Below are 247,006 nucleotides of genomic sequence, written 5' to 3'. Positions count from 1 at the left end.
AAATGGGAGTAACTTTCTCCATTGCTCAGGCTCATGGGACTAACAGCCGGCAGAACCAGGCATCATACACAGGCTGCCTGGTTATAGCTCTTCGCCTCTGTGCAATGTGCCCCCTCTTCGGAGGGGACCGGGTATATTACATGCTTCAGCAGCAGTGATACATGAGAGCCACAAACATGTAGTGTATCACCCAGACCAAGGACATGTCATCTTACCTGAATCACTGGTCAGTTTCCTCTCCATTCCTTTTCCAAGCACTTTTCTAACTCAAAACCCAAGATGCTGCTGCTATCTTACCCTCTGCCTAAAAATCTTCCGATTAGGTCCTATTGTCATTAGAGCAAAGTTCAAACGACGTCTTAACTGATTTTCAAGGCACATTAGAGGGTAGTGTGCCAGCCCTGCCTACGACCTCCTCCTACAGTCCCGATAGTGCCACTCTGAGCTATTCGCAAGTCCCAGAAGCTCTCTGCTTTCCTTGCTCCCATCTTTGCAAGTGTGAATCCGCTGTCTCCTCTTCCTTGCTCCTCCCATACCTTGTATTTGCCTAACGAATGACTATGCCTCCATCAGATTTTAGTTTACATACCTCTGCCTGCTAGAAGACGCCATTGATCTCCTTCTGAACTCAGGTGGGTGTTACCTCCACCAGGCTCCCATTGCAGCACCATAGTAAGCACTGACCACTTCAGCTGTTGGTCACTTGTCTTTCTCTCCCACAGGTATATGGAGGATCTATGTTGTTTATCACAATGTCTCCAGTAATTAGCATAACAATCGTGCATATTGTAGGCCATCATTGTGTTTATTGACTTACATAAGAAATGCGGATGGTTTCGAACCTATAAACTTATGCTCAAATTCATTTATTATTAGAGAAATTCAACTTTAAACTAAGATGTCATTTTCTAGAATAAACAGTCCAATAATAGACAGTAATGGTGAGGGGGCAGGAAAACCAACACTCTCTCAAATCGTTGGTGTAGTTTGATACAGTCTCTCTGATGCAAAATTTGGCAGTATCTATCAACATTTGAAATGTACAACCTAATTAACCTATCGGATCCACTCCTAGGAATTCATCCTCTGATATCCTTGTAGGTGTACACGAGAAATTTAAGACTGAAAACAGCTAAACATTTGTTAATATAGGACAAATTACCCAAATTATTATTCATGCAAACAATGGAATTCTCTGTAGCCATTAAGAGGAATAAGGCAAATTGATGATATATGTTCATATAAAACAATCTCAAAAACATTAACTAAAAAAGAAAATCAGGGTTCAGAGTATTTAATATGCCACCATTTATAGAAAAAAAAAGAGGGTACCTATAGACATAATATATCAGGAAAGATATATAAAAAAACAGTGATACTCAGGCAGAGTCTGAGTGGCCTTAGCTAGAATCTTGAGGTTTTGCCTGATGGAATCAATATGTACCAACAGGAGACAGAGAGTCTCCCAGGCTAAGAGCAAAGCCAGCTAGACTGATCAGGAAGGAATGTGCATGTTTAAAGAGTGTGTTAACACAGATAGGCTACTAAACAAAAAGTAGGGTTAAAAAAAAAAAAAAAAAAAAGGTCATCGAACAGGTACCCACCTGAATTTAAGACAGGAAGAAAAGAAACCCTACACCTGAGAAACACAGTAATTCCAGCATATGACAAATGAATTCTCGTGGGTGGCCTTCTGAGAAGTTACTTAAAACATCAGTAATCCTTTTAGACAATTAATTTTCCTTTTAATGTTTCACTAAGCAAACCTTGTACTTATTTATTCAACTGCTTAGTTACCTTGAATCTAAAAAGTGGAATCCTTGGAAATGGGTCAAAAACATTCCAATTGTAGGAAAAGAAATTGACATTCGGGTTTAAAAATGCATCTCATATGATTTTAAGTAATGTCAGTACATAAACAAGAAAATGAGCTTCTCTGGGTATGTTGAAACATCCCACTTTTAATCCTGACCTCACCTGGACACTATCTCCATCACTGGACCCAACGCCATGCCGATTGGGTGTTCCATCTTACCTTATCTTTCTATTATCAATCATCGTTCATTCCAAAACAGGTATCATCCCAGTCTTAAATACCAAATTTGAGTATTTAAATTCTAGGATTGATTAAAAAGACTTCAAGCATGAAGTTTTAAAGCAAGAAATTTTTTTTAGAGTTTAGATAGATAAACTGCAAGATCAGTAACAAAGAGAACATTATATCTAACATTTTTTAAAATGTATGTAGTGATCAGGAATTTTCAGGAAAGAGAATTGTACTTTTAAAGCAAGTAACACATGTAAATCACACACACACTTTGGATCTCAGTTATTTATACATCAACCTAAGAATAATAGAGCTTTTGAAAATATTGTCACGAAAGGAGAAAGAAAAAGAAGTTTCCAGAGCAAGCTGCTGTGTGTTAAGGTTTTTCCTGTCTCTCAACCTTTACACTTGCTGCTTCTGCTGCCTGGAACGCTCTACCTTAGGTGATCCCAAACTTTTTTAGTTCACAAGACTCAAGAAATTATTTTTCCTGAGACTTCTAAGCCAAAAGAACCTAACATTTATGTTTATTAGGCAGTTAGGTACTAAGAGTCTAATAAGCATTTATGTCTCAACTTTAGTAGCTGTTTAAAAAAATACACATAAATTGACAGAAAAACAATGTTTGTGTTTCATTCTTAAATAGCCACAATTACTTACTAATGGGATAATAATGAGCACAGCATAACTTCTCAAACCCTGGAATCATGTTAGACACCGCTACCTTTATTTCCTGGTCCGCACTGATTTTCACGTGGTATTGCTTTTTATAAGAGCAACCGCTGAAAACCCAGCTTTGCCAAAATAATGATGTCATTGAAAGAATGTAGCGTGACCCAGTGTTGAAACTGTCAACTACTTCGAACTAATAGTCTGCATGGTGTTTAACAGATGTTGAGTATCACAGCGTTTACCTCGAAAATTTAAAATATCCTGCAGTGTCTCAGGATAATAATATAAATAATTAATAAACACGAATAATGAAATATCCTGAATTCACTGCAGAGACCTGAGCACCTCCGTGCACAGTTTAGGAACTGTGGTTTGACCCCAAAATTATATTATAGTGTTTGCTTTCATATGGGCTCCGTAAGAAACAGATCTTGAGACAAAGATTATAAGCCATAACTTTATGGGGACCTGTGAGCCCAGGATTTTCCGAAGGGAAAAGGTAAGTAAGGCAGAAAAAGAGGGAAAATAAATTCAAGGTGGCAACTTATGAGATGGCCGCATCCTCACAAATAAACACACCTGGCTGCTTGGGCACCGGAACTTCCTCGTCAGGACTGACATCATCACTGCACCTGGGACATTCTATCTGCAAGAGAAAGAAGAATTTCTCTGCCACTTTCATCCCATGTCTTGTCTCTCACTGGCTGGAGTCTGTCCTGCGGGAATTAACTCACCCTCGGTTCCAGGTTGTGTCAGTGGCTCTTTATGGCAGCCTCTGGGGAACCCAGGGCCCTCCCCTCACCCCTTTCTAAAGATAGAGCCTGGTGGGGCCTGAGCACCAAGCTGTTGAGTCCCCTGCCGATGAGATCTTATTGGAGACTGTGCAGGAGTCCGGCCCTCCCTGGGGGAGGCCGGGAGAGCAAGCAGAGATAGGGTCTAAGGAGATAGCGTGGCAGCTGGGGCCCTCACTGAGCAAGTGAGAAATCGAGGGTGTGGGAGGAGAGGTGGCGACAAGCCATTCTGGAGAGGCTCCTAAACTAGCTCTTACACGCCCTGTACGTCTTCTCATTCAGGTCTGACTTCACGTACCACCTTTTCAGAGAAGCCTCCCTGACACTCTCTGAAGTGCCCTTCTCATCGACAGCTGAATTACCTTTGTTTTATTCTCCTCACAGCACTCCTCACTGTTTAAATTGTATTATCTATTTATTTTTGTCTTTCTCCTCTTATTAGAACATGAGCTCTATCATAGCGAATGTGTTCAACAAAACTGTACCAGGCACGCAGTAGGTATACGTTTTATAACATACGACAAATAAATGTTATCCAGCACTCATTTGCCCACCGGGAACATCAGAGGGCCAGTCGGGAAGGTGCTGGGACTGTAATTTACTAGTTGATCTGGAAAGAAGGGATCCCCATGAGGACAGCATGATAAACCCAGAGATCCTCAGGCTGGTGTCATTGCCATATGAAATAAGAAACTATAGCGGGAACCTGGAATTAGAATGGAGAAAAATCGTTTCGGTCCAACTGATAGGAATTCATTAGCACAGGCAGTCTCCAGGGTAGATTTAAATAAAAAATAGAGCTATTTTGTCTCCGGGATGGAAGGGGTCTTTCCACTGTCCAGTGCAGACTTCCATCCACGCACAGCGCTCCAATAGCATCGCGTCATGTGATCCTTTTTAGTCTTGAACCACTGCAGTGACAGGGAGTCACTGATTTCTGAGACAACCCAGTTCCTTTCACAGGCTCTGTCATAACGTTCTTCCCATTTTTCATTATTATTCCTCATTCTAACTCTTAGTGCTGCAAAAAAAAGATATATGATTTATAGTGTTCCTATACTTGAGCAGCTGGTTTGTGGGCCAAAATGAAAGAATTAATGCTTATTTCTATTAAATCCTCTGTCTGTGTTCTGACCATCATTCATCCATCTGAGAGTCTTTGGAAACTGAAGTGTACCATTCACTGCATCGACCTTCCCTCTTGGTTCCTTATCAAAGCAGGTCTGATCTGAAACATACTCAGTGAAGTCACCAGTAGATTTCCTAAAAAAGATAAGGTCGGGATCAGAATGCACGGCACACCCCATAAACCTCAACCCAGGCTGACCGGCTGTTTGTTTATAGGCAGTTACTAAATGTCTTTATGTGATATACATTATTCTAGATACTGAAGATTCATCGAGGGAAAAATTAACGACCCTACTCTCTTGATGCTAAAGATTCTAGTGTTCCATTAATCAATGACCTTTGTGAATAGTTATTAAAATCCAAATTAAAACACTGAGTTGGTCTTTTATTGAATCCACATTTCTCTATTTGTGTACAAAGTACGGTCGAGGGACTGTGTTCAATACTCTATCTCTATTGCATTTCCCCCAAAGTATTAGGCAAGAAACCCCACCAACGAAAATGAAGCTAGCCTAATGTGACTTTGTAATTAAGTCATCCTAATTTCCAGGGATCAGACCTTCACTTTTTCAACATATTATGAACATTTCTTGAGATTCTTCTATACAAACACTCTGCTAATGCCAAAGATTCAATGAGGGGACAAAGCAATAAATTCCTCGAATTTACCATTTAATTGTAATAAATGAAAACCATTTTCTTTCTTTTTCACTAAAAGTGATAAAAGTCACGCGGCAGACGCACCATGGCCTTTTTACTCAAAGGCCACTTGTGTTCCTTTTCTCCCTCATCTTCCTAGACTACAAAGATATAAAAGACAAAATACTCCCTTTCCCAAACTGCTCTGCACTGAAGTGTGACTATGTGACCTGGCTCTGAACGATGAGATCGAAGCCAAAATAACCAGATGGGACTTCTGGGGAAGTGTTTTATTAGCCCAGAAAAGTAATATGCCCCTTTAGTCCTTTGCCTTTCTTCCTTCTTCAGTTCAATGCCTAGAGGTATAATAGCTGTCTTGCAACCATGAAGACGAAAACCATGTAAGACTCAGATGTAATGGTCCTCAATGACTTCCTTGAGCAGTCACCAGCCTAGGATAGATTGTCCACCACTAGACTTTTTATTATGAGAAAAAATTAAACTGTTTAAGCCACTGTCGATTTGAAATTTTTTTATCTGCTTGCAGCCAAATGCATTCCTAACTTTTAGTTGGCACAAATGAATTCATAAGAGCCTAATTCAAATGGGTTATTCAGGTGACATGCCCCCAAATTATAATTTTGTGACTAATTCCCAAAGTGAAATATGAAATTAATATATTCTTTAACCCAATCCTCCTACTTCTGGAAATGTGTCATAAGTAAAAATCCCAAATAAGAATATTCTAAGTAAAGGAAGATATTTGTTATAGAATTATTTATTATGACAAGGAGGTGATCTAACAGATCAAAAATAATTAAAGTTTTCAAAGTCCATTGAAGAAATCTTATGCAGACCCCCACGGTTATAGATCCATGTCAATTTGCCATATAATTTGTTGATGACGTTTTGCTAAATGAAAACAAGGAAATGAAGTTGAGTGACATCCTCATTAAAACTGTATAAATTATGGCTTTACAAGACATAAAAGGAACGCACGAAGAAAAAAAATGGTTTTGAGATGACTCTAAATTTTAAAAAAATTGTTTATGCTATTATAATTGCAAGAAAATTTAGATTATAAAAGTTATTTTATTAAATACTATGTTATTTCAAAAATATCCCTTCGTACTTGTACCAGGGACAGATGTATCATAAACTCTTGGTTTGGAAAACCTGGAAATATAAACAGAGCCATTTAATTTAAATAAGCAGCATAAAACATTTTAAGTCAGCAAAGGGGTGGATTTTGTAATATTTGGAAAGTTCCTTAAGAATAGAATCGTTCCTCTCAAGAATGAACGTGAAATGTTGAAACGTGGGGTCAGTGGGCTAAAGAAATTAACTTCATTTTCATATATGTCATGGAAAATGAAATTATTTTGATAAAAATAATTTCTATTTGTCTTTTACACAAATAGAAATGGCAATAATAAGATGTCAGAGCTGGGAGGAATTTAGAGATTATCTGTCCCCACCTTTCATTTCACGAATGAAGAAACTGGCACCTAGAAAAGCTAAATGACTCATCAAAATCACAGAGGTAGTTAGCAGTGAACAAAGAGTAGAAATTTTAGATCTTTAATGTTATTCATTCCCCTAGAATAAACATTTACTTGTTATATAAGCATTTTATCAAGTAGCCTTTCTGTACTACTACATACTGGACACTGTGTTAGTTGGGGCATACACTACTCTTCAAGGATGAGAGTCTTATGGGGTAAATAGGGTAATAATTATAAAACATATTGACATAATACTTATGTTTGACTGGATTCCAAATGTCCGGGAGCATGACCTTGGAGGACATAACAATTGATGTCTGATGAGTCCCAGGAAAAAGTGACTTTCACCTTGCTTCTGAAGGTTTCAGTGGCATTTCACCATCCAGAAATAGCACATTAAAAATCACAGAAAATGAAAGAGCCAGGAATGCTATACGATGCCAAACATTTTGATATGGCACAGACTTGGAATGGAGGGGCAAGGGAGAAGTGGAGGTACATGAAGCTGGACAGGGTGTAAGTTATAGACACTTTAAGAATTTATTTTGAGGATTTCAAACTTTATCAAATAGGCAAATAAAAAGCACAGACTATTCCTAGGTAGGAGAAATAGTACAATTAGACATAAGTTTTAGAAAGCTATCAAAGTATAGAAGACAAAGCTGGACAAAAAGACAAGTTATGAGTCAATGCAAGAAACAATCTGTGCAAGAAGCACTAAGGGTTTAAACTAAGGTAGTGGAAGTGGGTTAAGACAGGGAATAAATATTTAAGAGATATTATTGAGCTAAAACCAAAAGTATGTAACGAATTGTAGTTAGAGAAATAGTAGAATCAAAGTTGAAGTCAACAAATAACTCTAGACATTTTAGGCAGAGTCTAATAACACACACACACACACACACACTAATAAACTTAACATGGTCTTATGAATATGTCATAAACAGTTGTTCAAAACATCCATATACAGCACATCAATCCCTGATTATCAAATACAAGTTATGCAAGGGAGGGGTCAAATCAAAGATACTTGTTATATCTACCAAGGCTGAATCATGAAGAAATACAAAATCTGAACGGATCTACATCTAGTAATAAGATTGCATTGGTAATCAAAATACTTTCAACCAAGAAAAAGCCAACACCAGATGGCTTCACTGGCAAATTCTAACAAACATTTAAAAAAGAATTAATACCAATCCCCCTCAAACTCATCCAAAAACTTGAAGAGGAGGGGCCGCTATAAACTCATTCTACAAGGCCAACATTATTCTGAGCCCAAAGTCAGACAATGACACTATAAGAAAACTAAACCAATAACTCTGATGAACATTGATGGAAGAATCCTCGACAAAATACTAGCAAACAGAATTCAAGAACCCGTTAAAAGAATTACACATTACTAAAGGGTAGGGAGGAGGAGGAGGGTGGGAGATAGATGGGGTAAAAGGTGTCAAATGTATGGTGACAGAAAGAAATTAACTATGGGAGGTGAACAATGTAAATATATATATGCCTTACTGTTAAAATGCACAGCTGAAACTTGCTAGATTTTGTTAACAAATGTCACCATAATTAATTAATGAAGAATCAGGAAATAAAAAATAAATAAATAAAAATAAAAGAATTACACACCATAGCCAAGTGCAACTGGTCCTTGGAATGCAAGGATGGTTCAACATGTGAAAGTCAATCAATAAAATATACTAGATTAACAGAATAAAAAGAAAAATTCATATAGTCATCTCAATTAATGTAAAAAAAAAGGCGTTTTACAAAATTTGGCACCTCATGATTTAAAAAGGCACTCAAGAAACTAGGGATAGAAAGAAACTACCTTAACATGATAAAGACTGTATATATAATGTCCACAGCTAACGTCATACTCAATGGTAAAAGATTGAAAGCTTTTCCTTTAAGATCAGGAATAAGACAAGGATGCCTGATTTTGCCATACTGGAATTCCTAGCCAGAGAAATTTCACACACACAAAAAAGGAATAAAAGGTTTCCAAACTGAAAAAAAGAAATAAAATTACGTTTGCAGACAAAATGATCTTATGTGTAGAAAATCCCAAATATTCCACATATGAAATAAATTATTAGAACTAATAAATAAATTCAGCAGCTCCAGGATACAAAATCATCATGAAAAAATCAGTTGTGTTTCTATGCACTAACAATGAACAACCAGAAATGTAAGAAAACAATTCCAGTTACAATAGCATTGAAAAATACTTAGAAATAAACTTAACTGAGATGATGAAAGATGTATATACTGAAAACTATAAAATGTTGTTGAAGAAAAATCTAAAAGACACAAATAGATAGACATCCTGTCTATTTATTTATCATGAACTGGAAGACTTAATATCATTAAGATGTCAATACTACCCAAAGAGATCTACAAACGTAATGCAATCCCTATCGAAATCCTAGAGGCATTTTTGCAGAAATAGAAAAATCCATCGTAAAATGTACATGGAATGTCAAAGGCCACAATAGCCAAAACAATCTTGAAAAAAAAAAATTGGAGGTCTTACACTTCCTGATTTTGAAACTCAGTACAAAGCTACAATAACCAAAACAGAGTAAGACTGGCATAAAGGCAGACATATAAACCAATAGAATAAAAAAAAAGATCTCAAAATAAACCTTTACGTACATGATCAAATGATTTCCAACAGGGCGCTAATATCATTCAGTGGAGAAAAAATAGTCTCTTCAATGAATGGCGTTGGAAAAATTGATTATCCACACTCAAAAGAATGAATTTGGACCCTTCTTCACTTATTCTGCTCAAGTTGTTATAATAAAATATTATATTGGGTAGATTAAAGACATTTATTTCTCACAGTTTTGGAGGCTTGGAAGTCCAAGATCAAGGTGTCAGCAATTCAGTTCTTGATGAGGGTCTTCTACCTGGTTTGCCAACAGCCTTCTTCTACCCATAGTGGAGAGAGGGAACTATGATGTCTCTTCCTCTTATAAGACACTAATCCCATCACAGGGACTCCACCCTCATGAATTCATCTAAATATAAGTACCTCCCAAAGGCTCCACCTCTTACATTGGAGATTAGGCCTTCAATATATGGATTTGGGGAGGACACAAACATTCCATCCATAACACTGGTCTTACACCATGTAGAAAAGTTCATTCAAAATGGATCAAAGACCAAACGTAAGACCTAAAACTATAAAACTCTTAGAAAAAAACATAGGGAAATAGCTTCATGATATTGAATTTGGCAAAGATCCCCTTGAAATAACACCAAAAGTAAAAATAGATAAACTGGACTACATCAAAATTTTAAATTTTGTGGATCAAAGGACGTAATCAATAGAGTAAAAAGGCAACTTATAGAATAAAATATTTGAAAATCACATATCTGATAAGGGGCTAATATACAGCATATATAAAGAACTTCTACAACTCAACAACAACAGATAACTTGATTTTAAAAGTGGACAAGGGACCTAAACAGACATTTCTCCAAAGATGATATATGAATTACTAACAAGCATATAAAAAATACTCAGCATCGCTAACCATTAGGGAAATGCAAATCAAAACCACCAGATATTATCTCACACCCATTAGAGTGGCTACTATCAAAAAGAGAAACTGAAAATAACGAGTGTTGGGAAGAATGTAGAGAAATTGGAACCCTTGTTTACTGTTATCGGGAAGTGAAATGGTGTAGCCATTACGGAAAATAGTGTGGCAGTTCCTCAAAAAATTAAAAATAAAATGATCCTATGACCCAGCAATTCCGCTCTGGGTATATATCCAAAAGAATTAAAAGTAGTATCTCAAGAGATATTTGCGCACCATGTTCACAGCAGCATTATTCACAACAGCCAAGAGGTAAAAGCAACCTAAATGTTTATCAACAGATGAATGGATAAACAAAAGTTGGTACATACACACAATAGAATATTATTCAGCCTTAAAAATAAAATTCCAACATTACTGAATTGTACACTTAGAATGGTTAAGATGGTAAAATTTATATTATACCTATTTACCACAATAATTTAAAAAAAAAAACTACTTGTGGAAAGTGTCTGAAACAAGAGGCAAAAAAACAAAACTATGAGGAAAACATAAAAATGAATTTACGCTGAGACCACAAATTATTAAATCTGTGTCTGACTTTAAGTCTCAGACTGTGAGCAAGGAAAATAATTTCTTCAAGAAGATGGGTCCAAATGAGTAGGAGCCAGGTAGGGGCAACTGCAAGACAAGGGAAGAAATAATTTCTTAATAGAGCCACCCAAGCTAAGATGCCAATTTCTGCACCAGATTTCAAGATGTTGGAGCTTCCTCTTCCCTCGCCATTAATCAAAGATAATGCAAAATTACAGGGTGAAATTACTTGCCAAAGATTTTTCCATTTTCTGCCTCTCCAAAGTGATGCTGATTGAAGTGAGAAGTTTCCTGAGGACGAATGCTCACGCTCTCAGGACCAGAGTTTGCCTGCGGCAAAGACCAAGTGCTCAGAGGCCCACTTTTGCTGTTATTGTTGACGGCCCCTCCCTGTGAGCTGAGTGCAATCAGCAATGCTCGCCCAGGCCAACCCACCATTATGGAGCTGCAAGCGAGAAGGTTTGCATTTCCCCTTTTGTTTCAAGTGAGTCTGGCCTTTAATTGGATTGCTATGATGAACCTTCCTAGACCAACCTCACTTCTGTCATCCACACGGGGTTTGAGAATATCCCCTCTGGCATTTACACGAACTTCTATTCGACTGATAGTTTATCGTTTCTCAGTCTTCACTGATACACTGAGCTCTCTTAAGGGGAAAAGGAATCTTACAGACTCCCACAGCTTTAAATTCATTTAAATTCTTTCAATTACAATTTTAATTATGATTTACAAAATCACAAATAAAATCCATAATTATACAACAATAAAACTCTCCAAATTTTCAAATACCATAGAAAAGTATACCACCCAAATATTCAAAATCACAACATGAATGTATGATGGATAACGTTTTCCTCAAACGGAATCAACATCTTCAACATGAATGTGGTCCTCTTTGCTCCGGAGCAGGTTCTTTTGAGAAGAGTGTTTTGAGAATACTCAGTTCACAGGTCATATTTCTACACTGCAATTACTGCAAAACCTTCTCTTGCACAGCTCACCTTGATGCTACCTGGCCTTACTTAACATAAAGGTGTCTTATACGTAATGATTCCATCTCTATGTTAGCCCGCAGTCACAACATAGTGCTACTTGGTGATCACTATAAATGGGGCTCTGAAATTGTAGGCCATTAGTATTGAGAGCATAACCCAGGTCAGGCAGAATTGACATAACCTATTCTTTTAGATTATGATATAAATAAAAATTTTAACTTAGAAGAGAAATAGAGGCTCTAGGTTCTAGAGATCGGTTCAGGAACACTACTCCATATCATACCTTCCTCAGCAACTACTTCATACTTGAAGTATTTCATTGCTTGCTGTTCATCTCTGCCCGGTCAGAGTGTCACCCATGAGCAATACGTCCTACGGTTCTGTGGCTTCTCCTACAGAAGCTAATAAAACAGTGTCCACTGTCATAAATTATGATTCACCAATTATTTGTTTGTTTCAGAGGTTCTAAACTGATCAACTAAAATCTCGTGCTTTGGAGTCTGTACCAGGCGACTAATTTTTTTCTAGTTTTATTAAGATATAATTGTAAGTTTAAGGTTTAGAACACGTACCAATTATTCTCGAGTTAAAGAAGATATTACTGGGCTCAGGAAATGGGCTCAGTCCTTGTGTGGACCATTATGAGTCAGGAAAAGTACTGCTGGCCCACCCCGGGTCGCGCTCCACTACCCCCGGCATTCAGAAAACAACACCTGGGCACTCACACTTCCTGACTTTCATTCAGGTAGAGCCCTGAGCTAGGAAATGGGAACCAGATTTAAAACAAAGTAAGTATAGGAAAAGCTACAGCAAACCCGCCATAGTCAAAGCTCTATCTCAAAAAGCCTTCGAGAAGGATGCTGGATGAGAAACCAGAGCCCTGATTGCTCTGTCCTTATCACCAAGTAGCTGTGTGGCCTCAGGCAGTCACCTCCCTAACTCCCCTAACATTTAGTTATCGTACTAATAAAAAGAAAGGGCTGAAATAGAGATTCTCTAAGATTCTTTCTCTCTCCAAGAATCTAATAAATACGAACAAGGTGCAAAGCGAGTTGAAGTAGACTGCTACCATATCGCATATTTTGTTGTCCTAAAATCATGCCCTTACTACTCAATTGTTTCATTTTTCTTTCACATCTCTCTCTCTCTCTATGCCTCCCCCATCCTTTCTTTTTCCTCCTTCCCCCTCCAGATGGTGATCCCCATCAGGAAAGAAAGAGAAATGGCATCAAGAACACTTTCAAAGGGTGTAACCGCAGAATTTCTTAAAGATACCAATGTGTTCTCTTTCTCTCAAAAATAAATATGGATCCTTTTGATGTTTTTCTGTCCCAGAAAGTAATTCCATGTTTGCCAATCTGAATATTGAACTATTTCCAAAAGATCACTTCATCAAAGCTAATGGATAACTGTAGTCTGGTAGTCAAGAGTTCATTGATGTATTTCCTGTTCCATTACTCAATAAACATTAAATAACAATAACAGAAATGATACTGTTAAAACCACTCTGGATGACTTCTTTGAAATGGAAGGAAGTAAGAAGGAATAAGAGAGAACGCATTATGCAGAAAGATGTAATTCATACAAAAAGAGATGTGTTTGTTCCCCACAGCCCTGGAGTTGCCAAATGGACTTGGTGATTTGCTTTGAATCTGTGAATGCAGACTGTTTTTAGAGTGTTACTCTGACAGTTGATGAGCTGGAAACTTCTGCCCTCCTGTAGGGATTAGTAATCACACTGAACACAATAGCTCCACTGTACTGATTAAATTGTTATTACTCCTTAAAAGAAGATATAAAGAAATTTAAGAGTATTTAGAAGCAAGTAATGAAGACTAAGAGAAAAACAGAAATGGGGAAAATGAATCAGAAATATTTTTGGAGTTTGGAACTAATAATGCAAAAAACAGACTCCATCACTATCTTGTAATGTCAGCAGATATGTCAGGGGACGAAGCAAAAGAACACAAACTTTCTGTATTCTTCTAATGCATTTTCAAATTCAGAATTTCTTTTGCTTCCAGAAACTAACTAGTTCTTCAAGCAAATATCCTTGAGAGCTCTCCTTACATGTTTACTAACGTTGTCTTCAGTTCTTCCATAGAAAGCACCTAATCCGATTATTCAGCCTGAACATCTCTATCTCCTTAAATGGTTATGGATATTTTTTTGGGGGGGCGGAGAGAGGGGTTGACTTTCTGTGCAGATAGTCAAGAAGTGGAAGGTAAGGGGTGGAGAGCACCCTTCATCCCTCCAGGAGGCCTGCAGCAAAAAGGCTGCTAGTTAAAAAGTACTTTGAATTCCCTTCTGGTGCTAAGAGTTCTTGCCAGAATAAGCAGAAAGAGGAAGCTACCCTCCTGGCCAGCAAAATTTCTTCAGCCTCTGCTCCAAAAAGTTCCACTGGCTTAGCCACTTGGTTCCCCCAAGGAACCCACGCAGAGCGCAAGCCTCCTTTATAGTTTTTTTGGTTTGGGGACCATCCTATCTTGTATAGGTATCTGAGCTGCCCCTCAGATTCCTGATTTGGGGGACTGTCCTATACGGTCTGCCAACCAAGTTCCAGTGTTTGGCCATAGTCACTTTAATGGCTGAGCTGTGATGCAAAATGCAGAAAGATTAGAGAGCTGAAAATCTGCACTCAAGTCATCATATTCCCCAAGTCTCCAAGGCCATTAATTTAACCTAGGGATTAAGAAAATGCTGGAGAAGTATTACATGGGTGTTGAGGAATTCTTGGAACCGCTCATCAGTTTACCAGTTCTTTCTTATTCTCTGTTCCACCCACCATTTCATACACTTATTTTCATCGCTTGTCTTTGTGCCACTTTCCTGTCTACTCAATTAATCATTTTTTCACATAAAAAAACAAATTCTTCCCCCTTCTCCAACTGTCCACTCTTTTACACATATATAGCCACTAAGCTGAACAAAAATATTTACCCATTTCAAAATGTGAGTGTCTCCGTGTGTATAATAAATGCTGATGGGTGAACTTCACCCCAGACCAAATGATTCAGCCTCTCTTGGAATGGAGGCCAGGTATCAGAGTTTTGAGAAAACATACCAGGTAATTGTAATGTACAACCAGGTTTGAGAACCATCGACCTGGAAGCTCATTGGTTTCTCCTGGGCACGACCATCTGGGTACTTCGCCAAGAAGTGAACCTTGGTTCCACCTCAGCTGAGAACACATGCAACAGGCAAGTCGTCTCTCGCTGCTCTGCACAAGTCCATGAATTATCATGAAAGTGCTCTGAGTGCTTGATTTTGGTGTTACGAATAAATCGTAACGAGCGGGCAAGTTCACGGGTAAGATACCTGCAAAAGACAAGGATTGGCTGTACAATTAAAACGTTGCACAGAAACTGCGCGGAGATGGAAGAGATGCTCAGAATTAAGGCATTCTAAGGCCCTTCGGTTGTGCGAAAAGAGAGTAAACACACTAATTTTAAATGTTTAACTGTGCATGAAAAGAATAAAACTGGTGTCATTCCAAGGAATAAAAAGAATGGGTTTTCCTTCAAACGATAACAACCAGAAGATGTCATTTTATACCCATCGGACTGGCAAAAATTAAACACAGATCACGGCAAGCTTGGTGTACCGGGAAACAGGAACATGCATATTACTGGTGGATGTATAAACTGATACAACTGTTGTGATCAAAGTTTGCCAATACCGAAGGTTCGTGATATGCATTTTAAAACGTGGTGCCCAGAACTGCAGGGAATGCTCCACGTGCAAATCAATCGACTCCGAACAGACTGTTGAGTTAGACTGTCGTCTTCTTCCCATGACCTCGGGCAGGTTCTAACTGTGCACTCACTTCACGACAATCACATTCCAGTGTGTCAACAGAAACCTCTAACTACATCGCCAAGCCAAGAACTTCCTCAATCTATTATTGGAAAGGGAAGGTTTTGGACCTCAAAATAGGTATTCTGAGTACTGCCTCTATCTGCTACAGCCCATTTTACCCTCTTCATTCTACCCTGCAGGGCTGCCACGATCCGGTGTCCTGGGAAGGCAGAGGGAGTGACGCTTACAAAGGATGGTGACGTCCCACGCAGCTCCGAGGGGAGGCTTCCTCTTTGCCATGTTATCTTCTCCCTCTTTTGGCCCAGGACACGTTCGGCTTCTACCATATTTTTGATCCCAGCTTGAAAATTGTTTTAAAATTTGTGTTGAACGTTCTAGGTCTTAATCGTTAAGACCATCTACTCTTTCAGACACGCGAGGCTAACTTTACCCTTGTGCAAAAACTCAGGTACCTCTAGGGCAATGAAAACAGCATCGGAGGACTAAGTATCGCAGGCTTAACGTCAGAGAGAGATGGAGTTTGCGTAGGGGAGAGAGACTCACCCACTGCTAGTCCTTGGTGCCAGCCTTTCACTACATCAGTTGGGGAATGGCGGGGTGCGAGCAAGTGTTGAATCGTCTAGAAAATTCTTGGAAGTTCTCTGATTGAGATAACACAAATGAAATGCAGCGTAAGCCACCAGAGACAGAAGAGAGCAGAGGTGAGGAATGGGGCAAAAACCAGAGGATTAGGTAAACTACATACTGGATGGTAAGACTCTCCCTGGTGCGATTTCCCACCCTGATCCCCACAGTGACATTCCCCAGTAAGGATACTGAGACATCCTCCTCCTGAGAAACTGGACGGCCCCAGAGATGCATATACTACCCTTTGGGAACCCTAACAAAACCCACTAATTTGTCACTGTCTCTATAAGAGAGTTCAATCAGCTCATAATGCTCTTTTCCTTTTTGGGAACTTTAAATTTTTTATTGTGACCCTTAGAAAGACATAACTTTTACAATTGTGACCCAAAACAATACTTACATATAAACACACGGGACTGAAATTAAAGATACACAAAACAGTGTTAACCTCTACTTGATATATTCTGATACTTTCTATTTTACTCCATGCAATACCATTCCATCCCATTCTGTTTCTTTTTTAAAGTGTGGGTCAAAACACGCTAAGTTGATTTCCCAATCCCTGGACCTTCAGTTTGAAGAACACTAGGCTAAGGAAAATGAACACCCACTTATCCCGACACTCAAATTTAGGATAACTAATCACGTCCTTCATTAATGTTTGTTGATGCATTGAACGGACATCAATAGCTGTTCAGGTTTTCGAGGAAGGCTGACAATATAGAAGAGAGACATCAATCAGGGAGAAAATAGGGATAGAGAAGCATAAGTGTGTGTGTGTGTGTGTTAGCAGTGGACAAAATTCTTATATACCATAATAAGAACTAATAATATGTCTAAACTTGATATTTCAAGTATTAGTAGCATAAACACATAATTTAGAAATGTAGAGATAAATACTAGAAAAAACTGAAGTTGCTTACTTACAATAAATAGGACTGATGGATGGGAAAGAGACAGAAAAACAGAACAATACACAGTTATTTTTCAATAACGGCTTTTTAGTACTCTTTTTTAGCTATGTACAATACTGCTGCAATAATTTTCTTTTAATTTAATTGTATCGCAGGAAATTCTTGTCATTGGTTCCAACAGCACTCTTTCTTTTTCCTGTTACGCCATGCACGCTGTCCCAAACTCTGACTGACCGTCCCCCCCCCCCCCACAGCGCCCCTCCAAGTTCAAATGACAACTCCTGTCAAGTACCGCCCCTGGGGTAGAACTGCGTGGAATTACGTGCACAGCATTGCGAATACTATTTCAACTGTGTTTTCTTTTCTGCATTCGTTTATAATTTTAACCACCTCAAACCATGGTAAAAAAGGTGTTTCAACCACTGAAAGCTTTTAAACAACAACCGAGCCAAGAAAGGAAACATTTCGGAGATTGAGGGCACCTTTTCTGTCCCAGGGGTGTCCAAATATGTGGGTGGTTTTGTATTTACTTCCCCCCCACACCCCCTTGGGGGAGATTTTTCTCTGAACCAGCCCAAGCACATGAAACCTCTCAGGCACCCATCAGGGGGCTGAACTTGCCATCTGTTTTGTAATAATACTAGGGAGGACGTTAGTTATGAACACGCTGGCAGCCCAGATTCCCAAATACTTTTCACTTACGAAACACTAAACATTTTGAAACAGACTTCTTGGAGAACGGCACAACAGCCTCTCTGGCAGCTTGCATGGTATTCCTCAATGGTTATTTTTGTTCCTCCGTCTAAAAACAACAGCATAGAGGGAGGAGGAGAACACATGGGCTCCTCATGGGGCCAGAACACTTCTTTAAAACTGGCAAAAGATCTAGCAACAGCTGTGCCCGTTGGAAGCCAACATCAACTGGTGCAACCTGCCCGGGCTCATCCAATGATGAGGGATCAAGTGGAATTAGCCTCTTCAATGGCGACAGATTATTTTGCAGGAAATGACTGAGATGAGCCATCTTCCTTCTTTTTCTCTTTTTTGAATAGATAGGGGCCTTTGGGAGTGTCCCAGATTCTGGGTAAAACGTCGATCCTGATCATTCTAGGGGGGGCAGAAATAAAAGAGTATAGCAGTGGCGTGTTGCAAAGCAACCCCAAAGGAGGGATCGTGATCACGGATGACTTGAATAGCTATTGGCCCTGCCCAGATGAGGCACGGTTAATGGCAACGGTTACCAGGATGGGAATGGGGAGGGCTGGCTCACGATCGCACTCAGCACTCACTCTGTGTAGTGTAACCTAACGCGGAGCTGTCCACACCTCCTCGGCCCCATCTCCTCAGCTAAGCAACAGAGACAATGACCACCGCATCTTCCTAGAGGATAATCAGCAAGTACATCAGACGCCTTGCGTGAGAGCTTATGTAAAGCACAAGGCCTTGTACAAGTGGGATCATTCAGAAGTTCTAAATATAATTTTTGAGAGTAAGGAAGGTCATCTCTGGGATTAAGAAGAACAGAAGCCAGACTGCAAATTTTGGGGGTGTAGCACAGAGAAGGGTGATCATTGTGCAGTTCTCCACTGACCACGGCCTGGCTCCCTCTCACTGCCTGTCCCTCAGGGTGAACCTAACCAGCCTCCCCAACTTCTGGTCCCCTAACCACGACACTATCTTTCCTCTATTCTCTTTCTTATGATGCACAGAAAGACAGCCACCAACCAATCTAGAGGTGGTCAATGCAAAAGACAAAGGGACCAGGTAAGTGACATAAATGAGTCAGACAGCCTGGCCACGGGGAAATCCGACCACTCGGAGATGACCTATGACACCTAAGGGGCCACCATTTCTCAGGTCCTACACCTGCCAAGCCTTTCAGTCTCTCGAAGAAGATGGAAACCTGCAGTTTTATGAGAAATCTTTGAAGCTTAAAAGGTTAACCAATAATTTTTAAATGTTTGAAACACCGCGGGACCAAACCAGAAACATCTGTGCGTGAGCTGAGGGTCTGCAAGCTCTGAACTAGATGACCTCTGTATTTTTTTACAAGTAAAGACCCTCGAGCCCAAAACATGGTCCAGCATAGTTCAAAGACTATGTACTTGGAGTGAAGACCAGGGCTCGAATCTCTCATCTGCAGGTCATTTTGTGCGACCTTGAGTTTTGTTTCTTACTCTTTTTGAAACCCAGTGTCCCCGACTGTGAAAGACAGTAATTACATACCCTCTGTAAAGTTTCCGAAGGGAATAAATAAGACTATAGATAATACATGAAAATCGCCTGGTACATAACAGGAACTCAATAAGTGTCTTTCTCCTCAAGGCCGGCAAGTTCATGGTATAACTGAGAGAAGCCACAAACCCCTATCTCCTGAATCTGGCTCGGTTCGTCTCCCCACTGGGTCCCCGTGCTTCCTGCTCTCATTTTCAGAAAGACGAGATATGATTTACTCTGGAACCTTAGCACAAGCCTAGGATTTTAGACGCCTGCTCAATTTACCTCTTTTCCCATAAATAAGCCCCCTTTGCCCTCTATAGTTCTAATCTTTCCTCTCTGGATCAGAAGTAGCAACCGGTGTGAAAGGAGACCATAACTCTGCATTACGATCCCCTAAATCATACCAGGCCCATCTGTGAAATCCAAAAAGCACACAAGTCTCTGCTTTGACATTCAATGCCTAAGGAAGGTGTTGTAAAGGTTTTATTATTATTCAGCTACGGTGAGGCCAACAGCTCAGAGGTGATTGCCACTGAAAAGACAGTTAGTTACTCACAGTTCCCACCATGAAGGAGCAGGTCACATGACGCAGGGCCACACGGCGGGGCACCAGGGTCGGTAAGGAGGCAGAGGGAGCGAGAGGAAAAAGTAGGCAAAGAGCCTCTGCTGTGGTTTCGGCTGGTAGGAAAGAGTGAGGTGACGAGCGAGGTGACATAAGCAGGCTTAGGACTGGCCCCTTGCGTGGGCACAGAAGAGAAGGTCAAGGTGCTCAGAGGGGAAAAAGGCTGCGGGAGATTAATGCGTGCCCCGGTACCCCAGCCCAAAGCAGGGTTAGGCATGCTGCTGAGACAAAAAAAAAAAAAAAAAGCTTTTTTTTTTCTTTCCAGGTAAGCACGGTTGATGGCTTTAGTCTCTAACATCCTGGGTATTCTTTCTGAGACTAAATGAAGCCCTACTCTGTGTGAAAATTAAATTTGAATGCAGAGGTCACAGTGGAACCAGGATGATTTTGCTTGAGCGCATGGACCTTTATCCCCCATTCCGTCGGGGCTCTGGAGCGTGACTCTGCGTTAGGCACACTCTGGAACCGTTCCCACGAAGACATACTCGTCGTCTCTCCCGGCCCCGGTCCAAGGCTCGTCCTCCAGCACCCGCAACGGGAAAGCAAAGTCCAAACCACAGTCTGAAATCTACTTGGGGAGCAGTCATAGGAGTCAACAACAATAGCACTCAGGTGCCAGAAATCTCTAGAAAGTACTGTTTTCCTTCCCGTGACTGACTGAAAAAACAATTACATTTCTCAATAGTCCTTCAGCTGAGCCTGGATTCAGCACCAGATAACATGCAAACCGCTGTTCTGAGGCCTCTTTTGGTTCAACTAATCATAAAAGAGCGGTGAGGCAAACATACACAGATCCACGCGCACTAAAAAAAAAGGCAGAGTGCTTCCAAAACCACGTGACCAGGGTTTGAAAGACCAGACGACATTTCACTATTTAAGAAAAAAAAAATATTTTTATTTGCAAGAAATGGAAATACAAAAGAATAACAATCTCAACCCATTTTCCCCCAAGACTAAGTACAGGTTACAAAGCATTTATTTATTTATTTATTCATTCATTCATTCATTTATTATTTACTTATTTATTCGTTCATTCATTCATTTCGGTATTTACTTAGCTATGATAAAGAATAAAAAGACATTGAAAAAAAAAAAAAGCACAATACAACAGATACTAGACTCGCAGCGCATTCAGACGCAAACGCCGCTGGTCTGTGATCTGTCACACGAGAGAGGAAAACCCAGCTGTAGAACGGACGTTAAGGCTCACGGACGATCACAGTCCAGGGTCTGCTCCACGTGGTTTAAACAGGGGCACTCTCACGCTTTGTCAAAGAACGCTGGCGCTCTCCATAGACATTTTATCTGAACGAGAGCGTTTCTAAGCAGTGTAGGCCTTGGGTCCACGATGCCAGAAGTTCGTGTTCTCGCCCAGCTGGTGAGCAAAGGGCAGGAGCAGAGAAATGGAGCTAACGGCCCTGGGCTTTCCTTCCCGGGAGGCAGAGCCTGCTAGCTGGGACTCACAGAAGACTGGGTGAGAAAGGCGAGAGAGAGGAGGTCTGGAGGAATCTCCCCCAGCATAAAGCAAAGGACTGACCGCTGCACGGCGGGGCCAGCGCAGGGGGCAGGCCTCAGTTCCTGCCCAGAGAACCGAGAAGTGTATGGCGGGGTCACAGAAAGGGATCCGCCCATCCAGATCCACAAAGCGTGGCGCTTCCCAACAGCAGTTCGCTGTTTCTCCGTCTCCAAATAGCTAGTTGCCCTTGTTTTTACTTTCTATAAAATTAAAAGACTTCCGACTTAGGTAACACAGCACCTAGCTCTTAGGAAGTGTGGAAAGAAACGTTTTCCCCTTTCTTTTCGAAACTAAGACAAAATAAGGCATTCTTGAATCTTATGTCACTGTGGTGACTGCTGACCACGAATCCCCAAAAAGGCCAGGCCCTTGGGCACCCAGAAAACCTGCTGGAGGTTTTATACTTTAATCCTGGCTGGCCGTTTTTGGATGTGATTGCACCTCTTCAAAATGGGATTTTTCTAACGGACATAACCCTGTTTCTTCTCCCTTAATGTATAAATCCGACCCTCGCTCACTTTAGAAAATTACTTTTGAGCCTTTAGAAAAAGTTATTTCTCCCACACCCACTTCAATCTAATACTACAAGACTATGTATAAAATCTCCCAGAGACATGAGAGTCCTCTGTCATGCCGGATTCATATATAAGGCGCATGTAAGGCACAAACGGATGTGTCTAAGACAAGAGGTGTGTGTGTGTGTGTGTGTGTGTGTGTGTGTGTGTGTGTGACCGACCTTGCACTTAGGCCTTTTGAAGAATTATTGATTAATGCTCTCTCCTCAGCACCCTTATTCCCCACGGCCTCACACAACACTCTTCCTCAGGACTGACTGACAGAGACTGACTGAACAAGTGAATGGAAAATCTGGAATCCGTCTCGGGCTCCTCCACAGCCCCCATTTCACAGCCTCCTGCTCTCTCCTCTAACTGTCCCCCCCACCCCCCACCCCAGGGGGGCTTATCCCATCGCCTCCCAATTGTCTCAGCGGAAAAGCGCTCAAGTAAAATGACTCGCTGTGCACGCGCCGCTAATAGTTTCACAGGTCCTGCCGCACTGCGAGCAGGCATGCTGGTGTCTTTAATAAAGGTTTCTCGAAGGCCGGAGTCGACAGAACCAGAGGGGGAGGCGGGACGCCTCTCCTTCCCCCTCCACTCTCCATGGCCGGCACGGATGGAACCTCTCTCTCCTCAGCGGGCTGTCCCCGTTTGTGCACTGTGCTGGAGCACACACCTCACTTGACAGGTGTGTGCCCTCAGCAGGGCCGGCCCCTAGAGGCCTCGGATTCTGCTGTGGTTTGGCTTGCTCCGAGGAGTTAAGCCGACCTGAAGGTTGCTTTGACAATCCTCAAATTAGGTCTCCACGTCAGAATCACTTATATAATCGAAAAGGTTATCTCATTTTGCCTGTGCTGGTGTCAAACCTCACCCCTGCCCCTTGCCCTAACGGAGCGCCGTGGTTCAGCTGTCAGAGTTTTTAGATAACACATTCTTCACGTGAGCTAGGCTCCCGAGCCGTACCACTCCACAGGAATTCTTTCCTAAAACTGGCGCTGAGGCTTTCCTTTTCGGTATCTATTTCTAAATGCAAAGTCTAGAGCCGTGAAAAGAACCACACTGAGGGGTCTGGGTTACTCAGGTCTCATCCAGTAAAAACATACACGTTCTCTGAGTTTTTATGACGCCTTCGCTTGGGCAATCAAACCAAGAAAAGGAAAAGGGAGACCTGTTTGCACGATGAAAAATATAATTAACCTATTTATAATGAACTTATTTATGCTCTACGGTTTATGGCTGCGCTAAGGTTCACATTTTTTCAAACTCAAAATTCGAATCCAATGCCAGCCACTATGAAATTGTCTGGTCTAACCAGGTATTACTGACTAGTCGGTGGGATCACTCGGGGGGGGGGGGGGGAGGGACCAATCCACTGATACCCTAGGCTTACCCTGGGCAGAAAACGTGCACACATCCGTTAGTTATTTGGAACCCCCGTTTCCCAGGGAGAACACCTTGCGGTCTGAAGAGAGAGATGTCAAGCAAGGGCAGCTAGGGGAGAAGAAATCAGCAAGGCACTGAGGATGGTGGCTATCAGTTTGCTACCCTTACCCTCCTCTGTCCTCATGCAGAAGAGCAGGTTTTCCACTCTGGCTAATCCAGGAGCCTTTACAACCTGCCCTGGTTCTGGTGTGGGGCTGGTACAGAGGCTGACCCATCCTCACACTCTGCCCTTAAACACAGACCCTTTCCTTCCATGTCGTCCAAATACTACTTGAGTTAATGCCACTGTTTTACCTTCTTAGGCCCTCAGAGTCTGCCTGTGCCTGATAACCACATGCCATCTTTAAGAGAAGGATGGGTCGGCAGTGGCTCGTGGTTACCAGACACCAGCCGGGCCCAGGAGGGTCTGGAGCAAACGAGAAGGACAAAGGGAAGAAGAGAGAAGCGGGAGCAAAGCAGGGGCGGGGCGGCGCGGGCAGGCTGGCCACCCGCATTCCCGCACCACACAGATGGTCTCAGCTCTCCCCGGCCAATGTAAGGGACAGCGAGAACTGTGCTGGGGACCGTCAGGGTCCCCAGGACCACTGCAGTCCTGATCCGGTTTTCGCACACTGCTGAGAAGACGGACTTGGCCACCTCCCAGTCTGGAACTCTCTCCCCATCGTCGTCAGGAAAGAGAAGTGTCACTGACAGCGAGCCCTAGGTGTACCTGGACAGGCCAAACAGAGGTCTGTTGATGAGGTGTGATGGCAGATGTTAATGACACTGAATCCTGAACCTGATATGGAATCAAAGGCCCAGGTGTGGGCTTAATCCCTCTTAAGCATAGGTTCCAATGGCAATGTGCAGGAGAGAGAGAGAGAGAGAGAGAGAGAGAGAGAGAGAGAGAGAGAGAGAGGGAGGAGAGAGGAGTTAAAGCTAAAGGCCTTTCAGCTACTACTAAAAATATAATACAATATATAAGCAAATTTCCTATACAAAATCTTTTACAAGCTAGGGAAAAAACACTTGAGGGGAATCTCCTACAGTATACAATAAAAAGGCAATTTCCATTTCTTATCTGTATGAAAGAGGAAAGTTGTTTGTTTGTTTTTTTTTAAACTACAAAAGTTACTTTAATCACTTAAAAATAAAAAGTAGGTTGGGGGGGTTAGGTTATATATCTTTGGGTGAGCTGCAAAGTAGCCAAACCTGACCATAAAAGGTAAGACTGTGGATCTACAAACGTCACCTACTCCAACCCCAGGAGCAGACCTCGGGGCCACCCCCTGTGTGGAGGCAGGAGAGTAAAGCAGGGGGCGGAGGGCAGGAGCAGGTGAGACGAGCCGGCAAGGCTGTCCGCAACGCCTGCTGTCTGTTGTCCAGGACAGGGCTCCCTTCTCCGTCACGGGCACGGGGCAGAAGAAGCATCTGGCCATGGGGTCGCAGGCCCGAGCAAGGCATTGCTCCAGCTTTCCCTCCGAGTTCTTTCTGCAGGAGGACACATGCTGATGGGGCCTCCAGCCAAAAAGGAGAGGAAAAGGAAATGAAAGCTGATGTGGAGGACCGGCGATCCCGGAGCCCAGCCGCCCTGCCAGCAGCCGAAGGCCAGCGGCAGGCGTCGGGAGCCTGGAGGGAGGCCTCAGCGAGCTAATAAATACTATTTACAAACGGGGAGGAGAAGCCGGGGAGGCGGCACTATGGGCGTGTGGGGACACAGGTTATGGAGAGTCCTACAAGCAACAAGACAGGGTAGGTTCGCCTGGAGTGGAAAAGCCTGACTCGTTCAGGCATTGCACTTGCGGCCTGAGAATACGAAAGGGCGGGCCTGGCCCCAGCGCCGGAGGAGGATGGTGGGCGAGGGCCTGAGGGCTCGGGCAGAGCAGAGGGGCAGGGCGCGCTCACGGGACGCCCTGGCGCTTCCAGGGCCGACGGCGGAGGGCACACCGGAGACGCGGGCCGAGGAGGGCAGAACGTCAGTCCGCGCTTCGCCAGATCCCAGCGGGCTTCCCGGTGTTTTATTGTTAAGAGTCTGGGGTCGAAAAATGAATGAAGAGTCATCTGTTCTTTCAAGAGGTGGCGATACCTCCAGGTGAGAATCAGGCAGCATCTTTTTGGCACTATGGGTCGGAATGAGCCTATTTGTCCCACCTGACCCTAAAGTAACTTCCTATGGCAGTAAGTGAAGGGGAGGGAGAGAAGCCAGGCTCCCTTCTGCAGGGAGGGACCTGGCCCCGGAGCGGAAGGCGGAATCCCAAGCTGTCCTCCCACCCCAAACCACACAACTGCTCCTCCCCGTCTTCATCCGGATCAGCGGCAAAAGGGAAACGCTTATGACAAAGGTGGTTCGGGGGACACAAAAGTAGAGTGGGGGGGCGGGGGGACCACCTCTTCAGAAGGTGGCGTTCACTCTTCTGTCGAGCTCTACGACCTTTAGTGTTTCGTTCCCCTCCAGTTTGGCGCCGACCCTGCGAAGGCATCGAAAGGAGAAAGAAGTCTTAGCCCCAGTCACCTAAGACCTCACACTCGGTAGCGCAACACGATGGTTACACGCTGGCAGCTCTGCGCCTGGCCCAAGCGCGGTTCTTGTCCCTTCCCACCAAGTAGTGTCCTCTGTTCCCAACGCCGCCCACACCCCAACCTTAACCCTGAGCCTAACCTCCCCCGTCCCCCCCTGAAAAAAAAACTAACTTGAAATAACAATAAATACCAGAAAATAAGTATGTTATCGAATTGTGTAACAGCTTAGAACTCTCCAGGCATTTGGAGGAGGAATATGAGGGCTTTGGGATCCGGGCGACATCCTAGAAAAAGTGGGATTTCAACAGGGCCTTGAACAGCTGAGCTAAAGGGGGGACGACTTGTGTCATGAGCCAGTAATCAGGCCGCTGAGCCTCCTATAGCTCCCAGGGGCAGCTCTGCAACTTCTCTATAATAGGACTAATAATAGTGCCCAAGCTCTTAGATTATTTAAAGGGACTTCTATATCCTATTTGCCTAGTGCTTAAGATGGTTAAGTGCTGGTACGTGATGAATATGCACGTATAACATAAGCACGTGAAGGTACGTGTAATGATGACCCTTCCCCCAGAGCATCAGGGGAAGGAAGATGAAGAACCGGAAACAGAATCTCCCCTTTGCATCGCGAAGGCGTTGTTTCCGGGAGGGGCGGAGCTGAGCTGGGTCCCCGACCACAGCAGCAGACCCGGGAGTGTGGGCGCCTCTCTCGGCACCGTAACGGTGCTTGTTTCCATATGGAAACGTGGGCGTGCACAGCGCCACTCGGACGGTGGCCCTCAATATAAGTACGTAATTATATAATTATAATTAATGCCCGTTCGTTTACATGGAAGTCATAAAACCATACATTGGCCTGTAGCGTACGAGATGCGCATCTCTGGTTGGAAGGGAGCTAGAAGCCTCACGAGGCCGCACGTGCTGGGCCCCCACACTGCTGTGACCAGGCTGTGCATTTCCTCATGTGGCTTTTAGGGGCATGAGGACGAGATTCCTGCGCTGTCCCAGCTTCCTGGAGCCACCACTGCCAGCTCCCCCGTGACACGGACATCGGGGGCTGTGCTGAGGCCAGCGTGGGCAGGCGGTGGTCCCTCAAGGCCCTAGTCCTCGAAAGAAGACCTGCCCGAGGCCTGTGGAGGAGGCCACGCCCCGAAGGCCAGGCTGCCGACTCATAACCTGTGACCCGAGCACGCGAACGAGAGGACCATCTGACTCACAAGTGCTGCTGCAGCTCCAGCAGCACCGACTTCTCCAGGCTGGTCTCATTCGCGAGAATGAAATGGGGGAGGTCCATGTCTGGCCGGGGCTCCAGCCCCGACGCCCTGAGCAGGGCAGAGCCTCGGTCCCAGCGCCCGAGCTCCCCGGCCGAGGCCGGGCTGGACGGCTCCTCCAGCGGAGAGTGCTCCTCGTAGATGAGCAGGTTCCTGGACCTCACTGAGGACAGAGCAAAGTAACGGGTGTTGGGGGAGGGGGAGGACAATGAGGACACACCACATGCCCTCACTCGATGCCCAGGGCTAAGGACAGGTGACAATTCGTGGGTTCTTATTGCCCAAGACTAAGGGAACCCACTGGAGTTCGCCTTCTGTAAAAGCTTCAGAGTTTCAGAGTTTTGTGCATTGGAAAATTATACCGATTGTGCAGTGCTGGAAGAATGATAGGAAAGCAAATAAACAGGAAGCAAACTGCCACCCCCCATGCTCTGAAAATAAACGCCCCTCCTTGCCCACCCCAAAGTGTCTGGGGGAAATAATTCATGGAGAATGGGAGTCAAACACTTGGAGATGCCCGGGACCAGCAAATAAGCATCCCCACCGAGCAGGTCTTGCAGGGAGGGAAGGTACAAGGACAGGAAACAGGATCTCCATTTAGAAGCTGGAGTGAGGCCACGAAGCCAAAGCCATAAATCACGATGGCAGGGACAGTCTCCTTTGTTTCATAGGATAGTTGCATTGCTAGATGACTCTGTAGCAATTTTCCAGAACACAGAAACTAATGTCTCATTGGCTTCTACTTAAATTTAGAGAAATAGTACTTTGGCAAAAAAGGAATTCCGAAGAGACCACTGAAATTATTTGGTTGAAATACTAGCATTTTCGTCATATACCTGGCAGAGACACTCTTGTCTGGTGAAGATCACAGACCTTTCGGAATTGCAAAATTGTGTCTAACCCAAATCCACACTTGGTCTTTTAGTGTATATATGTATTAGTGTATGGATTATGCCCCCTACATACTTAAAAGAGATCAGTGACCTAGTGAGACAATCACATACTTCTTATCGAACACTCGAGTCTCTCAATTCTCTAAATCTTAGGCATAATGCTCTCTAAGATAGCTCGACGCTTTAATTTCATTTTACAAACTCTTAACTATGGTGTGTATGATTCCACTGCATGGAGGCAGAAACGCAGCAATTCCCATAAAGTGTCATAAAAGCTTAATGCTGTCTCCCCCCAAAGCCACATCCCTCCCCCTCACCAGAACTCAAGAACTCAGAATTTGCCGGTTGCAAGTGGCAGTTTGCACACTGTGCTGCTCCTTTGAGCTCCAGTTCATTCCCAGTGGGCGAGGGGCAAAGGAGGGACCCGGCAGCCTGGGGCTCAGACCCCACACGTCTCTCCTCTCTCCCTTGGAGAAATTACATTTTCACCACTTTTTTAAAATCAAGACTTTCACGTGAGACTCCCTTCAGAAAGCTGAGCTTTCGGGAAGCTGCAGAGACCTGACACCGGACACTCCCCCAGTCGCCGGGTGCGGTCTTACCGATGGAGGCTGTGTACGGCTCCGGCACGGAATGCTGGCTGGGCAGGGCCATCTTGGTGGCAGAAGGGTAGGGCCCATAGCCCTGAAAGAAGCTGCCAAAGGCCACGGCAAAGCATAGCACCACGACCTGCAGGGCGAGGGGAGAGCATGGGGAGCCGTCAGTGCCAAGATCCCCAGAGCAAACCTGGGGGGCCCAGGGAGACAGAGTCCCGTCCGCCAGCCCAGCAGGCGGCACCCACGGGTCCATAACGGTGACCTCAGAGCAGAGAAACGTTCTCGGAGTGAGCCGCATGCCCCTCCGATTCACAGCGCTTGGGCTGGGCGAGTGGGGAGAGACGGAGTGGGGAGTGGGCGGGGGGGGGGGGGTCATGCCGCCGTCCCCTCGGGAAACTCACCATGAGGCAGGTGCCGGTCTGCGTGCCAGCCAACTTGCAGGTGCGAGAAACCTTGCCCATCACCAAAGTCTGAAGCTTCTGCAGTTGCTGGAGGAGAGTTCTGTAAAGGCAAAGGGCCGACACCATGAAGGGCGTGTGAGGGAGGGGACGAGGCATTGGGTGCTCTCTGGCCCCGAGCTTCAGGACAGCCGCCGTGACTTTGAGCCTGAACTCGAACAGAGTGCCGAGGGAACGTTCCCTGGGGAAGAAGAGGCGGACGCCCGCGCTTCGCAGTGCCGTGTTGCAGAGCTCCCCAGGGCTCAACTCAGCCACGTCCACGGCTTGTCCAGCCCCTGTGCCGTGCAGAGTTAAAGGGCGAATGCCCCAGAAGCTCTCTGACTTGTCGGGACCTGTCTGTCGGCCACTGAGAAAAAGAAAAAGCATGAAGACCATTCTGACGAGCTGGTGATGGTGACGCAGGGAAGACTCATCCACCCACGAGAAGAGAAACATTGAAGACGACGAAAGAAAGAAGAGAAGGAAAGAGAAGAAGAAACTGCCCTGCAGAGAATGATGAAGGAGCGGCCAGAGGCGGCGACTATGACTAGAAATGAGAACATGTCGCTGAGGGGCAGTCACTCGGACAGCGGACTTGCAGCGACAGAAAGAGAGAAAGAAGGAAAACAAGGTGGCAGGGAGGATATGGCCAAGGACAACTCAAGCTCATGGTCCTTGAAGACTCAGCATCCCGCAGCCAGAAATGAAGCCAAAACACGATCAAGTAACTGGACACGACTCAGAGCCAGGCCCTCGGGAACCAGCCTCCGATACAGACCTGATCTTCCTCCAGGAAGAGACAGAACAAGAGTTTAAAAAAACAAAAAACAAACAAACAAACAAAAACAAGTTGTTCTATTTGTAATATTGGACAATGGTGCACACCCGTAAAAGGGTCTGAGATGAGAACTGTATATTCTGCTCTTTGTGACATCAGGTCACAGAAAGAGCGGATGGTGACATTCTTTGCAAGTCCCGAACACTTGCAGCACGCCCTCCTGAACCAGTGCCCGCTGGGTGGGTTTTGCATAAGCAAAGCGGAGTCGAATCTCCTCCTCCTCTCATTCCTATGCTTCGACCCCAGTGCACAAGGCAAAGCGAAAAGATTTTCCAAGCAGATGCTTTTCTTTGCGTCTCAAAGATTTTCAGAAAATTCAGGTTGTGATGTAACTTTAGAAAGCCAGACAAGTTCTCTGGGAAACAGCCAGAACTCTGGACTCTCGTAACTGGCCTCTCATCCCAGTCTTTCCCCTGAATAGCTTTCAAATGCCACAAGGACAAGCATTTTGTCCCAGGGTTTGCAACTTCTCCCAGACAAGTGCCAATGAAGAGTTCTGAGTTGAAGCCAAGCAAGGCCGGGTTCACCACATAACGATCCTGCTTTCAGCAGTTACCTGGGCAACTGTAGGGGCGGAACGGGAGCCGGCCCAGCACATGCCATGCGGGGTCCCGTCTACTCCCTATTTTTACCTTGTGCGGTAATGTAAGCAAAACGAAATCATTCATCCCATCGATTAATACTGCTCCTTTAAATTCTATTAATACGGAGGTCTTTTTAGTACTTCAGCCGTACACTTTTTGCTTTAGGATTATGTAGATGTATAATCACATATAGTTTAGATCTAGTTCGTATTTATGTACATTCACGCAACACGGTCTTTAAAAGACTTCCGTATGTTATTCGAGGCTTAGAACATCAGTAGTATGATTAGTTTAAAATCCACTTTGAAAAAATCTTGTCATTTGCAACAACATGATGCCTTTGGCGGACATTACGCTAATAGAAATAAGACAGAGAAAGACAAACACCACGTGGCATCACTTACGTGTGGGATCAAAAAAAAAATGTTGAACTCATAGAAATAGAAAGTTGAAAAGTTGTTGTCAGGGGTGGGCGGTTGGGGGGAAACAGGAAGAGGTTAGTAAAAGGGCACAAACTTTCAGTTATTAAATGAGTAAGGTCTGAGGATCTAATGCATCGCATGGTGGTTACGGTTGGCAACACTTTATTGTATAACAGAAATTTTCTAAGAGAATAAAACTTAAATGTTCTCATCAGAAACTTTAAAAAGCACGTGAGGTGTTAGCTGCGTTAACGCAGAGTTTCACAATGTAACTGTATGTCGAATCATGCTATACACTGTAAATGTGCAATTTTGTCAACTATACTTCAGTAAGACTGGAAAAAAAAATTGCAACTAAATTGCAGCAAGCCTCCCCCTTCCCCGTCCCCCTTTATTGTACCTTTTCTCTCTTCTCCCGGGACCTCTCAAGAGCACAGCCTCACCATGGCATGGCCGCCTGGAGGAAACCGAGAGCTAAGTGACCCCAAGATGCGGCAGGCGGGGCACACATTTAACTGACCACCATCTGCAACGCCAGCCCCAGAGCCTAGCTGGGTGCTCCCTGCTGCTGTCTGGAAGTCAGGCGTACAGGTGAGCCCACAGGTAAGACCACGGTCGACCATGTGGCACGAACCCTTCTTTTGCTCTTGCATCCTGGCCACCTCCCGCGGTACCAGGTCATCAGGTCTTGACTGGCAGCTGAACTAAGGAAAGGGGTGTTCCTGAGTCACCTGCTGAAGAGCCACATCTGTGAGCGCTGGCTGCCACTTCCCTGAGCGCCTCAGCACCCACAGGGTGCTCCTGCAGGGTGCCAAAGTTCAGCCATGCTCCATACACAGTGGGGGACGTTTTCCGGCCAGACTTCCCTTAGCATCTTTCCATATGTCACCAAAGCCACTTACTTCTGCTCCACAGACTGAAGGTGTTTTTAAAGTGAAACCACCATTTCCATTTTTACCGACGGTCCCTACCTGCCCGCAGCCTCCCGCACTTCCCCCTGCCCACTCCCTGCTCCCGCCTGGTCTCCGCAGCACGAACGACCGAGAAAACCAAGTGTGTACGATGTTCAGAATCGTTCCTCCCTTCCCACTCTGGTTGAGCTCACCAGGCCTGGTACCTGGTTCTCTAGAATGAAGAGTCCCCCAGGAGGCTCCCCAGTCCCTCCTTAAAGCAGACCTCTAGCAGGCCAGGCACACCTAAAAGCCAACGGTAGAATGCCTGAGGCTCACGGTGGCACCCCCAGCAACGGGTGCCGAGTGCTACAAGTCTGGAAGACGGACCGTTTCAGCCTGGCTGGGCAAGCGGAGGCTTCGTGTTCAGTGGCTGATTGGCATTTCACTCGGTATTCATCAGCGCATCCTCTCCAGACTCAAAGATAATTATATCCTAAACCCACTGCAGATGAAAACGGTCGTTTAGTGGTCCCTGATTCCTAACAGTTTATAATCCCACTCTTTAAGATCAGCAAACATGTAGTTTAAAACAGATTTTTTTTTTTTTTAGTTTGAAATGTCGGTGGAAAGCAACGGCGACGTGTAACGTGCTGCTTTGCTGCTGCTTCCCCGATGCGGACGGGCGGAGATGACCTGGACTGACGGCGAGGATGGCTCTTCCTGCGCAGGCCCCGTCGACCAGCCACTGAGTGATTCTACCCGAGGAAAGTGGGTTGGCTCCCCCATCCCAAAAACCCAGCTACACTTCTAGGGTCCGACACAGTTTATGAAATTCATATACGTTCATATAACAGAAACTGATATTCATCAAAAAGAAAAGAAATTAACAGTGATCGAGGGCTCATTGCTTCAGTTTTAGGAGGTTCATATGCAGAGATACTAACTAATTGCCTCAAAAACCTATAGCTAGTGAATTGGAGACTTAAGGTGTAAACCAAAATCAGATCGCACAGCGTGTGTACTTGCCAACACAATACAGCATGGTACCCTAATTTATAACCTACTAAAATTAATATCCAAGATTCTAGTTGGTTAAGTAGACTTATCTGAAATGCAGTGACATTAATACCATATCAACGACAGCCCAACCAAGAGATATGTCCATCATTAGGTCACTATCAACAACACTCAAGCCACAGATAAAACCCAGTCCAATGGCAACGAGATACAGACTAACGTCTCAGTGACAGTGATACAAATAAAAACAGTAAAGGGCACGTGAACATTTTGCGGCACACCTCCAGGTATGCCAAGATAAAATGCAAGTAATAGATAAAAGAATCTTTTATGGCAGCTGCTACCCTGCTCACACGAAGGACTGGCTAGAGAAAAGGCAGCCATCAGATGAAGCGAAAGAACTATTTTAAAACTCAGGCTATAAAAGGTCAACCACAGGACAGATCCCAAAGTGCATTCAAAGCTCAGTATATCACCGTATTCTACATCAACAGAGATCATGGCTAATTATGGCTTAATGAATTCTCGGGCTTCCGGGAGCAAGGTTTTAATTTAGAGAAAGGAGCACTCTTAGCAAACACTGATCTGGGCCAAGAGATTTTTCACAACTTGTTAAATCAGAATGTCCAACACTCAACTGAAAATGTGGATTTTTTGTCCTGTGGTGAGATGTAAAAATAAACTCCGTGGCTGTCCTCATACAGTTCCTTGCAAAAGAACAGTTGAAAGAAGCTGCCAGCCTCGCCCAAAATAAAGCATCACCCTGTATCTTGCGAGGCGTATCAAAGGAAATTGGGCAAAACATTCGAAAGTAGCCGAGAGTGTGAGACACAATCTTATAACTGGGAAATGCATCCGCACGCTCATGTGTATTCTTTACATCGGATTTAATTTCATACTCTTCTGTTTCCTTCATTGAGGAGGTAGGAGGGGGGAGGGAGGGGAGGGAGAGAGAGAGAGAGAGAGAGAGGGAGGAAGGGAGGGAACAGTCATACAGTTATGTATTATGTATGTTATATTTTGAAATTGCCAGTACCTAATTTCCCACTGGAGTCAGAAACCAGGACCCAGCAACGAGAATAAACTGATGGTTCCCAATTACTTGCTGTGCCGGAAGCTTCAAGCCTGGCCTTCTCTACGGACATACTTTCTACTGAACCTCGTAACACACCGTACTCAGCAATGGAGCTAGCTGGGCTATGGTACATGTGTATATAAACTACTCTCCAGGCAAATCGGCCTCCTACAGAGATGAAGAAACTTTTTCTACATCCTTACGGAAGTACCTAGAATAGTATTTTCCAAATTCCAAATCATGAGCCACTTAGAGGGGTCGTGAAAACTACTGGGCGGTGACTGGTATATAATGGAACAAGTAGAACATACAATTATCTGAGGGCATCACGCATAGTAAATAACTACTCATTTGTGAGACGGCCATATTAGTTACATATATGATGTGTGAGTACGTGTGGCGTGTCTGCGTTACCGGAAAATGGAAAATGTTTGCGATCGAAAAAGTCTAAGTGCCACTTATCCAGTGCAGACACGAAAAAGATTATATATCAGTGAGTATCAGGTGGCTTCAGAGCTAAGCATCCTTGTCCCACTGCAGGGAAATCTCACCTGAATCCTCCCCACCCCCACCCCATCCCACCCAAGTCTTCTGGAGTCAGCATCTAAGAAGACCTGAGGGTTAGGAAGACTCTTCCAAAAGCAGAATTCCTGGGGTGGGGGATGGGGAGGTGGTGGGATACAAACGAAGTTAACTAAAACTTAAGGGTTCCGAACACAGCGTACCGATGTCTAAGGAGACTCGGGGACTTTCTCAAGGACTTTTAAATACTGAAATGTGACGCATACAAATGACAATCACGTTCTACTAAAACCCTAAACTTCGAATGAGTGCTCGCTTATTTACGATCTTTTACATAGGTTGTGAGGGTTGTTCATGGGGCTCTAGCTTAAATGAAAAAGGAAAAAAAAATATATAGATTGTTGCCTTTCTCTTTCTGCGTTAAGTGCTACATTACAAGAGGTTTGTTTTGCAGGGGCCAGAGGGCACTTCTGACATACTCAATTACCTACGTGCCCAGAACACAAAAATAAAGTCCTAGAATGTTTTCTGGGGCTGCAGAATTTCTAATTTTATTACCACTAAATTATACTAAAATACCTTTCTACCCTCTCTGGGGAACTTAGTCTAATACCCAATGATCCTTTGAAGTCTGAAATATTTTCCCCTGAAAAGGAAGCTTATAGTCTTCACATCACTAGAAGTTAGAGATAACAGAGAAATTAAAGGTGAATTAAACCAAGATAAAGATCTATAGAGGAGTAACTTAGGGTCCTGTCAGTGCTTAAATGACCTCTGTGTAGAGCAGGGGTCTAAAGAGAAGAGGAGAATTCACAGGGGAAAGACCTTGATAGTGTGCGGGGAGCAGATACACAACTCTGGGGCAAATGACCCAGGTGTGTGGCTAAGACAAGCAAAGGGGGAGCGCAGTGGGCTTAGCTGGACGGACCTTTACCAGGAGCTGCATGTAGATTTTAAAGAACAAGAAGAGTAGAGGTAGATGGAGAGAAGGAATATAGCTAGGGGGAAGGTCAAAAAGGAAAACGAAGAAATCCTTATTTCCGATAGCACTGGGGACATGTGTCGGGACAGGAAGACCCTTATTCCCACGAGGTCTGAGGAAAGGCTATAAATGAGGCCCACACACCGCACATCTCTTCACCCAGCATACCCCGAGGCAGGCAAACTCTGCCCATAGGTGCCCCCGCCACCTGCTCCCACAATCGCCCTCCAAGGCCAGGTTCAAATTCAGTGTTCTTGGACTCCCCAGCGTCCCCTGCCAGAAAGCAGTGGCATGGCCAGAACTGGTGCTGACCACAGCCTGCTCCCCTGCCCTCTCCGCCTCCGGCTCCGCCCCACGCCGGCTGGGGGAGACAGTCCTCCTCGGGTCTTGAACTGCTACGGGTTTTACTGGCGGTGCCATCGTTGCGAGATGAGGTCACGCATCCCCCTGAGCAAAAGGCAGGTTCCTTTACCACTTGCTACGAGAGCACGGATCCCCCCAGCTCAGGGCTCCCCCGCTGTGACACACACCCACTGAGAGCACAGCACCCACCCAGATGCGCCGCGGAACTTGGGGGCAAGGCGAGCCCACGCAAACGTGCCAGGGCTCGTGGCGCTTGCTACTCTGTGAGCAAGCGAGTCCCTCGTTTCTGACGCAGGAATCTCGTGACTTCTGTAAATCAGATCAAATGGGATCCCAGAATGTACCCTCTACGAAGGACTTCGGGCAAACACCTGCCCAGATTCATGCTCCATACTCGGCCCTCACAGAGAGCTGTCTCTGGCTGCCCCGTCAGCCTTGGGGGTGGCCGTCTGGTGGCCTGGTCTACCCTTCGGAGAATGGACTCGGGGTGGAGAGCCGCACAGGCCCTGGGAATGGACTAGGACCCTTTGGGTGGGGAAGTGAAGGATCCGGGGTGCTGGGGCCTGGTCCGCAGGGGTAGAGTGAGAGCTCCGGACAGACACACCCTCTTGGTCCTGCCGACCACTCTCCCCGTGGAGAGGGGCAGGGCTGGGGGGCAGCCAAAGCAGCATCCTCTAAAACATGGGATGGAAAGCGAGGCCCCTTGTGCAGGCATAAAGTCGGCCCTAAGCCAGGAAGAGCAGTCAGTGGTCCTCAAAGGGACACAGGAAAGGGTCAAGGTAAGGATGGCTTTAAAAATTAAGTAGCTGAGTTCTCATCCCCATTCTACCTCTAGATGTCTGGCTGACTTTGACCTCGCTGGGCCTCAGTTTCCCAGTGATTCAAGTTAAATAAGATTCTCTCTAAAGTGCACTTCAAGTCTAAGCACCTTTTGATTCCAGAAACCAGTGCTCAAGGTTGGGGCCTCACAGCAAAACAAATGAACGAACGGAGCAAACCGAGCCCCGAACGCCTAACGCGGCCGCGCCGGGCAGTGCGCGCGCATCGCTCGCTTGTTCAGACGAAAAGGCTACGAAGGGGAGAGACGGGGTTTCTCAGGAGTGAGACCAGGGAGGGCCAGAGGCGAGCGATAGGCACGGGACAGCCAGGAGGTCCACGGGCGGCCCACGGCCTCGTCGGCACTCAGCAAGTGAAAATGTATTTCCTGACAAAGCACAGAAAGGGGATCCCCCGGGAAACCATCCCTCTCATCTCACACGTGTCCTGCAATCAGGGGCTCACCTCAGCAGAGGAGCCGAGAAGGTGCTCTCTCAGGGTCAGCTCTGCGCCCTGCGGCTCCCGGGGGAGGCTGCGGCGGGGTCTGGAGGGTCCTGCACCCCCTCCCCCGGCGCCATGCTCTCAGCCAAAAGGCTCTTCTCACCTCACACCACTAATGCGCGAGGTGGCCGCTGCTGAGCGCGGGATTAACCGAAAGGCCTGGGATGGCTCTAGCCTGGGCGCTCACTCCCAGCCGGATGCAAAAGCCCCTTGTGGGCACAGAAACAGTCACACGGGAAGGGGCACGATTGTTCTTTAACTTGGTCAGTGCCGAAACGCCCACTCGCCTTTCCCGCCACATCACGCCCTGTGATGCGAAGGCGCCCGAAGTGTCCCACCCCACTTCTGGCGACTCAGGATCCTGTTCACATATAGCAGTCACTTCTACCTCTGTCCGGAGGCTACCTCGGAAGGACAATGATACAAGAGGCATGAGCAGGAACACAAACACAGGTGTGTGTGGCTCGTTAGGCCCCGCCCTGTACTTAGTTCACACACTGGGCCACTTACGCATGTGACCTGAACCAAAGGTCCAAAAGTCTCCCCTTACCACACGCCCTGAGCACCAACTCCTCGTGACTGGTGGAGGGCCGGAGACCGCCCAGGTTTACCTCACAGTCCCTCCGGCTGGTGTCCCCTGGGCAGGGGGCCTCGGCAGCCAGCAGAAGGGAAGCGGGGGAGGGAGCCGGAAGGGCCGCGGGCCCTGCTCTGTGGCGGCGAGAGTGGCTCCGCTTTTATTTCTTGACCTCGTGAGCCAAAACGCGTTAAAAGCTGCTGGACTTAGAAATCAGAACCCTAGGAGCATCCCGATAAGATAATCGACAGGAAGATCGCAGATCAATCGATCGTCAGCCATTACCACCTGGAAAGTTTTGTGCCCTCGGAGAGGTAAGTTTTACAGAGGGGCCACAGCAGAGGCTCCTGACAGTCCAGGGGCAGAGCAGACACCAATATCATGAGGGGTTTTTTTTTTCCCCATGGTGACCCAAGTCAGTTAAATGGCATCATGTAAAGACATAAGGAAAACCATCGCCGTCTCTCAGAGAAGGACATGAGACATGCTGACCCCAGGCTCAAACATGCCACTGTGTTCCCATACCTCATACTGTATAATTAACACCATGCGAAAATCACTGTGGCCATTATTTAAAACGATAAAAACATTTGGCAAAACACGGATTGTTGGTCCATGGAATCAGATGCTCCTTGAGCCAATGTTCCTCAGATGATGGCTCTTCCTCAGAATCTGAGAGAAATAAGAAGCCTGCAGAACTATATTTATTGTTAAAAAAATATATATATAGCGCCAGTGTATTTTATTAAGTAGAAAATTCCTTGATGAAAGAGTATTTCCACTAGAAACACATACATATAAAATATTGCAAAATGTAAACATATCTAGGGAAAAAGGATTGTAATTCTTTTTAATTTAACTGTATTTCTAATTTTTTTCTACAGTGCCATGTGTGGGTTTTGGGGCAGGGGGAGGGGGTTAAGTTTTAAGAGTATGAGACAGCATGTTCATTCAGCCTGAGAGGAGAGGAGAGGAGAGAGCCTTCATCACCAGTACCCGCTGCGCCCTGCAGGGCCAGTGCTGTGCCTCTGCTGCCCCCGTGTGGCATGGGGAGACCTGACACCCGGAGCGCCCCGTGATCTTGGATCGTTCCTCTTTTGCTTTCTCCAATTCATGGCCTGGATGTGTCCCCCCTCATGAACACCAGTCTTCCACAGCAGAAAGTGCTGGGAAGGGCGAGGCAACTCCAGTCTGCTCAGGATGCTAACGTGATGGGTACGGAGTCTGGCAGGGGTCAGGACCCAGGGAACCCCTTTGGCGGGAATGAAGGTGGCGACACGAAGGAATGCGGCCTTGGGAGACTAATGGCCTATGGCAGCTGTGGAACCAGAATCCTAAGGTGGTACTGGAGATGTCTCTTGTCTCCTCTGCCTCGGGGAATGAGGGAGATGCCACGTGGAGCCCGTGATGTCCCCTTACCTCTACAGTGAGTCTAAAGGGCACCTAAGGTGACTGCCCTTGACCTGCCGCTCTATGGCACACACACGCAGAAATGCAGAGGGAAATTTCAGTGGGGTCACAACATCCAATACTCCCCCTGATGGTAGTTTTAACTTTATGACGAGGTCAGCGTGCTGTTCCCGCTACAAACCATGAAGATTTAGGAAACGGGAGTCACGTTTCATGTTCTTATTAAGGGATATGCAAACAGATTTAACCTGGTCCCTTAGCATTTGCAAAATTGTTAGCGGGCATTAACAGGATGTCCAAACAAATGCTTTACTTTCAAAGCATAGGTATGCACCACGTACACACACGAGCACACACATTCTGTTTGAAACTTCTCAATTCTTAACCCTAGACCTTAACCTCTTTCTCTTGCATATGACCGAGGGCTAAAGCTCAATATGGAAGCTCCGGGGTCAGACTGCCTGCATTCAATGCCTCTCTCGCGTTTACTGTGTGACCTTGGGCAAATCGCCTAACCTTTCTGGCTCTCAGTTACCTTCTCTACATCATGGGGACAGTAACAGAATCACACTCAGGGGACTGCTGGACGGTTAAACGAGTTAATATCTGTAAAGTGCTGACTACAGCGCCTGGCACAGGAAGTACTACTGGAGGAACTCACTCCCTCGCTCCTTCCTTTAGGGGCATTTCAAAATGGCTTTGACATGTCACTAATTAATTAGCTAAATTAATTTTTTAAAACAGTAATTAAGAAATACATTTGATTTGTGATGGGACACACATGTGTCTGTGTGCACATGTATGTGTGCGCACATACATGTGTACACATGTACACATGGTGTGCGTGCATATGTGCGTGCATGTGGCGGAAACAGGTGGGTGAAGAACGGCCATCCTGAGCACCCTGGCACAAGTGTCCTGCCAGTGTGATCACCCCCACTTTCCTTCCAGCGCTGGTCCTGGATCGGCCCCCACATCCCCCACCTTCCATTAGGCAGGTTGATCCACTCCGCACGCCACGACGCTCACCTGTTGGTATTCTCCAGAACCTCGACCTTCTTCCGAAGCTCCAAGTTCTCAGTTGAACAGGACTCCACCCTGCGGAGGGGAGAGAAAGAAGAAAATTCATTTTATCGGGAGAGCAAACGCTGAGCCAGGAGCACAGAGGAAAGTAAGTGGGGGTCAGAGAAAGAAGACAGGGAGTCAGGTCCTCTAGGGAGCTGAAGGGAAAACTTTGGCCAACCTGAGATGGGAAGACGCATGAGGAGACAGAAGAAAAAAATAGAGTTGAGCAACAACGTGTCTTGAGACTAGAAAATGAATAGGGATGGTACAAAATATTTAGTGTGTTCCAGCCTTGCTTTCTCTCGCCTTTTCCCTACCACTCACGACGCCCATCACACTTCCTCCTCTATACTACGGGGGAGCCAAATGGTATTTAATCCGTATTTTCCTAACAACCCTCTTGATATTCTAGGCTTTCCAGAAGAGCAAAAGCTGCCTTCCAGTGTTTTTGTGAAGCGTCACTTGCCTATAACATGGATTACAGTGGACAGAAAATGACGACTGCCAACATGACTTTTTTCACTCGCCGACTGCTTTCTCTAGGGCGTGAGGGAGTATGGCCGACAGGAACTGATTAGTCAGCCCTGCTCCCTCCAGCTGGGACGGAGCCTCTCCTCCGAGGAGTGGCAGGAATGGGCGAGAATGGTAATATTTGTACTTGTTTGAAAGGAAGACTTCAAGGACTCAAGGATCTTTGGCTGGAAACGGTGGGATACTAATGCCTAGCGAGACTGCGCATACTTTTTACTTCTCGCCTTATAAGGTTCCTCCCCGCACACCACTAGGTGGCAGGCGAAACACAGCTTCTACACCACTGGGTTTTGCTGGTAGCCAGGCTGAGAACTTTAACTGCTTCTCATGGAAAGCAGATGCCTTGCACGCTCCCAATTCTCTATGTATATTGCCCAATAAACATAACCAGTTTGGCGGGAGGCTTACTTTTTCTCCAAGCTGTCCATGTATTCTTTCTTCTTTCTCCTACTTTCCTGGGCAGAAATCTGAGACATAAGGGAAGAAAAAGGATTACGTTCCAGTTATACCCGTAAGCCACTTACGTAAATGGCAGAGGAGGCCATTAGCACAGAAATCATGAAAGCCCCGTTCCTTTTCAGCCACTCCCCCATTTGTTTATTCTGCTGGCTCAGCTACTCATCGCGGCTACCGTCCTTTCTGGTTTCAACCAGCCTACGCTCTCACCCGCTTCCCATCAAAACCAGCACCCCCCCCCCCCCCGTGGGAAGGACAGTGGGCCGGAAGTCAGAACAGAGCAGGTGGGCGGCAAACCATCAGTATGGTCTTAGAGAGATGATTTCAACTCCATGGACCTTAATCAGCTCAACTATAATGTATAAAACAAGACAGTTGGGCTTGGTCACATAGCAATTCCTGGTGGTTCTGCACACGTGTGAAGAATTACGACCAAGCTCTGTCCTTCTTCCTCTCTTCGCCTCTTTCCTCCTGCTCTGCCCATGCCTTAGCCCCGCCCCTGGGCCTCGCCATCCCCTAATTCCCACTCTAGCACCATAGGACTAGGAGGCTGCTAAACCCCAGTACAGAGAACAATGGTCTGCAGAATTTAAAAAAAAAAAAAAACAAAAAAAAAACAAAAAAACCCACTGAGAAGAAAAAGTTAAGCAAGGACCCAGGGTGTATCTATATTTTCTATTTATATATATATAAATAATATATACTATAAAGGCCTACTAGTGGGAAATAGTGTGTATATAAAACAGAAATTGAAAAGGCTGAGCCTTTTTTAAAAAAATCAATTTAAATGAGGGTTCTAATATGTTCCTCCCACCCCTGACTGAATCATCTTTGGCACCTGGGAGCGTGCCCACCCAAACTGGGGATCCACGGACCCGGAGGGCGGATGGAGGCGGTGGAGGAAGACAGGGAGGGGCAAGTGGTGACTGTGCTTCTAGTCCTGGGCCGAGTCTCGGTCCCCATCGTGGGACGGGCCAGTGTTGGCCCATGGGGAGACAGGGAGGGCACATGGCCCCATTCTGCTCACGGTCTTTGCTCACAGAAGTACCTAGCCTTGAAGGGCTCACCTTATTCTTGATTTTCCTCCGGATTTTCTTCAGGGCCTTCTCCTCTGATTTTGTCAGAGGCAGTTTGGTGGGGATGGGGTAGCCCTCGGCGATCAGGGTCCTCTTCTCCTCCTCCGTCAGGACCAGCGGGCCTGACCCCTGCAGTTTCTGTGCAGACCAAGAGGGCAGAAAAGGGTCAGAGAAGAACGGCTGGGCACACTGAAGCCACACCTCCTGAGGGGGCGAGAAGAGCCTGTTATAATATCTTGCAAAAGGCTGAGCGAAAAGGATGCCCCCTGCACTTCCGCTGAGGATCGGGTATCCCGAAGGAGAAGCAAAGATGGAGAAGTGGTATAACCCAAGGAAGTCAAGGGAAAGGTACAGAAACCTCCACCTGTTACTTCCTAGAAGGCAACCCACTAGCAACAGTGCCAAAGGTAAGAGCACGGAATTCACTTCCCACCTCTCTAAAGGTGCCTGGCCTTGGGGTGACGACAGGTTCCTGTGAAGCTCTGCTCTGCTCTGCTTGTGGGAAGGGGTTTTGTTGTTTCTGAAAATGCCGTTTTGCAAGATGCTCTCTACTCTCTAGGGGTCACTTCCTGCCCTCCGCTTACTACTGATGGGTCAGGGCGCCCAGGGCTGCACCTGCGGGCGCCTCCCATGGACGGTTCTGGCTTCGGTACAGTCCCAGATTGACTATCAATGAAGATGACAACTGTCGCTCGTCTCACTTAACCCATCACGGAATAATGTATCTAACTAGTCAAACAACCTGAGTCCCTAGTGTGTACTCGGTCCACGCTACGTGCACAGAGGACTCAAACCAAACTCCTGCTCTCCAGCAGCCTGTGACCCAAGCTGAGACCTGACTGAACACATGAAAGAATGACGGCGATTAAATGACACCCTGCTACATTAACTCAACGTGCACTAAAAATTTGGAGAACACTTATATGAGTTTGAGTGATGCAGGGAGGGCTTGGGATAGGAGATAAGACTTGAATAAGGCCTCCTGAGGGGGGGGGGGGAAGGAGATGATTTACACAAGAGAGGGGGACATTTTAAGCAAAAGGCAATAAAGTGAAGGTGCTGCTCTGCCCGGAGTGGGTAAGGAGTTCCTGACACTGCAGAGCGTGGAGACCCTAACACAGAGTGGGCCTGACAGCACGGGTGAGGGACACGCAGCTCGGTCCCTGAGGAGGGCGTGGCCCTGGGAGGGCTTCCTCCGCGGACGTTCACCGTGGCGGGACCTCAGATGTACAGGACGAAAAGCTAGTCTAGTGGTCGGAGGGGTCGAGCTGGAGTGGGGAAGCCAGCGGCAGCGTGGAAATTGTAGATAACCCCCCTGTCCTTTGGAACTGTGATATAAAAGAACGTGGCCGCCGATCTGGAACTTTCTGGGACCAGCCGAATTCAAGTTTTCGAAATTACGTTGATAAGATGGTCCTTATAGCATTTTTAAATAGTCTCATTTCGTTCATACTTTCTCTACGTATTATAAATGTAGTAAGTTGATTATAATTTTATCATTCTTAAGATTTCACAGAAATCAATTAATTAATCAATCAATTAATTCCTTATTTGGAAGATGGTGCCCTTAGATATGTTAGAGATGGATAATGGCTCATGACTTCTAACCAGTCATGAGTGACAAACGGAAAAGGTGCGAGTCCGGAGACGCCGGCACAGACTTACGTGGGGTGCTGTGAGCAGCGGGGAACTGGAAAGTGTGGAGGGGGCCCGCACCACGGCTCGGGCTGCACTGTGCGCCTGCGCCGGGCCGAAGGGGTGCAGGCGCGGGCTGGGGCTCAGGCTGCCCTCCGAGTCACTGCTGTGGCTGCTGGGAGGGGTGGGCGGTAGGTGCAGGTGGTCCATGGAGCCTGGGGGGAAAGGAAGCAGATTTCATCCATCAGAGAGCAGCGACGCAGGGCTCGGGGAGGGCCGAACGACTGTATATCCAACACAGCAGAACTGGGGACCGCTGGACATAAAAATGAGGCAGCTCCTTGAGCTGATAAGGAAAAATCTCCAAGATGCACTGTTAAGAGGGTGGAGGAAAATCGAGGTATAGTACGGTGTATAAAGTAGCTCCCCTTTTGTATGAAAAAGGAAAGACAGAGAAAACAGACTTATATTTGCTTGTAGCTGCATAAAGAAACCCCGGATACTCTATAAAAACTAAATTACGACCTAATGGCGGGGGAAATTAGGGTAGACAGGGAACGTGTTGGCATAACTTTTCACTGTATTTATTCAGGATCGTCTCTATAGTTGGACTTGTAACCTAAGCGAATGTATTATGACCTTTAAAAAAAAAAAAAGAAAAGTAAAATCTGGGAGCCCATGAGGCTTTGAGAAAAGCTTATTTGTTTCCGGAGGAACGTGCATGGTGGGGCCGCCGGCGAGATGCCAGGCATTCTTCATTCACAGTACTGAATCCACGTGTAGATAAGTAGGCCTGGAAGATAGATGGGGGGCAGAGGAGCTTTGTCCTGCAACGCTCCCCATCACCTGAGAGTCCACCCCTCGTCCGTCCTCAGGGAGGTACACACACTCTGCCAGGGCCCGTAAGCCTCGGTCGGTACCTCAGGCATCCCCAGGGCAGTGGGGAGGGGCCCCTAAAGAGAGAATCCACTCTCGGTTCAACCTGACAAGAGAGCTCTGGGGTCTCGATCCTTGTTCTGAACGGTGGATCTTTCCACTGTGCTCGAATACCTTGAGAGCCAGCTGCTGTTACTGAGCAGAGGCACGTGACCTTGGTCAGCCTTTCACACCACACCTTCCTGGGGATCCTGGGACAATGCAGCCTTCAGCAGAGCGGCTCTGATCTGGGCACAGCGTCTGGGTGCCTGGGTGCCTCACACATGCCTGGCCTTGCTAGGCCAGAGAGCTGCTGGGGGCTGGGGGCTATGCAATAAACCTGAGCAGCTCAGGGGGTCCATGTGGCAGGCCTGACAAGTCCAGTGACCAAAAGTGACCACACGGGATGATCCGATCACAAATTTCTAACTGGGCAGGTCACAGCGGGCAGTCACGTCCCAGGCCTATACCTTCCTTAGCAAAGGTCAGTCTTGACCTTGAGTGAGCCCTGTTCTTATGGATGTGGGATAAAATACTTTCGAAATGTCAGAGTAACTTCCTTTTCCTACCCCTCAAAGGCACAACCGCCAGCACCAGAGCATGAGTCCCAGAGCACAAGACCACAGGGCCCCGCATTGTCTCTTATTCCCCCCACACCAGCTCCGTGTGCTGCAAGAGTTCATTTTTAACTAGCCTGACTCACCACTGTAAAAGAAGTATGCATCTCTCCCGTTTGTCTTTTACCCAATCCTAGAGATTTCCCGACTTTGCTTCCTCCCAGTCCCTAATCTACCGCCGGGGGATTTCATGAAACTCTTCTTTTGTCTAATGTATAAAATAAGCTGCAAAACTTCCATTCTCCGGAGCGTTTTCTCATTCTGCTGAGATGTTGCTTCCCAGCGATTGTTATCAGTTTGAATAAACTCATAAAATGACTACAGGTCCGGATGTTTCTTATGTCAACAGGCCCTCAGCTCTGTCCTCTCCTCTTTGTCAAACAGAGACTGCCTGACGTGCCAGCAGTGGGAAAGGTCCTTCTGAGGCATGACTACTCTCCCAAGGAGAGCGACCCCACCCAGAGCGTCCTGAGAGGGTCAACCAAGGTCGCCATTGCCGTGAACACCTGTGCGCTGATGGTGCTAAAGGAATTAAACGAGGAGGCCGAGGAGGCTGTTAGACTGAGGGGCGCTAGGCCATGGCGGCCCATGTAGGCACACCGAACCCTGAGCCTGTAAATGCCTCGAGGTTACGAACTAGAAACACGAAAGGTTACCAATCACGAACCGCCAACGAGGGTTCAGGCTGAGGCCCGGGTGACCTCCCTACTTCACTCGGCCTCTCGTCTTTAAGTCTCTTCTGGGTCTCCGGCTGGCGGAGTGCTCCTCACCACTTCCAGTTTGGCGCTGACTGGTTCGAATGAATTTTGCTCAAAAAATTTATAAATGCCTCAGTTTACCTTTCGGCAATGGTAGAAACAACAACAACAACACCACCACACAGAGGCAGACTAAGCCATAGGGGGCCCTGCTGCCTGCCACGCTGTGCTGTTACCTGGAGAACCAGCCAAGAGACCTCACGCTTACATGTCTCTTCCGCTTGAAACAGCCCAGGTTACTCTAATCCTTTCGTCCTTTCTAAGCAGAAGGTGCCCCCCCCCCCACTGCCTCGCCAACCCCCCACCACACACACAAAGAAAGTGACAGGAAAAGTGAAACAAGCTTGAATATCCTCTTTCCTACCTATGAAGAGACTGACCTGGCCACAGGTGCCCCAGTCTCGGATTTCCAAATACCACGTGAAATGCCAGTCCCAGGTGACTGGAAGGGCCGGGTCAGCAAGCTCTCTGACAAGGGTATTGAATTTCCTGATCTCTGTTTGTCCAGGATAATGAGCAAAGCCTGCCGTCTACTTTACTCTTGAGACACTTTTCCTCCAGTGACCCCAGATTCCGAAGCCACCGTGGGATTCGCTGGTGCGGTTAGGACACTCTCGGAAGCATATTGCCACATCAATTAAAAGAACAAGATGTATTTGATAGTAATAACCGGTGTTGGAAAAACGAAAGAAATTACAGCCGTATATTAAGCTGAAAGGCAAGAACGTATATCACTCACTGCAAAGAAATACCGTCTCAGCATGGAGTCTATTAATTTTTAAAAAGTTAATCCTTCTTTTTACTGATAATGAAGGCAAGTGTCAACCCTGATTAAATGGTCACCATCAAATCCTGGAATGAAAGCAGACTATATTTCCATGAGAACTGCTCATGTACACCTATTTCTATGGCAAATGCATATAAGAATTTATTTGTTGACTATACTAACCAACGATCCTTATATAAATGAAACGGGAGGCGGCAGCGTGGCTGAAGGCACGGACTTAAGATAAGCCGGACCTGTGCAGGAAGATCGGAATAAACAAGGCAGAGAGGCCTTCACGGACTCCGTGTGACATACGGTTCTGCATTCAGGATTCCTCACAGCGGGCCTCCTATGAGAGCCCGAGAAAGAAGCCAAAAGAAACTGACAGAGAGACAGAAAAAGGTGAAAGTCTGATAACGTCCAATGGATGAAGAGAAGCCCACGAGACGCATAAACACTACGAATGATTCAGAAGGCTCCGTCGACTACTGTCGTCTACTGTCGTCTAGAATCAACCTTTAGAAACACTGAATTGATCAGACAGATACATTGCGAATTCACTTTGCAAAGGGTTTAAGCTAGAGCCGTTTAAATGGGTGCCTCTGCGGGGTGTCAGCTTATTTGCCTCTGCTGATCTGCACTCCCGGGCGGAGAGCTGGGCCACAGTCACGGGTCCCCACCAGGACGGCGTGAGGATGGTAGTTCTGTTCGTCGTCGGCACCCAAGTCTCAGCAGTCTCTAAAGGTTTTGAAAAGTCACCTCGGCTGGGCTAAACATAAGCTTAAGAGATTTAGCTGAAAATTAAGCCTGTACATCTATAGGAAGACGAAATTTGACTTTCAAAATTTGTATGTAGAATCAAGGTTTGTAAGGACAGAGCTATTTCATGTGGGAGCAATGAACCCCAGCACTCCCTCCCACAACCCCTTTCCTTTCAGACCCTGCACCGACACCTGGTGGCCCGGAGGGACGCGGGGAGAGGACACAGACCTTCCTTGGGAGAGAAGTTCAGGAACTGATCCACTTCGTGAGGCTCCAGCTTGATCTTAGGAATAATGGTCTGGCACGACGAATCCACCTAAAGGAAGGATTGCAAACACAGTTTTTAAAAGCCAGTAACAGCCCCGCGGAAACACCCAGGGGAGCTATTCACCACCTGCGTCTTCCTCTCTGGAGCCAGACAAGGCATAGGTGGCTTCTCTGACAGGGAGGTGGCTTCGCTCTCAACCCCCATCCATGCTTATTGCCAAAGCTGACGTTACAGCTGATGGAACCAGGGCTTCTTTTTATTGTTTTTATGGTAACATAAAGGCATTTTTATCACAAAGTGGTCTGGCAAATTTTTAAAGGGCCACGGGCCTGTACCAGCGTGTCCTGGAGTGGGCACAGGTTGGACCACGCCTCGCCCATTCTCTCCAGGCTTCCTGATGGCTTCCTGATGGCTGACGACATCTAGCCATCGACGACTCAGTAGGGAAAGGAGAAAAGGTATCTGGCCCATACACAGGGAGCGAGGCCGGGACTTTGACCCTTCTAGTAATATACTTAAAAATCAGCGGACTAAAAACATCTGTGGAGCGAGGAGACTACTACCCTGTCCAGAAAGCCAGTGCAGTGAGCAGACTCGGGCGGCTGCTGAGCAAGGAGCGGAGGTGCTGTGTCAGCCCGCGCCTTCTCACAGGCTGACTGCAAACAGCTCCGAGGATCAGTGCGCAGAGAGGCGGGCGGCTCTGCTGCTCCTGCGTGACCTCATCCTGAACGGGCAGATGACCGCGCCTTGCTCAGAGAAGATTGGGCCCAGGAAGCGTCAGCAGAGTCATCGTTATCACCTGAGGCTCTAACTGAAAGTGAGGACTGGCTTCCAGCATCCGTAAAAAAGGTGCACAAGTGTGACTCTGGTCCATCGGCCGACGCCGGAAATGCCCAGAGAGAAGGTGGAATTCTGCCTGTTGTCGGCATGGAAGAAATCCCAAATTTCTATGTTTTCCACGGGTAACTTAGTAAGACTCGACAGGGAAGTCCCTGAACTGCATCACACTAAGAGAGTAAAATACGACTCGGGAACCAGCCTTCCCAGTTGCCGTGGCGCTCTGAGCCTGACTGCATCATCTGGCTTCAAAACCAGTCCCATGGAGAAAGGTTTTAACTACGGAAATCCATCTTTGTAACAGCAATTATAGAAAAAATGAACTCAGACTTGCTATTAATTTTTCTGGATGTCATCAAAGGATGTGGTATAATCAATGTGGACACCAACTCAACACATCCTTGATACACACACACACACACACACACACACACACACACACACACACACACGGAGCTATGTATCCTTAAACATATACATCCACTGGCTCCAAAAAGATTAAATGTCTTATTGGAGAATGAAGACCTATGTTTTCTGACCCACTTTGTTTATATGGATGAAAATCGAGCATACCACAGTATTCATTTCCAGAGGAGGTTCCACCTTCTCTAACGGGGTGGAGATGGCTGTGATGGTCAAAGTGACAGAGGGAACAAGCCCCGGGGGGGGCTCATCCGTGATCGGCTCGGTCTTGATGGTTGCTGAAGGAAAGTCTGTGCACAGGTACCATTTCTCGCTTTCCACATCATCTGTGGGGGAAAAGGACAAGCCCGCATGGGAACCGGTTCAGGGCTTCGGTCATAAGTGAAACAAAGGCCCACTGATCCTGCTCAAAAAAAAAAAAAAAAAGCTCCAACAAAGAATTATTGAGAATAGAATAAAAGGAAATGAAATGAGAATGTGAGAGAGGAGATCGATGGATAAAGAAACGAATGGCACAGTAAGAATCGATACTTGCATTCGGTTGGGTGTGCGTCTGCCTAAAGACACTCTGGAAGGACACACATCAAAGTGGGAAACTTGGCTTCCTGCACAGGCAGGAAGGAGACTGGGCGCGTGGGGAAGAGGACAAGAGGGACCATTTCAGTGTGTCCTGTTTCGTACTTTCTGGTTTTCAAACCAAGCGAATGCATTAGCCATTCAAAAACAAATAAATACACTCATTGGAAAATAAGAAAGAGAAAGAAGCAAATGGCTGGTGACCAGAGTCTCAGGAGAGAGGATCAAAGATAGAAGGTTATTTCTATCTTTCTCTCAAGTTCTTTGTTGTCTTTATTTTTTCTTCTCACTCCGTGTATTTTGTCCTCTTAAGAGCCCACGTATGCCTCATCCTGACCCTAAACTTCCAGAACTGTACTCAGCCCTCGGGAAAACTTCGGCGTTCCTAGCACACGCCTGCCTCTTGCTGAAAGGGTCCACGCGCTCATCCAGAGAGGAGGGCCGGGTGGCGGCGAGTCTGGGTCTCGGCTGGCCGCCGGCTTCCGTGGGCATCGCACGGCCCGGGGCCGGTGACGCCGCGACAAGACGGCAGACAGGGGCACTGCCACCACGTCACGCGTACCCGCCCTGCACCCACACAGCGGCTGCGCGATCCTCACCGAGTCACTGCAGAGCTAGGAAGGGCCTTGGCAGGGCCCTTGATGAAGGAGGGAGGGAGGCAAGAAAGGAGAGGACGAGGAGATTGCGCAGAACAAGAAAAACGAGCCAGACGTCCTCCCAAATCAGCACTCGTCACCTAACCCCGGTTTTACTACGGTGAGGCGAAAATGAATGCGCGGAGGTGTGTGTGCTCCGTGCTTTATGCACACGCCACGTGCTCGGCGAACCACTGCTGCGCGGGGAACCCAAGTCGCCCACATTAGGAAATGAATTTACACTTGAGAGCTGGACTCAACTTGTCTCACAAGAAGGTACACGTGACGCTCACCACGTAAGGCTCGGGAAGGGCGGGCACAGAAGCTAAAAACTGAAGTTCGCAGTTATGAAAATCATATCTCATGAGCCACTTCCTTCAAACACAGGGAGAAGTGAGCGTCGCGTTCGCCAAGGAAAAAGGATCTTCCCCTAAATCCAGTTTATACCTGACTTAATCACCCCAGCCCCATTTATTTCCTGAAGTGAAATAAAGACGGGGGAGACTCCTGTGGGCTGAAAATGACTTGCTTTTCGAGCTAGTTCCATGGAGCCGCTGAGTGCAGGGCGGTGACAGGGAATTTCCGTCCTTGGCGGCGCGTGCCACATCCTGGCCGAGGGGGAGGGCAAGGAGACAAAGGGCCTTTTGATGGCAGCCACAGAAGGGAGACCACACTGCGGCTGACACAGAATTCTGCTGGCCAGATGGACGACTCGGCTTGGTTGAGAGAAGCAGCCAGAGGAGGAGCCAAAAGAAGATGCTAAAGTCCCTCCCCAAAGGGGCTGAGGAACTGGAAGGCTGTCGCCTGCAAGGAAGACACATTGAGGATGGATCTGGGGAAGGGTTGGAGAGACGGAGAGAGAGCAGAGATCACACGTTCTCTGTTCAAGAGTGACACACGCAGATGCCTCTGCTTTGTGAAGTTAACGCTTACGGCCTGTCCACACTGAGCAATATTTATCCCTGGCAGAGAGTACAGTGAAATATGCAGCCTCGGTATATATTCAAATGAACAGTCGGGGGACATCCTGGAGAAAAAGGTCGCACACAATCACCAGGAAACTGCGGGATAAGGTCAGATCCCCTGGCCGTGAAATTATGATTACTGCGATGAAACTTAAGTCGCAAGGTAAACAAAAGAAAAGGCAAAAATAAATACAAAAAGCGCATACAAATGTAGAAAACAAAATGAAGACAGGTAATGAAACGGGTTCTTCCAATCTACCTAAGCCATTCTCAAAGAGAAACATTCATAAAATAGGTCAAGATAGTTTATATTCTTAATTTTATATATATATTTATATATATATATATGATTTTATATATATACATATATGTGTGTATATATATATAATCATTGCTGTATCAGAGACGTGTATATATATATACTGTATCAGGCAAACAATGGCATTTGAACTTTGAAACAAATTTTCTCTCTAAAAGACAACTGAACTCTCCCTAATGAGAAGCCCCCCCCCCAAAAAAAAAGTTGCCTATCTTTCTTCCCCTCAACTTTTTTTTGAGGATGAACAACTGGTATTACCTTTATGCTTCCACTCCAATACAGCAAGTTAGTCTTCTGTCTTGAAAGATACCTTTTGAGTTAGAAGTTTAAGGCCCTCAAGCTCTAATAGGTCATTTTATAGATGAAGAAAATGACACACAGGTCTCGATCACACAGCGAATTAGCGGCAGGACCCAGATCTCCGCCCTCCTGATCAGTCTTCTTCCCATTCAGAAAACAACTTCTCCTGTGGGTAAAGATTTGTGTACGGAGGTGCTCACCACAGCTTTACGTATAATCACAAAACACTAAAAACAGCCGAAACATTAAAGAGCAAGAGCAAGGTTAGTGAATTACGGTGTGCCTAAATGATGGAACATTTAAGTATCTAGCAATGTTACATGTATTAAGCCTTTTTAATAACAAAGCAAAGATTTACGATAGAATAGTAAAGGGGGAAACCTAGATGGAATTCGTACACTATTAATAAAGAAAATGATAGAAAAAAAGAAGATTGAAAGGAAATAGTCCAAAAGAACAAAAATATCTCTGAAGAAGAATTCAGAACATGTATGACTCCTTTTTTTTTTTTTAATTTTATACCATTTCTAAATTGCCCGTCCTGGGAATACATGGCCCCTGGATGGTCACACTCGGACATGGTCTACTTCTTCCTGTGCTACTTTAGGCCTGATGATGAGGGGTGATTAGAAGCCCCGGTCCTTTCGGCATCCTTCGACTCTGCAGAGTCAGAGTACCATAATGGATGTGATACATTGCATTGCTGGCTCCGGCTCTTCACCTCCCCTCTCTCCAGGTCCTCTGCCAGGTAACTCTGCAGTGCCTTCCCACTGCGTATGGATGAGTCCCCCCCACCCTGGGAGCAGCTACGTGACTCGCTTTGGCCAGTGGATGCCAGCTTCCTAACACAAGCAGACTCTTGAAATGCGCTTGCACAACTGGACTTACATCCTTGTACTTTTGCCATCACGTGAGAAGGATGTGTCAGAAGGATGAAAAACACATAAAATAGAGTTACCCCCAAATGAGCCTGGCTCAGATCAGCCGACTCTCAGCCGGCTTTAGACATGTAAGTGAATCTAGCTAAAACCAGCAAAATCACTCAGCTGCTCCCCACCCCAAAAATCAACCAACCTCCAGTCAAGGCACAGACACATGAGCCATAATAATAAATGACTGTTGTTAAAGTTAATGAGTTTGGGTTTTTTAAAATATGCCATGCCATAGTCGGCTGATACAATATAGCTGAATGCATGTGCAAGATAGATAGTAAATCATGACATCAGAGTCTATTGCAACAAAATAGCTATACTTCGTCTCCATAATAATTCCTCTAAACCATCACCTGTGAACCATATTAACACATATTTGTAGGCTGAGTGATTAGACCTACCAGTTACATCATAAAACAAATGACTTAAGAGAAGAAAGTCAGCCAGTGAGAAGCCTGGTGACAGCAACATTCCAGTAGTGGTTGAAATTAGAGAAAAGAGCTTTCATTCTAAACTACTGGGCGTTGGCTTATACTCTGTCCCTCAGTGGAAATAAATACCAAACCAGAGGAAACAAAATGACAAACGTAACCTATGAGGTAGGGGGTTAACAAAGGGCAGAGTAAAAGGAGATGAATAGGATGTATTATCATTTTTCTGCATGACTTTATTTTTGTATTTTTATTTTATGGGCAAAAGATTAGTACGGCCACCATGGCTTAGACCTGGAATTATCCTTAGATATTTGCGTCGTCGGCTAAACTACAAAAGCAAGTGTCAGTACGCACACTCTATACCCTCTAATTTCCAAAGCTTGAAGTTCAGATATATTTTTTTTTAATTTTTTTTCTAAATTGTTTATATGCCATTTCAGATGGGAAACATCGCCCACTGAGGTCAGGAGCGCATAGTATGGGGAGTAGGGTTCACTGCCATATCATCCGAGTTTATTTAAAGAACTTCCGGTCAAAGGTCAAATGAACCTGGCACATTCCCTCAGCACCACCACCTAGCTATTGGCCAGAAAATAAAAACAAGCCACTGACTCGTGACGATGAGCAAGTCCTTCACATTCGAGGGCAAAACGGCGCGATGATGAGCCGTGGGGATAGACACCGAGATCACGGACACAGCACGGGGGACAGAGGGGCCGGAAGACACGCAATCAAAGCCAGCGTAGAGGCAACGCCAAAATGCAGACCCTCCATCACTTCCCTGCGTCCTGCGTAAATGACCGCAAGGAACAGATACCGATTCCTGGAGAGGGGGGTACTACACTCTAAACTGGGAGTCCAGGGTATCTTTATAAATGTTACACTATATATTTGTTACTTATATGTGTATATATATATACACACGAACACACATGTACATATGCGTCCATACAAAGTGCATGTGTGCACATACTCTTAAAAGGAGCAATCGCATGGGACAAATGTCACTTATGGGATATACCCACATATATATCCATTTGCTATTTATAGAACATGTCCAAAGTGAAAGGAAATTTTTGTAAATTAAGTAAGTATGCTTCATCTGAATCCCTCGGCATTTGCTAACTGTGTTTGCCCTTTGAAATTTTTCAAAGGAGCTGGCAAATCTTGACCGGTTGTTAATGTAAAAATTTCTTCGAGGAAAATGGTTAAGTCTGGATTCCGGAGGCGAGGAGAGGGGCGAGACTTCAGTTGAATGTGTTAGAATCATATTACCCTTCGGCCCACTACATATTCAGATGGAAGCCAGAGGCCTGTCTGCCGCGTGGTCCCCTCCCTGGGTGACTTAGCCCTGAAAGAACCTTCAGTCATGAGCGGCAGGAGGAGGGACTGATAACAGTAACACAGCAAACACCTATGAGTGTTCACTCTGTGCTAAATATTGTTCTAAGCGCTTTACATATGATAATTAATCCAATCCCAAGAGCAACCGTGTAAAGCAACAAACTACTATTATCCCTATTTTACAGACAAGGAAACGCTGAGATTCAGTAACTCACCCAACGTTAAGCAGCCGGTACATGGCAGACCTGGGCTTCACACTCAGACAAACCACCTCCACAGCCGGAGGGCATGGCCACTCCGGTATACTGCTTCTCAAGAGATCAATGATTAAACAGGTCTCTAGCCAAAAGTGATTATTCTTCAATTAATGTGATTTTGAACCCGTAATTAGTCGCTACAAAAGGTGTAATATTGGTTCTTTCTATACTTCTTACCTTTGTTTATACAGACTTCTAATCTAATGTTCATGAGGTAAAAAAATTCCAGTTTAAGATCAACCAATAACAGCTGAAACACTCCGTGCTCACTACGCCTGACGCCGTTTTAAATGTTTCCAGATATTGGCCAGGCACCTGTGATCGGCACGATTTCTTGCGGACGCTGTCCCCGCTCTGTGTTCTTTCTGTGCTTGTGGACACAGAACCTCTTTGCCTCATTCCAGTCACGCATATTGTAGCCACTAGGTAAATTATGTGTTTAATTCTGCAGTAATCTGCATTAAGGCAATAATAATAATAATAATAATGGCTAATATTCAGTTAGTGCCTACTAATTGCCAGGCACTGTTCTAAATGCTTACTTAATACGTATTAACTCATTTAATCCCTACAACAGTATAAGGAAAGAAATATTATTATTCCCATTTTAAAGGTCAGGAAAGGGAGATACAAGAGGTAAGCAACTTGCCCAAGATCACACGATTCCTAAATGGCAGAGCTCAGATTCAAACCTGGGCAACTGGACTCTAGAAAGTAACTACTATATTGTACCAGTGTTCTGCTTTTAGCACCTCGGGTCCTTCTGCAGGATATTGTGTTTACAGTATAAATTACAAATATCTGCAGAAAAAAGTTTCAAAAGATTTATTTAGCAATAATTTTCTCTTCACTGAAGTTATGACTCCCATGAATATCCAAAGTAATTTTAATTGCTAGATAGAGGTAAACATTGCTTTCTACTCTAGCATTGCAATGGCTAGGCAGGCAAAGAAGTCGTCATTTCGCTTAAAAAAAAAAAAAATGAGAAGCATCATTATCTTTGCACTTGTTAGAAAAAAATAATAAAAAGTAACACCCAAAAAGGTGATGAATAGCAAAGAGCATATATCACAAACCCAGGCTTCAGGCTTGAGAGGGCAACAGTTCCAGCCTACGCACATCAGGCTCTTTAGCCCACCATGTCAGAGGGGGCCCAGTTACTCTCTGTAGGGAAAGGACAAGGACCTCTTCCTTTCTAACCCGGAATCTAGCCCTGCTGAGATGGCTCAGATTGATTGATGCTCTCGTCATAGCTCAAACCAAACGTGATGAAGACACAGAGATCCATCACTCCTCTGTGACTTTCCTTTGGGTCCCATTTCCTGGGAACATTTCAACAGCGAGATGTCTCCGACACTGCAAACGGGAAACCTGCGTCATTATGACTCATCTCTGCTTGACGGAGCACATCTGATCGTGTGCTAATCCTGCTGCGGGTTTCATCTAAGCATTTCAAAATTCATTTTTTTTCTTTGCTGTGCCCGTTACGCACCTTTCCATTTCTCCTAGCATCCCTATCTCCACGCATGCCTTCCCTGGTCTGGCATCATCAACCACGCGACATGATTTTCTTCTAGTCTCCAAAAAACTCTATCCCACGTTCCTGATACCTACAACCTCGAGTCTTTGCCTCCCTCTAGGCTGTCCCAATTCCCCCAAGCTACGTCCATCATACTAGCGGCACCTGCTCCTCGATAGCTCACAGACCACTGTTCTCATTCTCGTCTGTGAAAACAGCTCCATAACTTTGGAGTGGATATTAAACTAGCCTAACTAACCACTTCTTAACCCTGCTAGCTCTAAAAACCCAACTAGCTTAATCGGAATGAACATAGTTATTATTTAATATGTTCCTGGCCCCGCCTCTCTGGACCTGAAATTGCCACAGTTACAGTCCCTTATTCCACCCAAAATAAAGTTACTTTGACTTGTGCATTGTGCAAATACTGTATTAGACCACTCCTGTATTAGTATATTTTATGCTGAGTCTGTTGATAGTTTACATTTTTTTCTAAGTTGTTCTTGTGTCATCTTGGGGGCAGGAGCCATGTCTAGTTCTGTCCAAACAGCCTTCGTCCAGCATTACTAAGTTTTTTTTCCTAGGAAGAAGACTGAAATTAAGGAACAAAGCAAATGAATACTTAGCACCCCAATTTACTACATAGGGACATGACTATGACTCATGAAGATCCCTCCTTGTTACCACAAGGTAAGGCGTGGCCATTGAAATATAAACTTTTATTTCTCAGTGAAAGCATAAAAATAGCCACAGACATTTTACATTTTACTTGGATGTTTCTGCTAATCTCTTTAAGCTACTTAAAAAAAAAAAAAAAAAAAACAGAAAACTCTGCTTAGCATCTGGTTACCAGCCAATCCCGGAAGTTTGTAAGAGCTGGATGTAAGACGTCTTCCTGGGATTTTGAAGGCTGAGCCCACATTCCTAGGACTGGCTCCTGTGGTTGCTGAACCACATGAAATGCTCTAGCTCAAGGGTTTCAAAGGAGTCTATGAATTCAGCCCTGAAGATAGATGATTCCTACGTAATCCAAGACCACTGTTTCCCAGCATTGGTGGTGTATGGAGGAGTCACAGATTCATTTGAAGATAAAAAAAAAAAAAAAAAAAGGTATAAATGCACACTCAGCAGAAAGGTTGACAAATATTGAAAGCCCCAAATGTTGTATATGATTTTAGGGGTCTGCAGTCCATCTGAGATCTATGATACTGATAACAGGATGACGACACCCACATTTGCCCTAAATAATTGGTCTGGGGTTCAAGGAGGGAGGCAGAGGGAAGGGAAGACTTAGCAGGGAGAGAACTATGAAGGAAGAAGGGAAAGAGAGAGGAGAAAGGGGAGGAAGAGGGAGAAAAAGAAAAGAAAAATCCTAATAAACTTGAAAAGAATGTCTACTCGAAGTGTTTATTTTATCACTTTGTTTCAGGCTTAGAAGCAATGATGGAAGAACCGCATTTAATCTAAGAAAAACTGGACAAAATGATCTGATTCACTGGCTCTCCAAGGTATAATGAAATACTCACTATCCAACACTAGAAACTGCTAGTTTTGCTTAAGCCGTTTTTCCAATGCAAGAGATAAAGAATATTAAATTCAATGTGAAAAGATTTTTTAAATGCTGGCTATTCGACGAAAGAACTATCATCTTCCTCCAATGGAGAACTCAGCTTGAGAGGAATATATTTTTTTTTAATTTATTTATTTTTATTATGGTGTCATTGGTTGACGAAATCCAGCAAGTTTCAGGTGTACAATTCAACAGTAAGACACATATGTATTGCATTGTATGTTCACTGCCCGTAGTCAGACTTCTCTCTGTCACCACATATTTGACCCTTTTGCCCCATCTACCTTCCTCTTCTTCCCCTTACCCTCTGGAAACCACTAGTCTGTTGTCCATGTCCATGAGTCTCTGTTTGTTTGTCATGTTTGTTTGTTGCTTTTATGTTTAAATCCCACATATAAGTGATATCGTGTAGTCCTCGACTTTTTCTGTCTGGCTTATTTCGCTTAGCATGATGATCTTGGGATCTTTGTGGATTTAAGGAGGATGTAAAATGGGGTTCAAATGAATAAAATAATTCTGTTCCCCAACATTTGGCCATCCATGAAACTCAGAAACACAACTGAAGCTAAAATGTGGACAAAGTGCCCTCCCACCCCCGCCCCATTCCTTCCCACTGGCTAACTCTGATTTCACACATCCCAGCCAGTTACTCCCCAGGTTCCTTATTCCTACTAATGAAAGTGCTTTCGCTGGCAAAAGAAGGCAGCTTTTACTCAGGGAAAAACTGGTACTTAACAAAGATGAACTGTGGGTCAGAAGACTCTTCACAAAATATATCTGACACATTGTACCTATTCTCAGCAAAGAACTAGCACAGCCCACTGCAGCGAAGGGTCTATAAATGGAGCATGGAGCCAGTTGGTGGGACTGAGTGATGTGTGCTTCGGTCTAATAAGAAGAAAGGCTTCCAGGATAAGACAGACGAATTATTTCTCTTCTCCCTAAGCTATTAGCATAGGTGGAGCCCATGAGTTCCATTACGTTGCATTTATATTGACTAGAATTAAAAAACAAGGAAACTGTGTCATCACGGAAGTGAAGGGGGCCCTGAACTTTTGGAAATCTGCTTATTTTCACTCGTTTCTCCAGGGATCTTTATTTGGCAAAGATCGATGCCCTCGTCATCTACTTTCCTCCAATCACTGCCACTGTTTTAACTCTATTCAACACTTCAAGGCCCAAATAAATTCTGCCTTTTTTTCTTTTGCAACTTTTCCTGTGACCTTCAATGTCTGCGCCCTCTCTCCTCTGAACTTCTACCATTAACTTCGCCTTGGGACATTGCTCACATTCTGCCTGATAAAGTGATTGGGTTCACTGCATTTTCACCAGGCTGAGCTACGTGTAAGCAGAATCTAAGTTTCACTGTTATGTCCCACGTGTATCTAAGTCAATGCCCAACACACAGTAGGTGTTTGACAAACATGTGGATGGGGAAAAGTTAGATTGCTGGATTGTTTAGATCATCTTTAATCTGCATATTCTAAATGCTGGTTGTCTGAATACAGAGTATAGGCACACGGTTATCATGCTCCCTCTCCCGCCCCAGGGCCTCTGCACTTCCTGTTTCCTCTCCCTAGAAGCTTCTTCCGGAAACATCTTTCCTGCATCTCCTGCTGATCTTTACTCAAATGTTACCTTCAAGGAAAGGCCTTCCTGTCTAGCCTCCCTAAATTTGCAACTTCCCCTTGCTATGGTTTGAATGTTTGTGTCCCCTCCCCAGAAAAAAAAAAAAACTCGTATGTACAAATACTAACCCCCAAGGTGATGATATTAGGAGGTGAGGCCTTTAGGAGCTGCTTAGGTCATAAGGGTGGAACCCACATAAATGGGATTAGTGTCTTATAAAAGAGACCCACAGAGTTCCCTGGCCCCTTCTGCCCTGTGAGGATGGAATTTGACATCTACACACAGAAGAAAGCCCTCGGTGGACCATGCTGGCACCCTGATCTCAAGCTTCCAGCCTCTGAACAGTGAGAAATAAATTTCCGTTGTTTATAAGGCATCGAGTCTGTGGTGTTTTGTTACAGCAGCCTGGCTGGACTAAGACACTCCCCCCTAGAAACCCCCAATCCCTTTTTCTGAAATTTTTTTCTGTGTATCACTGATCATCATTTAACAATACACTGTATATTTCATTTTTTCCTTATTTTCTATTCCCCACCTCAAATCCTAGAATGTAAACTCCATGAAGCAGAGATCTTTATAAGCTGTGTTTACTCCTTTACCCACTAATGCTTAGAACAGTCCCTGGAAGGTTAAGTACAAGATAGGTACTCCATAAACAGCTTTGGAATGAATTGTAAAAATGAATCACAAAGCATTTATAAAACACCTACTTCTACTTGCCATTGAGCCTATACAAGACAACTGCTATGAATCAAGAAACCTGTCAAATGCAGCCCAGTGTCAGAGGACAAGCAATGGGAGATCAGAGCAGGTGTCCACCCTGCTGCCATTGCCAAAGGTCAGGAACACGCTTCAGTCTTCCCTACCTTTGCCCTTAACAATTCAGGAACCACTGGTTGGAAGAATGGCTAGACCATAAGGCACTGATAACACGTGATAAAAGGGTTCAGACGTGGAAGAAATCCCTTTACAGACACCACACGATGAGAAGTGTGGCAGCTTCCGGGACATCTCCCAGTGATCCCGTCCTTCCGGCACTCACTCACATCTTCGCATGGTCCCCTGCCACAGTGAAGCAGGACTGCCCCATGGCAATGACAGAATAATTTCCAGGGCTAGGTCAGAAAAGGTATCTCAGCTCCAGCCGTGGCCTCTGGGATCCCTCATTCTTTGGGAAACCAGTTGTCATGCCGCGGTGACTCACAAGTAGCACCGTGGAGAGGACCACGTGTTGAGGAACAAATGTGCCAGCATCAAACCGCCAGCTACGTCAGGGAGCCACCCTGGAAGAGACCTTCTAATCCCGGAAGAGTCTTCAGATGACTATGGCCTCAGCCAACGTCTGATTTCAACGTCATGGGAAACCCTGAACCGGAATCTAACCGAGCCACTTCTAAATCCCTTATCCAAGAAATCGGGAGAGGTAATCAATGATTATTATTGCTTTAAGCCATTAATTTGGGGAGAGTTGTTACACAGCAACAGATAACTAACTTGTATTCCAGTATCTAATACAAGAGGTACTGGACCTGCCTTCCACGGAGGAAGTAGGCCTTAAAATAGAGGTATCAAAAGAACTGTAGGCAAAACAGACAAAGCAGAAAAGAGAGTATGGGGTAAGACCATGAGCAAAGGCAGGTGCAAATGTTACACAGAAACCGTACTCACACAGAACCTCAGGACGGGAAAAAAATCTTAAAGGTAATTTAGTCCAATTTACATGTAAAGCTACAGTCCACTCTTAAAAATAATAAAGCCAACACAGAAATTGCATGAATTTACCTAAGCTGAAACCCAGAAGGCTGAGTGGCTAAAATCCTCCTCCATATAGTGACACGAATGAGAAGCATTTAGTCATCACAGAGACCATATTCCTAAGTTTGTATTGAGCTCATTCCTGAAAATAATTTAATAAGAATTGAGGGAGGGGGGAAAGGGAGAGCAGGAGAAGGGGAAGAGAAAGTGGAAAAAGACAAGAAACGAAAGAAAGGAAGAAGAAAGAAAAACGACAGCAATCAATAACGACTCTACACCAGTAGGAGAAGAAAGAGGAGCAGAGGCTAGACGGAAAAAAAAAAAATGATTTACCGAAATGCTACGTGGTGGGCATTCTCCTAGTTTCTTTAAACACATCATCTCATTTTACCTTCGCAACTCTACAGCCTCAGATTATTTTAGTTCTACTTCCTCCCTTCCTTCCAGAGAGACTTCCCCTCAACACTTTCTGATCTGAGGCGGAGAAAGTGGACAAACTACTGAGAAGAAGGATTCAGATATACGCTTAACTTCTTGCCAGGAAAAATCTGAGCATATAGTTAAGGCTCCAGCAGGACCCAGCCAAGAAAGAGACCACTCACAGATCTGGGGATCCCTTCACTGAGGATATAAGGCCCAATTTCCCGGGCTGCCGATCAGGACACTTCTATTCAAAGGAAGGACGTATCTGAGGTGGAAAAGAAAAAACCTACAGCACTCTCTGTCCCGTGATATGATGTTTTGTTGGTCCCATAGTTGGTTCTTTTAGAGGCTAGTAGTAGATCTAAGGGCCCCAATTAGAGGAGGGGATTCCCCCACAAAGCGAATTCCCTCTTTGAAGAAGGAGATACAGGCATTTGCCTTCAACCAAAGCGAAGCATGAGGGAATTGTCCTGTACGTAACCACTTCACAAGATGCCGCTGTATGTACAGTGGTATAAGGAGAGGATGAGGACAGCCAGGTCAGGCCAGAGGAGGTCGAGCTAGTGACCACCCCCCACCACACCATCTTCCTATGAGAAGAAGGGATATGCTGAATTAGGGTTAGAGAATGTAGTTTTGAAACTTACTCAAGGTACTAAAATAGCTGGTTATACTTCTGAGAAAACATAGAAAATTAAATTTAAAAGGCACGAATAACTTAGAGAGTTGGGAGGATGCAGCATATACCAGTTAAAGGCCAACAGAGTAATGGTCAAAACATCTCAACGTCCATAAGACCATGAAAACCAGGCCTTCGACGCACACCGTAACAATGGCATCGACGATGGACATGAAAGAGTCACCAAAGTCTGGGGATGCTCACGAAGATGTCGTGTATGTGGGAGGACAGGGGGTCAATGGAACATGCTGAAATGGATTAAGAGGATGCTCAAGAAGCTTCTGCGGATAAGAGTGGTTATCAAAAGTTTTCCTCATCCAAAAAAAAAAAAGTTGTCCTCTTGAAACAATGGACTTACTAGAATTATCAACAGGCTATCCTGATTTGCAAAAGGTCACTGTGCTGTCCAATCCACAAGGTCAAAGAAAGCAATTATTACCATTCGGGAACTGCAAGTTCCCAGAGAACATGGCCTCAGGTAGGGAAACGTGTCCCGGGCCTCTCTGCATGGCATTTCCCCACAGCCCACGCACCAGGCCTTACGCAGTGTAGGTAGGCAGGTGCTTAACGTGGGCCCTGACAATAAATAACGCACACTCCCACCACCCTCAAGGAGCTCCAAGTCAAAGATGCCAAGTCCCCAGGTGTCCCTCCTGCTGAGTTTACCATCGTTGAAGCTGTCACTGCTAGTGACGTGGGTGAATGGTGACTGGACCCGAGGCTCCTCGCACAGCGAGTAGCTGTGCTCGGCCTGTATGAGAGGCGCTGGGGATGTCGGCGACGGCTCCACCTCCATCGACACGCTCTTCTCCGAGAGGAAGGGATCGTTCAGGAGCTGACCCAAGACATTCTGGGAAAACTCATCCAGGAGTTCTGAGAAGTGCTACAGGAAACAAAGGAGGAAGAACTCAGTTTCTCTTGACTATGATCTGATATTCACACACATATTTTAAGGCAAATACATCATCCACTGCTTTGAATGAAGTCCTTTATATACAATGTCCAGTCATCTATGGCTGTGTAGCAAACCACCCCAAGTTTTAGCCAACTTAAAATAACCACAATTTATTACTTTTCACCAATCCGTGGGGTTGGCGGGGTGAGTAAGCTTATCTCTTCCAAGTTTATCGGTAGAACCATAATGAGCTGGAAGGTTCGCTGGGCTGGACCGGGACAGCTGAACCTTTTGCTAGACCTTTTGCTCGAGTCCTCACATGAGGGTAGAAACATTCCACGAGGGAGGAAACCAAAACCTAATGGCCTCGGGGGTCGCACATCATCACTCCTTCCAGTCTTTGGCCCGAAGCGAGTGACAAGGCCAGCCCACGATCATGAGGTGGGAAAGCAGACTCCACTGCTTGACGAGAGGAATAGCAAAAATCACACTGCAGACGAGTGTGGACAGAGGACGGCGCGACTCCCTGGAGGCCGGCACTGTAACTACCTATGCGTTTTGCTTCGGGAATATTTTTAAACAGCTATCCTGTATTTCTATTGCATAATGGTGTTATTTATAGGAAGGTGCCGAGTTCAAAGGCACCAGAGGCAGCTCCCCTCTGGTCTCCCCACCTCCTGGACTTTACTGCTCTCCAGTTCTTCCTTAATCTCCTTAACCTCTTCCCGCCCTCCATCTCTGACATAGCCAACTCCCCGGCCCCCGCCGGGCCATGAAGAAGACACAGCAATGTTCTGCGCACATATTCCCAGGGATTCCGTCCCCCAGTAAAGGAGCTGCAGCCCCATCCCCTGAGTGTCACTGACAGAGGGATGTCCATGGGACGAGGGCCTGCAAAGCAGGGTTTCATAACCCTGGGCTGGGTAACTCTTTGTTACGGGGCGAGGCTATGCTGTGTGGTACCGATGTTCAGCCGCATCCCCAGCCTCTACCCACTCAATGCCAGCAGCACTGCCCTAGTTCTGAGGATGAAAAATGTCTCCAGACGCTGCCAATTGTCCCTGGGGAAGTGAAATCGTCCTTGATTTAGAACCGCTCTACAGAGTATATCAAGAAGAAGAAAAATTCAATTCAATTCAATTCGATTCAATTTAAAAGTCCATTTTGACACCAGCCATTAGAGCCACTTCCCCTGAGTCACAGACTAACATGTGTCATCCTCACTGATTAAACTTCATGGACACTTCTGGTATAGAAAGGAAGTTACAAAAAACAGATAGAGCAATAAGAGAACCGATTGAAAATGGTGATGCTTAGGGTAGGCAGTGAAACTCTTGGGATTCACATGAATGAGTCCTATCGCTGAACTGAAGTGTCGGGGAAGGTGTCATGAAAACGGTTGTAGCTTGGGGAAAGGAAAGCAGGAGGTGACCCCCGGGTTACAGCTCTAAGGTTTGGGCAGTGGAAAGACAGACCCCCTCCTTTCACAAAGGAGAGAAGCAGACGACAGAGAGGAGGCCCTTGCGGGCTAGGTCCTTAAAGCAGTTAGACTGGTGGGTTCCGCCAGCATCACACACAGAAACGGCTGCCTGTCATCGGGGCAGAATGCGGGGAAGCCACAGGCCTTGGGCACGTCCAAATAGGCATCAGTCACCTATGAGAACAGGAGAGCGAGCAGGTGGCGGGGAGAGAGTTCTCTGCGTGCAAACACAGAACGGAAAGGTCCTCAGAGCGCCTAAATGAACCACTTCCAAATGCCAACTGTCTGCATTGCAATTACCAGGAAAGTTTTGTTTCAGTCGTTTTATAATAAAATATTTTAAGCCTTCAGAAAAATTATAGAGAACGCTACCCTGCATAATTATATATTCGTTCCTTTGGGAAAAATCTTATTTTTCATGTTTTCTGCTGCAATCATTTTTCCTTTACTCTTTGTTTCTTTTTAAAGAAGTAAAACAGGAAGGGACTGTTAAAATTTCCATGCATTCCTCTTTTTCTGTCCCCAAATTAACTACTATACTTGGTGTATATCACTCCCATTCAAGTCTTTTACGCTTTTACTACACATGTATGTTTCCATTACACACGTATGAATTTTTTAACTTTAAATAAATAGTACCATACCACACACATCCTTCTGCAACTTTATTCTTCAAAAAAAATTTTTTAGATTTATTCTTTTTTATACATGTAGCTCTATTTCATTCATTTCAACTTCTAAATTATATTCCATTATATTTATCCATTTCCTCTTGAGGGGTGGTTAAAGATTTCATTATTATATATGATACTGTAATAAACATTCCTAACCATGAAGGGAAATTTTTTAAAAATATGAATCCTGCAACCCACCTACAGAGAACTGACTTAGTCAAAGGCATTTGTATTAAAACCACCACCACCACCACGTACGTATGATTCTAACGCTCACTTAGGTTTTTCAACCACTGCAGGCTGACCCATCTCCACTCACCACCTCTTCCTCTACACCACTTTATAATTAAGTCTCTAGAAGTTTACAAAGTTCCTAGAAGTTCAGATCTGCCCAAGTCAGAGGAAGAGTCCTGGATTTTGCAGCTACCATTTGCTAACCTTTAAACAGACACTGGGGATATAAAATAATAAATAACGAAAGAAAAAGCCCATGCCTCCCCTGACTCACCACTTAGGTCAGCACTTCTCCAACTTTTATGTGCTCTGAATCACCTGGGGATCTTAAGACATAGATGCTGACTCAACGAGTCTAATGGTCCTAAGATTCTGCATTTCTGACCAGCTCCCAAGTAGGGAGGAGACAAACAGCTGCAAGGCTAAGATTAGGATCCAGGTGTTCTGACTACAGGGTCAGGGTCTGACTTCCTAAGCGGCTCTCCAAAGGCAAATTTACTGGTTGCCTGAGGGTGAATATTCTGCAGGTGTCTGACAGAGTTCCTTTCAAGTCTAAACATAAGGTAACAACCGAAAAGAGAAATAAATAACACAGAGTGTGAGATGCAAGGCAGGAGCTGAACTTACATTTCCTGTGTTTCCAAGCCACGATCCTGTCCCCTGACCTACAATGTCAACCCTGGCCAGCGGTGTTGGCCCTGCTAAACCTCTGGAATCCCGCTGTCCCGAGAGGCAAGCCTCTCTCCCATGGACGCTGCCAGGCTGGACCACTCTGCCGACACTGTTTTCTTTCTCCTGTGCAGCACTAATGAATGTTTTCATGAACATCCCCTGGATAACCAATAATAAACCTCCTCTGACTCGGCTAGCCATCCCGAACTCCCCCTACTTTGGATTTTGTAATAATTATCACGTTACCAAACAATTTAGCCCTAAATGATAGGCATTCCTGAAGAACTCACAGTTGTTATCCAGTGCATTATGATAATCTCCCCTCTGGAAAAAGAACCTCTTCAGAAGGGACTGACTGGGCCTAACCACCCCACACACTTAGGAACTAGCAAGCGGTGAGTACTGAAGAGTTCCTGGGGAGATTCTCGTGACTAAAAAGATATGCCCAACTTGTCCCAACCAGATGCTGTGACTCAGCCCAGAAGATTAGCTCCAGCTGAGTCTCTTTGGCAGCTGAGGGCTTCAGGGCTCAGCAGACCGGTCAACACCCCACCACTGGTGCAGGGACCAGGCCAGGATCAGGCCATCATTAGTGCCAGCCAGCGAGAGAAGGGCGTGTGGTCTCAGAGGCCAAACACCAGAAAAAGGAGCAAAGCAAGACTGGACAAGGGAGATTCTCTGGATCCTGCATACGCTTCGCCAAAGGACTATGCACGTGAACCCGAGGGTTATAAAACTTTAGTTGAATTCTTTCAAGGACATGGCCATAATAGCATTTTATCATTCTGCCTAACAGTTTAGTCAAGCTTCATGGATTTACAAAGTACTTTTATAGCTTTCTCATCAATCAATGCTCACAACAATCCCACTGTCCAAGATCTCAGTCACCTACTGTTTGAGCTAGACCTTGAACTAGGGTCCACTCGTTTCAGATTGGCTGAACTTTCTCCACATTGTTTGTCCTAGGAAAGAGGTGTTCGACCTTCACAATCCAACTGCATGGAGAAAACTTAACATAAAAACATGGTGTCGACATCATCGATGGTGATGTTGACAGGAGCAGGTGCCAGGCTCACCTAATGGACTAAGTGCTTGACATATTAGACTTCCAGAGAATGAACTAGGTGCTTTCCTATAAGGTAGAAATGTCTCCACTTTTAGATGAGAAAACTGGGGCTCAGGGTAGTTAGGTACATTGTCCAGGGCTGTGGTTGCACAAATGACAAAAGACAGAATTGAGATTTCATCCCAAATCCAGTCAGTTCCAAAGCCCATACGCCATCTACCACAGCATGCGGCCTCATTTAAGTCAGCCTCAAAAGCTGACAACTGGGAGACTGGAATTAAAAAAAAAAAAAAAAGACTTAGTGGTAGCCCATCCACACTTCCACCAGGAACAGTCAGTCTTCCACACAGAAAGTGTACAAAGTGCCAGGGGGTTGTTAAATGGAGAGGCTCCTGGTAACACTAACATGAGGATGGAGGTATTTACTTGTCCTCAGTGCACAGTTCTGCTATAAAGTTCTACATAATATCACAAAATCTCTGAGTTGGAAGCAGCCTGACAGAGTTAAGCCCTGGCTTCATGATGTGAATATTTCTCACTCACCTCAGTGAAGATGCTTAGCAACTTCCTTTAAGAACCCATGTCAAGATCTTGTCTTCCCATTATTAAAAACCCAGCATTTAATATCCTCCAATCTGGCCCCAACCATCCTATAAAGTCTTGTCTTCTCTTATTCTAATACATGATAATTTCCTTCCAACCTTAATAGAATTCCTTATGACATTATAATAAGGGAGCTTTGGAGCCAGACAGCCCTGAATTTGAATCTGGACTCCTAGCTGTGCAAACCTGAGCAAGATCCTTCAGTTCTCAAAACTTCCGTTTGCTCCCCCTGTAAAGTGAAGAAATCAATCAACAGTACCAGCTTCCTGTTGTAAGGATTAAATTAAATAATGCATGTAATGCATCTAATACCTGCTGGCCACCAAAAAGAAGATACCCACCAAGAAGGGCTCCTGTGGCTAACTGGGCTCAAATTTAAAAACAGCATAGCAGCTGTTTCTAAAAAGGGACCGCTCGTGCAAGCCATGCCTCAGGGAGGCCTGCACTAAGCTGCCTACCTTCTGCCCTAAATTGCCTGCCTACCTGCCATCTGAGCCAACCCTTATAAAGGAGTTCCTGGGATTGCCTTCCAACCAAAAGCACTGAGCCTTTAACCATCCAATTGGAGCCAGGCAGCTATGTATACCCCCATTATCATCTTCACTGACCAGAGTGTCTCCATTATGACCAATCGAGTTGGTGCCTTTTGGACCAAACTGTGAAGTTTTGGAGTCCTCATTTGCATGAGGATAGACCAATCAGGAACCAGGGAGGGACTTCTCTCTGTATAAACCAGAGAGCACAGAGCAGAACAGAACAGATGGATCAGACCCCAGTAGAGTGGAGCCGTCCAGCTGGAGAGAGGCCTTGCCCCAGGGTCACCACAGTCTCGCTGTTACACAGCCATGCTGTAACACAATTGCACTCTATGCCCTCAAGAAAGTTTCCTTCTTCACCATAGCCCAAATCTGAGATTCCCTAAAATCAAGATTCCTGATGGTGTTGGATTGGTGCCGACGACCATTGGTTGACACATCTCATTACCATAGCAATCAACTTTTTAAAAAAGCCTTTTAAGAAAACAAAACCCTATCACGATTAAAACAATAAAACGTGAGCATTTTCTACTAGCACACTGGCTTATCACACTGTTCTTCCCAGAATATCCTTCTATTTTCCTCTCTATCCATCAGGAAACTAAGACAAATCTATTTCTTTTACAGTCATCCTAGACAGGCTTCATCTTTCACTTCCCTGACCAACTCCAGCCCTTCGAATAAGTACTACTTATTTCACATGTTTTTGCTTTGATGTTCTTTTCATTGTCAACTTCAATCTTTTGTCATTAGGCCTTATAAACTCTATAACTGAGATGTAAACATTTTTACCCACCCCCTCCAATCCTAGCACAGATCATACAGCATATACACTCACCAACTGTCTCATTTCCATCTATTATTATTCTACAATATCTCAGCCAAATGGTAAACAAATTTGAATTGGAGTCTAGATCTCCCGACAATTATAAATTAGTGCTAAAGAATGTTTAAACATATATACGAATTTACAAATCAGATAAATTAATAGGAGAAACTGTTAGCCTTAACAGTGATGGTGTGGACTTTGGACTTGATCAGTAGCTTCTCACCTTTTTTCGATGTGTGGACCCTTTTGAGAATCTAATGACAGCTTCCTGCATGAAAAAAATGGCCCCCCCAGAAACAAGGAGCCTTCTTCCAGCTGGCTCACTCACTCCCTGAAGCCTGCCCCCCCTTGGCTGGGACTAGAGGATTCCATGGATCCTGGTTAAACACTCCCAGCACAGATAATAGTAATAACACACAAATAGTTATAGGTCGTTGCTGACAACCTATTCAGCTCTAATACCCTACAATTTTCTAAAATGGTTCAGGCAATGGAAAATGGAAAAGCTTTCAAATTAGGAAAAGGAGCAAAACGCCTTTTTTCTGCTCCTTGGGTTTGTTCAGCTTTGCCCCTGCTTCCCTGCCAGGCAGTGAAGCGGGTGGGGTACAGGAGGAAAGGAGGGGTTCAGAAAGTGGAGCCCAGCAGCTCCCTGCGAGACAGCCAGCCCAAGGCCTGCCCGGGCCCCACCGCCTGCGCCCCACAAAGACCCCATTCTCCGGGCCTCCTGCTTAGCTCTCAGGCAGGGGGAGAGGGCCTTTTAGTGAAAAATTGGAGTTAGGAGCCTTGCCCAGGGCAAAGAATGCTCCAAGGACTGGAGCCACGCCTGGAGGGGATGTGGTGGTGATGGTGGGGAGCGTGACAACCCCAAGTCTCCAAGAAATGCAGAGAAGTAATTTAGAGGACAGGCCTCAAATTTGCTTTAGAAACCAAAGTTCTCCTCCAGCAAAACAGCCTGGATAGTGGAGGAGGGAGGAGGAAAGATGGGGGAGGGAGGAGGGGGGAGAAGGGAGCGGGGAGGGGGGAAGAACGGTGGCCCTCCCCTCTCAGCCGGAGAGCACGCCTTAGACCCGAGCGGTCTTGCACGTGGTCTGCATATGCCCGGCGCACATGCCACACGGAAAATGGCCAGACGTCCCCCAGAAGGAAAAAAGGCAGCTCTGTCAAAATCACAAGAAATGAAATAGCTCACAAGTCAAACCCCATTACAATGAAATTTCGAGGGGGCCCAATTTCTTTCTAGTGTGAAAATTTAGTTCCATCTTTCTCTAAATAAAGAAACTTGGGGCTGAGCCTTGGAACTCTATTACACAAGAGATGGCAGGGAGGGGTTGTTTTTTTTGCTTTTTTAAAGTGATATTTACTTTACTGAAATTTCACAAGGAATAGCAGATCTTTTTTTTTTTTTTTTTAAAGAACCCTATTTCAAAACATACATACTTTGGTTTGTGGTATCCAGATGTGCCTTTCTTCATGAAAGAACTATGTGAAATAGGTTAATCAAATTATAATGGCATTATGGGATTGCTTATTTAAAGGAACTCTATTATAAATGTATTGGTAAGGTATATTTGTTATAAAAAGACCCACCTCTATTTTATTTATTATGTAAATATGAATTATCACATGTGATATTTGCTTCAAGGGAGATGCACCAATACTGATTCCTTTTTAAACTACATAACTTTTCATCATTAAAAAAAGTAATGATGTACTTTCTCCAAATCCAATCCAATCCTGAACGGTCTATACAGTGCTTCCTAGCCCAACATTCGATGTGAAAAAATTCCTTGTTTCATTCCGTACAAACAAATCAGTTATGAGATTAAAAAAAGAAACACTCAGGAAACACTCGACGCGTTCCCTCATATCCTTTAAGGAAGGCGTAAGCTCAGACAGTCATTGTTTGTGCCCACCCTTCTGAATCTTACCCTAGAATAACTAACATCTGGTATTTTGCCAATCCAGGAAAACTTCCGATTATGGCAACAGGCTCCCACTCAAACATCGATGAAGACTGAAGGAACATTGCATGTCAGCTGGGCCCATTCTAATTTGAGAAAATCAAGACCCAGGGCGGAACCCGGAACCGAAGAGTTGAGGGTTAACCTGCTCACACTGTAGATTCTGTAACAAGAAAGACGGTGACTAAACATAAGGATCACCACACGAGTGATGTTCTCCACGGAATTCTCTGAACAGGACATAATGTTTTGCCATGGGATGGTCCTGTCTCTGAGTCAAGACCCAATGCCCAAGATGCACGGTGTAAAAAAATTAAAGGAGCCATAAAATTTTCGGGGGAAAAAATGGCCTACTCCCTCGAAACCTACCCTGCATGGGCCAGGAGCGCCATCAGGATCACTGAGACACTCTCACCCCTGAGCGCCACACTGGGGGGCCAGAGAAAGTGCTTCAGGAGTGGCAGCCTGTCGGCCTTGTTGTTGAAATGCACAGGGAGAGACTCACTGCCAGGCAGCACCCTTATGCCCTGAGAGATAAAAGGGACAGGGATCCCACAGGTGAGGTAAGAGCGACAGGAATGCCAAGGCTGCCGAACCTGGAGGCCCAGGCAGGTTCTGGCTTCAAAAGCCACTGACCCTTTTAAAGCTCTGTTGCTTCTTGCGGGCCTGCCGAAACCTAACAGAGGATCCCGACCATCTGAAGGGGTGTTTTATGCCCTGGATTCATGAGCCAGAAGACAAAGATCCTGGATCAGCTCTGTAATTATTACAGTGACCTTGGGCGAAGCACGCGCACTCTCTACTCCCTCTGAAATGAGGAGAACTTGAATCTGCCTTCCAAAACCCTCGTGGAGAATAAACTGAATGCACAGATAGCCTGATCCAGATATGACATGATCCTGTGGTAAACGACAGTGGGCTGAGAACGCGAGCAGGCCATGACCCTGAACGTGCAGTAGTGGGCTACTTCGCCGTTATCTACAGAGGCCGTTCTTCCCGCCATTTTGAAAAGCCGACTAGCAAACACTGGGAGTGTGGCACCCACTGGCTGTCTGCTCCCGCCTGTTCCTTTCTCCCGCAAAACCCAACCAGCTGAGGTAATAAACCCTCTTTTATCACCAGACGCTATTAGCATCCAGGAGCTCAACAGCCTGGTCAGGACAGAATGTGCTGAGACAGTGCGGAGTGTCAGACCACTGGTTGGTTCTGTTACCCCACACCGCCTGCGCCAAGCGAAGCCATTAGTCCCAGCCCCATTACTAGAAACAAGCAAACAAACAAACAAAGGTTAGAAAGGCAAACTCCGTTATTCTAAGTGGAGGAGAAGAAGAGGTATTAACGCCCCACAAAAGAAGCAAAATTCGACACTTCTCTTTTCACTTAGAACGGCTCCTTTCACTAAGAGCTCAGTAAATGTTGGCTGTTTGATTGCTGTTGTTATTACATGCCTTGCTAAAATTGGGACAACTTATCAAGCATTTCTCTGATCTATCGGCTTATTAGCATTATACAAAATTATGAGGCCCGTTAAACATCATTTATTCTCAGTGCCCTCAGACTAAATTCTGATCTGCCATTTGTTCACCAAGGAGCTCTTGTTCAGTTAGTTTATCCATCCTTAAGTGGTAAATCTCCCCTTTCCCCTTTTGAAACCCAGGCCCGCCTCTCCAGTGTGAGGCCTCTCCCAGTCCGTGCGAGTCCTCCACAGAGGTCACCAACGACACTCCATCGCCTCCATGCATGTCTTCAGCGCCCTTCTGTTGTAACCAGCAGTTATATTTTATGCAAAACTCTCACTCAAGCTTTTATGAGAGAACTGGTTACAGTCAGACTGGATTGTCATGTTCGCGCTTTGGTGTCACTCCTGACCAAAAAGAAAAGAAGGAAGATGGATGGATGGATGGATGGATGGATGGCGGGGAGGAAGGAAAGAAAAAAAGGAAGGAAAGAAGGTCTAGCCAGACAAGCCAAAATAAGCCAGAAAGAAAATGAGATCATCGCCCAGTGGGCAACTGAGAGTCCATGACAGAGCGCGAGCAGACAGGGAGAACACAGGGCACCTTGGCGGCGAGAGGACGTCCTGGACGTGCTCGAGCGTTTCAGACCCTGGTTCTAAGCACCTGCCTGCCAAACTCTCCCCAACCAGCAGACGTTTCCAGGTTCTCCAGCGTCGCTCCGGCGGCGGAGTCCAGGTGCTCCGAGGGTCTCCTGCCCGGCGCTATCAGGACCAGGACGGTCCCTGCCATCCCACCACAGCCCTCCCATCCTCTTACTGGAACCTGGAAAGGCCGGAGAATGTCTTAGAAGAAGGCGAAAGAAGGGAAGTGAGGCCAGAATCTTCCCTTTCTAAGGAAGATCATAAATAAAGTCTAGTGATCTCAGAGCGGCGATGACAATAAGCAAGCTGAAGCCACCCTACAGTCCTTCTGGGAGACGCACAAACACCGCACGTTAAAACACATTGCCAAACGGTGTAGAACAGCACTTCTACATTTTCTTCACAATTGGACAGTGGTGGATAACTGTTTATTGCATCATGAAGAGGGAATATCATGAAAGATTCTTTTCCATTACCCAGGAAGCCAATGGTCTCTGAAATTACAAATGTGATAATGATGCCATTTCTTAGCAGATGGGGGAATAGTTGGGAAACAAAGTCAAGAAAACTTCATTAATAAATAAGACAAGAAGTCAAAGGGCAGCGGTGGGTGTTGCCAAAGAATGCTGCATTTGGAATCAACAGGTTTGCATTTAGACTGAGTTCTGTCCCCACCTGGCTCTGTGGCCTTGGGCGAGCCATTTATCCCGTCCGAGTGTCTTTTCTTAGAATATAAAATAAAAGAGAAAGACCAGCTGGTCTCCCAAGTTTCCTGCAGCTCCGACATTCTGAGGCCAGCCATGATGCAGACAGCCTCCGCTTCCACTCACCGAAGGGAATAAAACAGCCTGAAAACAAATCTTAAGCCTGAGTCACTGTTCCCTGCAACTGCCTCTCTCTGGCCTTTTCTGGGGCTCTTTTGGCAGAGAACTAGCTCCCCTGAGGATGGCTGAGCTAACAGCTGGATAGTACTGGCTGATTTCCGCCTTCAAACAGCTGGTCTAAGAGACAAACAACCAAACAGGCTTTTATCAGAAAAAATGACTCGACTGTTGCAAGCCAAGGGAAGATGGAGAGAAAAATATCAGATTTAAAATCTCCTGACCCGCACCTCCTTACTTAAATGGACCAATATCCTCCCAGCCTTAGCTATGCAGAACCTCCATGAGAAATGGGAACAGAGAGAGAGAGAGAGAGAAGAGAGGAGAGAAGAAGATAGAAGAGAAAGACAGAAGATAAGCAAGAAGAAAGAGGAGGAGAGGGGAGGAGGGAGGAGGAGGAGGAGGAGGAGGAGGAGGAGGAGGAGGAGGAGGAGAAGGGAAGGAAGAGGAAAGGAAAAGAGAGAGAACCCCAGAAAAATTCATGGCTATAGTTTCATGATTTCTGCTCCACTCCTTAGAGGAAACCCAAAGTTCCGAAGTGGTCAGAAGGTCTCAACCCATCCCTATCGGTATTTTAGCTAAAAAGATTCTTCATCAATTAGGGTTGTCCTGCCAATTGTCCTGAGCACGACATGTCAGGAGCCTCGTCTTCCCATCATGTTGACAACCAAATATGCTACCATACGTTTCTTAAAGCAAAAAGAGGCTCTCACTTTGCAGACTCCGCTGGATCGTGAGGAACCTATTTATTAACTCAGATTCTTTCTGTGGGTCTGTTTTCATTACTCACGTGAAATGTGGCCCTGCGTCAAAAAATTCTGTTGAGGACTGGGTCAATGAATTATATTCCCTCCGCGGCCTAGTGACCCACCAACACTGAGTGCCCCTTTCCTCCTCCACCCTAATACTCTCACCATCTGCAAAGCTCGGGTTTCTAACAGGTTAAACTTCTAACTAACTTGTAAAGTCTGGGCTTGTAATAAACGGATCTTGTCCTCGCCCCTGTTTAAACAGATTTTTGCCGCGAGGAGCCCATTTAGAAGGGAAAGGAAAAGAAAAACAGCGACTCACAGAGCTGTACACAGGTCCCTGTGGGGAGCGAAGGTGCAGCTGGGCCACCCCGCTCCCCCGTGACGTGTGCCACGCACAGTGAAGTCGGCCCATCGAGCCGGCGCTGCGCTCCAGTCTCAACAGCGCGGTTTGTTTGTCAGGGCTTCCAGCTCATAGAGGAGGTATTTAAAAACTCTACCAGTAGCCTCGGGAACAGACCGGGGAAAAGTAAATACGAAGCACAAGTTTTGCCTGTCCGAGCAGCAAGCCCTACACCGGCGACAGGAGAGCAGCTCACAAACAAAGGCGAGGGAAGCGAAGCGGCTGGAAACAGGATCGCGAGCACCGGGAAGAATGTACTGATCGAAGACGGGTGACCCCGGCTTGACGGCTGTCGCCCATCAGTCAGTCTGTCTGTCTGTCTGTCTGTCTGTTTATCTATCTGTTTATCTATCTATCATCTATCTATCTATCTATCTATCTATCTATCTATCTATCTATTTATCATGTCTATTTATCTATTTATCTATCATCTATCTATCATCTATCTATCTATCTATCATCTATCTATCTATCTATCATCTGTCTATTTATCTATCTACCTATCATCTATCATCTATCATCTATCATCTATCCATCTATCTATCTATCTATCTATCTATCTATCTATCTTCTATCTGTCTAGCTATCTAGCTATCTATCTATTTATCTATCATCTATCTATCATCTACCTATCTATCTATCTATCTATCATCTATCTGTCTATCTATCTATCTGTCTATCTAGCTATCTATTTATCTATCATCTACCTATCTATCTATCATCTATCTATCTATCTATCTATCTATCTATCTATTTATCTATCATCTATTTGTCTATCTATCATCTATCTATCTATCATCTATCTATCTATTTATCTATCATCTATTTGTCTATCTATCTATCTATCTATCTATCTATCTATCTATCTTTCTATCTTCTATCATCTATCTATCATCTGCCTATCATCTATCTATCTATCTATCTATCTATCTATCTATCTATCTATCTATCATCTATCATTTATCTGGAACTTCAAATAGCCCACATAAGATTGTTTCAATAACATATGGTATGTCTAAGGAAGTAGCTATTAAAAATGTTACTGTAGAAAGCTATGTGTTAATAAAGGTTCGCTATACATCACAATTACATGTTCGCATGGTATGTCAAAGTGAAAACATATCACAAAAACTGAATTCCCTATGTTTTCAATTACAGAGAACTGTCTACAAATGCTGTATAAAGTAAAAATGTATGGACGGATATCCGGCAAAAAGTGGACAGCACTTCCGCACAGTGTAACGTGTGTTTTTAATTCTTCTTATCTATATTTTCTAAGATAAAAACCCCTAGGTTTTTAATGGCGGGGGCAGAGCAGCATTTTTTTTTTTTAAAGACTCCATTTAATCAAATTAAATGAGACCTGGTTTAAATAATCCCCAGGGAACAAAGAACAGTGAGGATAACTAAAAGGAGACAATATTTTCTGCCTAGAAGATGAATATTCTATATATTATTCCTGATAAAAAAGAAAAAAGAAAAAGCAACCTATTGGCAGGCTTAAAAGACAAGATTGCTGTGCAGAACAATAACAGCCCATTTTCTCCCTGACGTTTTAAATGTAAAATGGACAGAAATCGCCTCTCTCATTTTGTCCTTCACATTGACAGCAATGAGGACCCACATCAACCGGGCCATTCTCCCAAAAAGCGCGGCTCCCTACAGGTGGACTTTCAAGGTTCGTCTTCAGAAACAGCTTCAGTCAGAAACGCTGTGTGCGAGAGAATCGAAAACACTGGAAACAAGCTGCTCTTTGGGCAGCTTCTCACCAGGGCAGGTCCTGACACATCTCCCAGCAATCACCCTATCAATAACACTTTTCCTTTTAGAAATCAGAATGTCTCCCCTTGACCACTACAATTAAGCTTTCTTCCTTAGATCGTATTCAGTGGTGGTTTCTGTTCTCTCGTGACTCGGGGCCACCAGCCACATATACCTAAAATAATATCTTTGCTCCTGCTCTCCCCCATCCCCCGCCCCCTTCCCGAATGACGGTCTGCAGAACAGACAGAACAGACAAGCGCCGGCCCGTCGCTCTCTTTCCCACTGTAGCAGGCTGAATTCTGAAATGACCCCAAGATTCCTGCGCCCTGGGGGACATGCCCTGTAAGGTCCCCTTGCGTGTGGCCTGTACGAGCTAGGATGATGGATGGCAGCGCTATGAGTGCCGGGTTACATTATGCCGAAGGCAATTCTGCAGATGCAATGGAGGTCCCAATTCAGCTGACTTTGAGTTCATCCAAAGAGACATTATCCTGACTGGGTCTGACCTAAGCCAATGAGCCCTTTCAAAGAAGATCTAGAAGTGAGAGAGATTCTCCTCCGAGCCCGGAAGGAGCAGACCACCAAGAGTTCTACAGATGCCAGAAGCTGAATTCTGCCAACAATCACGTGAGCCTGAAAGAAGACCCCACGCTCAGTGGAGACTGCTGTCCACGCTCAGTGGAGACTGCCGTCCCAGCTGACCCCGGAGTGAGTGAGACCCCGAGCAGAGGACCCAGCGAAGCCATGCCCAGACTCCCGAGCCGGGGAAACTATGAGATAATAAGTGTTCTTTTAAACCACTAAGTCTGTGGTAACTTATTACGTAGCGACAGAAAACTAGTAACATGCCCACCAAATGGCCACTATCTGTCCATTCCTCCGCCCACACTCATCTCGCCCACCCTCTGAGGATGTTTATGTGGAGGAAAAATAAACCCTAGGATAAATGTTGGGCTGGAGACTGTGAGCTTTTCAGTCAACCTCAAACCAGGGGGTACAGCCCTGCACCCCAGTACCCTCTGCCCGCCACTTGTCAGAGGAATGCCACCCTCTCTTAAACCTGATGCTCTGTCTCAACTCCCTCTCTCTGTTCACCCTTGGGAAGTGGAGCTAAGGTGGCCGCTGTGACTTCACACCTGGTCTCTCAGAGCAAAGACCTAGGTTTGCATAAATCTCTTTTTCCTGATAGTCTGGCCGAGACTGAGTTGATTTTTAACTAAAGGGAGGAAGGGGGAAGACTCTGCGAATGAAAGGAGTAGATACATTCACACAGGACACACGTCTGCTTCGCTCACGGTCTTTAGGCCTCTGTGCTCCTGTGTCTTAACTCTTATTCTCATATCTCTCAGGCTTTGACTCAACTAAGACATATTAAGAATTCACTACACGTCAGGCAACTATGCTGAATTCTAGAGATACAGAGACACTGACTGCCATGCAGCTCAAGGTCTACTAGGACTGCCCGAAACATGCTCACTGGCCCATCATTAAAGCTGGTATTATTTTATTAACATTAGTATTATACTGTATATTAGTATATTTATTATTTTCTTCATATTATGTTATATTAATGTTATATATTATCGGTATAGTATTCCAACTCAATTCATGGTCAACCTATTTTCGTTGGCTAATGCTCATGCTTCATTGAGCTAGCAGCCAAAGGAGAACCATCGTGGGGACCAGAACTTCCCTGTGCCTTCCCTGTCTCCTATAAGTATGCCCTATGAAGTTGGAAGAAAATTAATGTTAATCGAATTTTGATGTTTACGTTCCACCTCCCTACTGACTTCTCGCTCTCAGAGTGTTTCCTTGCAGATATCCACTGCAAGTAATAGAAGGAAACAGAACCCTGATTCGCCTTGGCCAGCGTTAATCAGTGGAGGTAAACATTAACATCTACGAGGGTCCCCTTGGCTATTCACATGTGTGCTGTGCTTGACGCAAGAATTCCCTAGTTTGAATTTTTCTATTGAATCCGTAAGCATGAGTATTAGTGTTTTACTGAAAAGCAGCCTCATGATGATAAGTCGACCATCTTCATCCAGGCATCTGCCTTAGACCACAAGCTCCTAGAAGTCATTTCAGGTGCATTTTGCTGTCTTTGTTCCGTGACATGCCCAACAAAATAGGCGAGTAGCCATTCAAACGAGTTCCAGTGAGGACGATGAAAACGAGCAATGATCACTGGGAATTGTCCAAGTCGGTTTTGTTAAGGATAGCTGTGTATGAGTCATTGGAAATATAACAGGACATTTACGCAAGAATGGAAAAAGTCCTAAACATGGTACACGCGAAGACACCCATTTATCTTGTTGAGAAATGAGTCTATAGCTCACATCAGAGACCAAAGGTCACTGGTCTCAGGGAAGTCTCAAAGGCCAAGCCAGCAAAAGCAGATGTTGTTTTCTCTCAGGCAGATAGATCCCAGTTATCAAAAGAAAGAGTCACTTGGACCTGCAGTTTAGCCTTCAGATTACTGACCCCATTGTCCCTACCGCCGTGTGGTTTACGGTGACCTTTTAAGAGCACTCCAGCAGTTGGGTTTCATCTGCGAATATCACACAGATGTTTACAAAAGAAGACGCTGGAAACTGTGTTGTATAGGTGTAACCTGAATCTCAAAACATTTTATAAAGGACCCACCGATTCTCATTTAATTGCACAATCATCAGGAGAAAAGGAATCTTTTTATATTCCCCCAACCCTAGCAATTTAAAGGTTGGCTGCTCGGGAAGGCGTTGTCTAGTTTGGGGAGCTTATTGTACAAGTCATTTCTTTATATCTCACTTTTCCCATCAATAAAATGGGCGCTGGAGTCACACTAGCCTCTTCCTCATCACTTATTTGACCTGCATCTGTTATACTTAGCAAACCTCTTCCACCGCTTTATTCATCAGCTCACATGTACGTCTGGCTTGTCAACATCCCAATCAAGACCAGGAAAAAAAATTAAAAATCTAAGGGAGACTTCGTTAATGTTTCTTTCTCACACTAAGGGAAAATAACGAGTCATGAAAGATTAAAACTAAAGAGTGACGTTAGCTTAGACATTCATGATGCAGAAGCCAACGCCCACCTTTGGCGCCACTGGGAGTGGTAATCGCCAAGCAGATTTGCTAGGAAACAAAGGTCACTGACAGGATTACTTATGGATTTTCTCCAAGAATGTATTGGTGAGCTCCTGATCCACATAGCTCTTGTCATTAGAGGCATTCTCAAGACAAATGCATGAATTAAGTAACATTATTATCCTCATTTACCAATGAGAAAATGCAAGATCAGAGAAGTTCTAGAACTTGGCCAAAGCTGGACAGCTGAGGAAGAGACAGAGCCAGGAAATCGAAACCACTAACTCTGACTATGAAAGCCACTCTCTCCCCCCTACACCACATGCCTCTTGAGCCTTCACCGTGAAAACGTGAACACTGTCATGCATTGTGGGCCATCCGAGGTACGGTGTTTTCCAGGGGGACGTCCATTGTCACCAAGCACGCACTGGTCAAAGAAAGGACCAAGACTTCCCGGTCTGGGCCTCCGCAGGGGCAAAATGCCTGATCGTCACTTCAGAAAGATAGGTAAGGTCAGGTGTGCTTCCCGTCAATTCGTATGTGTGTCTTTTTTCCGGTAAAATGAAGACAACAATTCAATCTACCTCACTGTAGAAATCAAATGACACGGACCACATCGAAGAGCTTCGGAAACGCTGAGGCCCTCAGAAATGTAAGCGGCTGTCCCCTACACAGGGGGCTGTTCCTCGCCTCCTCCTCGCCTCTGAGCTATTTCCTGGTGGGGTTTTTTTTTTTTCAGGATTTGGTTTGTTTGGGGACAAACAAATAGTGAACAGGGACTGCGGAGGCTCCACAAACACCACAGCAGAAGCATGTCCCTGTCCTTCCAAAGCAGGCCATTGGCGGTTCGGTCAATCGCAGCAGAGCCAGCCAGGAGAAGAACATAGAACTGCCAACCCTCATCGCACGCAGATTCCCCACTGGCAAGTCCACCTACTTGCTGAAGAGATGTTTGTAACCCCCCAAATCAATACTCACGGTGCTTTCGCTGTCACCCGCAAATATGCTCAGAGCGACACAAATCTGAGTCTCCTGAAGTGCATGTTCTCGGCCGAGGCTGAACAAGGCCACCCTCCGCCTTCTTGCTCTGGCTCTCCTTACTGTAAACAAGTGGCCCTTCCATGGTCCACAGAGTGTGACATTTTTCACACTTTTTGCGCTTTGTGGTGGTGATTCTGCTGTTTAAAATGCCTCCCGAGCGTACATGCTGAGGGGCTGCCCAGTGTTCCCCGTGTGAGCAGGCTGAGGTGCCGACGGGGAGGGTCTGCGCGTCAGGTAAGCTTGCGTGTTAGGTTAGGTTAGGTAAGCTTCGTTCACGGATGTTGGCGTGAGGTCGATGTTAGGGGATAGACAAAATAAAGGTGCCTTTACACAGAAACACCCATAAAGCAAGGCTACATACTGACTGGTGGATGAAAATGTCCTGACCAGAGGCCCACGGGCATCTATTTCTCTTGGGGGTAATGAGTCAGTAGTCACTAATTCAGTGTTCATGGGACTTCAGAGGACGTAACTGCCTCCAAATAGAGAATGGGTTACATTTAGTCATTAAAATTTCTATGTACAAAATAGAAATTTGAGGAACTGTGTGTGGGAAAATACCTGGTATGCATTTAAAGGACTACCCATTAACTAAACCATATACATGACAAAGACTGGGAAGGAATACACAAAATAGATCGTGTCTCTAGGTTTGTGGAAATACAGATTTGTCTTTTCTTAGTTCTCCAACTTAAGTAATATGTTGTTTTCATAGTTCAAAAATAAGATTTCATGTGCAAAATGACTCTTACCATTAACATTTGTGAGAAAAATACATCAATCTTTACTGTCAACTCTATGACTAACGCTGTGACTAGGCAACCACCCCAAAGGTAATTAAAACCATCAGGAGGACTAGTGAGGTTTGATTCGCTTTTCTGAGAAACTTGAAAATGATCTTCCTAATATGGATCTGATTTATTTATCCTCCGACGACACCGAGAGTTCTCTTCCTGTTTTGATTTTTTACTATCACTACCAGATATTCAGCCTCCTTCCTAATTCCCTACTGTGGTTACGTCAAGGCTTCCAAGCCCTCGGATTCTCAGCGCCTCGTCTCAAATGTCACCCCAAAAAGGCACCAGACAGGCCTCCAACTATAGTCATGAACCCTGTTTTATCCTCTCCTATCTGAAATTATCTGTTCCAGCTTTTATTGTCTGACCTCTGCCCGCCTCACTGGACTGGCCATCTTGCCCATTGTTCCACAGCGGGGGGGGGGGGGGGGCTTACCTCACCCACCCCACCCACCAGCATCCCTAGAAGGCCAAAATAAATATTCACCAACTTACTGACTTAGTTTTTCCTCCTTCTACTTTGACCCCAAACCAGCCATAATCATTTATTTACCTGTCTATCTTATTACAGAAGGAGTTTGTAGAAATAGGTCAACCATATGATAAGTCCTCTCAATTTATACCTGTCGGTAACTCGACTCTGATTTATTTCTGGGAGGCAACGAGGTTCAGAGTTAGAGATTTAGTTCTCTAGAAACTCACTACAGTTGATTTAAAGTAGGATTAGCCCCTGGTGGTGTTTTGTTGAAAACCTACTTATCACTTAGTGGATTAAGTTCAACTCCACAAAATGCATTCCTTCTTCATGACCAAATCACCGTAATGGCCTTCTAACTCTTCACACACTCCAGTCTGACTGAGATCCGGGGCACTGATGGATGAATAATAGTGTCTGAGATGTGCTGTTGTTTTTTGTTAATGTCCTTTTTAAAAGGCCAGCTTATCCCCAGAACATGACCCTCTCCCACCCCCGCTGAAAGGGAAGCGTGCGTGAGGCTGTGGAAGAGAGAAGATTTGGGTTGGCGAGGACCTTCTCAAGATGTGACTATGGAGAAATCATTTCATCTCTGTTGAAAAATTCTTTTTCCACATATATGTGTTTTAAGGCCATGAAGGGGTGTACACTGAGCTATTTCAAACATCACGTCTTAATCGGAAAGCAGCTGTAATATGGGAAAAATGCTTTACCTAATCCTGTTTTCATGATGGTTTCTAGGCAACTGCTTGATGCGTGATATGATCATGGCTTTTCACACAGCCCAGTAATATCACACACTCATGTAACTTTGCCAGGAGGAAAAAGCAGCGGGGGGCTGTGAGCAGCAACCATGGAAGAATAAATGGAACCTTCTTGATGAATCATAAGGAGAAAAAAAATCCAGTCAACTCTTAGGAAAGAGAAGATCAAAACCTTGAGAAGCACCCTGCATGGGCTTCCTCCTGGGATTGTAAAGTTCCAGAAGCATTACTAGAATTCTGTCCTCATAGGAGAGTCTGATCATAAATTCCTCACTGGGCAGGTCCTGGTGGATAGTCACTCCCCAGGCCTGTACATTCTCCAGTGTGAGGTTTTAGGCCAGCCGCGTGCATTGTTCTTGAGCATCTAGGTTAACACGCCTTTGAGATGCCAGAAGTAATACCTCTCAAAGGAGTAACCGCCCTCAAGAGAGCACATTATCTTCCAATCTGATCCCCGCCCGGCTTCTCCCCAACCTCGTGCAATCTTCCTCACGGTCCCTCCTTAATTTCAAGGGCATTATTAAAAACTGCGAAACTGTCATTCTCCAGAGCATTTGAGATTTGCTTCCCAGCAACTGTCATCAGTTTTGGCTCAAAAAAAAAAAAAAAAAAAGTATAAAAATTCTCTACATGTTTCGCCCTTTCTTACGTTGATAATGCCAAGTAAAATTGTAAACCCGTAGCATTTCATGATCGCTGGCGACAAAAGTGTGGGGTTTTAGTGTTTACTTAATTTTACTCAAATCGTCCATTATTTTTTTCCTGAAAAGACTAGTAATCAATCAAGGGACAAAATCCACAGTTTGTAACTACACCGGCCCCCCCAGGTAAGAACAGTGGATAGCTGGCTACCCAGGAGAACGAGTGGAACCAGGAAGCGGCTGTGGCTCCAGGCACCTCAGAGGGGCTTCCCTGCTCCCTGCTCTAACTGCGATGGCCCCAACTTTCTATCTTCATAAATGTTCAGCAAAAGGAAACGCACCGCAAAGAAATAATCAGGGGCGTCGCACGGCGGCACCGCTCTCTACGAAGTCGAAGGCCATACATGATAAATCGGTCACTTTCCTGACCTCTGCTTCGCACCAGCTGTCCCTTCCGTGGGCAGTTAGCACATTTAATACCCTCCATCATTAGAAATCCTCTAGAAATCTCTGCCCGTTTTCCATTTTCGTAGAGTAAGAAGCCAGCAAAACGGGCATGGAAAAAGCACACGTTCAGACATTTCCTTCCAGAAGCAGCAAAGGCCTGATGGATAGAAGCAAGTCACATTCACATTTTCTAAGAGCCACAGGATAAGGGTGACAATGGCAATTTTATAATTCGTTCTTCAGGAATGCCACCTCACTCGTCTCCCCTTAAGCCCCTCAAGCCGACATAAACATCAAGTCTAAAAATACTCATTGAGCCTAGAAATCTGTGGAAGGGCACCTGGCACTTTGTTATGAGTCGTGATGAAAATTTTGCTCTAATTAGGAAAAAGTTTCGAAATAAAGGATAATTCAGAAAATAATAGATACCCCTGAAATCCATTATCCTCTCTTATAATGTAAACCTGCTGTGTCGACCTCAGATTTTCAAAAAAAGAACTGAAATGTTACAGATGAAACCAGAACCCCACTCAAAGAGGCAGGTACCACATGAAGGTAGTAAATGAAGCTTAGAAAAACTGAACAACCAGTTTCCCCAAGGATACACGGGGGCGTGTCCCCGGGAATTCGAATCTTAGCCTTCCTCACTGCACGTAAAATTTATCTCCTCTCAGTGGGTCCCTTTCAATCCACTTGAAATCATTCCTAAATTGATGCTTAAAACACTAAAGCAAAGCACTTGATTTCAGGATTCAAATTTCGCTGCCACCGGGCGCTAACAGACACCAGCCCCATATTTGGTGCCAAGACCTAAGTCAATTCACTTCAGGAATGTAAAACTTCAAATCAGGAAAGCCCCCGAAGGCCTTATAATTCTTTATAAACAGCCATTTCCTCCTTGTAAGTGGAAATTAAATTAATAAAAAGCAGTAATTGTGTGATGTGAATAATGTATAACTAGTACAGTACGATTTCAATATAATTGAACATTTCTCATTACAAAACATTTTTCAAATTCCCCCCAAATCAAAACAGCTCTCTCAAGCCCACTTCAGCGCCTTTTCTGACCGCCATTTCACTCCACATTTTCCACCTTCTGGGCCCTGACGATCCATCACCGTGCTGACCGAATATTTTTTTGAGAAGCCAAAGCCCAGAAACGTCATATTGAAATAGCACAAAACAACAGTGATAGTTATTTTAATTTGTGTTTCACGATCCAGGTTCTGAACATTATGATTAGTAGGTACAGCAAGACGCTTCATCCGAGAAGTTACACATTCAAATTGGTGAAAAATCCTTGCCAGGGCTGGATGAATCTGTTCACCTTTTTCTAGGAAAAGGAATCCGCGGCGAGCGGGAAAGTGACAAAATTCGATTAACCCGGTTGTTGAGGCTGAGGAGCCTCTTTGAGAGATGGACTGCGTTTTGTCTTTGCAAAACAGAGGCCTTTCTCAAGAGCGTGTGTGAATTTAATACAACTTCACCCCCGACGTACATTAAAATTCTCAAAATGTTTTGTCTTCCTTTCTTCCTGCCTCTCCACTCACACAGCTCCTGCTCTAGTTTAGTCAGACATGATGACATGGATGTCCCCAAACACACAGTGCTCATCACACCTCCCTGCTTTCGTCTAGACAAGAGAGTCTTTTCTTGCAGCCCAGAATTCCATTTCCTTTCTTTCTTCACCTAGAGAACTCCTACTTCACATCCCAGCCCTTCCCACCCACCCAGGAAGTCATGGCATTATGCACCCAAAGTGTACCCGGAAGCCCTGACATTACATCTCTTACTGCCTTTATCACCTACTTCATGTATTTTTATCTGCCTACTTCCTGCTCTTCCAGGATGTGACCACAGGATTTAACACAGCACCAGGACATGGCAGAAGCCAAATAAATGCCGGGCAAATCGATGAAAGTCATGCGCAGTCTTGCTTTCGCTGCCCTTCTGTGCTGCACCCTGACCGTCCATCCACAAGGCTGCCTAGTTACAGGCCCCGGGTCACCCTTCACACTGAAATCTCAATCCAGCCTGAACACTTCCCACCGGAGAAAAATACAGCACCCACAACCTCAACAGGCCACTTTCTCAATAATAAAGAACCTTTAAACTTAAGAGAAGATGGATAATTTTTCTTTGTTTTTAGAAAATGAAGACTATTTTGCTAATCCAAATAATTTCTACTCCCTCCATTCAATTTGCCTGATTCACAAGTTTTCTCCAAAGAACGCACCTATAAAAAGATGACTAGATATAACAGCAGTCAATCCAGGGACCTTTATGTCTTTGCTATGCCAAGGTATTAACTGATCGATAAGCAAAAAGTCTTCAAATGAGCTAGTTTTTGTTGTAATATAGAGTGGAATGACGATCATGATACAGCACCTCCTCTCAGAAGGCAGAGACATCATGTTTACCATGTTCTATACTAGGCCGGACGGCCCCCTGCCCCTCCCAATATCCTGAGCTGTTACACTGAATCAGTCACTTCCTAATCTTCTCCTAAACCCAGGTCATCACTGTACCTAACCTCCATGGTCACCGACGAAAGCAGGGATCCCTGAACCTCTTCCTTGCTCATGTAATCCCCTGGGGTCAGTGGGAATATAGCTGACTTTAGAATGTTTAGGCCAGAAGACAATTCAGGGACTCCGTGTTACCCCAGGCATACAAGGCCAAGGGTATGGCTAACAGACTAACACAAGTTAGAAGAGTACTCATGTTACAAGAGAACCCCATAGAGCAGTAGTCCCCAATCTTTGTGGCACCAGGGACCAGTGCTCCTATGAGAGTCTAATGCCTGCCTGATGCTCTGAGGTGGAGCTGAGGCAGTGATGCTGGCGCTGGGGAGCAGCTGCAGATACAGATGAAGCTTTGCTCACTCACCTCCCACTGGGTGGCCTGGTTCCTAACAGGCTACGGACCATGGCCTGAGGGTTGGGGATCTGTGACCCAGAATGTGGGACTTCAAGACAAACCACTGAGATCACAATCCAGTATCCGGGGAAAATGACTGGAATTTCCACTCTCTCAAAATGATCAGAAAATAAATCTTTAGCTACTAAAACCCAGCAGCTTGAGATCATCTGATGGATTAAAAAGAGTTCTAAATAACTTCACTTAAGGATTTAACGTATCTGCTTAGCATGTGCTGCAAGCAATGTCTAACTGCTCCAAGAGAGCCCAGTTAATTAAGGGGCCTCTTCCCCACACACCTTCCGCTTCAGAGGACAATGAAAAAGCTGCCCTTGAGCTAGGGCCACCGCCTGCAGTGAGGTCATGCAGCTGACACTTCCCCACTCTGTCTGGTCACTGCTTGGATATGTGTGAGTGGACCTGGTCAGGGATGAAAGTCATGGAAGTCCAACAGGGTCAGGGTCATGGTCACCCTCTGGTGCCTGCACTTTACAAACTTGAGCTCTGGCTGGAATATGAGGGAAGTAATGACTTAGGCATCTCTTTTCAGTCATCAGGATACCAATTCATGAGAGAGAATAAAAAAAATAGGGCAACGATTAAAGCAGAGGATACTACGGTAGACTTGAGAAAGAATCTATTGACTCCAAGGAACTATGATGGACTTATCAATGAAGAGTGTACATCCCTCATCTGGGAGGATGACAAAAACGTCCTTAGTACTGCGCAGCTCCTCCCCCGAAGAGCTGGTCTCTGTTTCTCTGCTCACAAATGCTGCAATAGCCTCTTGAGTTGCTTTGGCCAACAGCATGTGGTGGAAGTGATACTGTCCAAGCTCTGAAGCTAGACAGAACCTGACTCAAGAGTCTGGCACTCCCAATCTCCCTCTTGGAAACTTGAGCTGCTGTGTGGACGAGCCAGGGCTAGCCGGTTGGATGATGAGAGAGCTGAGATCCAGCACTCCCACTACTCCCTTCTTCTTTCATTCCAGCTGACCACCAGCCATCCTCCAAAGGTAGAGCTTAATAGCTGACCATCAACTGACCACAGACTCATGAGTGCGCCCTGCTGAGATCAGCGGAAGTACTACCTCTATGAACCACTTTCAAATTGCTGGTCCACAGGATTGGGGGCTAAATAAATGGTTGTATGGTTTAAGTCAATGATTTTTTTATGCAGCAAAAACTCACAGGCCATTCTCAAAAACTTTCTGGAGAAGATGATCATATGTCTGAAGAGCAATCAACTCCTTGAAGACAGGAAACCAGACCAATGATTTTTCAAATATTCTACAAAATAGGGTGAATGAAATCATGACGAAAATCAAAATCACAAAGACCAAATTAAATTATCCCACGTACACTGCATCCTTTACTATCCAGCGAAGGAAGAGGGTACAATATTTAGAAATTTTAAAGTAATTTTATTAGAGGTTGCCAGCACAGCAGAAGATTGAATGATAAAATACTCACTTACCTCAATAACTTTTCACTTTTCACACCCATCCCTTTACTTCTCCTCCCACCTTCCCTTCCCTAGTTTTTATAAAATGCATGACTTCCTATCCCCATCACGGTCCTCTAACACAAACAAGAACACGAGGAGCTTCCGCGTACAACGGCGCTTGACTGAGCGCTTTACATACATGAATTCTCACACCAGTGCATTACGTGAGTGTGATTAGACCCATTCTAGAGCAAAACGTTAAATAGATAGATAGATAGATAGATAGATAGATAGATATGTCTCTATATATGTACATACATACATATGTATGTAGAAGGAAAAAAATGTGTAAAAAGGAATAAATGAGAGAAAAAAGTAGCTGTGCAAACTTCAATTCTGCCAAAAGAAAAGAATTGGAATTTTATTGATTTTGGCCAAAGCCTTTCCATGACTTGGAGAGAAAGAAACAAATATATAATAGGATTAGTGGTATATTAGCCTCGAACTATCCAATAAAAGGCATCACTGGACAAATAACCCTTGAACTGGAAGCACACACGGGAACCATCGGAAATTCTCAGAAATGCAGTCAGCTCATCGTGTGCACGTGTGAACGGTTTTGCCATGACATAACCGCTACTAAACACGTGTTTTATTTAAATTAACTAATAGGCATAATAATATTTATTAATCATTTTAAATTTAAAAGTGAATTCTTTCTTCTACTCAAAAAAAATGTGGCTTTAAAGTGTAAATTTGTTTTAGTAAGAAACTTACATTTTTAAATTAAATCTATGTTCTGTATTAAATTCATTTCCGTCTTCCAAATTACTTACAAACTGGACAGGAGGGGTAAAAAAAATTTTTAATTTTTTAACTGACCCCGATTTTTACAATTTAAATTAATGAGTATGGTGTCCCTGACATATAATTAAGCCGGCATATAATTAAGCAGCAGTTTGGGGGAAAGTATGTAAATCCCCTGGATTAAAACCGGGGAAACGCCACAATGGTGCCTGTCCCCCTCTACAGCCAAAATAAAGCTGAGTCTGATTGTTTCCAGTTGGGTCAACTGTCACTCCTGTACCCAAGGGCCCCAAAGCTGGGGGAGTCTCAGCTTTCCCCCACTTTGCCCAATCTGGAGAAGGCCCTTTCTGCTCAACTTCGCCATGACAGGCCACTCAGGGCACTGCCCCCGTGAACCCAGACTGTGGCATTTAGGAGTCACTCTCCTGCCTCGTTGCCGCCTCTTCCCGCATCTCCCCCACCCCCCACCGCTACACCAGGACACCCTACCCTTCTCTCTGGCATACTGGTTCCTGGAGAAATGAAGCTTTTTCTTATATTGCCCAAGGGGCACACCTCACAGGCCCACGGATTATCACCTTGACCACTGTCTCTGTGCTCTGTCCCTAGAAACTCTCAGCCTCATCCTTTGCCGAAGGACCCCCGCCCCAAACCCCCACACCTCCGTCACATGGTCCCCACTGCTTGGCCCGCCCTTCCTTCTGTGCCTGATTCTCGAACTTTTCTGAACCACAGAACCCCGTCCCTCCGAACTCCAACTGCTCTGTGGTGTCCCTGTGAACTTGTCTCCCGCCCTCCATTTCTCCTTCCTGTTCCCCCTACTCACCTCCGCGCCCCTGCTTTGCTTCTCCATCTGTCATCCCACCAAAAGCCGGGACGAGGCTCGTCCTCCAAGGGGGCAGAATCGGAGAACGTGCACATTCAAAACCAGGCTCGACGCGTGCAGCACCTCTGGAGACGCAGGAGGACTCACCGAGGGGCTTAGACCATGGGCATCTGCAATTGCCGAGCTGTCATACACTGAACTAAAAGCCACCTCCTATCACAGTCGCTGGATGGCTGTGGTTCTGACTTCGGAATTTCTTTGAAGACTGTCCTGAAGAAGGGCTCTGAGTATCCTCGGACGAGGCTGCCCCTCTGCTCAAAAGCCCAAATCTCTCCAGGCGAACAGCTGGCTCCCGGGCCCTCCTCTCTGCTCCCCGCCCTCCATCTTCTCCCAGCTTCACGTCCTCCCTCTCTGCTCCACTCTGCTCCGGGCGCACCTGCCTCCTCGGCACCCCCCACACACCGGCGCACATCTGTGGGAACCACTTTTCCCAGGCGTCCGGGTTGAGTGGTCCCTTCACCTTCACTGCCCTCAGGTGCAAACGCCACACCTCGGCAGCAGAAACGGCGACCCTGGCCACCTACACAATACAGCCGCCCCGCCTGCTTGATTGCTCTCCACACCGCTGTCGCCTCCGGAGAATTTACTTCTGTATGTGTTTGCTTTCTATCTCCCTCACCAGGATGTCAGGTCCACGACGGCTGGACCCGCCTGCTTATTTCACTGCTGCATCCCAGCACCTGACACAAAGGGAGCACTCTGCACAGACTCACTCAGTAAATGAATCCCTGCCCCCTCCCCCCTGTACCAACCCCATCACTCGCTTACACACATGCTCTCACACTGGAGAGCATATCCAGCTTTCCGACCTAGCTAGGTGATCTGAAGATGTGCAGCCCCTCTCAGCTTGGAGTCTTTTAGGTCTTCAGTCACTCTGTTTCTCCTTCCTCCCTTCCTCCTTTCTTCCCTCTCTTCCTTCCCTCACACCAGCTCCCCCCTCCGTCACTTCCATTCCAGATCCAGAACCTTCCACCCCAACCGAAGTCTTGATGAGTATATGGTCCATGTCACTGCCTCGCTTTAATAAGAAAGATGAACAGACACAGACTCCTCAGACTCTCTTCTCCTTTGGCTCTAAGCCAGAATTTACATTCTCTCAATTGCTTTTTAGCAAATCTACACTACCATTTAGCCGGTACTGCTTTCTTCCTGTTTACAAAGGATTATTCAATAATCAGTTCTAGATGTATTCCAGGTATTAGCGTCAAGCCTTTGACTTCTCAAAAATCTATACTGTAGTCATCTTTCTCTAGTTTTCTGCTAACTCATACTTCACTTTGGAATTCCTTATACTGGTTTTTACCATTCTATGCAAGTTTTGTGTTTTCTTTAGACACACGTCAATCCTTCCATCTTCCTGAAACATTCTTTCAAAATCTGAGCATCCCGGAAAATTTTCTAGTCACTCTCTGGGGTCATTATCCCTATCTTTATTTTTCCGGTTCTTTATAGATTAGACTTAAATTTTCTTCTAATTTCATCCTTCATGAACTGTATTTACATGAAAGTTCTTAGGCATGGAGCTTAACTAATTTTTTCCCCTGGATCTTTTGAAATCCTCCCCCCCTAAATTTCTGATACATAAGTAATTATGTTCAGATGTTACTTAATTTGTTTCTATAATCCTAAAATAAATATAGTCTTTCCCCTCTTAGTTTGATGTTTTGCTTTGGTTTTTTGTTTTTTTTTTTTTAAGCCTATCTTGCTCAGTGTTTGACATATCTGTTGAAGAAAGAAAAAAAAAGAACAAAAAATGACAACACCAAAATAAGAATTTATCACAATCTGTTTTCAGAAAAAAAACAAATTCCTAGAAAATCTAAATAAATAGTCCCCCTTATCCACTTTAAAATTACTATGTTAAAGAAACCCTCACTTAATCTACCAGTGAGTCTATACCTGACTCCCCAAACACTTGTCACTACCAAATCCATCATATGTTTTGACAGGGGAATGTTTTCCTGAGACATTTATCCTTCTCACACTCAGCACAGGTACTGAAGCACCTCAGGTTATGGACCCATCAAATACAAGGAAGTTAAACCGCCCAGAAAAACTAGATCGCTCAGGTAAAGGCTTTCTCTGGGCCCCGTGCCCCTAGGCAGCTGTGACATGTAGGGCAGCCAGGCATTGAATTATCTGGACAAACTGACAGCTTCCAAATTCCTCAGATGCTACGCTTTTCTTCAGGTTATAGAGAATGACAAACCAGTGGTGAGCAAAATATAGTTCTGCTACAGAGATTTACCAAAAGGAGAAACAAGATAGATGAAGAAAAGTGCCTATATGAATTCACTTGAAATGCAGCAGTCTCCGAAGCCAGAGTTAGACCAAGGGACACCGTGGTAGGCGGTGCCCACGACTGTTCAGGCTGTTGCCAACTGCATTAATCACCCCTCCTTCAGACAACTAACAATTTTCCCATAAATAGAAATTTCATTCTCCTCCCTTTTTCTCTCTCAAATACACATCATACACAAACAAGCACACAAACACGTTTATACCCAATACAGGAGCCAAAAAAAAAAAAAAACAGAAAAAATGTGGAATTCTGCCAATTTGATTTTTTTTCCTCTAGAATAATTCAATGGACTCGGTGACTAAAACCACTTCATTTTGCGGCTTTGGAATCTAACTCTGAAATATTAGACTATTAAAGGTAACATGTTGAGAGAACCCACAGGTGATTAAGACAATGTCAGTGGCTCTTCTGGACTATTTCCTTAGGTCACCTAACAAAGAACCCTGGCCTCACAAAGTATTGGTTAAACCGTCTTAGAGGAAGAACATGGCGCCCACGTCAGGAGCGAGAAGCCGGAACAGAAGGCCAGGGCAGCTCACCTGCAAAGCCTGGCCCACGTCCGCTCTCTTCTACAGTCAAGTGAACTGACCAAGGTGACCTCTAAAGTCCCATCCATGGAAAATTTCCCGCTTCTACATCTGAGGAGGAGCAAAAGAAAATGTTGTAATTTATGCCAAAATCAGCATTTGGGAGATAAATCCACTGAATCTAGCATCTTAGCCTAGGGTGGGAATTGTTAAATTTAGCATCATCTTAGTCTGCTTGGGCAGCTATTACAAAATGCCATAGTCACTTACTTTTGTAAGTGACAAAAATTTACTGACTTCTCTGAGACTCCTTCAATAAGGTCTACGTCAGGTCAGCTCCCAGTACACCCCACTCGACCCCCTCACTTGGTCTCACATACCAACTCATAAATGAATCCAGTTTGGCAGCTCCCACCTGCCACGCACATCAGCTTCCAAGTTGAAGCACAAAGTAATTACAGTGCATGAGAACATGTCTAGTGTATATTTATAGGGGGTTGGGGAAAAGTAGGGAGAAAGGAGAGGAAGAGGAAAAAAGAAAACGAGGAAGGAAAACAGAGAAAATAAGAAGAGTCAATAAAAACGTAGCGCAGAAGAGAAGGAAGAAGATGCAGTGCCCAGTGAAACATGTGTCATGAATAAGGACGTCTGTGGGGATGCTCAGTTGGGAGGAGAAGAAAATCTGGAACTGCACGAGACCCTGGTCTCCCTAGTCGAGCCAAAGCAAACTGTTCTTAGTCTGAGACAAGAACGTACAAGGTATCAAGATTACACATCATAAACACGACGTCTGGTCTTTCACTGGATACTGGCTTTCTAAAAATCCAGCTACAAAATGCATTTTGGGAGTAAGCGTGGCAACTGGAACTGGGGTGTGTTAGAAAAGAGTAGTGCGTCAATGTTCGATTTTTTTGAGCAATGGGACTTTTATCGAGGTTGTTTAGGAGTATGTCTTTGTTCTTCATAGATACTTGCTAAAGTATTTTGAGGTGAAACGTCGTAACGTCTCAACTAACTTTCAGAGGGCCTGTAAAACAAACCACACACACGCGCGCGCGCGCACACACACACACACACACACAGAGAGATAAACTAATATGGTCAAATATTAACGACTGGTAAATTTAACTGAAGGACATATGTCTTCATTGTATTAGTTTTACAACTTTTCTCAGGCGTGAAATGTTTCAGAATAAAAAGTTCAATGAAGAAAAAAAAAAAAAAGATAAACTAGCCTGAACCTAACTTCCATAAGCCTCAGGACATTTCTATTTAGCCAATAAGCTCCTCCTGTTGACCTGAAGGCACCATTATGTGGGAATCAAAGGCTCTCAGAGGCTGGATTCAGTCTGCCTGAGCTCAGGATACCATCCATCACTGATGATCAGACAAGGTACTTAACACCTTCAAGCCCGGTTCCTCACCTGAACAATGGGGAGGATAATAGTTCCTAACTCGAGGCGTTGATTATGAGAATTAAATAAATTAATTCACAAATGTTATTATTATAGTTGTTGATGATGATGATGATTAATATGAGAAAATTAAATAATTCACAAGTTATTATTATTATTATTATTATTGATATGAGAGAACAGAATAACACCATCCTCACTTACATTGCCCAAATAGAATCCCAAAGGATAAACTATTTTGTTTTAGAACGGTTTTCTCTCTTCCTCTTATGCAAAACACAGAGAAGCAATCTTGGAACGCTGGGATGTGCCAAAAACCTCAGAAATTGGAATCCATCCATACATCCCGTCTTTAACAGGATAAGACGCCTCTACTAAAGTTTCTTGTAAACTCTGTCTCTTATCTCCACGTTCGGGGTGGAGTACTCCCAAAGAAGAAGCAACTGTAAGGAAGAACAATGAGCCTTCTTCTGTAAGCAGGAGGGTTCGGGGAGAGGGGTAGGGCTCTGGGTGGGAAGCCCCAAGTTAAAACAGATTCCTTCTTTTTTCAGGGAAAGCTCAGGCCAAGGACGGGAGAGCTGGCTTTTCCCCTCCCCACAGTCACTGCCTTGATGGCTGGGACTGTGGCCCAGACAGGGCACATTCCACGGGGCCGGAGAGTAGGCGTGGGGCCAGCAGCCGTTAAACACCACTTTTGTATCCTCCAGCAAGAAAGAATGTCTGGAAGCCAACAGCATGTGCCTTGTTCTAAGAACAGATTTCTCCTCTGGCTATTTCTCCAGCTTACAGAAGAACTGTTATGCAGGGCACATCCACCTATCCTGACTGGCCTTCCTTCATAACCCGGTGTCTCGGTGCAAAAGGCTTCGGAATATGGAAAACATTCATATTTTTTTAAAAAGTCTCTAGTATGGCCTGCTTCTATAATACCAGTACGATCGTAGTCCCTAAGTCTGCAGGAATACTGCAACACACACACATTTAGAAGAAAATAATCAGGTCTGTATGTTTTTAGGGAGCTGATTCCTTACATTATGCATTCTTTTACAACTGTGAATTGGCTTCAATTTTGTTTTGGATAGTTGCTATGTAAACCAAGTACTAAAACTCAAAATAAAGAAGACGGTTCTTCAAAAAAACAGAAAAAAAAAGAAAGAAAGAAAATAATCAAGTCTACAGAGAGCCTGAAGTTGCCCACTTATTCCCAGAATTTGAGTTACATATTTTTTTTAAAAGTTTAAAGGAAGACACATTAGTGGCCACACACAGGACACCGAGGCGAGCTGCAGACCCCGCAGAAGTCGGTCCCTCTGTGGCCGTGCAGGGACAGAACCTGGTCTGTGTCATCAGGACACCCTGTCAGAGCTCGCTCCCATCGCAAACCTTCTCGTCACGTCTTCTTCTGCCGTTGATCATGGACTTCTCTGGATAGTCACGAAAAGCCACGGAGTGTTTATAATGCACATTCTGGCTCTTTTTCGTCTTTCTAAAATTATTAATTAAAAATTAAGCCAACCAATTTAAAAGAGAAAAACAAGAAATATAACTGGAAGTTCTGACACTTGGATATATTAGTTAAGAAATATAAAACACACACAAATGAGTAATACGTAGGCATTAAAAAGTAATAGAGAGATAATAAGAAAATATCTATCACTGAATATGAGAGGATAACATGAAAGTTATATGAAAAATATGAATTATGGCTATATAAAAGAAATGTTCATAGATATGTATGCTAATACCACAGAAATTAATAGCAGTTCAGGGGTAATGAGTTTTTGAGAGATGTCTCTTTTATTTATTTTTCAGTTTCTGTAATGGAATAATCTTTTGGCAATGAATAATACTGCAAAGAGTTTTTCTTGATAAGAAAGACAAAACAATGACTCTAGAACAAGGGCAGATTCCTTATTTTTGAATTCCATAGTCGCCTAAGGGAATTAAACACCAGGAATCCATTACAGTCATCAATAAATACACTGTGGATCAACCAGCGCGGACGGTATTTTCACCCCAGCAAGTTCCCCTCTGGGCGCCCTGGCAAAGAGTCCTCTCGTTTGACTTGGGGAATGACCCCAAATGCCAACACAAGGGGAGAGGCTTCAGGGCCTCTGCAAAAAGTATTTACATGTGAGAAAAAAACACAGACGCGCACGCCACCGCCGCCACCACCTCCGCCACCACCGCCACCAGAAAACTGATGCAATCCGAGCAAGTATGAAAGACTAAGATGGTTTGAAATCCCTCAGCTAAAGGCAGACTTAGCCTAGAGATCCATATCTCTATCTGTTTGGCATGTATAGAAGACTTGAGCTCTAGGGGGTAGAGACCCTGGCCACTGGGCCGTGGGTGTGTGCTCACAGCTGATGAGCTTTTACTAGGTAGGTTAGTACTCCAGCAAGGAACACACAGCAGTTTCCCTGTCGTGACCTACGAATGCCTATGCTCTGAGATCCACATGGCCCTTGGGAGCTAGGAAAAAGCACAGCTCGAGTAAGTTAACTGGCCGTCTTCCGCAGACGGAGCGAGCAGCAAAAGGCATTAAGAGGTGCCCTGTAGTCAAGGACAGAGTAGCACAGGGCCCACCCGGCACCAGATATGTTCCGATCTATGTCCAGGGCCTCCGAATGATATTGAGACGCTAGAAGGGACAGGTGACTTTTCCTAACGTCACTCAGACACAGAGTGCGAATGGCAAGAGGGGTCTCAGTCAGCCGGAATTTTATGATTCAGTCTCAAAACCGTCCTCTTAAAAATCCTCACAACTTTAGCAACTGTTCATACAGAACTTCTAATTAATGACTCTCCCATTCATATTCACCGTTACCTTTCCAGGAGTCAATTATGCGAGTCTTCACAAGATTCCTAGCAATCTAAAAACGTTTTATGAGCTGGCATTGCATATTCTGAGGAGCATTTCCAAGCCAATGAGTGCTCATCACTGACGGCCAGAGCAAAGCCAGAATCAGCTGGGAATGAGAAATGATGGAAGGAAGAACTAATTAGAGGCAGAAATACCTGTACTATAAAATTATATAGAAATCATGCCAAGCACTTGCCTTTAAAAAAAAATCAATCTCCTTGTGTTAAAAAAAAAAAAAAAAAAAAAAAACTGAATAAAAAGACTCGTCCTACCAACCCCATTGGGTTTATTCATGAAACAAATATTTCTGAGCACTGGGTCATACGGTACAATGGTGGTGAAAAGCAAACAGTCCTTGCTCTGTTAGAACCTACACGAATGGGAAATAAAATGCTTACTGAGCAAAATAACGAACATAAAATATAAAATGTTGTAACCTTTCGAAAATGAAAGCACCCAGATCTCCAAGAGTCGGGAGCTCTTAAGGCTTTATCCCTTAAGGCTTTAGTCGCCCTAAGGGATGAGCAGCAGTTAATTGGGCAAAGGGGAGATGGGGAAAGAGTTCCGGACAGAGGGAACGGCATGTGCAAAGGCCCTGTGGGAAGAAGGAACATATTTAAACAACTTAAAAGAGGGGAAAGGGGGTTGGCAGGCCTTGTTAGGAATTGTGTTTTTCTACTAACGGCAATACAAAGCCCTTGAGATAATTAAGGAACGACAGTAACCTAAGCAGGTTTGCATTTTGAAAACATTTCCCCTAAAGTTTGGAGTATGAGGGGAAGGAGAGAGAGAACAAAAGAGATGGAGGAGAGTTGTCCTAATATTACTGCCACAGTCATGGTAAAAGATGGGGGCAGCTTCGTCCCAATGAGGCAGCAAGAAGACAGAAAGTGGGTGGAGTAAAAATATTTAGGCAGAAAGGTACCTAGGACTGAATGACAGATTGGCTATGAGGACTTAGGGAGAGGAAAAGGTCAAGGATGGCCCCCAGGTGGCTGGCCTGCCTGAGTGGATGGACTACTACACCATTCGCTGAGACAGAGAACAGGTCTGGGGTGGAGCCTGGGTGGAGGAGCGTGGTAAGTTCAGTCTTTGACATACTTCGTTGCGAAACCTTTGACAGCCCAGCGGAGAGGCAAGCTGGCAACTGGATAATCGGGTCTTGGAGACAGAGCCCGGTTAAAGAGATAAATTACAGGCCTATCATAATACAGATGGTAATTGGAGTGATAGAAGTTGCCCAAGGAAAGGTTACAAAGTGAGAAGAGATGACATTTTTGGCATCGAGCCCTAAGATACCCAAACCCTTTCAGAAGAACTTATGACTCAAAGGAGATAATGTGTAAGAATGAATTTTATAAACCGTAAAGCAGTATTAAAATTAGTTACTATAAAAGTTGAAAGGGCTCGGAGACATATATCTCCGTACTTTATAGGCGTAGAAACTGAAAGAAAAGTTACAGATCAAGCTCAACAAGCCACTAGTTATATAGACAGGACTGGGCAGGAGTTTAATCCATATCAAAGCTCCAAAAAGTCCAGGAGAACAGACAGAGTTTTCTGTGAACTCAAGAGGCTCTGGGAAGGGGGCTTAGAATGACTCATAATCGGGGTGTTTCTGCAGCTCCCAGGAGTCTGGCTGACACACTGCAACCTCACATCTGCAGGACTCCTGCCCCTCGTCTCCCCCTTAAAGGGCCTTTGTCATTTGTTCCCCAGCCCCACAGGCAGGACAGAAGGGCCTTTGCTTCTGTACTCCTTACAAGCAGATGAAGTTTAAGAAGCAGGGAAGTTAGAGACTTCGTCCCGCACGTTTCAGGGAGGACCTGGCCGTGACTTGGTAACGAGTAAAACGCAAGCACCACACGGCCCACTCCTTCCTGAGGCCTGAGCACTGTCTCAACGTCCATCGAGCCTTACACAAAACGGCTTTTCTTTTTCCCTTAGAAAAACTGTTTGAAGCTATACTCACAGCTGGAATTAAAAGCGATTTCCTCCTCAAAACAGCGGCCTTAGAACCATCCTGTCTAGCTGCACGAATCCGATGCCATTCAGCCCAGACCGCTGGGAAAGACAATGGGTGGGAGGCTGGACTAAATGACCCTCAACGGTTTCTCCAGCTCCAAGATTCATCTCTCATGTGTAAAAAAACTGGATGTTCCTATAAAAGAATCAGCATCTTCCAAAACCATCTCTTTTCTCTCTATGCTAATCTATGAATCGATGACACTCAGAATTCCAGTTAATCGAGTTCGGGGTTCGATGTAGACATTTTATCCGCCAGGAGTTTGCTTTCGCCTACTTTCTTCTCTGGCTGGGGCCTTCTCGGAGTCCCTTTCCTAAATATACAATGGCCACCAAGCCACCAGGCATGTGCTGGGACCTACTGACCCAACACTCTTTCCCACAGAGCAGAAGCCATCTCATCTCTACCTACCATCAAGCCCTGGATGGCATCAGCCCCAAATCAATCATCTGGAGTAATGTGGAAGGGTTTGTTTGTTCCCCACCCCCACCGAACATTCTAATTTAAAAATGTAAATCACAGGAAAGATGACAGAATCTTATAATGAATACCGTGTGCCAAGCGCCTAGCTTCTACCATTAATTTTATTGTTCTCATCTTATCACAAATCTAGCCACTAATCTATTCGTCCATCATTCCGTGTTATTATTTTATGTGCTGTTACACGGTAAATCGCAGTCCTAGCATACATACAAATTTGATCTGGAGACTGTTTAAACAATTCTTATGCCACCTCTCCAGAAATTGTGATTTAGTCTTGAGTGAAAATAATCTCCCCAGGTAATTCAAACGCGTGGGCAAAGGGGCAGGTGCGCATGCATCTGTTCCCCATGAGCTCTGACGAATGGGGTGGGGGAGGCCAGAGGGAGGGGGCATGCACCAACACGCACAACCCAGCACCCACAGACACAGAGGGCCAAGGATGCGGCCGGTTGGGAAGACTTGCCTCCGCTCCTTTAGCACTGAGACTACCGCAAAGGAAACTCAGCTCTGAAGACAGGCCACTCCCCAGGCTCACACACTGGTCCATCGCCCCTGCCCAGCTGCCTCTCCCCATCCTTGTTTGTCCCCAACCACGGCACTGCCTCCAACCACGGCGGAAGGCGGCATGGACATGAACTTGCAGGTCTTCTCGAAATCTAGCAAAAGAAGGGTTAGCAATGAACCCTGCCTAGGTTTTTCAGTGCAGACGACCCGGAAGCAGAACGCGCCCGCATCAGCAGCTGCTGGCACAGGGACCCAGGGCACGCACGCGAAATGGTTACGCAGCAATGTGACAATGTCAAACTAAAACTCTGGGGTCGGACGACACCTGCGAGAGTTCATGAAAAGGAATGACAAACAGTGACTATGGGAAGAATCTTGGTGTAATCCATTGGGCATTATTCGATTTGAACAATTAGTAGCAGTATCAGAAAAGCCTGGATAATAATTTCAAGTCGAAGACAGAGAGAGAGATGTTACACAGTAAATCGCAGGCCTAGTATCTATCCAGATAGATCGATCGATCGGTAGATCACATATATGTAACAATACCACTAAACCTATTTTTGTTGAACAAATGTAGAAACAGTATCGAGAAGTACCTTCTAAATTTAATTTAACACTTTAACATCACAGAGCACCCTTAACTTTTTCTAAAGTGATTCCACATAAATAGTTTCATTTAATCCTTACATCGACTCTGTGAAATCAATGAGCATTATCATTCCACTTTACAAATGAAGCGAATAAGACCAAGGTAAATAAAATTAAATCAGAGACTTACTGAACCCAAAATGTAAATGACCTGACTTCTGGCCACATTTTTTGTGATCTGAAAGCACTTTACAGAAAAATTGAAATCAAGGTCAGAGAGAATAGTCTCTCTTAAAACAGACTTTACGAAGGAAAAGATGAGCTTGAAAAGCAGTGAGGACAAAGCAAAAAAAAGTATCCTGACGGTATTTGTAGTTCTAATTCCAGAAGCATTTCAGATGGGTGGAGAAACAGCACTTTTTACAAAACAGAGATAAACAACAACCCAAGGAAGCCATGCCTCAGCCTGGACAATCTTGGCGCAGTTTACACTGGCTAGAACATTTGTCAGATTTTTGTGAATTCTGGGAGAGTCCACAACTTATCCTTGAATGGCCTGTGAAGATATCTACTTTAAGCCTTTTTTTTTTTCTTTAATTTTATTGGCAGGGCATGGGGCCGGGGCAACTTTAAAAAGCAAGAGATTAACACAAAAATCTGCTTTCCCAGCTTCTTTTAAAGCTAGATCATCTGGCAACACTGGGTCCGGATTCCTGTCTGACAGCAGTGTGTTGGAGCTGAGTAGCTGCTGCTTCCTCCAGACAGGCCCTAAGCTCCCAGGTTCTCCAGTCCCTCGGGCACCCAACGATCTCCTGATAAGCCTCACTCGCTCACCTGCCTGACTCCGGAGCTCCAATCAACGTGAAGGCGAATGGTCCAGGAAGGCGGTAACGTCAGCCATGACGGTACATGAAGATTAGCACATCGGGTCGCACTGTTTTGAAATAATGGAGAATAGGAAGAGAACGCAGGACACTGGCCAAGCTGTGACTCTGGGGAACAGGAAGCCAAATGACCCAGTCCAGTGTATTTTCCACCACATGATGAGGAATAAAAGGAAAAGAGGCCTGTTCAAGTTAGGGCAGCAGAGGCAGGGAGCTGGGTCCGCGCTGTCTGTGACTCGAGTCCTGGCCCAGTGCTGCTCAAGGACTATTTGTGAAGGGCCACACTCATGGCCATCTCAGAGACATCTGCACTCACTGCACCAGTTGCCCGTGAGGGCCTAAAGACACGAGAGTGGCAAAATGAGGTGAAAGTCGCCGATGGCATCTCAGAGGCTATTAGACAACTCAGAATTTCTGAGACAAAACTCAAGCACCATAATATGAGTAGTAACTGATGCTACTCTGGAAAAAAAAAATTTTTTTAATAGTTTAATTTTAAATGCAAAATCTGAGGAATTGGCAATGTCTGCCTGGAGTGCCTTACTGGGCAAGAAAGCAGGGTCCAGTGTGAGCTCAGATCAGAAGGTAAGAGAGCTGGGCTTGAAAGAGGCGCCCGCGGCAGGCGCGAGGAGAGACCGCCACCAGCGCTGTGCGCCTGTCACCCCTGGTCTAACCATCTCGGCGCTAGCATGCTTTACTCCGTACCTTTCATGCAACTTTTGTTTTTCGTATGGTTTTCCTTCTTCCACCCCCCAGGGTCAGCAAAAGGCAAACTCAGCCAGCCTGACTGGGCAAAGCGCCACGAGGTCAGGCCATCAGGCCAAGTTATTCCCACTGGACTCTAATCTCAGAACAGGGCTGCTACCCGGATCCGTGTATCCCTAGCACTGAAACACAGTGGGACTTCCGAGTGGACGGGTATAAGAGGGATTAGTCAGGAATGGGAGGGGGCAAGGAGCCTAATCAGAGCTAGAACTGACCCCCAAGAAAGGTTCATGAGCCAAGTCAGTTTCTTGGGCTCCATCTGGCTCGACCTGGCATCACACTTGGTGAAGTGTGACATGGCTGGGGTCCAATCGGCCTCAGAAGAGGGGCAGAGCAGGACACCTGGCCAGCGCTTCTCAAACTTTTTAACATCCATGGGAATCGGCACGGGAGCTGCTGATCCTCAGATTATCACTGAGAAAGCCCGGGGTGGGGCCTGAAATTCTGCATCAGTGACAAACTCCAAGGTGATGTTGAAACTGCTGGTCCATGGCCCGCACTTTAAGTAGCAAAGCTCAGAGCCAGCAGTTTCAACCTCGGTTTCATTCCGGAATGACTAGGGAAGCTTTGAAACATGTCTGCTGCCCAGGCCTCGTCCCAGAACCAGGTAGATCAGAATCTCTTGGGCCGGGATCCAGGCAGCAAAACGTTTTAAGCTTCTAGGTGATTATAACGTGCAGTTAAGATCAAGAACCATTGCTCTAGGAAGTACGTATAATCACAGCAGGAGCCTCATAGTTGCAGGGGGTTCATCTGGCCTGACAGCGGAGGGATGGAGTCAGCCAAGGACGTGACCAGAGGCCCAGCTGAGAAGGTCCCAGACTGGTGCGCCACACTCCTAGGCCAGGACAAACACAACAACAGAGAAGGTGGGCGGGGAGGGGAGGGGGAGGGCAGGGCGGATTGCCGGTGCCCAGAGCGTACCCCGAAGCATTACAGACAGCTGTAAAGCAGCAAACCTAGATCCAAATTTCCCCACTCAGTGGACCAGCTCCTAAAACGCATGACTGGGTTGGCTCAGGTAGGGCTCCAATGCTGGCCAAGCGACAGGCTGGCGTCCTCAGTACTTCACATTGGCCCGATGGGAAAACGCCTCAGTCCCCAGCTACTCCCTGCATGTGGAAAGCAACTTCTGCAGTTTCCAATCCCTTTACTGATGCACGCCACTAACGCGACAACCTCCAGGATGCCCTCATTGCCCAGGGAACACAAGTCCTTACAATGAGACAGGACAATCTAAGAACAGATTCGAAACCCCGAGTTCGGGTCCTCTTGCCTTCAGAGATGAAGAAAGCTCTAGAAACAGGTGCAGAGCAGGAGCGCAGTCAGAGAGGAAGGGAAAGGTCTAGGTGAGGAGAAGAAAGGAGGAGAGCAAAGGACTCAAGAAAAGAAAAAGGGGACAGGAAGGAGACGAGAAGGAAGCCCAGTGGGGAAAGGGAAGACGGGACCAGGCACATGACTTGGCGTCCTTCAGGGACTGTGCCCAGGGCAGGAGAGGCCCAGCCCCTAGGCTAAGGCCAGATCCTAGGAGGGTCTGTGTTTTTTAAATTTATGTTTACTGTGTTTCAAAAACGATTTAAAGGACATAAGGAAACATATAAGGTCAAATGAAATTCAAAATGGATGTAGAGAAGCATTCTTGGCATGGGAAGACCAGAAAGTAGAAAGGAGGAAAACTCAGGGCGAGTTATGCTTCAGCCTTGGGTGTCATAAGTGAATGTGGGAGGCAGAGTCTTCCATTTACGGTCAGAAAAGACGGCCTCAAATTTGTCTACTTTGAATCGGTTATTTGGAAAATACTATAAAATGTCTTTAAAAAGCAAGATTTTTTTTAATGATGTAAGCCACTTATTTTTAATGCGATTTTCCAAACAAAGGGGGTTGTTCCCCCAAAAATGAAGACAAAGGGTAAGGTTTAGGGGACAGACAGTGTGGCATCCAGGCGAAGTGCTCCCTTTAGTTTTGGGGTGCTACACCTTACCTATCGGTGGTCAGGGTCTAATTAGTGCACGGTGGCAGGAGCAAGCGGGGTGTCTCTGGAATACTGCGGGGTACAGACAGCGAGCAGCGCAGCAGGGATCCTCATCTGTGCCCACGGGATGCTGGGGGCACGCCACTGCGCCCAGACCTGATCCCTCCAGCCTCCACTTTAGACGCGCAATCTCCAGGACACTAGCTCTTAACATTTTGGGGGCAATGAATATCTTCTGAGAACCGAGAAGGAAAATGCACACATATACACCGCACCTCGACACCCTGGAGGGAGTCTCGGGCAGCTTCCGGACCCATGAGTCCATGGACCCAGCTTAAAAACCACCATGCTACGGGGTTTCAAGTCTCAGGGGCTTCTTCCAGCAGAATGCGAACTGCCCTGGACACACCAGCACTTGTCCCTCGAGAGCTTCATGAACACCTAGTGTTATGAACTGAATCGTGTTACCTCAAAATTCGTGTGTTAACAATATGCAACGGTATCTGAAGATGGGACTCTTAGGAAGTAATGAGGTTTAGGTGAGGTCGTGAGAGTGGGGCCCCCATGATGGGATCGGTGCCCTCGACAGGAGAGGAAGAGGGACCGGAGCTCAGCTCTCTCCCTCCACCGTGTGAGGACAGGCGAGGAGAAAGTCTGGAAGAGGGCTCTCTCCAGGAACAGGACTTGCTGGCACCTTGATCTTGGACTTCTCAGCCTCCAGACTCTGAGGAACGAAAGCCTTTAGTTTAAGCCCGCCAGGCTATGGTATTTCGTGACGGCAGCCTATGCGGACGACGACACCTAGACACTCTCAGTGCCCAACACCTCCACCTGGCCCGCTGCGGGGCATAAGAGCCTCTGAGACACTGGTCCCGTCGTTTTCATCTCCTCTACCACACGGCCCTTAGGCCAGGCTGGAGAATGCCCTCCGGGGCGCTATGGGGCACGTAGGTCCAGCACGGAGGAGGCTGGCTGGGCCCCCGATGGAGGGGTCTCAACCTCCAGAAGCAAGGACAGAAACGACATGTCGAGGTGACCATGCAGTCCTAGATGTGAGAAGGGAAAAAGGACTGAAATGGGAAGTTCAGAGCGAGAACTGGTACAGAGCTGGTGGTCCTCCAGGCGTGCTCTGATCAATCTGGCTCGCTCACGACGCCCTGGGCACGCGGCGGGGATTCGCAAACACTGTTGACGTGGGGCTGCTCTTCCAGAGAAAACGCAGCAGGCTTCGGGCCCAAGCTGTTCCATGGCTCCAACCAGGCAAAGCTGCCTACTCTCAACCAGTATTTTTACGCACATCGCGCTCCATCAAATAATAGATCTTTACAAAACCCTGCTCACAGCCAGCTCCTCCGGGCCTGGCTGCTCGATCCGCCACGGCCGTCCTTCACTGTTAGCGCACGTCTCGGCTTCGTCTCACACACGCGATCGTTCGGGCGGCAGCCCTGCTGGGCTTCACTCGAGGGCAGGGCTGTCTTCTATGGCTTTTGTGATCATTCCAGGAGTCCGGATTCCAGGCTCTGAGCTCAGAGGCGGCCCAGTCATTATTGTTGGCCAGCTGCTTTTCCTAAGCATAATTGGACCTTTTGATTCCCATATACACACCACCTGTGTTCCTGCCACTCTCCTCTCTGGTGAAAGGGACTTCTTCAAAGCTCACTCACATTCCAGGCGCAGTCTGCACATCAGGGGATGAGCAGCCCAGCCCAGGAGTGTCGAAAAGTGCAATTGGGGTTTTGGCGCACTGAGCAGAAGTAGAAGGAAATAGAGTTCTCTTATCCGTGACGTGAAAGGGCTGTGCTGGGCCACGTCAAAGGTCCCTTCCAAACCTGCGACCCTATAAGTTTGAGGAAATGTTCTGCCGTACTCAGTGAGGCAGACGTGGCTGCCTCACTACTCAGCATCCATCCTGCCCGCCCTCCTCACTATCGGATATCGGTCTTGTTCAGGGCAGCAAGGCATCCAGCTGGAACGCCACCCCGCTCCCTGGCCTCTCATGTGGGGAGGGCTGGCCACTGTAACCTAAGACGAATTCTGCGGGGAGCAAGCCTTGGCTTTTCCGATACGGGTACCAACCCCCTCCTCTGCCTTGCTCTCCCACTTTCTGCACTGGGGAGGCTGATGTTATGCTGGAGGTGAAGCCGCTATTCTGCAGTCACGAGTCAATGCCCATGAGGACAGAGGTCTTCCTGCTACAGAATGAAAAGGTGGGGCCGTCCTGGGCCCCACTGGCTGTGTTCGACCACTGCCCACTGGCTCTGTTTGACCACTGATCCAGTCTTCAAGGCCTAGCTCAGGACTTCTTGGTTCACAAGGTAAATAGCAGGTCCTTACATGTTTACACTACTGTATTTTGAAGCCAAGTGGCGTATACTCTTGCAATCTTAAAACTTCTGTTCTTGGTTTTGTTTTACTTCTTTTTTTTTTTTTTTTTTTTTTTTTCCTAAAAGCAAATTTGGCTCAGGGAATAGTTTCTCAAAAGGGCAGTGAGAAAAAAAAAAAAAAATCTACCTACCAGGATATTTTTCTTTTGGTTGGCAAATGCCAAAGGACAAACTTGGCCATGAAAAGTCATCTGCATTTCATGAAAAACCAATGAAGGACTAACCAGTCTCCCAAATCACCAGCCGTTTCACAGTAATGCAGCTCTGTAAAGAACCACCAGGTAGCACATTCAATCTCGTTGGCCTCTATAGCTAAGGATTTTCTCTCTTTGGCATTCAACCCCATTCATTATCAGTAATGATTTTTTTGTTGCTGTTGTTGTTTAAAATAAAAATTTACAACTTCTGGAAGGCATGGACATTTGGGCACAAGTTTCTCACAGCACCTTCCCAATCCTCTATTGAAATTGCCAAAATAATAACAAGGCATTATGGAAAGGGGGTCCAGTCACACGTCAGGATTTCTGTAGATAGAAGGCCAGTTACTCCAGTTAAAAGAAGACCATCTTAGAACCCTGCTTCCCAAGAAAGCAGACTCAGGGCAGGTTCTCTCACTGAGCTCTAGTTACATCAACTACTTTAGAAGGTCAAGGCTGAGTACTGATGGAAAACAGCATGATGGTTCCTCGAGGATTTAAAAATAGAATGCACCTTATGACCCAGCAATCCCACTTCTGGTTATTTATCTGAAGAAATCCTAAACACTAATTTGAAAAGATTTCTGCACCCCTATGTTCACTGCAGCATGTTTGCAGTAGCCATGAGATGAAAGATACCTACGTCCATCAATAGATGATTGGATAAAGAAGATATGGTACATATATACAACGGAATACTATTCAGTCATGAAAAAGAATGAAATCTTACCATTTGTGACAACATAGGTGGACCTAGAGGGCATTATGCTAAGTGAAATAAGTCAGAGAGAGAGCAAGATAAATACCGTATGACTTCACTTCTATGTGGAATCTAAAGAACAATACAAACAAACAAAACAGAAACTGACTCATAGAAACAGAGAACAAACTGAGGGCTGCCAGATGGGAGGCGGGGTGGGGGGGGAGGTGGAGGTGGAAAGGCAAAGGAAGTAAGAAGTACAATTTGTAGTTATAAAATCATCACGGGGATGTAAAGTATGACACGGGGACCACAGTCGGTAATAGCGTAATAACTGTGTGTGGTGCGGATGGGTGTTGCACTTATCCGAGGAATCACTTCATAAATTATATAAATGTCACTATATGCTGCACACCCGAAACTAATATAAAATAATACTGAAGGTCAACTGTAATTGAAAAAGAAAATTAAAATTTTAATTAAAATTTTTTCTTTATTTAAAAATAAAATTTTTTAAAGGCCGAATGCAGTTCAGGAAAGTGTGTGGCTTAAGTGCCTTTTGCTGCAGCTTATCAGCGGCACTCAAAGCTGCTCTGCCCGGAGGCCCAGGTGACAGACAGGGTCACAGCAGGCAGACAGCCCTTCAAACTCCTCCCTATGGGCAGGGCCCTCCGCTCCAGTCTACGCTTACAATCCCTCCTCCCCCTTCCCCCTACCCTCCTAGCGTTAATGGATTCTGAAACATCACAATCAGCCCCAGAAGCCCTATTTACATCAGAAAAAAAAGGTAACTGATCTCAACGTCCATTTATACAGGGTTATTTCTGGGAATGAGGAATGGGCTGGCCCCTCCTTGCCTTTCCTCTTGTTACTTGAAGAATGTTAACACCTGTCACCGACCCACCCCCTCAAAACCGACAAAGAATTTCAGTTCTGCAGAAGCAGGTGCCTGAAAAATCGAAGTGTAAATTTGGTCATGCAAATCAACACTGGACCTTGAGTCTCAAAAGACTCAGGTAGGAACTAAAGAAACTTTTAGGGTCCCCCCCCCCACCACCATAAATGTCTAGTCACAATTAGTCTACATTAAGATAAAGGTGGTCAAAAGGTACAAACTTCCAGTTATAAGATGAGTAAGTCCTGGGGAGGTAATGCACAGCATGGTGACTGTGGTTAACAATACCGCGGTATTTGAAAGTTGCTGAGAGTAGATGGAAAAAATTCCCATCATAAGGAAAAATCACTAACTATATGAGGTGACGGACATATATCAAATCATTATGTTGTATACCATAAACAGATAAAATGTTACATATGAATTATATCTCGAAACTGGAGAAAATCAATCAATCAATCAATAAAACAATTAGGTCACATTAGAGAGGCTATTTTATCACTGTTTTTTTCCCCTGACATTTAGAATTCAGCAAAGGTTTTCTTCTAACGCCCCCCCGAAATTACTTGAGTAGAAAAATGGAAGATCAGGACTTAATATCTCCTAAGCAGTGGCCATGGACCAGGCAAAGTGAGAAACACTTTGCTTACATCATGTCACTCATCCTCTGCCCATGGCCCCGTGAATGTCTCAGAAAGGTACCCAGAGTAGGGAGTGCCAGAAACGTATCGTAAGCCCAGAGTCATTTATTTAGCCACTCATTCAGCAAACATTTGATTGGATCCCTATGACGTGCCTGGCCCTGTTCTGGTAGCTTCGCAAGAAATGTGCCTATGGAGAACCCGAAGTGGAGGCTGGAGCAGAGAGAGCCCCTGGGGCTGTGATCAGCTTCAGCCATTACTTCAATGCATGGAGCAGAGAGCATCCATTTCTAAGAATACCGTGTCGACAGAACTGGGAAAGCACTGAATAAATAATCTGTCAGTGATCATAAAGTTATGAAGTTTGCACTGACTCCAAAATGCCCGCTTTTCCTACCAACCCCTCCACCCCCGGGGGTGAGCCATCAGCGGACCACAGGACATTCAGAATCCCACAACAGGAACAGGAAGAGCGGGAATAAAAAGGCTAAAAATGCATCATGCTCAGTCCACGCAGCCACCCCACTCCGGCAGAGCCGGGCTTCGCTGCAGTTTCCTCCTCTGAGTTTGTATTTAAATCAAAAGGAAACACTGGGTTTCGACCACCTCGTGTTTCCAATGAGTAAACACAGCTGGAAAACCAAATGGTCTTCTCGCTGCTACATTTCTGCCTCTCTCTTCTCATCGCACACGAAAATGCCTCTGTTCAGATGGTCCGGGTCCCTGGGCACCTTCAGTTAGAACACGACAGGCAGGTTTGTCACCATCTGGGTTTCGTTGTGGCCTCCACGGCCTCCTCAGCCCGCAGCCCTGGGCCTTCCAGCTGCTCCCAAATGTAGGTCATGAGCTGCAACAGAGCTCTGGGAAGAAAACTTGCAAATCCGGAGCAGAACCAGAAAAACAGCTCCTGGCAGTGCCTCAGAAACGAATATCATCTCAGAGTAGGAAGTTAAAAGTCACAGCTGCGAAGATGGGCTTCAGGTTCTTGGTGACAAAAAAATACAGGATTTGGCCCACTCTATCCCATCCTCATTTCCAAAGCACCCGACCCAAGTCTAAACCACTTGTAAATGGAAGGCAGGGCCTGAGGGACACACCACGTTTTAACTTTTTAATTGTATTCTACTGAAATCCATAGGTCTGCTCCTAAATTGTTCGAAGTAAGTTTTTATTAAAACAAAAACATTGCACACACAAACAAGCACACGAGTTTAGGCTCTTATGAGCCAATATGGTTTCTTGTTGGACTACAAAAGGAAGCTTGTCTGTGACTAATTTTTTTTTTTTCAAAAAAAAGTTAATATCAAAGCTGCCCCAGGTTACCTCAGCTTATGAATCCACATTCCAAAAGTTTTTAACAGAACATGTTCGATGGCGGGGTAGGTTGTGTGCAGTGGGCGGGCAGGGGGTGTATGGGAACTCTGTATGCTCTGATGCATTTTGCTGTGAACCTAAAACTGTTCTAAAAAATTAAGTATTTTCTTTTTTAATTGTAACATAGGAGCTTCAACTACACAAGACATTTTGCTATTGAAATAATGAGATAAAAAAGAGTCTGTTTCCCAGTCAGCCAAGAGATTCACGTAACCCACACTCAAGCTGCACCGTGGGGTGGATCCCAAAATGCCCATCTGGGTGGCGCCCCTTCCTCCCCCCGCAGTTGAGAAGCAGAATCTGATTCATCCCGGACGGACGGACGGACGCAGGCAGCAGAGAGCACAGGAGGACGCCACTCCAGGCACGCAGGGGGCATGGAGGGGCCACAGTGTCCCAACAGAGTCCCCTTTGTAGGTCCTGAACTCTCGCTTATAGCTGCCTGTTCTCTATGAAGCCATAGCATTCATTGTAATGTTCCTTCCGCTGGAAGCCTTTGGACTCATATTCTTCTTACAAAACCATTGGTCCTCACCTGCCCCTATTATGATGTACAAAAGCAGGGACGATTTGTTTTTCGTTTGGTTTTTTTCTTTTTTTTCTACTAAGTAAATATTGTTGACGTCTCTGCGATCAGACTCATCTTTGGTGACCAGTTCATCTACCTGATACTTTCCCAGCAGGAAGAGTCAGAAGAAACAAAAAAAGGAAAAGCCTCGAACCTTAGAGTTGTTTGATAAATCCCAACACTCTTTCATAGGTGTGAGTCTGGAGGCTCTCCTTTTGCGTGACCCAAAACCTCAGAACCATGAAAGACACACGCACGAAGGGACACACGCACGAACTCCTCCTCGCTGACCGGAAGCCCATCAGAGAGAGGGGAAGGCGGCCTGGAGAGAATGAAGACAGGTTCCTCGTCAACAGCGCAGGCCCCTCGACGGTTTGCAAGGGCGATTCTGAGGACCGATTCTGACCTTGTACAAAAGAAAACTAAAAGAAAGAGGCAGCATTGCGTGTGTTGTCATCTGCCATGTGTATTTCTCAGTTCCTGCCCTTCTGCAGTCCCTACGAGCCCTCCACTCCCAGGCACGATGCCCTGTGGCACGCCCGCGGGCACAGACCCCGGGGAGGCCTCTGTGGCTCCCGGACACAGGACCTGCCCTGAGCGAACACACGCGCAGACCCTGCAGCGTTCAGCGGTCAGCTGCAGAGCACTCTCCGCCCTTATTTATACTGACCACTCCATAGCAACTCTCCCCTCTGTTGGATCCCATGATGGGATTTTTCCTGGATTGTCTCCACATTTTCCTGCCGAATCTTTCTGAGTTCCATCGGTAGATTCCCCCAGGGCTCCATCCTCAGCCTTTCTCTCCCACTCCTCACTCCCAGTGTGACTTCGCAGACTATCTTATATGGGCCTTGGCTTCACTTTTCCTCTAGACTAACACCCAAATCTACATCTCCAGTCCAGACCTAACTCCAGAACTGCAGACCCAAGTTTCCAAATGCCTTTTTAGGTATCTGAATGTTCCATGAACACATCAGAAGGACCAGGTCCAAAATCGACCTCATCATTATCATCTGGACCAAATTCACACCCCCACATACTCCCCACTCCCCTTCGAGGTCAAGGGCAGCACATCCCTCTTTCAGCCCCAAGTCACCAAGTCTCCCAATCTAGCTGCTAACCCTTCTCGGACCCATGTGCTCCTCCCTGTCTGGTTCAGGCCTTCACGGTACCTCGCTCTAACTTCACAGACGAAACGGCCGGCCAGCCAGCAGATTGTCTTGCCACTATTAATTCTGCCTTCCAATCCATCCTCCAGAAGCACGAGGCTTTCCTTTCAAAACACATTCCTGCTCCTGCCTCTCTCTTGTTAAAAGCCTTCCACACTACTGCCCACCAAAGAATGTCCAAATGGTTAACAAGCCATGCAAACCTTTACTGATCTTGACCTATCTTCCAGCACTACCCACAGAGCACCCTACTCTCCAACCACGCAAAACTTAAGATTTTCAGAATCAGCCAAGATGTTTCACACATTCCTACTCTCCATCTGCTGGTCTCACTGCCTGGAGAACTCATTTACATTCTTCGAGACCCACTGCAAACATCACCTGCTTCATGAAGAGTTCCCAAACTCTCCATCCCCTTCAGAATCGTTACTCCTTTCTCTGCACTCCAGATATACTTTGAAAACGGCTCTAGCGTATAATGTACACCAGGTATTTAATGACATGTAATTTAACGACTTGTTTACGTATCTTCCTTCCCACTCTGCAGGGAGAGCTGCGAGGTCAAGAATGTACATCCTCTTGCCTGGAATATGCGCAGGTTTAATTAGAAAAGCAGCTCATTTAGTTTCTCAAGTTGGAGCACAGAGCAGCTGTGGGGCATGTTTCCCCAGCTTGCAGACAGGAAGCGAGGAGAAAAAAAGGAGTTAGGGGTTGAATCTTTAAAACGCTAAGATTAGTTACCAAGGGCTTAAATTTCTGTTTAACAATTGGCCGGTGGGAAGCATTTTCATCACAAAGCCTTACTTCCTCTGAGTTTTCTAAAAACATCACCCTATCAGTTTGAATCCTGCAGGTTCTTTCTCAGCCAAAAGGAATTTCCCTTTAAATAAAAACTATTCAGACATTTCCAAGATATGAAATGTTAAAAACCAGGATTTTCCACTCAGACAACTAGGAAACTGTTTGCGGATTTTTTTTAACCCAGACTCCCCTTATTTGCCAAGAAGTCTAAAGAGAGCTTTTTTTTATTTCCTGGTATTAAAAAAAAAAAAAAAATGTTTCCTACCTCTGTGCCTCTGTTTTTCCACTCTTTATTTTGTCTGGTTTTTACTGAAGCAAGGTTATAAGTCAGAAAACAGGCTACAAAATGCAAAACTACATCTGCCAATTGAGCGGCCCCGAGGAGACAGGCGCTCGGCTGAATCTTGCTGTTGTTTTCATCACCCATTTTTTAAAGATGAGACTTTCAAGAGTAGGAAATAATACTCGGCACAAGACTGGAATAAAAAGGAATCTTGGGAACTGTGTGATACAAACATTGCATTTTACAGATGGAGACACGGAGGCCTGGGATGTGAAGTGACTTGTACTACGAAAACTTGACACATCAAAACGCTTTATGCTCCAAAGAAAAACTCTTCCAAGAGCCACCACTGAAACGGCTAACAAGAAGCGGGCACAGAAATTTGGGTTACTCAGAGTAACCCACCTAAACTCTAAAAAATAAAAAAATAAAAAAGCTAAATGGAAAGATCTTCGGTAATGTCAGTAAAGTTTAGGTAAATACATTACACCAGAACAGAGAAATTCGAAGGTGGACAAATCGACATGAGGCGACTATAAATGAACTCGACAGCAGCCGTACACATCCAAGGAATGTAATGGTACATGATCCAAGAAGTTATGTCTGACTCTTGCACTGACCTGTCACAATCCTAGAGAAAAGTAGACGAACCACCACGGAAAAGCACAAAGAGTTTCCCCAGCTGAAGAAATAGCACAAGCCCAGTCAAAACACAGCCTGCATCTGACGGTGCCACTGACTGTAGAAACAGCTGTGTCCCAGCAATGCCCCCCCCCCCCGTGAGCTGAGTCATAAAGCATTCCCTGAGATAAATGGGGAGCAGTGATAAGGAGAATCAAAGTGTACCCCAGTTCTTCCTAGTCAGAGTAATGCATCATGAAGATTCAAGGGTCACCTAATGAGGGCCCAGCGGAACCTTGGGTCATACTCCAAGGTCTCTTGCTGTTCGTCAATAGATGAATGAATAACACACAAGATCTAAGAACCAGCTAGACTGAAGCTGATACAGGAGCCCAAAGGAGCTCACATTTTAACAGGTGGGAAGGAAGCCTGTGAAGGAGGAAAAACTAAACCCATCGGAGTGTCACGGAAGCCAAAGCAAAGCGAGTTACCAGATGACCTTGTGGTCACCATCGGCAGACAGTTCCAGGAGGCCTCGCAGGCAAGGACAGAAGAAAAGGCTACATTGAGCGGTTAGGGAGAAGCTAAAGCAGAGGGAGCCAGAACATACAGGATGCAGGAGTAAGTAGAAGGTGAGGAAATGGAGGCTGTAGCGACTGACCACTTGTTTCAGCAAACCTGGCAGTAAACAAGAGGAAAAAAAATAAGCAAGAAGGGGTAACAGCATCTGGCGAGCACGTGCTCACGGCAGAGACCTGTGTTTGCTGCCGAAGGCGGAAGCTGGGGAGAAGAGGAAATGGGGATACACGGGAGAGGGTAAGTGCAGGCCCCCGTGCTTCCCGCGTGACGTCAGACTCCTGAGGTCAGGACACCTCCTCCCGGCGACAGGACGTCTGACCTAGGGGAGAGCGGAGAAAAGCGTGTCCGTGATGGGCCAGGCAGTGCTGCGTGAAGACACTGAGACCCAAAGCGGTAAGATAACCTGCCCGGAGAACCGGTGGCCCCAGACACCCGATCTACCCGGCTCGAAAGCCCACCCTTCCCACAATGCTGCCTCAAGTCTCCTGCGGTGCAAGCTGAGGCTCTCAGACGAGCATCCCCACCACCATCCCCGCATCTTGTTCTCTCGAGGAAACAAGATTAGATACTGACACAGAATTACCTGAATCGATGTCATACTAAATTTTCAGATTTGCAGAAGCATTTACAAGAATGAAGAGTTGAAAAACTATAATAATAAAAGGCCGCTGAGCTTATCCATTCTGAGACTTCCTCACTCTACTTAATTGGCGCATCAAGCAATTATCACGTATCTCTGAGCATCCCGGACTTAGCTAAGCATCTGGGAAGTAAAGAAAAAACAAAGTCATATCTCCTGTCCTTGGACGGCATGGAGGCCAGCCAATCTCTTTAGTGATCTGGGCTTCCGATTCCGCATAGATAAAATGGGCTGTCACCTCCTATGTGCCTCATGGCTAACCTAGACAATTCTATTCAAGGAAAGCTTGAGGTCACTTGGAACTTCATCTGGAAGAGCCCGAGAGCATGCGGTGAGCAGGGAGATGTTGGAGTAGGCGCAAGGTTGACACAGAGATGATGGGTCTCATCATTTCCTTTCAGTCCTGACTGGACACAAGCAAGGAATGTGAACACTGCTCCCTCACTCATACGATCACTCAGACACACAGCAGCCATAGGCTTTCTGCCCTACCTACTGCCCAGCCACGGCCTAAGGCCATCTTCCCAAGAAAGTCAGCAAACAGGTCAGAACCATACCTGAGGCAGGCAGTCCAAGCTGCAAAGAGGCACACCCTTATCAATATTTGAATAGCTATATGCGACTGGAAAAACAGCTTGTTTGAAAACTGACATTCGGCTTCCCATCCGCTGATGTGAGGTTGTGTGGATCTCAAACCAAACCAGTCATTCTTGCCTTGCGTGGCGAGCGTGATTACAGGCTCAGCTAGTTATTACCTTCGGCCCTGATTATCTGACCCCGATACAGAGAGTTCAGATAATATAGTTAATTCTATGCTGAGACGTAGCGTACTCCCCCCAGGACGACCTCTGCTTCATTTCGGAGGCCACTGCTCTCTCAACAGGCTTCCTTCATCGGACACTATTAGCACAGCTAAATTATGTGCTTAGAGCTTTGCAACTAGCACAGCATTTGGTTGAACCTTTGGCTTCCAATGCTAACTGCAGGTTTTAAAACATTCTCCACTCGGTAGCCCATCTTCACAAGAAAAACAGCCATTGGTTAAAGGAACACATCGTTTAGTTAAGGAAAGGACTCCCAATTCAGACCATTTTATTAATTGGTCATTACAAATGGTCACACTGATTTGAGCCTCCAACATTTATTTCCTCCATCCCCATATGACTAATCTAAGCCAATCATGCAAATCCCATTCCAGCCATTGGTTTAGAACCGGTACTGTATTCCAACACTTGCCAACAAAGCTCAAAGAGAAATTAGCTGGAGGGCTTCTGAAAAGTTTCTTCCATTTTAAAAAGAACCATAAGGAAGACACGACTTCTCTTCTTCCTCTGGATATTATCATTTTGAATTAAACAACTGAAAATCATATGAGTATGAGTTGCCTTCAGGTTGCCACCAACCCAAAGATGAAATCTGCACATAGATGGATGGAATCTGGGTCCATGACCACGCTCGGGGGTTACCGAATCAGCCAACCAAGTAGCTGTACTTACAGGCCTTTTGCAACATGACATAAAAATTTACTTACTGTATAAGCAATCTGAATCAGTTTTCAGTTACTGGCAGCTTGCAAGTGTTATAACTTAATCCAACCAGTAACCTGGAAGCGATGCCTCATTTCTCCTGCAGGAGCAACTGACATCAGAGCTCCATGAATATCATCACTCAGGGATCTCTCAGAAAGAAGGCAAGTGCGATACTTGGTACCACCCTCTCATCTTTCAGGACTGTGCCCAAGTCCACCTTCCCCCACATCCCGTTAACATCGCGAGAACAAATTCAGAGACAATAATATAATGGGCCAAAGTGTTTTTTTATCAAGCCAATGAAAATCCTTTAGAACATAGACAAATCAGCAACACACAACACTTGTGCAAGGCCACACGTATGGAATAGTAGAAGGTTACGAGCCCCCCGACTCCCTCAACTCTTCAAATATTTCTCCCCCACTACCTGACTATATTGCCTTAGCCTATTGCCTTAGGTTCTCCATTTAGAGACGCACCCTTTCGACCTGAAGTAACTACTGTTAAAAATATTAGCGTTAAGCTAATCAAGTCTTTTGGAGAGCGAAATTTCAGAGGAAAAACTGGAAAGAGAACATCATTAAAGTGAGCGCGTGGAGTCCAAAAAGCAAAGGAAACACAAAAGGGGTGGAAAAAAAGTGAAGCGAGGGCCTAGAAGACAAATTGTACTCACTTCCCAATTTTGTCTCCTACTGGAAATCAGTTTGTGGAGGTCTGGTGACCAGAGGGAATGATACTCTCAAGCCAAGGGGACCCAGGTTTCCCCTCAGAACCTGGCCAGGGGCCAACAGCAGGAGGCAAACAACAAACCACCAGCATCGGTATCTCACCAGAGCTCCATCGGTCTCTGGGCCAAGGAGGAAGGGGGAACGGCCAACTCCATTCTGGCAGGCAGTGAGAGATGTGGAAGCCAGATGGCCTTCACATCCGGACACCAGGCGGGCTGGACATTCCCTTACCTCCCCACCTATCGCTGTCTGGGTTCAGCCATTTCACTCTAAGATCCAACTGGTGTTAAAATCGAAATAGCTTAACTACTCGGTCATTTTACACAGAACTGGATTTATAGGAATTTAACATTTAAAACAAGCAGAACTTCTCTCATTATCTTTGCAAAGACTAGCTAGGTTCCTGTGGTATACTTTTTTGGAAAGAGAAAATCATTGCATTAATTGATAAAATCCCTATTCTCCAGATCGCTAAACTGAAATATAAGAAAGTTACCAAGATCACGGAGTTTATTCCACACAAACCCTGTTAACCCCCCACCCTTGCCACCGAGCGCCCCTCTGCCAGCTGGAATGGTGTTGAGCATTAATAGCACCCCAGATCCCCCTCTGCCCTCAAGGAAATTCATGCTGAAGTTATGTCTAGTCCAGTTTTATGTGGTACCTTTAAACTATCGTTTTTCATTTTCTAAATACATTCAGGAGGTAAAAATCTGAACAGCACCAACGGAATAGTGTGTAAATAACTCCCTCTTCCTCTCTCCCTCCCTTGACCTCTCATCCCTCAAGACCCTTTCCTAGGAGTACTACTCACTGATTTAAAATATGTCTCATCATCTGGATGAGAATTATTTTTTAAACTTCAAGAAGGCCAAAGTTCTAATGATTCAGGATCTAACGAGCAAGTCCATATTCATTCTATCTACGTGCTTCATTATTTTGTAGACTTTGAACCTGTATCCTCTAAGCCTTTGTCCTGGACCAAGAAGTCCTCTTCACAATTAACCAAAGGAGAAAAATATGGCTCCTGATGACTCACAGAAGGCTCCTGAGACACTTTACAATCCCAGCCTTAGGCAAATCGAATCTTCTGAGTTTTTTAAATCAGGTAGGTGACAGGTTTTCTAAAACAGGGCATTAGCAATCATGCGTGTGGTAACTAAATCCCTTGATTTAGAGCAAACAGAGTGATCAGTGCTGGGAAGGCCTGGTGGCTAGCACCTCCAGCTCTGTTAAAAATTAGCTGCCTTCAGGCTCAGCAAGTTCTGACTGCAGTCGTCCTCTCCCATGCTCTAACGCCATTCCTTCACCTCACGCCTGGGTCCTTCACTCAGAGCATGCAGGGCACAAACGTGGGCTTTGGAGGCAGGCGGACTTGAAATTAGTTTCTGGTTCTGTCACTAATTAGCTGTGGGAACTTCCACTGAGACTCGTTTTCCTTATTTGTAAAGTGAAAATAATAAAAAATGACGCCTTCATTGGGTCACGAAGAGGGTTTGATGGTATACTTTTTGAAAAGCACTAAGTACAAGGTCTTTCAGCAGGACCAGCGACATGATCTTTGGAACTCAATACAAAATGGAAAGTTGGGACGCCTATTCAGAAACTATTAAGGATTTCAAGATAATGACAGCAGAGAAGTGGGACTGCACAGGTGGCAACTCATGAAGCCAGCCTTCCCTTTCGGATAATAATAGATGGTAGCCATCATCCATCACCTTACCACTTTCCTAACTTACATCTGCGCCTTACCCTCCCTGCAGGCTTTCCCGTCCCTACATAACACGCAATCCACTCAACCCGGAAAGTTTTATGGAGTCATTCCAAACACAAGCACTGTGTCTCAGAAGTCACCTGCATTTACATGGAAGATGACTGACCAAAACAGGAGAATCAAAAACAGAAGGTGATGTTACCACAGGCTCATGCCAGACACATTCCCACCTTCGGGCCTTTGCTCTGGCTTTTCATCCAACTGAGCTACCATTCTCCCCTCCTTCAAGCCTTTGTTCAGATCCACTTTCCATCGGAAGCTTATTCTAATCTCTCGATTCGAAAGCATAGTTGCCCTTCCTCCAACCTGTTTCCTCCATTTCTCGTGCCTTGTTCTTTTACTTCTTCCATACCACCTATATTGTCTAACATACTATTTCACTTACTTCTTTGTTACGTTTACCATTTATTGTTTATTTCTTCTACAAAGACACACACACACACACACACACACACACACAAGAATGCATGCTTCTCGAGGTCAGGAATTTTTATCTGCTTTGGTTCATTGATATATCCCAACTGCTTAGAACAGTGGTAGGCACATGGAAGATATTCAATAACTAACTATTAATTAAAAGAACAAATACACCTTTACATGAATGCATAATCAGGCCGTTTCTTTTTTCCTAGAGGTAAGTCCACTCCACATTACGGGCAAATGGCAATAACAACCAACTCTGCAACTGGATACCCAACAGAGTGCAGGAAACAGATGGGAAAAGTTATCTATTTTCGGATCTCTGCCAAACTCCCTTAGTTTAGAAAGAATATAATCCAGTCGTCTGTGCTACTAAATCCAACACCTCTTTCAACACTAATTCATACACACAGCTTTTTTGGCAATGATTCGCGGCAATCATGAGTGGCATTTTACATGCGTGAACTGCCCACAAGAGAGATGTGTCCCTAAGTGGTGAACATAGTCATTTTTAAAAAACAAAATTAAAAGAAAATGACATATTGCTGCTTCATTCTGATGACACAGAAAAGCCGAGCCCTTAATCCCAAAAGGAACATAAGGCCTCTGCCCCTGAAACTGTGTATGAAGATGTTAGAGCCAGTCCACGCTCTCCAGCCTGGAGTAATGTCACAGTCACAGGTAGCATCTCAAACCCTGGCCTGCAATCACACAAATACAAGTCATGGGGCTCAAGAAAGGAAATGGGGACACCTGGGCATAATTCATCCCACCTGCCCAAAGACACCCCCAAAGCTGTGTATTACAGTGGCTGGATGGGACATTCTCACAGGGTTTAAGAACAAAAGAGAGGCACTGCCCCTCCGCACATGGTTATAATGCAGCCCCTGATGGCAGAAACCTCTGCAGCATCCAAGTATCAGAAGATATCTGAAGGCCAAAGGTGCTCTAAGTTCTTTACTGATGACGGGAAGTACATCTGGGCTCCCAATCCAAATGCAGCCCACGCGGTCTCCTCGGGACAGGCTCCATGAGCAAAGCCTGGCAGATCACACTACACACCACATCTGGCTTTTGCCCCAGCATGAACTACCATTCCCTCTAGGCCCTGCGCTCTGCATATTTTAAACAAGCCATTCTCAGACACCACAAACGCTTTGGTGGGAATCACAGGGAGGCCCTCATCCCTTTTCCCAAAATAACATCCATCAGGCAGAGGCAAAGGCCAAAAGGGGTGGAGCCTGCAGGCCATTTTGCAGAAGTTTCGAATATCCTGGCATTGACCCTATTAAAAGAATCATGAAGGGGAAACAGCCAAGCCTCTCGTTTTCTCATTAATGTCCTTCCCCCACCCATTTCTGCGTTTATAAAAAAGAAACAAAGAAATCTCACATACAAGTCATTTACCAGTGCCAGCTACGGGGAACAAAATTCCATTTCACAAATTTAATATCAAAAAATTGGAATTGAAAATTTTCAAAGACATGCGCTTGCTCTGTGACAGTTTAATCCCGGAAGGGGTCTCAGAGAGAAGACTGAACGAGGAACTGGTGAGCTGTCCCACCTTCTCCAAAGCCTTTCTGAAATATGCAACTACCTCAGATTTTCCATATTTCTCTGAAGAGGGAGGAAGCAGATTTCTTGGCTGTATAAATAAAGTGATCCTCCTCCCACTGCAAAGGAGCCTTTCTAAAACACATACGCGTACTTCTTGAAATATAAACAAGAAAGTAAAGGAAGAGCGAGAACCTGACAGCAAAGGAAAGAATGCTAGTTTATTTTGTTTCGTTTTTAAAAACATTCCCACAAAAATCGGCAGCAAACTAAAGACATTATTCTCAAACACCTTACCCTTCGCCGCTTTACAGTACTGATAGCGACAGAAAATGAAATCACACATAGGGAAAAAAGCCTGGGGGGAGGGGCTATGAAATGCTAAAGTAACACTGTGTCATTATTATTATTGAAAGTTTAAAAGGATCAGCTGCCCACTTCTACCTATTCAGGTAGAAAACCACGCCTCTCCCCAGATCTCTTCTTTCTGGGCTTGCCTCATCCCAAGTACTTCCATCCCTGTTCCCTGTGCCCAGCTGTTCCTCTGACGACAACGCTCCCCCTTTCAAGCCGCCTTTCTCGCCCGGCCAAGTCCTCACCGTGTGATACATGAGAGCCTCGCTTTCCCCGGGCTCTGACAGCTCGCTCAGCTTGCGGTCCCACTGCAGGACGCTCTGCTCCCCGCTCTCCTGCACCTCCATGGCGGTCCGAGGCGCGCTGGGCAGAGGATGATGAGGGCAGGAGGGGAGCGGGCAGAGCCGCCTCCGAGGGCGAGATCCGGCTCCGCGAGTATGTGTGCGTGTGTACGTGTGCGTAGTTTATGCACTTAGGAAAATGTTCGCTCCCTGGCCTGAGAGAGAACTGCCAGAAGCTCCCGTCCGGTATGCTCGGAGATCTGAAAATCCCCGGGAGACAGGCCGTCCAGGGATCGGGCAGAAGGCTTGAAAGGGTTAAAGCACGGCGTGCATCCAAAATGAAGGTAGATCAGCTCTCATCCCAAGAAAATTCTCTCTCAGTAAGCCCACTTTCCACAACTGCTCCAGACACAAACTTTGAGATTCCCCAGAGCGCCTCAGCTCGACTCCAGGACCCAGCCACAACTCCACCTCCCTCCAGGGAAGCAACCAATCGAATACTCATTTCTCCCACCCTACCCAATCATAAGTCTTTCTCTCCGCCATGTCCCGCCCCCAAAAGCAGGGACTGCGTGAAGTCTCCGCCCAGATGTTGGAATGTGGGCGGGAGTGCCTTTGACGTCACCGGGGCACTCCTCCTGCTTCTGCAAAGCCAGCAACCTCTGTCTGAGGCACCGGACCAATGGAGGGCTTGGGTCCGAGAGTGATGGACTGGGGTCGTGGCCAATGAAAAAGGGGCGTCTCGGAGGGCCATCCAATCAAATAGCGACAAGAATACATTTTTATGGAAGAGGGAGGTGCGCTCGATCTCAATCTCCTTACGGAGGCTCCCCAGAAAATAGCAGGCGCATCTAGAGGAAAAGAGTGTTGCAGTGAGGGCGGACTTATATACCGTACTAAATATTATCGAGTAGATTAGTTCATTTGAGTCTTTGGGGATTTTTAAAAAATAAATTACATATTATACACATATATATATTCATATTCCCCATTGTGCATGAATTCCTAGTAGAGTTTTAGCAAACTCATTGCTTGTTCTTCACATTTTTTGTCCTTTTTGTTAAGCCCTTCTGCTGACATGTTATTTATGTGCTTCAGTTATATTTTTCCTTTCATTCACTCAACAGACTACGGATTCTTAAGAGCCCGTGGCTTGCGTTTTCGGGTCCTAGAGCAGTCGGCTAAAGACCATAGAACTTATCTCATTGCAGGAGTCAGGCAATAAACAGATAGATAAAGACATAAGTTCGGAAACTAGTAACTACTATAATAGATAAAAGCAAGGTAAGAGTATGGGGCAGGTCGCCGCGATGACATTATAACAGTCAGGGAAGTTCTGGGAAGGCAACTGTTGAGCGCAGAACTGAATGAAATGAGGTTTGGGGAGGAGTTTGAGTTGTCCTGACTGACAGGGAGGCAAGTGTGGCTGCAGCATGATGTGTCAGGCAATGAGCGATGGAAGAGAAGGCCCTAGAGACGGCAGCAGCAAGAACACAAAACCCGATTAGATTAGTAAAGGGCCTATCTAAAGTAGTTCCCCCAATGTTGTGATTTTTCCACCTCCTTTTAGACTCCTTTTAAGAAAACAAAAAGTCCTTGAATAGCTAGTTTGCTCATTTTAAATACAAAGGAGGGTTTGACAATTGACTGGAATTTCCTTACAATGGCACATTCAGGTACTAAGTATTTACTTTGTCCCCTTGGCAAGTATTTTTTGGTAGATGGGGTCAGTCAAATTTCTTAGCGCTCCGTTGTTTTTAAGCAGCAGTTTATCATAGAAACTTCCATTTGTCTGGTGCTCTCTCTCAGGTCTCCAGAGAACATTTTAATGCTAAAGTGGAAATTCTAATGTATGGTCATGCACCTTCCTTACGTAATCATTTTCTCATTTTCCTCTTGGTCCTTGGATTTTATTTTCCAATCTGCTACCTCCTTCGCCACATCCTTTTTATAGATTAACCTTTTCGATTTTTAAAGACCTTTTTTATTTTTTTGTAAGATAATTCTCAACACAAGCGAAGTAAGAAACGGGTACACCCTCCTTAATATTGAAATGTTTATCTGCCAAACATTTCTGCTTCCGACAAAATCAGGCCCTGGTCATGCCCCATGTGGAAGGCAGCTTCTAAGATGCTGCAGCGATCCTGCTTCTTGGTATCCATACCCCGTGTAACACTCCTCTTGAGTAAGGGCTGGACCTGGGGACTTCCTTCTAACAAATAAAATATGACAAAAGTGATGGGCTGGCAAAAGATTCGGCCCCCTGTCTTGCTCATTTTCCTTCCTCTCTTGCTTGTGTGCCCTGAGGGAAGTCATGCTGTAAGCTACTTTATGGAGAGGCCTACATAGCAAGGAACTAAGGAAGGTATCCAGCCAACAGCCAGCAAGGAACTGAGGCCCTCAGTCCAGCAACCCATGGTCACTACCTGAATCCTGCTATTAACCATATGAGTGACTATGGAAGCGAGTCCTCCCACAATCAAGCCTTCAGATCACTGCAGCCTTGTGAGAGACCCTGAGCCAGAGGAGTCAGCTAAGCCTCACCCAGATTCCTGACCGACAGAAACTAAAGGCAATAAATGTATAGTTCTAAGCCACTAAATTTTTCCTTCATAAAATAAGTAATATAATAACTGATGTCCTAAGTGTTTAATTGAATTTATCTGTACTCTAATAGTAATATCACAATCCATGCTGGTGAGTTTTTTCAGTCTCCTTGGTTTTCACGTATTCTTCTCCCATTTCCCATGCAATATATGTAAGGCGTCTCACTAGCCCATGAGCCATGGCCTGTTCTACATCTTAAGTCTAGAGTTTGTCCCTTTCCCTCTCATTTTTAGGAGTTAGCAATTTTGTTGACTCTTTTTCCAGCACTTGCTCTCTCTCTCTTTTTTTTTTTTAGATATAACCAACATATTAGTTTCAGGTATACAAGGTGATTCAATATTTGTATATATTTTGAAATGATAACCGCAATGTCTAGTTATAGTCACCATGCTGTACTTTACACCCCCAGTACTAAGTATTTTATAACTGGAAGTTCTTACCTTTGGATCCCCTTCACCCATTTGGCCCACTCCTCATTTCCTGCCTCTGGCAGCCATCGATCTGTTCTTTGTATCCGTGAGTCCAGTAGTTTTTTTTTAATACCCCACATATGAGTGAGATCATATAGGATTTGTCATTCCTCTGTCAGATTTCAGTTAGCATAATTACCTCAAGGACCATCCATGTTGTTGCAAATGAAAAGATTGCCTTTTTTATGACTGAATAATATTCCATTGTGCATATATACCACATTTTCTGTATCCACTCATACACTAATGGACACTTAGGCTGCTTCCATGTCTTGGCTATTATCGATAGTGCTTCAGTGAACACGGGGGTGCAGCTATCTTTTCAAGTTAGTGTTTTCATTTCTTTTGGATACTCAAACGTAGAATTGCTGGATCATATGGTAGTTTTAAGGATCCTCCATACTGTTTTTCATAGCCTCTGCACCAATTAACATTCCACCAACAGTGCACAAGGGTTCCCTTTCTTCCACATCCTCGCCAACACTTGTCATTCCTTGTCTTTTGAAAATAGACATTCTAACAGACGTACCTCATTGCATTTCCCTGGTAATTGGTAATACCGAGCACCTTTTCATGTACCTGTTGACCATATGTATGTCTTCTTTGGAAAAATGTCTGTTCGGATCCTTGGCCCATTTTTTAATCAGATTTTTTGTTCTTTTGCTGTTGAGTTGTATGAGTTCATTATATATTTTAGATACTAACCCCTTTTCAGTTATATGATTTGCAAATGATTTTTTCTATTGCAATTTTTTGTTGATGGTTTCCTTTGTTGTGCAAAAGTTTTTCAGTTTGATGTAGCCTCTTGTTTATTTTTGCTTTTCTTGCCTCTACTTTTGGTATCAAATCCAAAAAAATCATCATGAAGAACAATGTCAAGGCGCTTACCACCTATGTTTTCTTCTAAGAGTTTTATGGTTTCAGATCTTACAGTCAAGTCTTTAATCCATTTTGTATGAATTTTTGTGTATGGTATAAGATAGTGGTCCAGTTTCGTTATTTTGCAGGTGGCTATCCAGTTTTCCCAACATCATTTATTGAAGAGACTATCCTTTCCCCATTGTATATTCTTGGCCCCTTGTGCTAAATTAACTGACCAAAAATGTGTAGGTCTATTTCTGGACTCTCTGTTACATTGATCTGTGTGTTCATTTTTATGCCAATACCATACTGTTTTGATTACTACAGCATGGTAATATTGCTTAAAAACAAGAAGCATAATGCTTCTGGCTTTGTTGTTCTTTCTCAAGATTGCTTTAGCTATTTGAGGTCTTTTGTGTTGCCATACAAATTCTAAGATGTTTGTTCTATTTTTATGAAAAATGCCACTGGAATTTTAGCAGGGATTGCATTGAATCCATAGATTGTATTAAGTGGTATGGGCATTTTAACAATAGTGTCTTCCAATGTATGAGCATGGACTATTTTTACATTTCTTTGTGTCTTCTATTTCTTTAATCAATTATCTTATAGTTTTCAGTGTACAAGTTTTCACTTTCTTAGTTAAACTTTTTCCTAGGTATTTTATTTTCTTTGATGCAACTGTAAATGAAACTGTTTTCTTAATTTCTCCTTCTGATAGTTTGTTATTAGTATATAGAAACAAAAGATTTTTGTTTATTGATTTTGTATTCTGCAACTTTACTGAATTCCTTTATTCTAACAGTGGAGTCTTTAGAGTTTTCTACATAGAATGTTAGGTCATCTGCAAAAAGCAACAGTTTTACTTCTTCCTTGCTTAGAGGGAAAGCTCAGTGCAAGCCTGTTGCCTGCATTGCTGAAAGGAAAAGTCGAAGCCAACATGAAAAAGCTGTGCGAAATACTAAGCATCCTTAGAGCCATATCCTGATACAACATAGAACACGATCCTTGAAGTCTCGGTCTTCTCAAGTGGGAGCGTGGAAGAAAGCATGTGTGCGACACTGGACAGCAGTTGGCATATAAAGGTCTTCCTCGCGGAATGACGGGAGCGATGCGAAGGGAAGGGGCAGGCAAGAGAGGAAGCTGACACCTAACAGATGCCTAACTGTTAGTTTCCTGGGGCTGCAAACACAAAGCGCCACACAAACACACAAACTGGGTGGCTCACGACAACAGAATTAATTGTTCTAGAGGCCGGAAGCCTGACATCAAGGTGTTGGCAGGGCCGTGCTCCTCCTGTGACTCCTTGCTTGCCTGTTCTTGGCTTCTAGCAGTGGCTGTCGACCCTGGATGTTCCTTGGCTTCCAGCTGCCATCGGCGCCATCTCCGCCGCCATCATCGCACGGCATCCTCCTCTTACGTGTCTGTGTCTTTACGTGGCATTCTCCTCCTTCCTGTGACTCTCTCTCCTTTTAGGGACACCAGTCATATTGAATTAAGGGCCCACGCGACTGCAATATGACCTTACCTTGACTAACTAGATCTGGAATGATCCTATTTTTAAATAAGATCACGGTCTCAAACACTGGTGGTTAGGATCTCATCATCTTCTGGGGGGACATAATTCAATCCATAACACCTATCAAGTCACCATCGACATGACCCCAGGAGTTACTAGTGCAAGCGTATCCCTTTTTTGATCATTTTGCTGCCTCTAAACATCTTCGATTCCTTGATAAAACCACCATACCTTTAAAAAAAAATACAAGTAGGCCTCATGACATTTAAGATTTAGCATCCTGTAATTACTCCCCAAGGTGCATGTGATGCCCTTATACTCCTCCCCTCTCTCCCCTTCGTCCATGTGCATTCGTGAGCTCAGCCAGCACTCCCACGATGAGCACTGCGCTCTCCAAGCACTGCTCCCCTGCCTTCTGTATCGAAACCATTTGTGGTTACACAATCAGATTAGCTTTCTTAAGAACTTCTCATTCCTCTTGAGCAGCTTTTCTTTTTATTGTATCAGTCCATACGATCTCACCTATCTCATCTCCGAACATGGTTTTAATGGATTCTGAAGACACGAGTGTCTATTTTGTTCTGTAACACTCTTGGCTTTCTACCATCCTCTGGGAGTTTTTCTTCTATTTTAACATGTTCCATCCCTTGATTCTAATTTGGAATGAGATCAAACTTCTACTATCCTCCATGTTCTCTCTTTTACTTCTTCCTGTTCTAACTATCTTCAGTATAACGAAGAAATGTTTCTACTTTGAGCAATTTCTTTCAATTATCATTGCCTAACAAGAAATGGTACCTTTATATTTCACAGTCATTATTCTTTCTCGCATGTGGAGCAGAGAGTAAAGATGATGTCTGGAAAATCTACTGTCTCCTCCCAGGAAACCCAGGATTACAGGATAAACTCAGGAGTCCTGTGAGATCTAGAAATAAATGGTAAGAACTCTGAGTGCTGAGGTAAAGAATCGAAGAAAAGGAGGGATGAGGCGAGCTGCTGCCAGCCTCTGAGAAGTGTGTCCTGGGTGGACATTGAGCTGGAAAGTGCTGGAGGGCACGAGTGCCTTGGCTTCCTATACAATTGCTTGTGGATAGAGAACGGCCCCTGAGGTGGGCCCTGGGTGCCCCTCCCCATGAAGCTAAGGAAACATGTCTCTCTGTCTCTTGTGTCTGAGAGAGAGAACTATGAAAGCCTGGAAAGCATGTTACCCTTTGAAAATCTAATAAAAAAATCTGTAAACTTCTTTCCAACTTGGCAAATTCAGAGATGGCAGAGCCACTGTCAGCGATAGGAACTGCCGCACGTACGAGCAGCTGCAGCCACACGGCACTGGCCCTGGTCCACCGTCGCTGCCCACGGAACAACAATGCAGCTACACGATCACGTTCTAAATCCATGCTCACGCTAAGCTGCCACTGAGCCTGAGCCTGCTAACACAATACAGCTTTTCAAAAAATGTGAGAGAACACTTTCTCAGTCAACTGGCTAATCGTTTGAAAACAAAATTTTATTAAACCCCCTACCTTACAACTTACATGGGAATAAACTTTGGATGGACTAAAGATTTACGTGTAAAATGAAACAAAGCTATCCAGAGAAAATGGAGGTGAAATAACTTTATAATTCTAACGTGAGCAAAGTCTAGGCATAATTATATAAAAGGCAGAAAACACACAGGCTAGATTTATGTATACACAGATATATGTGTGTGTATATATATACATATGGATACATGTGTGTATATGTATATACACATGTTCACATGTGTATACATATATATACACATAGCTATGCATCCACACAAAATATATAATTTAAATAATGGGATTAAAATATTACACATGCTATTATTAATCCAAATCTTTTTAGTGAACATTTTTTTAAATTGTTTTTCCCCAAACTCCCATTTTATCCCAAGTAATAACAGCCTGGGGTGTACCTTTCCATACTTTTCTTTATGCTCACATAATTCTGTATAGATACAGAGGCTTGGTCATTTTTTTATTGTGCCCACTTCCGAACTCTTCCAATATAGATCTAATGGATTCTCATTAATGACTGAGTAAAAAGGGATTGTTAAAAGATGAATTTAGGCACATTAACAATTTTAAGAGTGTATCTGAGCAAAAATCGATTCACGTCAGGCAGCATTCAACCCAGTGGACAGAAAGGAGCTCAAAGGAGCTGTACAAAATAAAAGACTTTTATAAGCAGAAGGGAGCCGGAACAAGGAAGTTATACGGGTTAGTTATGCAAGATTATTTTCCTTTAGGTATGGCAGGGGTTCAATTAGACAGATGACCTAACTAGCACCAATCACATGATTTCTGATTGCCTGGTTTAAGGTTCTATTTGTGGGAGAGCAGAAGCTGTAATTCAGTCTCAGTTTGGTGATGTGGAACTGGTGTAAGCAGCTCCATTTGGGCCTGTTGTCTTATTTTGAACAGGAAAAAGCATTTTTTATTCTCCAAATGATAAGCATTTACTCCTTTTTAAGATTTTACTTCTAGGAACAACAATGATATGGCACGAGATAATACACTTTTCTCTTTTGAGTTTCACTATAGGTGACCTTCTCCCAGTAATGGATGATTAGGGTTCAATTGTTGAATTTGACATCCTAAGGGCACCCGGTGTCCAAGGAGTGGGGATGAGGTGGAACAGGAGTAAGAAACGAAAAGGAGGAAGGAATGGCAATGGAGGAAGGGCTACAGAAGGAACTGAGGCCTCAAGGATATACTCTGCCATGCCACAATTTGCCTCAGACCAGTACAGGGCACTCGCCTTAGGACAACATCCACGCTGTCACAGAGAGGGTGGTATAGGCCAGAGATTACTTGGAGGAGGATGGAAAACACAACTTGAAACTAAGTATCTTCACTACAAAAGAGTAGGAACTTAAGTTTCAGCAGCATTTTGTTCATTTCTACAACATTGCCACCATGTGGCAGTAGGAGAACATGGCAGCTAGCATACCCGAAATGACGGAACTAATTCTCATGCTGTACCTTAATTTCCACCTCCGAGTTCAAGATAAGATATCCATCAATAAGATATCCATCAACCCAAAACTATCCAATAGCCCCTTGAATATTAGAAATTTATTACATTTCTAATATAATATATTATATATTATATATTATTTCTAATATATTAGAAATGTATTAATATTTCTAATATTAGAATATTAGAAAATATTCTAACCTATACTCCCCTATAATCTCTTTTTCAGCTTTCATCAGATTTGCCTGTTCTTCAGCATGATATAAGTGGAAGCCTACAGTACACATTCTGTATCTGGCCCACGGTGTCTGTGGAATTCATCCATGTCGTTGTATGTGCAGTCATTTCTCATTATTCACAGTAGTTGTGTTCTATAAAGTCCCCACAAACACTGAACCACCGCCCTTAGAGGAAATCCAGGGTTAGGTTCCTGTGAGTCTCTGGTCTCAACAATTTCATCAACTGATCAATATTTATAAACAAACATCTATATATATATAAATTGTATTATATATCAACTGATCAAATGTATGTATGTATATCAATATATATCAACTGATCAATATCCAAAAAAACAAGCAAAATCAAAACACTTTATGTGTTATTTAGTTAATATTGTTGATTCATTCACGCTGAAATCATTGCCAACAGCACTGTAGCTCCTGCCTGAACGCAGTCGATCCAATACACGGGTTCCCTCTGGAAGGCACCCCTCAGCTTCCCTGCACTTCAGCACTACACATGGGGGCCATTTTAAACAGTGACATCACCAACGAAAAGCACAAAAGCGCAAAAAATGTAGCCCGTGTTTATAGTACGAGAGCTGACAAAAGATGACACAGCATGGCCCAGTTCCAGCCTTCCTGGAAACCGCCCACCAGGTGACTCAAACCACTCTGTATACTGTCCTCGAATGACCACAAAAACAACACGTTGATTTTGGCTTTTACGAATAAATGTCAGCAAATCAGAAAAATCTCAAGTACAAAATCCAAGAATAATGAGAACTATCTGTCCTTTGTTTTTGTTGTTTTTTTTTATTGAGGAACAATATTCTACTGTATTTTATCGATAGATGGAATTTGGGGTTGTTTCTTATTTAGGGCTACTATCAATTAAGCTTCTGTAAACATTCTTGTCCAAGTGTGGACAGAGCGTTCTAAAAATGTTACTTAGGTAAAGTTGTTTGATAGTGTTACCCAAGTCTACTACGTCTCTGCCAATTTTCTGTGCTGTGAAAATATACACGCGCATATATATATATATATATATATATATATATATATATATATATACACACACCTAAGTGTGAAATTACTGTGTATGTTCGGCTTTATTAGAAAATTTTCAAAGTTTTTCAAAGTGGTTTACCACTTTATAGTCTCATCAGCAACATGAGAGTTTCACTCGCTCCTCATCTTCACATCTTTGCCTGCTATCGACAGTCTATTTCATTGTATTAATTCTGGCTGGTGCGTCCTGGTGGTTTTAATTCTTACGTCCTCTATGAGTAATGATGTTGCACACCTTCATACATTTATTGGCCATTTGGATGTTACTGCTTTGTGAAATACCTCTTCAAGTCTTTTGTCCATTTTTAATTGGGATATTTGCCTTTCTCATTGTTAAGGGTGGAAAATTTTCAAGGGAGCCAACTTCTGCTTCTGTAATCTGCCTGCTTGTTTGATGTTACCCAGGGTGTGGTTCTAGGCTTTATAAGCCGCCTCTTTTGGGAGCTCGGGGCTGATCTCCTCTAACCCTGCGTGGTAGAGAGTCAGTCGCTGGCTGGCTAATAAAGACTCTTAATTCATCTCAGTTGGCTCCGTGGGTCGTAGAGTTGATCACACCACAACATTTGGAGGCCCCAGCGAGATCTCTCCAGAGGGGTAGATCTCCTAAGACCCACAAACCTGGCCACCTTGGGCAAGGACCTGCCCTGTCCAGGGGACAGCCGCTGAGAGACGTTCCTCAGCCCTGGACACCAAGCAGGCTCACCCAGGAGGGCAGGTAGACAAAAGGTTCAATTCTGTAACAATCGGGCACAAGCCATCTGGAACAGCTTCACTGATGAGTCAGACTGCATTTGGATCTGTTTGTTGGTGGGCCCTAAAGAAAACTAGTGGAAGGATGGACACAGCGATACTTCCCTCGTTCGGTCAAGGTCTGAGAAGTCAGACTTGACTTCAGGTATTCAGGTTTCTGGTTCAGGTATTCAGGTTTTTGGGTACGCTAGCATTTTGTGTTACCTGTAGTTTGTCTTGTCCTTCTGTATTGTGTTTGTCTGTCCAGACTGGTCGAATGTACTGTTACCCTCCTATTGCCTTGGTCTTCATAAGTTTACTTATTTTGATTCTTTCCTTAGGTCTGGCCTCCATGGCCCCGTCCGACTAGACTCTGGGTCGGAGGCTGATCCTAGCCCTGGCTTACTTGGCTGTCATGGGGATTTTCTCTTTTCTTGCCTGTTTTTACTAACATAGGTCAAGCTTCAGTCCCTGCGGGGACTGAACCTCAGAGGCCTTTCATAGTCTATGTTCCTTTCCCAATTAGTGATCTGTATAACTGGAAACATCAGAACCCTTCTTTCTCAGAGAAACCACAGGGATTACCCTCTCTCCTGGAGACTATCTTCTTTACTCATTAGCCAACCTGGGATGACTGCCAACAGCTCCTCCAGGTCCTTTTTACCTCGGAGGAATTAGAGCGAATCATCTGAGAAGCTGCCAAAGCTGAGTTCGAACTGAATGGGCAGCCCACCACTGATCCTACTCATGTCCTATCATGTCTTCCCAAATACCCGTCCACCCTGGGACCCCAACACCAAACGATGTAAGGAGGCTCTCAAACAGTATCACCAGTTTCTGCTCCAGGGCCTCCAGTGTGCCGCCAGAAGACCTACTAATCTCTCTAAGGTAAGCAAGGTCATCCAAACTAAGTTTGAGTCACTGGCGGCGTTCCTGGAATGACTCTTAGAGTTGTACCAGTTGTATACCCCTATTGGCCCGGAGGACCCTAATAATAGGAAGGCTGTGAATCTAGCCTTTGTCAGTCAGTTGGCCCCAGATACTAGAAAGAAACTGCAAAGTATGGAAGGGTTTGAAGGAAAGAACCTGTCTAAGCTGGTCAAGATAGCCCGATGAGTATTCAACAATAGAGATGAGGTAGATATAGCACAGACTAAAAAGATGACCAAGGTCCTGCTTGCTTGCTTGTTTGATGTTAACCAGGGTATAGTTCTAGGCAGAGATATGCTAAAGGCCAAGTCTGCTTCTGTAATCTGCATGTTTGTTTGATGTTAACCAGGGTGTGGTTCTAGGCTTTATAAGGTGCCTCTTTTGGGAGCTCGGGGCTGATCTCCTCTAACTCTGCGTGGTAGAGCAGTCACCGGCTGGCTAATAAAATCTCAATTCGCTCTATGGGTCTTAGAATTGATCGCGCCGCAACACTCATTACTGATATATAGGACTCCTTCATATAGTCTACATGTAAGTTCTTTGTCAAATAAATACATGTATTGTGACATGTAATATGACTATAGGAAAATGATTTTGAGCCTAAATTTATATCTAGCTGTTACGGGTTGAATTTTGTCCCTCCCCCAGCAAAATATGTTGTCATCTGAACCTCTGCTACTCAGAATGTGGCCTTATTTGGATATATGGGCATTGAAAATCTAATTAGTTAAGCTGGAATGAGGTCATGCTGGTATAGGGTGGATCCTTAATCCAATATAACTAATGCCTTAAAGAAGAAAAGACACTGAGACAGGTATAAGGGCAGCATACCATGTGATGACAGAGGAAAAGAACAAGAAAAAAAAATCATTAAGGCTATAGCAAATTTGAAAAATTCAATTCTAATTGACATTCATAGAATACAACATTCAACCACTGATGAACAGTCTTTTTGCGTGTATGTGGAATGTTCACCAAAATAGATCAAGTCTCAAAATTTCAAAAGGTCAAAAAAGTGGACAATATGCTCTGTGTCCACAGTGTAATTAAACTAAAAATCGATACCTAAAAGATAACCAGAAAATTTCAACATACTGAAAATTAAACGCCTAAGTAACCTAAGGTCAATCGAACAAACTAGAAAGCCCAGAAACAGCCCCATATAAATATAATCAACTGATCTTTGACCAGGAGCAAAGGCAATCCAATAGAGAAGGGACAGTTTTTATAAAAAAAAAAAAAATGATGTTGGAATAGCTAGACAGGTACAGACAAACAAACAAGCAAACATATACACAAACAAATAAATAAAAATAAAATAATCTAATCAGAGACCCTACACACTTTTCATAAAAATTAACTCAAAAATGAATCACAAATCTAGATGTAAAATGCAAAACTATAAGATTTCTAGATCATAACGTAGGAGAAAATCTAGGTGACCTTGGGTTTGGTAATGAATCTTTCTAAACAAAACCAAAAGCACAATCCATGAAAAAAAACCTGATAAGTGAGGTTTCATTAAAATTTAAAGCTTTTGCTGCAAGAAAGACACTGTTAAGATAAAGAAAAAACAAGCCACAGACCGAGAGAAAATATTTGCAAAACAATATCTGATAAGAACTACTGTCTGAAATATACAAAGAAGTCTTAAACTCGACAATAAGAAATAAACCCAATTTTAAAATTGACAAAATACTGAACAGACACTTCACCAAAGAAGGTACACTGAATGGCAAATGGACATACAAGACGCTCAACATCATATATCATTAAGGAATTTAAGCTAAAACAATGAGATAATCATTATACACGTTCAAATGGCCAAAATGCATAACACTCACACCACCAAATGCTAGCAAGGCTGTAGAATAGGAACTCTTGTTCACTGCTGGTGGGAACACAAAAAGATAGAACCATTTTGGAAGAAAGCTCAGCAGTTTCTTACAAAATTAAATATACTCCTACCAAAAAATCTAGAATCACACTCCTTGGAATTTAACCAAATGAGTTGAAAAGCCTGCTCAAAAATATTTATAATAGCTTGATGCATAATTACCAAAACTTAGAAATAACCAAGATGCCCTTCAATAAGTGAATGGATAAACAAACTGGTATATCTATACAATGGAATAGTATGCAATGAAAAGAAGAAATGAACTATCAAGCCACAAAGAGGCATGCATATTGCTAAGTAAAAGAAATCAGTCTGAAAGCCTATATTCGGTATGACTCCAACTACATGACATTTTGGAAATTTCAAAACTATGGCTATAGTAAAAAGATCAAAGATCACTAGTTACCGGGAGTTCAAAGGGAAGGATGGAGGGAAGGATGGGCAGTTGGAGCACAGGGCAGTGAAATCTGTCTGTATAATATTGTAATGGGGGATAATTGTCATCATGCATTTATCAAAACTCATAGAATATATAATTCAAAGAGTGAATCATAATGTAAACTGTGGACTTTAGTTAATAATAATGCATCTACAATGGCTCATCCATTGTAACAAATATACTGGGAAAACTGGGGGAGAGGTTTAAGGTGGTACATGTGAACTCTTTTAACTTTCTGCTCATTTTTCTGCAAACATAAAACTGCTCTAAAGAATGAAGTCTATCAATTGAAAAAACTGTAGTCACTTAACCTGCACGCTATAAAACCTTACTAATTCCCATTATGGCTAATTCATACTAAATCTAAATATTTTGCCTGACCTTACAAACTAACTGTGCGTTATAAAAATCAGAGGCAGAGTTAATCCAGGTTTGTTCTGACAATTGATTTTTCCCTGAGTTATTGTTAATAAAGTCCATGCTCACAAACTATGTCACGAGGATAAGAATCTTTTGGTTCCACCACTACATATGCCACAAATGAAGAGATTGCTACATGTCAAAAATATATGAGTGAGAAGATGCTGGGGTGGGAACCAGGTGGAGGGTGATAAGGCATCACCAGCCTGGAGAGTAGGGGACGCTGCGGCAGGTAATACATCATCATTAGTTGAGTCGGCCTCAGCACCTGAGCCTCCAGCCTTTAAAAAGGTACCACCCAAAGAGTACGACTTGGAAACTCAGGACTCACGGTGGTCTGCAGGACAACCTTATTTTCAGCTGCAAACCTGTAAGGGCTTTCAGAATGATAACCTTTTTGCTTCACGTGGCTTATCTTGGATATACATACGCAACACAAGAGAATAAAAGGGACCTCCATGAAGCTACGGATAGTGAGGGATGCCGTTACATGAGGAGGAAGTCATCTAAATGGGATTAATAGTGCTGGTTACTAGGGATAGCTGGTTACCCATTACTAGTGCTGGATGGAGCTATGTTAAGGACTCTGAAATCGCCAAATGATAGACTTCGTGAAAGCAAAATATCATGTTTCTTGTTTTAGAATATGGTAATGAGGACAGATAGCAGTTGCAACCATCCCAATATAGTAAATTTGTCCTTTCAGAGCTGCAGCCATTATCTCATTCTTTTTCCACAAAAAGTTTCTCAGCGTATTTCTTTTATCAAGCCCTCTTATAAAAGTACCATGAGAATGGAAGTCATTTTGTTAATTATTAAGGTCTCTATCATAAAAGTACCCAGTGTTGTTAAAATCGCATGGTATTTCTAATATTTTAAGGTGAACTGTGCATCTGCAACTGTTGTGAGGGTTTAGGTTTGTTCTGCTATTTACAAAGGGAATGTTTATTTTCTACCTGGCACAGAATCTTTATTTGTGAAGAAAAAGAAATAATTATAAATTTTGGTAAAGCCTGCAGTCAACGTTGAAGACAAATAGTTTTACAGAGTCACAGATGGTTCATATATTTTGGTTTTCCATTTCAGCTATTTTTGGTCCAGAATTTTATTTTAATTGAAAACATACTCCCACTCAACTACTAAAACAAAGATTAAATGGGAGAATAACCCAAAGTAATTGGAGTTTTTTTTAATAGTATGATATACTGAGGTATGTTTTTATTTGACTACAACTGTTATCTATTTTAGTTTTTATAAGTTAATGTTACAATGATATGATAAACGTAAGACCAAATGTTCTTATAGTTATTTAAAAACTAGAACTACTCAGTAGATAAAACAGTCTCCGTACTGTCCTGGGTTTACCCTGTGTAATTTAACTCTTTCTGACAAGAGTCCCGGACCTGTTTCATCTCTAGATAATTACCCCATTCGCCAAATTACTGTAATTCGGGCTCAGTAATTTCACCTCTGAAATGTTGCTTCATTTATCTTTATCCAGTAATAATAACTGCACAGGCAGTTTATCATCATATTGTAAGTTTTTAATTTCCAGTATTTTATTATGGTTTTGCAAAATACGTAAAAATGCAATTATATCTTATTTGTAGATATTAAAGAGCTTAGCTATTGAGTTATCTACATGCAACTAAATTAAATCTTTACTACTGAACCCTAAAAAAAAATGAGTAATCAAGAGAGTGTGGATTGATGAAAGAACAAAGAGATCAACAGAATGAAAGAGAGCCCAGAAATTCACCTGCACAAACATATGCAACTGATCTTTGAGAAAGGAGCAAAGGCAATTCATTGATGAAATAAAGCCTTTTCAACAAATGATACTGAAAGAACTGGAGCAAGGGACATTGAAGAGCTAAAACAATCTTGAAAAAGAAGAACAAATTGGGAAGACTCACACTTTCAAAACTTACTATGAAGCAAAGTAATCAAGACCGGGTAGTATTAGTGTAACATTAGACATGAAGATCAGTGGAATGGAAGTGAGATTTCAAAAATAAATTCATGTATTTTTGACAAGAGTGCCAAACCATTAAATGGAGGAAAATTGTCTTTTCAACAAATGATGCAGCTAGGAGATTAGTGCTGTATTACTCTATTAATACTGCAGTATCTTTACAAAGTTTATTCCAACTCTGAAGTTCTTGGCTTCATTATCCAGAAGCTAGACCATCCATGTAAACTGAATATCAACAAACCTCTTTCTCAGCCTCTATTATATTACAGAAACTATACTAATCACTGAGGATGCAAAAATTTTCCAGACCATGTACCTTACCTCCAAGAGCTCATTGTCTAAGAGACAAATATACCAATGAATAATCATATTACAATGGGTCTTATGCAATATTGCCTATCTTTCTTCTACAATATTACAATATTCAACAGAGATGATGGAATGTCTTTAAAAGTGCATTTATTTAGCTCCCTGACCCTTGTCCCCAGAGTTCTAAAATAGGTTCAGATCAATATCATGTTTACCTGATAAATATCCTATAAAGCCAAAGGAAGGCTAAATGTCCAGCCTTTCACTAGGCAAGGCTTAGAGGTCAGCAACCACTGGAAAGAGAAAGAAAGAAACTAAAATAACTCAGTCATTGTGGCTAAAGCCAGGGGGAAAAAAGAAGGGTGGAAGGGAAGGAGGGAAAAAGGAAGGAAGGAAGGAAGGAAGGAAGGAAGGGAGGGAGGGAGGGAGGGAGGGAGGGGCAGAAATGGACTACCGAAAATCAACCATTTGGGTAAATTTAATCACTGACTGAAAAAATAATAACTGTATAATGTGAAAGCTATTAAAATATGTATAAAATTAAAATACATGATGTTAGAAAAATCAGGACAGTGGTAAATAAAATTAAATCTCTGATAAGAGGTTAAAAGTACAATTAATACATTTTAAATTAAATTTGTTGGGGTGTAATTTACATACACTAAAATGTACCCTTTTTAAGAGTACAGTTAGATGGTATTTGACAAATTATACACTCATATACCACCACCACAATTAGAGAGAGGAGACATTTCCATCACCTCAACAGATTCCTTTGTGTCCCTTCCCTATGGGTTCCAACCTTCCGTCCAAGACCTCAGGCAATCGCTGACCAGCTTTCTGTCAGTATGGATGAGATTTATCTTGCCTAGAGTTTCATGTAACTGGAATTATAATTCGCGTGCTCTTTTGCATCTTTTTCACTAAGCATAATGATTTTGAGATTCATCTATGCTGTTGCATGCATAAGGAACTGGTTCTTTTTTGTTGCTGAGTAGCGTTCCCTCGTATGAATATGCCACAATGTGTTTATCCATTCAGCCACTGATGGACTTTTGTGTCGTTTCCAGTCCGGTGCTCTCATGAATCAATCTGTCGTGAACATTAGTGTGCGAGGCTTTGCGTGGACATGTTTTTCTCAGTATGTGGTTCGTAGGGAAAACTAGAAATTATGAAACATAATTTTTCAAAGAAACAAAATTTGAAACACGATCAGTCCGTCAGTTTCAGGAACCACTCCGCTTTGTCTTTTCAAGGCAAAAGAGGGTAACGGTTGCCATTTGGTACCAATCTTAACATTCTGTGATTTCCTTACACATCCATCTTCATGGGAAGTTCCACGTGACCAGTTAACAAAAGAAGAAAACCAAAGGACAGGTTTACAGTAGACAGCACGTCCGATGGCCAACACCAGACAGAAGCGGACGACTGCCGCACTATGGCCTTACTCCAGAGTAGCCCTGAATAAATGAGTGTAGGTAGAACTCTGAGTGGTACATATTGTTGTTCAATCTGTGTGAATGAAGAAATGGACTAAAGATCAACACTAATTCATGGGCAGCATCTAGCTGGTTGTGTAGATGGTTAGAGAATGAACCTGTTACTTTATAGTACCAAACGAGACAACAGCAGATACTCTATTCCCCGAAGGTCCATACTGATTTAATTGGGGACAGTGCTTACACTAGACTCCTTCTATCAACGAGGAGATGGTGCTTGTCTTCATTGAAATGGACACTTTGGCACAAATTGTCTTCCTTGCTCATAGCACTTCTGCCAGAATACGCAGATTTACATAATGCTTCATGTATTGCAATTATTTGCCATGTAACAAGGTCTCTGACCAAAGATCACATTTATTGACAAAATAAATAAATAAATAAAGCAATAGGCTCATGTCCACATAGGTCATGATTTAGCCATCAACCAGAAGCAGCCGATTCAATAAAACTGTGGAATGGTTTATGAAAAACTCAGCAAAGTGCCCAGAAAAATAGTCCTTGCCGAGTGGTTTGGGTTTTTTTTGTTTGTTTGTTTTTGTTTTTTGAGATTCTTCCTAGTGTTTTTTGAGATTCTTCCTAGTGTTTTAGGCAGTGACTACTTTGTGCACACATAATTTTATGCTTTCAACAATGTATCTATGGATAGATTCCTGCTGGATCGATGCATATGTGATTTGACTAGATACTGGCAATGCATATGTAATTTTACTAGATGCCGAATACTAGGCGTGCACCCTTTGTCATTCCATCGCCAAAGCATGAGAGCGCCCGCTCCACCCAGTCTCTCCAATCGGGCAGATTTTTTCCAGTCCGACATGTGAAAAACAGTATTTTATATTATTATAATAGTTATTGTATGTAGGTGACATTAAACATAATAGGTTACATCTTTTATAATGCAAAAATATATTCTGAATCTTCCAAACCTTGTTCACTTTTATGTTGTCTACTAAAAAAGTTTCTGTTTTTGACCAAATATATTTCCTGTATTTCTATATTTTGCATCCCTCCCCTTATAAGTCCTCTTATACACGGCCTTCTGGTTTATGGAACACTGAGAAGGGCTGGACCTGGAGGATGCTTGCGTCATGGAGCACAAACACTGCCAGACATTCTCCATCACTTGCCTGTGCTTTTCTTCGCTTGTCAGTGACGTTCTCTCAGATCCTCCTCCATATGGCAGGCACGGTGGTTATCAGCAATGCTTGATTCCTCCTGTACGAATCAACTTGAGCTTCATGAACTATAGAGGGACACCGATTGACCCAACCTACTTCACATGCTTACCATCTGGACCAGCTGACACTGGACAGGAAGTGGGGAAGATGCTATGATTAGCCGTCTCTAAAATAATCACATGACTAAACTAAATAAAGGAGCAATTTCTGAAAAGATGGAGGGAAAAATTGCCTCCAGAAGATGGCAGGAGTGCTAGGCAGATAAAACAGCAGATGCCCACCAAAACTGATCTGTCATTGTAGCATTGACCAGTATTTTTGTTATTGCTTCTTAGGCTTTGATGCAGAGACGATCTTATACAGGGTTAGCAGGGTTTGCAGCAAAATGACCTGCCGACAAAAAAAAACAGAATAGTCTTGGGCAGTCTGGGGACTGATCGAGGTATTCTTGGTGATCCAGATATACCGCATCTTCCCCTGGGACTTCTCAGCCCCTGAAGCATGATTCCTTGCCCTGAATCATGATTAGTTGAGGGGTCAGGAATAACCACTAGAAACATAGGTTTCTGAGCACTCCAGAACTATGGAACTCATAGCTGACAGGGTATAGATCTAATTTCAGCATCAGTAAAGAAAAACAGAACACTTCTAACTGGTGCTATTGGGTGACAGAGCACAATGTATTTTTTTCCCATGGTGTAAAACTCATAAAAATAAGAGCTGATAAACAAAGAAAGGGCTAAGGGATATTCTCATAAATAGGGAAAGTTTGCAAAAATTATGTACAGTACATGGTTTCCAAGAAAAGAAATGTTTTAACTTTTCCCAGGTAAAAAATTTGTTGTCTACAAATAAAACGTTTTGCTTCATTCTTTCTGTAGTATTAAGAGTATGTGTAAATGTCTTTGGAATGATGTTATATGTTTATTTTTGAAATAAATGATATTAAGAAAAGTTCTGCGAACTGAGACCAGTTCTTGGTTTTCTGTTCTTTAGTCTTCTCTTGTGTCTGAAGAAAATTTTAAATTGTTTACTTTGAAAGAATTGGTTACTTTGGTTAAATATGGAAATTAATGTAAATGGTTGATTAGCCTAGGTACAATAGATATACAAAAATACAAACATAGGGCTAGGATAATAAATATGACTTGCCTATTCATCAAAGAAATTCTTGGAGATGATTAAAATTCAGTATGATAAACATCATTTTGTTTAATATACTTATACATTATATATTAAGACTAAAATTAAAATTTTTACATTTATCATCTATTTGTATATATATCTACATCTTAATACTTACATATAAAAGATAACTGACAAATTCTTTATTAAAAATTATTATGTCAATGGTGAGTAAAGGAGAAAATTATAACTTGGGTGTTCTTTCTTTAAAATAAGTCAGTTTTTTTGTGCCACAGAGGTTTTTTTTTTTTTTTATCGTCACGATATTCCATTAGCCCTCATTATTTCTGGCATATACTTAAATCATTTAAACAAAAGTTCCTTGAAAGAGTTAAAAGTCTCTATCAATTATTGTTTCTGATTATGATGTGCTTTTAAAATATTGCTTGGGTGTGGGGGAAAGGGGGAGGCAGACGAGGTAAAGAGGGTCAAATATGCGGTGACAGAAAGAAATCTAACTATGGGAGGTGAACACACATTTTAAATATATATTATGCCTTATTGTTATAGTGTATGGGTGAAACTTATTGGATTTCATTAACCAATGTCACCATAAAAAAATGAATTAAAAAAATATATATATATATTTTAAATGTATTTTATATATATATATTGCCTGGATAAAATAAATCATTTCCTGCTTGTCTCTGGATACTTACATCTTATGTTTATAATATTTTTTCCTTTAAAGACTCCTGATTTTCCTTTCCCAAATTTAGGCCCCAAATTCAGAAAAATAAAACAATATGAACAATAGAATCAATTTACAGATGGAATGGAGTAATTCTGTCTCTGGGTCTCCTGCATGACACTACTGATTCTTGCCCAAGAAAAGAGCAGCTTTATAATCAGTCGGTTAAAGGGGAGACTCCCCTGGGAATGCTCCCTGCAACACCGGTTTCTCAACGGATGGTGCGCAGTTCGCCAAACCAGTTCGGTTTTTATCTGCGCTTGATGATGCGGCCAGAGAGGCATGAAACTCTGTGCTGGGAACTGTGGCTTTGAGTTCTAGCCTAAGCTAAGCTACCTTGCAGAGACCTGGATGCGTGAACCGGGGAACGTGGGTGTTGTGTGTGACTGTGGGAGCCTGAGCCTCTCCCACCTGCACTGCAGCTCTGACTCAAAGCGCTACCTTACCGAACTCTGTGGCGTCTCGTGAATTCTTTCAAGTGTTCCGACATGGGAAATCTTTTCAGTTAAGGTACCTTTTGATGACTAAGCTATTATTGAATTACTGGAAAGACCACTAGATACCATTAAGATTTATTTAAAAAATAAGTAAAATAATCAGGTTTGCTTGGCATTCCACAAATTTTCATAAATTTGGAATGACTGTGCAAACTTTTTCATTTACCAAATGTAAGAAGAAAGTGGGGGAAAAGCTTGATAAATGAAAATGAAAGTTCATCTTCCTGGGTAAATTATGTATAAGTAAAACATATTAATAAAATACACATCAATAATTACGTGCTTTTCAGACTAAAAGAAACATACCTATATTTAAATAAAGGACTGGTAAAATAACTGTGTATTTAAAGATGTTTTTCCCAGCATCTTAGACTTAAATATTGCTGTCACTTGAAAATAATTATATGTTTATGAGATAAATTAAATGCCCTAGAGACAGGTTATTGCCATCGTGGCTTCTCTTTCACATATCAGCATCTGTAGCTGTGACGGTTCGAACCTAACAACTCCCCTTCCCTACCTGAACGAGAAAAATCTCTTGATTATTTAACCTGTGTGAGGACATTGAATATTCCCCTTTTAGTACGGGTTAACTGCAGCTGTATGAATTGACCAAATCCTTATCTCCAGAACAGCATGGGGCACAACTGACTCTCAGCAACACTACAGACCTATTAAGTAAAGGTAAATGATATTCCATAACCTTGGGGCAGTGAGCTATTTCAGAGCAGATGTACAGCCTTTTGGCAATGTTTAGTATTACTAATTCGATTTATGACTTGCACCTGGTTTGGGGGGCGCTGAGCGTTCAGACTGGTCACGTAGCTGGAAGATGCCTGGGCGACCAGGTCACTCTCAACAGGTTTGGGCTTCCTGGTACTCAGGTGCTTAGGCACATGACACTGGTGGTTCAAAACTTGAAGACAAAGTATATCCTGAGCAACCCAGGGATAGGAGGGTAAGGAAGCCTGTCCTGGAGATCTCCAGACACCTCCCAATACATGCTCCTCCCGCTATTGCTATATGATACTTGTTGCCCGTAACAACTATAAATTGAGTTCTGTGAATACTTTCAATAATCAAACACTTAATCAAACATAGTCATTCACCTTTTGATAACCCTAATTTAATTTTATTCATTAATAGTTCATAATTAAAAACAGAAACTAGGTATTGTCAGGCGAGTTATGCTACCCCTGTTGTAAGAGACCCCTGCAGCCCTGGCAGGATGCCTGGTGCTTGGAGCAACGAGGACATCAGAAGCAAGTGTGGACTTGCACACAAGGACACATTGCAGGACGGGCGCACACGCCTGACCGGTAATGAGACTTCTTGCTCTAAGGACTAGAAAAGGATACTTTAGAGGATAAGAAAAAGATACTTTAGAAAAAATAGCTGAGAACACGGTGGTGGCTTTGAGGCTGAGTCTGGGAGTTGGCTGTAGCTTGTATTTACTAACCTAACAGTAACTCTTAATAAATTACAAAGCCAGCATTGTAGTGAAACTTAATAAAAAGCTAAGGAGACAGGGATGGGGGTGCTAGCATTGCCATTCCTCCTCTCCTTTATCCACGTAAGTTACACATTTCCAGACTCCGACTCTTCTTCCAAACCGTCTTCACAACATACCATAGATACAAATTCCTTCTTGGCATACGAGCCTTTTCCAGAAGTAAATTTACTTCAGATAACAGGTATCTGGGCTGGCCTGCCATTAGCATGAAATAAAAAATACTGGTTCAATTAGTACTTTTTATTATGTTTTGATCATTATTTGCTTATTTTTAGGGTAGATTAAGACTTCTTCTTGCCAGACTAGTATTAAAGAGCTTTAAAAAGTTTTGTCCTTTACTCATAGAATGTATTGTCCTTATCCTTAATTTTCAGAAAAATGTATAGAAAATATAGAAATTCTGAAACTAAAAATTATCCAAGTTCTGAGAGATTAGAATTTCCAAGGTACTCCATTAACCTAAGTGACATTGGCTCTCTCTTTACGAGTCAGTAATGGACCACCCCGTGCATTTAGAAACTTTCCCCACTGTAAGCTGACATGACTGATATTGGTAATCTTTTCAATATACAGGTCCGGGTGGCCTTTCCAAATTAATCACATGAGCAATCTCTGAATGACCTGAAATCTGGAGATTAGGTCTTCTGGAAGAGAAAGCAAACGATCTGCCTAGAACTTCCATGATTACCACCTTGTCAGGTACTACTAATAATTAACACAGGAGAAAAACTCTAAGGTAGTGATCCTTGGATTCATATTTTCAATAAAAAGACATACATCGTTTTCTCTAAATCATCAGACTTCCATTTCAATGACAGACGTCAAACTGAGAGTTCTTTGAAATCTCCCAGAAGCAGATAATCTCTCAAAATAGGTTGACTCAGGCCCTCAGTTGAAGCTAACGATTATATAGACAGTTTGCTTAGATCTGTGGAACAAGATTAATTTTCGGACGTGACACCCTTTTTCTTTGGGTTTGTTTCACTACTAATCTTGCCTAATAGCATAGGCTGAAGCTCCCAGTGACTAACTAAAGTGTTCCCAGGATGCTCTCTTGCTCTTTCATTTTCTTCCTCTGAACCCCTAAGGGTCTTTTTGTGACATTAAGGAAAGACAAAACAGTCTTATGTATTTTTCTCAGGTTTCTCAGCCCGTAGTCATTGCTATAAATCTGATTAGTGGATAACACCCATTTGATTCTGCTGAAAAAATTAACAAGTGTTTTTAAAAACACTTTCGTGATAGATTCCCTGTACAGATGTCTTCTGGGCATTGAAATTTCTCTCCTATTATGAATCCCAACCTTGTGAAAATTGGACTATGCCTCCACATCAGCAAAATGCTTCTTGTGAGATCACTGAACTTGACAACTAACCCAGTTTACTGAGGAGCACAAACCCTTGACACAGCTTGTTCTCTTCAGAGTCACTGCAGAAAATGTTTAACTTCCTTTAGAAGATACATCTGCCTGTGGGGCCTGATGACTGGTACACTGTTGAGATCCACTTGAGATAAGCAATATTCATGCTCTCCATGGAGTCTATGCACCCCTAAAATATAATTTTCTACGTGGGTACTACTACTAGAGGCCCATCACACCAGTTTAAATTTACCAGCCAAGGTATTCATGGACAAGCACATCACCCATAATTTCTTCTTGAATGACAAGAGGGAGTTTACTCCAGAACAAACATACCTTGTTGCAAATATATAAATATCAAAATAGACCCAGCTGGATTTTTAAGCACATTGTTGAGACCTGGGTTTAGTCATCTAGGTCCCATAATGAACAGTCATTTACAAAACTAATAGTATTTTTTTCTAGTAATTGTCTGAATTGCAGTTGGTCACTGCATCCTGTCTTGATTCTTAAATGCTACTATGTAACCACTTTCACATCAAATGAGTCAACGATTCATTCTATGATAGAAGGGTCAGAAGAGACTTGTTTAATTTAGTTGCAACATACCCCAGATTACCTAACCAAAATACTGACAATGAGAAAGATCTTATCAAAGATTAATATCCCATAGTCTGACTTTGTCTTTGGCCAAAAGTGGGGATTTAGAAAAAAAGGGGGAAAAGAAGCAGCCCTATGCCTATCAAGTGGTAGCTGGCCTAGTTTTTACCACTAGGCTATCCATATCCATAATGTTCTCCTGCTAAATATAAGTAATTTCACAGATTATCAGGTATCAAAGGAGGACTCTTCATGACCCGGATAAGAATAAACTAAGTCCACCTCATAATTATGCCTGAGTAGAAATACGATGCAACCACAAAAATTCCCATCTTCACCTAATATAAGTGACTTCTGCTTTTTCTCCAATGGCATCTCTAGCCATGCTCTGTTCCTTCTGCTTCCAAGATAAAAATTATTAAAATACCCGACCACTGTATTGCCTTATGAACACACACACACATGCACACACACACACCAATGCCTGCACCCTCAAACCGTCCCCCAGATTCACCTAAAATAGCCCAATTTCTACAAAGAGCTCTTTCTCTCTCTCCCTCTCACTAAGGCACCCTGTGCTTCCCTATAGAGTGCAAGCCTTCTTGCTGCAGGAAGCTTATAAAACTAAGTTCATTTGTTTACAGATATGTTCCTAGTGGCCCCCGACTGGCAGCATTATTAAATGATTGACTAAATGTGGCCATGGGAAATAACTGTCATAGGATATACTCAAGAAATTTTTAGGATCATTTTTATTAGTCATTTCCTAAACTGCTACTTCCTGCTTTTTTCTTAACCATCTCCAGAATCTTCCTGAGTAGGATTAACCCCAACTCCAAACTCAGAAATGGCTTCTAATTATCTTAAGGCAATCAGTCTTTTATTTCTTTTGACCACAATGACTGATTTAGTAGTGATGGATCATTGAACCAAGAAAGGCAGCCGAGTTCAAAAAGCCCATTCCAAGATCACTGTGCGAGCTATGAGAAGAGTAAACTCTCTTTTTTATCAAGTTTGAACCCAGAACCATGTCACCCCAAGGACTGGTTACCATCTTTCAGTGATAGGGGGAGAGTCTGCTGAGAGAGTAAGGAGGCAAAGAACTAGAGAGCGAGAAGCTGGTTCCTGGACATATCATTTGATCCTCTAGTCCAGTTTTCCCAAACTTAAGTAGGTGATAAAAACCCCAGAACCCCTCCCAGTCCTCTGCATCAGTCTTCGGGAAAGTCCTGGGACACCGACCCCCAGTCTCACCTCAAGCTAGTCATAATGCTGAAGTTTTCAGGAATATGAAACAATAAATTTCCTTTTTAGTTTAAGAGAATCTGAGATAGTCCTGTTACTTGGCAACAAAAGCATCCTAACTGATAGAAGCCAGCTAGATTAACAGATCCTTTTGGGGTTTTTTCCCAAGCTTTTCTTTACAGCAGAGTAAGTATAAACTCTCATGAGTTATTTATTTCTCTGATAAGGTTCAAAGGACAATCTGAGTTAGGATTTCCAAAAAACCTGGAAGAAAACAGGTTGAGAAACAGATCTGTCGATCTCTCTCCCCTCCCACTGCTCCTCCCTCTGGCCCTTTCTTCGATTAAACAGGCCTTAGGACACAGTGGTGTTCCAAATCACTTTCCGTGGTGTTCAGAATCGCTCCTGGGTATCTGAAACCCCAGGCTCTCTCCAAGATGTACCTCAGTGCTACAGATCATCGCATACCTCTAAGTGATGGAAACAGCATTCCTATCATCGGGCTTGGAACCTTCTCAGAACCTAAATTGGTAAGCTGATCTGTTTGTTTGTTTTTTCTTAATTTTCTTAAAGCATACTCTGCAATTCATTTGAAATGGACCTCATTGGTTTACTTTTTGTAATAATGAAAGCAACCTCCAAGGTCCACTGTTTAGCTGAGTAAATATTGAGCCAAACCTTAAACTAAATCGATTTGTGACTACAAATTATCTTGGGTTAGAGAATAGGACTTTTCTGTTTCCTTAACTAAAATTCAGGTGGATACTGATTATTCCATTTTAGGCACATGAAATTATTGAGTTTATGGCTTGTGGTTTTTAGTTCAGTCTAATATACGGTGAAAACCTACCATGATCTTAATCTCTGCTTCCTGGGGATTAAAAATCTAACAGTGGCAATACACTAATTATCACCTAATTATTAAACAGTAAAGAACGAATGTTGTCCCGGAACTATAAATATAAATTTAACCATGAAGACTGAAGTGAGTTTGCATTAAAAGACAATAAAGTTTCTACTTAGATATTTCTGCTATCCTCATTGCAATTCAACATTTCATGCTAATTATCAGAATAAAGTGATATGTGTAGAAATGCTACTGAAATTCGAGTGATCGTGTATGAATGAATTCTGTCAAACTAAGTATGAGTGAGTCAGGCAGAGAAGCAGAGCTGAGGCAGGACATTTTAGGCAGAAGGGGGAGTACAGAGGCGCAGGATATACGATGTGTCCAGGAAAGGCCAGCCCCACAGTGACTGGCACATGGAACTGGTAGAGGTAAAGGCAGCTGGATCTGGAAATGTAAATTGAGACTGGATTATAGAGAGGGAGGAATTACTTAAAGTTTGGGAATAGAGCAGTAGCATCATCAGGTCGGTGTTTCTGAAAGATGATTCTGGGGCAGCACAGAGAATGGAAGGCCAAAGAAGATAAACTATAGGTACCATGAATGGTTAACACTTGTATCGCAATCCCCCATTCCAGGTCAACCGCCCAGTTCCCTTGTGTTGGTAATGCAAAGAAAAATCGCTGTCGGAACAATTGTAAGAGTCTGGATCACTGGTCCCTTTCTCTGCTCTCTTGTTCATTGTCTCTATGTGACCTCATTCGTAATCTCTGCTTCAAGTGTACATACACGGACATTTTTAAATCTCTATTTCCTATCGTTTGTTATATCTCCCTATACACTGTGAACTGGCTACATTAGAACCACCTGGGGCATTTTTAAAGAAATGTAGATCCTTAGGCCTCATCTCCGGTCTCCTGACTCTAATCTGTAGTTCCGTTGGATAGTTCTGTTGCACCACCGAGTAGGCACTCCATCTTCCACAGGCGCCTCTAATGCAACATGACAAAGTGCACTTACCATCTTCCCTTCTCCCCAAACACTCCTCCTAGCAAATGCCACCACCACTCCCAGCCCCCCGAGCCAGAACCCTGAGTATACTCCTTCATTCTGCCCTCTTCCCCAAGTTTCCCCTTCTCCCCACCACATTCGAATGGTTGCTAAGTCCCTGCTGAATTTATCTCAGAAATGTTTCCCCAGTCCACACCCTCCTCTTTATCTGTATTGTCACTGTCTTAGTTTAGATTATCTTTGGGCTATTCTTCCAATTTTGTTCCCTTCCAATTAATTATCCAAAGTAGGCTATCAGGATCCTCCTCAGACCCAAATCTGACCATATCACTCCTCTGCTTAATCACTTCAAGGGCCCCTTGTCAATTACGGCGGTGGGGGGGTGGGCGGGGGGAAGGGACAGTCCACACTCCTGGCCTCATGTACTGTGTGTGCATTTATGGTTCAGCCGAGACCATCTATCCAGCAGCATCTACCACCACCGTTCCCACCTTTCCCTCTGTGTAAAACATTACCTAAGTTCCTTGAACAGCTCTCCCATCTCCGAGCCTTCAAACACACTCACTGCCTTCTACCTGGAACATCCTTTCTCTTGGCTAACCTCTACCAAGCCTTCAAGACTCAGCTCAGAGGATACCTCTCCTCAGAATCTCAGGGCCCGGGCACCACGACGTGCCTCTCCTATACATTCACACAGCCCCTTGTGCTTAACTTTATTGCCGCACTTATCACACTATACTGTAGTCATTGTTTCTCTGCAATCTTCCCCCACGAGACTGTGAAATCCATTAGGAAAGAGACTATGTCTTGTTAAGTCCTATATTCCTAGTATAGTATCTAGTAATGGGTATCCAGCTAACGCTTGCTAAATTAATGAATGAGTTTGTGAAGGGGGGTGTGTATGTACATGAGCATCAGGAGGTATTGAGATGTAAATGGAGACAATAATAGCCAAAATTTTTTGAACATGTAACCATATACGAGGAACTCAAGCGTTTTACATTACACGTATTTTCTAATTTAATCTTCACAACATTATGAGTGAGATATCACTGAATCCCATTTCATAGATGAGAAAACTAAGATATAAAAAAGATTAAATAAATTGCCCAAAACTTATAATGCAAAAGAATGGAGAAAGTATTTGAACCAACGGAGTTTGGCTTCAGATCCTATGCTCGAATCACTATACTCTACTGCCTGTTATGAATATATCTTCTATCAATAAAGCTGCATATTTCTAACTATGACCTTCTATGTGTATTTCTGTACCTGAAAGTATCTAGGAATATATATCCTGAAGCATATATCCTAGAAGACATATACATATGTAAATGCTATGGGCTAGAGACATTCAAAAGCAGTCATATCCCCAAAGGAGTTATAATTACTTCGGAAGATAAATCTATATCGATTAGAGACTATGACATAAAAGGAATATTATTAGAAATGAAGATCACGCATGCACAAAAACCACATTTGCAATCAGAAATATTATCAATTGTAGAGTAATATAATATATGGAGCTAATCGTAGGTCTCATAAAATCAGAAACTCTAATGTGAAGAAAAATACACAACACAAATCTGGAAGATTTTCAGTAGGCGAAGAAGTAGAGCTGGGATTCAGGTGGGATATGGGAATGGGGAGAATGGAGTATCTTGGAGAGAGCCGACTCATGGCCTCTGCTCCAAGCCAAACAACTGACAGCTCCTTTATCACCTACCCAGGGCCTATGCGGCAGAGGCTAGAAAGGCCTGTGCCCAAGGTGGTCACCCTGTAATAAAAGTTCTAAATTAGATTTAACTTTAGAATCAGTCTTATTCCAAGAGGTAGAGTCAAATGCCAAAATTTAGTCTTCTCCACTAGACATGTCTGAGAATCTTTCCAAACCTTTCATTCCACAAGAGACACAAGGTGAATACCGGGCTGACGTAACTCTTTTACTGGAACTCATTCACGTTCCGTGTACATAATCAAGTCAGTCAATGTTTGCCCCGAGATCCTGCTCAGTGATGATACAGAAGTCAGAGAGCAGCAGGGCACCAGGTGAAGATTTAGGCGTGTCTTCGGGGGGAGACGGAAGGGAGCAGAGATGGACGGCTACAACACAGAAGACTAACAGCGTCACCTCCAGCTTCAGCACCGTTTAGATTCTAATAGAACATGCGGGGACAGGAAGTGTAGGAGAGAGGCTTGGGAGAACAGTATTACAGAGCTGTGTGCGGCTAACAAGCTCAGCTTCTCCTGACTTACAAAGGCTTTTTTTTTTCTTAATACACCCAGCTTTCTTGTAAAAGTATTTCTTTCATGCCTGTCGATTCGGGAACTTTGAGATGGAACCAACATTAATAGAACTAGGCACTCTGGGCATTGCCTCACCCGATGATCGCTAATGAAAACAAATCATCTGTGTGACTTTTTTCCATGCGGGCTTCCCAGAATGCTTTCGCACAAGGGTGAAATAGTCTGTAACTGCCCCCGACAGAGTTCCCTCTATTTCTGTCTCCCTTCCTATAGCTCCACCTGGGTAAGTCTAACAGTGACAGTTTTGAGTCATCTCTCTTTTTTTTTTTTTGCTTTGATAGAAATTAATTCAGATTTACGAATATAAGCCCATAGAGTTAATAGGCACTGTTAATAAAAAAAAAGAAAAAACCTTGAAGTAAAACTCAAGAATATTACCAGGTATGCAAATTGCACAGATCCAGGACCTATGGTAAATATTTTGGAGACTAGATAATAATGTAGTTCAATAAATATTTATTGCCCACCACATGTGAGGCATTTTTGTAGATAACACAGGAATCGAAACGATGGGCTGGAAATAAGGAATTTAAAAGCCATAAGTGGATGACGAAAGAAGGGGGAAAAATTACGCATATAACTAACACATAAGGAAAAGTTGAAGTGCTTTGAGACAATTCTTGTTCAAAGATGAAAGTAAAAATGAACAAATCTAGTTATGGGGCAGATCAAGAAACACCAAGCTACAGGGAAGCAGCGGCCTAGGAAGGTGAATTGGGGTAAGAACTGATTCAGTATTTTTCCTGGGTGGCCCTGGTTGAGATTTCTGTAACTGCAAAAGTGTTTACAACCTGGAGAGCAAGCCTCAGGCTTTGCATATGGGGCAAAGGAGACGTGAAGTCCAAACCTTTGGTGAGTTCCAAGAAGGAGCCCAAAACACGGAGTCCATTCTGCCGCTGAGCCAGAGGAAGCAGGGGGCACAGAACCTTGTCAGAAATATGCCACCCTTTAAATATTCCTCGCTTTTTCCTCAATGCACATCTGATTCCCCTCCTCTCAACCCAGGGAACTTTGTTTCACCTAGAGAAGGCAAAGTCTTGTTCTTACATCAAGTACTATTTTCTTTATCCTGGGACAGGTTGTTAAAGGAGAATAATTATTCAATGACATCTGTTAAAGAACGGTAAGGAAGACTTTCCTCAAGAGGGGCTGTTGTGATGGGTACAGGGAACACAGGGCTGGAATTTTGCATAGGGGAGAGAGATGGTGTTCATCTCAGAATACAGCACAGGCAGGTGGGAATGTACAGCCAAGGAGCAGGAAAGGGGTTAGTGGGTAGAAAACCATTAAGAGGAAACATCAGAGGTAAAGGGGGATTCTGCCTAAACTGACCTAACAGGATTCTTGCTGAAGACAGAGCTGAGTGATCAGACATCAGCTGCGGGGTGGCGGAGGATGAGGAACCTGATTCAGTATCAAGGGTGATCAGTATGGAGGATGGGGGTTCTTGCTAACCTGATTTACTGGCCTTTGTGATCAGAACAGTCGATGCAGAGAGGAACACAGAAATTCATTTTGAAAAAGAATTCAAGGGAGCCTGATCAGAGTTTGGTCAAGAATCTGTCTCAGGGGAGGATGGTCTCATAATCTCTATGTAAAAGGACCAGGCAGGAAGCCTATATAAGTGGTCCTAGGTGCTAAATCTGTTTCTTGGTTTTGTTCTGCTTTCCCACTTTGATAGCAGGCATGAGTGCAAGAAATGTTTTTTCTTCTCCTTTGCTACAAGAAAACACATGCAACTACGCTCAGGAGACGATCATCAGTCAAGGACACAAAATGATTTCACGCACCATTCTAAAAAAGGATGCCAATTTCTCCATTATAGCCAATTGCCATGCATAAGCAAGGGTCCAGTATGGCCTGATCTTCTAACAATTTTCAGAGGATGCTATAAAGTAATTATTAATTTTTCAGTAATGACAACTCATTTATATTTTTGTAAAATGCTAGCTATATGAGTCAAGGCACAAAGAAAAAAATCAGTGGACGTTTATCTTAGTATAGTGCATATCCTGAGTTCTTTCTAGTACCTGGGACCCCTTCACACTCACACTCCTGCCACAGAAGCCTTGGCTTTTAGAAACTGAATGCCAAGAACTGACTTCTGCATTTTGTTATACCATTTGTCTCTAGAGGCCATGAATGCTACACATCAGCTGTAAAAAGTGGCTTGGTGAGGGAGGTAGAAGGTAACAAAAATAAATATCAGGGAGAAAAATGTAGGTTCATATTTCATAAATATTAACCTGCCAAAGTTAAAATGAATTAAAATGAGAAGAGATGGAATACACAGAGATCAAGCAAGAAAGCTTCTGTAATAAATCAAGCAAAAAATAATGACTTGAATTTGGTTGGTGGCTATGGGGGAAACGATTTGGCTGGAGCCTGGGAAGGAAGTAACTTAGCCGAAGGTTACAAATCCTTAGGGTAAATGCTACAAAGCTCGGCAATCAACTAGAGCCAAGCACAAGAAAACGAATGGTCATGGATCCGAGGCCAAAAATGACGTTTCAGGCCCAGGTTTCAATACTCTCTGATCTAAGGTTTTAAAATTTGTTTGAATCACTTACTCCTTATTTTTTATCTACCTTCTTTTTTTAACCCTTAAGATTTTGAAATATGATATACTTAGAGAGGGACAAATATTTTTAAAACATCTGTGTAACCACCACCCAGATTCAAAATTAGAACATACTAAACCCCAGAATCCTTCTGCGTGCCCTTCCCAATCCAAAGTCGTCCCTCCCTCAAGAGTTATTGCTCTTATAACTTTTATGGTGATTATTTTCTTGCTTTTTCCCTAAGGGTTGCCAACTCTAACATGCGTTTCTAACAATATATTTTAATTTTGACAGTTTTGGGACTTTCTATGAATGAAAACATACTGAACGCATTATTTTTTGCCTTGCCTCTTTTCCTAAATATGATGTTGTAAGATTCATCCATGCTATTTATCATGTCTTCAACCATTTTTATTGCTGTATAATATTTAACTATTTATATTTAATATTTAACAACATCAGTATCCATTTTACTGCTGGTGGACATTTTTGTATTATTTCTAGTTTGGAGCTTTACAGGCAATATTGTTACAAAGAGTCTTGTATATGTCTTATTGCACATATGCATGAGTTTTTCTAAGATATATACACCTATGAGCGGAATTGCTACGCCATCAAGTACCAGTATTTTCAATTTTAGTAGATGATGTCAATATAAATAATTTCCAAAGCAGTCATATAAATTACACTCCCTCCAACTATGTATGAGAGTATCGACTGCTCCACACTCTCACCAACATTTGGTGCTTTAAAAAAAAAAAAATTTATGTAGCTCTGGTAAGGGTGATATCATCTCAGTCTGGTTTTAATTTTCATTTCTTTTACATTCTAGATGAGATTAATTTTTCATATCTTTTATTAACCATTTGGATATCTTTTGCAAAGTGGCTGTGCCTTCTACATATTTTTCTTTGTTGAATTTCCCTTTTTCTTATTGATATGTTGGATTTTTAAAATATCTGGATAAGAGTTTTGTGTCAGTTGTATCTATGTGAAAATATCTCTTCCCATTTGTCTTTTTTCATTTTTAATGGTGTCTTTTGATGAACAGAGTTTCTCCATTTTTATGTGGCCATACTCTTTAAACTCATCATTAGTACTTTCTCTAGCTTGTTTAAGAAATCCTCCTTTACCCGAGTGTCTTAGTTGGGAGCTCAGGGGAACGGCCTCTGAGAAGGAGATGTGCATGCAGACGGCTTACTGCAGAGTACTCTCGGGAACCAGACCTGTAAGGGAGTGAGAAAGCGAGTGTGTGCAGTGAGGAGATCTAAACTGTGATGCAACTGCTCGTCAGTCCCACAGGGCGCTCTGGAACGGGAAGGACGCTACAGAGTTGTGCTGAGTCGAGGTAAGAAGATCAGGCTTTTACACCCTGCGTCATCCACAGAGGGAACCAGATGTGGATAATCAGCAGCCAACACTTCTGGCAGCTGAGGACACAGGGTACGCTCTGATATGTCTTACAGTCTACCCTTGGTGCCAAGCAGACCTACTGGTTTTATATGCTAAGTTCACCCCCGGGACGAGCTCTTCCAGAATTCTGTTCGGTCTCTCTCCTATAAAAAATTTAAAAGTTGTAGGTTAGTTGGATGCACACAGCTCCTCCCACTAAAGCGGGCTTGAAATTGCAACTTACACTTATCATTTCCCTCCCAGACAATGCGTTCTGTGCTCTTGGCCAACATATCTGCTAGTCTAGGTGACTTACCTCATATTACCTGGAGCAGTGTGAGTCCATCTAAACTCTCAGGTTATGGCTGCTGCCCTGTCCACCAACTATTAAAATTGGTAAGGAGTGTATCACTGGATCACCTAGGTGCCACATGCTTTCTTCCCTGTCCCACTGTGTAACAATGGAGGAATCCTATCTCCTTCAATAGGATCTCTTACTCCTGCCAATATGGCAGCTCTTTTCCTTGCATGCTGAACTGAAGGGAGGAGTCTGGTTTCAGCTGGGAACTAGGACCTTTGGATTCACAGAGGCTAAATTTCAGAGATAGGAAGCACGCCTTTTCCAAGCGGGTCAAAGGGAGTGATGCTAAAATGAATCACTCCTACTGGGTTTTCAGACTCAAGTCTTGTACTTAGTGGGTACACAACACTATATAGAGGACGCTGACCTAAGGTACATGTTACATCATGGAGGATGAGACCTCATCTTTGAGGACCCTTCCCTTTCTTAAGTGGGAGGAAAGGTGCTCTTGGCTGTTTTAGGAAACAGAATTTTTCATTTTACTGAGATTGTCCTTACTTGTTAAGTCCAATTTTGCACTTCAGATTTTCCGATTGTATCACTTATTTAAGTCACCAAATATGGCATTCTATTTGCTCTTTGATTTTTCCCTAAAAGGGCTTTTCCTAAAGAATCTGTCAGAATTTATATGAAATTTGCTTATGCTATATTTAAGAATTATAAGGAAGTTTTTTTTTTTATGCACGTATTTCCAACTAGTTCCTCCACATTGGTTAGAATTAAGTCTAAAATAGTAATTCACCTCATTGCTGCTTCTGCCCTAAAGGAGAATATTTTAAACAAGAGTGTACCAGAAATTCAGCTTTTAGAAAAGACTCTTTAATGAAGGCTGAATAATTGAAGACTTTCGCTACTATAATTTTCTTCTCTGCTATAATCTTTATTAAATAAAGCACCATTCAAATATTACTTCAGGCTAACAGTCAATACCACACTCCTATCTTAGCTCTTCCCTTTCTCATTTTCTTTATCCTAAATGCTGTCCCCTGTGCTGCTTTTCTTAGTTAATCTTTGAAAATATAAGCATATACTTTAATGTGCATTGTTTTCTCTTCCCTTGAAGCCTGCTTTAGCTCTGTACCTAAATTATTAGTTTCAGCCCGCAAAATCTCAGTGATATTGCTGAGATTACATTTACTACCTCATATAAAAATTCTTTTCATTAATACTGCTGTCTACACCTAAGAAGTAAAGTAGTATTTTTATTTTTCCCTTGTAAATTTCTGAGTTCCACCCCAAGCCTCCTCTCCCATTGTGCGTCTCTTGTCACTCTCGCTGTCATTCGAAATATCTCATTTTACAAGTCGAGTTTTTTGCCTCAATTTCTGTTCCAGCCTCATTAACCATGTTGTCAATTAATTAATCAAAGAGGTTCTAGAAAGTGTGTATCTTTTTCCAAATATTTGATATTTATGACTATCAGTCCTATTTTCTAATACCATCTGTGTAGCCAGTTTGTTCATTTTTCATATCATCTTATCTTCTCAATAGTGCTGACTTTCCACTGAAATACAAAAAGGAAATACAATTTATGCTCCCAAGACTTTGTATTTCCAGTCCAGGACCATAAAACCACTAGAAATACAAGAGATTTCTTGTCTCTCTCATTTTACAACAAACCAAGAGCTGTGGAGAAGAATTCACAGGTCCGATATGATTTGCCAAGCATTTGGTTAGAATATTGACAATACAGAAAAAAGCGCAAGTAGTTTCAACATTTATGAGTAACATTAGAACCATCATCTGAATATAAGTGCAATAAAAATCAACAAATAGGATTAAAACTCTCCTAAACACACATCCTAAAAGATGATGTAAACTTTTTATCTGATGAGACTAGGTGTTCATCTTGATGGAAAGCTCCATCAAGAAAAACGTAACTAAATTTTTCCCATTAAGAAAAATGTAACTAAATTGAGACATGCTTTTTTTTCCAATTACGGTTGATGTTCAATATTATATTAATTTCAGGTGTACGGCATGGTAGTCACATTTATATAATTTATGAAGTGATTTCCCTGATAAATCTAGTACCCACCTGGCACCGTTCGGTTATTATACATTATTGACTATGTTCCCTGTGCTGTATTTTACATCCCTGTGACTATTCTGTAACTATCAATTTGGACTTCTTACTTCCTTCACCTTTTTCACCCAGCCCCCAACTCTGCCTCCCATCTGGCAACCATCAGTTTGTTCTCTGTATCTATGAATTTGTTTTCATTTTGTTTGTTTGTTTGTGTATATCGTTCTTTAGATTCCACATAAATGTGAAATCACATGATGGTTATTTTTCTCTCTGAGTTGTTTCATTTAGCATGGACCTCTAGGTCCATCCATGTTGTCACAAATGATAGGATTTCATTTTTTTATGGCAGAGAAATATTCCATCATATATAAGTACTATTTCATTTTTATTCAGTCATCTATTGATGGACACTTAGGTAGCTTCCATATCTTGACTATTTTAAATAGTGTTGCAATGAACATAGGGATGCATACATCTTTTCGAATTAGTGTTTAGGATTTCTTCAGATAAATACCCAGAAGTGAAGTTGCTGGATCATAAGCTAGTTCTATTTTTAGTTTTTTAAGATGATTTCACACAGTTTTCCATAATGGCTGCACCAATTTGCATTTCCACCCACAGTGCATAAGGGTTCCTTCTTCTCCACACCTTCGCCAACACTTGTTCGTTGATTTATTGATGATAGCCATTCTGGCAGATGCAAGATGATATCTCATTTTAATTTGCATTTCTCTGACGATTAGTGACCTTGAGCATCTTTTCTTATGTCTATTGGCTATCTATATGTTGAGACGTACTTTCATATATTTAAAATGTCATCACAGAGTATCATGGCAGAGTGCATAGTAGACTCCTGTGTATCTACCCTTAAATCTACAACAAATCAGACATCGATAATACAACTAGCCAGTCTTAGAGATGCACGCCTTGGTACATCTGAAGGAGAGAGCACTGGAACACACAGTGGAGCGAGGAAGAAGGGGAGATGGGAATGGTGCCTGCAGATGTAGTTCTCTAGTCACCAAAGCATAGTGGTGGAGGAGTTGGGGTGTGGCCCCTGAACTATGATTCGGTGGGGACAAGCGGGGTAGAAACAGCTGTTGCCCCTGAGAACCTGCTCCCTCCCCTGACTGCAGTGGAGCCTGGTAGCAGCAGCAGAAACATGCCTGTGGCCTCCCAGCCACAGCCCAGTGGCACCAGCGGGAAAGAAAACCAGGCAACGACACACTGGGCTCACAAACTCAGCTCCCCCAACCCACCACATCCCCCCGCCACAGCAGTGGTGCCCCCAAGACCCAGATGACCCAAACACAGCAGGAACACTGACCGCCCCCCCCTCTCGCCACCCCGGCGGCAACTCCTGTGACCACAGCAACGCACCTCCTCACCCCGGGTGCAAGTAGCACAGGCAGGAGAAAACAAAAACTTGTACCGTGGCACCATTTATGGAAAACGAAACAATGACCTTGAATTATCAACTTGCTAAATTGTTCAAATCAAAATGGTGCCTTAATAAGAAAGGTACCCACTGTTTCAAAGGCGCCAGCAAAGGAACGAACCATCGAGTCCCGTGAACAGCCAAGGAAACGTGGTAACACAAAGGACAGTTCTCCAGAAACCAAACTCAAGGTCGTGAAAGACAGTGATCTAAAGGACAGAGAATTCAAATCAGCAGTCATGAAGAAACTCAGTGACACACAAGAAAGCTCAGAAAGGCAGTCTCACATGTTCAGAAATTTAAGTAATGAACAGAAGGAGTACTTTTATTTAGTAGCTCAAAAATGGATTAAAGAGCTGAAAGTTAAACTTGAAAAAAATAAAACACATAGAAGAAAACATAGGCACTAAGCTTCTGAACATTGGCCTCAGTGGTGTTTTTGTGAATTTGACTCCGAAGGCAAGGGAAACAAAAGGAAAAATAAACAAATGCAACTAATCAAACTAAGACTTCTGCACAGCAAAGGAAACCAACAGCAAATCAAAAAGGCAACCAACTGAATGGAAGAATATATTTGCAAATTATGTTTTCAAAAAGAGGTTAATATCCAAGTACATATAAAAGAATTCATACAACTCGACCAAAAAAAAATAATAACCTGATTAAAAAATTGGCAGAGGATCTGAATAGACTTTTTCCAAGGAAGACATACAGATGGCCGCCAGGTGTATGAAAAGATGTTCAGCATCACTAATTATTAGAGAAATGCAAGTGAAAATCACAACAAGCTATCACCTCACACCTGTTAGAATGGCTGTTATCAAAAACACAAAAAAAATAAGTGCTGTCAAGGATGTGGAGAAAAGGGAACCCTCGTGCACTGCTGGAAGGATTGTAAACTGGTGCAGCCACTATGAAAAACAGTATGGAGGTTCCTCAAAAAATCAGAATAGAACTACCATATGACCCAGCAATTCCTCTTTCGGGTATTTATCCGAAGAATATAAAAATACTAATTCAAAAAGATATATATATATATATATACCCCTTTGTTCATTACAGCATTATTTAAAATAGCCAAGAGATGAAAACAACCTAAGTGTCTATTGATGGATGAATGGATAAAGATGTGGTATGTATACACAATGGAATATTACTCAGCCATAAAAAAGATGAAATATTGCCATTTGAGGGCGACATGGGTAAAGGGGTCAAATACGTTTAACGGAAGAACCCTACACTTTTAGTTGTCAGTGCACAATAGAGCGCACAGATGACAAGTAACGTAGTAACCTGATATTTATGTTATTAAGCACTATTACTTCAATAAAAATAAATGTCATCATAGCTAAAGAATAGTCATTTACGTCCAATGTGAAAAATGGATAACTTATACCTCAAGTTTTAAGAATCTGTCAAGTGTTTTTTACCCTCTCAACATTCACGGGAAGGGATGTTCTCATTTCTATGCTTCATACAGGTAACTAAAATGAACAAAGTTTTGGCTACCAAATTTGATAAAAATATCTCTTGAAAAAATAGCATAGCCCTCAACATTTTTCCCCCAGATGTAATGAAGTATAATTGACATACAACAAACTGCACATTGAGTTCAAAGTATAAATTTGATGACTTGGATACATGTACACGCCATGAAGCCATCACCACAATCAAGATGGTAAACGTACCATCACTGCCAAAAGTTTCCTTGTACTCCTTTAGAATCCTTTCCTGCCACCCCTGCCCACACGCCCCTCCCCAGGCAAGCCCTGATCTGTGCCTGTCACTGTAGATTAGTTTTCATTTTTTAGCATTCTATATAAATGGAATCATAAAGTATTTACTTTTTTGTCTGACTTTTTCTTTCATCTGTGTTGCTGTGTGTGTCAACAGTTCAGTCCTTTTTATTATTGGGTAGTATTCTGTTCTGTGGATAGATCTCAGTATATTCACCCCAATTTCTGATCAATAACTGAGCCTTATTCATCAAACCCGTGCCCTCCTATAACATGGATCTCTTGCCACCCTTCTGAAGCCACAAAGCCGAGGGTTGACCTAGAATAGATGGAATCACCACTGAGGGTGGGGTACACCTTGGGAGATCAGTTTCTGCAGCTTCCAGACACCGTCTTCCAATCACACCATCCCGGAATGGGGAACTTGTCATTTTCACTCTAAAACAGTGTACAGCAAAGTGTCCTGATTAATAACGATTAAACTAAAGACCCATTTCTTTTCTCTCATTCCTCAACCCCCTTGTCATGTCAGACTTCTAAGGGAATGTGTGCAGCATCAGTGAAGACTGCCATTGACGTTGGGTACCGGCACTTTGATGGTGCCTATGTCTACCAGAACGAGCACGAGGTGGGGGAGGCCATCAGGGAGAAGATGGCAGAAGGAAAGGTGCAGAGAGAGGATATTTTCTACTGCGGAAAGGTGAGGCCTTCCCTCCATCCCTCTAACCCCTTATATTAATGGTGGGCTGATGTCGCTTTTTCTCTGCCGAAGAATACAGGACTTGCCAAGAGGTGTGAATTCTCAACTGCCAAATTCCTTACTTCTGCCAAGGATTTAGGGACTAAATCCTTGTTTGGGATGTTCGATACCAATGGAATCATATCATATGTGATTTTCTGTGTCTAGCTTCCTTCACTTAGTATACTGTTTTCTGAGTTCATACATGTTGTAGCATGGATGAGAATTTTCCTTCTTTTTATGGCCAATAACATTCCATTGTGTGGCTGTATCACATTTTGTTTAGATCACTACCTCTTGAGCAATTTAAATTTCCAGGGTTAGAAATCACTATCTGCTGAAGAGCAGTTAGAAAGATAAAGCATCATGGTTACAATGACAGCCAGTGGAAAATGTAGGGTGTGTATTTACAGGCAGCTTTACAGGAATAAAGCTGTACAACTTTAGAGAGCTTGTGAGACAATTCTCCTCTAAAGAGAGCAAGATGCTATTTCTGACTTCGCCCACTCTCCAGACCTCCTCTCCTCTCGGCTCCCCACCAATGCTCCTTGCTAAGCTCTCCAAGGCTTTGCAATTCCCCAAGTCACCAGCCACTTATGGGTTATGATTCCAAGAAGCCACCAGGAGCTACTGTCCCTAAATATCAACCTGAAGCTTCTCACTTTATTACAGCTCGACAATTTCGATTCTTACAGCTTTTGTTATTACACAGTCCTTCATCAGAGTAAAACATCAAAACTTAAATGGATGCTCCCAAAATGTTTCTGGAGGAGAATAAACTTGAATTCATATCCTGAGGACCTACACAAAAGCAGCCTGCTCAAAACCAGAAATATTATTGAATACTTAACATCTTATCTCAAAAATTTTTAGAGTTTTGCATTTTTTCCATAATAAGTCTTATTTGTGCCACTTTGTTTCACATAAAAATGAGGTTTTAAATAAACACAAAGAAAAATGAACCAAAAAACTTTCCTTCTAATCTCCTTGGTAAAGAGTGAAAGCTGTTGAAATATCTATCACGTTGAAAAAAAACTGAACCGAATTAAATCAACTACTTCATAAAGTTGTTACGGGCTAACATTTACAAAACACTCAAACAGTATCTGTTACGAAGCTGGGGCTATCTGTGTTTGCTGGATAAAAATAATTAAAATATGTAAAAGAGAATGTTCACTTTAATGGGACAGCACAATAACAAGAAAAACACATTTTCCCACTACTCTCATATTTCTTGTTTAGGTGAAACACATTTTTTTACCAGAGTGACATGAAGACAATTGCCGGGCCAGGGCAGCGTAGCTATTTAGACACGTTTCCTACTTACACGGTGGGGACAAGTTTAAGTGCGGAGAGCCGATTAGGAAGCCAGCACCGTGCAGGGGAAGACTCTGTGCCCAAATTGGGTCCTCCGTGATTCAGGGGGAGCTTTTAAGTCTCAGGTACTATATTCTGATCAAGCTATACTCCGGATGGTAAGAGTTATATCAGCTTATGCTATACTCAGATTAAACGACAGCATAAACATATTTTCGTGACATGAAATGAGTGAATAAAATGTGTAATGAAGGCTTTTGAAAGAACTACATTATTGTGAAAAATAAAATAGTGTGGATGCTACTTAACTACCCCCTTTTATTCTTACAGCTGTGGACTACATATCATGAGCCAGAGATGGTCCGGCCAAGCCTGGAGAGGACACTCAGGGTCCTCCAGCTCGATTATGTCGATCTTTACATCATTGAATTACCCATGGCTTTTAAGGTGAGTACAGACACCCAAAGGTCTGGCCTCTGCTCTTCAGCACCCATAAGCCACAAGCTATGCATACGAAGTGAGTTCCTTACTTAGCACTATAGAATGTTATAGTTTTGCTACCCTAGATCAGACAGCACTGACTTCGCCCAACAAAAGCCCAGGAAGATGATATGTAAGACTCAGGCCTGGGTCTTGATTCATAACCCAATGCACTTTTTCTTATATCATGTCTTTACAACTGCAGTTTAAACTCTCTGTCAAGCCATCACACAGCCTTCAAACTGTAGTCCACATTTTAGTTGTCCAGCATCCAGACACAACCTTCTTCCCACTCACACAGTCATGAAAATGTCCCTGGCACAACACGATGCAAAATAATATATACAACTGGAAATTCACCCACCATCTGCCCCTCCAAAGGAAAATAACCCGAAGAATGGTCAGGTTTGGGGAGTCAGCTCCAAGATCAGGGTGTCTATGTGATATCTATTCCTCTAGTCCAAATGCTCTTCTTCCTTGAACTTTCTCAATGTATGGACTCATGTTAATTTAACCCCTCATATACACTACTGAAGAGCAGTTACTGCTTTAAAATTTCACTGAGGGAAGGAGAGATTGAAAATGAAACTGGTCACTTGTGCATGAGGCAAATCAGATCCTGCTAGTCAGGAAGAACAAGGACTCTGTCCTTGCAGCGGCCAGAATTCCTTTGAACAGCGAACATGGCTGCCCTTGTTCTGTTCTCCAAAAGTGCTTTCCTTGTTGACTCTACTCTCCTCTGTGGTCACACCCTCAAGACAGATCTTAGGGAGGATTCCTCCTTTGCATCCTACTTCATGTAGATATGGGTTTGTGGGCTTCACAATGGCCTTGGTAATCAAAGGCTTTTATTGGTCACATTGGGATTTCCTAGACAAGAAAGACAATATCCTTTCAAAGTTTGCTAGGCTTTCAGTAAATTCACATTCTGTTAGCTCCATGAGAAAGTCATTAAAACTGGAAGTCTTAGAGGGTGACATTTCTTTTTTCTAATCCTTGGCCTATGTTTCCTGCATTTCAGGAAAGAATCTCCTTGTTCTGATCATTTGCTCAGTCTTCAGCTTAATAGACTGAATTTGGCTTGAAATAATACAAAACAGGGAGGCACAGATAATGTGTTCCTTGCACCCAGTCTGCATCTCATTGGATGGTGCACCTCTGTCAGGTAGGGCATCCATGGCCTGAGATCTTGCCTTCAGAGAGATATTGACAATCAGAATTCTCTCTGTTCAGGATTCTTCCCTTCCTGTATTGGCCAGCACTGACTTTTCTAACTTCAGAAGGCTCGGATATAAACTTCTACCACTTTGGATCATCCAAAAGAAGATAAGAGGATAAGATGATATTTTGCTACCTGTGTTAGCAAAATATAGATGATATTTTGCTACCTGTGTTAGCAAAATATCATCTTACCTCTTATCTTACAAGCCCAGTAACAATAAACACATTTATCTTTCCTCAAGATCTCACTGAAGACTGCAAAAATGGCTAAGAAACTCTAACACCCAATGTTTTTCTACTAAGTTCCCTCAAAATCCAACCTTAGTAGACCCATTGTCTGAGTCTCAAGATACAAGGCAATAATGTAACCAGATGCCATGCTATTACATAGCAAGAATAGCCAATTCTCAGCTGGACATGGGGAAATTCTCATTGTCCTCAACACCCAGTGACCTAGTCGATTCCACATTTTTTGTCCACTGCTTGTTATGCATACCCAAATACCTTCATATTAGTCACAACTCTTGTTATAAATGGCAAAAATCCAACTCAAATTATTATGAGCAAAAAAAGGAACTAAAAATTCCAAGAGATATCTAAATTAGGCACAGCCTGATCCAGAAGTTCAAACTATGTACCTGCACTCTGGCCCTTTTCTATCTCCATGTTCAGATTGGCTTCATTCTCAAAAATCCCTCCCAAATAATGATGAAATGGCCATTGATGTGCCAAGTCTACATTATCAATACAACTTAAGAATTCAGAGAAAGAGAGGATACACATTAAACATTGTAGAGAAAGACTGATTAGCCTTGCCTGGGTCATATTCTTATAGTGACTAATCTTTGGTGCAAGGGTACATGGGTGACTGATGACATCTGTGGCCAAGAGTGGCATCTGGGTCAGCCTACACAACAAATACAGAATAGGCTCCTCTATATAAAAACAGCATAAGGATGGTAGAAAATGAAACAACAGATTCCCCCTATACTCACTAATCAGAGGTCACTTAGCATGGTAGTAAGGAACATGGGCTCTAGAGCCAGGCTGCCTCATTTGAATCCCATCTCTGCCATTTAAGACCTAGATGATTTGGTCAAGTTATTACTTGATCTCTTTACATATCACCTAAACATGGCACAGTGGAAGGAAGGAGTATGGGCTTTGGAGTCACACAGAAGAAGGATGACTCTCAGCTTTATTCCTTACTAGCACAGTCATAGTCTTTTCGAACTCCAACTTCGTTATCAGTAAAATGGAACAATAACTAACTTGCCAAGTGTGGCGAGGAGTCAAAATGATATATGTGAAATTACACAAACAATGCCCAGCATCTCATACATTAAAAATGAAAGATAATATTATGCAATATTCAAGTGGAAAGAACCTTAGTAATTACATCTCCCGATATATCACAGAAATAGAGTTGAGGCCCCAGGCAATGAAGTAGCTAACTCGGGTTTAAAGTCCATCAGAACTAGGGTCAGATTCGGGGTCCCCTGATGCCAAGCCCATACTTGTTCCCCTATACCTCACTGACACTTCTACCTTATCCTCATAAGCTGAATAATCCCTATATGCTGTAAACAATAGTGATTTTTTTTTTATACCAGGATCTTGGCAGGTATAATCTAAACCCTCCTTTTCCCTCTGCTAACTATGACTCTTGTTCAAACAGCAAATTTCTAAGCTAGTCTTAAAGATTTGAAAAGAACCTGTATTTCAAAATGAGAAAAAGAGTTTACTTCCCTGTGGCTGACTAATGACTTGTAAAATCTTTCTGGAGAAAGTAAATAGAGAATTTATATTCCCATTCTTAGATGGGATAAAGGTTCAAGGACATAGAGAAGGTAAAACTTTTAACAGTGAGAAATGACAAAATAATGACATTACCTGCCAACTGGACCTGTAATTTCAGTAACTGAGAAATCAATCATTGAAACTAAAATATCACATGCTTTTTGAATCTCATGATTTTTTTAAACAAAAAACCTTTCTTGCTAAAATATTTTAGCGCTTCATTTTTCAAATGTCAAGTTAACAGGTGGGCAACTTCAAAATAACAAAATATAAAACACAAAAAGTCACGATAACACATTTCTAAAAAATGAATGAAATTATTACTATGAAAGTCAACATCATGGGTCTTCGGGGAGTTGAACTGTTCTTCTAATAATGCCTTATAGTAGGAGCAGAAGTAAAGAAAAAAAAAAAAACGATGGGCTTATTCAAATGAGGGATTAGTAAAGCAGGCAGAGTGGAAGCTCAAGGGGCACATCATAGGCTCAGGCCTCATAAGGACAATTAAAATCTGAGAAAGTAAAAATTATTCAACAGAGTTCATGACAGAAGAAATATGGAGGAAGACCGGAGTGGGAATGCGGGTCACAAGTGTTGAGAAGGTCAAAGAACGTTGAAATCAGAGACAGGAAGGATGACTAACATGAATGACAGGCGGCGCCGAGGAGAACGGCGCCCTTTTCCTGTTCTCGGCGAGACCAGAGGAAATTAAGACAAAATTGTCTTTGCTCAAAGAAAGTGTTATAACCAGGGGAAAGTTTCACTGAGGTGAGATGGTGGAAGGAAAACTTAGGGGGAAAATTTTAAGAATATAATGAATTTTGTCCATTGCTTGATTTTCAATAAAAAATTCCCATTATCAAGGTCTACAAAGACTTCCATGTCTTCACATGATTTACTCTCTTTCCGCACAATTGACCACAGTCTCCTTTAAACATTTTCTTCTCGTGGCTTCTATATCACCCTCTCGAGATTCTTCAGCAGCTTCTTCTCTGCCATCTTCCAAATGTTCTTATGCCCAATACTCTATTCTCAATATTCTTGTCTTACTGAGCCACACTCTATAGGTGATCTCATGCAGTTGTATGGACTATTATTTTATATGCTGAGGACTCCTAAATTTTATCTGCAGCCATGGCCCCTTTCTGAGCCTCTTCCTGAGACTTCTGTTTAATTGTCTCCTCAAACAAATATCTACTTGAATGATTAATGGTCATTTCAAACTCAAAATATCCAAAATAAAACTCTTGATTCCTAACCCAGCCTCAGGAAATGATTACCATCATTCACCCAAAGAACCTAGGAGTCATCTTTTTTATTTCTCTCTATCCCATTTCCAAGACCATAAGAAATGGGTCCCATTTTTAGATATAGCCAAAAAAGAGAAATCTAAAGGACAACATTCCACACCACAGTAAGGGGGGTCTTTGTTCGGAAAGGAGCACCCAAAAATTATAGAAGGAAATCTGACACCCAGATAATGTGTGAGTTAGGAAAAAAGATGCTGAACTCCTGAAGTGCCCAAAAATGGAAGGAAAAGAACCACTGGGCAAATTAGCCAGAATGAAGAAGTAACATGCTATGCTGGCCTCAACTCCGGCAAGGATAAACTGTCAAAATGATGAGTCTAAAAATCCTAATTCTCAACCTCAATTCTTTTTTTAATAAGTAATGATGTCATTAAGGGAGAAGTTTATGGCTCAAGAACAATAATCCGTTCTTCAGATTATTTTATATATTTTATATATTTCCCAATAAATAAAAGGAAAATAAAGACCAAGGTGAGATAATGAGATTAACATGTCACATGTGTTGGACAAGGGAAGAAAATTTTGGACCATCCCACAAAAAAGAGAACATGAATATATATGTAATATATTATATTTTATATAAACATAATAATTTAACTTGAATTGCTTTCCCATGGCCAAGGTATATTGGTATAATGACTACTCGAATTCCATAATTTTAATTCCCAGACATAAATAAAATTAATTACACTTGTTATTTATTTTTCAGCCTGGAGATGATCCCTATCCTAAAGATGAGAACAACAAATACATATATCACAACACAAATCTGTGTGACACTTGGGAGGTAATTTCAAGTAGGCCTCTTATTTTATTTTATTTCATTTCATTTTTATTTATTTATTTATTTATTTTATTTTTTATGCCTACAGCACCCGGTATTCCTAGGTGGTCTCACGTCCAAGCCCTAACCAGGCCCGACCCTGCTTAGCCTCTGTAATCAGATGAGATAGGACAAGTTCAGGGTGGCAAGGCCGTAAAAGGCCTCTTATTTTAAAAGTCTATAATTTTAAACTGTGATCTGATTATTCCTATTCAATTTATGAGGAGATGCAACCTTAACTCTTCCATTCCAGATTCCAAAGGCTGGGAACATACTCTCGTAAGTATCTCTTTCTAAAGGACTTCCCCCCTGTAGGTAACAGCTGAAGCTCTGAAGAGTAGAGCTGTCTTGAGGGGTGAGGAGGCACTTACTGGTTTTCTGGTGCCTGAGGATCTCCACCCAAGAAACTACATACTCACTGCTGACCTCACTAGAGCTGACTAGGTTTGGGGTCTGGTGTTCCCTCTAAGGGACTGTCTGACAGGGTAGCCAGTATCCCCAAGAGAAAATGAGCTCACAGCCCAAAATAACAAGACATTTAATTCACAAGGAAACATTGTATCTCAGTTACAGATCCCAACATTAACAGAGGACCAAGAACTTTTACATGATCCAATTAATATATTAAAAGGGGTAAGAAAAGATTTTAGCAATATGGAACAAGAAAAAGAAAACATTAAAAAAAAAAAACAAGCGTAAATAATAATTAAGAAAAATAATGTAATAGATGAGAAAAATTATTAAATTGAAAAATTAGAATGAGGAAATCTCCCAATATGAAGAAGGACAAGAAAAAAATTTTAAAATGAACAAAAAGCCAAGAGATATACGGGACAAAATTAGAATTTCCAGTAGTCAAAAATAGGAGCCTCAGAAGAAAAAAAAAAAGAAGAAAGAAAAAAGGAAAAGAGAGAATATTTAAAAAAACAAAAACAAAAAAACCGATATTGAAAGGGCATAAATTTACAAAGAAGAGAGAGAAGGAAACTCATACCTAGAGACATTATAGAGAGACTTCAGAATGTCAAATACAAAGAGAAAATGTTAATATTTCCAGGGTATAACAAACAAGCCAATAAAGGCAATAAAATGAAATAATAAAAAAATCAATCCAAGAGAAGGCAAGAAAAGAAGAAAAATTAATAGATGGGGAAAACGAAAAACAAAAAGCAAGATGGGAGATTTAAACTCAGTGGCATCAATAATCACAGTATACGCAGACAGTCTAAACAATCCAGTTAAAAGGCAGAGGTTGTCAGAATAGATAAAAAGCAGAACTCTACTGTGTATTATATACGAGAAACCTATTTTAAATAAAAACACACAAACAAGTAAAAAGTTTTTTAAAAAGATAGGAAAGGATATCATAGGCTAATAGTAATTAAAAGAGAGCTGGAGGTTTGAGTAGCCATTTTAATATCAAAAACACTTTAGAACAAAAAAGTATTACTAGAAATAAAGAAGTTTGTTTATAACAATAAAGAAATCAATCCCAAACACCTGTGCACCTAATAATAGAACTCAATCACAGAATTCCTATCTGTCTCTCCCACCTATTTTTTTCCCGTCTCAGAAGACCTATTATCATACTCAGGGGCTTTCCTTTTATGAAGAATTTATAGTCACCATTATAGTCATTTGTTCCTGCTTGTTTTGAGGCTTCTCGACCCACTGGCATTTGCTCCACAGGCTCTGGAAGCTTGCAAAGATGCTGGCTTGGTGAAATCCCTTGGCGTATCCAATTTTAATCGCAGGCAGCTGGAGCTAATCCTGAACAAACCGGGACTCAGACATAAGCCAGTCAGCAACCAGGTACAGCTTGACAGGAGGGTGGGATGTTGTGGTGTCGTAGGGGGACCCAATACTTACGTTAAGTAAATAAGGAAGAAAGAACCCTGGGCTAGGAGTCAGAACGTCTCGTGGTCGCTCTCTGTGTATCTCATCATTAGATCCTGGGCAAATCTTTTAACGTCTCTCACTTTATGTCTCTTTAAAAAATTTTTTTTGAAAGTTCAAATTCAGATAAAAGAAACTCAAAATAATTTTTTGAAGAAAAATAATGAGGGGGAACAAGATTTGCCAGATATTAAGATATAACGACCATTTACAATAATGTTAAGATTAGTGCAAAAGAACCAACACAGAGAGCAGAAAATAAGAAATATGCTAGAAACAGGCCCAAGTATAATAAAAACAGAATGTAAAATAAAGTAGCATAAACTAACAGCAAATGAATGGATTTTTCAGTAAATGGTATAGGGCAAATGGCTAGTTATGCGGAAACAATATAGATCTCAGCCTCACACCCTACTCCAAAGTAAATGTCCTTATGATTAAGAGTTAAAGAGAAAGAGGAAGTCATTTGTAAACATTACAAAAGAATTATAGTTTTCCAAAGCTATGGATTGAAAAGGAAGCCATGGGAAAATTATAAAGAAAACAATCAATTTAGTAGTATAATAATGTTAAATCTAAAAATATTAGCAACAAGGAGCAAACATAATTATATTTTTTAAAAATATAACAGAAAGAGGGGTTAATAGCCTTGTGAATTAAAAGCCTAATAATAATCAATGAAAAAAATTAGTGATAAGAAATTCTAAGCCTCAACAGAAAAATGGGCAAAAGAAATGAACAGAAATTCACAGAAGACAAATTCCAAGACTGGTAAACATGAAAATGTTCAACTGCACTGGTGATTACAGAAATTTAAATTTAAGTGTGATTTTGTATTGTATATTGAATTAGCAAAGCTTTTATTTTTTAATGTAATGCTCTATGTAAGCAAATGATGAAGTGTGGTGAGTACAAATTGATTCAGTCTTACGGGAAAGCAAGATGGCAATAAGTGTCAAGAGCCTTAAAAATGTTCAGTCTTCTATTTCTAGGAACCTATCCTCATGAAAAAAAAATCAGAATGCCTATATGTGTGTCTGTCATAGCACTATTTATAATGGCAAAATGAATAAAAAGGAAACAAAATATATAAGAAAAATAGAGGAATGTGTAAATAAATTACAAAGCATTCATATTATGTGAAATCCTAACGAAAGATATTTTTGAATCATCTCTGAGGAAAAGAAAAATCGCCATAATGTTAAAAGCAAAGTCCAGGATACCAAATGTAATATACAGTGCAGAGGCAATTAAATTATTTTTTGAAATGTGCATAGAAAAAAACTGGAAAGAGAGATATTGAAAAAATTAACAAGTTATCTCTGGCTGTGAATTTTACAAGAGAAATTTCGTTTTCTTCTTTATGCTTTTCTGTATTTTACAAGTCATCTGTAGTGAGCATGTATCACTTTTATAATCATAACAAGATATTATTATCCATCTTGTTAAGCAGGGAGAACGATATCCTCTTCATCCTACTCCATAAAACATTAAGAAGCTAGGCTAAACGATGCTTTTGGATTGGGTAAATATTTACATTAGAGGATTATGGTTAACTTCTTTGGTTGATTCACTGTTTTTAGTAAGTCAAAAGAGTCTAGTATGAGTTCAAAATAGAAAGAATGAATTATTACCTACATCGTGACAACAGCTCACAGCTAGAATAGGAATGTTGCTATTTTAGAAGTACCACCTCCAAACTGACACCTGCGCTCACGCTGTACACAATCACCTGCTCTCAGGAATGGAGAGGAACCACCTCTGACTTCGAACTCACTTCAATCCATCTCTTGATTCCTACTCCATCCGTCATCAGCACACCTCCTTCGTGCACCCCCAAGAGGAATATTTTGTCTTAAAAATACGGAAATGACCAACAGGTTTCTTCTTACTATTATATACAGAAAGATGATGATTTTTTTCATCTCAGAGTGAAAAACAGAGTAAAAATTAAGACAGTGTGTTTCCTCGAGCCAAGGAGGAAATACTCTGATCTGTTGGCCCGCAAGGGAAGCAAGATGTGTTGGAAGATCACAGCCTGAGCCTACTCATGTGTTCCGTGGTGCTTGAAAGCAGAGTGTATCAATACTCTAGAGATGGCACAGACCAAAGAGAAGGTCTACAGGCCACCAGCCATCACCGTGTGAACTGCATAAAACCACTTATACTCCAAATATACAACATGAGCAGCTTTCAGTGCAGTGTTCAATCCAGACACATGATCAACATATCGTGGGCATTACAGAGAGTAAACACATTTTAGATGTAAGGGATATGAACCTAAAGACCTTGCATAATTCAAAATTCACATATTTCAGTACTTATTTTCCTATTAAGATCAATCTGAAGTAAAATTTGCAAATTGTTATATTTTTCATAGACTTCATGAACAAAGTCACATGAAATATGACCTCATTCTACACTCTTCAGAGGACAGGGTTACTTAGTGAAAGGGCTTTTGCTATTTTCCTTCATGGTTTCTGTCCAGCTTCCTAAGATTTTAAGATCTAAAGTTCGCCATTAATGAACAGTGTTGTAGAAGCCCCAGACATGTCACTGATGAGTTACATCAGTTTTACATTGTGAACAAGAAAATGTAAAGACTGCGTCTCCACTAGCTCACTTACAAAGAGCTGTAACCAGTCTCTGGCAAAGAAGGCGGGCAGGTGTGCCCCGATATACTTCTGCTTGGAAATAAGGATGACATCATGGCCCCGTGACATCAGAAACCATCACCGCCCTCCACCTTAAACTGAGCATCCAGTCCCAGGCTACTCAACAAGGATCATTCCTGGCCTGAAATGGCCCCCACTCAGGCTGCAGCCCTTCTGAAGCCCAATCTAACCATCTGCAGCATCAATAGTGATGTTCCCTAATATTCTGGCTCTGTCCTCCCTACACAGTTATCATCTTCATTCATTGAACAGTCATCGAGCACCTGCCTGACACCAGCCAGGCACTTTGCTAGGCTCTAGGCATGCAAAAGTGACCAGAGACAGATACAGTTCTTGCTCACATGGCACGATCTAGCGGGGAACAACATTAATCACAAAATCATTACTTATCATTAGAAACGAATATAAAAGCTATGAAAAGAAGGAATGTGGTTCTCTGGATTCATATGTACTTGGATCAGATTAGGTTACCCACCCCAACTCCCAGAATTTTTACCTACAAACTACCTATGCAAAGTATTATATTGTATATTATAAGTTTATATTATATTGACTCAAAAGTTTTTGTTGAGTAAATGTTTCTAGTATGTTGCCTGGTGCGACTCTGTAAAGTCCCAAATTCATTCAGTCATGGATTTGATATTCACATATTTGTTTGTTCTGCTTTTAATTGTATTAGCCTTATTATATATACCTTTTGCTATAAACCATTTAAATCTTTTTTCAAATAGTAGGTTATAAAAATGCTTATTATACATATAAACACACACATATATACATACATACATATGAATATATACATATGTACATATACATATTTAATAGGCCAGAGACAGGTAACCTGATTAGAAAGGAGTCTTTGTGGGGAAAATTAAATGTTGTGTTTTGAACAGCAGCAAGGCATTAAATTAAGGAATTTATACTTAGTCTCTAAGAAATGATGTGATAAATTATGTGTTTTGGAAAGATGAGTCTACCAATAATAAACAAAATTGAAAACAAAAAAGGAACTGAAAGCAGAAAGAGATACTGGCACTTGGAGAGAATAACGGAAAGAAACACCATGAACACTACGGTTCCTAACTTATTTTTGTCTAAGTGCCGCTTTTTAAAACTGTTTAAGAAATGTTCCAAAGGGAGGGGAAAAACCCCCACAAGTGTTTCTTAGTGGACAGAAGGGAGCAAGATTATGATTGTGCCTTCTGGAAACATAGTTTGTTAAGTATTTAATATTCCAGATGGTGAACATAATAATTATATACTTAAAATATTTTAATTAAGCTTTGGTTGACTTTAATTAAAAAGAAAAACATGGGTCAAAACTACCATAGTGTTTAAGAAGAAACTTGAGAATTTTGTTGACACGAGTATTTTTAGTGCAGGAATCTTGTCAATAAGATACTAAAAATGAAAGTAGGCTTACATTTGGTGGTATAGAACGCTCAGCCAAGAAGACAAAATTCATCTTTAAATTTAGTTTTATACATGCTCTACCTCTTATGAAAATATTCTTCTATTTTTGATAGCTAGAGACAGAGGGCTTCTGTAAGATGTCGCTTCTACTTACTAAGACTATGATCTGAACCTTGAGATTGTAAGTTTGTTATGAATATTGTATTTGCCAGAATGTTTACTATAAACAACTGAGTGGTCACTTAAAATTTTAAACGATGATAGGCATGCAAAATTGAATTTGTTCCCAATTATTTTAAAATCAACCCACAGATGGTGACTTCACTAACCTTGTTTTAATTAATCTCACTGGTATACAAACAATGCAGTCATCCTTGTTAGGAAAAAGATTTAGGATTTGTCTCATCCATAATACAAAACCTGTGTAAAATCACATTCATGTACAAGGCCTTTATTCTGTTCTCCACTCTCCAACACAACCACACAGGTTGAGTGCCATCCGTATTTCACCCAGGAAAAACTCCTGAAATTCTGTCGACAACATGATATTGTCCTTGTTGCATACAGCCCTTTGGGAACTTCTAGGAATCCATTCTGGTAAGTAATGCTGTATGTATCTTCAGCAAATGTTTCCTTTGATGTCAACTATGAGGCTAATGAGAATGGTATGATCGGAATGACTCTACTTGGCTGTGTGATCTTAAGAAAGTAACTTAACCTCTTCAAGTCATTCTCCATATATACAAATTACAGCTAATATAACCTTCCTCGCTTAGATGGTGTAAAAATAGATCATACTATAATGTCTGAAATTACCTAACATTCCCTGAAACAGAGGGAATGCTCCACAAATGTTAGTTTAGGCATTATCTGACAGAGTCTCTGGCTATTATAAAATTTGAGAATTTTTTGATCTCGGCACTCAGCGGCAACTTCCGCTGTAGAGTGTTCCATAGACCAAAGTAGAAATTTTTCTCCTCTAAGATGAGTCCAAGAGTTGTGCCTCTATTTCTTCCACTTCAGTCTTCCTGCCTTCCCCTATATGCCTACTTCCAACTCAGTTTTCTTTGTAGGACCCATCAAAGAAACGTTTACCCTCTGAAAGAGGCAGCTCTACACACTTGCTTCTCTTGATCTTCCCATCCTAAGAGCAACTCTTCACTGAGGACCCAAAGTGTCCTGGTAGGATACCAGGTGAATGGCAAGACAAAAGAGGAGAGGGACTGATTAACCACTGTTTCTCACTGCTCAAGCTAAATATGATACATGCTTTTATTTTTTTTTTAAGGGTGAATGTATCTTCTCCACCCTTGTTAAAAGACGCGCTTCTAAACTCGGTGGGGAAAAAGTACAATAAAACAGCAGCTCAGGTTGTTTTGCGTTTCAACATCCAGCGAGGAGTGGTTGTCATTCCTAAAAGCTTCAACTCTGCAAGGATCAAAGAAAACTTTCAGGTAAGAGAACAGCTTCTGCAAATGTAAAAACTAAGATTTTTTTTTTTTAACGTAGAGAATTTTCTATTCAGACTGGTCCTAGAATTAGAGCAAATCTCCATCGCTTTCACTGACTTTGTGAAATCCTGCATCTCTGGTGAGATCTGCAACTTCACTGTGTCATTAGGACACACTGCAAATTCGCGTGAGTCAGAAACTGACTCATCAACACTCAGAGAGCTCACAAAAAAGCAAAAAGGAAGCTTGGGTAAGGATTCATTTTATAAAACACTGGTTCATTTGTGACTGTTTTTATTTTATGCAAACTTTTGATTCCTTGCACAATACCATAAATTCCAAAAGTTGGATAATAAATAATCAAAGAAAGGGTTTCCTTTAAAAAGTACTTGGAAACAATCCATGGGGAAATGAATAAGTAAACTGTTATATCTATATACTATGGATATGGTGGCTAAATGGATTAAGTCGTATTTTGAAAGAAGAGACCATCAAGACATATTCTGCGAATTAAAGAAATTTGCAGAAGAATAAAGATATGATATAATTATTACATGTTACTCTTACTGTGTGTTGAATATCTGGGAAGGAGAATAGTACTGAGGTGGTGGGTAACAGGAACTTTTAGTATTTATTCTACACATGCCCATGTACTTCTTTGTGCTTCATTGCTTTACAAAAAGCATATATTTACATATTACTCATATAATTAAATACTACAAATGGTTAAATATACCAAAATAAAAGTTAAGGGATAGAAAGATAAAATAATAAAGTAAGGAAGATCAATTATAAATGGATTAACCAAATGTTAAAAATATAAATAAGCTAAAGTATGAAAATGTTAATAAAGGACAATTATAAAACCAGAATATAAAGTGTACAAGCCAAGAAAAAAATAAAACAATGAAAAAAATGTAATCAGAAAAGGTAGAAAAAGAGACATTAAAGGATGATAAATGATTTAGAGGATAAAACAAAGCAAACTAAAAGTTAAACAAAAAAGTACAGAAGCCGATATAGAGATGAGGGAAATTGTTTTTTTTAAGTGTACCAAGGCCATAGTCCAGAATCAAAGGTACATCATCTTTTCCAGAATAAAGAATTCACTCTTGGAATTTCAGATGTCCTGAACATACACTGTTTCAGGGCACTTATAAAATCTTGTGAGATGTCATCAGCAGAATTGTTTTAAAAACAAAGAGTAGAAGGGCGTTCCAGCTCCGCGTTGGTGGGTGGTCCCCCGGCACCAGCTCGACTCCTCTGAGACATGTGCGCAGGGTCCCCACTGCTGGCCCCACTTATCCCCGAGCTTGCCCCATCTTCTAAATAAATGTCTGCCTCTTATTTCTGTTATTTCAGATCTTTGACTTTTCTCTCACCGAAGAAGAAATGAAAGACATTGAGGCCTTAAATAAAAATGTCCGCTTCGTGGAGTTGCTCATGTGAGTTCTGGGGAGCCCTTAATCACGTGCTGTCCAGTGGTGCTGGATTGTCAAGTGCTAATCAGTGGGGCTCTTATGAACCTAGACCTCTGTCCCCAGAAAGCACAAAGGTAAAGGTGAGTGGGCAGCATATGCTGAATATGAAATAGGTTTAGGTAAGTTACATCCATTCTAGGAACTTCCTACAAATCTACATTTTTACTTAAAAGACTTATGGTATTTATATGACATCCCACGACAGACTAAGGCATGGCAGATAAAGACCTTATGGAGAATTAAGTCATAGTGTACATATGTTATTACAGTAGTAATACAATTATGCAAACAACTTATGTATCTCTTCCTAAAGATCAAAGCGATGCACAAATTAGAGCAAATTTTTCAACCAAAAAAACAACTCCTGGCAGAGAGGCATGTGAATGTAGTAGAAAGAGCACAGGTTTGGAGCTAAGAATCTAGTTTTAAACAAATCCTTGCCCATAAGATTTGGAGCTTCTAGCTCCACCTATTGGCTGACTTCCCACAAGCAAAATTTCTTCCACTCCTTCAAAGTGTTGCCAGATTTAGCTAATCAGTGAAGTAGCCCTTTCTTCTCTAAATATTATAGGTCCTTTACAATAAAAAGAGAAGACACACCGTATATTTGTATATACACACATATCTTTTCTTCTTAATCATTTTTATTAGTATTTCCAGTTCTTTAGATCACCTGCATATTTTCAATGTCTTTAAATAAGCATTTAGAAAATGCTCATTAAAACGGTTCATATAGTTTGGATACTTATCTTATTGGCCGTGCTATTTTTTTTTTCTCGTGTAGTTTTTAGGAGTGAGGGCTCTGGAGCCACACTTCCTCAGTTCACATCCTGGTTCTGCCACTAACTGGAAGAACTTGTGCAAGTTAGAAACTGTGTGTCTCAGTTTCCCCATCTGGAAAATGGAGATGATGATGATGATGATAATAATGCTTACGACGCTGGGTGTGTGTGAGGATTCAGTGACTTAATGCACACACAGACTTTAGCCCAGGGCCTGGTACATGATAACTGTTAAGTGCTGTTATTATCTATCAGGAATTGAAGGGAGGGGGGAGGGGGGAGGGAAGAGAGTGTGCGTGTGGGCCTGGCCATTTTTTCCCTGCCCACAGCAGTGGGGCTGGCCCAGTTGAGGAAGCCAAAGCCCAGTGCTTAGAAGGGGGCAGGAGGAAGGTTATTGTCAATCTGCACATTATATCTAGTTTTCCTTGAGCATAGAGAAGCTGAAAAGCAACAACCCTAATCCAGTCTGGGCTTTACCATTGACTTGCTGTGGTGATTTGGGGCATGGCCCCTCCTTTCTCTAGGCCTCAGTTCCCCTTTTCCCTATTATGATCTCAAAGCCTCCCTTTTGTTGTCCTTATTGAAATAAAACAGACAATTAGTTGCTTGTATTTACATTGTACAATTCAATGAGTTTTGTTTTTTTTTCAATTATAGTTGGCATACAATAATATCAGTTTGAGATGTATGGCATAGTGACCAGAGAGCTACATAACTTGCAAAGTGATCACCCCACTAAATCTCATACTCCTCTTCCCCCTCGCATATTTATTACAACATTATTAACCATCTTCTCCATGCTACATTCTGCATCTCCATGTGTGCTCTGCAACTATCCATTTGTACCGCTTAATCTCTTTGCCTTTTTTTTTTGTCTCCCCCAACTCCCTTCACATCTAGTATCCGTCTAAACATTCTCTTTATCTATGGGTTTATTTCTGTTTTTGTTGTTGTTGATTTTGTTCTTTAGATTCCACATGTACGTGAAATCAAGTGATATTTGTCTTTCTCTATCCGACCCATTTCATTAAGCACAGTACCCTCTAGGTCCATCAAGGCAATAGCTTTTTCCATTCCCTTCCTTTTAGTCTGTGTGTCTTTTGATCTGAAGTGAGTCTCTTGTAGGCAGCATATATAGGGCTCTTGTTTTCTTATCCATTCAGTCACTCTATCTTTTGGTTGGAGCACTTAGTTCTTTTTCATTTGAGTTACTTGTTGATAGGAATGTAGTTCTTACCATTCTTTATTCTTGTTGTTGATACATTTTTTTTTTCTTCTTAAAGAAGTCCCTCCAACATTTCCTGTAATACTGGCTTGGTGATGACAAATTCCTTTAGCTTATTTTTGTCTGGGAAGCTCTTAATCTGTCCTTCAATTCTAAATGACAGCTTTACTGAATAAAGTATTCTTGGTTTTCATCACATCAAATATTCTGTGGCCAAGACCTTCTGTCCTGCATAGTTTCTTTTGAGAAATCAGCTGCCAGTCTTATGGGTGTTCCCTTGTAGGTACCTAACTGCTTTTCTCTTGCTGCTTTTAAGATTCTCTGTATTTAACCTTTGGCATTTTAATTATGACGTGTCTTGGTGTGGGCCTCTTTCGGTTCCTGATTTTTGAGATTCTCTGAGCTTCCTGGGATTGTATGTCTATTTCCTTCACCAGATTAGGGAAGTTTTCCATCATTATTTCTTCAAATCTCTCTTCAACATCTTGTTTTCCTTCACGTACCCCTACGACACAGATATTTTTACCTTTAATAGTGTCCCATAGGCTCCTTAAATTATTATTATAGTCTAGGCTTTTTTCTTGCCATTCTGATTGAGTATCCTTGGCTTTCCTGTTTTCTATATAGGTCATTCGATCCTCTTCTTTATTCACTTGGTCTATTTCATTTAATATGCTTCTCATCTCAGATAATGTGTTCTTCATTTCTAACTGGTTCCCTTTTATAATTTCCATTTCCATTTTTATGTTTTTTATCTCTTTATTGAAGTTCTCACTAAATTCATCTACATTTCCCATAAGTTCATTGAGCATCTTTGTAACCAGTGTTTTGAACTCTGCATCTGTTAGATTGCTTGACTACATTTTATCTGGATCTGTTATCTTCTCTCATATGGTTTTTGCTTCTTTGTCTTCCCATTTTGGCTGTCCTTCTGTGTCTGTTTCTATGTACTAAGCAAAGCTCTTAAGTCTCCAGGTCTTATTAGTGTGGATTTGTGAAGTAGGTGTCCAGTGGCACAGTCCTGAGAGGGGTTCAGCTGCAGGCCAAATTTAGCCCAAGCCTGTGCCCCTCCAAGGCCACCTGTTAAGATTCAGCAAGGAATCTACAGATGCCGTGCTTACAGTTGCCTCAAAAGGCCACACCAGAAACCAAGTTGGCCACGCTATTTTTCATGAGTCAGAAACTGTTCTTGACTGTACTGATATCAAATTTCTGAATCCATTTCTGAATTAATAAAATAGATTTCTAATGTGAATTTTCCAGGGGAAAAAATGTTATTGACTTCAAAATGTACCTAGCTTCAAGAATAAAAGAGTAAACAAAAACTTGGAACTAACACTTACAGGTTAATAGCTCTTGAGGATAAATGATTTTTATTGAATAAATATTAAAGAGACAGTAAGATACAGTCAATCTACCAACACTGGTAGATTTTTTACAGACAATTAATTGGTGACATCATTTGGTTTGACATTTGACATATTTAATACCTAATTCTAGCAACACTGGGAAAATAACTCATAATACCAGGAAATAAATATAAAAAGCAGTAAGGGGAAACAAAAATTAGGCCCAAATGGTCTACAAAATGTATTATTTAGGCATGCTGGGCCAGAATTCTTTTCTGTTTTTCATCCAGTTAATCTTTGACAATTTGAGAGCCTTTGTTTTATATTTTAATTTAAAGTTCATAGTACTTACAGAGAACTGAATCTTAGATATGTCTCATGACAGCGTGCGCGCGCGCGCACACACACACTCACACACGGTCCAGTCCTTTCAAAGATTGTTTCACCACTGTTATTTAAGAGATAGGTTCATCATCATTATAGCAGAAACTTAACGTGGCTAGTCATTACCTTTCTAGATCTCAAACTACTAACTCTCAGGAAGGCTCGTGAGAAAGGGAAGGACAACGGAAAAGAGGGTGACATGGACCGGTAACAGAGCTCTGATGAGAAGTGCCTGTGCGGCTCACCGAAAGGGGAGGCAGCCTATACCGGGACAGGAGGGAAGAAGGAATTGGGAAGAGGCATGCAGCGTGGGCAGGCGCTGCTCACCTCCTGCGTTTTCTGTTCTGGGCAAAACGTTGATGTGAAGGCTACCAGCCTTCCCCCACCACACACACACACACCCCTAAACCCAGGTGCTGTCCAGGGTTTCAGTAAAAGGTGCTGGCTTGAGGAAAAATGGGAGGAGGGTGGGTGAGAAACAGAGAGGGAATGAGTCAGAGAGGGGGGGAGCAGCCAGTGAAATTGTCAAAGGATGCTAGTAACACATACTGCTGTGTGACTTTGGAGTGAAATTTTTCCCTTTGGGGAATTGTTTTGGCAGGTGGTGTGATCATCCCGAATACCCATTTCATGAGGAATACTGACTCGAGAGAGGCCCTGGACTGACTTTTCCTTCCTGTGTATGCCAGGACCTTTGGCTGGGTGCTTCCTCCCAAAATGTGGACATGAAAGAGGTTTTACTACCCTCAAATGAACGGGTGACGACCACAGGCTTAACTTCTGTGTCATATAAGTGACTTTGACTTAGCTATGTTGAAGAAAAAAAAGGTTTAAATCTGTTGAAATAATGGTTTTTAAATAATAAAACAACACAGTGGTCAGCAAAACCATAACAATTTGACGGTGATTTGTCCATCCAATGTGTATTTGTTTAGCTTTTACTCGGCTTGATAAATGGATAACTTGCTGGTTCTCTCTTGTATGCTTTAAAGGGCGTGAGCTTCAACAGAACTGTTGATCTATACTTGCACTGTGTCTCACTCTTGCCCCCATTCATCATATGACGACCATTATGCAAAACGGCTTGACACTATCAACATATGCAAATAAGACCCTGTATCACAGAACGATCCAAAGATGGCTATTTTAAAAGAAGGCGTTTAGAAAGGAGGCTTTAAGAAGTATATTGAAAACAGAAAGTTTATAAAATTCTTATACTTAACGATTTTAAAAGTGTTATTGGGATAATTAGGTGAATTTTGAGAAAGCAAGCTCAAAAGAACACTGGTAATGTTTCTGCATGTAAAATTTTTTCAAGTGAATAAGATGATGTTAGAATTCTGCAAAAGAGATGTATCTATTTTAGTCCAACTGAAGTAATATATTTTATTCATTCATATTAGGTCACTTTCACAGGGCAAGAAAGTTCTTCAAAAATCATATTTGTCCAAGACCAATTGTTTACTGATAATCTTCAACAAACTGAAAACATACACTCCTGAGAAATTATCGCTTAACAAAAATTTTATCTCAACTCATGATTTCCACTTCTTCCAGTATTAACTCTTAGAATGCTGTCCTCAGCAAAGTATTTTGTTCACAAAAATTAATAAAATATGGATGAGTTGCTCTACCTTATAGATCTCTATTTTGTTGCTGGGAGTGGGGTGGGTTAAGGGGTGATCATCTGCATTCAATTCAATTTAAAGACCTTTGATCGAACTGCTACTGTACATTTAGCACCGGGAAAAGAGGACAAAAAAGGAGACTCATAACGAATAAGCAGAAACTTGAGTCCGGATCTCTGTTGTCAAACCCCTTCAAAGTACTTTGAGGGGGGCTGGTGTGGAGGAAGGATCATACCTATCAAACCATTTTTTACAAATAGGCATTGGAAGAGTTCCATTATTTGTCAGGGAAAATATTTATGTATTTCTAAAGATTAGAAGAAGGGAATCCTCTCTTAGTCAGAGATACTGGAGTCAGAAAATGGAAGGTAAGGAAGGAGCGAGTCCTACATGAGCTTCTGCGTGGCATTTCTCCCTCCACTCACCCCTCTCAAGCTTCCCTTCTATTATGGGATGAATTGTGTCCCCCCTCCCCAAATTCATATGCTGAAGTCCTAGCCTCAGAATGTGGCCTTACTTGGAAATAAGGCCATTGCGGATATAATTAGTCAAGATGAGATCATACTGGAGTAGGTGCACCCTACTCCCAATACAACTGGTATTTTTATAAAACGGGGGAAATTTGGATGCAGACATGCACACAAGAAGAATGCTACATGCAGACAGCAGCAGAGATCAGGGTGATGCTCATACGAGAAAAGGAACTGCAAAGATTTACAGCAAAATACCAGAAGCTCGAGAAGAGGCCGTGACCAGACTCTTCCTCGGAGCCCTCAGAAGAAACCAACTCTGCCAACACCTTGATCTCAGACTTCTGGTTGCCAGACTGTGAGAAATAAATTTCTGTTCTTTAAGTCACCCAGTTGTGGCACTTTATTACAGCGGCCCTTGCAAACCATCCCTCGGTCAAGATCTCCAGCCTCTCTAACTGACGTCAGTAATAAAAATGGCCTTAGTCAAAGCTTTGTTGAACTCAGGCACTGATAACCAATCACTGTGATCCTCCCGGGGACTTTTGCAATCCCAGGGATGTTTATTAACTGAACTCAACCTCCTTTCTAATCAGGGGGCCTCTGATCTGCTATGGAGTAAGATATATCAATAGTGATGTAACCTGCCTGGAAAAGGAGAGGAGCCAAAAGAAGCATATCGCACTCATTGATCTATAAAAATGCACGAACGGGAGCAGCAAAGACTTCCTGCCCCAGCCCACAGAATGTTCCTTGGTCTGCCTGAGGACCTAGAGGACCTCCCTTGGGCACTATCTTCCATAGGTAATGACACCGAGGGCATCAGAACAGGTCATGAGAGGGGCACAGGCAACGACCCCATGTCTGCAGCCTTCAGCACTTTGAGATGACCACAGTTATGGGAATTCATGAAGGTTGAGCAAAATTGTATTTCCCAGGCTTGATATTTATCTTGAACTCTGTAAAAATTTCAGGCTTCTGCTGATGACTTCAATTTCTGATAACCGTAGAATAGTAACTAAATCTGGAAGTTTTGTGGAGTCCTGGTTCTTGAATGTGAACTCTCCCTGAATTGACTTCATGTTTCTACCTCCAGATATCGATTCCCCAAATTCTCACTTCTCCTGGCTGGGGCAGAAGGTGGGGAAAGACAGATAATCATTTTTGATTACAATCTCTTGGACACTGGTATTTTAGCCAGTTTGGGAGCTGAGATGCAGAGTATGGTGGGGTGGGGGAGAAGTAGCAGTGATTCTGACAAAAATGCATGGACTTTTGTAGGGTCCCCCATAAATCTGGCTATTGGTAAATCTTCCTTAAAAGGTTATAAGGCACCTTTAAAAGCAGTATTTAGGGACCCTTAATCCTGTCTGTGGGTTGTCAGGAAGAGATAAAGTTGCCAGAAGACTAGGAGCTGGGTAGACCTCACTTTAAGTCCTGTTGAGGGCCACGTGGAGGTCAGAAAGGAGTAGCTTTGCCAGGAGCCCATGAAAATGACTGAACATACTTTTTTAAACGGTGCTATTATACTATTTAAACTGCGCTATTTATACTATTGAGCATTTTTTCTTGATATTTATGTATGATTATAGTTTTATTTATGTATGTTCTTGAATTTCTATTATCAAACCGTGCTCATTTTATTATTAAAAAGAGAGGACAAGGTTTTCTTTCACTCTCTGGACTCTAGAACAAATTAAATTCAAATTATTTGTTCCTTTGGTGGAATTTACCTAAAGTTTTCATCTCAGTCTATAGATATCTTGTACACTTTTAATTTCATCTAGGATCAATTTTTGCAAAGTTATCTTCTCGAATTTATCGATGTCACATAGCTTTAAAAATGTAAGTATATTTGTTCATTTAGTCACCGAACGTTTTTGTATGCCACTGCTGGGCTCTATCCTAAGCAGTTCAGTAAACAAAACGAAAATCCCTGAGCTCTCACATATGCTTGTACTCTTCTTTCAATTCCTTTAATTTTCCTAAATCTGTGGTTATTTCCCCCTTTTCGTGCCTATTTGGTATGTCTATTTGTTGTTTTTCCTATTAATTAATGAATGATTTACCACGTTTAGCAAGTTATTTTTGCTTGTTTTGGATTTCGCTTGGAGCAAATTTCCAAAAAAGAAGAAAATTCATTGCTTAGTCCCGCCGCCTCTGTTTCCTAATTCGTTAATACCTTGTTCTCTTCTATTGAGCTCTCGTCTATTTTTCTGAGTGTGTCCATAGACTTCTAACTTCTTACGTTGAATGCCTATTTCATTTACTTTTTGTTTTTGTTTAGTAATATAAACACTGACTATAATAAACTTGCTTCTAGGCACTGTTTTGGTTAAGATTTCATAAATTTATTTTCTAGACATTCTCAGTTTTGGTTTTGCCTTATCTTTGATTAATACCTTTTTATAAGAATTCGTCTTATTTTAATTTCTAGTGTTAGAGCTTTTTTTTTTCTAGCTTTTACGTTCTACTTTTAACCATGCTGAGCTCAGGGAGCATCAATCAATAGTTTTAATATTTCATGGGATTGTGATGATACATTTTAAGGTACTGAGTTAGATATAACGGACATATGATTCTGTGTCATACATTTTTATCATCTAGTATGTAAAGAGCTATTTTAGGTGAGTGGTTCTTTTTTTAACAGTGGTTCTTAACTGAGGGCAGTTTTGTCCCACCCTCCGCCGGGGGGCATTTGGCAATGTCTATGGACATCTTCAGTTGTCACAAGTAGCAGGGAACGGGGACAGGTGATACTGGTATTAGTAGGTAGAGGCCAGGGATGCTGCTAAACTTCCTACAATGCATAGGACAGCCACTACGACAAAGAATTATCTGAGCCAAATGCTAACATGATAGCCTTTCTTCAAAGATGTTAAAACATGCCTATTCCTTACACCCTCATTTCAGCTTACTGCACAAAAACTGAAAAGTAACCCATTTAGGCTCATTTTTAGAGTGCTTACAGCAAACCACTCATCCTTTCTAATTTATCTATGTTTTTTCTTAAGCATTTTATCTTTTCTCAGACCGTTAAACTGATAATGAGTTTCATGCTGTCAGTATTTGAGTTTAAAGCATATGGGCAAATGAATCCCAATGAAAATGAGTTTATGCAGGAAACAAATTATAAATTATTTCCTCGGTATGAGTCAAGAGAAAATTGCTCTGATAAATAACAGGCTGCTACTGAAAGACAGAAGCAATATGGGAGATTAGATTAAATTACAATGGTAATCTACTCTCCTTCCTGCCCCAAATTTCTTGAAATAACCAAGCAGAGAGCCAATTAAATAGACCAAATCCATAGCACCTCTAGAATAAAGAAGGAGTACATCTGTGAACCAAAAACCCTTAAGGATACAAAGCAGAAGTAGTTGGATTGGCAAGGAAATAGGAGAACAAAACTGTACCCCGAAATCTTCATGGGAGACAACTACTGCAACAATAACGGCAATTTCAGACATGCCTCAAACCTAGAGTCGATAAAGAAAGAAAAGTCGAAGTTTCAGTGACCTCACAATCCACCAGGGCTACCCTCCTACACACACACGATTCTGAGGGACCAAGAGTCATTGCTATTCTGCTGGCAAAACTCACTTCTTTCTAATCAAAGTGAATAGCAGCCCGGAAAAGAGCAGGTCACACAATATTGAGACTGGACAAAGAAACAAGACTACAGCCTGGGATAACTCTGAAGACCTTCGCGAAAGATAGCATTTAAAAAAAAAAAATCGCAAAGCCAATTCTGCTACTTCTGGGATAAAGCTATGGAGTAGGGGAGGGGAGCAGAAGCGACAACAGAAGGAAGTAACAGAAGGACACGGCATCAAAGGGGACCCTTGGCTACCGAAGAACCAGTGTATTATGGCTGAAGAAGACAGAATTTGCCACCTCAAAATATTCCACTTTGGCATGAGGATTATTTCTGAGCTGAAGGCAATTGAGAAGAAACAGACAGGAGAAACTCTCTGCCCGCCCACTATTTGCCTAAAAGGAGGACATAAATTTACAAAGTGTCCCTCCCCCTCCCCTCTACCAGGAAAGACAAAAGTTAATCAGTGGAACAACTTCAGATGCTCATCAGCCTGGAGATGGCACCAAAGGAATTCATATAGCAACCTTTACTAACCAGCCCTTATCTGCCATTAGTCTCCCATATATTTTTGGCTTCCCACAATTTGCTGTCCCTAGAGATTCAAATTCCTATTCTGTTATCTTATCGCTTCTCTAAAAATGTATTGGTTTTTTTGCTAAGGAATTATATTCGCCCAAGTTCTCACCAAATTTGAAACCAACGATTAACAGCAAACATGTCTGGATATTAGATCATAAAGTCTAGAGATGCAGGTAAAGGCTTTAATGAAATGTTTCAATTGCTTTGGTTTTCACGTAATTTATAGTTGAAGATCAAGAACATATGTTAGTCATGTTCTGAAGGCCTGCCTAGATGGCAAGTTCCAGAAAAAATGGTTAAAAGTATACTTTGCTTGAGATAATAGAAACATGTAGCCAGTTAAGTATTGGTAGCTTAAATAATAACAAGGTCAGAAGATGTGTAGTTTCTGCTTTTTGCTTTTAAAGATAACATCACCGACAGCACAACCATGCGATGCTTTGCAGAATCTTGGTTATTCGGCCCAGCTAAGTCACCTGACCACAGTTACAAAGGCTCCAGACAAGATGATGCCAGAAACTGAACTACTCAGACTAGAGAAAACCGGCTGTAGCTTGCACAAGAACCAACCAATCAGCTTCTCCAAAGACTCCTGACCCCAACTCTCAATCTTTGCCTTTAAAAACCCTTAAATAAAAGTCACCCAGGGGTTCTGGCTTTCGGCGATAGCTTCCCGTTCTCCCTGCACGGTGCCCTGCAAATAAATTGCCCCAATTTCTTTCACTGCAAAACTAGGTGTTCAATGTTGGGCTCTGCTGCTCATCAGGTAGGTAGACCCTCTTCGATCAGGTAACAACCTGTGAGTTACTCATCTCTGGATGCTCCCATGTCTGCAATGTGCGATACACCTGTTAATAAACGCGTTTGTTTTTCTCTTACCTATCTTTCGCTGGTCTGAATTACAGAACCCAGCCAGAAGACCTAAGATGCACAGACAAAGATTTTTTTCTCCCTTATATGACTGTGTCATGTATAAATTCATATTATCCTCCTTCTAATATCTCCCTAGAAAAGGTAAAGAAGCCATGAACAATATCGTGGAAACCATAAGACCTGTTATCTCCTCTTGCCTTCTGAGTAAGCAGCCTCTGAAAAAAAACCTTAAACACCTTATTCGCCTATGGAAAACTGAGGAACAAGCCCAGCATGCAGATTACATCAGCCAATCGCAAGGCAGATAGCAACAGGATTCGGCCCATAATGGCTTTGGGGGCTTGGGAATCTAAGAGGCAGAAGCAGAGGGCCAGTGGTTCCAAATGCACTGATAACACCCAAATCCTAGGAGCATTCTTCGGAGGTGTGTACATGGAAGGACTCCCCTTATGTACAGGTGTCACTGGTGACAACTGCACCTGACTATTGGCACCATCAATGTCCATCTCCATTCCCACGCTCTTGAACAGGAAACTTCACCCTGACCTTGTGGTAGACCCCGTTGGAATGCCTCCCACATATCCTTTGAGATAAACCCCTGAAGACAGATTTTTCTGTGTAAGGTAAAAGAACATCTCCATGCTGATAGCTACTGACCTTGCACTTAGGCGCACAGGCCACAAAGGCAAAGCCTGAACCGCAGGTGATCTGAATCTTGCCTGAGCATCACGAATCCTCCCAAAACAACAGTGCGCGGGAGGCTTATGAGGAGCTGCTACAAGGCCATTCCTCACTCGCTTCTCTATCTGCCAAGGATGCTGAAATGAGGCAGTTTCTCATCTCCTCCCAGGTTCTGATGATATCTGAGGCCCTCTGTCTCACCCCCTCAGGGTCCAGCTGCATGCTATAAAGTGGCGTAGTACAACATAGAGATGGCCTCTCAGCAACAGAATACTCTGCCATTCATGCGGATCCTTTTTTGTGTGTTTTGCCCTATGAAAGAGACTAAAGAAAGACTGTTATTATTATAAGGGACATGGAAACGGAAAAAAAGAGAGAGATTACACTGCTATATTCAGAAGAAAATGACATACTTAGATTTCAATAATCATTCTCCCCTGTGGATCCTGCTGGTACATAATTATATGTCTTTGTTTCTTTAACTGATCACTAGTCTGAATAGATACTAACATCTGTTTCAGTATTAGATTCTGCTACTTTATCACTATTGCAACTCTAGCTTGTGCAAGAGTTAGTAAAATTTCCCATTCGATAAATATTTTTTGAGCAAACATATACTTTATCTACCTCTAGAATTAATAAACCAGATTATAAGATTTATTAAAGTTTAATGGAACAAGTTCTTATTCAAATTACCCAATAGAAATGATATTCATATATCAGATATTAATATAAATATGAAGAGGAATACAAAGATTCTAGAGTTTTTTAATGCTTTAAATGTACTGTCTCTAAGGGAAAGAAATGGTTCGCTAAAGTAGTAACAGAAAAAATGTCTTTAAAAAGTTTATGAGTTTAATTAACAATTGGTTACTTGGAAACATTTCAAAAGTAAAACAACTTAAAAATGTTAATATCTGGTACATGGTTACATAGGGAAATTTTAATATAATAATCAAAATGATTCTTTGGATAAATTAGACTGGTTTAATAAATTTGATTTAGAAATAACTATCTTTTCCTTGATTTTACAAAGATAAAATTATTCAACCTATGGGGGCGGTATTTATTTTCTAATAAAAAAGTAAATTCGAGTTTTCTAAACTTCCTCTATTGATTTTACTGGTCCAAAAGCTAATTCATATAAGATTATAAGATATTAAAATTATGTATCAAACTAAATTAAGTTATAATAGATAATTCTTTGTAAGAGGGATTTTTATAATACTAGATAAATCACACAGGCTTAATGTGTCAGCATAAATCGTGATGTCCAAATCTTTAAAGACCTAAAGCTAAGACCTTAAACTAATATTAAATTGAGTTATTCAGTTATCTTTGCATAACTGGAAAATTTCTTACTGTGAAAAACAAGATAGCAAATGAAGTCGCTTATTCTAAACTGCATCACCAAAAATAAGAGATTTAATTTAATAACAGCTTTGGTTCTCCCAGACGTAGAATCATAAACCAGTCGGTCAGGAACTGCCTGATCAGCATTAGTTAGGTCATCTGTCTGATAACACTCCTGCCATCCCCTAAAGGAAAACAACTTTGCTATAAGCAATCTGCTTTTTTACCTAGTACCTTGTTCCTGTTCCCTTCTGCCAATAAGTCTTTCATTTTGTTCAGCCCTTCAGAGTACCTTTCTATCTGCTAGAGTGGATGCTGCCCGATTCATGAATTATTGAATAATGCCCCCCCAAAAATCTTTAAATTTTACCCAGTTGAATTTTTTTTTTAACATAAGACAAAGATACAAAACATTCGTCACTAAACATCATTTTAATTTACCCTTCTCTCTTATTTTGACAAAACTATAGACTGGCCATCAATGAGCAGATTAAAGGATGAAAACATCTTTAAATGATAAGGCATGGGGTGTAGACAGCATCCTGAAAAGGTCCTCAAGTCAAGATTCATCATCAGGATACAAGATTTACTTTTGAGCTTAGTTTTTATAAGTCATCTCACCTCCCTTTCCTTAATTCTTTCCTTTCATGTTAACCCTTTTTAGCATGGGTACCACTATCAGTTTCTAACTACTGAATTTGTTTTCCAGCCTTTCAAAGTATTTAAGACAAATCTTGATATCAAAAATTTATCAAAAAGACTCTGAGACACTGGACTGGATTTTACTGATTTCTACAGGAGTCTCCTGTGGCAAGAACTTTCAAAACCAGAATGTGTGATCCATAATTTATCTCTCATGAGAACCAAATGATGGTTAAAATAATCCATTAAGATACACACACACACACACACACACACACACACACACAACACACAGCTTGTTTAACCTAGTGAAACCATTCTTCTTGCTAGGCAATAGGTACCCAGTGTTTCTCTTTATGTTGTGGTTATCCTAATACCTAGAGTGCGTATATACCTTATACACAAAGTACCCTCTCCACTGTCTGCTAGCCAAGTGCTAAAATGTTGCTATAAAGCCATTCTATTATCCCAAGCTAATAGCCAATTGATAAGCCCTATGGCCCAGCTATTCCACATGTGAGATTTTATTCCCCAAAAAATCGCACCTACATTCATAAGGTTGTATGCTCAAGAACATTCACAGAAGCAATGTCTGCTGTAGCTGGGTGTTAGAAGCAATCTGGGTGCCCGCGGCAGAGAGGAGGATGAGTAAAATGTAAATGCACACCAAGAATTCAAGAATTCTTGAACAGGATGCTATGGAGCAAGAAGCAGCAATGAGCTAATTGTAAGCATAGCAATATAGATCTTTAAAACACAGTACTAAGTGAGGAAAAAATAAAATAATAAGAGATGAACTGAGATCTATAACATGATACAATTTACATAATTAAAGACATGCCTTCGAAACATTACCCATTTTAGAGCAATACAAACAAGAGTAAGCATTTAAAATATTACAACAGTTACTTACATATGTGGTTGAGTGAAAAGATAAAACAGAGTAAATGACAATAAATATGTATGTACATATATAAAAACAAAAGAGCCTCTCACAAGCTAATGGTACTAATGTGCCATCAACTGAGGCATGATTAACTTAATCCCTTGTCCATGAAGACCAATTAAGAAAAAGATGTAAAACAAAACGTCACATAGTTGAATCTGCCAACATTTTCCTTTAGACACTCTGACTTTTTTTACCCTCTCCTAAAATTATATAAATCCCTCTATTTTTCTAATCATTTCTAGTTTTGTTTTTACATTTAGATCTTTAATTCATCTGAAAACATTTTTTTTTTTTTGCATTTGCTATGCAATCTGGTCATAACTCTATATTTTTTAACAGAAATCCAGTTGTCCCAATATGATGTATTTAAAGGGCCATCTTTCCTCACTGATTTTAAATGCCCATTTACTACACGGCTTAACTACCATATGTATGTGAGTCTATTTCTGGATTCTTTTTCATTCCTCTGATCTACTTGTTTATTACTCCACCAAAACCATTCATTAGTGTTGCTTTATAACACATTTTAGTATCTGTTTGGTCCTCCCACACTACTATTCTTTTTCAACAATTTCTTGATAATTATCACATTTTCCCCCCTTCAGATAAAAATAGAAACTTTCCAAGATCCCCCTAAATGCTCTATTGGGATTTTCTTTGGATAGTATAATATTCATATATAATTTTGGGAAACATTAATAGCTTTGCTATATTTAAACCTTCCCACCCAGAAACATGGTATGCCTCTGTGTTCAAGTCTTACTTTTTATGTCCTTCAGTAAAACTGTATCGTTTTCCTCAGATAACCTTTTTTGTTTAATTTATTCTTGGGTAACATTATTTGTTGCTAAAGCAAATGTTTTTTTATTTGAATATCTGGGATTTTCAATTTTCAGAAGATAATAAATAGGTGATAGGTAATTGTTTTCCATTTAGAATGAGCAAGAACATAAGGGAATTTAAATACAAACTATTTCTATTTTATTTTCCACATATGAGCAAAATGTTTACAAAACTGTTTAAAACTTGGAAAATTTTAAAGCATTTAGTTCACCAATATATAAAGCAAAGGTTGTATCCAGAAGTAAATATAAACAAATATAAACATAATAAAATTAGGTATTCAGAAAAAGAATTATTTATACATAAAATAAAGCAGCTATCTATAAAAAATCAAGCAACTTCTATGAACCAGGCACAGGGCCAGGCACAACATAGAAGCTAAAAGCATCAGAAATATTAAATTATTTTAAATAAGATAAATGCACAAAAATTTATACCAATAAGCAATATTATATCAACTATAGGCATTCCTCTCTTTGCTCATTAGCATGGGACTTTAAAAAGACCATACCCGCTGAAACTATACAAAGCAATCTTAATAACTGACAGGAAAAATTACAAGCATCTGTGACATTTACAATTTTTGTCAAAACATTTAAAATTCTCTTACTCTTAATTATAAATGTATAGCGAAATCGAAAAAAAAGAACTAATAATTATTTACTATGCTGTTAATTCAAAATTTTAGAAACATTGAGGATTAAAGTGTTTTATTTCTTTGTAAAAAATGTATCAAGAGTAGTTTGAACAGTTTTTGCTTTTTAAATTATGGTACAGAGCAAACATCATATCTGTACTTTGGAGGGTTATCTTGCTCTCTAAGTTTGGATCAGATACCAACATTTTATCCTTTATGCTTTCAATGTCATGAAATATCTGAGAATCCCCCTAATGTGATGTTTTTTGTCACTTCCTCTGGGACATCTTCATCTTTTTCCTCACAACCAGTTCCCCTGTGTGTGCTGATGAACTTCCCTTCACTAAGTCCTTCTGGCTACACCTCTAGAGGCAGTTCAATGGCGACAATGTCAACACTCCCACAGTGATCTCTTTTATAATTCCATTTACGTTCGATTCAAATTTTATTTCGAGCATTATCACTTTTTTGTTGTTTTTCTCCCTTCATCTTTGTTGGCCAACTCCCTGTTTTAATTATCCAATTTTATAAAACATTGTGTGGGTTTATCACTGCGAGGCAAGGAGACAACCCAACTACACGCTTTGCTGTCTGTCCGTGTGTGATGGGAATAAAAAGATGCGCAGTGACCAGTCACCGACCGGCTTTGGTAAGACTGAGCACTGATTCTGATGCACATCTGTTATCAATGTAGTGATCTGAAGACTGAAGAACTAGCAACTAACTTTGTATTTTATGCAATTAATCACAGTTGATACACTGCGCGAACTGAAATTTGGATCATGGTGTTGGGGGACTGGTGCTGTCAACTGAACCATGTAACCGCATTTGTGCATTTCAGAACCATGCAAAGACTTCCTGTATATCTACATCTATTCATGGTTTCCCATCAAAATACCTTCTCAGAAGTGTTAGACCAAGTCAGAAAAGTTCACATGCACAAAGCCCCAGTAAATCTCTTTTAAAATCTTATTGCAGCTGACGAAGAAATTGTCAAGCTGATTCTAAAATCCATACGAAAATGCAAGAGACCCAGAATAGCCAAAACAATCTTGAAGAGAAAAAAAAGCTGGAGGACTCATGATTCCTTATTTCAAAAGTACTACAAAGCTACAGTCATCAAGAGAGTGCGTTCCAACATAAAGATAGACATACAGATCAATGGAATAGAATTGAAAGTTCAGAAAGAAATCCATACATTGATGGCCCATTGATTTTCTACAGGATATCAAGACAATTCAATGGGAGAAAACAGTCTTTTCAGCAAACAGTGCTAAACAACTGAATATCCACATGCTAAAGAATGAAGTTGGACCCCCACCTCATATCATACAAAAACTAAATACACACGTACCAAAGATGTAAACGTAAGAGCTAAAACTATTAAACACATAAAAGACGCATAAATATCCATTACCTTATATCAGGGAGCTGGCTTGCATTGTGGGACTGTCTAGATAAGGCCAAAATTTATAGTATAGGCTATTGGGAAAGGCAATGGTTTCTCAGATATGAAGCCTAAAGCACAAGCGATAGAAGAAAATATTAATAAGCTGGATACCATCAAAATTAAAAACTTTTGTGCTTCACAGGACACCATCGATAAAGTTAAGAGCCAACCCATAGAATGGAAGAACACTTTGTAAATCACAAATCTGTAAAGGAACACGTACCTAGAACATATAGAGAACTCTTACAACTCAATAATAGAAAGACAAAAAAAATCTAATTTTTAAAAAAATGGATAAATGATCTGACTAGACATTTCTCCAAGGAAGATACACAAATGGCTAATAAGCACTTTAAAGCTGCTCAACGGCATCAGTCATCAGCAGAACGCAAATCAAAATCACAATGGGACACCCTTTCATAACCACTAGAATCGGTATCTAAGAAAAAGAACAGGTGTTGGCAAGGATGTGGGGCGATCAGAACCCTCATGCACTGCTAGTGAAAACAAAAACGGTGCAGCTATTTTGGAAACAGTTCAGCAGCTCCTCAAAATGTTAAGCCTGTATAGACTTACACCATATGACCCAGCAATTCTATTCCTAGGTATGCACACAAGAGAAATAACATGTGTCCACACGAAAAACTCATACACGAATCCTCATGGTAACCATTAAAATGGCCAGAAGGTGGGGAGAAGTTGGTATAAGTTGGAATTCCACCAGAGAAACAGAAGCAGTATGTATATACATGAAGAGATTCACTGCTAGTAACTGGCTTCCTAGATTGTGGGGCTGGCTTGCTGTGTACAAAGGCTGTAGGAAAGGCCATGAGAAAGGACAGACTGGAACTTTCTGGCAGGTTTAATGAAACCTCATACAACGGACTATCACACAACCTGAGCGTCCATCAGCAAATGAATGGTATGTCATCTGGTATATCCATATAAAACATTATTCAGCCATATAAAAGGAATAAAGTATCGATTGGTGCTACAACATGGACTGAACTCGAAAACGTTATGCTAAGAAGCTATGATTCCGTTTATATGAAATGTTCAGAAAAGACAAATCCACAAAGACAGAAACTACATCAGTGGTTGCGTAGGATTGAGAGATCTGGGGAAATGAGGGTGACTGCTAATGGAGTTTCTTTTGGGGGTGATTAAAATTACTTGTACTTGAACCCGGACCAGTAGGGAGGCCAAATTCCCTGAAATTCTCTCAATTGATGTGTCTACTGACACTGGGTCAATTCTTTTCAAAAAAGGTATTTGACTAGGGTCCTGACATCAAGCCTAGTGATTTTCAGACTTGTTTTTAACAGGAGAACCCATTTTGCAAAAAATGTATATAAGCGAAATAAAAGCTATTTTCAGTGGACATAATGCAGTTCACAAACTCAAATTTGTAATATTTACTTATTATAAAGTCAATTAATTAGAACAATGAGGCTATTTTGTTGAGTCCCAAAGTTAGAAAGGATATTAAATGTTATAGACACTTCTAGATCAAATTTATTTTTAATTGTACGGTATTAAAAATTTGACTCAGTACAGGAATAGTCTGAGTAACAATTTTTTTTCTTACATTTTAACTATCTTATTTACTGTTGATGATTGTTTCCTCATACCGGTAAAAAATAACAGCAAAATGATATACATAATTCTGAATGCTCAAATTAATATAAAATTGGTAATCACTTTTTTAATACTTCTCAAAACCAGAGAGAAAGGTAACATGAAATGTTTATTTCAAAGTTGAATCACTAGCAATACTTGAACCTCGTTGGTGTCTTTATCGTAAATATAAAAATCAAAACTGAAGTCCCCAAAACTTAAAGTAGGGCTGAAATTTTTATATATTATCATTACGTATATGTTGTATACTTACTTTGTTATTCATAATGACAACTATAATGACTGTGAACATTCTCAAGGAATCTCAAGACAAGCGCCCAGAAGCTCTCTCTTCTGTTGTGGAACAGTATAAGAGTTACTATAGAATTGAAATATATATTTAAATTTGTATACAATTCAACATTAAAATAAAGTCGTACAGTTGTCATTTGCCATATAGTACTTTTAGAAAGAGGTAAGGCAACTAAAGAGTCTGAGAATTGATATAATCTTAACGTTCTGCAATCGCTGTACCCAACATTTTGAGTTTGTTGCTATTGCAATACTGTATAACCTAACAGATTTGGGTAGAAATTTGTTCCGAAAACAGGATAAAGAATGATTTGGGGGAATGAATACCCATATAGTGGTGTTTCCATGAAAGAAAAAGAATAATTTTTAAAAGGGGGTGGGGCATATATCTGCTTCTTTCTCCAACTGAACCCTTGCCTTAAATGATAAGGCTGTAGTAGGCCCCAAATCATCTTTCTATTTACAAACACCGCCTCACATGGCAGGCCAGTACTGTTTGTCTGAAGAACTGTGGTCATAGCTCCATCTCCAATCTAGGACACCACAGACCTGCTTTTTCAGGCTGAAAACACCAGGTGGCATATGGTGGCTGAATCAGAGACTTGGTAACCATGGCAACCAGCTACCATTCCATTCTGCAGCTGCCATCTTTTATCCAAAGCAGTGCTTTGTGCACACTGGGAGTTTTGCTTTGAAATGGTGTACTTTTCATTCTTCATACGGCCAAGGTTTCTACTTTTCCTACTTCTGGAAAGGGAATTCCAGTGCCAGAGATAGATAAATACCTCAGATCAGTTTCATTAATTTTATTTTCTCTTGCATTATTGATTGTGTCTGCACAAAGCACTCCATGAACTGATATTTGAGAAGGCCACGCCTTCCACAGCAGGCTTTCTCTAGGGAGGCTAGACTTCACTGAAGGGAAATACATGATAGGGTGATTCCTCTCTGGACTAAGGTTAAGAAAGAATGCAAATGCCTAGGTCAATGCTTGAATCAGTTGTAGGTACAATGACCTGAGAGCTGCTTGTGCCTAAGGGATGTCTGCTATAACTATCACTGATCTGTCGCAGGAGATGGCTGTTAACCAACCGACTAGAAGAATATATTTGACATAAACAGTACCTCCTCACAAAATTTGTTCGGTGTCTGCCACGCAATAATAAACCAAATACTTATAAATTGGAAACTATCCCTTTCCTTTTCCATGAGTCAAAAGCAATGAGATTTTTCTAAGTTAATTGTCAAGCACTGCCTCTGGTGATTGGCAGTACATTATAAATCAAGCTGCCGAAAGCCATTCTCTTTGCCATTGGGAAGAGAGCTGAAATGCGTAATGTTATCCACTTATCTTCCCTAAATTCCAAAAAGGTTCTGTACCGATCAAGGGCTCACTTACAAATATATCTATTTTAACAGTGTTGTTTCTGGTTATCTGTTAGAGAGGCCATATGTTCAATGTGCATTCTTTTAGGAAAACAATCCTTTTCACAGAATTAAAATTATATTAAAAATGCATTATTCTATATCACTGGAAAAATGAATTCACATGGTATGTGTATGTAATAATCATGAAAGGCAGACAAAAGGCATCTCTGCTGAGGAAACGACTGAAAAGAAATATAATAAATATTCACAGTTGTGAGACTTTGAATTTTCTTCTTTCCACATTTACGTGTTTTCTATTTTAATCAGAGAATTTATTACTGTCATAAATTTGTGAAAATGCTAAAATGTACTTTAGAATGCATTTTAATTTCATTAATCTCATTGTTTTTCAATATGTTACAATGTAAAAGTTTTAACATCATAGTTGAAAAGAAAATATTTGAAATGGTGAACGTTCCAAACAAAATTATTTTAATTCACATTAATTGTTAAATAAATTTTAATATATTTGCTCTAATAGAAAACAAACATCAAAATCTATAATTAAGAAACTACTCTTAAAATGATTTTAACTGTTATGCTCTGTAAATTAAAATATTATTTAAGGATATCAGAAGGAGTTACTACATTTGATTGTATGTCAAATTCAGTTATGAAAATATCTGCTGACAAGAGGCATGAGATATATATTTATAATGAAAGCTGTTTATTTGAGAAAATTAGTCATGGAGTTCTTATACATTTACCGATTTCATATTATGACATGTTATTCCATCTTCTGCTTAAAAATGAAGAAAAAGAAGTTTTGATAAAACTGAACCAAGAGGGGTAGGCAGTACTGGATCACGAGACATTAGTACATCATGCAGGCTAATAATCTGGCTCTCATAAATATTTGAGCTTCTGTCACAGACTGGAGGAAGGATGGTAGGTAACTAAGAAAATGTTCAGTTTACTGTCCTCCAAAGCACTGCCACTGCAGTAACCGCCACTTGCATATGACACTCAGCACAGTGGAATTGTGTGGGACTATTAACAATTATATTTTAGAAGTATACTTAATAACATGGAAATATATTCGAATTATGTCACTAAGTGAGGAAAACTTAAGATACTGGAAGATAGACACACCCTCCAAGTGAGGAACCATCACCTCTGTCATAATTTAATTAGTGCCAATTGCAAACAACTATTTTCTGATTTTTTTACGTTGCCAATGTCTTTCGCTTGTTACTTTTTAACAATATTTTTTTCTGATATCTTTTGTCATACTTCAGTGTTTGCTTTTATCTAATTAAATCTCCCAATCTTTTTTCTTTTTTTTTCTAGTTAAACAATGATTTTATTTCTTGAGTACATAGACGAACATATACAACCAACGCAGAGGCTGTGGATGACTCGTATTTCCAATTGGGGAGGAAGACTCATATGGTCTTGTAATATCAACCCATGGGTCTTGTAATATAGGGCCCACCTGTGAATATGGCTTTCGATCAAAATCAAAATTATACCACCTAAGAAGTCTGGATGCCGTAGGTGGCCAGAAAAAAAAAAAAAATCAAAATTAGCATCCTTACCTTTCCTGTTTCTATCAAGCTGTTTTTGAACAGTAATAGCTTTCTTAACTTAATGGTAGAGATCCTCAGGAAGATCAGGAGCAAGTCCTTTTAGGACTTAAGAATTCTCAAGATTTTATTACCTGTCACAAAACGTACTTGTGCCACACCACATGAGTCTCTCAGCATCACACTGATTTGTGAGGGAGTCAGCCCCTTCGTGGCCAGTAAGTAGGTCTGCTCCTTCACGTCACCAGATGTCAACTTCAGGCATGTGGGCATAGCCAACAGGGACAGGTCCTTCCCGAAAGCATGCATGCACTCCAGGATGGTGCAAACAGGCAGCAAAAAAAGAGCGATCTTTTCTTTTTTGATTCTGGTCTTTTTGTAAGATTTCAAAATGCTTCCCTGCTGCCAATATTGTTAAAATATTATGTTTTCATATGATTTTTAATAGTTTATATCTATTTCTTTAACATATGTAGGATGTATTTTTGTATACGCAATAAGGAAAAGGCTGCTATCACTATTAAAGTTCAGAACATGCCAACCCAAAATATATCACTTTGGTATGTGGATTATTTTGAACTGAAAGCATTAAGATCCAGCACACTCTGGAAATGCTCTTAAATCCTCCTTAACTGCCTAAAAGAAAGTATAAATTTCCCCATTTGTAGGAACCATCTATACTTATAAAGGAGATTTCTATTAGAAAGAGTACTTTTATCAGAAAGAAAGCTACAACCAGCGAAAATATTTCTTCACCTGGGAGACTTACCTGTATGACAGGGCAATCTTTCTTTACCATGTTTCTTCCTCTCACCTTCCTATTTAGTACTTGAGGCACCTCCAGCCCTAAACCCTGGTCCCTTTCTTTAGCTCAGGATAGTATGGAGTTGATCCCGGAACAACGCGGGGAACGGAGAGTGGGCAGTTAGAAGTGCCAGCTCCCATGCAACAGAAAATCTACATATAACTTTTGACACATTTGTAGAGATGAAGGACTACTCACCCCAAGCTGCACCTGTGTGGTATGTGGATGATTATGAGGTAAAGGCAAGCAACTCCATGGCTAAGAGAAACTTCTGCCTCCCCCTTAACTATCTAGAGGAATATGAATTAGGGGCCTTACATATAATAAAAGATTATCAGAGATCACTCTTTTTGGCCTATCTATATGGAAGGGCAAATGAAGCTTCAAAAGACCAATTAATACTCCTGCAGAAAGATGGACAAAATTTGGATCTTTTGATACTTCTAATCAATCTTTTGTGCGCACAATTAGAAAAAGCCAACTATCAAATTAGGCAGAATGAATGAAAAGTATATTTAATTGGTCTCGCAAAGCTTCAAAAAGAGGATTTAGATGAATGAATCATCTAAATGATGATGTCATTTAGGTGGCAAGCCAATTCTTTGAGGTATCAAAAACAGTTGTCCTTATTATAAAAGGAGGAAGGTCATTTAGAACTCGACTTGTCAAGGATATGAACTGTAAATGCCTCCAAAAAAGAAATTTGGATCTAGTTGTTCTTTTTTTTTAAACTACTATGTTTTTCTCAGGGGTAAAAGGTCTCTGGGTATGTCTGTCTGTATGTGCCTATAGATGTACACTGTAAATGTGAGATAATTTTCTACCTCTCTGGTCAGTATTGTCAAAATTAATTTAATAAATTAAAATTATTTTATTCAAAGAAAGGTGCTTGTAAGAATTGGATGTTCTAAAATTCTCAGAAATATAGACACTAACTCAATTGCTTTTCAAGTTCACATGAACTAAAATTAATCTTTAGTAAATAAAAGTGAGTTTAAGTTTGATGGCTTAAGTACAACAGACATGTCTTTAGATATTATTGATATTATATATTAATATATGTTATTGATATTAAATTATTGATCTTAAATATAATTTTTATTTTATCCAGGTTTACAAAAATAAATCCATATTAATAATTGACTTTGACGTCCACAAGATGTTTCTAAAGGTTATAAAACGACTTCATAAATATGCCCAGCTAAAGGATGCTAATTGCTTACTTTTTAGTTTTCAATGGAAATTGATATTTTAAGGGTTCGAATCTCAATATATGTAGGAATATGTGTGTTCCAGAAGGGCTTCTGAAAGACCTCAAAAAGATTTATTTTCTCTCCTTACAATAGAGAAATTTTAAACTAATCAGGCTTGTATATTATGTTAGCTTGCATGAGAAACACTGTAAAATAAGTGATGAAAAACTACGAGGTTACATTGTACGGGTAAACAATGGCTGCAAATTAAATGAACAGCTGGGGCTATGTATGGGAAGCCCAAGTTGGACTCTTGGTTCTTTATGGCTCCCTAGCAAATTCCATATTTTATGTTTTTATGTTCCTCCATGCATCATAATGCATTTAAGCAGGACTTAAACTACATGAAGGAACTTATAAGCTGACCTTATCGAAACGCAAGATCTTACACTATTGCCACGTTTTGACGGTCACTTCAAGAAAATGCCAAATTGGTAACTGCTTCTTTTCACAGCAAGCTCCCAAAAGAGAAAGACTTTGACATCAGCTGCCACCTGGAGATTTGGTTTATTGGAGAGAACATCAAATAAAAGACATGCTCCAACCTCATTGGAAGATACTTTATCAGGTGCCCTAACTGTGAATGGAAATCTACCTCATCTCTGAAACTCACCTTCACCTACTATGGACATCAAAGAATCAAGAGTGAGACTCTGCTGACATCAGAGGAAGACATCTATCCCATGACTTCAACAAGGCCTATATACCTAAATTCTAATGTTGAACTCAGAAGTCATTTTGTTTGATTGTCTTTACCTGTTTGCTACTGATAAGTCATAATAATAGTTATACTTGTTCTTTGGGTTTTTCTATATAGTCCAACTGTTTATGATTACTGAAGATTATAAGATAACTTTATATGCTCTTTAAATGGCTTATATGTTATACTAGATACAAAATACAGAAAAACAAGACAGATGGCAAAACTCAAATCATGATAGTTCACAGGACAGAAATGATTCAGAATGTTTTTTGTAATAAACACCTATAAGACCTGACTGCCTTCCATTTACCTGACCTTTCTCTCCTCTTGAGAAAATCTGGCCTCAACTCACATCCCATGGTTACAGTATTACCCCATCCCCAATGGTCCACTGTTTCAACAAGACAACGTCAATACTTAAGACTTCCTAGGAATGAGCCTTCTGAGCGTTGAGACCACACTATCCAACCAAAAGTTTGGTCATCCATGCGTCTTTCGGATTGATTTATGACTAAAAGAGGGAAATTGTGGACAAAAAGAGGACACTGAAATAAATCTAACAGAAAGTAACCTCACAAGGTGATCTGATCAAAAATTCCTACCTGGCCAGGTCATGGTGGGTAGTCAAGCCTCAGACGTTTATCTTCTTTAGTAAAAGGTTTATGTTTGCCTTAAGCAAGCCTGTCCTTTGTTTCTGTGCATCTAAGTTAACACACCTTTGAAATGCCTCTTTCTAAGACCCCTTGAAAGAGTAACCACCCTCAAAAGAGAGCACATAATCTTGTTAAGTATCTTATAATCTAATCCCTGTCTTGCTTTCTCCTATCTTCATATACCATTTGTTATGTATAAAAGAGAGTGCAAAATTGTCATTCTGGGAGCATGTGAGGAGATACTGCTTTCCAGCACTGTCATCAGTTTGGCTCAAATAAACTGTTATAAAAATCCCCTACAGGTGTGGACATTTCTTACATTGGTGTGTTACAGATATTCATCTGATTCTTATATGCATTTGTGGTCAAGGACCCTAAATGACAGAAGCAAGGAGCTGCAATGCTGCTTCAAATGTACTGAGGCCAATTTTGTCGCGCAGCGTTATTAGTTGCCTTTTGATGGATATCCGTGGTTTCAATCATTAGAGGCAGGCTGAAGCCGACGGCAAATCATAACAGACTAGATATATCAGAATTTAGCTTTTAGTTAAAATTATTAAATTAGCCTTCTTAAAAGTTACCTGCACTGGAATGAAATTAGGTCCTGGGGCCGATAGGTCTGCCTATAAAGAGAGTTTCAGAAGGTATACTCTGCTTAAGACAACAGAAGAATTTAGCCTGTTAAACATGAATGTATAGCTCTGTTCTTTTTTCCTGCTCTTAAGATACTATCACTAACCTCTCTTTCTGTTCGAGACTACCTAGCCATAGTCATGTAGACCCAGAAAGGATGCCACCAGGAGCTGAATGAATCAGATTGCTGAAGCAGGCATAAAACTGCTTCCACAATCAACACAGCCCATGACCCTGAAGCCCTTACTCAGAATTACTCACGAATTTTACTCTATAAAACCCCTTGTCTATAAACCACTGAGGAGTTTGGGTTTTTCCAGCACACGCTGCCCATCCTCCATTCTGTAGCACTACACCATAGATGCCACTTGCTTTCATTGTACTCTGGTGTCAGTGTAATCGGTTAGCTGTAACACCCAGTGGACAAGCTCTTCACACTAGGTTACGAGGTGATAACTACAGGGACCTCACTTCCAGATGGAATATTATAATGAAAACAAGTCTTAGACTTCATTCCGAGGTCATTGTATCATTTGTATAAATATTTCATTATTGGGCCCCCCAAAAATCATATAACCTGTTTAGTGAGCTTGATGAAGCCTTAATTCTCTGGGCTTAAGGTGCTTCAACAGCACCCTACAGACATCAGAGGCAGGGATAATGTGTTCCACCTTTGGGGCAGGTCTGAGCTAACTCTCAAGTCAGAGTCAGGTAACGAAATCTTCCCATTACAACATTAGACACGGTTTAGCTTGCCAAGCATGGGGAGAGAATCCAAAGTGTATAAACTGCTAGGCTGGCTAGATTTTTTTCACCCCATTTATGCAGAGGCAAGAGTACTCCTAAAACATTTTAAGCCAATCCACATAAATTAAAACTCATTTCAACAATGACAAATCATTTTTAACCTCGTTATGCTAATTAACAAAGACGCTAAGATATATATAAGATAACGTTGGCTGGAGCCATAACCTAGCCCTTCTAGAATACGGCTTCTGAATTGAGGATTTCAAATGTTAACCTCCACATCCTGAGTGTATTTTCCCCAATTAAGGTTCTTCAATGTCAAGTAACCATTTCTGAGATAAGATTAAACTAACTCAGACACATTATACCACATTTATCTATGTGGAAGCATTTTAAAGTAAATGTTAAAATAATTTAATCAGACATTCACTTTTTTCATGGATATTCCATTTTATATTTCCTAGTCTGACTTAAGGCAACACCAGTATTTCTGTCAGTACAGAAGATAAGACTATCATGAGCCTTTAAGAAGGACATCTGGTTAAGGCCTGGGGTCCACTAGAGGAAGCCATGTCTTCTTCTCTCTTATGAATAACACCCTCCGCTTAATATAGTCCAATTCTCAATAGGAGGTAGGATATTGGGGGATATAAACCACTTTGAGTGTGGTTTATCAAAATATCTAAGCAAAAAACCTCTCCACCGTGTTCACCCTCCCAGGAGGGAAAGTTATCATTCATCTTCCCAAACCCAGCACTCTTAGACTATATTCCCATAGGGCTCCTCTCCAGAATCTATATTTTACCATCCCCTTGACCTTAATCAGTAACAAAGGCCTTTATAATTCTACCATTGCATTGTTCCTGGCCCAGGTTTAGAAACTCTTAGTTCCCTGCCTCTGGGCAGATCTGTCTATTGCATCTTACAAAAAAGCAGGAAAGAAAGAGTAGAAAAAAGAATCTCTGGCCCTGAGCTTTCTTTTGCATCTGTGTATGCCTGCTGGCTTCTGAATCCCTGAAGCAGTGAAAGGTAAATAAGCCTCTGGTCTATTTTCCCTTTGTTTTCTGAACTGGGACTTCGCTCCCAAGGAGATTTTCTTCTCAGATTAGATTTGGAGAGGTCTTTTTTCTTTGCTTAGCTCATTTGAACTGATGATTTGCATCTACAAAGGGGACTGGGAAACACTGAATGGCTACTACTTCCACAAAAGACACCGTGGAGGCACTGCTTTTCTATAATCTCACCTTCACTTTGAGAGAAAGACCTCCAAAGTGAATGGAAACCCAAAAGCAAAACATTCAATGCCAAGTTTTTTTTAATATTGTCTCTGGAAAATGGTTTCTACGGTCAAACAGATCATAAGTCGCCAGCCTTAAAACTAGTACTCTACCCCCAGAAAAAAAAATCCAGAGAATTTCAACAAAATAAACAAATAAAAACACAGGATAAAAAAACAGATTAGCCTAGTATTGCAAGCAAAAATAACCCAGGATTACAAACAAAAGAAGAGCAAGATAGCAAAGGCTCCCGTGAAAAATATCACACGACCCCACCTTCAACCAAGTTTTCATAAAGCATGCGATTTTTTAAATAAAATACATGCGGTTTATTCTTAGTGAGGTAAAGCATTGCTTTCTTTTATTAAACCAGAATAGACGTTCACAAGAGATATAACTAAACATACAGCAGCTGAAATAAAATAGATAAAATAAAGAGATGATAAAGATGAAAGGAAAGCAGGCATTACCAAAGAAATCAGGGAAAATGGAACAGAAGCAAAACCAAAGTTATAACACACACACACACACACACACACACACACACGCACCCCAAAAGAAAACATAATGGATTGTGAGATATCACCATAAGTAGGGGAGGAGGCTGTGAGCAGAGAGCAAGGCTCAGACATACCTTGGAAATAGTTTTAAATTCCAAACACAAAGGCAGCAGGGATTCAGCCTGCAGCTTTCTGTTGAAGAATTTATGAGATTCCTTAGCCCCTTCATCTAGCACCTAATAATAGAACCACCTTTACCTGAAAACTTTCCTACTTCCCTCACCCACCACCATCAAACACATTATAAAAAGAAGAGCTTTAGGCTTCAAGAAATGACAGAGTTCTGAGGAAATCAGAAAGTATTAGCTTTGATTTCATCAGACCGACAATAGTAATAGAAATGTAAGTTACAGTTATATTAAATAAGAAGCTTGATGGAATCCAATATGCTGGGCTGGTCATTAACTTTCTCAAATAATGAGAAAGGGTTGGCTAAAGAATGTTTAACCTTCTGGTGATACCCATTAGAAAAAGAATAAAAAGAAAGGAACAGAGGAAAGAAGGAAAGGAAGAAGGGAGGGAGTGAGGGAGGGAGGGAGGAAAGGAGAAAAGAGAGAAACTAGAGACAAAAGATTTTTTTGACCAAACTTTAGCAAAGCTCTTCTAAGCCCTCTACTCAACTACATCTGTTGACCTTGGACTTCTATGTCCATATCTGCAGTGCCCAATTTTAGCAAGAACCCTGTTTGGTCAGTTTAGTAAAGAATTACCCTGCCTCTTAGTAATTTTCCATCCACCTACCCTCTCAACCCCACTCACCCTGCTTCTTGGCTATAAATCCACATTTTTTCTTGTGTTTAGAGCTGAGCTCAATCTCTCTTTTCTACTGCAAAATCCCATTGCCACAATTCTTTTACCTATTGGGAAAGTCCCGAATAAAATCTGTCTTAGTGTCTTTAACAAGTGTTAAGTTAATTAAATAAAGAGGCCATTAAATTGAGGTGGTTTTAATGCCTGAGTAGCCAGGGTAAGCAAACCAAAACCAAAACCTAAAATGCCTCAAGGTTAAAAAATCAAAACCTAAGGACAATCAATCACAGCCAACTAGGCTTTTCCAAAAAAGGCAAACACTTAATCGATGGCCAATCAGATAATCTCCTTTCTTTACTGCACATCTTCTCCACAAATGTCTTTGCCAGTGGAGTGCTCCTAACCACTTTGGTTTTGGTGCTGCCTGATTCTAATCGATTTTTGTTCAAATCAACTTTTAAAAATTTAATGTCTTAGTTTATCTCCGAACACAAGTATCGTGAATAATTTTTTCTTTAACATTAGGTAGATAAAATGTTTCCAATTGAATATGTGAACTGAACATGTTGGGGAGGAAGAATTTTCCTCCATCCCTCAAAGGTTCTTTCAGCTAGTCTAATAATCAAATCGACATGAGATAGATTAAGAACAGAAAAACAAATTTAATTTCATATGTACGGGAACCCCACATACAAAAGGGATTTGAAGACAGAAAGGTAAAATAAAGCACATATGCCATCTTTAGCCAAGGAATGAGATAGGAGCCTGGGGCCTCAAAAGAGAGGAGGATAATTCACAGGATGATAAAAAGAGCACAGATGTTCAGTAATTAGATGTTTGCCCTGCCATACAGATAGGTCGTAAAGATTTATTTCTGGTAATAGCTCTTATTATGGGCAAGGTTGGCAATTTAAATTCTTTAAGGGAGAGGTACAAGTTTATCTTAAGTCAGCAGGGTGTTGATTGCCTTTAATCCCCATGCCAAAATGGCACATCCTGAGGAGGACTATTCTGAACCCCTTCAAATACACGTCTGCCTCTACTCATCCAGAAACTTCACTGAAGAGAATACAGTCATGTGCCCTTTAGCAACAGGGACACATCCTGAGAAATGTATTGTTAGGCAATTTCATCATTGTGTGAACACCAGAGAGTGCACTGACACAAACCAAGATGGTTTAGCCTACTACACGGCCAAATTATATGGTATATGATCATTACATATGTGGTCCTCCAAAACATCGCTATGTGACCCATGACTATGGTAAAGCAGTATGAGTCATAAACCCAGATGGCAAAGAGAACAGGAGAGTGCCTCATTCTCACCCAGGTCTTCATCCGCCCTGGCAACCCCTCCATACATATAACTATTTTTATTAGTTTCTTGCATGTCTTTTTAGTGTTCCTTAATGTGATGATTTTTTTATATTCCTCAACTTATGCATGTCTGTATCTAGGATAAATTCATGTAAGTACACGTTTCAGGTCAGAGAATAAATGCATCTGTAATTTTGATAGATATTACTAAATTGCCAAAAGCAGGATTCTAACGTTTTGCAATCACATCAACAATGTATGAAAGTGACTATTTCCTGACAGCTTTGCCAGCAGAACATACTGTAAAACTTTTAACGTCTGCTAATCTCAGAAGTCGAAAATGGTATATTCAGTTTTAATTTGCATTTATCTAACTATAAATGAGATTTAACATCTTTTAATAAATATTTTCACATTTATATTTCCTTTCTGTGAAATGACTTTTCATGTCCTTTGTCCTTTCTACTTAAGCCTTTTTTTTTCTCATCGACTTGTGTGTAGGACGACATTGAGAGATCTATACTTCTAACAAAGAGTTTGGAAACTAAATAATATTATTTGGCATAAAGAAGACATATGGGGTACAAAGGTGGAAGTGTCCCAAAGGCCTCATTTTCCACAATAGATCAATAAATAATACTTAAAACTCTGAATTAAGAAATAGCATTATAGCAGTTATTTTAAAAAGTAGAAATACGAGTAGAATGGCTTCCTCAAAAAAGTGGAGATATGGGCAGAGCAGAAATAAGGTAGAAGATGACCATTTTTTATTAAAAGATTTAAAAACTATTTGAATTATAAAAATATATATATTTAAAGATTAATGTTTGCACCTTCGGTTTTTGTAGATACAAAATTCCCTTCCTTTGTTTACTGATAGTTATTGAGAAGGAAGACTTTGTGCTATCAGAAAATCTCAGATCTCTTAAGTGTTTTCTTCTCATAGGGTTACAAAATGCAGGTCGATAAAGAAATGTTCCTGGAGTGGGTGAAAGGGGGTTGGGAAAATGGATGGAGGTGGTCAAAGGGTATGAACCTCCAGTTACAGATGTGCAATATGATCTAATGTGCAATATGATGACTAGCTAACAACGCCGTGTTGTACTGAAAGCTGCTGAGAAAGTAAATCTCAGTTCTCAACACACACACACACACACACACACACACACAGAGTCATAACCATGTGAGGTGATAGATGTTAACTAACCTCATTGGGGTACTCATTTTGCAATATGCATACATATATATATATATATATATATATCAAATCATCGAGCTGTACACTTTAAACTTACAATGTCATAGGTCACTTACATCTCAATAAAACTAAAAGAAAAAAAGGAAGGTATCTGACAAATCTAAATATAAATACAGCATGAGGTCTCATTCTTCCACAGTTCTGAACACTTCATTCAACCCTTCCATGGACTTTTTTTTATCTTACTTCTAACTCTCTGTATTACTTTCTTAGAGCTGCTGTAACTAGTACTATGAACTGGGTAGTTTAAAACAGTAGCGATTTATTGTCTCACAGACAATGAAGCTAGAAGACCTAAATCAAGGTGTCAGCAAAGCCCTAGAGGAGGATGATTCCTCAACTCTTCCTAGTTTCTTGTAGTTGCCGGCAACCCTGAGCCTCTTTGGCTTGTAGATCCATCAATCTAGCCTCTGTCTTCATTATCACATGGTGTTCTGTGTGTCTTTCTGTGTCTAAATTTCCTCTCTTTATAAGGACACCAGTTATTGGTTGGGCCCATTCTAATCCAGTATGACTTCGTTTTACCTTGATTACATCTGCAAAGACCTTTATTTCCACATAAAATCACATTTACAGGTACTGGGCTCAGGATGTGAACTTCGGGGATGCAAGTGAAGCCACAACACACTTGTAGTTCATTGTGCTGTTTATTCTAATGTGTTTTTTTCTTCTCTTTCCCTCCAGACTTCACCTTAGCCCCGCTTCTCTGAAGCCGAACTAGGCTTCTCTCAGTAATAAAACTGCTTCAGGAAACACCCCTTCTAAATATGCTCCAATCCAAACCTGTCTGTCCCAGGAAAATTGTACACTCCGTTGGGCTAACCCAGTTCCTTCGAGTGGGAACCCACAATACTTGGTAGTTGCCTATTGGATTTAACATGCAAATGATACAATAATCCTGGGGGGAAGGGGCAGGGGGGAGGGGACAGAAAACAGAATAATGCTGTTACAAAACGCACAGAGTGTGAAGTCAGAAAATCTGAGTTACATTTCTGATACAGATACTTAAAAAACAGGACCAACCTAAGACTTCTAAATTCCAGTATCATGTCCTTTCTATCATCTCATGGTTAGAAGGCTCCACCTGCGATCCAAATCCAATTCCCACACCAAGGGGAGTCTTAGTTCACATCCAATGCAGTAACATCACTGAAATGGAAACCCCTTAGAAGAAGGAAGAGAAAAAGAAGAGGAAAAAGGAAATGGAACAGAAGAGAGGAGGAAATGGCAAAATACAGTGTCCACAAAATCTATCCTAACGACTGTTAAACACAGAGAAAAATCCCAAAGGCAAACTGTCTCCTTGGCACTTCCCTAAAGATGAATGGAAAGAAGACCTTGGCAGCTACCAGCATGTGCTTCGTGCTATTTCCGTCACTGGGTGAGTCATACATGCCGGGCAGCGAATTTCTCAGGCTTTCAAATTTAAATGGCAGTACATAGTGCAAGGCATTCATTTTAGTATGGCTGTTTTCTCCTGACGTTCATAAAAAGAATCCATTGTGTTATGATTAGGTCATGCTTGACCCACCTCAAGCATGTTTTCAAAGTGACAGAATATTTATGTCTCAAAGACGTCACAAGGTTCAAGAAGGTCTGATCAGCATACTTACAAAAGCCCTTGTAACCCTCAAAAAGCTAAAGTCGGATCCTCTTCCTCTCCCTCCTTCGTAAGCCGACTGTTATTGTTACTCCATCTGCACTTGGGTAATGACGCCCACCCTTCCATTCTAAACATAGAATGAGAGAGTCATTAATAGAGCCTAATGGCACCAAAAGAAAATCCTGCTTTTTTGTTGTCTTGCTTCAGAATAATTTCATTGTGCTTCACATGTGTTTTGAACAAAAATGTTAGACTAGCCTTTAAGCTGAATAGTAGTGGGAAAAATGCCATTTTTTCTCGACCTATCATAATTACTCAAAAAAATATATAAGTTTCAACTTCAAAAATTACATCTAAGATTGTTCATGCAAATGGACTATTTTGGGACAGAACAACTGCATGTGATGTTACCCCGACTCTTTGATGCCAAAATCAGCAAATCAGCGGACTGGGTACCCTGACTTGACCTAGTGCTTGTGCAGTCACAGTTTGGATTTGTGATTAACACATGAGAGTTAATTATTTCCCCGTAGATTTGTTGCTTTGAAGGGACCTCATGAAAGACTTTGGATGTGACAGAGAGACAGTCAGGTATCTCTCAGGGATTGTTAACAGAATAAGATTAACTAGGTGTTTTTCTCATTCAAATATCAAATTACAAATACTGAGATCTTTCTTGAAACAGCTAACAAAACTTAACATTAAGGAAAATTTAGGTTATATTTTAATATTGCTTTAGAAGAATTTTTTTCAATGAAAAGTGTAATCAAATAATGTGAGAAGTGACCTAAAGAGAAACCTATGTAGGGTCCTTTTCTTTTAAAGTAATCCTCTTTTCAAAAGGAAAATTGCTCTACACAAAACAGCTCCATACCAGAAGAATAACATTGTCCTTTGCTGTAATCAATAAAAAATATTTAAGTTCTCCAACCAAACAAGCTTTCCCAAAGATTGTTGCTGACAGTTTTGTTAAACAGTGATTACAAAAGAACTTAAAAATAAACAAAGGGAACTTCATTTAAAATAGTCAGGAAGACCTGAAAAGGGAGCTCTCACGCACTGCCACCACAGACCCCAAACAGGGGGACACACCACAGCAAGAGAAAAGAAGAATTTCTCCTTGCCCAGCGAAACACCTCAGTCATCACCTGAACCTCTTTAGCTAGTCGCCTTCAGATCTGGGATCTGGGATCCTGGTTAAAGCTCAGCCATTAAGAAAATGCCACACTCAGCCAATGAGAAGCCACTAACACCCGAAGTCTTAGAAACAGCCTGTCCTTCCAACTTCCTTTTTCCCTATTAAAGCAAGCCCCCCTCATCTGCTCTTTGGACTCACATAGTTTTCTTGCCCTGAATTGCAATTCCTCTGCTATTCCCAAATAAACCCATTTTGCTGGTTTTTGTTTTGTTTTTTTTTAAAAGGGGGGGGGACTGGCTCTTCTTTGTTGAGGTCAACATAACTCATTGGAATATAAAGTAAAAAGTTAAGTGAGATACTACTAATGCAAAAAGTGGAATATCGGGGGTGATTTTTTCCAGTATCAGGTGTTTTTCCTCCCTACACATCTCCATTTGATCAAAGCTCACCACTCAGCATTTAGTTTAAAAAGAAAAGGGGAATGGGGGAGGAGGTACCATGTCTGTTAGAAGACACCAGTTTCTTTATGCACATTAAAGGAATGAAGGAGTGGGGCATTGAAAGAGTTAAAAAAAAAAAAACAAAAAACAAGTTAGTCTGGAGTAGTCAGAAGGGGAAAGAGGTTGCTAATAGCGCACATGTCATCTTTAGGGAGCATATGTCATCTTGGGGAGCATAGTTCTGGAGCAGAAGACTCCCTTTGTATTAGACACCTGCCTGCCTGCTTCTGGGATATAGCTTCTCTCCATTCAACAGTCCCACTAGGCAAGTGTGTCCCTTATATTGATTGCTCCCATCAATCTGCCTCATTGACAACCTGTCATACTCAGTACCTGTTAACTAGTTTATGATTCTGCACCCAATTCGTGTGTGTGCGTGATAAGGGGACAGGGTGGTTGGATTCCCACACCATCAAGCAATTCTCTGACAACAGCTGGGTGTCCCACAAGTCAACTCCATTCTGACAATGCCTACCTGGAGATAGCACCAGTTCCCACAGGCTCAGTCCCATAAGACTGCCCCGACTTCATTCGCCGGTCACAAACAAGTCCAGCTGTCACCTGAACTTCTGATTGACCTCTTATAGATTAGAGATTCCCACAACCTCTTCCTTGGATTCAATTAATTTGCTAGTGGTTCACAGGACTCAGGAAACCAGTTTACTTACTAAATTACCAGTTTTATTATAAAACGATAGAACTCAAGGGATGCACAGGGCAAGGTATGGGGAAAAGGCACAGATTTTCCATGCCCTCTCTGAGCGCATCACTCGCCAAACACCACCACGTGCTCACCAACCCGAAAGTTTTCCCAACCCCATCCTTTAAGGCAACAGTCCCCATCCCGTTCAGCACCAGGGACCGATGCTCCTGAGAACCTAATGCCTGATCATCTGAGGTGGAGCTGAGGCGGTAACACTAGCTCTGGCTGCAAATGCAGATGAAGCTTTGCTCCTGGCCTGGGCTCACCTCCTGCTGTGTGGCCCAGGGTTAGGGACTCGCTCCTGCTTTAAGGTTTTTACAGAGGCTTCATTACACAGGCTTGACTGATTAACTTATTGGCCTTTGGTGATTGATTAAACCTCCAGCCCCTTCTCCCCTCTCTGAGGTCAGAGGAGTGGAGCTGAAGGTTCCAACCCTCTAATCACAAAATGCCCCCCACAACCAGCCCCATCCTGAGGTGACCTAGGGGCTTTTCATTAGTCACCTCATTAACATAACAAAACACACCTTTGTAGAGTTCATCACTTAGGAAATCCTAGGGTTTTAGATGCTCCGGGCAGAACTGGGGGGAAAAACATATATCAATTATACATACACACACACACACATACACATATGTATATATACACATATATGTATATATATATACATATATGTATATATATATACATATATGTATATATATACACATATATGTATATATATATCAAGGATATATATCTGTATATGATATATGACATATATATAAATGATATATAGATATATATCATTATAAATCACAATATCACACTAGTTTACTTCATGATATAACCTCTGACTTTTCCACGGTACCACAAAATTGTCTTGTCCCACAATGGTTTGCAACCTGCCCCCCACACACACCCCTACCCTACACATAAGAAAGAGACCCAGGTACACAGGTAGGTGGCCCGGAATTAATGCGACGCTTGTCTTCGGCGCCAAGAGACAGTCAATTTCCGCTCCCCGCCCCCTGCCCACCAGAACTTTAAAGTTTATATAGTAGCCCTACCGGGGTTCAGCCACGGTCCACCACCCAGATGGTCCCTACATCACCTTCCTCTCTCAAGGCTGTTTTTGAAGTGGCCCCCAGAGCGCGGGCGCACGGCGGGAAGGTGCCTTCCGCATCCAGGGGCGGGGCTCCGCCCGGACCCACCTCCGGGGTCGTCTGAAGGGTCACATCGTCCCCACGACTCCCTCCAACGTCTCACCGCCTTCGGATCGGTAGAGCTGCTGCTCCCCTTCCTTGGGCTTTTCCTGGGCTGTGGGTAGTACCAGTCTCTCCAGGAAGGAGGAAGCGGGACCGTGAGCCCGCAGATCACACGGGCTGCATCCATGAGAAGCATTTTAAAATTCTAACGAGAAAAATAAATTGTGAAATTACGTTTTGAATAAGGTTTAGGGAGACAAAATTTGCCATTAGTTACCTTATTCTCAGTCCTAGGGTTTTTAAGCTGGAAGAGAATTTGGCAATGAGGAAACAGGTTCAGAGAGATGAAGAGGCATCCAGGTGAGCTGCAGAATCAGGACCAGCGCCCCGGTCTCTAACTGATTTGTCCATTACTCTCCATGACTCCTCCCTCTTTCCCATCAACTGCTGTGAATCTGAACCCTTCTCTTGTCTCTTCATAGTTTTAAAGTAAGAAAATTTAACCTTTCTTCCACTTATTTAGTGTTAAAAGTCCACCAGTATCATGCCCAGCTCTTTATATTTAACTATTAGAGTAAAAAATAAAATAATGAAATGAAATGAAATAAATGGAATAAAGAAATAAAATAAAATAAATAAAATAAAATAAAAAATAAATAAAATAAAATAAAATAAAATAAAATATAAAATAAAATAAAATAAAAAATAAAATAAAATAAATAAAATAAAATAAAAAATAAAATAAAATAAAAAATAAAATAAATAAAATAAAATAAAATAAAATAAAATAAAATAGAAATAAAATAAAATAGTGGAGACCCATGCAGTGACTCAAGTCCATGCCTGGACAGGTATTCCCTGAGAAATGTGTACTCGCCTGTACCAGGATATTTAACAAGAAACTTGTTGTGTGTTTTGGCAAGAGTCACACATGATCACTGCATTCCTGGACTCTGTTTCATCAAGGTGGAAATGACAGGTGTGTGCCCAGCCCTGCATGTGCACTGCAGTCCCATGTCTGAACTCCTGCGTATGTCTAATGACCTATAGTGACTACCTACCTGGCCCAGGGGACACAAGCTTCCTTGTTCCAGTAGTTCTAAGTTTAGAAGGAGCCTTTATTATATTCATCTATCTGGGTGACAATATTTTGCCCTCCAACTGGGCCAGTTTTGCCATCAATCTTGTCGCCCTACCATGGTACCTTTGATAGTCCAGTACGCTTTTTGTCATTTCCCAGACCATATGGCCAAGTCATAGGCCACGGCCCAGAAGTCCATGAACATGTATCATGGAAGGAATTTGAAGATAGCCTGCATGGCTAACCATGCGGCCACCTGCTTTGTTCATCAGGTCTATCAGGGTCATCCCTGATGGTGATGATGTGTCTGTCCATCTTGACGGTATATGGCAGCTGCAGCCCAGCGATCCCTGTCAGGCTCTGATTCATTCATCTATGAACCAGGCCACATCTGCTGCAGGAACCTCCTCTGTACATGATCCCCAACAGGTGAATGGGGTACCAGAAGTTTTATAGCACCCAGAATTTGTTCTTTCAGATTATAGGCTACCTGTTTATGCACTCATATGACCCCTTGGGCCCTGGGTGACTTGGTCTCGTATAATCTTTTCTATTTGATGATGGAGCTTTGTTGTGCCTGCCCCACTTTGTAGGTTGGGTTAGTGTCCACCCAATTTAGGATGGACTGGTCAGGCCTCAGAAACATTGTAGACTCGAGACTTAGGCACTTTGTCTCCACTAGCGCCCAGTAATAGGTCACTCACCTATTTGGACCCTGGACAATGTGGTCCAAACAATAACCTCGACTGGCTGGGCCATTAACCCCAGTGAGATTCAGAGACTAGCTCAAGATGTCATCTTTTTACATGTGATTGTGGACGGAGCCCAATGGGACATTCCAACTGACGTTAAGGAGAAGCTTGCGACCGTAGTACCTCCAACATCAAAAAAGAAGCACAAAAGTTGGTGGGCTCTTTAGACAACACATTCCATACCTGGGCATTCTGCTTGCCCCGCTGGTGAAGGCCACACACACAAAAGCTCCACCTTTGCCAGGAAACTGAGGTGCGCACTGGAAGAAATACAACATGAAGTCAATCTAGCCCTGCCCCTGGTCTCCAAGAGCCCCTCAGCCCTTTTGAAATACACATCTCAGCAACACTCACCCATGCCCATTAGAGCCTATTCCAGGAAAAAAAAAAAAAAAAACCTGCTTCCGGCATTCAATGGCCAATCGAGTCAACCAGGAAATTCCAACAATGACCAGGTCTGCTGCCTTTGAACAACAGCTTCTCAAATGACCCCAAACATAATTATGCTTTATTTCCTTCTCTCTACATATATTTCCTTCCTCAGTATTTTTAAAAGATGTTTAAAACAGTCATGGTAATTTGTAGAGCAAATAAAAGCAATAAGGAGACCCATAATCTGGTAGCATATCTGCGGGGGTGGTTGTGTTGCTGAAGTGCCCCAGAAACCATTTCTGGCCTCTGGCCTCTCAGTTTAGATTTGAAAAGTGTGGTATATCATGCTCTGCCAGCTAATAATGATAAACGGTTTGTTTGTATTAAGTCTCTGAGAAAAGGTCTTTTGTTTTTCCATTCTTTAAAGTGGTGTATGAGACTTCAAAAAGTTAGAAGGGTGAAATTCTTTGTAGGTATTTGTCTAAGCATTCATTTTCACATCCACTGTCTCAGTGATCCTCTTGATAATTATGGTGTTATTGACCCCATCTGACAGATGAGAAAACAAAGCCTCAAAGAGATTAAGTCATCTGACTATTGCCACTTGTCCTCTAAGTATAACACCCAGAAAGAGAACCAGAGTTTTTGACTTATAGTCCTCTGTGTCTTTGCTTTCTCCCTTCATTTGGTCACTTAATTTAGGTTTCTACGCCATTATGTTTGTGTTTTAACACTATGTAAGGCGTTAGACCTAGTAAACCTTCCTAGAAGCCCTAGCGCCTCTCTGGACTTCAGCCAACAGCTCAGCTCAAGACAGTAGCATCTCATCTCACTCTGGCTCTGGGTGTACCTATGAGACATTGTCAAGACAAACTAAAAAGACCCCAACTAGACCAAGACAATAAAACAACAGCAAGGAGGAGGAAACAGAGCCCCCTCCTTTTTAACATTTCTTCATTTGTTCTTTATTCTTTCGTTCTAAATCATTTATTAATCTTCTTCTCTGGTGGAGAAGAAAATCAAGTAAGTACAATATTCATTGCCTGTGTCCAAGGAGTTTGTAATCTATATATATATACAAAATTTATTGGCAGTATCTTGTACTTTTAGAGTGTATAATGTGGAATTTTAGTAGACGTGTAGATTATAATTTTTTAAAAACAGTTTTTTCAGTGCTATTTATTGAATAATCTTGTGATGCTACCTTAATCTTAAACTAAATTTGCCTCTATCTGAACTTTATTCATTTTCATTAATATATGGGAGTCCATTGTATGTAAATATACCTCAATTTCTACGTCTGTTTTATTCAGGATGGAGGTTTGAGTTGGTTCTAGTTCGAGGCTTTTAGAATACAACCCAGCCCTTCCCCTTCTGTTACATGTGATGTTAGAGCATGCTTTCTTCATGGTTCTCTCATAGCCATTGTGAAATGTCTGAGTGTGGGTATCTCACATTATTTTTGCTAATAATACTATAGCCTCTTGAATGGTCTGGTTCCCCAGCCTAGGCTCCCCTATCAACCTGGCTGCCCAAGAACACTGATCACAGTGGAAGAAAGAGTGTCACTGGCGAAAGACTGTAACCACAGGGGACCTTGACCCAGAGCGTAGCGAGGGAAGTGAGAGGAAGAACAAATCTATGTGAGCTATTTTTGCACAAGGAGACAGAAGACTCTGGGCAATCATTAGGGAAATCCCTGCCATAAACCTCTCCAGCTGCTCTGAAGACAGGCTCCAGATTTCCTAGTTGCATTAACCCTTAACCTCAGTCACCAACACTTTCTTGTAGGCTCCTACGTCACAATCCTATATCCTCAGACACTATGCCTCAATGCCCTAACCTAGTTTGTCAGCAAACCCAATTCTCATCACCAAAGAGCTCTCCTCTGGATAATCTAGTGGCCCAGGGCCACTGGAAAATTTATTTAAAGGGCCAGTGTGCCCTTTTGGAAAACTACATAGACCTAAGGATTGAAAAATTGCATTAGAACTAATAATTGGAAAACATATACTTTAGAAGTAATGATTTAAATTTGGCATGGCAGAAATATAATATTTGGGTATGATAAGTATAGTTGATTAATTACAAAAGAACATTGCTTTGATATTGGATCAATGGCAGTTCATGATGCAAGCCTGTAGAAAAATGTAAAAGCTAAATTAGTTTGAATTGATTGATACAGAGTACCATGTTTAATATACTTTGCCAACTAATATATCAATTAGGGAATATTATAAAATTTAAAGTAAAATTCCCTATTGGTACTAGGGCCCTGGCTAAAGTTGAAATTTCATATTATAGTTCACATCGTCAGCTATTTATTTATTGTACTGGAAAGTCATTGTAGAGTTTCCAATTTAGACATCTAAATTCTTTCATTATGACATGATTCACTATGTAATAACTAATATTCATTTACCACTAAAAATTTACAAAGCAGTGTTTCAGACATAAATTAGAGATCACTAATGATTATCCAGGACATATTTTGTAGGAAGTGTTTTTTTATTATGAAAATTCCATCAGTATAAAAATAACTGCCATTAAGATTTAGGGTATGCAATACGAATACTACTTTCAATTTATCTGTATTTTTAAATAATATCAGACTTATAAAGAAATTTCAAAAATGGTATTGTTCCAGAAAAGTTGCAAAAATCAGACCAGCAAGATACCAAGCAGCACTTGGAGAGTTTATTACACTGTTGGTTTTCAAGGAGCTAGCACCCTGAAGATCTGGGCCCGGAGCTCAGTTACAACATTGCTTATGTAGAACTTATTTGGCATGGGCCGATTGGTTAATTTGTCCTCAGACAGTTACAAAGTGTGGGAGTTGCTATGGATTGCAAGCAGTTATATTTGTTGCTTAGACAGAACAAGCAAAAGGGAGGATGAGTCTTCAGTTACTTTTGAGTATGGCCTATATGGCAAGCATATCTACAGAAGCAGAACAAAGAACTGATTAGCCTTTTGAGTGCAAATTCCTCTTCAGTATAACTGGCCCTTGCCAGTTATTTTGTAGAATGTCCCACAATTGAAGGTTGTAGTAAAATAATATGTTTGGTCTTTTCCCCAGTGTCTGCTAAAACCATTGGGATTTCTTGAGTGATAAAAATTGTTAGCCTAATCAAGTTACTCTTAACCCTAGAGAGCTTAAGGTTGGGGGCTGGTTTCCAAAAAACTGACCATGTGATAGAAGGTTAGAGCTTTCAGCCTCAGTGGAAGAGAGAGAGGCTGGAGACTGAGTTCAATCACAATGGCCAATGATTTCATCAACCATGCCAAAGTAATGAAGCCTTGATAACTCCTGAACAACAGGTTTGGGGAGCCCCTGTGTTGGTGACCACATCAATGTGCTAGAGAGACCATGGAAGCTCTGCACTCCCCCTCTCCATATTTGCCCTATACATCTCTTCTGTTTGCCCTATATAGCTCTTCTTGAGCTATATCTTTTATAAAACTGTAATTATAAGTATAGTACTTTCCTGGGTTCTGTGAGCCATTCTAGAGATTATCAAACCTGAAGAGAAAGGGGTGGTTGTGGGAATTCCCAAATTTGCGGTCAGCTGGGCAGAAATGTAATGACATGGGGACACTCAACAACTGGTGTCTGAAGTGGGACCAGTCTTGTGGGACTGAGCCGTTTAACCTACAGGGTCTGTGCTAACAGGGTCCAGGCAACTAGTGTCAGAACTGAATTGAAGTGTAGGACGCTTAGCTGGTTTCACAAAACTGGTCTTGGAAAATGACATGTGGGGTTATCTGATGTCTCCTCTTGATTAAATGATTTTGTTGACCCCTCCCAGTGCATCATATCAGTAAGCACGTGATGTTGATAAGTCTCATTACTGAGATATTAACTTTGATCAACTGGCTGAGGTGGTGTCTGCCAGGTTTCTACACTCTAAAGTTATATTTTTCCCAAACCTATTAGTTTTAACTGTTCCAAATTTGAAGATAAATATTAAGCTATTTATAAGTTCTTCCCAGATGTCAAACAGAATTTTTTAAATTACCAGCATAAGAAAATAGAAATCCATTAGAGAAAATAAAAAAAAAAATGAATTTGTATAATTGGGAAATTTTTAGAGAAAATAGATGAAATGCAGAAAGAAAAAAGGAAAAAACCTCAGGTTTACTTGTTTCAGCAAAATATAGTACTAAATATCACTGATTGGACATGATATGAATTTACCTTCTATCTCCATGTTGATCATAACTGAAGAATTTTCATTTAAACTGGAAGAGAAAAAAACAGACTCCACTAAACCCAATGTACTTTCTGTGAATGCAAGTACACATCTATAACTTGACTATTTGAAGGAAATTGTAGTTGATAATAATCTACTTTAAGTTATAGGTAATAAGTTTTGGAGAACATTACTCTCAAATTTCTCCAAATGATGAAAAATATTACTAGAACTTTCTATTTCAAAAAAGTCTGTATTTCATCTCTATATCAGTCTTTGGGAAAGGAAAAAAATCTGTGAAGCTCGACAATAGCACAAAGATTGATAACATTTATTGCATGCTCTTAGTAAACATGAAGAAAATTAAATGCATAAAAACAATGGTATTAGGCATTTAAAATTAAACTGTGATTTGAAAATATACTATAATTATTAATCCTATGACATAGACATTATATGAAAATAAGATAAAATATGTGCAATTGTTAAACAACGTGGATGATTCATTTTTTGTTGCAACAATTTAGATGATACAAGAGCTTTACAAGCATATAATGATAATTTTCTTCATCTGGCAGAAACCACAACAAATGGTAACATTAAATGCAGTACATTTTCTTAGATTACAAACATCAAGGGCAAATAATATATTATTTGAATAAGGTAAGAAGTGTTAAATACTGTCTATTTTAGATACAACTCCTGATACAAGCTATGTAGGACAGATTTTCATTGTTACCAGATTTTGGATTTCAAAAGGGCAAACATATATGTTGGTGGGAGTTCATTCAGTAAATGACATGACTAGAAAAGACTATGTATTTTTAATAATGGTGACTGTTGACGTCCCCATGAAAACTACAAAAATAGCTCATTAGTCAATGTCAAGTATCAGATTTACAGCAGTAAGAGAAAGTGCCATCTTAATAGGGTCGTAGGTTCAGCAGGGGAAAGGTTTGGGGTCTGGGCTTAGGTAATTTAATTCAAGTCCTTCAAGACAGGGAACCGGTAGGGATTGGGCAAAGTTTGTGACAGTAATTTAGAACTGGTGGATGGAGCAAGTAAGTCTTGAAACAAGTCTGGTTTAACTGGCTCTAGTTCTGATAAGCAAGCTATTCTTCCAGGTAAGCATGCAGTTTTCTTGATAAAACTGTTTACCACAACTGAGGCAACAGTTTGCCCTGATAAATTGGTTTGCAGGAATTTCCTGAAGCAAATGATGAAGTTATTTCTTTATTGGTTTACGATCTTATCTTCCTGGGCTAGAATTTCCTAGAGAAAAACATTTAAAGTATGTTGACACAGATAATATCAATTCTCGGTAGGACGCCTGCAAAAAACTGAATCCAGACAAAATAATTCGAATGACTTAGGATCTGACAATACCACAGATACCCATGGAAGACATAAGGGATCATAACAACAAATACCTGAAAATAATTACAAAAAATTCTATATTCCTTGGGTTTTTTAAAAAACTTAATAGAAAACATGCAACAAATCTTTTAGCATCAATGTTGTAGTTTACTGAAAAATTAAGGAAAGAGAAATTTGAAGCCATTTTTGAAAAAATGAGGAGAAAGTCAAATTGAAGCTACCATGACAGAAGAAACTCAAAGAAAGAATACAACACTCTGTTAGAAATTACTGCAATATTAAATGTTATATTTTTCTGCAATACAAGTCATAGTTTTGGTTTTGAAAAATCATCATTTTTACATTTATTTTTTGCAGTACCAATTTGGCATAATAGCTTTGATAAAAATATATGTTAAATGAAAAGTAATACAGCAATAAAAATTCAATGTACACAATGCCCTTAAAAGCATCAAAGGAATTAATACATTTCTTGAAGATAAACCAATAATGTTCGGGAAAGATACATTGGTGCTAAACGAATTGCAGAATTTCTTGACACTGATGACAGCCCTTCTAATATAGGCAATACTGAAAAAGGAATAAGAAATTTCAATTCAACTGAGAATCTCATCTATGATGCGAAACTGTATTTCAAAATCAATTTTCTTTTCCTATACTAAGATACCATAATGTCATCTTTAAAGGAAAGTTTTAAAATGCAAAAAGACTAAAACCGTTTTTCAGTGTTATAAATTGCATATGTAATTTAAAGAATTCCAACAAACTTGGACTGCTGCAACTATGGTGAACAAAGTCAGGAAAACGATACTTATGGGAATTTAGTGTATAAGGAACTAAAATCCTAAGCCAATTTCTAAAATCTACACTTACAATACTCCAGTTGAAGTATTGTGCTATATTTGCAACCGTAACTTACAGGACATATTTCTAATAATTTTTTTGTAGCTCTCAGGATTGAGATGAATAATGAGCCTTTATTAGCCAGCCAGCGACTGACTCTCTACCACGCAGGATCAGAGAATCAGCCCTGCGCTTCCAGAGGAGGCAGCTTATAAAGCCTAAAACCACATCAAATTAGCAAGCAGGTTTACAGAAACAGAAGTTGGCCAATAGCATATCTTTGCACAAGACATCTCCTAGAACCACACCCTGGTTAACATTAAACAAGCAGATTACAGAAGCAGAAGTTGGCCATTTGAAAATTTTCCACCCTTAACAAGGATAAATTTAACATTGCAGTACCAATTGTCAATGGAGAATTTTATAGCTTCCCAAAAATAAAGTTTATTAAAATATGCGATGTCACAAGAAAAACTTAATTTCTTTAGAAAACAAACACTAAAGCAAATAGTCTTTGAAACTGTCATAAAGAATTTTGTCTTTGAGAGAGCAAGATATATATAACTATTTTAAAACAGATTTATTAATTTCTATTGATTTATTAAGTATCAAGAGAGTTATTGTGTGTTTAATAATTTAATTTGTAAAATTTATGTAAAATGACCTCAGACTTGCCATAATTTTTATTAAGAAATAAATAATATACTACCTTCAAAAATTGTACTTGAAGAAAAGAAAACTAATTTATTCAAGGAAAGGACACTTTTTTCCTAATTCACACAAAGGCTGCATATAGTAGCCAAAGCACAGTCTCAATATATTAAAAACATAACTCTTATATGAATAAATAGTGGATGCATGTCAAAGATTTATTAAATCTATTAATAAGCAAACCAGCAGGATGATAAAACCAGTTCAAAGGAGAATTTAAGAAAGTGGAATTTTTACAATAAATGAGGGAGAAACATGCTGAAATAAAATTGCTAAGTTACAAGTATATGGTGGTTAAAATCCTGTGCACCCTGAAGCAGGATTCGCACTTGATTGTATCAAAAACAAAACAAATTTAAACCCACAAATCACAAGAGAACTGAAAAGGACTTTACTAAAGATTTTGCAGAGATGATGTGGGGGTGGGAAAAAATTTTTCCTTCTACCCGTCTAAGTTCTCCTGGCTGGTCTAATAACCAAATTGATATTAGGCATTAACAGGAGAAAATTACCAAATTTATTACATATGTACATACAGGGTTCCACAGGAATCTGGACCCCGGGACAAAACGGGCTCTTAAGGCTTCTATGCCATCTTGAGCTAAAGAGAAAGAGGAGGTTGAGGTTTCAGATTTCCAAGAGGAACAAGGCAATTCACATGGTGATAGAAAAGCAAATGTTTGGTAAATAAATGTTTGCTGGGCCATCCTTAACAATGAGACACAGAGAGGACTTTGATCAAAGAGGTCTTGCTAGGTTCCTCCCTGTCTAGCACACTTAGTTCCTATTAAACTGTAGTTATCTATGGTAATAGCTCCCTTCCTAGAGCAGGTCCTCTATCTAAATTCCTTCAGATAGGTAGAGGGAAGTTCAGAGTTTCTTCCTGAGTCATTTCCTTTCTTAAAAATAACCAGCTTAAAATAATCAATATCCCAAAAGGCAAATACTGCGATGGCAAACTCTGCTCCCCCTCAATGAAAGAGAAGGTCACGCTGCATATCTCATGGGGAAGCTTCATATTTTGAAATCCCATTACACACCTGCACCCCACATTTCCTGCCCAGCTTCTGTGCTACAGTATTCCCCATTGGTCTTCCCTACCGCTTTCCCTGTCTCTTCTGTTTTCTAGTGCAGAGAAATACAGCCTTTTGTTATGTTGCAGCCTCATATCAGCAGCCTTTAAGTAAGTAAGTAAGTGAATGAATGAATGAATGAATGAATGACATTTTATGCCGATGAGGTTCAAGACACGATACTCCAGTAAGAGCAGGAAGGTCACTCTGAGTTCCTCCACCCTTCCTCTTTGAAATTGGTCGTAAATCTTTCACATGAGGGGTGGCCTCCCTGTACCCAAAGGGAGGAAGACATTCTTATCACCAGAGACTGGGACTTTAGAGCTGAGAAATCTGTGTGACTAAACCTTGTTAAACAAACCTTTAGCTTCCTAATTACTTCTTCATATCGACTACTCCTAGTCCAAACCTCTCTGCCTTGTCAGTTCTTCACAAATTTGTTTCTTTGTTTAAAAGATATAAAAGCTTTCTATTCTAGTCGCTTCTTTGGACCTTTATTCTCCCATGTATATGTAACAATTCGATAAAATTTGTATGTGTTTTTCTCTTAATCTGTTTCAGGGAGTTTAATTTTCAGTCCCAGTTTAATTTTCAGAAGATTGAAGAAAAATTTTTCCTTCCCTACAATGTGTTAAGATCCAAAATGAATAATGAATTTCAAATCAATTTAAAAAAAAAATTTTTTTTTATTGTCACTGTTGGTTAAAGTGGACCAGCCTTGCCTCAAAAAAATCTTAAAGGTACGATAAACTGGCCTGTGTGTTTCCAGTCATTATTTTCTAAGCCCTGACTCTGTGTTCCATGTTTTCATATCTGTTATCTCACTCAGTTCTTACTATAAGGATTATCACGGTCACCACTTAACGAACTAAACAACAGAGCCTCAATGAGAATGACGTGTTAGAAGTACTAATAAATAATAAGGCTTGGATTGAGATCTAGGACTTCGAATTCCTAGTCCAGAGCTGATTTCCTATTGCTCAACTTGGAATTTATAGCTCATTTGTTCTGCTCATGTAAATCCGTGAATTTGTACTTAATACAAGGTGCTGCTTCGAATCTATTAACTATTTCTTCTACTCCAGCATTTCTCAACCCCAGCACTATTGACACTTCTCTTTTTGCAGGAAGCTGCCCTGTGCATTGTAGGAGGATTAGCAGCATCCACTAGATACCAGCACGACCTGCCAGGCTTCCCTATCCCCAGTAATAACAAAATCAGCTCCAGTTGAGAACCATTGTTTCACTCTGTGTTGAATTCCTTTGGAATCTGCATCCTCTGTCTTCCCTTCGGTCTGTACCCTCTGCTGCCTGTACCCTCCGCTGGATCTCTCTGGACTCCAATAGGCTCCTCTCCTGCAGCAGCTGACATGCTCATTGTGAATCTCTACCTGTTCTTGGAGGGTGTCCAAAACGTACTTACATCAGCTTGATTCTGTGTGTTAGCTTATCCAATCTACTTGATTCAGTGGAAATTCAAGACCAGGGGTTAAAATTGAATTGGCTGCTGAAGAATGATTTACTGGAGGCTCCTGGAAATGTCTCTCACAACTGGATTAACTATTTTGATTACTTCAACCCATCAATTTGTTGGGAAATAAAGGAATAGCCATTTTATTTATTCACTTAATTTATTCAACTTAATAATTTATTTAGATTCATTCATTTACTTATTTAACTGATACTGGGTATGAGATGACTGTTTTTTTGACTAAATTGAACAGTTAAAATGATCAGATTGGTTGTGCATTTATACTCAAGCAGAACGCAGCTTCTATCTCAACACAAATTAGTTCATATGCTTTATTCCCCAGAGAATGTAGTTTGGTTAATAAATAATCACAGTTTTCAGAGGCTGTTTTCAATCAGTCAATTTTCTTTTTGTTCCAGAGAGACTAGGAAATTATTTTTCTTAAATTTCATGAACTATTTTTAAAAATAAATGTTTGAGGAGCCTTTCTGCTTGTATAACAACGCTTTTCAGACAAGAGGTGTCATTTATTAGTGTGTATATGGAACTCAGTACAATAAATGCATTTCATTGTACATCTATGGTGGATTTCCTGTGTGATGGAGGGAAGAATAAAAGGAGACAGACCAGAGGGTTCACGTCACACTAGATTTCTTAGGAAGCTCGTAAAAAGGATTTACTGTATTTTGATTAATCCATCCTTCATCCACCTTGAGTGTCGCCATGGCAACCAGATATTTGTTTCCCAAAGATGAGCTTTCATACTGTGGAAAATTCATTCAGCTCCATACGAAACCCCCTGTATTCCAGGGTACCAAATCTTTGAAATTCAGCGTGCATAGACAGCCACTCCCAAACCCTCGTCTGTGTTACTGATCCTAATGCTAGAATCATTTTATCAATTACAAGACATGATTGATATTTTGAAGCCTTTTCTCAGAACCAATAGAGACATCTGTTTTACCTCTATTCCTCAAAAACACCAAGTGTTTTAAGCTTAGCCTAAAAGAGGCTAGCTTAACACCATAGTCATTATGGTGTTTTGTTTTATTTTGTAAGATACATTGTCACATGTTATAGTACCTCAAAGCATCCACCAATTGGGTGGTCCAGTAAATAAATATTGCCTTTCATCAAAAATTAATGATCCCTTCCTCAAAACACAGTTATAAAGCAGAATCCAATTCAATGTGTACTGACATGCAAAGAACATGCATTATTTTATAAATAAAGTTGCGCGATTTGTCCAAAGTCTCACACTAGTTAGAAATCAAGCTGAAATGAAGACAAAAACTGAAAATCCCAGCACACAGCTCTGCCTACTGCGCAGCAGGGGAGGCTGAGCAGTACCCCGACTTATGTGCTATTTGTGTCTTTCATTCCATGGGAACAAGAACCCCCCTCCCCAACTCTCTAGGGTTTAACAGAGAAAGACGGCATGGATTGAAGGGTGGATGGATGGATGGATGGATGGATGGATGGATGGATGGATGGATGGATGGAAGGAAAGCTCTATGTCAAAACTCTGGAAAATATACACCTTTTTAAAAAACTACATATCGTCAGAAGGTGTTATCTATATATGCCTTGCGCTCTTTTCTTTTTCGTGACCATGAGTTACTTTTATAATCAATAAAACAACAAAAATATTTCCATTTGGGGGGGAAAAACTCAAGAAAAAATTGTTCTTCAAAGTTCAAAGTATACTCCAAAATAAATCTATTTCTGATGTAAAAAACAACAAAAACAAAAAAAAAACTTGACCATTTATGCAACTGTGATACAGCGAGTAGGATTTGCACAATTTCTCTCATTATTCTATTTTTTAAATCACCGAGTGGTTTGTAATGTTTTTATTAATGTTTATTCATCACAGATTCTTTTACTCATGTTATGGGACTAATAATTTCAGCTTTTTCCCTCCCTAAAAGTAATATTGAATTAGTCTGACACACAGTTTAAGAATCATAACTTGAATTATTGGAATTCATCTGGGAAGTCCAGTCTCACTTAAAATTGCTGCTGTCTGCAGTGTAATAAATGTGATCGATGGCCCTCCGCAGCAGTGCAGTTTAGCTGCTCCTTCATCGCTGAGAGGGGCCCCTTTGTGTGTGTGCATGTGCCTATTTCTTGAACATTCTGCAACGGTTTCCAACAGGAGCTCTGTTTTGAGCCTCTGGTTCACAGTTATTTAAGAATAGACTGTTATTTTCCAATCACCATGGATCAATTTAGATTGCCTGAAAGAAAAAGAATCTTATTGAAGATTGATGACTCGTAAAAGAGTAAAAATACACCCAGAGAGAGCCCTTATCAATTCTGTCTTACTCGGCTCTGTCATTTGGGGCTAGAAGCAAAAAAAAAAATAAATAAATAAAGATTAAAAAAAATAAATTCTAATGGTAGTTAGAACTTTCAGATAATCATCAAATTTGGCTAATGAAGACTTAAATTAGTCTCAATTATGTTTTTTAAGTAATAAATGTTTAGATAAACTTCTAAACAAAGTAAAGCAGCTTTTAGCCATTTCTCCTCTCTTCCCCCAGTATCTCTCCAGAATTCCTGATCCCCCTCTTTTGGCTCTCTTTCATCCTTCCACTGTATTTACCACTTCAATTAATAACTTTAGGAACAAATTACTCAACACACATGTTGCAATTGGTTACAACATGACTGTGTATAGGGATAAAGCTGAGAACTTAAGAAATACCTTATGCTACCTTGTGGGATACTTAACTCATAAGTTAAATCACTTTTTTTACTTAGTAAATTTATAAATATAAATATCTGAAGAAAAACTGAACTGCATAGAAGCCTTACCAGGCTTTTATCTTAAATACAGTTCAAAAACCAAAATCACAGACTTTTGGATTCAGAAGAGATCTTACAGACTGTTTCATATATTGTGAAACCAAGGTAGTTTGAGGCCACGTGACCTAGCCAATATTACAGTGTGAGTTATAACAGATCTATATCCTCCCTGGAATCTTTCCACCCTATTATTCTGCTTTTCCGTGGGGAGGGGGAAAGAAAAGTATATACATGACCTTGCTCATTTAAAACAACAGTCTCGTAAGGTGCATATTATTAACTTGATTGAAGAGATAAGGAAACTGAGACTCTGAGAAATTATATAATTTGTCCAAGGTCACAAGGCTACTAAGATAAGCGGAATCTGAGCCTGAAACTGTAACCCGAGTGGATTCTATGAGCAGCCTCTGTCCCTACTCACATCCAAGTCCAGGCTATTGATGAAAGGCATTGATGAAAAGAGAAAAAAGGGGGGGGGGGGAAATGGGCCCATTGAGGAAAATTCACATCACATGTCACTTTAGACAAAAAACTAATCAAATTTTTCTCTAGATATTTCTGCTATTTCCCCCAAAAGTTTCTTACCCTTTAGGGTTTCTCTTTCTATGATGTCACAGGAGAAAGGAATTATAAATGAAGTTGATGGAAGAACGTAAAAGAGAATATCTTTGTAACCTAAGATGGGGAGAGATTTCATAAACATGATTCGAAAGTGCAAGCCATAACACAAACTATTGATGTACACAATTATATCAGGATCGAAGATTTCTATTCAATGAAGGACTCCAGAGGGAAATTAACAGACAGCAGAGAATATGTGAATATATTTGGATGTCTATGGGAAGGAAAGGGTTAAGCAGCAAGTCTGCAGTCTCCTCTCTTTTATTGGAGGAAAAGAGAGTGGGGCGGAAGAGAGGCAGATGATCAGACCTCATCAACTTGCGAAGATGTTAATGAATATTTCCTATGGAAGAGCTAAGTAGAGGAGTCCTTATCTATGGAATGTGTTTAACAGAATGAACCTGGTTGGTAAGGCTTGCTTGTGATAAACAAAGTAGAAATCTATGAATTTATGGGTATGGCTCAAGGGAAAATATGTAATGGATAAACCCTCTAGGTACAAACTGGAGATGTTTCTTGAAGAAGCTTTCCAAAAAAAGATATCTTTATTAACCAGTTTGCTTTCTATTTTCTTTCATGACTAGTGTGCACCCCGAGAAGAAAGATACATTTGAGGTGAACCCCAAGAAAGAATTTATCTGCTGAGTGGATTCCCCATGGTCAACTGAGGCCCAAATTTTATAAATAAGTGTAGCAGCCATTTGCTGACAGGGGATCCTCCTGTACTCTGTATACGGGGAAGTGTCTGGGGCTGAACTCATGACTTCCCATGCTATGCTGGGCTCCTTATACAGTGTGAGTCAACCCTTGCAGGGAGACCCTGGTTTCCTCTTTCCAACAATGAACAGAGATTTCCCCCATCTAATCAGAACTGCTCCATAATAACCAATCAGAAAGCATAATACAAACCAATCAGGACTGAGAGATCAGACCAATCAGAACATACAAATTTAAATACCTCCTTTACATAAAACAGACATAATTGGGAACCTGGGCAAAGCATTCTGTTTAAAAAACAACTTCCCCTTTGTCTTGGGGTAGCACACTTCCAGTTTTCACTAGAGGCTGCATTTCAAACCTGGTTAGCAAACTGTTTCATCAGAATAAAGTCTCTCCTTTTTTCACATATCTTTTGGAACTTTGATTTACACAAATATTGAAATAGCATCTTGTTTTTACTTATATATGTGAATAATTTAAGAATTTAAGCCAACTCCTATGTAATATTTTGGATCAGTCTTCACCTGAGATTTGGAAACATTTAAAGCTTTCGAAATAGGAATCCATTCCAGAGAGAATGACAGAATATTAGCCTTTGCAAATGTTTGTCTAATCTTGGAACCTTGAACCTGTTTACTGGCTTAACCGTGTGGTAGGAGGGAACCAGGGCCCAACAATAATCCTACAGATTCACTTGCTATGAGTAATGACCATCTGCTGGGGTCTGGGGAGGACCCAGCTCAGTCAATTTGACTGCTTTGGTTTGCATGATAAAGGAAGGTCACAGAAAGTCAATACAATTGAGAGCAACTCCCCGGGTGGCAGAAAAGATCTGTAAGCAACCGGCACAAATGGCCCGCCTTTTAGGACTGCAGCTCCGTAAAGAATACTCTCTCTTTGGAGAATGCACTTCTCCAAAAGGATGCTACTTACAAAATAAAAGCGAAATTCAAGAACTACATCTCTTTAGGTGGGTTTAGTATTTTTGTTCGTTTTCTCTATTACTGCATGGAGAAGAATAAAACGAATATATCGATTTTTTTTTTTTTAATCTCAGGTGCAAAGAATTTATCATATTCTTCATTGTTCATTATTCATTAATAACATGAATGCATGAGTGACTTTCTTCTATTTAATTATAAAAATATTTTCTCCTTTAGGCTCAAACTCAACTCCCAAAACCTTTCTCCTTCCCATTCTAACATGTTGGATAAATATTCTTAAATGTAAATGTTTTATGAAAGAACAGTGAGCCAAAACCTCTACTTTCTCACATGTTATTTTCCTATAACAGTTTTATGAGAATTTTTTTAATTAAGGATCTTGTGTTACTTGGATAAGGTAAACTATCCATTGAAAAGTTTGTTCGAATAACAGTAAGCATTGGCGAGACACCTGGAAGTGAGTAGGGGTGGGGAAGCTCTGCTTACTTTAAGACGCGGCTGGCTTTTTTTGTAGAGCCTGCCAACAGAATGGCCAATAGGACAAGAGCAAACAGAAACACATCATTCATTCATTCATTCCACAAATATTTATCGAGCGCTTGCTTTGTCTAGCTGAGACGGAGCCCGGAGGCCTAGCAACCGATCACAAATTATGTTTGCAATTGATGCTGTCACTTATTAGCTGCCTGAATTTGTGCAGATCACCTAAATTCTCTGTATCTTAAATCTCTTCATTTGTAAAGGGAGAAAAAAAAACAGAACCCCACTTCCTCTGCACAACTGTTTTGAGGATAAAATTAATAGATATTGTGGGATATGTTAAAGAAAAGCCACAGGTCCAAGATGATCATTTGTGCTGAAAACCCATGATACTAAACCTAGATTTAATACCTGTTCTAATTACAGTTTTACCCTCTCCCAGAAATGTAATCTTCATCAACCAGTCTGGCATTTTCTGGCCAAGTGTAACTGAAATTTTGAATTTCCTTAAAATGACTTGTTTCTCTTCTCTTTCTCCTTGATTCTAACTGGCCTAGTACTCGCTTGCTTCTTTTGCTTCCTTATCCTTCTGCATGCTGCACAAACACTCCCTTGATTATTAAGCCCTTATGTCAGCATCAAACAGTCTTAGGAACAAAGCCTCATGTCTGTTAACCACAGAAAGAGAGTTTCAGTCAAGCTAAAAATAGCATCATGCACCTCCAGACCCATGAAGGCCCAACAACCCTACCAACATCTCCTTGAAACCAGACAAAACGACACATGACTGACATCAGGATCTGATGCAATGGTCAACTGCCTCCTACCCTATCCTCAACTAACTCCCTTAGCTACCATGACTAATGAGTTTTCTTCTATGTATCATATCCCCTAGATGCCATGAAGGAGCCACGTCTTTGAGTTCTAGCTCATCCGTATCTCCGAATGTGACATCATTTCCTTAAATAAACCTTTACTTTCTTTGCTGCAAACTCCTGTTCCTGTATCCTTTGGCTTTGATGCATGCAGTCAAAACAAACACCTTGAGTTTCAGTAACACAAACACCGGTATGGTAATCTATCACGAAGCCCCTCTTCCTCCCCCATAAAAAGATGATGATAAACATTGTATAATAAATACCATTCCCTCCCGTAAAAGGTATCCAAAATAATTCTTTCTTTTCATTTGCTAATAGCTCCCTTGCCCCACCCTTTTTCCTATAAAAACCTTCCATTTTGTACACCCCCTCAGAGCACCCTTCTAGTTGCTAGATTGGATGTTGCTCAATTTATGAGTCACTTAATTCAAGCCAATTAGATTTTCAGATTTATTTGGTTGAATTTTGTTTTTGAACCAGTAACAGAGTATGCTACCCCAAAATATGCTTCTTTGGCAGTAGGATTATTTTGAGATGATTATTCTGAGAAAAAGCAGACATGGGAGAAGCTCTAAAAACAGAGTTGAAGTTACCCTTTGTTAGGGAGATGTATGCTTGTAAAGGAAATCTTCATTTGTTTGTCTCTCTCTACACCAGGAAGAGAAGGCTGACTCTAAATCACAAGAGAATCTTGTCAATAGAGAAGGAAAGCTGCATAACAAACCTGACCTTTTATCTTTTCCTCATAACCTCCCATAACTGTCCTCCTCCCTTTTCCCCCAACATCTTTCTTTCCTCTTTAGCTGAATACGGTATTTAAGGCGGTTATTTGGGGCCATTTCAGAGAGTTACTCAATTTTCCTGGGTATCAGCCATGTGTACATGAGGTATACTTGTTAATTAACTTCCATTTGTTTCTCTTTTAATCACTCTTGTATTACGGGGGTTGGGTAAGAGGGGAGGGCCTCAACCAAAAACAATGAAAAATAGAGGGGAAATTATTTTTCCTCCTCTACACAAGTATCACTACTATTATTTCAATAATGTTGCTGTCACCATTGGGGGTGATCTAAACTCATTATTGCCGCATTGGCACTGAGGGGACTTTGGTTCTTTCTGCCAAGGCGGTAAAGAATTATAGGTCAGCAAAATTTAGGGAAAGTAGGATTTATTAAAGTACATTGCAAGAGAGAAACAGCAATGGCAGAGATGGCTGTAGCCCCATAAAATTTGGGAAATGTACTTCATATAGATGGGTGGTTTGGGGGAGGAGAGTCCTAGATGACTGGCATGTGAGGTCATTTTGATGACACTCTGTCTACGGAGCATGCTATTACCCAGAGTTCAGTCTGTTATAATTAGAGCTATGAAATTCTGGGCATATGTACGATATTATAATGATGGTATAATGAGACTAAGGTCAAGCAAAGACAGTGTACATACTAATGCACAGGCATTTGTGGCCAGCCTAAACCAGTGGCTATTTTGTGGTTTTGTACTTCCTTGTATTTAGGATATAAGCATATTTTTAACTGTGAAATGGGTGTTTCTGGGAGTTCTTAAGGGCAATCCCTGGGTTGAGCCTGCATTCCCACACCCTCCTTGTCACATGTATACCTAACTTATAAAAGGACTTCTACTCAAAGAGCAAAGTGAGCAGATTTGTACTCTGAGAACCCTCTCTGTATTTACTGACATGCTAGAAAGATGTACCAAAATGTTAGCCATGATATTTCACTCAGCTTCGACTTAAATCTTTGCTTGGTTCACTTCTATATTACCCGATATTATATTAACTACTGGTTCATTGTCTTTGCCATCACTCTAGAGTTTACCACTCTATCTCCCAGTGCCCTGAGCAGTGCCTGGCACAGAAATGTGCTTGGTAAATATTTGTTGTCTGAATAAAGAAGATGATAGGCCATGGATGATGTGGATTTTTATCTTTGGTGGCTAGGTTAGCTATGTTGTTATTCTTAGGCTTAAAGGGAAGATTAGGTCAGAAGAAGCAGGAACTTAGTGAATTCTGGTTAAACACATTGAGTTTGATGAATTTGAGGGGTTTGGGGGAAACAAAACAGCCATGCCAACTAAGAGCCCTCTGTACTGTTGAAGAACAAAATTCAACTGAGTAAATTTTTAAAGTCTTGCTGGCTTTATTTAGTGATTTAAGAATCGGGCAGCAACCAACCTAGCAGATAGAATGGAACTCTGAAGTTATGCAAGGTGAGAGGTTTTTATAGACCAGAATGAGCAGAAACAAGGAAGTCATACTGCACATCTTCTGACTGGTTAAAACAGAGTTTCTTTCCTTATATGGAGTCAAGGAAAGTCTTAAAGCTGGGTTGGTAACTTGTACTGAGCAGGCAAGCATTGATAGGTTGACTTAGGCCTTCTTTTTCTGGAAGAGCTGAGCACAGAAACCTAGTTAATTTTTGGTTTGCTGATTGGGGGCTTAGCATGTGCGATTCTGTCTTGGGCCAATTTTGGTTATTTTAACAGTGCCAATATAGAAGAAGGAGAGAAGCAATTGATTACTGAGTAAACCCAATTGGATTTACACATGTAAAGTAACATGAAAGTGACTACAAAATCTGGTCGAAATTTCCCATGATTTTATACAGTAAAGTAGAGGAAAGAACAATGAAAATGTCTCTTACCTTCTTAGGAGATAAATGGATGTGGCCGTGATTGCTTCCTCCACACCAACTGAGAGATTTCTGAATTGGTTTCTTGGGAGGTAGGTGTTTAGAGTTCCAAGCATTAGAAGGTCTTGGTCTTATATCATAAAACCCAAAGATGGGGCCTCTCTGGAACTTATCTCTTCTCTAAGAGAGGCGAGTGTGGTAGCAGCTGCTTCCTGCCACAAAAAAAGAATTTCAGCATTTTACTCTTACAAAAAATACAAGTGAAATTGCTCCATAAGAAGTTGAATATGTGGGACTGGAACCTTGGAGAATAAAGTTGGGACTCATCCTTATTTGATGTTATGTTAATGTTGGAAACACACTGACAAAATTACCCTCCTCTAAATTCCTATTTTTAACATGACTTAAAAGTCACTCAAAATTCTTTCATTATCGTCCCTCCCATTTGAGTCTTCAAGGTTATAGTTATGATTGTTCCATTGGCTCATTTTCCTGAGTATGAAAAATATTTGTTTTGCTCTCTTGTTTTCTTTAAATAGATGGAATCATTCAGTTCTTTGAGGATGAAGGAGGAAGAGGAGAGGGGTAAAAAAAAAAAAACTTTCTTGCCTTTTAGAGTCAATTAAACAAATTGGTAGAGTCTTATCTGCCCTTGAGGAAAAGGACATCTTTATTTTCCAGGGCTGAAAATTTACACTCTTCCTTGGGCTATAAGAAGGAAAAGAAGTGACAAGAGCTTTTATCTTGAGAACAAAGAAAGAGACAACGCCATACAGGATATAGAGGTGAAGTGAAAACTAGAGGGAAGTAGCGGGAAAGGAAAAATGACCAGTGGGGACATTGTCCAACTTCTCCGTGGATGTGTGCACAGGTGGCTCAACTCGCTCCCTAAGGCCAAGCCAGGACTGTAAGAGTGAAAAATTCTCCAGTAAATTAGTCACTAGGGCAAGACAGGGAGCAGTGATATCGTCAAGCGCCAGCTCCCAAGAAAGCAAAAAAAAAAAAAAAAGCAAACAACATCACCGCCAGGATGCAGATAACAGAACTGGCTACCAGCTACCAGGCCCTGATTGCTATAAGATTTAAGAGTCCCCCAGAAACAACATTTTTGCACCAGACAATAACGGCCAACTTCTGCTTTATAATCTGCTTAATGTATAACTCGGGTGTAGTTCTGAGAGATGTCCTGCGCAAAGATATACTAATGGCTATCTTCTGCTTCTGTAAACCCGCTTGCTCGTTTGATGTGGTTTTAGGCTTTATAAGCTGCCTCCTCTGAAAGCTCGGGGCTGATTCTCTCTCTAGTGGGGAGAGTCAGTCGCTGGCGGCTAATAAGGGCTCATAATTAATCTCAGTTGGCTCCATGGGTCTCAGATTTGAACACACCACAACAGTACGAGCGTCGGGGAGCACTTCGTCTAAGATACGTATATATAACGAGCCCAGGGAGAAACCAACTAAGCAAGGACGACACACACACACACAAATAGTTGCCAAAGCATCACACAAGTTCAATCATACCAGATTTTGATAGATTTCAGTCCTAGTAGACCACCCGGCGGTGCTGGCAGAGACAAGACACGTATTAAGCAGTGACCAGTCGATGTTAGCTCAGATGCTGTCGATCTGTGATGGTCGATCAACAGAGAGTCCTCTTCTTCAAAACAAAACAGTCAAAAAACCAAGAGAAAAAAAACGTAGTCCCGAAAAGATAGAGACCACGCCACGCTCTCTAAGTCTACGTTAGAGTTCTTTTCATTTTTATACTCTATGATGATGTCTTCGGTGTCTTATCAGCCAGCCTCACAGGTGTCTGTTTATCTTACACACTTCGAGTAGCTAAGACATTTTGGGGGGGGGTTATATTATCTAGGTTACACACACACAGACCACTGCAACAGTAGCAACAGAGAAAAATACAACTTTTAAATTCTTATAACACACACACACACACACACACACACACACACACAAAATCATATTATGTTTGCCACTCAGATTACTATAACAGACAGCCAGGAGGGTGCCCCAAGAGAAAGAACAGTCCAAGAACCCATTTGTTCCTTCCAGCTTCACCCAACGCTAAAATTGAGTTTTCTCTGGGAAACCAACTTCTTACCCTCAACACCTAAATCTCAGGGGTTAGTGAAAGGGTTCAGAACAGGTCTCCCCAAGATCTGCTCCTTTGGCATGTGGATTATTTTCACCGGAAGGCAGCTGAGACCCTGAGAGCTCACGAGAAACTTTTACCTCTCCCTTAAAGAATTTTATTTAAAGAGTTATTACCTCTTCTTCCTCCACCACCTCCTCAGGACCTTTTAATTCTTCCTTCTTAATGAAAAGAGCTTTATTCGTTGATCGCAAAAATTTCATATGCTTATTGTAGAAAATTCAAGCAAGATAGATAATTTTTTCAAAGTAAAAATGAGACAGGACATCGCTTGTAAAATTCTTAATCTTTTTAGTAAACCTAGTTAAGTTTTCTTCCCTGCTTTCTTTAGGAAAAAGGCCCTCTCCCTCAAATCCTGATAATTGCCCTCAAAACTGGAGACTCAGATCCTCTGGCTATTGATAAGGGTCATCAGCCCATTGTTTGCAAAAATGGTGTTAAGCCACACAGGGCCCTTAGAGTCTGAGAGGGGAGGGGACTTTAGGCCAAAGGTCTTTTTTAACTCTTTAAGAAATATATTAACCAAGCCTGTTTTTCTTTACTTGCTTAATAGGAAAATTAATAATAGCAATTAATAGATATATGGTTTAAATAATAAGTTTGTATCTTCTTTTCCTAGTCTAGGGACTGAGGCAGCACTTCAGCAGAAAACCCAAGACCTCACCCTGACTAAGGCAGAAAGGGAAAGAGCTCAATGAAACCCCAGTAGGCAGGGACTATGGCCAATCTCAGCAGGAAGCAGATACAGAAGAAGAGACCTCCTGTCCCTCAACATCCATACTAATAAAAAGGGGGTTCATCGTTCTTAGAGGAGTTAGGCAGGAAAGTTAGGGGGTTTTGAGTCTGCCTGCAAAGACACTGAGGTCTTCCTATCCTAGAAGGCGTCTGCCCTAATCCGCCTACAATTAAGCGAGCCAGAAGGCATTTTTTTTTAACTCACACAAAGAAACAAGTAAGCAGAGAATTAGGTACCAGTTTAAGCTAGTCACTTATACCTGTGCAACAAAGACCCCAAGGACTTTCAAATAAAGGGACTTCATTATACCACCATTATAATATGATATATATGTCTGGAACATCATTAATATCATTATAACAGACTGGATTCTGGGAACGAACATGCATAGAATGCGAAATGATGAATCACTGAGTCCTGTCAATCTTAGTTGTCAATCAAAGAAGCCCACTCCTCTAAGAAAAGTAACCACTCACAGCAAATAGGGATAAAAAGCCCAAAGGCTTTGTCGCCAAGCATGCTTCTCTTGCCCAGGCTCACTTCCACGTCTGAAAGTATACCTTCCCTTCTAATAAAGCTTTTCTTTTCTGCTGTATTTCACTGTTTTGCTCAATTCTTTGTTTGAGAGATCGAGAACCTGAACAACGTGCCGGGACAGGACTCCACTCTTCGGTAACAAAAGTTGAGTGAAATCTCATGAGAAATAACTATCTATCTATAAGGCGTACTGAACATACGCCTGAGTACCTTCCGGCGGGCTTGTTGGACATTAAAAGTTTGTGTTTGTAGCTTTCTGCCTGATTTCCAAGTTTTAGATCCTCTTCCTGAACACTGGAGAGGTTTCGCAGTCATAGAAGCCACATGTTAATGAAATATTTTCTTCAAACTGTTTGCTTCTTGGAAGATTTTGACAGAAGCTTGTCTAGTGGGGGACATAAGGAGGAGGATTTTTTTGTTTGCTGGCTGGAGAACGATGTTTTTTTCCCTTCTTTGTCTAGCTTATTTCACTTAGCATATAGTGTCTTCCAAGTTCCTCTATGCTATAACATATATTAGAATTTTCTTCTTTTTTAAGGCTGAATAATATTCTATTGTATGTGTATAGCATATATTGTTTATCCATACATTTGATAGTGGATACTTGGTCACTTCCACCTCTGGGATATTGCGAACGATACCGCTATGCACTTAGGTGTACAAATATTTGTTTGTGTCTCTGCTTTCAATTTTTGGGGACATATATCCCAAGGTGAATTGGTGTTTTAAAGCTTATATTTTACTAAATGGTAAGGAAAACAACTGGAGGATTTTGAGCAGGGTGGTAACATGATCTGGATGTGTTTTTAAAGAACCCCTCTGGCTTCATGTGGAGACCCAAGAGGTCCAGAGGGAAGTCACCAGACCTGTCTCAGAAGCCCATGTAGGGAAATGATAGCTCACCCAGAATGAGAGCACAGGAGATGAGAAGCATTGGATCTTGATTTATCTCTGAGATAGATTTGCTGTATTTCCTGTAGTTATGCAAACATAAGGCAAATATTCCTACGGCGTGTTTTTGTTGGAGACGGTTAAATGTTAAATAATGTAAAAGGCTGTTTCCTTAAAGTGCACATGTCCCACAGGCTTGGAGTGAAGGGGATAGAGATTCCGATCAGCAGGCCCAGCACGAGTTGGGGACTAAGGAACCATCCAGCCTATAAGTGACAACCTGCAGTAAACATGGCCAACTGGATTCTTAACTTCCTATTCTGCTGCTAACTTTGGCTTCTCAGTGGTCTTTCCTTTTATTGACTGGTTCTCAGTGCTCACAGGGCCTTCTTGTCCTGACTTCATACACTGCTTGTCTACGCAGTAACCATATAATAAAAGGTTCTCCATACAGTCTTAATCCAAACAACAAGAGTTCATACTATTCATCATATCTGCAGCCTAGAAATAGTTGCTCTGAAGTGTCGCATATAAGAAATTTAAACTGTGTAAATTGGCAGCAAATATTACACAGCATTACCATGTCATTTGTGTGTTAAATACATTTACTGTGATGCCTAGAGGAGAGTCCACACATATACAGGAGCTAAATGTCAGTCCAAGGGCCAGCACTTCTATTCTTAGAAAATGACCTTGCCACCAGCTGCCATTCTGCCCATAATTTTTTCATTATTTCCAGTTATAAGTCCATTTCCATAATTATGTTCACTTTCAGGTATTAAAAGGTCCAGTGCAATCTACATTACATATTCAGTCATATATGCTATTCAAAGTTTCTCTCCTCTTCCAAGTTTAGCTCTGTTTTAACATTATCCTTCTCTTTGACAATTCTTACCTCCTGGTAATTCACACCCTGTGCGATGCCCTCCCACACAAAAGGGAGCTGACCCATGTAAGAGTATTATAGAAATGATGGCATATGACTTTCAAGTCTAGGACATAAAAGATATTTTCGGTTTCTGACTTGCTTTCTCTTGATCCACTTGTGATGCCAGCAGCCATGTCTTAGATACATTCAAGCAGCCTATCAAGAGTTCTAGACGTTGAGGAACTGAGACCTTCTGCCAATGGTGGCCACAGCTCCATTGGTACATGAGTGAGCCACCTTGGAAGCAAATCCCCTAGCCCCAGTCAAACCTTCGTATGACTGCAGCTCCCACCAACGTGAGAGACCCTGAGCCAGTTGAACCCAACTAACCCACTTCCAAATTCCTGATTCGCAAAAATTTGTGAAATAATACATGTTTGTTTTTGGTTTAAGCTGCAAGTTTGGGAGTAATTTGTTAGGCAGCAATAGATAACCAATGCATCCACTTATTCCCTTTGCTGTCTCTGGCTTCTCCAGGGTTAAGTTAGAGAAGGAAGAATTAGAGAAGATGGGACTAATAACTTATCTAATTGCTATTATAATCTGGTTGCAGGTGCAACCCAAGATTGGCTCTTTCACTAGGATGCAGGCTATGGGCTTTTTAAAGAGTCTCTGCTTGAACCTTGACGCGGGCAGTGTATTATCTAGCTGAACTATTTCAATGCCCTCCCCCTCAGCAACTGCCCATGGTGGTGGGACTCACAGTCTCCTATTAACTGATGTCCCTTCATGTTACCAGAGAGTGGGGATCCTCTCCCAATGCGTTGTTCAGGTTCTCAATGTCTTGAACAAAGAATTGAGCAAGACACAGAAAAGAAAAGCTTTATTAGAATGGAAAGTACACTTCCATATGTGGAAGCAGGCTGAGGAAGAGACGCCTGGCTCAAAAGGCCTGGTGACAAAGCCTTCGGGGTTTTTATCCCTATTTGCTGTGGGTGGTTACTTTTCTTAGAGGGGTGGGCTTCCTTGATTAATAACTAAGATTGACAGGACTAAGTGATTTATCATTTGCTTTCTGTGCATGTCCATTCCCAGAATTCAGTCTGTTATAATGATATTAATGAAGTTCCGGGCATATGCATCATATTATAATGACGGTATAAGGAAGTGCAGGTGAGTTGAAAGTCCTTGGGGTCTTCATTGCGCAGAGGCGAATGACTGCTTTAAACTGGTACCTAATTCTCTGCTTATTTCTTTGTACGAGTTTTAAAAAATGCCTTCTGGCTTGTTTAATTGTAGGCGAATTAGGGCGGATCCCTTTCTAGAATGACCTCAGTGTCTTCACAGGCAGACCTGAAACCCCCTAACTAACTTTCCTGCCTAACTCTTTTTAAGAACAATGAACCCCCTTATTATTAGTATGGATGTTAGGGGACTAGAGGTCTTTTCTTCTGTATCTGCTTCCTGCTGAGAATGGCCATAGTCCCTGCCTACTGGGATTTCATTGAGCTCTTTCCCTTTCTCCCTCAGTTGCGGTGGGGTCTTGGGTTTCCTGCTGAAGTGCTGCCTTAGTCCTTAGATGAGGAAAAGAAGATACAAACTTGTTATTCAAATCATATATCTATTAATTTCTATTATTGATTTCCCCATTAACCAAGTAAAGGGAAACAGGCTTGGTTAATATATTTCTTAAAGAGTTAAAAAAGACCTTTGGCCTAAAGTCCCCTCCCCTCTCAGACTCTAAGGGCCCCTTGAGGCTTAACACCATTTTTGCAAACAATGGGCTGATGACCCTTATCAATAGCCAGAGGATCTGAGTCTCCAGTTTTGGGGGCGATTATCAGGATTTGAGGGAGAGGGTTTTTTTCCTAAAGAAAGGAGAGAAGAAAACTTAACTAGGTTTACTAAAAAGATTAAGAACTCTACAAGAGATGTCCCATTTCATTCCCTGCTAAAAGATTAAGAATTTTACAAGTGATGCCCGTATCACTCATGTTGGCAGTCTTCCCTCCGAGGCAGTGTCGTAGCCGTCAGCCCCTGATAGACACAGGGACCACCAGAAATCAGTGAGTTATAGGACATACACTCTGTATTTAGCCAGCTGGGTCTGCCAGGGGCATGCAGACCCCAAATCAAGCAGCCCCAAAATGTAGAGGTAAAGAGTTTTTAAGCCCTAACCCCCCATTCTTCACCCTGTTTGAACACACAAGTCTACTTTTCTTCTTTTACTAACTGTCAACCCACAGGTTGGTTGTGCAAGCAATGGTACAGAAGCAGAAAGCTTATTGTTAGAGTGTTATGTTCCCATGGGCAATAGCCAAGCAGTAATTTTCCAGCCAGCACAATAGGCTACTTATAAGATCACCAGGAACCCAGTTATCATTCTTTAATGTCCATTTAATCTAAGGGAAACACATGTAAACTTGCAATACAAGATAGTGGATATGTAGGCAGCCCCCCAGTGCTTCAGTGGAGGCATCAGTTTTTAGGGTCATGGATGCTCCCAGAGTCCAGGTCACCATGCGATATACCAGTGGCTTCACCAGGATGCGTCCATAAGTTTTTGCTGTTCATTAGGCACACAGGAGAGGAGGGAAACGTCCTTTTCCTCTTCTTGTGGGCACCTTTAATCTTTCCAAAGAATCTCATTGAAGATGTCTTCTGTTGGCCTAGAGTGAAGAGAGTAATAATCCTCACCTCCTCTGGCTTGATGTGGAGAAAGAGATCCTATAAAGCTATCTATTGGAAGTTTGCATGACAGAACTTAGAGCTATAGTCTGATTTGTCTTCAGAAGTGGTTTTGTACTTTTGTAACGATGCTCTTAATATGTTGCTCTTGGTTCCTAGTTGGCATGTGAATTCAAGTACAAATGGATTTGAAGAAAGTACACATTGAACTTGGCATGTGTCAGGAAGTGCAAAAACATTACTCTTGGTGTCTTACGTGAGGACCCAGACCACATATTGGATACCTTTTAGAAAAGCAGTGAATCAATTTCAAAATATAATAAGAATATATTAAAATATGAAAATAAAAATTTATCTTATAGCCATGCCGTCTTTAAATGACATTTTGCTTTTGTTTTTTGTTTGTTTGTTCATTTTCTTTCCAAGTTTAAAAGGATAACTTTCGGGAGGGGAAAATACATAAGATTTTGAGTCAGGCAAATATGGATTCGAATTAGTTCTACTCATTTATTAAATTAACTTTAGTTTTCTGAGCCTCTCATTTGTTATTTGGGGAAAATAATTTTAATTTTGAACGATTTTTATAAAGCTAAAGATTAGATAAAGAAAATCTCAACAAAGAGTAATTATTGTCAATATGAACATATATAAAGTTTTACATAATTAAAATATAATGTAGATTAAATTTTCAATTCTAATTTTTTATTTATCTGAACTTATTTCAAAAATGTTTTCTATGTGTTTCATGATAATCATAGTTTTTATTTCAATGATCATAAGATATTCCAACATATTGATATATTAGAATTTATAAATATTTATTGCCTAAAATTTAGGGTATTTATAGTTTAACACTTTTTCACTTTTTTTGCAGCTTTAAATTATATGCTATAAACATCTTCATACAGATAGCTTTTTTGTTATTTTAAATTACTTCTCTGAGATAAAACTTTAATGTAGAATTACCGAATAGGGTCAGAGTACATGACTATTGTTATGGTTCTTGATTTGTAATCCCTACTGGAATATAGGGCACTGTTGAAATTTTATTCCCAGGAGACCCCTCCATTGGCCAGGCAATGTCTGGCTCAGCTGTACATCTAGTGGGAATAGAGGCCAAAGATAGCCGCCACGTCACATGGGTTCAGTCTGTGTTTAAGAATAGGTCGACCTTCAAGTGTTGACCTTTAAGGTATCAGGTGCTACCACTGGGGGTGGAGCTCCTTCAGGGAGGTCAAAAGTTGAACAGATGCAAGCATTGTATCTTCTTGGCGAGAACTCTCAAGGACGCCATAAATTGCCCCTGTGTAGCTAGAATGGACTGGCAGAGAAGGAGAGGTAAGAGACAGGATTGGATAATCAAGTAGGAACCAGATCATGGTTGTTCTGCATATACTGTGGACTGAATTGTGTCCCTCCCCAGAAAAAGAAAAAAATCATCTGTTGAAGCCCTGTCAGTGTGACTG

At 41.9% G+C, this 247,006-nt stretch overlaps 2 protein-coding genes and 1 long non-coding RNA gene across 8 annotated transcripts; 1 reads left to right on the top strand and 2 right to left on the bottom strand.

Annotated features, from left to right (window-relative positions):
* Positions 1-20,995: 20,995 nt before the first annotated feature.
* On the bottom strand, positions 20,996-208,882 carry CREB3L2 (cAMP responsive element binding protein 3 like 2). 3 transcript variants are annotated; one of them, XM_036230849.1, is made up of 13 exons: positions 208,293-208,882; positions 161,008-161,125; positions 63,449-63,665; positions 49,596-49,771; positions 48,146-48,233; positions 44,130-44,314; positions 42,456-42,602; positions 41,341-41,399; positions 40,366-40,434; positions 29,304-29,403; positions 28,909-29,035; positions 27,360-27,576; positions 20,996-26,093 (listed from the first exon to the last, which is right to left on the bottom strand). In XM_036230849.1, exons 1-13 carry the CDS (start codon positions 208,385-208,387, stop codon positions 26,018-26,020), a joined length of 1,674 nt encoding a protein of 557 aa, XP_036086742.1. In that variant the 5' UTR covers positions 208,388-208,882; the 3' UTR covers positions 20,996-26,017. The 3 variants fall into 3 exon arrangements, with proteins under 3 accessions (XP_036086742.1, XP_015978360.2, XP_036086743.1); XM_016122874.2 differs by lacking the exons at positions 161,008-161,125; positions 208,293-208,882 and adding an exon at positions 122,713-125,675; XM_036230850.1 differs by lacking the exons at positions 161,008-161,125; positions 208,293-208,882 and adding an exon at positions 102,470-108,564.
* AKR1D1 (aldo-keto reductase family 1 member D1) lies at positions 149,287-183,891 on the top strand. Of its 4 annotated transcripts, none has more exons than XM_016122875.2 (9): positions 149,292-149,500; positions 163,185-163,352; positions 165,039-165,155; positions 170,229-170,306; positions 172,032-172,154; positions 176,814-176,923; positions 177,615-177,780; positions 179,140-179,222; positions 183,600-183,891. In XM_016122875.2, exons 1-9 carry the CDS (start codon positions 149,408-149,410, stop codon positions 183,640-183,642), a joined length of 981 nt encoding a protein of 326 aa, XP_015978361.2. In that variant the 5' UTR covers positions 149,292-149,407; the 3' UTR covers positions 183,643-183,891. The 4 variants fall into 4 exon arrangements, with proteins under 4 accessions (XP_015978362.2, XP_015978364.2, XP_015978361.2 ...); XM_016122877.2 differs by lacking the exon at positions 149,292-149,500 and adding an exon at positions 156,999-157,044; XM_016122876.2 differs by lacking the exon at positions 170,229-170,306 and having other exon boundaries at positions 149,287-149,500.
* Positions 208,883-216,300: 7,418 nt separating the features above from the next.
* LOC118610769 lies at positions 216,301-239,363 on the bottom strand. Its single transcript, XR_004954035.1, has 5 exons — positions 239,172-239,363; positions 237,663-237,862; positions 223,079-223,122; positions 218,692-218,768; positions 216,301-216,880 (listed from the first exon to the last, which is right to left on the bottom strand). It is a non-coding gene; the product is annotated as an uncharacterized LOC118610769 (long non-coding RNA).
* Between the last annotated feature and the right edge of the window lie 7,643 nt (positions 239,364-247,006).

The sequence above is a fragment of the Rousettus aegyptiacus genome, unplaced genomic scaffold, assembly GCF_014176215.1.
Source record: "Rousettus aegyptiacus isolate mRouAeg1 unplaced genomic scaffold, mRouAeg1.p scaffold_m13_p_13, whole genome shotgun sequence".
Lineage (NCBI taxonomy): Eukaryota > Metazoa > Chordata > Mammalia > Chiroptera > Pteropodidae > Rousettus > Rousettus aegyptiacus.
This window is presented reverse-complemented; position numbering and strand designations above follow the sequence as displayed.

Excerpts from the sequence above, each read along its gene's own strand:
- CREB3L2 (XM_036230849.1), bottom strand. The coding sequence starts at position 208,387 with ATGAAGGGGCTAAGGAATCTCATAAATTCTTCAACAGAAAGCTGCAGG. Across the intron at positions 44,315-48,145 it reads GAACTTCTCTCCCAAGGAAG|GCTCCATGGACCACCTGCAC; the intron begins GTCTGTGTCCTC and ends CTTTCCCCCCAG. Across the intron at positions 41,400-42,455 it reads GGAGGAAAATCAAGAATAAG|ATTTCTGCCCAGGAAAGTAG; the intron begins GTGAGCCCTTCA and ends CTTATGTCTCAG.
- AKR1D1 (XM_016122875.2), top strand. The coding sequence starts at position 149,408 with ATGTACCTCAGTGCTACAGATCATCGCATACCTCTAAGTGATGGAAAC. Across the intron at positions 163,353-165,038 it reads ATATTTTCTACTGCGGAAAG|CTGTGGACTACATATCATGA; the intron begins GTGAGGCCTTCC and ends TTATTCTTACAG. Across the intron at positions 170,307-172,031 it reads ATCTGTGTGACACTTGGGAG|GCTCTGGAAGCTTGCAAAGA; the intron begins GTAATTTCAAGT and ends TTTGCTCCACAG.